Source organism: Gallinula chloropus (assembly GCF_964237585.1).
Source record: "Gallinula chloropus genome assembly, chromosome: 1".
Taxonomy (NCBI): domain Eukaryota; kingdom Metazoa; phylum Chordata; class Aves; order Gruiformes; family Rallidae; genus Gallinula; species Gallinula chloropus.
This window is the reverse complement of record NC_140085.1, coordinates 130513169-130801526: the sequence shown is the minus strand read 5'-3', so window position 1 is coordinate 130801526 and position 288358 is coordinate 130513169. Positions and strand designations below refer to the sequence as shown.

At 42.1% G+C, this 288358-nt stretch overlaps 5 protein-coding genes across 5 annotated transcripts; 2 read left to right on the top strand and 3 right to left on the bottom strand.

Annotated features, from left to right (window-relative positions):
* Positions 1 to 14361: 14361 nt before the first annotated feature.
* On the top strand, positions 14362 to 97576 carry CDKL5 (cyclin dependent kinase like 5; the record flags this gene model as incomplete). The annotated part of the gene is made up of 17 exons (XM_084275185.1): positions 14362 to 14425; positions 14942 to 14976; positions 45402 to 45447; positions 48053 to 48189; positions 51168 to 51288; positions 52463 to 52522; positions 56636 to 56726; positions 62235 to 62424; positions 67966 to 68046; positions 72444 to 72604; positions 74834 to 75860; positions 79174 to 79279; positions 81677 to 81800; positions 89900 to 90002; positions 94300 to 94422; positions 95568 to 95687; positions 97176 to 97576. 17 exons carry the CDS (start codon positions 14362 to 14364, stop codon positions 97560 to 97562), a joined length of 2976 nt encoding a protein of 991 aa, XP_084131311.1. The 3' UTR covers positions 97563 to 97576.
* An 11445-nt stretch (positions 97577 to 109021) lies between these two features.
* On the bottom strand, positions 109022 to 124236 carry RS1 (retinoschisin 1; the record flags this gene model as incomplete). Its single annotated transcript, XM_084267456.1, has 6 exons — positions 109022 to 109174; positions 110218 to 110413; positions 110557 to 110698; positions 114879 to 114984; positions 115262 to 115287; positions 124185 to 124236. The coding sequence occupies 6 exons, from the start codon at positions 124234 to 124236 to the stop codon at positions 109022 to 109024; spliced, it is 675 nt and encodes a 224-aa protein (XP_084123582.1).
* A 21053-nt stretch (positions 124237 to 145289) lies between these two features.
* Positions 145290 to 179525, top strand: PPEF1 (protein phosphatase with EF-hand domain 1; the record flags this gene model as incomplete). The annotated part of the gene is made up of 16 exons (XM_084270614.1): positions 145290 to 145353; positions 151850 to 151977; positions 152741 to 152792; positions 159802 to 159974; positions 161668 to 161782; positions 163854 to 163900; positions 168613 to 168779; positions 170284 to 170320; positions 170770 to 170919; positions 173403 to 173603; positions 175035 to 175220; positions 175864 to 176006; positions 176624 to 176730; positions 177688 to 177851; positions 178669 to 178753; positions 179186 to 179525. The coding sequence occupies 16 exons, from the start codon at positions 145290 to 145292 to the stop codon at positions 179380 to 179382; spliced, it is 2016 nt and encodes a 671-aa protein (XP_084126740.1). The 3' UTR covers positions 179383 to 179525.
* Positions 179526 to 184346: 4821 nt separating this feature from the next.
* On the bottom strand, positions 184347 to 227145 carry PHKA2 (phosphorylase kinase regulatory subunit alpha 2; the record flags this gene model as incomplete). The annotated part of the gene is made up of 32 exons (XM_084262624.1): positions 184347 to 185032; positions 185931 to 186147; positions 188330 to 188383; positions 189915 to 190082; positions 191699 to 191746; positions 193858 to 193976; positions 194971 to 195072; positions 196371 to 196500; positions 196615 to 196693; positions 196924 to 197003; positions 198436 to 198592; positions 200000 to 200133; positions 200948 to 201036; positions 202149 to 202322; positions 202912 to 203075; positions 204209 to 204287; positions 204775 to 204919; positions 207591 to 207700; positions 208905 to 209039; positions 210432 to 210510; positions 211248 to 211355; positions 212756 to 212851; positions 214807 to 214929; positions 215443 to 215496; positions 215728 to 215874; positions 216192 to 216290; positions 218400 to 218480; positions 219109 to 219191; positions 219997 to 220165; positions 220652 to 220699; positions 222061 to 222219; positions 227068 to 227145. 32 exons carry the CDS (start codon positions 227143 to 227145, stop codon positions 184878 to 184880), a joined length of 3663 nt encoding a protein of 1220 aa, XP_084118750.1. The 3' UTR covers positions 184347 to 184877.
* Positions 227146 to 232407: 5262 nt separating this feature from the next.
* Positions 232408 to 285777, bottom strand: ADGRG2 (adhesion G protein-coupled receptor G2; the record flags this gene model as incomplete). The annotated part of the gene is given in 29 exon segments (XM_084268408.1): positions 232408 to 232592; positions 238124 to 238276; positions 239010 to 239111; positions 241008 to 241282; positions 241588 to 241687; positions 242473 to 242741; positions 243560 to 243684; positions 244269 to 244372; positions 244473 to 244518; positions 245558 to 245680; positions 245914 to 246063; positions 248289 to 248445; positions 248760 to 248955; positions 249724 to 250460; positions 250939 to 250999; positions 251635 to 251717; positions 253346 to 253380; positions 253495 to 253534; positions 254547 to 254620; positions 256198 to 256265; positions 257524 to 257571; positions 259388 to 259429; positions 260332 to 260364; positions 260473 to 260517; positions 262004 to 262028; positions 263350 to 263405; positions 272138 to 272758; positions 274529 to 274647; positions 285644 to 285777. Coding segments are annotated over 28 exon segments (4071 nt in total). The 5' UTR covers position 274647; positions 285644 to 285777.
* Between the last annotated feature and the right edge of the window lie 2581 nt (positions 285778 to 288358).

Here is a 288358-nt window from a genome sequence, read left to right as displayed (position 1 = left end):
GGCAAGAGATGTTGCATTATAATTTTTCATGATGAAAGTCTTGAAAAAGGCAAAGCTGTTGAATACTCTGCCCAATGACAGCAGCATCAGCCTTCAAAAGTTAACCTATTAAAAAGTTGATAATTTTTAGTCCCTCTTTTTTTTCCTCCCTTGAATTTAGTATGTTGGACTGTTTTACCCTCCTCCTTGGGAATTTAACTTAGTTTTCTTCCAAGTGAAGTAATTTAAAGGTATTGTTGCAAATTCTTCTGCGAGCAGGGTAAAGAATAACAGCAGCACTAATCAGGTAACACTTGACTAAAGTTTTGAAACTTTACTGAATGTAAAAGCTGTTGTTACTCTTCATATGCTTTCTGCATACTGGCTTTCTAGGAAAAAAGTACATATCCATAAGCTGACAATAAAAAAAAATATGTCCATGTTGCATTGCAGGCAGCTAATTAGATTTATTCTTTTAAAACAATAAGAAAACAGGCAGGGAATATAACCTATTTTTTAGCATTATTCATTATTAACAATGGGGAAGAGAAGGTGGCTTCTAAAGTTGGGTACTTAATGCAAATTCATTCTCTTGCATAAGCTACAGAGCAATAGAACATAACACTGTCATTAAAACTGACTCATAGCATTCAACAGAAGGTGTGTTTCAAGCTTTAAAATTGCTGAGAGAATTACTGCAAGGTAGTAAATACCTTGCAGTGGGAAAAATACTTTAGTTGTGTTTTGTAAAAGGCTGTTGTGCAAATTGTCTTGAAAGCATTTTGCTTTTTTTAAAAAAATGAATGTGCGAGGAGAAAAATTGAGTTAATCTCAACTGCTGAGTGTTTTGATCAGATGAAAAATCAATGCAGTTAGGCTATGAAATGCATTTAACATCCATGTTTGAAATTCCAGCTCAGGATGGAGACTCTTACATTACTCAATTGTCTTTTAGTTCATCAGGGGTGTGAGGGATGGCTCCTGTACATTACAGAAATCTCTGTCTAGCAGTAGGTATTCAGCTCTGTAAATTGGTGGTTTGGTGGGTTGGGTTGTTTGGATTGGATTTGTTGCTCTGTTCTTTTAACTATGAGCAGATGGGAATAGGAAATGTGTATTTAGTACCACAAGAGGCATAAGTGTTAAGCATAGATTGAAGTGGGTTTAGTGTGCAGTCTCAGTAGCAAGGAAAGTGGTGTGATCCAAAGAAGATGACAAGAATTATTTCAGGCCTCTTGTCTGAGTAACCAGTGTATCCCCCGTTCTACCTGGGTTACACAGGAAAGTAGAGATTGCTCTTCCGATATCAGGAAGGCACAAAGAGAACATTAGTGGGAAGAAATAATATGGTGTGGTGAACCCTGTAATCTTACCTGCTGCTTCCCTCCGTGTCGGGCAGCGGCCGCTTTGGTTGCGCGTGCTGGGATGGGCACGGGGTCAGTGTGCTGCCGCTCTGGGATTGCTGCTTGGGCGGGATGTCTCCATACGCCCATTCGATTCTAGCTTTGTGATGACCCCTCATTAGATGTGTATGGCTTTCTTCAGCTTGCTTACTGCAAACAAGAGGCAGCTGTGTCATCTTTTTCATTTGAAGAGCCTTCCACCTTGGAAGGTGCCTAGCAGCCGCCTCCTGCTAGGTGTAGCTCAGTTTTGGAAAAGTCTTTTTAATCCTCTAAGACATGGAATGCACTAGATTCTGTTGCCAGCCCTTATTTTCTTAGGTATTTTACTTTCCTTTTACAGGAAATAAATAATAATGATTTCCTGGGAGTAGATAGTGTTCATATCTTCCAAATTACTTCTATTTCCCTTATGTTACAAGACTATCTGTACAAGAAGTAACTAGATATATTAGAAACAGGAAAGTCAATTATGCAAATATTGACTTTTGGGTGCTGCAAGTCTGTGGTTTGGGTTTTTTTGTAAACTAATACAAATCTCAAATCTCATTGCTCATGCCTGAAGCATTTTCTCCTTAGATTTTTGTTTCCCTCTTTTTCTTTCATTCCAGAACTTCCCCATATGCCAACCTTTCACTGTCTTCTTCCATGACTTCCTAGAGCAGCTTCCCTTCCCTTCCGCCCTCACCCACGCTTCTTGCCCTTTGCCAGGGGCATTACTTTCCCTCTTTTTTCCCCTTTCTTTTCCCCACCCTCCCCACTCTATAATTAAACTTTGAAGACTCAAAGGATAGTGAAATGCATGAAGCATGAAAATCAAGATTGAGGGCTTTTTATTACCTTTCCTTTGCTGGGCCTGCCAACATTGTTTACTGTTTAGATGCATCTCCCTTTTCTCAAGACCTGTTTTTCAGGTCCTCTTTTGGGTCAATTACATATCCAGACATGCTGATGCTGCCATGGGAATCTCTCATACGAGAAGCCATCAGCATACCAGAGAGAAGCTCTACTAGCACTTGTAAAGCAGTCTGTGTGGGAGAAAGGCCGTGCACCTGCCACTTCCTATTTACTTTCAAATAATTTTACATTGATATGTAAACTTTTAATCCAGATGATTCTTCACATTAGATTGTGGCTGTGGTGTTCTTTCACAGGGCTTTTAAATACTAAGCCATTTGACAAAAATGCTAGTTAAGCCTGGTTTGTTGGATATGTATGTTCTGCCAGTATATTGATGGTGATGGGTGAAATTATAGAAGAAGAATGGACAGCATTTGTGTGAAGAAATTTTTTCTGAACATTCGTACTTTTAATGAGGTTAGTTTTCATGTTATGTGAGATTTAAAGTGTCTTTTCTTCTTTTATGTATTAAATGGAAACCACTGGGCTGCAATAGCAAGAGAAGCTATTATTCGATTTTTACTTTTTAAAGTCTTCATGGAGGCTGGCATTGAAACAGCATTGTTTATTCTTTTAAAAAAATATAATCCTGTTTTCAGAGATTAATCAAATTCTCTCCTAATGTTTTTGATTTTTTTTTTCTTCCCTGAGTCATCTGGCAAGGCTTTCATTTACCTCAAGACTCCTATTTTACCATAGCAGTTTTGTCCATGGAAAGAACCAGTACCATAGCATGGTTTCAAACATTACATCTTTAACTTATTTTATGACACCCCCCAGAGGCCTTCAGTATAGCAAATAAGTGTCCTTATCAAAGAGCTTAACACCTAAAGACAAGACCCAAGAACACATCTTACAGTTTAAATGAACAGGAGAGGAAAAGTGAATATCATAAGCAATTAAAAGTCTTTCCTATTAGATTTCTGTGATGGGTTGACAGCTCTCCACCAACTTTTCCAATGTAAATTCTTCCCCTGGGCTGTAGTTCTTGACAAACTTCTCCAGCATTGATTCTCCCCGCAGTCTGCAGTCCTTCAGGACCAGACTGCTTCAGCCTTGGTCTCCCAGGTGGTCACAAACCCTGCCAGCAAACCCTGCTCTGGCACAGGCTCCTCTCTCTGTGGGCTGCAGGTCCTGCCAGGAGCTTGCTTCAGTGCAGGCTTCCCACCATGTCACATCCCCCTCAAACTCTGCATCCACCTGCTCCAGATATCCACCAGTCCTTCACTGGCTGCAGGTGGATATCTGTTTCCCCCATCAATCTCCTCTATGGGGTGCAGGGGGACAGCCTGCCTCACCATAGTCTTCTCTAGGGATTGCAGGGGGGAATCTTTGCTCTGGCACCTGGAGTGCCTCCTGGCCCTCCTTCTGCACTGACTTTGGTATCTGCAAAGTTGTTCCTCCCACATATTCTCACTTCTCTGTCTGGCTTCAATTGCTCCTGCTGACACACAGAGTTTTTTAACCCCTTCTTAACTATCCCAGAGGTGCTACCACCATCACTGATGGGCTTGGCCTTGGTCAGCAGTGTGTCCATCTTGGAGCCGGCTGGCGTTGGCTGTCATATACGGGGGAAGCGTCTGGCAGCTTCTTGCAGAAGCTACCCCTGTAGCTCCCCTGTTGCCAAAGTCCTCCCATGCAAACCCAGGACAGATTATTATTAGGAGTTTTGGAGCCCTTTAAATTTGAGAAATAAAATAATTGGAATCTCATCTGTTCTAATAAAGAATTAGAGATACCAGGTTTAGAAATGGCAAATAGTTTTCCCACTGTAGCTTGAACTCATAGTGTGAGGAGAAAGATATTCGGTGTTACATATTCTGTGAATTTCAGTAGTTTTCTGAAGCAGTTCTTTAAGAAAGTAAGCCTCTCTGGTGCCCCAAGCCTGGTTGCAGGTTTCCTGTTCTGCCTTACTGTGATCCACCTCAATCCTCAGATACAGGAGGGCAGATTGTCAGCTTCTATAATTACATTACTAGTTTCTCAGTTTCTTTTAATCTGAATTGAATGTAGTTCTACCATTTTCTTGTAGCAGAAATGCCCCCTGCATTGTAACATACTAATACAAGTACCTATCTTCCAACTGGGAGCTGACTTGCAATTTTGCAGCTTAAAACATAGTGACTCAGTTTCTTCTGTATAAATTAAAGAACTTTTGCTCTGTTTTAAATCCACAGCCACTAGATTTTAGCATTTTTAAACTGCCAAACTCCAAACTATCCTGATTGTAGTAATTCTTATGTGTTGTATGAGATGAAAATGGATCTCTTGATCATTGAAACAATTTTGTTAGTACAAATATACAAAAGTGGATGAAAATCACAAGAGCCTTTTTTCACCACCACCACCCAGATTCACTGTAATATCAATATAGCTTAAATTTTGTGTATAGGTAAAACAAACGGTACACAAGTGAATATGAGTAAGTGGTGCTCCTAGCATGTTTCTTCCTGTATACAAATGAATTCTTCATTAGTATCCATTCACTGGTGCAGTTAGTGGTGGAAATAAGCATGTGATCTTGTGCAAAAGATGATATTCTGGTCTTCATTGCATTTGCCTGACTCTGTTTTCATGCTGATTTTTGCTGCTTTTAGATGAGATCACTAAATTAAATTTGTGGGAGGGGTTTTGGTGTTTTTGTTGGGGTATCCCCCCCCTTCCTTCCCCATTGAAAAGCTGTTTACGCATTTTGTGACTTAGTCACCTTAGTAGAACTTCCAGTCTTTGCAGTAATTTGTGTCAAAGACCAAAGTTTCCCAACCCAAAGGTGTTCTAGATGGCTCAGCAGGAGGGCATCTGTTCTAACTTAAGCACAAGCTGATTGCGCTGTTGCTGTACATTCTCTGTAGTGAGTTTACAGTAGAGATAAAAGTTTACTTCAGGGTGTCCAAACTCCTGGGCAGAACCTGATACATTGCTGCTTCTGGTGTGTTGCACTGGAGAAAACTCAAAGCTTTCATCCTCTGTTTCAAGGAAGCTTATGTTGAGAGGAGTTGGGAATATTTTTTTTTCTTTTCTGAATGTGAATATTTTTTATTGAATTTTAGCTTATTATACTGATCGTAAGGTCTTAATACAGTCTGAGCCACATAGGACATGAGTTGTCTTGACTTGGGTTTCACTTAATGGATTTATTCACCAGTGTGCGTTTAAACAGGTGGTTTGGGGTTTTTTCAACTAGAAAGTGTGGCAGAATTCACCTTTTAATTAAACCTGCTTAGCATCCAGTTACTCTAATAAATGTTATAAAAATTTATATAAAGTACGCACATCAAAATATTTTCAGTCTTCATTATACTTGCTGTCATCTCTGAACTATGAAATTGGAGCAAATGTAATAGACTTTCACACATTGAAATCAGAGCAATATTTTCAAATTCAGATGAAAATTCCATACAGAGTTCATATTTCTGTAGGTTCCAGTTATGGGTTTTTGGAAGCAAGCTTTTTTGAGGTTGATGACCTTTTAATAATTAAAGAAGAAAAAGAAAAAAGCAAGCCTCAGTACTCCCCCAAAACCCCCACTGTACGCTATTTACTCACCGTGTGGTTTAATCACTTGTAATAACTTTTGGGAAAGAATAATGAAAAGCCGTTGAGTTGTTGCTTTCAATATATTTCCTGTACATATGCTTGCATACTCATGTGAATTTAGGCTTGAAATGACCTGTCTTTGGGTGTTAGCACAGTTAGGAATTGAGTGGCTGCTTTTTGGCCTTTGTTGAAAACTTTTGATGGCGTTCTTTGCAAGGCTAATCTTGTAAAGCAAGGATCTGTATTATTTAAATAACAGGCCTCTTGACTGTTTGCCCAGAAAATGAGTCAAGAAGAAATAATAAATAATTTTTATGGTGTAATTAGAATCTAATTCTGGTCATTTTCATTTATTGTATTTTAAATTTATTATTAAATTGGGGGATGGACGACTCCCACCTCATATTTTTGTGTTTATACCATATCTTTGGTGTGCCCTTTTAAAGGAAAAACTAATTTCTCGGGGTTTTTAATCTTTATTTCGGATAGTGAACTAGTAATCTGTATTTAATAATATGTTTGAACATTACAAGGAAGAGTAGTCACTGTGGTTAGAATGCTCACAGAATGTCGTTTCAGCATTCATTTGCTATTTATAAATACTTTGTATTCACCTTTACTTTTCTGTTCTCTTATGACAAAGCTCCATCCCAGCCAAAGCCAGTGCAGAGAGGAACATCTGACTTTTAGAATGTGAATGGGAGTTATTTTTAGAACAATGAAGACAAAACTGGGTTGGTAGGAGGGAGAAAGTTTGTCAGATTAAAAGAATTTCAGTCCCTTTTTTTGTTAGGAGATGGCCTTTAAAAATCCCCACTATGCTTTGTGTGTGCACATATGAAAGATCCAGTGGCTGATCCAGTTAGGAATGCATCAGAGGACTTTTTTTGTAAGTGCCCAGGTCTTCTGCATCTGTTGTTTTGTCTGCTGACAGCATGGTGGTATGGGATTGCTGGCGCAGAGGATGTGGCCACAGCCACTGCAGAGAGGAACCTAGCAGTGCGCTTTTGGACACTAGGCTGCCAGAGAATAGGGGGACCGGAGAGCCTGATGGAAGAACTCGAGAGGCCCTTTCTTTCCACAAATACCCTGCTGAGCTCAAACTTTAGAGCAGCCCTTCAATTGACTGACCGCTTAGTGCTTCTAACGTGTTCCCTTCAAGATAATATATTGTACTTTTCTTGGACAGGAACTCCCTTTGTCTGAATGTGCGGGGATTTTTGTAAAGGAAGAAGACTTTCATGCTCAACGGGCTTTTTTTGTTCCTTCTAAGGATTCATCTTCAAACACAAATGTGGCAATTGAGTCACAAAGCGAGTCCTAATGTGTAGCTCTGAATATAGTAGCTTTTTTGGTAATTATTAAAGATGGAAAAGCTATGTTTGTAATATTATTTTATAGCCTGGGGATTTAAAGTCTATGGCAGATTGTCAAAGATAATATAGGACTAAATAGTAATCTACATAAAAAATGAATATAGGATATTAGTGAAGACTGGGAAGAGAGAAGGAAAGATTAAAATGAAAGAGTCGACTTCCAAGGTGACCACTACAGATACTATGTCAGATGAAGAAATAATAGCTTCTTCCACTAGTAGATATTATATCATGAAATGAGACCTTCTTTTTACCCCCAAAAATAAAACCTAAAATTCCCTTGCCCTCCTTTGCCTTGTGAGTGCTATCCTCTGAACTCTGGATGTTTCTTCTTTAGAGCTGATACAGGTATGGCAAAGTCCACCCAGCATGCGTAAGGACCAGCATGAACTGCGTAAGAAGCTGTCACACCCACAGCAGACATACTTTTAAAAGTTCTTATCGTAAGGGAAGACTAAAATGGAAGCAAAATTGTCTTTCCTGTCCTTCTGTTATGACTCATGGAAGCTGCTTTTGTGCTCAGTGCTTTGATAATCAGTCTGCTTATTTGTCACTATGGTCTTAGAAGCATCCTGCTAAGCACCCACTCTTTTAAGTTGGCCACAGCTGTTAGAGAAGCTCATACACTCTGAGAAGTGAATTCAGTTCATATATCCAGGATGAGCTGAATTTACTTTTTGAGTCTGTACTTGCATACAAAAGAAAGAACACTCACAGAACAAGATAACCCAAATCGTTATTGGTGGCCTGGAGTTCAAGTTCAGTTTCCCTGTAGGGCTTGAACCAAACAGCCATCTTCAGTAGTTGGAAGCTGATTGAACCCTTACCCTAGTTGGGTGCTTACTGCAGGAAGGGGGCTTTGTTCAGGTTCCTGCCCCTCCGCACTCCCAGCCCTGCTGCCATGGACACATGCTGCCTTTTGGGCCAGTTATGTGACAATGACTTCTCTTGATGTGTAATTCATCTGGATGGGCTTGCAGTTTTCAACTATTAAAAAACAAGGACAATGAAGTGTAGGTTCCAATGATGATATTAGCAATGTCAATAAAGGCTTGCTGGAGCTGAATTTTAAACCTATGAGCTTGTGCAAGCAACCTTGGTGTTTTGCTTTTACATAACTTCAAGTTTGACAGTTTTCGAAATTTTGTATTTATTTTCACCAGCTGTTCTTTTCATTCCTAATTTTTTTTTTATGAGCAGAGGAGGATAGATTGAAGCTTAGAGTATGAAAAATGGTTTGCATAATTGCAAGTTCTTGTTGCTTTTTATCTCTTCAGCCTTTTCTTTTTTCAACTTCCACTTTGTGGGTTTCTTCATATTATGAAATCTTGATGACTCTTCCTCCAGAACCTTGTCCCATTAGAAGTTCTACTGTTCCTCCATTACATGGGAAAACAAGTTGTAATTTTTTTCAAGTCCAGGAGACTGGCAAAACTTCACTAGCAATATGATGATTTTTTCCTTTCCTTTCTTAAAGTCAGAATAATGATCCTGGTTTCTTTCTCCTAGCTGTTCGAACACTGAATTGGTTCTTCTAAACTGTAATTTCTCATAATATACATGGTATATACTTCTGGACCAATAAGTCCCTGCCCCCTCCCAAATTTCTCCAACTATTTTCTTAACCTTGTCACTTTTTTATTCTGGTATAACACTGAATCAGATGCTTGTAACTTTATTTAGGGTTTTCCTGGAAAACTTCATGAAATAGAACTGCACATATAAAGGGGAGGAGAAGGAAGAGGTGCTGTAGTAGTGGTACATGATGACTAATAGAGGTTAATGCTGCCTTTCTTGTGTGTATCTTGTACAACAGAGGATGTGCCAGGCTTTGAATTAATGCATAACCATCAAAGACAAATAATTTATATGGGATAAGTTCTTTACCTCTGTTTACTGACCTGCTGTTGTGTTAGTGAGCAGATGAAACTGTACCCAGCCACTAGAAACTCTTAGGTGTATCTTCTCAATGATTGCAAATACTAAATAAATAAAGATTATTTCCTGTTTTAGGAGAAGAAAAGGCCCGTATTACCTACTGGCAAGGAGCTTGTTTAACAGCTAAGAGATGACTTTGAAGCCAATTAGAAGTTTCTGACTTTAGCATGGTGCAAATTGTGGTCTTCCTTTCCTGATATACCAAATGAACTGTATACTTGATATGCAATATCAATATGAATCGATGTACTTCTTGAACAGAGTATTATTTCCTCGAATTGGAGAATTGGAATGTTGGATGATTTTGTGTGATGCTGTAGAATTCTTAATAGTCATGAAGGAAAAAAAAATTGGGGAAACACAAGGGTTTTTCTCTGGTGTTTTAATTTGAATGCAGACTATTGGGTACTGTGATGCTGTAGTAATCTGTATGCTCCTTCCCAGAATGGTTATACAGTGTTTTGGTTTTACATATAAGCCTTACATACTATTGCAAGACCACTACACTTGTATTAAAATCTTTGTGGTGTTTTGCCCACCAAAGCCACTCTGTCACTCCCCTTTTCAGCTGGACAGGGGAGAAATTATCTATTGAGAGGCTCAGGAGTCAAGATAAGGACAGGGAGACATCATTCCACAATCAGCATCACGGGCATAACAGACTCAGCACAGAATAAAGGAAAGAAACTCTCTAATTTATGACACTGCCCTGCACACCCAGTGACACCACTCAGGTGATGAGAAGTGTGGCCAGATCTTAAAGCACCACCCCCCACCCCTCCCTTCTTAAAAGACTTCATTCTAGTCATGATTTTGCTCCCTTCCTCTTCCCACCCCCCACCCCCTCCCCGCCCCATTGTGGCATGGGGAGGGGCGGGAAATGGGGGTTTTGGTCAGTTCCTCCCAAGTCGTCTGCCTTCTTGGCTGGGGTGGGGGGGGCAGTCCCTCATACCCTTCCCCTGCTGCAGCATAGGGTCCCACCCACGAACTTCTCCATGAGCCCTTTCCGTTGGGGCTTCGGCTTCTCCCCAAGTACCTCAGTGTGGCTCCTTTCCATGGGGTGCCAACCTTCAGGTCCAGACTGCTCCAGCCTGGTCCCCCACTGAGTCACAAGCTCCCCAGCAAACCTGCTCTGGGTCGGTCTCTCCATGGGCTCCAAGTTTCGATGCCAGGAGCAGCGAATGTGGGCTTCCCACAGGGTCACAGCATCCTTCATGTGTCTCCACCTACTCTGGCGTGGGGTCCTCCACGGGCTGTAGATGGAATCTCTGCTCCCTTTCATCATCCATAGCCTGCTGGGGAATCTGTCTCTCAGGCACCTGGGGTCCCTCCTTCCCTGACCTTGGTGCCTGCACAGTTTCATACATCTCACTCCCTTCTCTGGAGGCAAAAAGCAGCTGCTTGTGTTTTTTTTCTCCTGAAAGTGATTCCCAGAGGTGCTGTGTCTGTCGCTGATGGGCTCAGCCTTGGTCAGCAACGACTCTGGCCTTGAGCCGGCTGGTGTTTGCTCTGTGGGGCTTGCAGAGAGCTTCTGGCTGCTTCTTGCAGCAGCTGCCCCTGCAGCCCCCCTTCTCCACCAGAATCCAGCCACACAAAATTACAGCAATCTCACACTGTTATAGTTCTGGATTAAGTAAAATTAATTTGTTCTTGTTCATTTCATGGTATTTCACTTTGCTGCATTGGCTGTGTTTTGTAGAGCATCATGGTAACATTGAGACCCTCTCAGATATCTGTTGGTTTAATTCATATATTGGTCTCCTGTGAATCTGGCTGCCTCGGGAAGGGATGTTAGGAGAACGAGTGCTATTTCCCTACTGAGAAACTTTGAGAGGTAAAGAATGGCCTTATTTATTTCCCCTTCTGCAAGGGTTGTCATTCTAGCCAGCAGGCAACTTATTAAAACAGACCTACATGGAGCTCAGCGCAAAGAACAAAATTGTGGTGCTATTAATAAGGCTTTTCTTGCTATTTCCAGCGTTCAGCTTGAAAGAATCCAGCCTGTCTTCACTAAGTTGGAGAATAATGTAATTCTTGCTATGGACAACTTCCTTGAAATGACATATTTGGTTAAAACTCCTAGGCTTTATTTTTTCTTTATTGCTATAGTTGCTCACTCTGCCATTCACAAGGCTGTGTTCATAGAGTTTGAGTTCATGTTACCGGATTCCCTGGGAGAATCAGTGATTTTTTTAAAAACAGGCTTAACAAGGTCGGTGCCTTTTAAAAACCAGAAAAATCCCAGAAAGTTAAGTGGGTGCTGCCACTGAGCAAATATTTTTAGCAGTTTCCTTTCAATCATTCAGGAGCTTTTGAAAGCAAAGATCTAAACCAAGTATTTACATCTTGTCGAGGGATTAGATGGGTCTAGCTTGTCTGACTTCACCAATGTTGCAGGAGAAAACTGTTTTGAATTACTGCTCTGGAGGAGGAGATGGGGTAAAAAGACCTGGGGCAAAGTGGGTATGAATCCATACTACTGCTGCATGCCACTTCTCCTTTCTTTAGCTTTCATTTTCATTTCAGGATTAGTTTCTTTGGAACTGCTCTCAGTAGAGTTGTGCATGAAGATGAGACTAGAGCTAGTGCAGAAGAGATGGGTCACTTGAGTGCAATTTTTCTTTTGGGAATCCCTCTGTACATGCATCTTTTTTACCTTTGCTGTCAGTCCTGATGCACTTTGGGGAGAATTGGAGGAGCTGGTTTGTCTGTTTCTTTGGGCCAGTCGAAGTGCATCACTAATGGTGAAAGAACATCGATAAGTGAGTTGACAGGCTTTTATTTACCTTTAGGGAATTACATGCGAATGGTGCTCGAGGTGCCACGTGTCCAGGAGCAGCAGTGTAACAAGCAGATCAGCTTTCTGTGGCTCTTAATGAAGCACAAGGAGAAATTATGTGATCGGGTGGGGAGAGGAAGATGTGTCGAATTTAGAAAATGTAGATCTCCCCTTTATTTTCCAATGAAAAAAAATAGGATGTGGACTAAATGCATGTAGAAGTCTTAAAAATAGAGAAATAAAAACAGTGGACCACAAGCTGCCTACCTGTAGAGCTTGAAGTAGTTAATGAGAAATTTAGCAATTAGGAATGAGGGCAAGAAAAAGCTGTATCTAAATTTCTTGTGGATACATTATCTCATAAGCTTCTTAACTATTTTGTTATAGATCAAAAAAGTATTGTGTACATTGTAAGGCAGAAAGACAATGCACGGTAATAACATCTGCAGCTAAGTAATGAGTGTTATCACAGTCTAATTTCTAGAAAGACTTGTTAATGAATTATGTTGGGAAGTGAAGGAACAGATTTGGTGATGTCATCCAAAGGTGCTAATAGAAAACAGGGTATATGTTTTCTGACTGACTTTCTTTTCAGCAAGTATTTTTGCTGTTCTGAACATGGCTGACCTGTTTTCTTGTGTCCTGTTTGTTATGGCCTTAACTGTTCTTTCAAGGTCTCTGTGGCCATTTCTGTCACTTGGCTGCAGAGTGGGGACAGCTAGCTGGGCCTGGGGGCCTGGCAACAGCCTCTGTCAGTAGAAAGCCGAAGCAGCTCAGTGCGGGCTCAGTTCTCATGCTGATGGGCAACTGAGCAGATGCTCCTCCTTTGCCTGTTTTTGCCCATTTCTTTGTTCGTTGTTCTAACCTGAAATCTTGGACAAAGAGCACAGAGGCTTTTGTGAGCCAGAGGTTCCAAATGAGATAGGAAGGGAGTATATGAAAGGGAAATCAAGTAGTATTGTATATATTTCACAAGTTCTGACTAAAACAGTAAACTGAAATAATCCATTAAGGAGCAGGTAACTCTCTCTAAAACAAATCCAAGCCATCCCTTTAATTTGGAAGTCACTGCTTTATTTTCAGAGTTTATTTCCAAAATACTGTATTAGGTTAACTCTGAAACTGCTGCTAAAATAACAATGTCCTCCCTCTCCAGTTAGCTCCCTGAGGCTTGCAGAGACTTCTGTCACTGTGACTTCCCTCCAGCCTTGAATCATCTGTTCTGTTGTGTATGACTTAGTCAACACAGAGGTTTTTTTGGCCAGCACCCCTACCTTAGAGTGAAATAACACTGTGACTTATTGCTTGTATGAGCTGAACCCAGTATCATTAGGTCACACTCACACATTACACATACGTTAATTAAATTAATTCACTTCTATCTATCCAGCCATTTTGTTCCTTGTGAGTAGTTCTGTTCTTGGAGCACTGAACTGTGGAAATGATATGTTTCTAATTCATGGTGACACTATTTTACCTTTTCCCCCTTTTTGAATGCAGGATGTATGCCTTTAATGCTAGGGGAAAAATGTGGTCTGAATTAGCAAAACCAAACTTTGGTGTGTTTAGTTTATCAGATTTCTAAGATTGTAGCAAAGTGGTGAGCCTAAACCAGATAGACACAGAAAGCGTTATTCTTTACCCTGCGTATAGCTGCTTGATTTGAAAGATTACTTCAAAATGAGGAAACGTGGATAAAACCCTTTGAAAACTTTTATTTTTTTACATTTCCATGAAATAAACTGATAATGGAAATAATTTTGTAAATCTGATTGCTAGTCGGTTTAGTAAATAATTTCCTGTTTTGAAACAATCTCAGAAAATAGTAGCAGATTATGTTCTATTGCTTGGTGCTCTTTCTACTGCATTCTTTTTGTCATAACAGTGGACAAATAACAACCTGACTAAACACAATTTGCTTTTATACCTAGCTGTCAACAGATACCAAACTGAGAACATTAAGTAATTATAGGTGTATCTTGGCTCACTGAGGTAGTTCCTAGCATCGTTTTTGTCTGCTTCTGTCCTGTAGAAAATAACTATGTAAGTTAACTATTTTAATAGACATCCTCAGTGTGGGATTACAAGGCCAGCTGTTCTATCAGATCGGTGTTCTCAATACGTTCCATCCACTGTATGTGCTGCTAAGGTCTCTTGATCATAAAATGTAGAGGTAAATTAATGTCTACTACAATTGCCAGACAATATTTGGTGGGATGTCTACATATCACTGCACTCTCACTGAAATAAAACTAAGTCCTAATTACTTTATTTTCTTTTCTTTCCCCAGGAAGCTACAAACAGCCTAGAAATTAAGAAAAAGTGTAAGAAGTCTGATCAAAGTGGAATTCTTTTTCCAAGAGCCTTTTCTCAATTGCCTTCTGCAAAATCTTTGGACACCCCCTCATTGTGCCATGTTTTGTGGCTTTCACTGTAAGAGGAATTTGTCTTGATGAAGATTCCTAACATTGGTAATGTGATGAATAAATTTGAGATCCTTGGGGTTGTAGGTGAAGGTAAGTAGCATTTATTTTTAAATTAATTAGAATTTTATATAGATTTGTGTTAGTACTCTTGATGATATTAAGTTTTCATTTGCAAAATATTGCTTATATGTAAGTCTTAAGAAAGTTTATTCTCTACTGCTCCTTCTAGTTCCATTCTCAAGTGGAAGGGGAACTTTGGAAGATGAAAGAAAAGGAAGAGCAATGGGATGGGGTTGTGTTTTGGGGAGAGCATGTTTGGATTTTTTTTAAAGTGTATTATATTAATTTCTCTGTAGTGATAGTGGAGGGATGCAAGTTGCCAAACTTCTCTACAAGTTTATTTAAAATGATAATTTCAGCATTTTAAAAGCTATTTACTTTTGAGTAAATTTAGTAGAATGTTTTCAGTGCACAGAAATTTAGTACAGTACCTGTATGTGCGAGTTCTGGGTAGTACGAGGAATAGTATTATTTCTATAGCCAAGAGGTGACTACTGCTTTTTTTTTTCCTGCTTTGAGACAGTTTCTCTCTCTTCTTTGTTTCAGGAGCCTATGGTGTTGTACTTAAATGCAGGCACAAGGTGAGTAAATTGCTTTTAGTCAGAGATAACTGTTCCTATTGAGCAGAACAGTGACTTTGATGAAAACGGAGATGTTACTACGTACAAAATGTGGCAGCTGGGGTGGGCTTTTCCTTGCAGTCAGTCATTCAGTTTAATTGCAGCACTATCAGAGGAAATGGCTACATCTAGTACCAAGCCTCCATTTTTGGTGTTTAATATTCATAATATGTAAAGTATTTTGAATGTTTCGTTAAAAGAATAAGAAAGTTGTGGTGGGTTTTTTTGTTATGTTTTTAAAGAAAAAAGTTTGTTTGGAATGCTCAAGCAGTCTCAATGAGAATGTCTAATTAATTACCAAATAAGGCTATCTAAGAACTTACCTGGTTTGGGAGGGGAAGGGAGTGGGATCCATGTGGAATTTTTACAGCTGTTGGACAATCAAAATGCAGTAAGAAAGCACAGATTTCTGTGTTTGTTGATTTTAATTTGGAAAAGGAAGAAAGAAAATAGGAAAGAAAAAGCCCTGTTCCAGACAGAAATGAAGTCTGGCAAACTGTCTACGCTATTTTAGCTGCTCTGTAACTTGTATGTATCTGAACTTGCTGCTCATCAACAGGGATCTCTGACATGAACTACTTCGCTGCCTTTGGAGCTGCAGTGTCGTCATGGAACAAAAAAAACTTATACTTCTCTGAAGCAAAAAAAATTAGAATCATAGACTGATTCATTTGTAGTGATCCCAGAACATGTAAAAGTTTTTATATGTAGTTCATACCTTTTTTCTATAAAACGCTAACACTCTGCAGAGGGCCTGTGGTGGCTGCTAGCATGTACACAGGGGGACTTTTTAATGGGAAATATATTTGGAGTGGCTTACAGTATTAAACTGGCTTAAAGTTAAAAAAGGAAAAAATGAACTAGAATTTGTAAAGATCCAATCTCAAGCTGAGGCCTTGTCTGGTTTGGGCAAAAGTATATTCCTCAATAATGCTTTGGTAAATTGGATATTTTTAGAGTATTTACAGAATAATCATAGAATCATTAGGTTGGAAAAGACCTCCAGGATCATCTAGTCCAACTGTCCCCCTACCACCTATATTACTTAGTAAACCATGTCCCTAAGTACCTCATCCAACCTTTCCTTGAATACCCTGAGGGATGGTGACTCTACCATCTCCCTGGGCAACCCCTTCCAATGCCTGACCACTCTTTCTGAGAAGAAATTTCTCTGAATTTGTAACCTGAACCTCCCCTGGTGTAACTTGCAGCCATTCCCTCTTGTCCTATCACTACTTATCTGTGAGAAGAGGCTGACCCCCAGCTCACCACAACCTCCTTTCAGGTAGTTGCAGAGAGCAATAAGGTCTCACCTGAGCTGCTTCTTCTCCAGGCTAAACTGGACTAAACTTCCAGGGTGAATAGTTTGAGGGCTCCCATGTTGTGACAATGCCATTTATACCAAGCAACTCTTTTCTTTGTAGAAGGTAACCTCACTAAGACTCAATAGAATTCCCTGCATTGCTTAGTGAAATTGAAGCTTTGCGTGTCTTCAGTCATGCCCTCATCTGGAAGAGCTCAGTACTCCAAGAGTATCATATAATAGCAGGGTAATGTGTTGTCTGAGCTCCTGTAAGAGCACCTTGCAGTATACCAGATGAGTAGAAAGGAAAGGCCTTGCTTTAGCAGAGGTAAATGTTTCCTCCTACAGCCTGTGTAAGGACACTGAATCGCTTGTGAGGATCTACATTTTTTAGGTAGTTGCACTGTTGTGGGGTTGGGGGTTTTTTCTGCATCTTCAAGCTTAAACAAAGCAACGGTACTGAAGTTCTAAAAGTGGGGTTTATTAGAGCATCTGTAATTGGATTTGCTGAGACCTGGGATCTCCATTATTTGGAGATCTAAAAAAAAAATAGACAAGGTATGTTGCTACATTAAGTTTAGTGATTTATGATTCTCACTTAAAACCACCTGCACCCAATGTCAAAAAGCAGATGACTTAAGGCACTATCTGCTTTACTGCAAAGTTCAACTTTGACCTGCATTGTTTTTTCCCCATCTTTCCCCTAGCTGTTTGCTGCCATAAATTTTTCCTTTTACACCTTGGTAAAATATCTTGAGAGACCTATCCCAATTTTTTTTTGCAAGGTAACATAGATTTGGAGCAGACATATAGTGCTTGTCTGTTAAGAAAACATTTGCTAATTACCATGTGAACATTAGTTTCTGTTTCATTATAGGCATCATAATAAATAGAATTATTTACTAGTATCTATGTTTTTGATGGTTTCCATTATTTTTTACTTGCTTTGCTTTTAAATGTGGAGAAACAGTGGCTATAAAGGAAGGGAATTGGAGGAATAGTTTGAATTGGAGCTTGAAGTTGTGAGAAGATGCTGCCTGTTTGCTGTAGACAGAAAAGAAGCAAATTATAAATAGGAATATCAAGGCTCTGATATTGATCATGGACTAGAATGAAAGCGATAGAACTTAAGTTGTAGAGAAACATCCTTCTAGTGGAAAGGGAGGAAGAAAAGGGGAGAGGATTCTAATTCCTGTTACATCAAATATGTTATAAAATAAAGGTGTGGGTTTTGGGTGAAGCCTAAAACCGTTGCTAATTAACTCAAAATGGAAACTTCTACCAAACCATAACAAAGATTGAGCATTAAGAATAGTTCATTGTAAACAAAGGAAGAAGAAGAAAAAAAAAAGCTAAAAAGCAGGATGCTATATGTAGTTATTCTTGATCAGAAACTGTGTTTTATTCTAACTTTCCTAATTGTGTAGAAAAAAACCCCAAAGATTTAAATCACTTTTATGAAGTCTTAATGGAGTTCCCTGGAAATGCAAGGATATGTATTTTTTTTGCTGTTTGGCTGCTGGTATGGGCATGAGGTTATTTGTATGGATGAAGAAAGAAAGATTGCATAGAACTTCTATCTGCAAGTAGCACAGCTGAACATTGAGTACATTTCGTAAATCTATTCAGAACCATGTAGGAAGTCCAGAACCAGCATAAAAGCTGGAGAATGTTGCAATATTTTTATATATGTATGTTACCAGGCCATCCTTGTGCATGTTCCCTCAACATGTACTGGTTTTTGTGCAAAGATAACAATTATGTCTAAGAATTTCAATGTAGTAGTGTTTATTTTATCTTTATAAGTGGCAAGATGCCAGGATCAAATTGTCAGCTGTTTTAAGTGAATGTACTTCCATTGTATTGGTGAGAGAGCAAATTTTGTGTAAAATGAGGAGCTAGCCCTTAATTGCAACAATTTTCCAGCATATAATCCACTGGTGCTTCAATAAGTATGTAGGGTTTTGCCCAAGTGCATTTCACTGGTGTGTGTGTGTGTAGATTTAAATCAGAGAAAATGGCATAAGAAACAAAATATCTTGACCTTATTATATGCATTTTAGCTTTCCTGGTAATGTTCCCTTAGCAAAGAAAAAACAGCTCTTCTAGAACGACTGTGTTTATTATACAGCATGTTTTTGTCACAAGTCCCTTATTGCTAATTGTGGTGTTTATCTGTTGTGTTGGGTTTTTTCCCAATGTGAAGCTAATACAAATAATGTTGGGATAAAGCAGATCTGATGTCTGAAAAGCTTTTTCCTTTTTTTTTTTATTTTAATGAGAGGACTTTTCATAAAGAAATACACTGAAGTACATTGTGCTTGGAAACACTGGAAATATATTTAATTTTCACAAACTATTAAAACAGACTGTCCTGGCTTATTTACTGGATCTCAGCTATGTTTTTCTAAAAAGAAAAGCCACTTGGACAGGTCAGCAGTGTCAGAGATCGTGGCTGAGGAAAAGAATCTTTGCTTATGTTTAGGACTTGTCAAATACTCACCCTTTAAATAAAACCACTGTCCCTTTCACATTGCAATCTGGGCTTGCAGCTTCATGCAGAGTTATCCTTTGCTAATAGGGATTTAGGAACAAGTATTTAGAGGACTCTGATGTTAGATATAAAGCTAATAGGACAATACTGTGACTTAAAATAGGTAAAAGGATAGGAAGGTGCTCTGGGAAAGCCCTAGGTGTCCAATGCCAGGCACATGAAAGAAAGAAGCTTGGAGGAAAAAAATTAACTGAAAGCTAGTGTGAGAAGAGAATGTACTGATGTACTGTAAGATACTAAACTGTATGTATAGAAGCAAACCTTGAAAATTATAGCTGCGAGTAGGAGGAGTTTGTAGAAATGAGATGGATATATCCTTGGATGGCTGAGATAAGTGGAGACTGTGTCTAGGTAGAGGAGATGATGACACTGGAACAAGGGGTCATTCATTGGAATGAGGCAGAGCTCACCACAGGGCCGGGCTGATGAAGGGTTCCTACCAGGCAGCAGTCAGACCGCGGCTGTTCTGCTCATGCTGTGTGTCTAGTTCGGAAGCACTGATGCCAATTTCTGCTTTCGTTCCCATCCACAGAGCATGCATAGTGGTTTGCCTTGTCTAGCCAGGGTTTCTCAAAAATTGAATTGAACACGCATAAAAGACCCAGATGCAAGTCTGTAAAAAAATAAGGTCACTTTTTTCTTCAGAGCAGGATTTCATTATTATCCGGTAAATAAGGAATAGATTGCATCTTAAGAAATGAGACTGAAACACCTGGATGCCTAAAACTGATGGCTATATAAGTAACAAAGCGTGGCAGCTGATGGTTTTCCACTTTTTAAATCTGCTGTAGTGGGGAGCTGGCAGAAACTTGCAGGAAAAAGACCCTGAAAATATGCAAAAGGGAAGATGCCTGTATACATATATGTATGTATGGATTTATGTGTTTTCTTAGGTTAGCCAGGTGTGCAGAAAGGTGTGTGGTGATGCAAATTCTCTAAAAGCACAGAAGAAATGTATGAAATGTTCTAGACTTACCCTTTCTCTTGCTATGTGCCATGTCTTATCAGAGTCCTTGGAGCCTGAGGGGATGCAGTTTAATGATTTAGAAATGTAATACCACTTGTTCTTGTATGTACAAGATCTCCTGCCTAGTAAGATGTTTATACTGATTTTTTTTTTTTTTTTAGAACTGTGTCTCCTTTTGGTTGTTCTGTATTGTATGAGACATCTTTAGACCTTTTTCTTTAGGATAAACACCACTGAATTCCATCATTAAAAACAAACAAAAGTATTCAAACTCCTTCTGTGACAAGGTTAGCTGCTTGGCTGATGAGGGAAAGTCTGTGGATACTGTCTACCTGACTTTATTAAAGCCTTTCACACCATTTCTCACAGCATTCTCCTGGAGAAACTGGCTGTTCACAGCATGGACAGCCATACTCTCTGCTGGATAGAAACTGACTGGATTGCCAGGCCCAAAGAGTTGTGGTGAATGGAATTAATTCCAGTTGTCCAGTCACAAGTGGTGCTCCCCAGGGCTCAGTCCTGGGGCCAGGTCTCTTTAATACCTTAAACGGTGATCTGGACAAGGGGATCGAGCGCACCCTCAGTGAGTTTGCAGATGACACCAAGTTGGGTGAGAGTGTTGATCTGCTTGAGGGTAGAAAGGCTCTACAGAGGGGTTTGGACAGGCAGGACTGATGGGCCAAGGCCAGCTGCGTGAGGTTCAGCAAGGCCAAGTGCCGGGTCCTGGACTTGTCACAAGGACCCCATGCAGTGCTACAGGCTTGGAGCTGTGGCTGGAAAGCTGCCCAGTGGAAAAGGACCTGGGAGCTTTGGGTGACAGCTGGCTGTTCATGAGCCAGCAATGTGCCTGGGTGGCCAAGAAAGCCAACAGCATCCTGGCCTGCATCAGAAATAGGGTGGCCAGCAGGACTAGGGAAGTGATCGTTTCCCTCTACTCGGCACTGGTGAGGCTGCATCTCAAATATTGTGTTCAGTTTTGGGTCACTCACTTCAAGAAGGTCACGTAGGTGCTGGAGCGTGTCCAGAGAAGGGCAACAAAGCTGGTGAAGGGCTTCAAGCGCACAAGTCTTTTGAGGAGCAACTAAGGGAATTGGGGTTATTTAACCTGAAGTAAAGGAGGCTGAGAGGAGACCTTATCACTCTCTACAACTACCTGAAAAGAGCTTGTAGCCAGGTGTTGGGGGTTGGGTGTCTTTTCCCAGGTAACAAGCAATAGGATGAGAGGAAATGGTCTCAAGTTGTGTCAGGGAAGGCTTAGATTGGATATTAGGAAAAATTTCTTCTTCGAAAGGGAGTTGTTGGTCATTAGAAGAGGCTGACCAGGGAAGTGGTTGAGTTGCTACCCCTGACGGTGAGTAGCTGTGGTGCTTGAGGACATGGTAGGCTTGGCAATGCTAGGTTAATGGTTGGACATAATGATCTTAAAGGCCTTTTAAAACCTAAGCAAGCTTCTGATTCTGAACCTTAGTTTAGAGAATCGTTTGGCTACTTCAGTGCATTGAAGAATGACTATTTTAATAGGTTTAATACTTCCAGGCAATTTCCTCTTTAGATTAGCATTTAATTTTTGTCTTCTTTGAGCCTTCAGTAATACTCTTGCTGATAAATTTGTGCACATCAGAATATCTGAAGGAAATACTGATCTCTTAAAGGTACGGTTTATTCAGTAGAAAATGCAATGAAGCACATAGAATCACTAGGCTTCATTTTAGTATCTTGGCCTTTCCCATGTCTCTTATGACTGGAATTCCTACTGACCAGCAGTGTCACAGTTTCCTTAGTTTTCCATTTGAAATCAATGTTTTTCTGTTCCTCCACGTAGCTGCATGTAGCCCATCTCAAAATCTGCAGCCTTCACACTACTTGGTTGTCTTTGAGTTCAGTCAGGAGCTCCCCATTTACCAGTGCTGGCCAACCTGAGAAATTTTTCACAGCTTGCTTACTGCATGTTGGAGCGGGCCATTCCTGTGCTTTGAGAAAAGTCATCCTTGAAGAGCAAGCAGCACTCCCAGAGACCCACACCCTTTGGGGCTGGCTATATCTGTTCTTGTGAAGGTCCAGGGTTGCAACTACACTGTCCATCTTCCTTAGTTCTTTCAGGATCTACAGTTCCACTGTATCACGGTGCTCTGCATCAGGAGATGCTGTCTGTTGTAATTACAGTAAGAAAGGCACTCAGACTCTCTAAATTGTGATTTAAAGTGCTACTTCTTTATAGTCTTAAATTTAATAAAAATGGTCCAGGTAAGCTTACATCCTTTTAGATGCTGGGAACCCTGAGTTGTACAGCATCAAACGGTCCACTGTTCAGGGTGCAGAAAACTGTGCAGACTCTATAAGAAGAGCTTACCCTGTTTTTATTTAAGCTATCACAGCATTTTCTCAAATGAAAACTCTGTTAATCTCTCATACTGTCAAGCAGTGTGGCTGTGAGAGCTTCTTTCTGTGCATGCAGGTGCAGAGTGGGAGCAGCCTGCAGACTCCTCTGTTATGAGGGGCTGGTTGAGTTTGTCCTGTGGTGAAATGACTTCCTCAGGTGAACCCTCATGTGGAACACTAACTTCTTGCTTTACAGTGGTCTGATCAGGGTTAACTGCCTCTTAGGTTATCATCAACTCTCACAAGCCTGTTGCTTTATTAGTCAGTTGTGTAAAGAAATTTGCAGCATCTTCCGAAAATCTCTCAAAGTTCTCTGAGTCCTCAGTGATAACTGGGCTTTACTGTAAGGCTTCAGAAGGCTTTGTCTACTTCATTTTATTGATCAGGTGCTTTGAAGCAGATGTCCTCCCTAATGTCACTTCTAACACTCATGCAAAAACTTTTGGCTTGTTTCTTACCTGTTTCAAAGCCAGTGTCACTGTGTTCAAGCCACTGTTTCCTCTGCAAGAATCTCTTTGCCTTCTTAGCTCATCGTCCTCAAAATATCCCATGTCTGTAGCAGTGCTCTGGTCAAAACTAAAAGGTAAGGGTACTTGTTTGTAAAAGTTGCAGGTTTTTTCAGTGTGTTTGGTTTTCTGACATTCTCTAGATCTTTTTTTTGAGGTTCCTTATCTTTACAGCACATGTTTAGCCAAGTGCTTGAACTGAAAAATACAGCCTTTGTTGCTGTTTATCTTCAGTACTTTTTTTCTGGTATTATTGTCTGTACTGTTTTTTCTTTTACTTTGGATTTTACTGATTTGATAGTAGTTCCTGTTGGGATGACTGTGAAATGAAATGAGGAGATGAAAAATCTGAGTTCTCAAAATGACCATGGATTACTACCTGCAGGTTTTTTTCCCCTCAATGTTATAATGTTTCAAATAATGGAAGTCATATGACCTGATTTCAGATTTTGACAACTCATAAGAAACTAGCAGTGTCTCGCATTTGAACCTAGAATACAAGTTGTGGTGATTCACAGAATCACAGAATTCAGTAGTTTCTGGTTCTTGGTGTGTATATTTCACTACATTTTTTGTAATACTTTGATAATTCTAAAAGACTGTATCGATATTCAGGAAGATTATCTAGGCAGCAAAAGACATAGGCTTAGCAATGGAAAACTTCATAACTAGTCAAGAACAAAACAATAGATATTGGTTGGAAGTAGGTCTTGTCAGAGAGACCCTATTTCTTACTTTGAATCATGTGTCACTGATAAAGAAAACTACATATGTGGCAATCTGTGTATATGGCTGAGAGCTGCGGGAGATTCTAATCGGTGTTTCGGTATAATTTCTAAGAAGTGTGGATTTGAGAACTGGCAGATTAACAGACCTCAAAGCAACTGTGAGTAGGCAGTTAAGGAGCAGTTTTGGCAGAGCTAGATACTAGGTATAATATTGCCAGTCAACATTTTAATGACTGCTAGGAAGGTAAATATGAAGGTACTGCTCTTAAAAGTTACAGAAAACTGACTGCAGTGGTAAGCAATAGAAGTTGCTAATGCAGAGCATTTAACATTACATGGCAAGTGATTCAAATCAGGCAAAGGCTATTCTAAAAGTTTAATGTTTGTATTTCTTCATATATGGTTGACTTTTAAAATTTGAACCTTCCAGGAAAAATCTGAATTATTTTGGGAGCATTTTCAGCACTCAGTTTTATTATTTCAGCCTAAAGCTGAAGCTAAGCAACTCATAGATTTTTTTTTTTTTTTTCCAACCTACTACCCTGATGGACACAAGAATCAAGAGTCATTTTGAATCAAATAAATTCAGCTAGCTCAGTATCTTAAAAATTACTTTTAGAGGTAAACAAGGGATTAAGAACAAAGAAGGCATTTTGGGATACTCCCACATGGTATTCAGTCACTAACTGGTACAATGCTACTGGAAAGTCATTATCACCAGATTATTCTAGCACAGATTATGCCAGCAGTGTTTTTTTACTACCTTATCCTATGCCTAAATCCACTTGTATTTTGGCTTCTACTTGTCTGTGTATCCTGTTTCAAATATTAACAGACATTTCTTTATACTGTGTATTCTGTCCTTCAGTATTTTTTTTGTATGCTATCAATTTACATATAACTATCCTTTGCTTAAAATCATGTAAAAAGTACAGTGCCAAAACCTACAGATTAATGTCTAAAATGTCATTGTTCCTATTGTTATCTCATTGCTGCCTATGGTTACATCCTCAAATTTTTGTGCTGATCTTTTTTGTTGAGTCTTGTACATAATTAAAATCATGTGGTTTTGCTTTGTGGCAAGATGGTTCTAACCACAGCTGGGAGCAAATATCTGTGCAGCACACCATTGTTTTTCAGTAATGGCAGTTTACCAGTAGAGGATTATTGCACTTAATGCTGTTGCTCCTCAGGCTAAAGCACCAACTCACCAATGTGTCGTTGTGCCAGAATTTGTGTGAAATACATACAGCGAATGTGAGACCTGTATTTAGTGTGCCAGTAGTTAATGTTTGCAATAGTCATGAGTTGAGATCTGTCTTGAGTATTATGTGAGGAAAACAGCTATTGGGCAAACTTCTGGCTGAAAATTCTATTAACTCTTTAATAAACATTTGCTGCCATTTCACCATTAGGCAGCGAGTAACCTTTTAAATTCCTTGCAGAATTCTGGTTTGAAATGTCAGTTGTATAGTATTTCTTTCATGGGCTTCCATACTCTGCCTCCATGGCATTCCTTTGAGTGCAGTAGCAACAGATGAGCTTGGTTTGTGCTAATTCACTTCAGTTATCACTTTTCTATATGTGTACAGAAATCATGTACAGCCAGCATCTGTAGCTTCTTGCTATGCAAGGTAGATGCTGTAATGGAGTATTGAAAGCTTCAAAACTTTCATTTTTCACTGATGTGTTGTGGCATTTGTATATACCTGAGGCTCTTCCATAGTCCTCTCAGTTCCTGTGGCAGGGGAAAACAGATAATCAGATTAGCATATATTATATTTTAAATTTCATTGATAGCAGTGAAGTCCTGAATTATTTTAAACTAAGTGGAAGATTAATATTTGTGCTGTTACTGCTCCAGACATCAAATAGGTGTGCAGAGTGAAGGGTAGAAATGAAGTTGCTGAGATCTCAGTGACTGACAAGACAGCTGACTGGTCTCTCCTCCCCTCTCACCCCCAAGGTGGGCTATGCATCACAAGATTGCTGTCTTGTATTTCTTTTTCTTTAAGTTTTATTCCCAAGTATCATCTTTCAGCATTTTTGAAAAGAGTTGTTTCATAAGATATCTTACTAAGGCCTTAAAGCACTAATTTTGAGGAAGCTATCCAACTCTAAAATGACTTACCTTCTTCAGTGGGGAAAGTGAGATCTCTGGCGTTGTCTCAGTTTCTTATAAGTCTGAGTCCTGGAATTAACTGAAGTAAACATTTGGTTTTGACACTTTTAAGGCTATACAGGATGAGAGGATAAAATGAGGTAGTCCCATGTCTCCTTTTGATTGCTTTTGTTGTGTTTTCTGACTGTTGCTTGTGCTATAGATTGTTAGGGTATACTGTACTTCAAGGATTTCTTTCTTTTTTCTCTCTTTTTATATGAACTCCTGCTATCTTTTTCAGTCATGTGCGATGACATCTTTGAGAGAACCTGGCCAGATTGTACAAAGAAGGCATAAAAATAATGCATTAATTTTAGTGGTTTTCATTATTCACTTTGTCTGTAGCCATTATCAGTGAAACAGTGCTGCTCTGATGTCTGAGGTTGTGTTGTTTCCCCTCCAGTCCTTCCTGGCAATCAGACTGCTCTATGAAAGCCCCCCTGTAGGATACTCCTTTCCCCTACCACCTCCTTTGTACTTGCCATGCTATGAGCCCTGCTCAGCTGTGGGCGGTATTCCGTATTTAAAATTGGCATTCCCTCCCTGATTTCTTCCCAAAAGCTAATTTAGAAAATGAAGGTGCAGGGAGAAAATGAGAAAGAGCTTTCAGAGGGGAGAAAATAACTGGGTGTGCAAGGGGATGCTAAGATTCCTTTTTTTAGATATGTTGAATTTAAAGCAGTACGATATGAGGGTGTTACTTTCTGTGCCACACATTTGGATGGCTTGAGGTGGCTTGCCCATGGTGACATCGGGTGACGTTATTTCATGCAGCACAAGGCTGGGATGCAGAGAGACCTGATGGTGTAGCACATCTTCAAGGCAAGAGGGGAGAGGGAGAGATACAAGTGATCGCACTTACAGTCCAGTAATGTAGATAACTGAAGGAGGCATGGAAGCTCGAGTAAAGAATCACATCTTGCTTTGAAAAGGTTCAATGAAATCTATTATGGATGGTTTTCAATTTAAATTAAGTTAGAAATAAGTTATTTCTCTGTCACAGCATCTTAGTATTTCTTTTAGTCACGTAGCTTCTTCCAGTTTGTCACCCTAATGGCTCTAGACTAACCAGGCATCTGCTGCACTTCTTTTGTTTCATAAAGAACCTGCATGTCTTTCTCACAGTCTTTTACATAACTGGCTACATGAATTTGTGCCACGGGTACCGGTTTAGCTAATTGAAAGGTTACTGCTTATGCCAGAAATAACACTTTTCCTAGGAATATTGCCGATAAATAAACATGCTCCTTAGTAGTTGCTGCATTACTCCCACCTGCAAATGGATTATGTATTCTTACACTTGGATTAACACAGGAATCACATTCAGACCTGCAGCAGTGTGTTCTGTGGCTGCCCCTAATGGCTCTTAATTGCAAACAGCTTGTAGTGCGATACCTTGTTCTAATGCACTTGTAAGTGAAATCCTGTTTTCAAGTGTAGGTGTGACGAGCGCACAAAGCCAGACTATCCACACAAATTATTCTTCCTTGCAAAAAGTTGAAAATGTTCTGCTGAAAATTAAAGTTTAAGAAACCGAGTACAGTATTTTTCAGCAGCAGCAGAAGAAATTGAAATGAATGAGGATTTGAGGGGGTCTCGGATCATTAGGCGAGTAGTGATGCAGGCTAGGGAATTTATAGTTAATTGAAATTAATATATGGGAGAAGGAACAACATATGGCTAATTATAGGACATCTGTAGTAGCATGAACTTGCTTGAATATTGGCTTATGGTCTTGTCATCAAATTGCAACTTACCGTGTAGCATAATGGATGCAAAAAACCCTGTATTTCTAATTTCTGAGCTAATTGTTTTCATGAGGGGGAATTTTATAGACTACTTAAACTTTTGTAGGACATGTGAGCAGCTCTAGGAGCATGAGGTTAATCGCTGATCTCTGGACACTTTATGAATTTAAATAACAGTAAAATAGAGCAGTTCTTGAGAAGATCATTGATGTATGTTATTAAATGTACGATGGTAAAAATGGATCTGGATCATCTAGCTGGCTTTTGAAGTTATTTGTAGAAGCCAAGTTGATCTTACATGCTACTGCACTGAAGGGTCTTGAACATACTGATACATTAACTTATTTTCTTTATTTATTCTGTGATTGTGAAGTCTTTTTTTAAGCCATGAGTCTTGGAAAAGGAATGTTTGATAGTGTAGGTAAAACATTCACGATAACAATGAAAACATTCCCAGCATTTATTTCACTTTATCCAAAAACTGTAAGCTCTTCTCAAAATGCATGTTTTTTCATCAGGAAGGGCTATAGAGTATTTTTTAAATAGAAAATTGTCCTTCTGGATGTTAATCCTTCTGGTTAAAGGAATTTAATTTTCCATGATAACTTAGTTCTGTGTCACTCCTAATTGGTGGGATGACCTCCTAAAAATATAGAAGACTTTTTATTATTTTTGAATAAAAAATTATATGAATAAAAAATTATTTTATTATTTTTGAATAAAAATTCCTGGAATATGTAACTTCTTTTCAAGAAGTTTATTTCTCATACAAAGCCTTATTTCCCCAATAAATGCGGGGAAAAAGGAAAGTGGTTTCCATTTCTAGCATTACAGCTGTTTTAAATGTGTAAAATCTCATGTAAAGACGTTAATAACTGCACTTACTGTATGTTGGTGTGTGATCTCAGCTGCAAGCCCAACTGACTAGACAAGCCTGGTACCAGAGTATGGCAGTCACAAATTTTGGATACAGCGGGAGGCCAGACTGAGCTCTGGAACAGAGACTCTTCTGTTAAGGCTGCGTAGCGCTCAGCATTTCTTTAGCTGGCAGCAATTGTTACAGGTTTGCTCAGAACTGGGAGCATTCTTTGTTACGTACCCTTATAAATAGATTGCATATAGTTATAAAACCCTCATGAATATGTACTTCTGGTTTTGCTACGTTTAGCTACACCTGGACAGTAAAGCTCAGTGAATCTTTTACTTGCTTTTGATAAAGAACAGTCTAATGGCATGCTAGCTTCTCCTGTTCTAAAGGGTACCTATTTAAGCTGCTCCTAGTTTAAAAGGAAAACCAAAACAACCTCTGGATTTATAAAGCATTTCCCTTTTTACTGTGTTACCCTGGAATTACTTCGGCTGAGAATGCCAGATTAGACTGATCTTCATGCACATCCCTTTTACATCTTAGCACCCTACGACATAATGGCTTGACTTTACACGTTATGAAAAATCACCCACTTTATGGGATTCTTTTTCTACTTTTCTGTATGTGTAGCAAAGTGAGGATTTCTTTCTTGAACAGCACGAGTAACTTTGTTGGAAATGGATACCCACATTGGTCTCTGGTTTATAGTTGCTTGTGCCTTAAAAACTTTGATAAAGAATCTTCTGTTTCTTCCTCCATGTGAATACTGTGTTTCTGTAGTCTGCTGCAACATAGAAAGATTAATTTAACAAAATTCAGTGTAAATCTTATGGAAGGAGAAGGTGAATATTTGCAGGATCTTGAAATGGAATGATTGTGCCCACTGACACCCATTCTTCATGATTTCATTCACTTGTACCCTCATACTCACACTCTTAGAAGTGTAAAGGTGTGTGCATGCCTATGTGGGCGGTATCTGATTTGGGCAGTGTCTCCAATGAGCAGGATGGAAGACAAGGGTAGGTAACTGTCAAGTCCCTGCTTTGTGTCTGGAGTTCCTCTTGGCGGTGATGACAAATGAGTTCTAACACCTTTTGTGTGTAGTTTATGTTTAGAAGCTGCCCATTGTTATGGGAGGGTCCTTAGCCTCAGTCTTGTTCATTTCCACTTCCATGAGTCTATTATCTGTTTTTCCTTGTTTGGAATCTGTGTTTGAAATGTGTGTCTATGATCTGTTTCCCTGCTGCCATCCTCCTCCTTAGGATGCAGGGTCTGCTTGTGAGTCAGCTGTGCTGCAGCTTTCTGGGCTCAGTCGAATGTTTTCCTCAATTTTACTATTGGAGCACCATCCTGGGAACAGTCTTCTCTGTTACCAATAAAAATTATTCTTGGAGGCCTTGTTCAGGAGTTTCTTCTTAAGCTTATGCACACTTGTGTGCAGACTTCCTTAACGTTTCCCCCAACACTTCTGCAGCAGAAACAAGGTGCTCGAACACGTCTGTTCTCTGAGAAGCCGGTTGCGGTTGTGTGAGTTCTAGTATAGAGTTGTGCTGCCTTAGGCAATAACTAAGAAGCAGTTGGCCATAAAACACTCTAGAGATGGAAAGCTTAGTTTGTGTGCTGTTATATTCCCTAATTTTTCAGTCCACAAACATTCTCTATAATATCGAGAACTCTTCCAAATGCGTGTTATGAAGCCTATTTTTACACACAGTTCTAACAAGATAATCACAGATTCCAGTGTGCTGAAAACTAATTGCAAAGCAATTTTCTTAGATTTAACCTTGGCTGAACAAAGTTACTATCATTATCAACTTTCCTTTTGGCTGTAGAGAGCTTTTTTTTTTAATACTGTGAGGTTTCCAGGTATAGCAGAGGTAGGTGACATTTAGAAGTATAATTGTGCACCCAAGTGTGGAAAGATGAAATTCTGTAGGACCAAAAAACCCTATTTGGCTGGTTACACCTACCTCTTCTTTTGACAGTACACATCTTGACCAGGAGGCAAACTATCTTCTTGAAATCAATTAACATTTCCAACAGAGAAGGAGTAATGCCATGTTTATGCACAGAAATATGTTACAGGCACTGCCATCTGCAGAATAAAGCTGACTAGCTGCTGCTTCTACAGGATCAAATTTCCTATGATTGTTTGTGAAAAAAACTCATCCAAGTGGGGTGTACCTTTTTTCCTTTTCTTTTTTTAAATATTTTTTTTATTCCACTCAGAGCATCAACTAGTGAAGAATGGTGTTAAGAAATGTATACAAGATAGTATTTGGTGGAATTGCAGCCTGGATTCTGAATCTGCTATCATTTTCTAAGTCTCATGCCTTCACTGCTGTAAATGTTGCTGTAGTGCTAAGGAATTGAAACTATTTTGGGAGCGAAAGAGAATCAGTAGAAACTTCACTAGTGACCTTTAAGAAGGCTTAAGAGATGCCAAAGAACAAAAAAAAAAAAATGGGAGGGGGTGGCATTTCTGCTTAGAAATTCTGGAATGTCGTGCTATCTTCATCCAGGTTCCCCAGGTCACATAAAATTGAGACTTCAAACCAGATCTCTCAGTTAATGAAGACAGAAGCAGATTGAGGGAGATCATCCTGTCTGTAGTGAATAGAAAGTGAGAAATACTATGATTCTCAATGAACTTGATACGCTTTATTTTGTATTAAATGAAGATCGTCTTCTGTTGCTTGACCAACATCCTTTCAAATCCACGTACGTACGTGTGCAGAGCCGTGCGCTCAGCATTTGTTTAGTTAATGAGTTACAGCAAGTGGTCACTTCTGGTCAGTTTAGAAACTGATACTTGTCCATTCCTCCTATTACCACCTAACATTTTTATACATACTAGTTAGCACACTGCTGTGCTGGTCATTTTGTGGGGATTTTTTTAATGAATGTGAGGGGAATTGAACACTCGTGCCTCGACAGGAAATACGAGTGGTAGTGGTTCTGTTGTTTTATCTTAGTATTCAGCAGAAATGTGCAAGTCTTCAACTAAGATCTGAATTTAAAAAACCTTCACAACTGAAGTCTTGTGATTATATTTTCTCATCTTTCACTCATCTCTTCATCTGAAGTTCATGTTTCAGGAACTTTCTGAAAAATTACCCTTGTTGCTAAAGCATCTTGTGCTTTTTCCCTAAATATGTTTGTGTGAAGGAAGGCAATCTTTTACCACTTTGAGCTATTAAAAAAAAAAGTGAAAACGAAGAGTCTGTTTAACTTCAATAGTCCTATTTTGCAGTAAACAAGAAGTCTCAAAATTTTTCAATGGGAGAACATGCCTTTTCTGAAATTCTCTGGCTAGGAATCAAATTATGAGGGCCTGGCTTATTCTTGCAAATAAATCTGTGGAAAGACTAAAGGAATAATTAGGTCCAGGACACTCTTGTCCAGATTTGTTTGGGTTTTTTTCCTCTTGATTTTTAGGTTAGGGTAGGTTAACAATTAACATTCTGCAAGGCCACATTTTCTTTTTTGAAGAGGTGGCAACAGTTTGCTGTTCGCAGTGTGCTGAAGGAGACCTGGATATGGAGACTGATGTGGTTTTATTCAATGAGGATTTTAACTGGCTTTAGAGTAACTACCGATTCACTTGTTAACGTTCTTTTGCATTACTCATCATACCCAAACCTTTGGCTATGGAATCTTACTTTGTAATTTCATTTATTTAAAAAAAAAAAAAGAAATCACATTCAGAATCGTGTTATAATGAAACCAAGTCAGATTTAGTGCATTCTAATGCTAGTCAACAGACTGCTGTTAGAGCTATTGTTTACGCTCTGTGCCAGCAGAAGGCTTGCTACTATATCAGTTTTCAAAGGACAGAAGGCAGCTTTTCTCTGAAGAAGCTTTGTTTTTCATAGCTGCATCTAGTTTAGACCAAGTATGGCAACGTAGCTTACTTGTATGGGTTGAGCTTTTGGATTTTTGCAGTAACATCAAATGTCTTGTATCCCCCAATCAGATCTGAAGCAGCAGTACTGCTACTAAATATTAATGAGAACTTTTAATAAAGAAAGTGTTTGAAACCTTTACTACCCAAAGAATCCTAAAGCTTTTACAATTGTTACTCTTCCTTTCGCTTCCATTTAAATGAATCTTTATAATACATTGAAACTGAGAGAAATATTGTTCCAGGAGGTAGATATATAACATGCATTCTAGACCTGTATTTTTCTTATGACAAGCTCTCATGTAAATCTTTGTGCTCTTACTCAAGGATCTTACCTGAAACATTCTCCTGGAAACTTAACATAAAGAAAGGAGCTAATTCTAATGTGGCCACTTTTTGCAAGGTTGGTTTGGCTTTTGAAAGCTTTTGTGATCTCAGGTAGTACCTTGAATTATACCAGTAAAGGGAAATGAGAGATATTTATAGCTTCACTAATATACTCACCAGAGAACATGTACTTTATTCTCTAATATGCAGGTTAGAGGAGAAGGATGAGCCTCAGAAATTCTGGTCTTGCTGCTTGCTATGCCAGATTGCCTTGTGGGATGTGAGAATTGATGCTGCACAGTTACGTTGGCAATGAGATGCTCGTACTTCAGTAGCATATTTAGGAATACTTTGCATTTCATGTGTGTATTACAAACACAATCCAATTGACTATAGTGGTATTAATACACGAATGGAAATCAAAGAATACTGGTACAGAGAAGGTAATATATCTGACATTACTAGTGTTGATCACTGTCTCTGGTGTGGACCTTAAAAACATGCATGCACAAACTTATCTGCATGCATAAAAAAAAATACAGACAGCAGGGTTGCAAAGTAACTTGGGTGGAATTAATCTCACCCACTGTTTCAGTGCGTAGGTCTTACTTAACCAATCTCCCTCGTTTATAGAAATTGAGAGAGTCCAACATCCAAAAGGCAATTCATACCATCTGGAAATGGTTAAAATCACCTGTGGTTGTTTAAGGCCCACTTCAGGCCAAATCTTCTGTCCCTTCCCCTGCTTTCATTAGCTGTGCATGAGGAAAATCTTGACAACACATATTAGAATTATAACTCTTAGCTGGCTGAAGCTAAATGAGATGGACTCTACCCCAGGAAATACTTGAGGTTTTCTGTAGATTTCTTGAGTATTTTTAAACACAGAATACACTTGTTCTCAGTTAAATTTAGCTTTGGAGATTGCTGTTTCTATTTTAGACCTGGAGAAGGGCTTCGGTTTCTTTGCATACACCAGTTGTTCTAATAAAAGAATGCTACCTTTTCCCCTCAAATACTGCCTTGCTTATATACACTGTGATAAACTCACTGTTATGCACGTCATTTTCTAGACTTCTGAAATGCAAAATTCATCATGTAACACCATATGGATACCCACGCAGCTGTCAGATGCTAGTATTTGAGATGGTGTAGCTAGTAACCTGTTGCCTTCATCCCCCGTGCATACCAGAACGCTGTGGAATGAGACTCATCTGTGGTTTTAGTGGGTTTGCAGCTATTTCTGAATTCTCACCATTCCTCTACTTTTTGGTAAAATTGGATTCCGGGAAAATTTGAGATGCTCACAGATTCATCTGCTTGTTTGTCATGCTGGTTTTAATACTAAATTCTGAGTCTAGTGGCCTTGTCCCAGTTCTCTCTTCCAATCTATTTTCTGCCTGCATTTGTCTGCCGCCTTTTTCTAATATCTTTAGCCTGTGTATTCACTGGTCATCAGCTCTTTGTTCCACACCCTCTCCCCACATAGTGCCCCATGTTTGGGACAGACTTGGTGAGAACATGACATTGTTTTCTTTTCCCTTTTTCCAAGAGGTATTAATTTGCAAGTTTTGGAAAAATTTCAGTGAACCTAAAGTCTGTGTGGTATCCTTCCCCCTCTTCCCCTCAGAAGTGCATGTGCAAGATCTAAAAGTAGGGTGTGTTAGATGGTCTTATCTGTAGGGGTGATTTCTGTAGCTTTTTTTTAATATTCCTGGAACTTTAGTGATGCTTAAACTTTTTTCTCCTTTTTGAGATATAAGAGAAAATCTACTGATCTTTATATGGTGTCTTTAGATGCTCTAGAAACTGCCTGAATTAAGTCCACAAGCTCTCTTTCTCAATTTAGCTCCGAAACTGAAATTTCATTTGTAGAAATGCTATTTTTATGAAGACTTAGCTGCTGTTACTTCTTCATCTATTAATAGTAACAGAAGTCTTCCTTGGGTGCAGATTCCTTTATTACCTCACGTACATTCTGCTTCTTAAGGTAGCTAAATTGCCATGCAACTTGTGCAGAGGCACAGCCTTCCTGTTCCTCTGACCTCTGCAACAGTCATCAGTAAAACCCGTATGTGTTTGAGGTATGAATCTTGCCTGCTGTCGTCTTCTTAAGCAGTTTGGACTGAATTTTAATCCTTAACGCTATTCCATAAAGGGGAGAAAAATCTCTGAGGAATGCAGTTTTAAACACTTGGCAGAGCAAAATGGCACTTTTCTTAAGAGACAAGAATTGATCTTATTATCCAAAGAACGTGCTGTCAGTATAATCCTAGGAAAGAAAAGCCTTTCTTTCTCTGCAAATCTGAATGCAGAAGCTTTAAGAAGAAACGAAGATGCCCGCTGAAACTCATATCAATATCCAGACTTGAAAATGCTTTTCAAAAAATAGCTAAATTGAAAGGGAAGTAGGAAAGCGTGTTGGTTTAGGATTCCATCCATCAGGCTGGTAGGGGAAGAGTCAGAAGTGAGGAGAACTGATCAATAAAACGTCAGGAAAAATCACCCTGTTCTATCATAATACTGAAACAACTGAAAAATTAAGGACAATAAAATAGTAACAACTTGCCCATAATAGCACTTTCCCTGCTGTAAGTTTGCCCTAGAATTTTCCTTTGAAAAGAGCATAATGTCAGCAAAAATAACTCTTGATTGTGGGGGGGAAATATAGCAAAAAGATGTCTTTTTCTAAATACCACAAAACGCTTGGGAGGGGAAGGAGGAATATTTTATTTCCATAAAACTGTTTTCTAATAGAAGAAGTTGCCAAAGAACTGAGATTAGAAAATACAGATGGAATTTCTGTTCAAATTTATCATCCATTCCCTAGAGAAAACCACAAAGACATTATCATTAAAGATCTGAAGGAAGCGAAAGGGTTGTTACCTTAGTGCTACTTGAGGAGAAAGGAGGTACCATATGCCAGAGGACATGAAATGGTATATTCGTAGGGCTAATGTTAGAAACATTCCACAGCCAATCCTGTCAACAACCTAAAACCAGATTTCCAAAGCTGTTGGTTACATTCAGTAACTCGTTTTACCTACTAAACTGCATGGAAAAGACAGTGTTATATATTTTATGTGCCTAAAATGGGAAGAACACCAAACCACAAACCAGTTTTCAGTGTAAAACTTTTTTCAATTGCAAACACTATGCATAAAAATTCTCATCTTTGGGATTCTAGACAAGAACAGCATTGTAGCTCAGGCTTTTCTCCAGTTATCATTACTGACATAGTCTGTCTTTCAAATTAATGTATTAACCCACAAAATAAACTCAGCCATGGCTCTTGCTTCTGTTACAGAGCAGATCCGGCTCTGTGGTATCTGAACAGATGAATCCCACCTCTGGTGGTTTATGGCCTGCTCCAGAATATGGAGTTGTTGCTGCCATTTGCACATGAGAGGGAAGTGGAAGTTAGGATACACCTCGTGTAAGTCCACTGCATGGAAGCGACAGTAGCTGCTGCTCTTTTTTTCCTCTTACCTTTCCCCACCCCCAACCCAATCACCAAGATAGGCAATTTTTCTTTCAAAGATAATAGTAAACTGAGCAAATCAAGCTTGGGAAATCCTATTCTAGCTTGTGCTCTACACCAAAAATTTACATAATGTTTAAAAACTGTTAAAGTAGAATTAATACTGGAGCTTTTTGATGCATAAAAGCACTTCAAGAAAGATGGTCTCAAATGACATTTCAGTTTCTCTTTGTATGAAGAAGTGTCTCAGATACATAGGCAGTCTAGTGACAGCAGAGCCAGGCAAAGTCTGAGGTGCTCAGTGCCACCTTTGCCTTGGTCTTCACCAGCAGTCTTCCAGGTCTCTATGCTTGGGGAAGGGGATGAGGAATAAGATGAATTACCAGCAGCAAGGGAGAATTGAGTTTGGAATGACTCAAGAGAACTCAGTCTACACAGTTTGGTGGGACCAGTCAGTCAGCATCCAAAGGTACTGACTCCTTGCAGCAGTAGCTCTTGATTTTCTTTGAAAGGTTGTGGAGACTCTGGGAGGTATTTCATAAAAAGGGAAGGGACCTTCATTTTTTTTTAAAATGAAAAGAAACAGACATAGAAAGCATTCTAACTGATTTTACCCTGGATTGGAAGATACAGATATGATTTGCATTCATTTCCCATACATGCTTAAGCTGAATCTGTACTTTGATTTTATTTTCTTTCCATGTACTGGTAGACCTGGAAAGATGATGTAATTAACATACAAATTTGGTATGTATGTATGTATAGACCTGTGAAAGTGTCTCAACTCCTACTGTAGTCAGTGGAAATCTAGTCAAGGAGCAGAGGGGAGTTCTACTCATGCTTCTTGGGGATGAAATGTGTGCCTAAGCATAAGGTCCTTCAGCTGTTGGCAATATCTGTGATGCTATGCCTTACTTCTAGCTTCTCCTCTAGGAGAAAATCCTCTGCCATTTCTGCCAACACTATGTGATTAGTGTAGATACCTAGGGAATTTTAAATGCTTACTAGATGCCTGGGTTTAGGCTACCAAATCATGTCTTGAGCGGCTATTCAATTTAGAGCTCTCCAGCTCTGCTTGTTTTAGTAGGAGCTTGAACACACAACTTGCATGCAGGTATCTGAATTTAGATGTCTTAATCTAAAACTGAATTCCACCTGAAGAGTTTCAGCTTCGGGAACCTGCTTGACAAGTTTACCTTTGGTTCCTAGTAGGTTTTGTTTTACAGATTAAAGAGGATGCTTGTCAGGCTGTTAAGAAAAAAAATAAACACATAAGTGTAAAATCTGAAAGTATCAGAGAAAAATAAGTGGTATCCTTTGCAGAAGTAAAGATTTCAAAATTAATGCTTGAACTGGGATGAACTTCAGAAGTTCAGCTGATCACACTGAAACTGTTTGGTGCTCAATGCTGTAGTAACAACACTGAAGGCTTTGACACTGATACATGTTTAAAACAAACCAACCAAATATTTTCCCTTAAGTTTTACCTACTTTTGAGTTATAAGGTGCCCAAGGAAGGTGCTTTACATTAGGAGTAACACAGAATTAAGAAATAAAATGCTATTATAAACATGTTGCTGACCTCTACGTGTGTGGAGTCAGCAATATCTTAAAGGCAACCATAAAAGTAGTACAGGTTCTCTTCCTGCTTTTTCCAATTTACTATCACTTGTATTCCAAGTGTCAAGATCATGCTCTAAGAAGTAATCAAATATCTGCCCAATGCAGAATTATGCTATTTATAAATAGCTTAATTTTTATTCCCCGAATTTCCAGTGTTAACGAGCTAAAAAATATATCACATAGAACTGGAATAAGATTGAAGTCTGAAGCTGACATGACTGTTACTGACGTTTTGATATAAAAAAATATAGCCACTTACTGAATTTGGATTCTGTTTTACATCTAGGGTTGGGATTAAACAATACTGTCAAATTGTAAAATGACATAGATTAACACTACAATAGGATGTAATGAAGGCCAGATTATATTAAAAAACCTGGTACAGTAATACTGTTTTACCATGAAAAGCCAGAATAGCTGCATTTATAGTATTTAAAAGCTGCTTTTTGTTCAAGATCCTTTTCATTACACTATTGTGCAAATTCTTTAGGAATGCTTATTTACTTTCCTTCTTGGAGAAAATTGTGAACAAATATGAAAAACCCATTTGAAACAATGAAAATTTCAATGCTAACCACTATAATCAGCCTAGCAGTTAGTAGAAAATACTGAGTGGGTCCCCTTCCTACAAGAATTCTTTTCAGGGTAGTATTTTATGGTTGTAGGACTGTTTAAATGCTAATGTTGTAACCTTGGGTTAAAGAAACTGGTACTTGCCAATGTTTATGAAAAGCCAGCATTTGGCATCATATAAAAGAGGAGGCAGGGAGAACTTGCACAGAGCTAACCTCTCCCTAGAGAGATGAACCTCCCAAGGCTTTCTGCACAGTCTAGGGAAGTCGCTTCCTCCATTTATGAAGAGGTTACTGAGAGCACCTTAACTTTAGTCCTGCTCTGGATCACCCTGTGCACCTCTGCTCCTCTGCAGTGAAAGCAGGGTGGGGGCAGGACTAGCCTGCAAAGCAAAGATTCAGCTTTGTGATTTTTCTGGAAAGAAGAGGGGTGAAAAATGCCGTAAACTGGTAAATTAAAAATTTTTTAATAAAATTAAACAGAGACATTGTGATGTGCTCCTCTCATGATTCAGGTGTGCCTCCTAATAACTGCTCAAAGCAGAGTCAGCTACAGCAGGTTGCTCCAAGGGTTGTCCTTGTGGATTTTGAGTATCTCAGAGGCTATTCAGAGTATCTCCAGGGATAGGGACATTGCAGATTGGTTGAGAGGTGCCTTCCAGCCCCAGCAGTCCTTTGAGACTGTAACCTTACAGGTCTGGAGAGGAGACCCTTTGGGGTCTCTTTGTGCCTGCCACTGGGGGCTGGGGCAGTTCAAAGGGGGACCCCAGCCTGTGAGCCTGTGGATACACATGGACCACTCATTTGGCTTACAGATTGACCCAACAGTTGGCTGAGAAGTGCTGGCCTTAAATTTCATTTGATTTAAACAGGATGAGTAAAATTGGTAATGCAAGCATTTATTGTAACAGCTGAACAGACAACACAGGTGTTGCCAAGTGTTTATGAAAGACACAGATAAATTGGAGAAACTGTTTCAATCTCTTTGCATTAAAAGAAAGTCTTTCCATCATCACACAGGCTTTACTGATTGTGTCCTGACAAGCTTCCTGGTAGCTACAGGTTTCAGCCTTGTGCTTCTTCCCCCAGTGGAATAACTGAGCTTTTATAGTTGCTCCTCCTTGGAAAACTTGTAGTGGGTCCAGAGTGGTTTAAGCTTTCTCTAGTCTTCCTTTTGTTCTTCCTTAACTAGGAGACAGTGTGACCATCTTCTTAAAAATGGGCATGTGAAGTATATGTATCCCATTGTTCTGTTAAGAATCTTCTCCTGCATTTAGCTGGTTAGTAAATAACGTTCTGCTTTCAAAAGATATCAAAGAGATTTGTGGTGATTCATTCTAGATGCTGCTTCTTGAGTAAACAGAAATATGTAAGTGTTGGAAAAAATCTAATCGATTTTCCAGCAAATAAAGGTATTGTGACACTCAGACACACTGTTCTGTCATCATTTGCCACAGGCTCTTTTCCTAAAAGTAAAAAGGACTTTTGGACGAGGAAGTAATTTCCTGAAAGTTCTCCTATGCTGAGTGATATTTTATAGATAACCAAGTGTACTGTTGGTGGGGTGTTTTAACTGAAAAATAGAATTAGAATTTTCTCAGGGGAGAAACATCAGATTAAACCAGCAAAACACCTCTTGAGGAAAATTCCCCTAAGGATTTTAGGTGTACAAGACTACACAGTACTATGATTTATACTTGCCAGTATCAAACTGTTTGAAAAAAGAAATCAAATCTATTATCTTGTCCATCTCTGTAGCTTACAGAGAATAGTCTAAGATACTCCATGTGATTTTGAAAGTAATATTGCAAAAATTGTCAGCACCTAATATTAGAACCCTTGAAAAGATGGGAAGCTGTGTTCTGATCTGATAGTACTGCCCAAGCATAGCCATGCCTTAAGGCAGAACACGGGTGTAGTCAGGACAGTGTCTGGTTGATGTCTTAAGGACCAGATTTAAATGCAGGTAACGTGTCCTGTTACCTTGCAGAACTCCCATTGTGAGGCAGCTTGGCTGAAGCTTAAAGATTTTTGTAATCACCTATGACTATTAGACATTGATACTGGCTGAAATATTCTTGGTTTAAATAATAACTTTGAAAAATTAATTTGCTGTTTTTTTTAAAGTTTCATTTTCAGCGACTCACAAAAAAGAAATGTACTATCTTGTAGCAGTTTCATAGGCTTCTCTTGTCTCTCTGGTGATTGCTTATTAAGCAATCTGTGGGTCTTTGCTAGAATGAAGATTACTGAAAGATCTATTCTAAACAGATGTTGAAGAACATAGTAATGCTTATGCCAGTCAAAGTAAAACTGTACTACTTGGTTCAGAAAAGAATAAGCCACATTTGGCTGAATTTTGTTAGTTTTTACTGTGAGTCTTTCATGTGGCAAACAAAATTATGTGAATGTAATTATGGGTCCATGAGGATCAAATCAGTTTCTTCCTTCTAAGTTATTTTTATAAAATGTAAGTATTATCTAGTAGTAGAGAATGGGATTGATTTAACTTTTTCTAGCAGAACCTAAGTATGCATTTATCCTTGGGCTTTATAGCCCAAATTTTCTGAAGGACAGAATTTTAGCTATTTTTTAATATTCTTTTCATGTACCTATGCTTTGTGTCAAATTTTCCTTGATATACAAAAGAAAAGGGAAAAAACCCACTAACAAACCTTTGAAACGTAGTAGAGGTAAACATTTGAAGAATTTTTTTGGTCACGTGGTATTTTCAAGAGCAGCATATAATTTGGTAGGATATGTTTCACTTTCCAGAGAAGACAGGTTATAACTCTAAGATCTTGAGTTATGCTGAGGAGCACCTTTCTCTTTGAGTACCCTCATCATTAACATCAAGGATTTTGCTAGAAAACAGCAGCAATACATTCCTGCACTGTTTTGGAGAAACACCATCATGTTGTATATATATTATGCAGGGACAATGGAAATTACAGAGAACCTCTATCCTTCAAATGAAATTAAACACTTTTGAATCAGCAAGTTGTTCTAGTTTGATACTGATGACAGGAAACACCAGGTGGTAAAAGCTTGTGAGGAATCTGGGGAGAGAAGTCTCTGGTGGCTAGCAGGAGAGCTGTGAGTACTGCTCCCCTCCTATAAGCATACTCACGTCTCATCTCTGGCTAGGCGGACAGACAGTAAATCCCATATTTTCTGCAGAAGCAATTCTCATCCATATTTTGAGGTAAAGGAAAGGACTGAGCCCTAGCATGAAGTCTGGAGATTCCCTTTTTCTGTGAACATATGTCTCCTTCCTCCTCTATTTTAAAGTAAATGGAACAGACATGGATTAAGACATTTGACTTATTAAACAGTGGTAGCAGATTTCTACATGGAGAAGAGACATTTTTGCCCCATTTTGGACACATGCAACCATGAAGTCTGAGTAATCAGACTTTTATGTCCTTTTATATAGTGTTTTCAGTAACATTCATCTGTTGCGTACTTAACTGTAAAATTGTGCTTTTCCTATAGTTTTATGAGACAGAATGTTTATGATATATGTATTCAATAAGCAGAGGTAGTACCAATGCTAGGAGAGATTTGACACTGAATCAACTAGTAACAGTTTATCTACTCTGATGATACATTAATTGAATAGAAAAAATTTCCATGCTAGGAGTTGGATACTGAGCTATCGTCAGAGGAGGGTTTCTGCAATCAGACTAAACATTGTTTTCAGTACTATTCTGTTTCAAACTACAGTCTTGAAAAAAACACCTTTTGAAATGCAAAAAAAGATAATTTGGAGAATGACAGTTCTATTTTGGAGAATTGCAATTTGGCCTGTATTTGAGGAGCAGACAAACAGATCCGCAAAAAATCCCAGATCTCCAAAAGGACTTAAGTAAAGGGTTAAGTAACAAAGTCAAAATTTTATTTGTAAAAAATTTTTGAGATTCCCACGGGAATCTGAATTTTAACTGTTAGATTCCTTCATTGCTCAAAGCTCTTCTTTTCTTTGTAGAGGGGATTGTGTCCATGCTCTCAGGGCTTAATGATGTGGTGTCTGTTTGCTTTGCACCTCGTGCATGTCAGTCCTTGTTTGAAACTTCAGATCATCTGACATCTGCATTGTCTGACACCTCTAGTACCACTCCTACTATATGCCTGCTGAAGTGATCCACAGACCAAGTGTATTCTGTGTTTCCCACTTTTGGTCTGTATTAGCTTGCTTAAATGACAGTTACGGACAATGGTTGATCAAAAGTTATGCTTATGTGTGTTAGTTCATTGCACAGGCTACATACATAGGCTGCTTGTCTGCAACATCATACAATGTATAGGAGTCTCAGTTCTTACTGCTTTCTTCTCCCAAAGAAGAATATTCTATATATGACTGACAAATTTGTGATTTTTTTAAAAAATTTTCTTTTTAAAATTTGTGTTTCATTGTAAAATTTGGTTGAAACTAAATATCTAGGTCAAAATTAGTACAAAATTACATTTACATAGTAAATGGAGAGACAGACAAACAGGGCATGTGAGATTAATTCTTCCTTTTAAAACTAATTTAAAACTTGATTGATGAGGAGCTACTTTTTTTATCTCTCCTCATGTAAGCTATTTAGTTGGTTTAGAGCACTTGACCAAGAAATGGAAAAAATGCACTCAGCCTCAATTTTTTGTTCTGCCTGCTGGAGCACCTCCAAACTCTTCTGTTTTGTGGGTGTTTCACATCACAGGGAAGTTACAGCCTTTTTTGAGAAGCAGGTGCATTGTATTTAAAAATCTGTGCAAAATAATCTTCAGTGTCCTTGTATCCATTTTAGTTTTGGCTTGACTGCTTCACCAGTAGCTGATTCAAAGAGAATGCTTTTTGGATAGGATGAGGTCCTCCAAGAAACCTAGACAGGAATGTCCCTCACTAAGGAAGAATTAAATTTTCCTAGTGCAACTCCTCAAAGCACCTCTTGCTTAGTCTCATTTGGTGTTGTTTCACTTCAAGTTGTTTAAATGCATTGTTTGCTCTTTGGGTTTTTTTGAAGATAGGGAACATGTTCTGTGTTAACTCTTGATTGCTCAATTATGACAACATTAATTAGTTTAATGAAATAATACAAGTGATAAAGCTTTTCGAATAAAAATTTATATGCTCTATAGCATTTTGAACAGCTTGGATAACTTTGTTCCATGTGTGTTGCTAAATTCTTTATGTTCCTGTTCTTCATAGAACCACTCGTGCTTTAAATACTGTCAATAGTCAAAATCCTAGAGGATGTCTGGTAGCATACCTTCCATAGATCTGTTCAAGGCTATGACCCAGGAGCTTTTAAAACTTAATTTCCGAAATCACCACATTCACAGTATTCATCAGGGACAGCAGCATATGGCAGAGAAGCCACGTGGACTGGATTTCTTGAATGATGCAGAATTGCTGGCTATGTGAGGCAACAGGTTTTAACTCCTACATTTCTTTCAGCATACTTAATCATTACTTCAGGAATAAAAATACAGCCTTTTGATGCTTGCCAAAACATCTACCAATTTTTCTTTACCTTCATGTGACATCGGAATGTAACACTAATGGATAAATTTGGCTCATCCACAAAGTTGTGTGTACACATTGCCTGAACACAGGCAGGTTACAGTCAGTTGTATGCTTTTGAGGGCACTTACAGTGTTCCTCTTCTGACAAACCTTTCAGAGGCCTAATTAGCCAAAGAACCGAACAGTAGACACCAGACGTCAAGTAAGCTGAATGTACTCACCCTCTTAGCAGTGTCCCTTCATATTATTAGTATAGCTAGAGTGAATAAATATAACAATACTATAGCTTAGCAGTAACAATAGTCTGTTCAGTTTAGTTTAGGCCATTCAGTTTCCAAGCTTCCTGAAACAAAAATATTTAAGAACTGCATTTGATGTAAAACCTCTAGACAAGGTTTTCAGAATCACTCCAAACCTGAAATGCATATTATGGCCTCAGTTTTAACATCCTTTTCCTTGCTGTTCCATAAACTGTTTGAGCAAAGGGTAGTGTTTGGACTTTTGCAGTCTCTCAGCTGAATTTATGTAATATATCAGCCGTTAGACTAGAGCAGTGTATATGAAGGGCAGGTTTTAGTAGCAGGAAAGCAACGTAAGTCCTCTCTAAAAGCACCAGGTGCTTTTATTTTAAATGGGATCAGGTAGAAAATGGAGTAAATATTTGAGTTATTCAGTCCTTGGTTATACATATGTTTTCAGGTACAACACAAGGGCTTCACTTCTTTATTGCCATTGTCCAGTCCAGCCTTTGTACACTATTAATAGTGGCATGTTGGTTGGGTTTGGTTGGTTTTTTGGTGGATTTTTTTGGAGGTTGTTTGGGTTTTTTTGAAACTGTTGTTTGGCAAAGGTGTGTAAGCTGGATCTAGCTCTTCAAGTAACCTAGGTAGCCTACCGCCTGTCTGCTCACATGCCCTTACTGTGTGGCCTTAAGCCCCTCATGTTACTAACACTCAGGTGCTGCATCACTGTGTGAACAGACTGGCACTAGTCATGCCATGGCCATGCAGTAAGTGAATTCCTGTTTACCCAACAGGAGAAGTGCTTTCATTTAATAGAAAAATGTGACCTATGATGATCAGGTCTGGTGACAATAGAGGATGCTAGAGGAATGCAAAGGCAGGCAGACATCAAGAAGTTATCACCTGTGACCATATAGTAAGCACAGATTAACACTTTCAAATGCAATTAGTGGTTCTGGTTTTGGATAGGCTTTTCTTATGGCAACAAGTTTTTTTTTTAAAGGAGACATGAGAATTTACTTTACTAAAATCATCATCTTTGTGGATATTTGAACTTTGAAACCCAAACACTTCTGGCAAACAAAATTACAGGTCTCACTGTAAGCCTTAGCCATGTGCCAGTACAGTATTTTCCTTTCACCTCACAAAGATAAGCACCCATGCTCATACTTTGGTCAGATAAAAGGGTTGTTTGACTTTCAGAATACCAAAAATACTAGAGCCACAGGAACAGCTCTTCTGAAAATTTCTGGTACAAACTAGCTAAATATGAATTTTTGGCGTTTGTTTTTCTTCATACTGGGTTTCCTAATTGTGACATATCTGCTAGATGTGGTTTTGTATTGCATTTGACCTGATCACTGAGAGATTTACCAAATTAATTTTGGTTTGCATTGTGAAATTTCTCTGGATTTTTTGTTTTCCTTGTCTGATGCTCAGGGGAAAAATCCAAGGCAAAAAAATTACACAGCATATCTTACTCATTTTCTTTTCTTTGCTTTTATTTTACAGGAGACACATGAAATTGTGGCTATCAAGAAATTTAAAGACAGTGAAGGTAACCTCTTCTGCTGCATAATCTTTCATGTCAATAACTACATTGTAAATATCTCTCCAGTTAAAATAAGAAGTCTCATATATCAAGGCATAATTTCAAAATTATAATGATTTATTACCTCTGTGAATATTCAAGGTACTTCATCCTTCATACCTGCCTTAGAAGACTGCATTATACACCCCAGCTAGATAACGACCTTTCTTAGTGCATCAATCAATGCAGCTGAGATTGTGGTACTGTACATGGTAGTAAGATCTACACTCAGACTATGGATGTGATTGGAAAATGGCAAAAACTCCTCTTACTGGTGCTGGCAAAGTGGGTGGCAGAAGGCAGGACACACACGGAAAGTACTGCTGGTGCTGCACACACCTATTCATCACCTACCATTAACAGGCCCAAATATGTGTACAGGGCCAGACTGGTCCTCTGACCAGATCCTGCTGGGGGACAGTGAATCCAAGTATCCTGTCATAGGCAAAGCTGGAGGTCAGTTACGAGAGCAACTGTCTACGTTGTGTATACCAGAAGCTAGCCCTGTTCCCTCGTGGGCTAGCACAAACAGAAGGAGAAGCCAAGTATGAACTAATAAGACGAGTCATCCTAATCTGAGGAGATGCAGCCGTATACAAAGGCGTTAGCTGAAAGCTCACAATGTGGCTTAAAGAAACAGCAGACACTTTATTATAGCAAAACTTTCTTTATTGTTATTGTTCAGGATTGCTGGTGGCCATGGAGGTGTGATTGGTTACAAGAATTGTAATTTTCAGGGTCAGACACAGAAAAATCAGATTTATGTCTGTTGTTTTTTGCTTTGTAGCAGATTTTGCCAGACACTTTTAGCTTGCTATTCAGAAATTCATTTTAAATCCCTGTTAAAGAACATAGGAGGTAATTTCATTGTGGCGACCGTCTTGACCAGGTCATGAGAGTACTTTGCTATTGCTTTTTGGAACTCAGTATGGCTATTTAATATAGATCCCTAGCAGTGAATCTCAGTATTAAGCCCTAATCAGGATTATTATATTAGCCTGTCTACCATAAAAAATGAAAACAAAAAATGCAACACTGCCATTAGGTCTGGCTTTCCAAGAGTATTATGTAATATCAGTTTACGTGACTGATGACTGCTTTTCAGAGTTGTAGCTAGTTGTTTACAAGTTTCTGGAAATATGACAGAAATTCTTTTGATGGATTTGATTCAGCCCATTTCACATCTGTCTTGTTAATGTGGTAGTTCATTAGAAATCTGAATATACTCTAATTGTTTCTATTGCCATTTTTGTTTCACTGAATTTTTGCTGTTGTTTGACACACGCATGCTAAATGCACTGGAAAGGGAGCATCTAGTTATAGATGAAATTATGTAATCAGGCTGATGCAAGCCAACACTAAGCACTCAGTTTTAAAATGAAATGATTTAGATTGCTCTAAATTATATATTTTTTTAATCAAAACATTTGTGATGATAGTATTTTGTTTTTCTCTTCCCTCCTGCTACGCTTCAATTTTTTTTTCTTCCTTCTGATGATGATTATATGCATCTGTAGGACCTGTGTTATTCTCTCTCCCCTGAAAACCTGATTTTGCCTTTTGCTTGATTGAAAAACAATTTCTCTTCCTATTTTCTTCTTACTCTGTCTCTGTCTTTGTGGGACATGACCTGCAAATGCAATTTAACTTTGAATTTATTCAATCGTATCCCATTTAATATTACTCTTTTATGAACGACAGTTCTAAGAGATTAAGAACCCTGCTTCTACATATGCATGGGCAAATTTACTGAATTAACAGATTTCATTTTACTAAATTAAAAATAAAACCTAATATTGTTTGGTTTACGTGACATTCTGTTGGTAGTATCCTTTGGTATCCAGTCACTTTGAAGACCCTTGATCATAAGCAGCGCACAAAGCTTTACTAAAACACTTTTTTAGACAACTGAATTGTCAAAACAACAGCTAAATTTCTTGAGTCAAAATCAGGTTGAGGACTTTGTTGAATCAATACGTGCTCTACTGCCCTGTGACTGCTACACTGGTCTGCATTGCTGAATTTCTATTGAAAACCTTGTGGGGAGACTTGAGGGCTTACAGATCTGTGCTTCAGTCTTAAAATTTGTCATGGCTTTTAGAAAATGCAACTACTTTAGAATCAAATACATATTGTTCAAACATATGCTTTGCACTCCAGTGTTTCTGCTGAGGACATATTAACCTTGCCAGTGCTCAGTGTGTGATGTATTAGTGGGGTGGAGAATGTGTCTGCGCACATACATGCATAATTTTTAAAGCATGTTAGAGCTCTTCATGTTAAAAATGATAGAAATGAAAATGATTTGTTTCTTATGACTTTTTTGCCACTGAAACCTAGATGGGAGTGATGAGAATTCTGAGGGTTGTGTAATGATAGCAGTCACGAGTTACCTCTGTTCACGTGCCAAAGCATCCAGGCAGCAGGGTCCAACATTGGAAAATAAACCTTTTTCTCTGTGATATCTAGAGAGAGAGTTTATTCAGGGGTTCAAAATACATAACACTTGTTACTTGGAGGTTTTTCTTTTGCTTCTCAAGTTTTACTCTGTCACTTTTACTGTGCACTCTAGAAAATGAAGAAGTCAAAGAAACCACTTTACGAGAGCTTAAAATGCTTCGCACTTTGAAACAGGAGAACATAGTGGAGCTGAAGGAAGCCTTCAGAAGAAGAGGAAAATTATACTTAGTCTTTGAATATGTGGAAAAAGTGAGTTAAGTTTTGTGCTATTCCCACTAGAGTTATATCATTAGCTTACTGAAAGTGTCTTCCAAATTACTTTTTAAAATTAAATTATTCTCATCTGTAAAGAACAGCAGAAACTTTAGTACAATCTGAATTGTTGTAACTAGACATTTATTGTGAGAAAGCTACACTGATAACTTTACTATTGGTTTTTACTTCATGTATTAGTATATTTTTTAAAAATGTTCTTCCATATATGAATACAAATATGCTCAAATCTTGTAGACTGGAATACATATCATTTGAAGAAAAAATTCCACCCCAACTCTATAGCTCAGTTTAACTGTAAAGCTGATTAACTGTCCTGTGTTATGCTGTGTAATGAATCTTAACATAGTCTTTCACAACAGGATCATAACCTTTCGACCTTGGAATCTGTATCAACTTTCTCCATCCTTCTCTGTTAAAAATAGGATTTGTTTGTATGTTTCTGTAACAAGACCACTTTCAATAGTTGCTTAGAGGGATTTGGTAAAGATCACTGTCATTATCTAATCCTGACCTCATTTGAAACAATTCCAAAATTTTCTTAGATTGGCCTACTGCTGCCAAGCACCCCGGTCTGTTTCCAAGGGAAAACCAACCTAGAACAAATAGGTCTTTCATCATTTTTTGCAACCTACATGATGAAAGTAGACCTTTTCTCTGAATTCTTACCATTCAGCTTCATGGAAATAATTAGGTGGCATTCAGATACATACAGCAAAAATAAACACAAGCTCAAATCTATGTATCTACATAGATTTCATGAGACATTGTTCCCTTGATTGGAATTTTCATTTAATATACTGCCAGTGTCATGCAGCAGTCTAGCTAAGTGTGGGTCCTCTTCAGTCAGTTCTCTCATGTAAAGATTCCTTGCCTTGAATACTGTGTCTTCTTTACCTCAGTTTAAAATTTATTATGTCATATAGCTTTATTGCATAAGGTGAGGTGACCTACATTAGCCCACATTTTGGCACAAATCAGAAGATTAGCAGTTTCTAATGTGGTGGATCTTACTTAGATCTAAGAGCCAAAGCTTGACTTGTTCCACCCATGTTCCTTGTAATTCTTCCAGACACGTGGAATGTCTCTGATCACCCACCAACTTAGAACATACATTTAATTTTCTCTAATTGATTTGGCTAAGCTCTCCATAGCAGTTGTTGGAAATGCAGCATAAGTAAAAGACATTTAATTCTTCTGTTAAGGTGTTAATATTGGTAAAAATGCCAGGCTGCAATAGCTATCATGATTTGCATCAGAATAAAAGAATAAAATGATAAAGGCAGGCACCATGTGTAGTCTGTGCCTAATGTAATTTCTTTATTAATTCACCTTTGTTTTCAGTTAAACTTCACAGTTCCATGAACATTTCTCATTTTCAGATATGTCAAATGATTTCCACAGTAGTTTCTTTGAAGACCAGGATGATTTCTGTATCTTTGAGTTAGGAAGGGTAGAAGGAATTAAATAAGATGTGCTATTGTAGGCTAATTTTTGCTTTAACTGGTGATGAGCACCTTGTGTCCCTTAGGGATCTTAGCTCTGCAATACTCAAAGCCAGATTACTTAAATTCACATTTAGTGTAATCTTCTTTATTCATCATCCCCTCAGTTAATGTCTTCATATAGGATTAAGTCTTTCTCTCTGTTGATGCTACTATTCTTATTCGTATTTGTCACACTAACTTCTTGACTTACTTATCCAGATCTGCAGGCTTCTGTGTGGAAAGGGGTCTGACTAAAATCAGTGTGGTTCTTCAACAGAAAATTCCTTTCCTCAGATCTGAAGTGTGTTTCTAAGGAAACTTGTACTCGAGCACAGAAGTTTCCAGTATTTATTCACAGATTGCAAAACTTAGAAGTCTTTTAAAATATTATCAGTGTGCCCATTTTTTTTTGGTCTTATATTTGTGTTCATAAAAATATCTCACAGGAAAAATCTCAAAAATGTTGTTATCCAGCTAAAGCAAATGTTTGTCAAAGACAAAGTAAATATATTTTAAATGAAAATTCTGCAAGTGCTCAAATCTATAATTAAATGAGTTGTGTAAGGCAATATAGCCAAAATACTTATTTACTGAATACTGAAATAGAAATAAGAATTTTCTGTCTTCGAGTGGGCTGCTGCTGCCCATTATTCATTCAGGATTCAGAATACAAACTCCATTGTACTTCTAATTGTGCAAAATTGAAGACATTTGTGAACATAATGGGAATCCAAGTGTCCTTCTAGACAAGGAAATTTTCTAGTATAAACAGTCAGGGTGTTGTGTTTTCCCTTGGTATATCCATAAGACAGAGTTACTGTAGTGCAAATACGTCTAAGAGCCATGTAGCCGATATATAGCTACAGGATACTCCCTAGGTTACACTCTGCACCCCATGAGGCATTTTTACATCTGTTACTTTGTTGGCACTAACAGGCTTGTGTTGCTTTAACTAGACCCATTCACATGCAGACGTAGTTTGTGACTAATCCTGGCCTTGCTATGTCCAAGCAGTAGATCTGTCTTAATAAGGAAGAAGAAAATATGTTAAAACACAGTCAGGTATTTACAAAATGCTGTGCTCTACCAAACTTTTCTGATATCCACGCTGACCCGGTCTTCCTGTTTAATCGACTTTTTGTAACTTTTCAGAAGTTTTAGGCTAAGAGGTTTGATGGCAGTTTTTAAGGACTTGTGTATTTGTGGTTCACCCTTAAGGATTACCATCTTCACAAGGGCTTTCTCTAGAATGAGAACAGCTAGGAGTGTGCTTATGATTACAATACACTCCTTGAATGTTAAACTGCTGGTTTTGTGTAGCTGGGCTCTGTGGCCTAAGTATGTTGCTTCAGAATGCTGAAAGTGTATTGTCTTCCAGCAACTACAGCATAACTCTTCTAACGTGTCTTTATAACATTTACAACTATATAACATTTGTAAATATAATACATCTTTTAAACATTTTAGAATATGCTTGAATTGCTAGAAGAAATGCCCAATGGAGTTCCACCAGAAAAAGTGAAAAGCTATATCTACCAGCTAATTAAAGCAATTCATTGGTGCCATAAGAATGATATCGTTCATAGAGGTAAGTGTGTAGTTCTCCACGTGGAAATAAGCCTTGGGTAGGAATTTGCTTTCTAAATGGAAAGATGCTACAGCTTGAAGTAATTTGCATTTAACATAAATATAACCAATCACTTTATATAAACAGAAAATAAAAAATCTTTACATTTGGCTGAGTCTTACGTCTGCTGCGTGACTTCAGATAATTTTAAACCTAAATTAATCTGCGTATAAATCTTGCTGTTTGCTGTCTTTGAGGTATGACACAAAGATTGTATCATACGCACGGCAGTACAGACATTGCCAAAGGAAAAGTAATTTTTAAAAACATTTCATGGCACTCAGTCATTTTCACTCTTGAATCTGATACTAGATTATGAGGAGAAAGATAACCCAGAATGTAAAGCTTGGTCCCCCATGTTTTACTACTTAAGGCAGCTCCTTCCAGTTCCCATGAGTTCAGTTCTGTGTATTTATTTTCTCCCCTAAACTTCATAACTACATATCTTAATGTGTAACCTTATCTAGTTTTCTGTAGTTTATCTTGATTTAATATAATTGTACTTTGCTATGTGACTTTGCAAGAGTAACGTTAATTAGAAATGTTTCCAATAAATTAAAAGTCTTTTACAGTACGCTATTTATATTTGAGACTCATCAAACATAAGTAAGAGTCTGAAAATATTTTGTAAAATATATTTTAAAAACATACCATATATGGATAACATAACAGACATATAGGAATAAAAAAAAGCTTAGAACTAGACAACGCTTTTTTTCTGAAAAGAGACAAGTTGTGACCAAGATCATCAACAGAACTGAAAACGTCGAACACAATGTGCCTAACATTTTATTGTTTAACTGGGTAATAAAATGCCAGTTCTTTGTATTGTTTTGCAGTATGCAATTTTCTGCATATTGGTTTTCTGCCCATATATATCTGAAAGCACCTTTTATCTTCCCATATTTTGTTGGGAAACACTTTAAAAGACTTCAAAAGGCAGAAAATTAATTCTGCGTGTTCACAAACTGAATTGCTGGGAGCTGTTTCAGCAGTTGCTCTTGTAATGCTTCATTTATGATTGCATGAATATCTCTAAATGTGTTATAATGAAATAATATTTGTTGACAAAGTTCAAAATTAAAAAGAGAAGTTAACAGTGCTTTTTTTTCTCCCTCTCGCTTTGACACGCCAGATATCAAGCCAGAGAATCTCTTAATAAGCCACAATGATGTTCTGAAGCTGTGTGACTTCGGTAAGTTCAACAGATAGGAACCTGCTTGTTACCTTCTTGAAGAAAATCTCTTGTAGAGGAGTTTTGCCTTACTCTACAGGATGTGCTGTTTAAAACCCTTTTAGTGGTCAGAATTGATTACTTCCTCAGGTTTGTGGCCAGTACTTAATTTGAAAGATCTCTGGGTTTAATTTGCATACCCTGTGAAATACCTGTATTAGCATGTGGATAGAAACCCTATGTTTGACTCTTCCTATATTTGACAGGACTTTTACTAGCAGTGTTATCAGTACCTTGCTGAGAAAAGCTGGGAAGATAAAATGATGATTAAGAGGCTAGGGAAACTCTAGGCTTATCTGGGCTGTGTATTGAAAGAAGTGATTGTTCTTCCTTGTTTAGTAAAGACGCAATAAACATTTTCTTAATATATCTTTTGAGCCATTGTCTTTCCTGGACTGCTATGTATGTGGTTATAGATCAGCTTTTACTGTTATGCCAATCAAAGAATTGGGACTACAGATGATTAATGACTGAATGGCTGGAGGTTAGAGTCAGAGTTGTACAAGTAATGTTAACGCTGTTTCCTGACTTATCCATACCTGGTTAATGTCAGCTTTACAACTTTGAAGAATTGTTACTCAAGCAGAAGGCAAAATTTGCCCATGTGAGTAATCCCCAGAAGGCAACAGAGCAGAGTCTACACTGTTCCAGCAATCTGTATTTTTGTTCTAAATGCTACATAAGCAAAGAATAAAATATTGTTCCCTCTAAAAAGCTTACAGTTTGGCTTGGTAACTAAAAAACAACTCCATAGTGCTACCCGAGGGCACTTTTCAGTGAGAGTGGTTTGAAAGCTGTCATTTCAAACCTCTGCAATTTTGAATGAAAAGAAGAACTGCTAAAAAAATAGATTGAAATTATTTTTTTTTAGGAACACAAAAAAGGCATTTGTCATTTACAGTGCTGATTATTTCTTTTAATCCTGAAGGCATTTTTGCTTAGGCATTCAGAAACAATAACTGTTCTAGGAAAAGCCTTAGAAGATTTGGTCCATATGACTTCTTTGAATTGAGAGCAATTTATTCTGCAGTGCAAGGAACTGCACAGCACTGACAGAACACCAGGGTACTGTTATGTGGTGCCCTCCATGCCTTTGCTTTTTTAATATCCACAGGTCTCCTTTCTGCACTGCTGAGGTCACCTTCCCCTGGGAAGCTCTACACAGAGCTGATGGGGTACGATCATTTCCTTACCCCACACTTATTTTTATGGCCTCAGTCCTGCAAAGCAAATCCCACTGGGGTTGGCATGGCCAGGGTTATCCCGCAGCACTGAAGACTGGTGTAGCATACACCTTGCCCTTTCCTCCCCTTCACCTAAAGAGGGCCTACAGGAAAGCTGAAGAGGAACTCATTATCAGGGAGCATAGTGAGAGGACAAGGGAGAATGGCTTTAAGCTGAAAAAGGGTTTATTAGGTATCAGGAAGGCATTTTTCCCTGTGAGGGTGGTGGGGCCCTGGCACAGGCTGCCCAGAGAAGCTGTGGCTGCCCCCTCCTTGACAGTGTTCAAGGCCAGGCTGGATGGGGCTTTGGGCAACCTGGTCTGGTGGAGGGTGTTGGAACTAGATGGTCTTTGAGATCCCAACCCGAATCAGCCTAGGATTCACCCTAGAGTGGTTAGGGGACCCAATTGCTGCCTTGCGTGGAGCTTCATAGCCAGTCAGCAGGCAGTGGCTGCCCCTGAGCAATGTGCACTCCAATCAGGGCCAACAGCATCACAAGCCAGAAGAGCCAATGGAGGCATGTATTGGTCCTGATGGAAACTGTTTACCCCAACTCCGTCCCCATCCATGAGGAAGAGTCTTTCTTGGCCTTCGCACTCCTTCCCTCATATTATTTTGGGGGTGGGGGAGTGGGAATGTTCCCCCTGAAAGACAGATTCACTGTTAGAGCTGGCATATGCCTTCAGCTAACAAATGTTTGCGTGTGAACTCGTCAACATCCTCTGTGCAGCAGTATTACAGGAGAATAAAAGACCATACAAATGCTATGATCGCATTTTGGATGACAGTTTTCTCACTAGGTATAGAGGATGTGAATTCTGTCAGCAGTGATGTTCTGATCTGTTGGTTCTGATCTGTTGGCTTGCTCACACCCTTACTCTCCGGCCATGTTCTCGTTCTGCTGTTGGAAAGGGCCTGCAATCACAATGCACTCATGGTGCTTGGCACAATCTCAAGGAAGCCAAGCTAAATGATGGGAATTTCTGTTGTTCTTATTGTTCACGTGGATTAGTTTGGATCTTGATTAATGTTTCATATTTAGTTAAATTTAAAATTCCAAGCAATCCTTACAATATGGGATCAGTTTAAATTTTTTGGCCTTATTGTTAATCAACAATATTGCCAGAAGCTTTTGACCACAAGTATTTAGTGAACATTTGCAAGTTAGCATGTAAGAATTTGCCTTTCAACATGAAAAGGAGGTTGTAGTGAGGGGGATGTCAGTCTATTCTCCCAAGTAACGTGATCGAACAAGAGGAAATGGCCTTGAGTTCTACCAGGAGAGATTTAGACTGGATATTAGAAAAAAATTCTTTACCAAAAGGGGTTGTCAAGCATTGGACCAAGCTGCCCAGGGAACTGGTTGAGTCATCACCCCGAAAGTATTTGAAAGGCACATAGATATGGCGTTTAGGGACATGGTTTAGTGGTGGGCTTGGCTGTGCTAGATTAACGGCTAGACTTGATGATCTTAAAGGTCTTTTCCAACCTGAATAATTCTATGTTTTAACACACTGATTGTCTACCTAACTTAAGTCATATTTTGGAACATAGGTACTTGCCACATAGTGTCACATTCTTAATATGATAACAGCTGAAAAGGTCTGTGCTGATATTGAAGAAATTAAGTGTTTCTGAATAGTCCAGTGAACAAAACAGTTTGAATAGAAAAGTTCATAAATTTTTAATGAGATATTTCTTCATAATCGTTGTGCCATGTGTTCTGTACATATCGTGCTAGAAAAAATTAGATTGAATGTGGTACTTGCCTGGACACATGTTGTGTGGGTGTCATTTCTGCCAATAGAAGTGGAAAAGGAGAACAGTACAAAATGGCAATTACAGCAGATGCATCTGACTGTTGGAAATAGGCTTTCTGACAAGTGTGTTTGCTGTTTCAACACCAGGGCTTCAAAATTACTTGTTTTAGCAATCTCTTAATCTCCGTATGATGCATAAGCATAGAAATCGTGAAACACAGGACTGGAAAAGACCTCAAGAAATTCTCTAGTTCTTCCACCTACTCAAAGAAAGGATTAAGCATGTCTGTGTCATTTTTGACAGGTGTTTGCTTAGCTTATTCTTAAAATTCTCAGTAATGGAGGTTCCGTAGTGTTTCTAGACACCTATTTAAGTACTTCCAAATCATTAACATTAGAACGCTTTACTTTATCTCTAACTTAAATTTGCCTTATTTCTCTATAAGAAACTGACAATTTCCTCCATTTTTCCTTCACGCCTTCCTCCTTGATATCTCTCCTACCCTCTTCCTTGTTGTTTTGAAGTCCTTTAAGGAAATCTGTAATTTTGCTGCTTCTCTCTCCTTGCATCATGATGCGTTTGCAAACTCCGTTGCTTCCATAGCTACTAGTAGTCACCCAAATTGCCTTATCTCTTCATCTTCAGATCTATTCCTTCTCACTCTTTAGAGTTTAGTCTAATTTTCTCCCTAATTACTTTCTCATAGTTTTGTATCAAAAATCTTCTGCAGACAGCATCTCCTTCTCAGCAGTTTAGTGGCAGTAGTTCAGTAGCTTGCATGGCATGCTGAAAGGTAACATTTATCACTGTTTTGATTATGGTAAAGCACAAAAGTCATAGCAAAACCCCACAGACGTCTGAGGAGACTACAGTAGTAAAGCAGTCACTAAAGCAGACATGCTGACTTTCACTGTTATATCCGTAAAAGCTTGCATTCAGTAGACGATTGCTGGAGGCTTCATTCTGCACCAGCGGTCATAAACAATTTGCCCCCATTTAAACAGGCATGACCTTTTACTGCTAAAATCAGTGGTGATATGCATATTGTCTTTAAAATGGGAAATAATCTTTCACACTGTTTCTTTGACAGGCTTTGCTCGTAACCTCTCTGAAGGAAGCAATGCCAACTATACGGAGTATGTGGCTACCAGATGGTACCGCTCACCTGAACTCTTGCTTGGGTAAGTACAACTTCTAGTACTGCCATGATAGATACTGGCTGGTTCTTTACAGCTTTTCAAACACCTTTTGTAAGATTTGCCCATGGAGAGCTGTGGTTGATTTAAAGAGAGGATTTCAAGAGGCTTCCAAATTTTCATTAATTTTTGTTCATTTCCAGTAAATTGGTGTGCATCATTGACATGATGGTTTAATCCCAGCCAGCAGCTAAGCACCACACAACTGCTCACTCACTATTCACGTGTACACACACAGTAGGATGGGGAGAAGAATTAAAAAAAAAAAAAGAAAAGAATAGTAAAAAACATGGATTGAGAAAAAGACAGTTTAATAGGACAGCAAAGGAAGAGAATAATAATAATAATGATAAAAGAATATACCACACAAGTAGTGCGCAATGCAACTGCTTACCACCTGTTGACCAGTGCTCAGCCATCCCTGAGCAGTGATGAGACACCCCCCTGCCCCCTGAGTTTTCCCTGAGTTTACATACTGAGCATCACATCATGTGATATTCTCTCTCTTACGAGGAGACTCTGAGAGAGCTGGATCTGTTTAGCCTTAAGAAGGGGAAACTGAGTGGAGATCTTATCAATGCTTATAAATATCGAAAGAAAGAGTGTCAAGAGATTGTGGCCAGACTCTTTTCAGTGGTGCCCAGTGTCAGAACAGGGGGCAACAGGCACAAACTGGAACACAGGAACTTCCATCTCAATATGAGGAAAAGCTTCCTCACTTTGAAGGTGATGGAGCACCAGAAGAGGCTGCCCAGAGAGGTTGCGGAATCTTCTCTGGAGATATTCAAGACCACCTGGATGCTGATCACCACCTGCTCTACATGATCCTGCTTTAGCAGGAGGGTTGGACTAGATGGTCCCCCTAGAGGTCCCTTCCAACCCCTGCCAGTCTGTGATTCTGTGACTATCCCTCTGGTCAGTTGAGGTCAGCTATCCTGGCTGTGCCCCCTCCCAGCTTCTTGGGCACCCCCAGCCTTCTGCTGGGAGAGCAGTATGAGAAGCTGAAAACTCCTTGCCTTAGTGTCAATATTGCCTGGCAACAACCAAAACGTGACTGTGTTATCAAGACCATTCTCATCCTAAATTCAAAACACAGCACTATACCAGCTACTAGGAAGAAAATTAACTCTTATCCCAGCTAAAAACAGTACAGTTGAGCTGAGCTGTGTTCAACTGATTAAAATATGAAGCTGAATTACAGCACATGTATTTCAGATTCTTTCCTCTGTCCCCCCAGTCCTTCTCCCCCGCTTCCTTCAGAAGAGGCTTCCATGGTGGTCCTGTAGCTTGAAATGTTCCTTCAGCCTCTTGATCAACATCATGTAGCAACGGCAATGCAGCTTTCAACTAGGAGCTGCACCCCTAGTTCTCTTCATTCTTTGTGTCAAAAGTCTGATTTGCTTTTCATTCCTGCTACCCTTTACCTGCCTGCTGATCTGGCCCAGAAGGATGGTGCTAACTTTTTACTAGTAAGGAAGAATTTCTTGAAGGAGATTGTATCAATCTTTTAATAAAGCATGAGAAGTTAGTGTTGCACTGCCTGTGACAGCAGTAGTTACATGAGTAGCCTCAGCTGGACAATTGAGTTTACCCTTTTATTAATCTATAAAATGAGTGGTTTACTACCTCACAAGGTTAAACAGGTTCTCAAATACTATATGGACAAAGGCATAAAACCCAGAAGGGCAAAGGAAGGGACAAAAATAACTGGAGACCATCTATATGTGATCTGCCCATTGCTATCAAGTTTAACAGTGCGTTATTGTAAACTATGTGAATGCTGTTATAGAATACAATTTCTGTAGTATAGCATGTATATATTTATATACACTTATTCTGGAAATAAGGAATTGGTAGCCACAGACAAATCAAAAAAGCACTGGTCACTTCTAAGGTTCTTTAAGCAAAATGTTTCATGCTGCTGAGAAACAAGTCCTTGTTGAAAGCTTTTATTAACATTGAACTAGACATTTATTGAATAGGGAAAACATCAGGTTATAATTATTCTGTCAGTAAATCTATCCCAGTATTCACAGAGCTGTGCTAATCTTAATCAAATTGGTAGGCAGTTGTGTTATGTGCAGAATAGCATGTTAAAGTTGCCATTAAAAACCTCAAAGTTCAGGTTGTTGTATTTTGTTGAAAACAGATATTATTAAGCTTCCAGCAAAGTGCTTATGTGCGTGTGTGTATATACAGATGTAAAAAAAGACTTGGAAAGAAAGCCTCACTTGTGGCCTTTTTAGCTAGACAACGCTTTCTTCTTTGCCTATAGTAGTAAAGAGGATTTAAAAGGAAAGACTTGATAGACATAGTATTAATCTGACATGTGCTATTCAAAACAGTTTCATTACCGAAGGAAATTAAGCAGGAATCTTATCTGTTTGACTAAATTTGATTAGCTTGTAGAGAAAGGGAGGGAGTATGTGTGTTTAATGCCTATGACTTCAGGTTTATTGGTGATTAATGCCAAGTATTTCTGGCACAAAGTGATAATTTGTTTCTTGGCAATCCTGTTCTATTTCTTACACATTCCCCCTTCTCCTGAGCTTACCAAATCTTTATAAGCATCTAATATTCATAAGTCTTCCCAGGGTTATTAACTATATACATTTTAATAAACACAGTTTTACTTCCTCAATTTTTTAAATGTGTCCCAGAGTGGTTTTGTTTTGCAAGTTCAAGGCTTAAATTTCAGGAAAGGAAAGAATCTGCTGCCTAATTATTCATAGAACATCCAAAATCAACTCACTTTAGAGAGCCTCAGGTAACTGTTCGTGGAGTACTCCATACCCCTTGATAACAAAATATTGCTAAAAGCCAGGAGATTTTAAGGCATACCAAACTGCTAGATGAAAACATGTTTTGGAGAATGTAATTTGGGCAGGGATAGACTATAGTGCTTCTGATTTGTGATGTCTCTGTCCTATAGGAGTTATTTAATTTATTCAGCCACACTACTCTTGCATTGTTTGCCTTCTGTGATCTGACAACACTGATCCTGACAGTCTTGACAGTCAAGGCTCTTGAGCCCAAGTCTTGAGTGTGCCTTTGCAAGCAACAAAGTTTGGTTTACTCTGCCATTGCCTTAAGAAATGGGTATTTTCTGATTTGTTTGTTTGACTATGGAGTATGCAGTGGAAACTTCTAAGACTGTGATTCAGCTTCCTTTATTCTTGTGAGCAAGGAAAAGTAATGACCTTGCCTCAAAGGAGTTTTAGCCCCTTCCTCAGTTGTAACCCTCACTTGCTCTCCAGTGCCACAGCCTGCGGCAACCTTTTCCCCATTTCGCATCTCAGTGGAGAAACCTGCCTGTTTAAAGGGGTTGCAGATAAAGCTGTGTCTGGTTTTCTGTCATAATAAAAAGGTAGGGTTTTTTAGTTCCACTCTCCCAAACTGTTTTGCTTACAGAGGCTCAGTTTTCCAGTACTGGCAAAGAGTATCTTAAGAGCTGATCCTTGGCTTTGGAGTCTGTTCTCATCTGCTTTGCCTTTGCTGCGTAAAGAAAAACTAGTCCTTCCTTGGCACCCAGACCTGATCCAATGGGCAGCTTGGACCAGCAGCATCACAGAAAATACAAATCCACAAGTTGTCACTCCGTGAGATTAGTAAAGGAGTTACAAACCCACAGAGACACTGTAGTAGTAGTAGTAGCAGTACTTCAGGAGTTTTGGCATGCTCTGCTTTGCCACAGGTGGTTGCTTGTCAGCAGTCTATTCCAATGGGAAAAACTGATTTTGTGAAAGGACTACAGTGTCTTGTGGCAGATTCTGAAAGGCAAACAGCTCTTGAAATTTTGGTGTCATACTTCAGCTTTCCTAGCTAGTGTAGACTCGTGTACCAGGCATCTCCCTAGGCCTGTAGTTTCCCTCAGGCCATTTGTCCAGCTAGAAATGCTTGCTCACCTTTACATAACTAAATCACAACAAGGGTTACAGAGTCCTCTGGCCAAGTGTCCTCCTAACAACGTGAAGGAACTAATCATGAGTTTGGGGAAAATTCAGGTATTTGTTTTTCTTTAGTCTGAAGGTGTTCTCTCCCTAAACATCTTTAATCATCATCATAAGGAAGAAGCAAAGGGAACAGATTTAGGATAGGATTTATCACTTGCAACTCCTGAGGATGTCTTATTCCAGAAATAGGCAAGCCAACAGTAACTTACAGATATCTGGAAACAGAGGTTAAATTGTTGGATTATAAGATTCAAAGAGTCTTGGTGAAATACATTTTCAGTTCTATCTTTGTTACAGTCTTTAATCTTTTTATATGCTTTTTCTTTGACATGTGAAGAATTTGATGGTTGTTCCACTGAAAACTTAAAAATTCAGAAGAGATTCTTGGAATAAATTAGACATTTACAAAATTTTTTCCCAAATTCAATAAGCAAGGACTCGAGTGTACAGAAAAGGAGTGGCTTCAGTTTCTATTAGGAACAGCCAAAAGCCAAAGATATGTAATGTGTTAGTTGTTACACTGTTGAGTAGGCAGCTAAACAAGCTCAACAAGGAATGGAACCTTAGAGTGAAAATTGGAAATTGTCCAAAAGGGTTCTGTGTTTCTTCAGTGTTTGTGCCTTTAGATTGAATGTTGCAGTGGTCTACTGCTCTTTTCATATAAACATCCATTCTCTGCATTCCAATTTACAGTCCTACATGTCTTATAAACCATCGTAAAGCCCATAGCCTCCCCTGGCCAGCGTAGCCATATTCCCTCTTGTTCCATTAAATATCCTTGTATGTTGTCTCAAGAAGAGTGGGAAAAGCCCTTCTTGGTGTAACACTCCCACCATTTAGTTTCCTTTCTGATGAGTTCCCTACACATAGTCATTGCTGACTTAACTTATTTAGTCACTAGCAGTTTAAGATACAAGGGGACATACCCCCTGCACCCCCGAATGTTGCTTGCACACACAGAGACCACCTATCAGGATTTTTACCCACCTGTGCCTTTGTTCCAAACCAGGAATTCTTTTATGATGATTTGATTGCTTCCTTACCTGTGTTTTTTAAGGAATAATATTCAGGGGCATTCTGTTTTCTCTCTAATTAAAATTTCATGGTTTGAATTCTGAAATATAAATTCCTTATAATTTTCTTATCCCAGTGACCAGACCCAGTATGCCTATCCCCCTTACAAACAGAATGGAAAATGAAATGTAATGCAGAAATAGAGCAGTCGTTAACCACTGGAGAGAAGGGAAGTTAGCTACCTTTCCTGGTTAAACCAGCACTACTTCACAGTCAAAAAGATTATTCTTGTATGTGAGATTTTTCCAAAGGTGAACAACCAGGTCCCTGGGTGTTCTTGAGAATTACATCAGGCAATCCAGGGGAAAAATGCAGGGCTTGGTATTTGAGGTGGTTGCTTTAATATCAACATTTGTTTTTCTGTCTTTTAAAGAAGCAGGCCGCGGGAAATATGGCAAATAAATTGAAACAGCTCAGCAAGAAGACAGTGTCAGTGGGTGAAAAACCTTGTACGTTCACTTTACAGAGCCCCTTATGGGAAGGCTGTGGATATGTGGTCTGTAGGCTGTATCCTGGGAGAGCTGAGTGATGGGCAGCCCTTGTTTCCTGGCGAGAGTGAGATTGACCAACTCTTCACCATTCAGAAGGTGCTAGGCCCGCTGCCAGCCGAGCAGATGAAGCTCTTCTACAGCAACCCACGCTTCCACGGCTTGCGGGTAAGAGAAAGCTTTCTTCTTTTCCTTTTTTTTTGATCTTATTCACGCAGAATTTACTCTATTATCACTATTGCTGTGAAGATTCTCTTAATTCACACTGTGCATTACCTAGTGTGTGTGTTTCTGTGTACGTAGAAGACATTTAGATTGTAAGCATTCATAATTCAAAGTAAAGTTCTGTTTATTTCAGCCTGGAGAAGAGTAGGCTGGGGGATGGGGGGCGGTGGAGCTCATTGCAGTCTTCCAGTACTTGAAGTGAGCTTATAAACAGGAGGGTACCCTTTTTTAAAGGGTAGGCAATGGCAGGACAAGGGGAAATGGATTAAAGCTAAAGAAGGGAAGGTTTAGATTGGATATTAGGGGGAAGCTTTTTACAGAGAGAGTGGTGAGGTGTTGGAACAGGCTGCCCAGAGAGGTGGTGAATGCCCCATCCCTCAAGGTGTTCAAGGCCAGGTTGGATGGGGCCCTGGGCAACCTTGTGTAGATCCAGGCCTGGAGGTTGGTGGCCCTGCCTGTGGCATGGGGTTGGAACTCTATGATCCTTGGGGTCCCTTCCAACCCATGCCATTCTATGATTTTATGATTATACCAGTATTGAGCTTTATAAATAAAATTGGCTTAGTGTTAAAGGTTGATTAATGTTTTTTGTCGTTTCTTTGACTCTTTTGACATGCAAGTTAGTAATTATACCCAGCTCAGCACTGCCCTGCAAGGTTTGCACTGTGAAGTTTGGTGACGTAGCTCTGTCAGTTCAGGGTGTGGAAGATTCCTGCCTGCTAATTCAGGCTACTCTTAGAAAAGTCTGAGCCACAGACGCTGCTATCATGGCAGAGGAGCTTTTTGCCTTTATATGTATAAAGGCATATATATATATATATTCATTCCAAGGGAGTTGATGGAAGCTACGTAGAGAGTAGAAAGCTCTTCCTACTCACAGTATTGTTCCCCTTTCAAGGGTGTGCCAATACTATGTAATGGCAGAGACTCACTAGCATGGAGAAGCTGCTCAACTTGGGACATGCAATGTGGCAAAATCCCAGAAGCTGTATAGATGTAGTAGTTCTGTTATCTTTAACAGTACCTGGTCAGTGACTGTACTCATGTTTCCTTGTAATTCGTGTTCAGCTGTCACTTTGTATTAATGGATGCTCCTTAGAAAGTTGAATATATGATCTTGAATAAGTGGTCTGAAATCATTAGAGTTAAATCCTATAAAGACAAATACAGAAGTTTTGGGAGACCTGAAATGTGCTAAAGGCTTGAGATCTGAGTTTTACTCTGTAAAAGAGAAAACTTAGAGAATGAGAAAGGGAAGGAGGGGAGGGACCTAGTTATTTTAAAGCATATTACAAGTTGCCATAAATTTGGTTTAGCTAATGATAAGGAAAGAAATAGTTGACTTAAGGTGTTAGGATAATTATTTTAGCTGCAAAGATAGCTAATTCCTAAGAGTTTTTACTGAAGTTTATAGATTCTTCGTCAGTGGAGTATCATAAATAAATAATTAGACAAACATTTCTTGCAAGGTGCTATCTGCATTTGATTCTGTTTTCAACAGTGGGCTGGATGGGATTTTCTGTTTAAAAAATGTTATAACCCATTATCAGGAAGGCAATGCTTTACAAGTTGTAAGCAAAATAAATGACTGGTTCTTCAACATTATTTTACAGCAGTTCTAATTGTGTCATGTAATCTTATTTGGATAAATGTTCTGTAATGTCTTAGGATGAGAATGAAGTAGGTGTGGTTTGTAGCTTTAGAATTCATTAAGTCTGTTCTCATCCTGGGTTAATAGTTTTTTACTTGGCTACAGACATGTTGCTGCCTTCTTAGCCCCATCTGTAAAGTCAGGATACTACTGATGACGAGAGTGACGTACACCTTCTAATAGAGAGTAGTTTTGAATACTGAAGTAAAGTCTTCAAGTGGTCACAAGTGGTGTTCCCCAGGGGTTGGTACTGGAGCCCATCCTTTTTAATATCTTTACTGATGATTTGGATGAGGGAATTGAGTCACCCTCAGTAAGTTTGCAGATGACACCAAGCTGGGGGAAAGTATCAAAGGCCCTCCAGAGGGACCTGGACAGGTTGGATAGATGGGCAGAGGCCAGTGGGATGGAGCTCAACATGAAGTGTTGGGTCCTGCACTTTGGTTGTAACAACCCCAAGTAATGACTTGGGGAAGGGTGGCTGGACAGCTGTACAGAGGAAAAGGATCTGGAAGTATTGGATGACACTCACCTGAACATGAGCCAGCAGTGTGCCCAGGTGGCCAAAAAGGACAAGAGCATCCTGGCCTGCATCAGGAATAGTGTAGCCAGCAGGACCAGGGAGGTGATCATCCCCATGTGCTCAGCTCTGGTGAGTCCACACCTTGAGTACTGTGTTCAGTTTTGGGCCCCTCACTACAAGAAGGACATCGAAGTCCTGGAGTGTGTCCAGAGAGGGGCAACAAAGCTGGTGAAAAGTCAGGAGCACAAGTGTTATGAGGAGCGGCTGAGGGAACTGGGACTGTTTAGCCTGGAGGAGGCTCAGGGGAGACCTTATTGCTCTCTACAACTACCTGAAAGGAGGTTGTGGTGAGCTGGGGGTCAGCCTCTTCTCACAGATAAGTAGTGATAGGACAAGAGGGAATGGCTGCAAGTTGCGGCAGGGGAGGTTCAGGTTACAAATTCAGAGAAATTTCTTCTCAGAAAGAGTGGTCAGGCATTGGAAGGGGTTGCCCAGGAAGGTGGTGGAGTCGCCATCCTTCAGGGTGTTCAAGGAAAGGTTGGATGACGTGGTTTACTAAGTAATATAGGTGGTAGGGGAACGGTTGGACTAGATAATCCTGGAGGTCTTTTCCAATCTTAATGATTCCATGAGTCTGGGAATAATGGCTTAAACATGAAAATACTACCAAAAATTACTGATTCAGAAGCTGATGCTAAAAAGCTAATTAATGGGAAAAAATATTTATGCTATAAGACAACCTTCAAAAAACACTTTTCCGAATGTAGCAGAGTGCTTAATAGTGGAAGATTTTCTGTTGCATAGCAGAGAGAAGGTATGCTGTGATCATGCAAACTACTATTTACAAGCTGGATCTGGCACTGGGTGTTCACGAGATAGAAACTAGCCCATGATGTGGAATTGTTTATCCGTATGTTTAGGTTTTGTGAATGTCTACATTACGTAACTGTGAGTACTACCATATTGCAGCACAGGATGAAATAAAACTGTAGTACGAACCCTGCAGTACCACATGCACATGTATACAGATGCATGTGTGCAAACTTCCTGTCTTGCCTTCCTGCTCATTTCCTCCATGGATATACAGATACACACACAGAGGTTTTCCTGAATAATTCCAATGAATAGATTTTTTTTTTCTTTCTGCTTTTCATAGCTTTAGCACATTTTCATGTTTCCCTGACCATTCCAGATGTGAAACCTTCTCTGCAATGGTCATTCTACATGAAGACATGGAATATTTTGGGATTTGGTTCATGTAGAAAATGGAGGAAGCACGGAAGCCTTGATTTTCACATAAGTCACTCTCTAAAATCAACACAGCAGACTTGGTCTTAAAAAACTTCTCAGTCATTAGTAAACCACTTCAAAAGAAAGCAAAGTAAAAAGAAAACACAGGGACTGTTGGGAAACAAACACATGCAAATTAATGTTCTTTTCATTCCCCTTCAAAGCTCACATAATGTAATCTATGAAAAAGTAATGCCAGTGCAAGCAGTGGGCAGCAGTTCATAGCGGTCTAACACTTCTGCACATACAGTGCGCGCGTAGTACATCGTGTTTCCGAATAAGATATATTTTCAGAAATGGCTGTTTGTGCTGCATTGCTCTTCAAAACCTAGGTTGGAAGCTCGTATTTAATCTGAGGGAGGAAGGTGTAAATATATGCACCTGACTCTGGTAATCACTAGATAGAAGTGAGAGCTGGAAAACGCAAAAAATGAAAGTAAAGGACTTGAATTCTTTTAAGACTTCCTGATGAATGACATGTCAGACCACGCATGTAGTTCTCATGTAGCAAACTTCCACATGAAATGTTTATCTTCATGTTTTTCGATTTTTTTTGTTGTTGCTGCTATTTGTCTTAATCACTAACTTGAAATTTTTATGTTCTCTTGTATTTTTAGTGATTTCAAACTATAAGTCACTATTTTATGGGGGTATATTTTATGTATGATTTGAGCCCATTTTGGACATAGAGCCATGTCTTTTATGGACTGGGAGACAAGCACACTTCCTATTGTCCCGTATTCTTGCTTCAAAGTGTTATCTGAAGAGGGAGAGTTTTAGCAAATATGTAGGATGTGGGTGCAGGATGCAGCCAGGCTGCAACTGAAACGCTTGTGTAGTGGTAATCAAATTCCACAACTCCGGGAACTGCAAACAACGTGGCTGGATCTCTGTTGCATTGTCTCAGATAAACTGTGGTTAATGCCGACAGGCTGGTTGTTGGTTTGGTTTGGTTTCAGTTTTTTCCAGAGACTTCTCCAGCATTCAAATGTGTCCTGTTCTCTAAAATCAGCATAGGCTGGATCCATAAGGATTTTTATGCCTCTGCTCAAAATCCAGCCTTACTTTCTCTAATTCGGAAAACACTGACATGTGTGTTTAGCCATTAAATTTGGAGTTACCTCACTGCAATCAGTTTGCCTCTTTGTTTGCTGTCAGTTTGTGTGCCACAGTCTGGAAATAGATCTCTGTTGTCTGTTTCTTTTCAACTCCCTTGTACTTGACGTTACATTATAGCAATGAAATATTGAGGAAACGTTCTTTTATTTGATAAAAGAAGAGATTCAGTCTGCATTTTATTTGACCCTTGTCTTGTTCACAAAGCAAGCAAAAATACCCAATTCTCTATTTTTTTTTTCTTTCTTCAAATCCTCCCTGCCTGTCCTGTTCCTTCCAGGCAGGGTATTTTCAGATACCACCTTGATCGGGTTTTGTCCAGACTCTAGTTGACAAAAGATGCCCTCGGGCAGTGTGCACTGGTTCTCAGGGTGTTGCCAGTTCTTACTGCAGCATGACCACAGAAGTAATCCTGAACATTAAACCTTTGGGCTTTTCACCAAAAATATTTTGGAATCATCTGGTTTTGGTGGTTTTTTTGTTTTAATTAGGAGCGTACTTGCTCTCTCAAATTCTCTCAAAGCTATTTTAAACCCTTTTTAAAAAATATATATATCATACGTTATTTCTGAATCTATTTTAAACCTCCCACGTTTTGTCAGTCATAATGCCACTAACACATTTATAAATCTAAGTTGATTATTTCTCATTTGAGAGATGTTCCTTGACTGCCTGAGTGATCAAGAATACTTTCTTTGGTTGACTAGATTCGTATCCTACATCAAGAGTTATTTGTTTCATTATATGTTTCAGAATGTTTCATAAACCAGTAACTTTTTCAGTGCATACCATTCCCATTAATTACATGCCTTTATTCACTGTGTGGTTTCTATTTTTTGAAACACTGTATTCATGTATGTCTTGTTTACATTCTCAGTATATTTATGCTGTATTATTTTTACAGTTTCCAGCAGTCAATCATCCACAATCTTTAGAGAGAAGATACTTGGGAATTTTAAGTGGTGTATTACTTGATCTTATGAAGGTAGGAAAATCAATTTTATTCTATGCCTGTAATTTATACAAAAATATGTGAAGTGAGTTTTTATCTTTGTTTCCTAATATAATACATCTTAAAAGTACTTGTGAGCTTCCTTTTGAGATATTTTGATATCACCATTCTTTATAGCAAAGCTTGATATTTCCTAGGAAATCAGAAAAATATCCCTTGCAAATGCCTGGAGAGTCTGTTCAAATTTGACTGATTGATAATAATTTGATAATTGAAAAATTATTTGATTTAATAATAATTTGGTAAGCCACTCTTTATCAGGGAGTGTAGTGATAGGACAAGGGGTGATTGCTTTAAAATAAAAGAGGGCATATTTAGATTAGATATCAGGAAGAACCTTTTCCCTGTGAGGGTGGTGAGGCCCTGGCATAGGCTGCACAGAGAAGCGGTGGCTGCCCCCTCCCTGGCAGTGTCCAAGGCAGGGGGATTGGAACTAAATTGGTTTGAGCTCCCTTCCAACCCAAACCAGTCTGTGATAACTACATAGTCCAGACAAAAGAATCACCATCGTTTGTAGCAATATGGGTTCACAGGTTACCTTAATAATGCTGGGGCATGAGCTCTCAACCCATACTAAATTTAGATAGGTTAACCTGACGTTCTGTGGATTTGAGTTGTTTATTTGTTGTTGGATAAGCATGACAAAGTTGACACATGGTATTTTTTTCTCCCCTGAGCCCTTAATCTGCTTGCTATCCTTCAGCTCTACACAGCATATATGTTAACTTCCTCTTCAGCCCTGTTTTGGAATATGTCATCTAGTTACCTGTGGCCAAACTAGGATATGGTCCTGAAATAGTTTCTTACAGATCAGGAGAAGGTGGCTCCCCTCAAAACCACCAAACTGTAAAGTTTTGTGCTAGGCATTTGTGCCATATTCCTGGGTACATAACACCTTTGCATCCTTATTATAGTACTATAAAAACATCACTGTGGTAACCTTCACATTATTTCATCCACAGTTAGTGGGAAAAAAAAAAGTCATAGGGTCAAACCCCAGATTTAGAATTGTAGGGGTACCACCAAAGTATTAAACGCAATCTAGGACAAATATGAAGCTCTAAATGAAATCTGTGGTCCCAAGCCCATCTGTGCCAGTTGTTATAGAACCAGAGGTTGTCTGCTTTGGGGTATACCTGGGTGTTTACTGGCTTTTAGCAGTATTGATGTAGCCAGCAAAAATCCACCAAATTTGTTCAACTCTTTAACACAACCAGTTCAAATCTCTTTATCTCCCTGCCTTATGAAGAGACTCAGCATAGCTTTTATCATGGTTTCATGGAGTACACATGACCTTGGTGAATACCGTTGTTTGTTTTGGTACATTCTCCTCTATTTCCTAATTAACAGAAACTATTTTTTCTGGCATCATAGTTCAGTTGTAGCTCAACTTGTAATAGCATATACTGAAGAACAGCAATTTAAAGATAATTTTTCTGATTGTGGGGCAGGGTTTGTTTTAATTTTATCCTAATTTTTGTGTGATGTCTCAATGTCTTTTGGGTTCTTTTGGTGTGATTTAAAAGTTACAAATTTGTGAAATGAAGAATATGAATTATCAGGAATAATATGTCACCGAATAATTCCATTCCACTCTAAGTAGTTCATTTCAACATTTCTGTCTATATTTCTCCCTACAAGGTGAGAAAGGTCAGGAATTATGTAGAGTGGGTATATTGTTTGACCTACATTGCTTAATGTAGTCGGAATGTTGTTAAAGAATGAGCAGAAGACTACAAGAAGAGAACAGAAGAGACTTGTGGTTAAGTCACATGCTACAAATGCCACAAATATTTTGCTGTGTGCCTGTCTTTGCTCCAGACACTGGACAGTCTGGCACATACCCATACTTGGTGTGTTCCTCATTATCTGCATTCCCAGGGACCTCAGGTCTGATTACTAGATTACTGAATAACCCACCCTTCACATTCAACTTCTGCCAGCTGAAGTAGTGAGTTCTTGATTATCTCTATTTAAAGGGCATTTCTGGGCTAGATTAATGAAGAGGCATCTGTTTGACCCTATTGCTTTGTTGCTCTTCTCCTCCTGTCTCCTGGGAGCTGGTTTTGCATGTGACTTGGGCAAAAAAACAACATTGAGTATTTCAGTCTTTTTCATATCATCTGTCAGTCAGCTGTCTTCCCCATTCAGCAGCAGATGTGTTTTCTCTGAGCTTGTGTTTACAACTAGAACCTCCTCTTTTTATCCTTGATATCTTAGGTCCAACTGGACTCTGATCTTCCAAAGTGGAAGTGCTTCAGCAGCACATTTATAGTCTCCCTTTGTTTCCTTTTCTTGACTCTCCACCCACTTTTTCCATTTTCCTTAACAAAGAAACTCCTGGTTTAGCCGACCTGACCTTATGCAAAATTTTGTTGTCTTCTATAAAATGAAATGCTTTATTCCTGAACTCTCAAGAAATTTTATTTAAAAATCTACTGGGTCTCCTGGACCTTTCTTGCAAGTGGCAGTTTTCTGCCCTGTAATTCCCTATAAAGTCTGCTTTCCTGAAGTCCTAGGTCTTTGAATCGTAACTGTAATCAACCCATGGTCACTACAGCTCAGACTGTCTTCACTGATCAGATTTGTCCCTACTACTTAACTGTTGGTGAACAGCAGGTCAAGTAGAGTGAAGTCCTACTCTTGTCTGATTTGCCTCTCCAGCAGCTGCACTAGCAAATTGCCACCAATGTAGCCTAGAAGTCTCCTGGACCTTCCACACAGGGTGGATGTCCAAGTAGTTGAAGTCTGTCATGAGGATGAGGACCTGTGATCAGGAGACTTCTGCTTGTTGTTATAGACAGTCGTCCTCTTCATCTTGGTCATGCTCTTCAAAGTGTGGTTGGTAGGAAACCCTCATCATAACGTCACAAATGTTTCTTTGCCTTCTAATCCTGACCCAGAAACAACTGTCAATGAATGTAACTTCTGTTTCATGCTGGCAGTTGGTACCATCCAGGAACCAGTTTCTGTAGAGTGACACTCTTCTCTGTCCATCCCCCTTTCTTTCTGCAGCCAGCTGCACCCATCAGTGACCATCCTGTCACACTACTCTGTGATTCCAGCAGGTTTCCAGACTTATGAACTCTCAGTTCTTCGTGCTTGTAGCCCAGACTCTGCAAGTTAGCATACAGGCACATAAGGGAAGCCTCTGAACATCCTCTCCTCTGAGGAGGAATCACATGTGGCCTTCTCCTGTGTGTTTGGGACATTTGAGCCACTGTAGTGATGAGCACCAGAAAAAAGGGTTAATCATTGGGTATACAGTTTGTCACTAGAGAAATGACGAAATGCATGCCGTATGACCAAGTTACATCCGAATGTAGTTTGCCACGTGCTTTGATTCCTGACTGGTTTCCATTTTGAAGTGAAGGGGAAAACAGTTTGTGGTCAAGTGGTGGAACACCATGTTAATGTGTACACAGATATGCAATTTGTGTGTGTATAACCATGCTTATGTGCATATACACTCATAGAGTTGTTCTCTATTCAACCTATACAATCCTTAAATAGTGCTGGTTTTCTTATTTAATAGTTGTTCAAACTTCTGTCCTTGCTGACAGTTGTGCATGTTCAAATATTCCAAGATAAGTTTTGTATTGACCTGTTCCTGCAAGAAACCTTTCAGGCATATTGAAATACCCAGCCTAATGCTTTTTATTTTTGTAATTAAATATTTTCTACATGTCAGATAGGGGCTTTGTTCAGAATCACAGCAGAGCTAACAGAATTATAAGGCAAATGTTACTGTGAATACATTATAAATCGTTTAGAAAATTCTTTAAAAAATATGAGAAGACTTGAACCCTAGAACTCAAAAACTGAACTCTTACATTTCTGTATTTTAAAAAATACTAACTTTAAGAGACTATTTTTGTTTGTATGAGAAGGTTCCCATACCCTTGTTCTGTTTGTTTGTAAAACCTGTTTCCTTGTACCATTATATTACCAGTAAATTTATTATTTTTCATTCTAAACAATACTGTTGTGAGGTATATTCTGAAAAACATTTTTTAAGCACATGTATTTTAAGCACATATAGGTAGTTTTACACCTTCGGGTATTTTTGAATGTTGAACATATTTTAAGCATACATCTATAGCTATATATGTGTATATATATCCACTGTATATATATATATAGGTTTCCTAATAAGCAAGTTTAATGCCTTCCATATTTTAAGTAGAATATAGTATTTTGAAAGTGGTTATTTTTTGTCATATGTTGTTTAATGTACCATGAAATTATTCTGACACACCTAACCACAGAAACTCTGGAGATTAAAAATTATCCAAATAATGTTCTTTATTGTTACACTTCTTGCTGAATGCAGATACTAACATTTAATCTCTGGGATTTGTTTTCCAAAGAACTTACTGAAATTAGATCCAGCAGACAGATACTTGACAGAACAATGTTTGAACCATCCCTCGTTTCAAACCCAAAGGCTCTTGGATCGCTGTGGAAGCTCACCTTCACGGTCAGCTAAGAGGAAACCTTACCACGTAGACAGCAACACATTATCTAACAGGTAAAAGTAGCCATGTCCCCCAAAATTTGCTCTGCCAGTGGGTTGTTACCATGTGTATGTACAGCAGCATCTCCAAGAAGAGTAATCTTTTGAAAGTTTAGATGAGATGAGGCATATATCCCGATCCATGGCACCTATTCAAGCTGAAATTTTTGCTAACTTTCTGCATCAGGCTGATTGTGTATTGGGAAAAAAAAACCCCACAACACTCAAGACCTTTTCTCTTATGACAAAGGAAAAATAAGTTGGCTTTCCCATCTTAAAAAAAATTAGCCTTTTTGAACAACAGTAGGAATTTTGTGGCTTGGAGGTTCCAAAGGAATGCTCTTTTCTTTGGAATTATACCACTGCTTTACATGTGCAAATCTCTCTAAGGCTTTGACACTTGAAAGCTCAAAATTCACATAGATTTTTAGCAGTTAATTGTTCTGAAAATTGTGCACATTGATGATGCTTCAAATTGAGGATGAACAGAATTTTGACTGTAGTTGCAGTTGTGATTCAAGTCTAGTCTACTTGAACTTAAAGCAGGGTGTATTTGCTCAGTGACACCCTTGTAGGACCCACATACCTTGGGAGAAGCCACCTAATGCATCAGTGGTCCAGGGTTAACTGGTGGACAAACCAGTACAACAACTCAAGGTACGCCTCTGAGAAAAGCTTCCCTAAAGGTTGCCCTCTGAAATATGCAGAATGATAGTGGCATATTTCAGAGGCATGTTTTTCTTTAGCTCTTCCTGTGAGATTCAAAAAAGCATTCCTCATTTTAAGATTTGGGGTGAGGACATTTACAGTCTCTTCTTTTTAGACACCGAAAAGCTTTAGCTGCCCTTATAGGTATTTAGGATAGAAGTTTTACTGTTAGAGATGTGGTGCCAGAAAGGAAAGCTTAGACCCATGAGAAAGTCCTTACCTAATACAAAGGCTTGCCTAGCTGCTTGATTTAAAATTACTAGGTTGCTTATATCTCTTAAGTGTTTAAAAAATACGGTTCCTTTTAACCAAAAAAAAATTTTAAATTAAGTTTCAATTGCAATTGCTAGATTTTTAGAAACTGTAATAGAGTACATAATTAGATCATGAACATGGCTATTATAGAAATCTGCAGTACAAAAATGGCTAGCATTACCCAATTATAATTATCAACAAGGTCAACAAAGGTACAAACTCGTCTGTGCAGTCAGCTATCTCTTCTCTTTATTCCTCAGTAGTACATCTGAGTCACGTTATTATGGATTTGATACAGAAATAAGTGAACTCTGTTCATAGCCAGCCTAGGTCCCTCAAAGTCAACAAGTACAGTCACTGCACTGCTCAGTTATGGCTGGCTTGCAGTGCCAGGCTAGGTCCAGGGGCAGAACTGGGTTTTTGCCAGAAAACCTGCAATAATAAATCCTACTCAAATAAATTCAGGCTGAATGTTTGCAGAACCAGCTCATACCTCAGTTCCATAATCCCCAAACCAGAGGACCTGGAAAGTAGGGTAGAGGTTAAGGACATCACCAAGTAGCTCTGCAGGAAGTCATTCTGGTCTGCAGAGCATTTCAGGGACAGCTTTGGAGATGAGTTAATGCGCTAACTACTGGGATAGTGCCAAGTTCCATGAAAGTCAGGGTTCCTGTGGTAGACCTGGTTTGGGGTTTGGTGTTACAGGTCTTGGTAGGCTGTGCTGAGCTCAGGCTAACTGCATGTGTGTGTCTTTACCAGCACAATATCCTCTTTCCTGCCTCCCTCCCTCCCTTTGTCCCTCAAATCGGACATGCATTAGATGGCCTGAAGCATTGATTATATCGGGTTTTTTGACAGTGCTGACGTACTTGATTGTTCTACTTTCACTCTGATATGCCAGGTGTCTTCTCAGAATGTAGCGTTTGCATTAATGATGTACACATACAATACACAGACATGTGCGTAGATCTGTAAATATAGGCTGGATTTTCTATTATTGGATTTTATATCTTCATTCTTTTCATTATCAGAGTCCATTGAACAAAGCTGAGTTTGTCCATCAGGGTGTAACCAGAAAGAAACAGCAATGTACTAACGCTGGCAAATCTGTTATTGTAGTGGAACTTTTGATGCCTAGTTGGCAGTATTTGATCTTGCTGCAGCTAATTTTTTGGTTTTAAATGTCAGCTCCCTTCTGAAATGAGTGTGCTTTTGTTGAAGTTATTAATGCATGAATATGTAATATGGTATATTAATGCTTCTTTCTGCATTTTAATGTAGAAATCAAGCCAGCAAAAGTTCTGCTTTGCAGTCACACCACAGATCAAACAGCAAGGATATACAGACACTAGGGGTTGGCGGGCCGAGAGAAGAGGGTCTTCCAGCAAATGAAAGCTTTTTAAATGGAAACCTCCCTGGAGCTGCACATAGTCCGATGCACGCAAAAAAATCGAGCAACACCCCTGGATCTGGCAACAAGGATCTAACCAATAATAACATGCCACATCTTCTCAGCCCAAAGGATACAAAGGCAAAAACAGAATTTGATTTTAATGTGGACCCAAAAAGTTCTGACGGTCCGGGCACAAAGTACCTGAAGTCCAACACCAGGTCTCAGCAGAACCGGCACTCGTTTATGGAAACTTCTCAGAGCAAAACCGGGACGCTCCAACCCGGCGATAAGCACAGTCGCCACAGCTATATTGACACTATCCCACAGTCTTCTAAGAGTCCTTCGTATCGGACAAAGTCAAAGAGCCATGGGGTTCTGACAGACTCAAAATCCGTGGGCAACCTTTCTGAGGCCAGGGCCCAAGCTGCAGAACCAAACAGCAGCAGGTATTTTCCATCCAGCTGCATGGACTTGAACTCTCCTACCAGTCCAACTGCTCCGAGACACAGCGATAACAGAACTTTGCTCAGCCCGTCCGGGAGGAATAATCGCAGCGAGGGTACCCTGGACACCCGAAGATCATCAACAAGACACTCTAAAACAATGGAGGAGTTAAAACTGCCAGATCACATGGATGGAAGCCATTCCCACTCTCTCTCTGCTCCACATGAATCTTTTTCCTATGGTCTAGGTTATACCAGTCCTTTTTCTTCACAGCAGCGCCCTCATAGACACTCTATGTATGTGAGCCGGGACAGAGTCAGGTCAAAGGGCTCAGAGGGTGGCTTAAGCATAGGGCAAGGGATGGCAGCCAGAGCAAACAGCCTGCAACTGTTATCTCCACAGGTGCAGCACAAGTCACTCACAAGATCTGTTGGCTCGTCACGGGAAGACTGTACAGAAGATACTACTAGGGTTAGTTCAAACTATTGCTGTTACGGACGACTTACCTCCCTCTCTTTACCTCATGGGGGGACAGTGTTCTGCTCTCTCTCTCTCTCATGTGTGTGTGTGCACTTGTTTGCACTTATTTATCCATTTATTTGTCTTGTAAGGCAAGGGATCTTGGGTGTGTTTTCCAGAAGGGTTAAATGTTTCAAGCACAAAATCAGGGGCTATTTTTAAAAGTATTCTAAGAAACAAGCTATGAATTCCATTTTCTTGAAATACTGAAATGTGAGAACAGAAAAAATTGTCCCTGAAGTTAAAATTTCATTAGTAGTTCCTAGCCTTTGGTTACGTTGTCTGATGTAATTTTTCTCATATTGTTTTGCTTAATTAGCCTTCTCGTTTGTGTTTTTTATTTAGCTTTTCTTCTGTGTCTTTATGTTGTGAATGCCAATGTTAACTTTTGAAGTGAGCCTTTCACTTGCTTGTAGCAGGACGTTAACTGCTGAAATGCCGTGACCTGCTAGAGGAATATCAAAACCTGCAATATTTCTCTTGACTAGTGTGATAAATAACTGGGGTAGTCTAGAGACTTTTATGTTGGAGAGGCCACTGACTCCTTCAAGTAATTACTGGTTACCTTGTTGGATTTTACCGTAAGCGTTATTTAATGGGTAGAGGGAAGGGACAGTTCTGGTGTTGATTTACATTCCTTACACAACTCTTGAGTTATGGGATGTTTATACATCAGAATTGCAAGGATGACTGTATTTGTCCCCAGATCTTTACACAGCTATAACATTGGTCCAAATTGGAGCAGAATGGTGCAGAGAGAAGTACATAAGAGTTGAGTGTTTCTTTCTCGATACATAAATCTGTGATAAAGTGACTTTCAAGGAGAGAACATCTAGTTTGTTGACAAATGGAAGCAAGATGAAGAGCTGCAAACATCACTTAAAGTCTAAAATTTATGCTTTACTGTGACAGACTAAAAACAAACACCTCTGTGTACTTAGTTTATCGAAGAAATATGTGAGTTGACTTGATAGGGGTCTACAAGTCCCATAAAAAAGAATTTTCAGATAGTGGTTGCCTCTTCAGTCAGGAAAAGAAGTCATATTACAGTTTTTGTATTTACCATATCTCTTCCATTCAGGATTGTATGTATTCATACATGAGAGGAGGACTCATTGAAACAGGAGAAATACAATATAATGAAAAAAAAAACCCAAAAGCCTAAGAAAACACCAAGCTACTTAGAAAGGATTATGTGCAGCCCCATTTCAAAGCCAGGGTTTTTTTTTCACTTTGTCTATTTATTTTTTTCTTTCTCCCATTTCAATCAAGTTAAATGTTACTGTAGAAGGGCAATAACACCAACATTTGAGGTTTTGATAATAAAAGCTCATGTTATGTTGAATTCTTCAGAGCATTAGAATTGTTTTCTGCATTGTGTAGCAGACACTAATTTTAACAGTCATTTTAATTTCATGTATGTAAAGGCAGATTGGTTTTATCAGATCATTCTTAGTCTTTTGACAATTGGTTGACCGATTTTTATCTTAATTAGAAAAATTTATGTGTAGCTTAATGGTTATGTTTTGATTTTGGTTTGCTTTGGAATGCCTAATCATTTGTAAAGAACTTGCCTATATCTCTCATGGTCAGTGCTTTTGAACTTAAGCCTCCAATGAATCCTTTTAAATCTTCATTTAAACCATGGGAAGCCTGAAAGAAACATTACTCTTATGAAATGGATGGCAAGTCTGTAAATTCACATAGCTCTTTCTTTATTTATACTACTTTCAATAACAAATGAGAATTAAATTGTCAATCTTCTTATGCCTTGTAAAAGCATATTCACAGATTAATTCTTTGGCTCCTTCCTATCCGCCCTCCCCCCTTCCTTTTTATTTGTGAGTGTTTTTCTACATTTGGCATTAGAAATCAGAAAATTTAACTTCCCCCAGTATTACTGAACTAAAAAAAATCTGTAACAACATGAATATTCTTGAAGATTTTTTTAATTGTTTTCCTAATTTTTTTTGCCATTCAGTTCTCCTGGTTCTCACTTTCTGCTCATATTTTGTGAAGTTTCCTCACTTCATGTTGCTAGTGTCTCATTGATTTTCTCTTTAGTTCTACCCAGTCTTTTCAAAGAAAACCATTTGTTTGTTTGCCAGGCTATAATCTTATTTTAGAAAAAAAAGAAAATGAGGAAAAAAAACCCCTTGCATTCAGTGTTAGTTTGGGGGCTTTTCAAGTCTCAGTATGCCACTTTTTGTTTTAAGGGTTCTTTTTTTACTTTAAATTATACATACACAAAAGGGGGCAAGCAATAGAAAATCAAGTATAAGTTGCTATTACTGTCTCACATTTGTAGCTTAACTGCTGACAAAGAAGATGTGCCTTAAGCAAGTAGTAATTTAATCAAATCTTGTGAATTTTAGGAGAATCAACCCGTGGTTTAAAGCATTGGTTTAGGTGCATTTCTCATTCTGGTACAGTTCCAAAAGTTGTTTTACCTGTGACAGTGAGGCCAGATCTTCATTAGTAAAAGGCAAAATAGATTTTGCAAAATCACTCATAGAGTGAATTGAAATCCAAATTTTTAATTCAGGTGCAGGAAAAATTGCAGCACCTGGCTCATTTAAGAGTGGAGTTAAGTCATATTCAGTGTCAAATTACACACATATGTATGTTTCTAAGGCCATACTTAAGCTTTTGCTTACAGTGCCTTCCAAGAAGTACTGTATTTAGGACAATAGAGTAAATTAGAAGCAAAGATGATATTTTTTCCTCTCCAGTCTGAACTGTTTAGCTTATAGATTTCTTACTACCTCTTCTTTTGCATACAGTAGATTTTGTGAGTGTTGGCACCTCAATGTACTAATGTATAACATCTTAGATAGTGCTTTAGTGTTCTAATTTATCTCAAATTGCACACATTTCCTGTCTGCTTTTAAAAATTTGCCAGTAGAAGGGTGATTCTATCAGAAATTAAAATAACAAGGCCTCGGGAAAAAGATTCCTCCAGAGATATTACAACTGCATTTCATTCATAGCAAAATATGAGGGTCTGAATCACATTCATGTCTTTAAAATTACACCTAACAGGCAAAATTTTGTTAATGCAATTTTTGTCTTTTTGGAAAAAGCAAACAAGCTGCAAAACCAAATAATTCATTACGTGGCCTGCGATTTGATATCGGTAGTTATCAATAACATAAAAGGAAAAGGTCTGGTTAAGTTTCCAGTTTCTTCCTTATGTATGTTAGTTAAAAGCAGAATATCAGTTTATAGTCTTTAATTTTACATAGTTGATTGTTCTTTTGCTTAGGGTGGAGCATATCATGATCCACACACAGAAGATGGAGCATCTACTAAGGAAAATCGAATTCTGTATAATGACCCTGTTCCGAGAAGAGTTGGCAGCTTTTACAGAGGTAAATCTTTCAAAATTAAGCAAGAATTTTAACATGGAATATGAATTAAGTGGTAGAAATGGATGGAGAGAGCTATCACGAACAACTAAAAAATTGGATTGGAAAAAGAATTGTTACCCCACTTTCAGAGACTGGGTTGACCTGCCAGGTTGTATGTGGTAACTGTATTAGTATCTTGTTATCTGCTTGCAAATGGTAACTCGCATGGATTGAGAGGTATATCCAGCTCTTTGTAAGAGTAGAACAAAACAAATTAATATTACCAAAGTAAATGGTTCTGTAAGGCTTTCAATTCACATTTTAAATTCTTATTGACATTATATCAAACACCTTTGTACTTGAAACACACTGACATACTTAGTGATCTATTTCAGACACTGGTTCATGGAACCTCAATGCCAGTTTTCCATTGCTCAAATCCTATATGCTTTTTTTGTTTGGTTTTTCAGACTTCCTTAAGATCAGTGTTTCCTTCAAGCGAAAGAACACTTATGTTACCCCAGTTCAGAATAAATAACAGCACAGGACTGTGTATGTACATATGCACACACACATAAATAGATACTGTTCTATTACGGTGAATAGAAGATGGTGATTTCTGAGCAGCTGCCTGATGGCTAAACCTGGGTAATCCTTTCAAAAAAGACAAGGATGATAAGTAGCTAATCACTGTCCTGCAAGTGTTAGGAGGCTTGTGGGGCTACCCTGAACCTTAAGAAGTCCCAATCAGCTAAAATTCGATTATGAGTCACCTAATAACCTTAAGCAGAGTCACAAATCTCCCTCTGATCCTCCTCAGGTGGATCAGTTGGCTGATGACCTGATTTAGACATGTTAAAATCTGCCAGTCCTTGCAAATGTCCTCCAGTGTCCCAAGTCCTGCATCCAGTTCTGGGGACCCTAACTTAAGAGCATGGAGCTGTGGGGAGTGGTCCCTACAAGGGCATGCTGACAGAGTTGGGATTTACTCAGCCTGGAGAAGAGAAGGGTTTGGGGAAAACTTATAGCAGCCTGCTAGTACCCAAAGGGCCTGCAGGAAAGCTGAGGCATGTAGTGATAGGATGAGGGGTAATGGCTGTGAAATAGAAGAGGCTAGATTTAGACTACATGTAAGGAAGAACTTTTTGTCTGCGAGGGCGGTGAGGCCCTGGCACAGGCTGCCCAGAGAAGCTGTGGCTGCCCCCTCCCTGGCAGAGTCCAGGGCCAGATTAGATGGGGCTTTGGGCAACCTGGTCTAGTGGAAGGTGTCCCTGCCCATGGCAGGGGGATCGGAACTAGATGGGCTTTAAGATCCCTTCCAACCCAAACCAGTGTCTCAATATAAAAGACTCTAAGCAATATTAAAGCTTGTACTGTTTTTAGCAGTGCTTTTGAGCGTAAGGCTTTGTAGCATGTGCAACAGAGAATCCTGAATCCTCAATACTGAATTGCTTTTATTAATCTTTGAACCACGTGTAAAATTGGATGTTCCAAGGAGGAATAACTTTACATATGTCATGTGCTAAGGATAGGTCTGGGGTTGTGTTCAATTCCATATTATGAAGTAGAGGTTTCATCCTCTTTATCGGTGAAACAAATACATTTTAGTTCACACACTTAATTATTGCTTTGGGAAAACGATGCTGTGTTTAAATAAAGATACCATTGAATGCAAAAACTGTATGAAAAAATTAAATTAATATTTCTGCAGTTCTTAAGTAGCGATTTAATGCAAAGATGATTAACATATACTTTAGTACTATAGCTTGAACAAAAACTTACAGATTCAATTTTGATAAATAGTCTGGTGTGATACTGCGGTAGTGCTGCTATTAGTGTCAGCTCCATTTTTAATCCAGTGCAGGTATTTCTGGTGATATTCATATTTCTAATAAATGTATGTTCTAGGTATGTATGACTTATTTTCAAAACCGCAGTATGTATGTCTGAAAAATATGTAATACCTGATTTTGATCTTTTCATCTTCAGTGAATAATCTTTTACTCTTAGTCATATTAAAATCCAAAGCTATTTTTTTCAGGTTGGATACTATTTTTATTATTTTTTTCAAGGTCTAAGAGAAGACAAAGTGTAAACTAAAGTATTTTGTGTCTTTAATAACAGTATTCCAACCTTTTAATCTATTCCCTGTTTTTAAATATTGATCACATGTGTGGGTCCTTGCCCATAGAAATTTCTCAAATCTATTAACGACTCACCCAAGTTTTGATGATGGTCTCCTCTTACAACTCGTGTTACCTTGAACAGAACAGAGCATGCATTTTTTCAGCCATACATAAAGCACGACTGTATCTTCGCTGTCTTGTTTCTGTAAAAGAGGTGAAGTGGAAGGGGACAGCTGAAAGATGTGATTTTTGGCAGAGCTCAGTGTACATTCTTTGCTCTTTCTCTGTTCAGTTCCATCTCCACGCCCAGAGAGTACGTACATAGAAAACAATGTGTCAAACAGAGCCTCTGTGTTACCAGCAGACAGCAGCTCGGTGGCAAACCACTCAAAGAGACAAACCACCTTTGACACCTGGTGAGTTGCTATTTACACAGCTGTGTAGAGAATGGCAGGAAAAAAGAGGGATTTTTTTAGCGGGGCGGGGACACCAAACCACTTTTATTATTTCTTTCTTTTTCCAAACTTTGCAGTTGTCTACACATGCTTAGTTGCTTCCTCTGGCTATACTGACATAGCATTGCATGTTTACTGTCCCCTTTTGAGCAGCTAGGGACACTTCATTACACCATTACACCGAATGCATTAAAGATGACAGACTTTTGTTCAGTCTTTCCTGATGTGTTTTTTTTTTTCCCTGCTATGAATCTTTGGTTAAAGATAAAGTGCTTGTGTGCATATAGTATGGATAGCAAGGCTGTAGCTTCATCTGTGGATTCCAGAAGCATGAATTGTCAGGCAAATGGAAAAAAAATATCAAAATGCATGTTTCATATATAAAATAGGACTGTGTTCGTGAAGAATATAATACTCACCCTGCAATGGGGGCTGCTGCTCTTTTTGTTTACGTGCCACAGAAGGAAATGAGTACGTTCTATGGGAAAATGGACTAAGCAACATCTTAATGGTGTATATTGATTTGAAAAGATTAAAAGCATCAAATGGCTCCATTATATAACATAGAGCAATTAACTATAATTATGCTAATAGGATGACAGCATAGTTTTACAGGACTTAAAGGGTAATACTTTAATTTTGTTGCTCTGAGAGCTGTTCAGCTCTAAAACACATAAGAGTGTCTTCCACTTTATTTGATCACAATAAAGCACACTAATAAGCAAACGGAGCCTCTGAGGATTGGAGGGAGGAATGGACTGTATGCGTTCTCATGGTTTAACTAAGCTTTCCTACCACCCTCTGAAACACTGCTCTCTGAAGGCGCGGTAAAATCACACTATCTAAAGAACTCCTTCAGTGGTTTGTTGACTTCATGTCTTTCCTCACGAAAAACCTGTGAATTATCTGCTTAAAAAAGAAAGGGGGTGGAGGGGAGGAGGGAGGGAAACAACTGGTATTTCAGCTCATGTTCAGGTTATATACCCATGTCCGTGTGGGTAATAGAAGATGTTTGCTCCAGAACCCTTGCCACCTGCTCTGATTGACTAGAGTCTGCTTCCTGTCCTTCAGTAGCTCCACCTACAGCTGTTAAGCAGAAGTTAGCTGAGGAATCCAGTCCTTTATGTAAAAAGGTGGTACTTATGTTGTGACTTATGTGGCTAAAGAAGTTATTCATTCCTACTGTTGAACCCTTTTACGTATTTCAGTGTCCTTCATATCTGACTTTTTTGATCTTGCATAGAAGATAAGCCAAGTGGAACCTTGTTTTGCTTTATATATCATTCAGCAGTATATTACCTTTTACTGTGTGGTCACTGCAAAGAAACATGTAATGTTATTTTAACTCTGAACTGAAATAATACCGTATGTTATTAGAGCTGGTTGGGAATTTTTTGACTAAGTAATCTTTTGCTTACAATGCCAAAATATTGAAAGCAAAACTTTTCAAAGGAACAGACTGATATCCACTGACCTTTTATTGGGAAGATTCTTCAGCTCCAGGATGGGATTGCCAGTCAAAACCAGAGATACGTTCAAAATAATAAATATTCTGGGGTCAGCATTATTTATTGGAATGTGAGGGAACTCAAATGCAGGGCCTTTGTTCTTCCTTATTTAACCAGAGCCTTGAACTGAGATCTTAGATCTACCAAGCAAACGCCCTGAATCAGAAGTCAGAGGGTATTCTGGGGCACATTCTGTTTCCCTCAGCATATTCTCTTGAAGCTGTTAAATCTTGTTGGAACAGTGAAAGGCCCACAGAGATGCCGACTACGGCCTAGCGAGTAAAGGCCTTCGCTGTTAACTTTGAGAGAGTTAGATTTAAGTCCTTGCTCCAATTAACGTACTCAAATATTTTCACAAAGTGGAACAGCTCCTTTGAGAGAAGAACTCACAGAAGAATAAGCATTTCTTCTTGTGAAATGGGAGGAGTGGCAGTGCCTGCAACACCAAGTTACTGCTGTTTTGGCATGTGTTTCTCTTTCTCTTTGCTTTTCCTACTCCCTATTTTCCTGAAATGTTTCCTGCCCAGCTCTACATGTTAACTCTGTGCAAGTTGTCCTGGCAATGGTCTAATGTTGTTGCAAAATTGTTCTGTGCCATAAATGCAGCTTAATCAGATTCCTGAGTGATGTAGAGTCTATGTTCCTCTACCTAATTTCCTGTATAGAAGCTGTGTAAATGCTTATGAGAATGTTGAAAGCTCTAACGGAATGTGATTCTGCTTACATCAATTTTATGATGAAGTAAATATTTGATGTTTGACTGACATACGTAACTGGTACATGACAAGTCATCTTGAATTATGAGTGACATGTATTCCACCCGGACTTGCCACTACTGTACAATATTGCTTCTCTCATACTACTGCTCTGTGTTGCCTTTCTTCTGTCAAAAGAATTTGTGAATGTTTGCTAGACTGAATTGTCACAGATGTTCCCTTGTCTGTGTGTGCATTTCTTCACTCTGTCCCCACTGTCCTGCCTCTTTACAAATAAAGATGTTATAAACTCGACTTTTGTCATCAGGTTTTACTCTTAAATTACTAAATCATTTCTGAACTTCAGACAACTTGATTTGAAAAAAGGCACTTTTTCATCCTTCTAGAAAATCCTTTCTTTGCCAGAGTTTAGTTTCCTGACCTCAAACCTGTTCAATTTTCCCCTTTGACACAAGAGTAGATATTTTCTTCTCTTTTACTTGTACGAGCTTTGTTTTGAGCCAGACAAAATCAGTAGGTATAGGCAAAGACACTTAACCTCGCTCTTCCAGTGTGTCTAAATGTTGGCCTGAGTTACCCTTGCAGTTGTTACACTTCTAAATATCTCTCTGGAATAAACTCCAACGTGCAGTACTTTATCTCACATCGTATTGGAAGTGTTTGCATTGATTTGCTTACAGGGTATCAGGGGACTTCTGGAAAGCTTTGTTGTTTAGACCATTTTACATTCATTTAAATGTATTCATTCTATGACAAACAGCTTCTCTAGCGTGTGCCATACCTTCCTGCAAAAATAACAAAAAGGAGAATATATACTATTGCTTATTATTTTATTTGTATTTAATATTTATGAAAACACACGAACAGTCATCCAAGAAAAGAAAGAAATCCCACTCTTAGGAGTATCAAAGGCTTACAATTATCTACCAACCATTAATTTCCAAGGCTCAAAAATAATACAGTATTTTGTAAACATGACATGACTGGCTAGAATATTGCTGCATCAGTGTAACAACACGATCAGGCCTTACGTTCCTCAAACCAGAATGTTATCAATATGTGAGCAAGCTACTTTAAACCTTGTTCAGCTGTTGCTGCTGTTCAGCTGTTGCTGCATTGTAAATACTTCCTGGTTCATTTTCAGAATTACTGAAAGTGTAAAAAATATCAGGAAATTACAGATTTGTAATTCACAAGCTTAAAAATCACCTGTGTGTGTTACACTGGTTGAGGCTTTAGGAATCTGCTCTGCGTAGCTTGCAGATGTTCCCCTTGCTCATGGTATAGCTTCCCCCAACACTTCCTGCACGAGACTCCTGCATATGCATTGTTGTCCGATACATTTGCTTCATTTATCAGTTTGGCAACATCTGAGCCTCCCTGCCAGTCTCTTCTGGTAACCAGTGCCTCTTCCCTCACCCTTCTCCAGTCATTGGTGGTTTTGTTTTGTACTAAAAACCAGATGGTGCAGTGTAATGTTTTTTGCAAGGAAGCTTTCCAGAATTTGTAGTTGTTAATGTTCTGACCAAAAAAATACGTCTACTGAAGTATATGTTCTGTAAGTTGACAAAACAAACTACTTCCAAATTTTTATGGCTACCAGTGTCAAATGATAAAGGATGGGGGTGGTGAGGGGAAGAAGGAGGGGTGTGGTGTGTAAAACATATGCCTGCACACACAGATATACAAATACTTTTATAGTGATGACATAACTTGAGGTGATCTAGTGGCTTTAGTGGCTTCTGGGTGATGTTCTGTGTAGGAGATAGTAGATGTGGGGCTCATTCCAGTTAATAAATCCTCCTTTCCCACATGAAAAAAAAATTGGTTTTCAGCTCCAAGCAAAGTTCAGATTTCATGTCTGACTTTAAAAGCCTTGCACTTGAAAGCTTAAGACCAAAAAGTTTTACGGTGGGCTTCAGCTTGTGGGATTGAGATTCTTGCCTTCAGTAGACCATCCATTCGAGGTGCTTCCCTAGTTGCTGACATTTTCTTCTTTTCATTTATGGTAACTCTGTAACTGCCAAGGGTTTACTTTAAGCAAAACCAAAACACCAAATTAGAGTTTGTTCATTTATCTTTCAAAGAAAGCTTCAGATGTTTCATTAGCTCCTCCATTAGACCAAAAATCCTTACTCATGTCATTGTGAGAAGTTCAGAAAAGGGAGTAGCGTGCTGGCAGTTAAAGAGGATTCCAGAGCCAGGCTGCCAGCTGAAGAGTAACTGAAAGAAGCATGAGGAACTGCCTCCCTAAAAGAGCTGAATGCAGTACAAATCTCTATGGCAGCATGAATGCATCATGCTTCATAGCAGTTCTTTGCAGTTAATATTCAAGCACATCAGCTTGCTTGCCCCACGCATGTTTGCTGCTGCACCTCGTTGTACCTGCACGAAGTCAGATGCCTTTCCTGCCCGGGGGCAATAAATGCCAAGTGATAATCACAGAATTTCTGTTTACACCTCTCCCTTTCCCAAAATTCCCCGAGCAGAATAACCAATGCGATCTATGGTCTGTGTCCTAAGCATGGAAATGGCACATGAAGATAAAATAACAAAGAAAACAAAGAACACTGTGTTTTGCCTTCGGTATGGTGCTTGAGGGTGAGCTCTCTGAGCAGAGGCTCTTCTGTAGAGCTGGTCTTACTTGTTAGTACAAGAGACGCTGCGTAACAGATGCCGGTGTGACTGTTTGATTTCAAGAGCCAAAGCTTTATGCACAATGCCAAGATACTTGCAGTTCTATTGTTATGAGCTTAGTGTTGAGTGACTATACCGCACAGATTATGGTTTTTTTCCTCATCATCCTAATTTTTTCCTGTACTGTACATTGTCTGAAAATCATCTTTTGGGATGCCTAAAATATCCCAGTGTTTCATCGATCAAAATGTTCTGCTCTATTTTTACTCAGTACAAAATCCTGGTGTTGAAGCTTCCTGCTATAATGCTATATATGTTCACTCTCTTCACATAATGAGCATGTGTTTTGGAGCAGTTGCTTTTCAAGGTCAGTGCTTTTTCAGACGACTGTACCGCAATATGAGTCATAGGAGTTAATGACATAAACCACTCAGTGAAAGACCACTGGCTTTTGGGTAAGCAGCGATTGAAAACCAACAGGGTCCTCAGTCCCTTATTTTCCTCCTCTGCCTGGTCACTGTAGGCACAAAGGGAAAATGATGGTACAGAATCTCACTTTTCTGCTTATCTGCTTATTCTCGCCTGGGTTTACTGGACAAAGACAAGAACCACACTTGAGGGAATCTCTGTCTAATAATATGGCAAAAATTGTCACAAGCTTTATTCTGAAGATTAAATCCACCTCTAGAAATACAGCATCTCCATTTTGGAATAGACTTTGCAACACAAAAGCCATAGCCAGACATTGAAAAAATTTAAAGGACCATGTAGACTAAGCACATGGGGACTTCAGAATGATCTGACACTGGTTCCTAAGCAGACAACATAGTTCCTGGGTTGGGAATTTGTACTGGGGCTGTGGTTTGTGGTACGAGTGTAGACATGGATGCACAGCAGCTCCTTTGGAGAAAGGCTCTGAAGAATCTCAGCCCCGTTCGCCTGACTTTCAGAGTACAAGCAGGATACTTGGGGTGCATGCTTTCCTCCATTTTTTTCTAACAAATCAAGGAAAAATTATTTAGTAAATAATTCAGTAGTGGTTTTGTCTACGTTGAGGCAGTCTCATGAGTTCGTTGAACCCGTAAAGCTGTGAGTAGTCTTTACTCTTGGGCTTTCTCCTTGGTGTTTTAAGTGAATAGTACAAGACTGCCTTACTGCTATAATGCAGTGACACCAAATATAGGGATGTGACAGGAACAGGACCCTTAGCAATATGATATATTTAAACTATGTGTTATAAATCTAAAAATTTTATTAAACTAGAATTTCTTCCTGTAGCTTTGTAATTTTCATATTAAATCTATGTTGCTGTATACATGAGTATCTTTCCTGGGTCTTGATGTTACATTCCAAAAATCTCAATCATAAAGATTTCCACCATCCTCTTTGCCTGTAAAATATTTCTCTAAGCCCATTTTCTTACTCAACAATTATATTTCATTACAGCATTCAAACACAGCGTGCATTTCTATCCAAAGCCAGGTACCATTTTGAGCTTGAGATGGTTTTGTGAGGAAGTGGATGTAGGAATTGATGAAACCTCCTATCAGAGTGAAGATACACTTATCAATAAGGAGGATGATTCCAGTGATTCCTACCCCAATTATGTGTTTTGCATTTGGTTGGGAAAAAATGTCAGCTTGGCATGTAGTAGCAGCTGAATCACCAGCTGATAGCATAGCATTTAAAGCCAGAATTAGAAGCCAAAGATAACTATAGCAGACAGCTAAATGTTGCTACATTACAGTTACCCCAAGAAAAGCTGTTCCTGTTTGTCATCCAGAGCCCTTAGAACAGTGACTTTCCTTCAGGCTTTCTATCAAGACAATGGATTCATTTAATTTTTGGGAGAAAGGACTATTAAATCACCTAGTATGGTTTTCTGAATGTTAGTTGCCATTAAACATCACCTGTTCCCTGGGGTTCAGGCCCAGTAGCATACCTGACTAACGTTTCTCTCCCAGAAGAGCATGCAGTTGTCCCGATTTGAAATGTCAAAGATGGGAAATCCCTTTCTTTACTAAGGAGTTGGCACTTAATGGTTCTCATTTTTAAAATCAGTGCCCTATTTCTGATAGGACTTCTCTGGCTTCAGTGTCCACCTACTTGTTCTTGTTACGCCTTTGCCCTGTGCTTTAAAGACCCTTCTAGCAGCCTGTAATTTTTCCCCAGATAAGTACTTGCGTGCCACAATCAAGGACGCTAAATGTTGGGGCTGGTTTGGTCATGTTTTTTGAACATATTAAAGAGACTGAAATCTCTGACTCTTTCAACGTGTGCCATTTTTCCTAGCTCTGAAATAATTTCTGTGACACTTGCCTGCACCATTTCCAATTCTCAAAGTATTTCAAAGGGCTTTAGAACGGCATTCAGTTACGTCTCACCATGTCCTACCTAAACTCTCTTTTTACCCCACCAGTACTTTACATACCTAGTTTATCGTAATAGGTATGTAAAGTATACTAGGTAAGTATACTAGTACTTACTAAAGTAATGTGCTATTTACCAGCTGTAGTTAATTCAGCTGCATAGATGAGTTAAAAGTTGGAAATTTAAAAGATGGAAATTTAATTCAGGCCAGTCACTTGTTCCACTTTCGGGTCATCTTCTTTTGCCAGCACTGTCTCACCCATATATAACAAACTGACATTTTTAAGTTGAACTGGACAGCAGTAGATCCCCTGCTTCCCCGGTGATAAATTTGGAACCGTGTCAGCAAAGGTCAGGAAGTTCTTACCGAAATTGGTTCTCTCTGGTGAACTTTGCAACTCATGGCTCTCCAGCAAGCAATGGATAAACTGGACCTGTGCTTTTATACCTCAGCACCATTTGTATGTTCTCTCAGATACAATTTTCATTTTTCTAAAAAGACCTTGTGTATGATATTTTGGTTTGAATATTAAATTACAGCTTTAAAAAAAAAAAGAAGACATGCATGCGTTCCTTTTCCCTAAATAACTACTCACTGGTTTGAGCTAAGCGATTTACCCTAACACTCTGTTCCTCCTAACCCATTGATAAAAGGCTATTTATCTGGTATTTGTTATAGTATCCCTTGAACCAATGAATGCTAAAGCATTAAGTATCTTTTTGCTTCAATCAATAATTTGCATTCCTTGGCATAAGATTTCATCGTTACATGGAATTTACATAATATCAAAAATAAAATCTCTCTTACAATACCTTATTTCATGTTTAGGAAAAGTCCTGAAAACCTTAACAGTCATTCAGAACAGCTCAAGGAGAAAGAAAAGCAAGGTTTTTTCAGGGCAATAAAAAAGAAAAAGAAGAAATCTCAAACCGTAAGTAGACTGTATTTCTAAAAGAAAACATGTTTATCAGTTTTGAATTCTACCCTTTCAATACACTAGATTAGTACAATAGTTTTGTATTACTCATGATCATGTCCTCATGTAACTATTTGCTCTTTTATTTTCTCTCTTCCCTATATGAAAGTCAAATCCTTCCCCTGCTCAGGGTTTATTTATCTGCCTTTTCAAATATTTCTTCACCTACCAGTCCTGTGCATCTTTGCTTTCATTCAGACCCTCTGAGAGCCAGTTTTGATGCAAGTTCTGAGCTGATGTTGCAGCAAATTCTTTTGCAGGATATGGTGGTGCCATTCCATAAAAAGCAAACGGGTTATCATGAGTCCTCAGAGCGTGAATAATTGCAGACACCTGTTAGGAGGAGATCAAACTGTTATAAATGTCGATTATTTCCAGTCTTTTTCGTAGCGTTGTCTTAATAACACCTCTGTCTCCTTGCTGCACCCCATGGCTGGAATAAGGATGATATGTCTTAACACATTCTTAACACTTTGTTTTGTCGGGGAAGGGATTGTGGCTTTTGTTATTTGGTATAAGTATTTGGTGGCTTTTATATATTTTTACATTTTCATCTGTTTTGGAGGAGGGTGAAAGAACTGTATTTTATCAAAGACCCAGTGGTATATTAACAGTTCACAAAGCTCATCATGAAAGTCTCCCTAAGAACTGAAGTTACTTAAACATCATTTCATCACATTCTCAGATTGCAGATCTGGAAACAGTAAAATATTTAAAATTTCAGTTACATACAGTTTGTTTTACAAAATGTTAAAACTGCAGGTACTTTATACTCAATTCTAGCTAGTCCAAGTGTGGTTTTGCAGTTCTCAAACAGGCCACCAGAAGCAGAACTTCTGAATGTTTCAATAATTTTTTACTAAAATAGTGCTATGTTACTAAATCTTATGTGCAAAACAGTTTCATAAATAAATGCTTGTCCTTCTCCGTTACCTGTACTTTTCTCTGTGCTTCGTTCTGACATTTTGTTTTCCTGGGTGATAAGATCTTGGTAGCAAAATAAGAATTCTACCCAACATTATATTTTTTAAGGATGATCTTTTCACTAACGTGTGACTCCATTGCTAACCTGTTAGTAAGAGTAACTCCTTGATATTGTATTATGTCAGATGCAAACAACTTGCAAATAAGAGGATAAATTTCAGACTTGATCTGGAATCTGAAATTCAAACTGTGCCATATCAAACTGTGTTTTATCTAGCTGAGGGGTGGTCTCCAACAGCAATGTATGCCCTGCTTTTCAGAGGAGCTTACTTTAATTCCCCACATTGAGGGTTTGGTTTTGTTTCAAGAACTCGATGCCATTCACATACCGAGCTGCAACATTTCTTTAAGTGTAACTGCAGCAACAATTTTGAAGGTTCTCAGAGCAGAGTAAATCATACTCGCTCTTTACAGCTAAATCAGCTTCAGAAGAAGTTAATGGTACCACAGGGCAAAGGAGAGTAACTAAATCAAACTATCTACTGTTGTAGAGGGAAGTGATATAGCTCTGGGTGTTGGTGGAGAGCTGATCTTTGACAACTGGGTTAGACTGATTATCAGGCTTCTTTTGTTGCTGTTTTTTCTATTAATTGTAAGGAACACGTGAGCCTGTGTTAATCAGCACTCAGAAATGTGCCTTGCCTTAGTGCTGGGCAGGTTCTAGAGCAGTGGCACCTACCTCTCCTTCTGGACTTGTTCATCCTGATGATACCTGTACCCAGTGCAAATAGGATCATTTGCATTAACTGAACAAAATGTCTGGATTATAACTCTGGGACTATTTGATTTTAAAATGTCTGTGAAAGGATAGCACACCTAAGGCCATTAGTGTCCACAATGCATTTAAAAAGCAAATAAGGTGTTAAAATTGCACTGTTTGAGTGCACTCTGATTCCAGCTGTTCAGACGTGGTGGTGAGGGGAAAAAAGAGAAAAGCCCAGCTGCTCCATGGTGTATCAGCTACTTCCAGATTAACCTGTGGCAGGGAAGCACTGGCTGGTGTGTGCTGCACTGCAAAATCCAGCACTTCCCAAAACATCTGAATTGCAACCACCTCGATCTGTAGCTGCCAAAACCATCGCTTATTACAAGACAGGACAGAGTTATGTATAATCCTTGCTCCTGTATCTTCTCAGTCTTAAGTAGCGGGAGAGAGTGGGAGGGAGAGAGGTTTTGGATGAGGGAAAATTACATTGGCTAGTTAGAACTACTGTCCCACAAGAAGATGAATAAATCAGCTAGAAACTTGCTGGCATCAACTTGATTTTTGGCCCCAAACAGAGACTGAAAAACCTCTTCTCATTTCTGCTTAACAGGACAGCGTCTGGGGCCAGACTGTACCCACTGATGTGGGTACAAGTGTCTGGTTCAGACACCGTTCCTTGTTCTTCTCCCCCTGACTGCTGAGGACATCTGTCTTAACAAACACTGGGATGTCCATTAGGATCTTTGAGCTCAAACAAAATATGATTACCCTCAGTTCAACACCAAATTTGACGTCAGTAGTGAAAGCTGTAACAGCACTGGAATAGTAACTCTTCAAACTACATGAAGAATGTTTTCTATGAATTGATATTAAAAATCTAACATATAGCTTGTGACTACCCAAGGTTTTTTTTCTGAGGCCTAGAATTCCTATAGAGTCCTAAAAGTATGTAACTCCACTTGTTTATTCTGACACAGACTTTCTGCAGCAAATAACAAGCTAGACTGTAGAACTGTCACAATGCTGAGGAGCATGTCATAGAATTAGAATTCATTAAGAGGGTGATAATATCACATCTGCTAGCTACTATTTATTCCTGATATCCTTTGGCAAGTCTCATTATGACTCTGATTGTCATCAGAGTCATAAAATGTATCTAGCTGAAATTGGATTGGAGACATCTTCTCAATAATGTCTTTCTCAGAATCTCTGACAGCCCAGAACTGATCCCAGCTCCTGACGCTTCTTCCTGCAGAGTTGTTCCCATTGATCATTCTCCCTAAGGTTCTCCAGTGCCAGTTCCTCGTGGGATAATAATTGTTACTGCCTGCTACAGGAATTCTTTGCAATATTGGTTTTGCTTACCTGTTCTCCGTTTCATCTTGTTTGGAGTCTTTTAGTAAGGTAGCAAAATGTTTTGAGGGTCGCTAGAGTCACAGTTTTTTTCTGTCATCTGCCACCAAACAATTTGATATTTGTGAGGGTTGGGCACAGTGTCAATAGGCACTGTGCTGTCTTCAGAGGAGCCCAGGTTTTGCAGGTTTTGGCACATGTTGCAAGCTAAGGCCTGAAGAAATCATCTGCCTTGCAAAAAGACAGTCGCAGGTGAGCGTTCCTCCAAGTGATGCTTTGATTCCTTTTTGATTTACTGAACTTCAAACAGGAAATTCTTCTGCCCATGAAGTTCCTAAACAAGCTGTGCTAATTAGTGACTCTGTCTTTCATTACCTTGGGTGGTATTTAGAAGAGCTGCGAAAGCTGCCCTCGCTTGAGGTAGTGCACTCACTTTATTTCTTTTTGGTTTAAGTTTTCTTTCAGATGGCAAAATGATGCTAGGCAAAGGGTGTGGCCCCTGTGCCACTTTTACCCAAGCAGGGGAGAAACAGCCCCGTTCACGATTTTAATACTTGCCAGTTCTGTCTGTTGTCTGTGCGTCCGTCAGTCGCACCACCAAGTTAAAACACAACAGCCGGTGGCCTTGTGGTCACACGTGAAGGTGTTTAAGGCACATTTGTGTCAGAACTGAAATAATTCATCTTGGAGCCTGAGCCCTTTTTGCAAGTTAAAAATAGAATACTGTTATTTCTCTTCGTGGTAGCTATCAACTGCTCGCTCTGAAACCAACTCCTGTTACTGTTAGTGTATCTTTGATAGTTTATTTATTTAAAAATAAGAAAAGTCGTACTGCTTTAGATCATTATCATAAGTAACAAATGATTGCCAGAATTACAGGATTTGATTCAAAGCTTGGGAAAACCAACCAGACTTATCAGTTGTTTCCAAGAGGCTTTGAAAGGCATTCTGCATTCTGATGACTCGGGATGTAAGAATAGGTGTACTCAACTCTTTTTACACTCTTTATATGCATTGAGTTTCTTGAATTTGTTCTGTATGCTTTTTTTTGTTGTTGTTCAATCACTATTGTATTTTCCCAAAGCAAATTATAGGATTAATGCCATAGATTGTCAGAATTTAAAGAAAAAAAGGGAAAAATTATTATAGTAAGGACAGATCTCTCAAACTGAAATACTATGCATTTAGATTTTGTATCTTATATTGCAGACAGACTCAAGCAACGGGGAGAATCCAAGCATCAAGAAATCCCTCTTTCCTCTTTTTAATTCAAAGAATAATTTAAAGCATAGTTCTTCTTTGAAAAAGCTTCCTGTAGTCACTCTACCCATGGTATTAATTTTTAAGTATAGTAGCACCATAAAATGCTCCAGTAAACTTGTTTTACTGACTACGGCAGCATGTGTTTTATTTTCATGGGATCACTTTCTCTTCATGCCAGTTAAGTATCTTGGGCCAGTTCAATAAATTTCAGTAAAATTGGAAGTCCTGTTGAAATAGATTGTTCCTAAATTATTTATATATATATATATTTGATATACTGAAAATATAACTCACACAGTTCTAGAGAGAATAAGCCCTGGGACTAAGACTAAAGGGGGAAAATAATTGTGAAATCACATATGCTTAAAATTTAACTGTCTTGTTCTGTTTCATCAGGAAAAAAAATAACCTGATTTGGTTCATAACTATATTGGAAATACATTTTTTTAATGCAAACTGCTCCTTTATATATGAATTTAACCAAACATTAACAAAATTAACCAAATATTAACAATATATTATCTTCAAACTAAATTTCAGCTCGTGCCTCTGATGTATTTTTGTTTGTCCTGATTGTTCATGATAAAAGACAGGTTGCATTAAAAATAGCTTCAAATTTAAATGTCCTTTTTTTTGCTTAGAATTCCTGAAAAGAGATAAAACCCAGCATATGAGTTTTAAATTATCCTTCTGCCATAAACTTTGTTGCACTTTCAGCTTGTTTTGGAGGAGGAAGGTTGGGGATTTTTCTGCTTTACTTCGGGATATTTGTGGAGGAAAGGAGGAGCTCTTAGTTTTGTGATGGCAATATCAGCCAGACATCAGTTCAGAGAGATTTTGGGCTGCTTCTCACAGGAATGAATTTATAGAACTGATCCATGGTCTTAACTGCAGTATGGAATGCTTTCGAAATGAAGATGAGGCTCAAAGATTATTTTTCTTTTTCTCTTTTTTTATTTGTGAAGCCTTGTTTAACTGCTCTCTCTTACAGCAAATAAGACTAACAGCATGCAAATGCTTTAAGGGCTAAGGGTACAGCAAATCTGCATGATATCCACAGCCCCTTGCTCTGACTGTGGGGAGAAATATTGAAAGGTCATTGCAATTCTGCTGCGGTAATGGGCTTCACTTGCCTTCTGTAATTAACTGGGGAAATGATTTACAGCTGTTCTTCAGAATGTATTAGGAAGCCAGTGTTGAATATTTTGTTGCAGATGCCTAGCAGTGATGGTCAGGATCTCCTGGCATTACAGAAAGCCATTCATTCTTCTAATCACCAGAGCAGCAGGCAGAAGGATTGGCATCCTGAGAAGATGACAGAAATCCAGCCTCATGTAAGTGGCGTTATCAATTCCCTGTATTTTAACATCTCTGAGGTATCTTGTCAGCTTTTTCTTCTTTTTTTTTGGGGGGGGGGGAGAGGATTATTTCCCAACTTCCCCATTTGCTGCTCATTGTAGAAAATCACGTGCTTTCAGTCCTGCAGAATTCATTGAAAACCTAGACCTGAATGACAAGGAAGAGAGACTAAATGTCCCTGTGTCTATCTCTGAGCCCGACAGAACACTGGTTGTGTTTCTGTATGAGAGGCAAGCAGCATTTCAGTGCGTGTCTGTGGCAGCTGTGCAGCACTGTAGCCCTCCAGGCAGCTCTGCAAGGAATGGTGCATCCCAAGGGCACACTGCTACTTGACGCAGTCGGATACTTGATGGGGTCACCAGAGCATCATGTTAGGCTGGGGACTGTGCCTCACCTGGCACAGACTGCGGATTAAGCACGCTACATTACTGGAGCGTAGCACTGCGCTAAGGCAACTTTCCAGAACCAGTTCTAAAACCAGCTTGGAGAGCAGGGTTTGGGAAGGATCTCCAGTGCTGTGCTCTATCAATGTTATAGCATTGAAAACTGAAGCGTGTTCACAGCAGCTGCAGTGCTTGGAGAAGCAAGTTGCTCTGTGAGCTGTGGAATATAATATTGGAGTCTGTTTTCATACCACTTTGTGTACTCAGGCTTCCCCAGGCTCTTCCTACCCATTTCAATAACCCTGTGGTTCCATTTCCCTCCAACCTGCTCACCAGGTAAAGAACGTGTGAGGCACTAGAGCAGGTTAGCACCCAGCTGCCAGCAAGCACGGGGTGTGCTGCTGCCAGGCCTTACTTCAGTGCAGGGGATTACTCAAGTCTCCCTCCAACCCCTAAGTGACATTCACAATCATTTTAGGAACTTTGTATTTCTGATACTTGTGCCTCATAAAATGTGGCTGAGGTTCTAAAGTCAGTAGCAGGAGTCATGACAGATGGGCAGCTAATGCAATTGTCTCTGCCTCTGTTTTCACAGGAAACAAGGTTAAAACAATTGACAGGTACGGTGGTTTTTTTCTGATGTAGGAAAGGTGCCATCTTTTCAGGCAGCTAATAGATTGAATCATAATGAGAAAGCATTTTCTCTGGTGTGTAGCCATAAAAGAATTTATTTACTGAAAGGGTTGTGAGGCATTGGAACAGGCTGCTCAGGGAGGTGGTGGAGTCACCATCCCTGGAGGTATTTAAAAGGCATGTAGATGAAGTCATTAAGGACATGATCTAGAGGTGGACTAGTCAGGGTTAGGCTGCAGTTGGACTCGATGATCTAAAGGGTCTCTTCCAACCCAGGTGATTCTATGATTTTACAGCTGGGAATGAAATATTCCAAGTGGGCAGATATTAGAAGTGAAGAAGTCCTGTGAAGGTCAAGGTGTTCAGTTGAGGACATGACGGTTTTGTTACGGGAAGTCTGACATGCTGGAGAGCAGAAGGTCAAGTGCTTTTCTGCGTGTCTTTCAGAGCCAGCCTTTAAAATCTCTTCGAAAGCTCTTGCACCTCTCCTCTTCAAACCACCCCGTCCCTGCTGAGCCTCGCTTTCAGCCCTTACCGAGTCAGCCGGCCAAAGCATCTTTCTCTGAAGTGCGAATTCACCCCATGAGCCAAAGCTCCGGCAGCGGCGGTGGCAACGTGCGGCAAGAGCCTCAGCCAAAAAGCAGGCCGACGCTGCAGATACCGAGCCAGCTAGAGCCTTCCTGGCACGTCTCCCCGGTGAACAGGAGCACGGGTGAGGGGCCTCCCTACTCCGACCAGCTGCCTTCCAAGAGCGGACAGAACGGGCACACGTACAACCGAACAAACCGATCGCGAATGCCAAACCTGAACGATTTGAAAGAGACAGCCTTGTAATTGCACCCCAGAAATTAGGCCGGTTCGGGTAGAGATCAGCGTAGGGGAGCGGTGGTGGTTCTGGTGATGGTAAGACTGCATTTTCAGCTCTGTAAAGGTGTGCAATATGTACGTGTGGAGCTATGCTCTTCGGCGCCACAGTGAGAGTCAGGGATTATACAGTAAACCAAGCTGGAATCTGAATTACCAGTCATCGGGAATGTCGCTGGATGCCAGGCAGAGTGTGCCGGTCGGGGGAGAAATCCGCCTTGCTGTTTTCTCTCCTTTACATTCCAGCTTAGTGCACATCTCTGTCTGAAAGCTGGGAGACTTCTGGTACGTACTGGCACTTGGAAGGGTGAAACCATTCATGTCTAGACCTGTGCCCTTACTGCATTTTTTGCTGCCTAGTTTAAACAGTGGGGTTTATGTGATAAAAGTGTATCCCTGTTAAGGGTTTAAAGTTAAATTGTACGTCTTAAATTTGTTTTTTAAACTTCCATATTTGATAGGATTTGTAATATTTATTTATGATGACCTAATATCGTACTGTTACAATCATATCTTTTCTGTTCTTATGTAAAGTTATTTTGAGCTGTTTGAAACATTGTGAAGCAGTGCAACAGCTACAGTAGTTTCTATAAAAAACTAACAGTAACATTTATATATTGCATCAGGAGTATTTTATTCTATATATAAATATATATATAAATGGAAAATAACTGTCTGTTTTTTAAATATACTCATTTAAAAGAAAAGTATTGTTATGACACTATCTGCCATATTTTTATACATTTGTGATATAAAGTGCAGTACTATACTTCTAATAAAAGGAAGTTGAATGTGGGTATAAACGTGACTGCAACAGTATGAATCTTGCTCGGCCATGAGAGCCTGGTATCGGAGGCAGTATTGGTAACGAACAAAAGGCAACAGCCAGTTCCAAGCTTTATTCTGGGCTATTCTGTTGGAAGTATTGGCTAAGTGTAAGAGACTGCCGAACTGTACAGTAATCTAAATGTGGTACGTTCTCCCCTGTGTCCTCGGCTTTCCTAGTAATATCGATGGGATTTCTGCATCTGCATCAAGAGCACAGCGCCCCGGTACCAAATTTTCTGTTTCCTCTAAAGAGATAAAGTGCCCCGTGACTACAAGCTAAAGCAGGTGCTTTCCCACGTAATAACAGGGGTGAAAACCAAAGAAACATAGCATGAATTGCAAGTGAAATGCCAAACTTTTGACACTTAACGCATAGCATGGCGCTGCAGATCATGGTATAAGCTTCTACGCATACGTGTGTTTTACATCTTGTTTAGCAATCTATTAACGAATAAGATAAACACTGTATTTAAATTTAAACTACTCTTGCACTTTTTATTCTATTTCAGGATGTATTTAAAGCTACAGATCTGATAGTTGGATATTGAGGGAGAAGGTTGCCGTGCAGCTTTGTTTCTCCTTAGGTCTTACTATCTGAGTATTCCCCTACACAGTTCAGTTACCAGTCTCGACAAAATACTAGATCTTGGGTTCCGATCTCCTGTACAACAACACTAAAACTGCCTTTATGTTGGTGAATGTCAAGTGTAGCAAATACACAACCCGATTCCTCTGTTGCTACCGGTAAACTAACTCAACGGTGAGCCGGGAGGAGTCAAAAATGTTACGCCAGTCTAAACTTTGTGCAATAAGAGGAGAGTCAGGCCTGTAGTGTCAGAACAATACAATCTTTCCTTCCTAAACACGCTAGTTCAGCAACCTCATTACTCCGCGGCATAGCTTGTTTTCTGGATGCTGTCCCCAGGAGACACTTGTACTTGCAAATCCGTTGTCTTTTCCAGAAAGAGATTAACCTGAATGTAAATCGGATGATTTAGCCATAGATGTAGTTAACAGAAGCAGCCAGGCAGTAAGAGCTGAACCTCCTTCTTGGATAACAATGCAAACTGGACGTGCTGTTCGGTACCTCTCGAGTCATACCAAAGGTCTAACCGCAACAAAATTGGCGCCACTGCTCATAGGGTGTTTGTCTGAAAGTACAATGTGGAAGGATGTTGCATCAGGTTTGTCCAGGGCAAAAGGGTCGGTCTCGTAAATTCAAAAAATTACAAAATAGGAATTCTTTCTTTGTCAACTGCCTGCCAGAAATGTCCATGTGATTTTCTACAGATATAGCTGATATGTGCTGTCGAGATATATATGATATATACTGTCTTAATATATCATATATATAAATACAGTAGCCATGAAAGGGTATTGAGTTTCAGATGAGTTCAGTGGGCATCCGGGAAAGGCGCTGTGGTGTTTACCTGTCCCTGCCAGCAGAGTTTAGCAGCACAGTTTAGCATCTCTTTTGGATTCGCCGGTCGGTCCCAACAAGGTTGGTTAGTCCCGTTCTCTGCTTTGAGGTGGGCTGATGGCACCCCCAAAGCAGTGTTGGAAAGTGGGGCTCCAAGCAGTACGATCTGAATTGCCCCCAAGGAAGCGTTCAGATTAGTCTCTCCTCCACTTTGCGGATACATCGTGCGAGACTTTCAGCTCGGTGGGAAGAGCTTCGTGCTGGGGGTGGCGATACTGGGCTGTGTGTGGCTGTTCTGATTTCTAGCAAGAGAAAGTGTTTCCAAAGGTGGCTGTTTCTGTGGTTTGGGTTGTTTGTTTTTTTTCTCTCAGTACCCATTAAGTTAAATCAGAGTAACCTCTGACTGTACATAGAGCTGTTTAAAGTAGTTAGCGAAGCTTCAAGGGTGACCCAGGGAATGTGCAAGTATTTGGTGGCCCATATTTACAGAAAGTTGTTTCTACTTCATGCTGCATTTTCTTCTCGCATTCAACAAATGGTAGTAGATTTCAGTTGGATACTAAATTGTGTTGGACGTTAAGTAGTATTTTCTTCCTTCTGTTGGAAAGGACTTCCAGCAGCTCAGCCAGCTGGTGCTGGAATAAATTGTGTATTTTTAACCTGGTCTAACTTCCCAGTATTTAAAATATTGCTAATGCAGTTTTGCCAAGGCTTCCGAAGGAGTCTTCTGGTGACTGAGATTTGCTGGCTCAATAAAGGAGAAGAGAATTACAGAGCAAACGACTTTCTAAGTGTGAGCTTTCCTCTTCACTGGTCTGTGAGTCTTGTGCTACATGTTCTATAGATTTACTAAGTATAAAGTATCTTAGTTAAACAGCATTTTATTCTTTGGCAATCTCTTTTGCCTTATGGCATCATTAATGATGTGAATAGAAAAGAAACTAAGTTTCAGAAATGAATTGTAGTCGTTTTGCAGAAGTCAAGCTGCCTAAACTTGTCTGTATGTTTTTATTATAACTCTTAAGCTCTTTTTAACTGAAAAAGAAGCACCTTAAGATCATCTTACCTGAGATTGTATATATGTTTAAGCTGTCCTTATAAACTGCCATGTAAATGTATTAACCTGGAATAACGTACTTTTTTCAACAGACCTGACCACAGAGAAGTCCCGTAGAGCTCCTTAATGCTTTTTGCTCCGTTTATCGCAGTCCAAGATCCATTGCTCCTCTGAGACATCACCAGCACGGAGCACTGGGCAGAGTTCTTGGCAGGAAGTCAGCAATCCCAGACTCGGTCCCTTCTCCCGAAAACATTCCCCATCCCACAGGGTTTGGGAGTGACCCCAAGCTTTGATTTCTGATGCCAAGTCAGACCCACCTAAACGTGTGGGTCTGGATAATTACACATTCTCACTCTTTTAGATCAATACTAAAGCAGACTTCCAAATTCCAAACTCACGAGATGCCCTTGGGTCGTCCTTAGGCTTCTTGCCTTTCTCTCTGTTTGACCAACTTATTTCTGGGAGCAAAACTGGAGGGATTCTTCAAGAAGCAGTGTCCTGTGATAGGCTTTTGGCTGTTCCTTGTCATTGCAGTTGGGTCTCTTAATAGTTGAATCTTAACTAGTGTCAAAAGCTACACCCCAGCCATTTCTTTGTTTCTTCAGAAGCTGCCGTCACTGTCAGCTGAGGAGGCTCCTGGGTTCACCCGGACAACAGTTCGATGCAGCAGACAGACCTCCCTTATGAGGGGAAGGACACAAATTATACAGCTCTGAAAGCACTGTTGTCATCTATGTAGCTAGGGCAAAGCCCGTCCGCTTTTGAGGGGAGCCACGGAAGTGTTTGGGGCTTTTCTTGTCTTGCCATGACCTGGGCGTCATCTGTGGATGTGGAACGCTGCCAAGGTGGAGCTGGACAATATCTGAATCCCAGTGACACAGTGTGAAAAGCATAGCCATATATAATACACTGCAAATTGTGGGGTGGCAATGAATGTTCATTTTTCCCATTCCAGCTAGCATGCATAATACATCTATTAATGGGGTTATAGCATAAACCGCACACCGGGGCTGGTGTTCCCGTAAGCAGGCCCACCATTTGAAATCAGATCAGAGTGTCACAGAAGTTGATTGGAAAGGTGATGTGCCCTGTTCAACCACTTTTAAATGACCTTCAGATCAGGACATTGTTTAAGAACAGGTGCCTTGCCCTACACAGCTCTCTCTAATGGTGTCATGATGTTATTAACCATTCATGAAGTGGGTTTGTAATGAATGAGGAGAAAAGCCATTTAACTTCTGGCCTTTGTTAAAAAGGGAGTGATTTGAGTGCCCCCTTTTAATATAACGCAGCTCAGAAGTCCTAGATGTTGGCTCATTTATCAAAGGGTCAGACAGCAGCAGTGCATCGATGCTCAGGCTCGTCAGGCAAGCGAAGGCTTGCACACATCTCTTGGTTCCAGTGCGGTACCGAAACAAAAGAGTTCTCATTTTGCAATCATGAAGCAAAATTCATGAAAATTATTATAGGAGATCTTTGAATTGGAAGAGAAAAGCTGTGGTAGGTCATCTGTTCTCCAGTGGACTGTCTTAACAGCTACTGCATGAGACAGCATAGGTAAATCTGATGGGTTAGGGCTGAATTTTACTTCCTTCAAGTTCTGCTTGGACGCTTATTTTGTTACCTTGTGTAAAGCTGGTTGCTCGGTGCAAATCTTGGCCTTTTTTGGCAAACCAAGTGGAGGAAGCATGAGAAGTGTAAGAGGACAAGCCCTGCTCTGTTTGGATGGTTTCATTCCCCTGAATCAGATTGCTCCTCGGGCTCTTTTAGAATGTAACCCAAAACATGCAGCTGGGGAAAAGCAACTCTTAAGACACGGCCCAAGGGTCTGAATGTGAAATTCTCTGACTTAGGCTGAGAGGGACTCTACACATCTCTTGTCTTCTCTGTGAGTCAATCTACCTCCTCTCTCTTGCAGATCGTGATCAAGTGTTGGTTTGGTTGTTCCGAGCTTATTATTGACTCCAAATTTTGAAGAGACACATAAAAAGATTCTTCCTCCAGGTACTGTCAGCAACCAAGTAATAAAATCTTGATGGGCCTTCATCTGATATACTTCTGAAACCTCCAAGCCATCTGAGCTCTCCCTCTAGAATCCCAACGCTATCCTTTGCACTGCTTTGCAGTCTTCCCCTTGTGGTTCTCAAATATTGCAGTTGCCTTGTTCTTTGTTCTAGTGCAGATTATCAGGGAGTTAGAGGCCTTATCTACTACTCCACCCTGTTTGCTGTTTTATTCAAACAGCTATCCTTAGACTTGCTCAGGATTTTCTTCACTTTAATTTTCCATTTCATCTGGGTGAGATACCTTACCTCATTGCGCCCCCACCAAAACACGCTGCCTACCAGGCACCTTTCTTCCACCAGGTCTCTGTTTTCACAGGGCGTTGTTTCTCTGGATCCGTTCTGAGAAATGCGAGGTGGCATCTCCATTGTACAGGCGTAGAGACGTGTTGTGAAGTAGCTGCTTTCGTAGAGCTTTCCCTTAGCAACATCAGAGCATGTTCATAGCACAAGATGGAAGCCACTATTCAAGTTTCCTATAGGATATCGACCTCTCGGTGTAAACTCTTGATACATAAATCCAATGGCAGAGCTTTTAACTGTTTAGTAACAAGGCAAAACTTTAAGTGTAGGTAACTGTCTCCACTTTACTTCTTACTTTTTTTTTTTTTTGCTAGTGCACATCTTAGACTCGTACTACTGAAGGATCTGTCTAATCGAAAGGTGTAACATTTCTCTCTATATTTGGTTTATAAGCTAAAATCTTCCATGAAACCGTAAATTTTTTTTTTTGGAAATTCTATGCAGGCATTTTAAAATCTGGTCAATCTGCTAAGGACTTCCAGGACTGCTTAGATCTCCACTGTGAAATGCTGAATTCTGAATTTGTGTCATTTGGGAGAAGGAAGGAAGAACGGGGTTTAGAAAAATGTGATCTTTTTTCACAACCTGCCAGCACGGGCTATTCCAAAAATAACAGGCTGGGGAGGTAGCTTTCCAAACTTCTAAATTTATGGATAAGACTCCACGATGTTTTTTAACAGCTACTAGAAATCTTAAAGCGCACAAACTTTTAAATCTACCATGCTTTCTGTTGTGGAAGGGATGTGATGTGGTGTTCACCTTTTTAATCCTGGAATACACAAAATTGATTTTAAAAACGTGTTGAATATTTAAGGATGACTTCATGCAAGTTAACAAACCATTTGTAAAGTGTTTGTATACAACCCTTTGTATCATGTTGTTGGTACACCTTACCAAATTTTTTTTGGGCATGTATTCCATTCTTAACTTATGTACAATTTCTATCGTTGCTGTAAATATTCTAAAAGAGGAAAAAAAAATAATCCTGTGGTAACCTTAATTATCAGCATGGAAATGGTTAATTTTTACTGAGCACAATGTATTTTTGAATGGGCCTTCCAAAATATGTCTTTAATAAAAATGCAGATTTTGCACTAGAACGCTGGCATTGCTCAACGGCTGATCTTATTCCTCGCGCATCTCCTCCCGCGCCTCCCCAGACGTCAGCGTGGCTCAGAGAGGAGCAGGATGGGCCAGAAGAGCACCAGGACTCCTCTGCCCGACAGGTCGCTGCCAGGTCCCTGCTAACCCACCGTTCCGGGAAGCCGGAACCCCATGTTTCCCAGGAGCAGAGCCAAAACAGCCCTGAAGCACTTCATTGCCCACCATTCTCGCAGTCTCTCACTGCAGACATCTTGGGTCTGGGGGGGGAGGGTGTCTTCCTTTCAGGGCAAGAATTTCTGCTCTTGTCTCTCTGGAACAACAGGAACCCACCAGTTCCCTCAGCAGGCACCACCCAGGAATGAAAGGCCCTGAAATAAGTTTCCAGCCCTTAAATTGTCTTTGCTGCAGAAGGGGATCCTCCAGTGAGGTAGCATGTTGGCATTGCCACATGTAAGCTGAGCCAAACATTTGCTAAGCAAACATTTCGGTGTCAGTGATACATTTTTTGATGGGTTCCTCTTTTAATGTGTGCTGGCCATGACTTCTTTTGTTATTGTGCAGCTCTAAAAAAAACTTTAAATATTTCTCTGCTGGACCCTCATTCTTCAGGGTAATTGGAAACAAAATGAGGAGCAGGGACCACTTCTCCTTAGCGACCTTTCTCTCCCTTCCAGCCACAGACTTGCTGCAAGCCAGGCCTCGCAGTCTGTTCAGATCCTTCCAGAACAACTGTCACCTCTGAAACGGGGCAACTGATGGCCTGAACTACTGGCTTCAGCTTCCACTAGGACAACCAGCTTGACGTTTCACCAGTCCCATCCAGAAAAGCATTTTAAATGCCTGTTCCCTTGAGGCACCTCACTCTCTGGGGACTTGGCCGTACTTTTTGCTCTTACTCTTTCCATGATCTCAGCATAGTGATGCCAGGCCCTTGATGGCCATTTCTGCACTCCCTGCAAGGCTCCAGGAAACAGGAGTGGCTGCCTCCCTGAAGAGACTGAGCACCTCGCTGTGGTAGCCCTTGTGTGGTCAGCATTGGTCCCCCATGGGACAGAGAACAGTAGAAGTAGGACAGTGAAGGGATAATCCCTGCATGTACCTGTTAAGAGCAAGGGGCTGCTGACTCACAAACGGCCTGCAGCAGTCTCTTATCATGTACTTTAGATTGGGCAACTTCAGCTCCTCAGCAGAGTCCCCTCACTTCTCTCTACAAGCACCCCAGGCTAAAAATTCATGTTGTGAAGCTGAAGGCAGCTCTTCCTCCCGCTGCTTGTTGCAAACCTGTCACACTTTACATGGTTGTGCAGCCATGCCGTGGTCTCCCCACTGCTGCAGGTAAAGGCCTGTAGGATTTTCACCCCTGGAAGATCAATGTGTTTCCAGCACTGCTTTGCACCACCTCCTGCAGCCTTGGTTGCTGGCTCTGTTTGGGTTAATTGCGATCAGAGGCATCTGTGCCAGAAAATTCAAATAACAATGATATGCTAGGAAAAGCTAAACTTTATGAGGAAAAAGCTTTGTATTTCTGTAATTTGGCTGGTTCTATCCCACTTCTGTAACACCCTCAGTCACACTGTTACTCCAACAGTCCACATTTATGCAGAGGCAAAAGTCAAGTGCAATTCTAAAAGCGTTTTAGCACCCCTTAATTAAGCCTCTCAGCACCCTTCTTTTTAGATAAGAGGTAGAGGTTAAGTGAATTCCAAAGGTCAATTAACTGCCTTGCTAGAGTCAGCATAAAGCCTCCCTCTTTGGCAGGATTCATTTCTGTCAATGTAGATCAAAGCCAGAAGTGGGTCCCTTCCCCACGGCAGCTGGAGAAGTGAACTGGAGGCAAAGGATGGGGCCAGGCAAGAAGCAAACAAACTGTGAAATGCAGCATGTGCCAGTTAGTTCCACCTTATGTATCACTGTACATTTCAGTCTTAAAAAAGGTCCTAGTAACTTCTTTGAAGCTGGGAGGCCCAAAGAGTGGTATCACGGGTTCCTTCTACCAGGACAGTCTTTCCTCCCTCCAGGGTTTTATTGTATCCTGTATATAGGCTCAGTCATGCGAAGATACATAACTTAGCGTGGCGCCTGGGTGTAGGATGGTGCGTGGTCCATCCATTCAGGCTGTGGACTAAGTTTGTGAGCTTTATCCAGATTACACAGGAACTCTTGGCCCTTGCCATGGGGTGCATTTCCAAAACCAGGCAACTTGCAAAACCGTGAACTGTGTGTGGGAGCCCTTCATAGGCCAGTCAAGGCTTTGGGTGGTCACTGTCACACTTGACTACTTCAAGATACTACAGATACTCACCAGTTGGTGCCTAGTCCATCCTTTCACACAGACCCCCTACCCCAGCTCACCACTCCTCAGTCATGCAACAAAACAACAGCAGAAAGCCACCCTCTCTGCCAGTCACCACCCACCAGGTCAGGGAGCAGAGCTGTCTGGGCTGTCCTTAGGGAAGGGAGAGCTGAGTGTGTGAGCAGCTGTGTCCAGGCCTGGAAACCCTTCAGCTTTCAGTCTCAATCTTACTAAGACAGGAGCGGTGGCAGCTGGTGGAGAGTCCTTGTCTCCCCATTGTATTCACAGTGCCTCGGGGGAAGAGGGGGGGGAAGCTGTTACGCCATGATGCGTGGAGAGCCTGTGTCAGGCTCAGTGGACCTTCTCAGTAGAACTTGCCTGGGCTGTTATCATTAGAGAATCCTGTGGATTCACTACTTTCTTATCAAGAAAATGTGTTCCCAGACCCATTTGGAGGTAGGCAAAACTCATTTTGGCTATGGAAGCCAGGGAGTGATGGCAACATAATAACAGTCAGCAGGTGGGGCCTGGTCTTTTCTACATCTCTGTAGATTTCATATTGCTCATATTGTGGAGCAGAAGCTTTCAGACTTGCCAGAACAGCATATTTGCCTGACAGTTATTGTTTGTCTCTACATACAGGAATTAAACAAGGCAGAAACATCTGCCCTCACAGATTAATAAAATGTGATGAACTGCACAGGCATCCAAAGGCTTTTCTCATATTTTTGGTCACATCTCATTTGGTTTTAGCCACATCTCATCTCCTGCACACCGAGTGTTCATCTCTCTCCTTGCAAGAGCAAGAAGAGGACACGAGAGGCAGCTGGCCCACCTTGGTGCCATTCTCTTAACATGTGATCGTACACTGGGGCCAGCAAAAAGGCATGCCACCACAGCCTGATGCTAGCAAAGGATTATTTATACCCCTAAGACCTAATGAGATACAAGCCTTACTGAAAGCCTCGTCCAAAAGACAGCGGAGTCTCCATTCATATACATTAACAGCAAAGGTGATGGAGCATCATTACGAACCACACACTATCTTCTTATTCTCAGACTGGATGAATTGAAGAATAGTGAGAATGAAGAACAAGGTGGGGGGAGTTGGGAACCCTAAAGCATCAATCTGATGAAACTAGGCAGTGGTTTCAGTACAACAGATCCAAGTCTTCATGCTCCCCCTCCTCTCTCTGCTGAGACAGTTCACGTACCAATGCCACGACTCTTTGGGGTAAACACACAATTGTTAAAAAGTAGGAAAACTGTCTCCAGTGCTTGCCAGGTTTCTGCTGCAGGTGTGTGGGAAACCAAACAGTGGCTGCTATTCCAGATCCCCTCATGACCCTCCAACGTGGGAGCCATAGTTCCCACCTGGGGAGTGCTGGGCACCAGCTTCCAGGCAGGGACATGAGATGTAGCACCTGGGCAGTCGCCCCAACGAGATGGGTGCACCATCAGAGCCTCCATACACCACAAAATTCTCAGGTGCTCAGCACCCACTGGGGATGAGCCCATGGAGATCAAAGGAGGTAATCGGAGTGAGTCCTTGTTCCTGTGCCCAAACACTCATGGGAGCTGTTGCAGTTTTTGCATGACTGGACTCTGTTGGGGAGGGGGCTGTGCACTGGGCTCCCCAGGATGTGTCAGAGCCAAACTACGGAGGACATGGAGGTGATCTGGCCACCTGGCACACAAGGCACCAATGCTTGTCCCACAAACAGCCACAGCAGTTCAGGCCAGAGAGGGCCTGTGACATGAGGTGACTTGAGAGTGTGAGATACAGGTGGGGCCCCTCATACAGGGGACCAGACAGATCTGGCCCCCACCTTGTCTCAGGGATGGCAGAGTATAGCAATAGCAACATGAGGAAAAGCAGGGTGTGGCATCTGCCCAGGCACAGGGCCCTGCCACATGGTCTCAGTGGGGTGATGGGGTCTGCCTGGGTTTGAGGCCAAAGAGTTGAGCACAGACCCACCCTCCCCAGCAGAGTCCAGGCCCTGCCTTTGGACTCCACCTGCGTTGACTCTGCCCTCCACAGTGCACCATGACAACAGTTTCCCCAGTCTAACACGCAGGGAGGAGCAGAAGCACCACATCTGATGTGATCAAAGACGCGGCCACGAACCCTCCCGCCTTCCCCACGTGTGCCCCGGAAACACCCGTCAGCTTTGCATTACAGTGGGATTTAGCTTTGTCACCAGGCATGGTGTGACGCATCGTTTTATTCAAGACAGCCCTTCCCTTGGCAGCCTGGGCCTTCACAGGGCCGCAGCAGCGTTGGTGGCGAAGCGGGGTGGCTGCACAGGCGGACACCGACACACCCGCCCCAGGAGACAGCGCGGGGCGGGCGGGTGCTCAGCCACACTTGCCCAGGCACTCGAGGAGCTCCATGCGGATGGCGATGCGCACGTGCCAGCCCAGCGGGATGAGGCGGATGTAGCGGGCCACGATGGGAGGCCGCAGCAGGTTCTGCACCGAGGACGAGCGGTCCGAGTTGCCATAGAAAACCTGGGGAGACAGGTGTGGGTGGGTGGTTAGTGGGGGCTGGAAATCCTGCCCCGTGAATTTGGGGCACCAGTGCAGAGGAGGAGGAGGGTCCCTCTCTCCTACACTCAAAACAGAAAGGCTTGAAAAGTATCAGGATATAGGAAATGTGTGTCACTGCAGGTTGTATGAGTAGGTCACTTTGCCATTGTCCCTTCACTTCCTGTGGTCAGGCCAGACTTAACCTTGTCCTGTTCTAGCTTGTTCACCTTCCTGCAGCAAGGTACTAAATGATGGGAGTCTGGGTGGCTGATCTCAGCTGTTTGCAGTTCCCAAGCCAAACCCCCAGACACACCCAGGGAGACAAAAGACATATTTGAAGGCCCTTCCCCACGGGTTGGCCACACCACCACATCTGCTGCTGCCACAACCTGTTTTTAGGGGAAACCTCAGCATCCCCCCAGGGCTGCAGGAGCCAGTGCTTCAGCAAAGCCACCAGAGCCTTTCCTGCTGGGGTGGGACCTTCTGTGCAGATGTGGATGCTGGGAGGCAGCAGCTACAGGATCCCCCAGCTGTATTGGGACCACAGACACTACTGTAGGGTCCCCCCAAGTGCAATTTGTATGTGCAGATGGTTCAGTGTGACTTAGCTAAGTTGCAGATTTTTGTCTCAGGGTTTTTTCTGCATCATCATCATCATGCACCAGCCCTGGACTTGGGGCAAAAGAGGTTTTTTTGTTGTGGAGGTGCCATTTCCCCTGTGATGGCAGCTAATGTCTCCATCCCAACCAGCTCAATCTGGACTCCACTACTGCCATCAGAAAACAGAAAAAATGAATGTCATCCTTCTGCGGCTGGTCAGCGTGGCACTTGCTCTCACCATGCAGAGGGACCACCCCCCTGCAGCGCTGCCCCTGGATGTGGGGTGAACACCAGCCCCCATCCACTCTGCTGCTCCCGCAGGACAACCCTCTAGGGGCACCTCCCCACCAAGACCTGACACCTTCATGTCACCAAACGTGCCCTCCCCCCCGGGCCCCATCCCCAGGTGTGCAGAGTCCACTGACCCGGTTGTTTCCAGTCTGGTCCTTGTAGTAAACCCAGTTGAGGTTTTCGTCGGTGCGGTACTGCACGCTGTACTTGGTCATCCACTCGTCAGCGTCGCAGCGCCCTTGCGTGAGGATCCCTGAAATCACCTTCACTTCCTTCAGGTCGATCTGCAGCCACTGCCCGTTGTCCTGGTACTTGGAGAGCCACGCGCACCTGGGGGGACAGCGCCGGCCCAGCTACATCCCCCACTGCCGCCCTCCTGGGGGCCTCTCCTGCCCCCACGCTGCCTGGGGAGCCCCGACCCCCCTACATCTGCCCACCCATGGCACCCCTTGGGGAGGCATGTTTGGACTCACCCGAAGCCTTGGCCGTTGAGGCGGGCCTTGTTGGCTGTCCAGGAGGAGTACCAGCCCGTGTACTGGTCAGGGTTGGAACAGCTTATCTGGTCAGGGGTGACAGCACCGGACTCGAAGCCCAAGGGCTGGTGGTAGGGGCACTCTGCAGAACGAGGGGAGAACAGTGCTGCCTTCAGTAGCTTCCTTTTTCTGGCTGGATTTAGCACTTCTTGTGACACACCCTGTGGCTTCCCTGCCCCCTGTACACCCTGGCCAGGAAGCTGGAGATACTCTTGAAGCCTGGACCACAACCCCTGCAGTATTCGCTGCCCAGGGGCCATGGGGTCTCCATTTCTAACTCTTCTCATGTACGAATTTCTGACTCCTCTTCCTCTCTCAAGCTTCCTACGCCTGTGCTGCCTGCAGCATTTTGGAGGGAAAGTTTTATTCAGATGTTGCAGGCTGCATCTCCTCCTTGCAAGCACATGCAAGCAGATCCAGGCTGGATCCATCAACCAGGATCCAGCCTCCAGGCTGTCAGCCTCCACTTGGTCCTTCGGAAATGTCTGACATGATTTTTCTTGCTGGGTCTTATCTCCTTGTGGTCCTCCATTCTCTGTCTTGATTTATGGCTGTGCCTGCACAGCAGAATTGCTGAGCCTGCTCTGATCATCCCTCCACAAAGCAATCTCTGTTGTCCTGCATTTTCTGCTGGGAGGATTAGCTTTGTATCTGGAGATGATCGTGTGGAAAACCTGTGGGTACTCTGGTGCCAGCAAGGTGTGATGCCTGGCCCTGCCAAAGGCTCAGTTACTTCCCTGTGAGATTTTGCCTTCACATCCTTAGGCTACCAAACCTGACCCCACAGCTGTCTCCTGCAATAATGAGAGGTTCAGCAAGACTACTGCCAGCTGCCAAAACTGCCAAGGGCAGGACTACTCATTCATCATTAAACCTTCCATGGTAGGAGGCCACGCAGTGTGCTGGAAGGCAAGCCTTTGCTGACACCTTCACCAAGCAGAGTGCCTCTGTGCTCCTTGGACCTAGCTGGGTCTTTTTTTTTATATGCTCTTTTTTATGTGATAGATCACTGTATATCTAGGCACATCTAAAGAAGGTACGACAAGCGTCACAAGGGAACCGCCTGGGCAAACCTCTCTATCATGGGCAGCATTTTCTAATTTTGCAGCCTGTGGAGCAGGTGTGGTGCCCCCACGGGTAAGTCTCTCACGCTTTCCAGTTTGGTGAGTTTGTTTCCTGGGTTTCAGCAATAAAGGAGCAAATGAAGCTCTGCACAGCTTCACCTGTGGGTAGGACGTTTGCCCACCTTAGCCATGCCTGACCAACCACCTCACATTAAAAATGATTGACACATGGGAAGCATCAGCAGCCACCCTGGGCCCAGCATGACCATCACCTCACTGGTACAACACCCCAGCACTGTGGCAGTGTGGTCAATGTCTCATTAGCAAGTTCCACTAGGTCAATACTGTACACATCAATATCTCATTAACATATCTTGCTTGGTTGGTACCTCATTAACATGTTTTTCCCCTTGAAAAAATATAACCACCATCCTGCCTTCCTCCAGGCACGGAAACATCACGTTTTTCCACTGCCTTAAAATGCTCGTGCCCCTCATACAAGAGGGCAGCCAGGCCGGGATGGCACGGTGTGTTTACTACTTGGAAGGCTTATCCTGAACACCCCGTAACTTTACTTTTAGCAACACTAATCCACAGACCACACAACCATAATGCAATTATCAGGTCACCTTCTGGTGCAGCCGGCTGCGCCATGCGCGGGGACCCGCGAAACAGATGCCTGGTCCCTGCCCGGGCAAACCGGTTAAGCCATTTAACGCCATTACAGCAGACCTGGAGAAAACCCATGTGGAAGTCGCCAGCAATGCTAAGGACAGATCTGCAACACCTCAGCATGGCTGCTCTACAAGCTGTCTCCAGGCAGTGGGAACGCTGGGCCACACCACCATGGCTGGGCTGGGTGAGAAGGCTGTGAAGTCCCCCTGCCTGGGGAGAGAGACAGTTTGATACAGTGACAACATCCGTGTTGTCACTATCATACAACATCCATGTTGTAGGCTGTGAGAGGTGGGGTTATCCAGCCTGGGGAAGAGAAGGCTCCAGGGGGTCTTATAGCGGCCTGCCAGCACCTGAAAGGTGCCTGTAAGAAAGCTGGGGAAGAACTGCTCACAAGGTCATGTAGCAATAGGACAAGGGGTCATGGTTTTAAACTCGAAAAGGGGAGATTTAGGTTGGATATTAGGAAAAATTCTTCACTGTGAGGGTGGTAAATCACTGGAACAGGCTGCCCAGAGAGGTAGTGGAGAGCCCATCCCTGGAGACATTCACGGTCAGGCTTGGTGGGGCTCTGAGTGAACTGATCTAGTGAGGATGTCCCTGCTTACTGCAAAGGAGTTGGACTAGGTGACCTTTAAAGGTCCCTTCCAACCTAATGCATTCTGTGATTCTATGTCCCTCAGCTGTACATGGATCAACCAAACCTGCTGTGTCTCCTTCCCTTCCCTTTCAAGGGGCAACGGTTTTAAACTGAAAGAAGGTGGGTTTAGACTGGACATATGGAAGAAACCTTTTACAGTGAGGATGGTGTAGGACTTGGACAAGGATGCAAGGACTGCAGGGATCTGCCCATCAAAGGTAGACTTTGTGATAATGCTGAGACAAAAAAGAGTTGTGGTGGCCAGCCCTTGGAAAGGGAGTGGTGAGCTCAGGCAGGGCCGGGTCAGCTCAGTCTCATGTTTGGGGTAGTCCATATGGGTTTGTTTTGTGAGAAGCTGGAGGAAACCCTCACAACAAGAGATATAAAGCGTTATTTCCAGGGCTCCTATTAATGATTCTTCTGTATCACAGGGGGTTGTCTTCAGAAAATACCTTCTTCCTCACCTGCTGAGACGGGCAGCCCTGTGGAGATACCAGCTGCAGAAACTGGAAAGGCAAAGCCTGAGAAGCCATGACCTTTTACTGGGGATGGCTGGGGCTGCTCTGCCCTGGGGCTGAGACACCACCCATGCACGGCATATGAATCTTCTCCTTGTAATTTCTCCAGACAGGGAAGAAGCCTGTGGGCAATGCCCAAGCTGGGCAAGCCCCAGGTGAGCATGGCCTCCACAGGAGCAGGGTGCCTGGAAGGAAAGCTTGGGAGAAGCAGGTGGCCTGGTGAGGATGACTGGAAAGCCTCTGTGCTTATCAGCTGCCTCATGCTGTGGGAAGGAAACCTCCAGATCCAACACAAACATGGGATACAAATGCCTGGAGTTGTTCCCCTCTCATTTCTGTTTGCTGATGCCTGCAAGCTTTGCCAGAGGCATCATATCTTCTTGTCAATACACATTTTTATTTGCTTTCTAGCCTGTCCAGGATTCCACTCAGATCTCTTCCTCAGTAACTCATTTAACCTCCTCCTTTGTGGCAGCCATAACAAACACTGAGTACTGGGGTGACCGTTTTCCCCATGTATCTCCTGCTGGGAAACCCAGGGGCAGCAGAACACACCTCAGGTTGTTGCACAGCCTCTTGCAAGACCTGGGAAGAGGTGGTTACTAGTGGGCATGAGGCAGGTTCCACTTTTGGCACCCAGAGAGGGTGAACACCTCTGAACATCTATGTGATAGAGGCTTGAACAAGAGTGCAGCTTCTGTGGGAGATGGATGTTAAACCTGGGGATCAGCTGGGCACCAATAAAGCCTTGCTGCAGTGGTATGTCAGGGAAACGTGGCAGTTGCAGAGAATAACAAGGCAAGATCTTGATCAGAAACCTGTAAAACATTATCCATGGGGAATAGCTGAAGGAGCTGGGCAGGGGCAGCCCAGAGACGACTTAAAGGAAACACGATTATGGTCTTCTGCTGTTTAAAAATGCATTGCAGAGAAAGATTAAGCTGTTTTTCTTGGTCCCTGGAAGAGGAGATGACACGGGCTCGACTGCAGCAACAGAGAATCAGCCTCTGTGGAACAAAAGGTTTCTTACAGCAAACACTGCACAGCAACGGCTGCCCCAGGCAGTTACTGGGAGCACCAGTGCTGGGGGCTGTGGGGACAGGGCAGGCAAGTGCCCACTGACACCAGCCAGCCTGAGCCACCCTGGGTGACCTGCCAAGGCCCAGGCACCACCCCTGCTGCTGCTTCCCCTCTGCCCCTCTGCACAGGGTCACCCTGCGCCTCTCACTGGTGCAGCTCTGCCTGCCCCACCAGGCCCTGGGTTTGGAAGAACCACCCATGTTAGATGCCACCTCTGCAATGCAGGGTGCAACGGGGTGGTGCTGAAGATCAGCAGACACAGCTGAAAGCAGGCTGGCCCGTTACCTGGCATGCACTCCAAGGTGTTAGTCCCGCTGGACCACACCGAGTTAGGACCTCCTTGACAGTCGCATTTGCAAGCCTTGCTGTGCCACAGCTCCAGTCTCTCATCCTAAAGGGAAGGTAAAAACCCAATAATAAATCAACACAGTCATCAGCAGTAGTGACATGAGGCTAAATGTGAGTCCCAAGCTGCTGTGCTTTCTCTGAGCCACTTCCTTTGGGCCAGCCCAGCATGAAATGTGGGATTATTACCCCTTGGATTTCAGAGCACATGCCTGGGCTTGGAGGCCCAGGTGCTACTCATCCTTCTGACTGAAGGCACCACAACGGGGCAGTGCCAGGACACTGGCATCTACCTGTCAGCCACATGAATTGGAGACACTTACCTCTCCTGTAGAGAGGGTCAGCACAGCTGGAGCAGCGGGCATGGAGGGAAGAAGAGAGAGAGATTAGAAACAAAGATGCTACAAGCAGACATCAGGAAATGCAATGAACATTTAATTATGAGCTGGGAACAAATAAATTGAGAAAGGACAGATGAATCTACAGTGCTTCCTCAAGCTGATTGCCAGGGCAAAGCAACAGGGCATTGCCTGTGCCCGTATTGGTGTTACTTCCTTGCTGCATTTTCATTTCCATGCCTTTGGCATCTCCTCTTTCTGATCAGATACATCTGAAATCCTGAGGAGAAACCCATGCCGCCCCCCCTGGCCTCTGCTTTACAGCTCATCTCCCCCCTATCCCTTTTTGCCATCTTCCTGCCTCACAGTTTCCCTTTTCCATTTTGCCCTTAAAACGTGTGAGCTAATGAGGAGATGGGACATCCTGCAAGGTGCCTGGCCTGAGATCACTCTGGATGAGATGGAGGAAAAAAATGTAAATAGGTCTCCCCAGTCCATCTTACCTATGAGATTTCCCCCCCCCCCCCCCCTTTTTTTTTTGTTCTTAGAGAAAAGTTGTTGTGGCTGTAGAGGAAGAGCCACTATTTTTGTAACATCTGACCTGGTTTATCTCCTGCCTGTCACTGAGCAACAGCTTTTTTATGAGCCCTTTTGGGAAGGAAAGGGATCTCCTGCTTCCCAGTGAAGTCCAAAGCAGACTATGCTAACAGCATACTGGACTGACAAAATAATGCTCAGACAACTATGAAAATAAAATATTTTTTTTTTAAATTAGAAACCTGTGACTGCTGATAACTCATCAGCACAGACCAAACATCAAACACCGTGTTTCCAGTGCTGATAGGGAGACTGCAAGCCACTGCAGTCCAAGCTATTGAGCAGGTGAAAGCTTGTGTACAGGAGGCATGAGGAGCCTGCCATCACCAAACAGAGGTTTTTGTGGACGGGAAAAGAGGATCTTTTCACCAAATGAATTAGACTCTGAATTATTCACTGAAATCTAGCTATGATTTATTCATTCACACACTGTCACTCTGCTGGCAAGTGCAGGCTGAGGGCCATGTGCACCACCACGCTTCACCTTTCCCAGCGCAGGTGTTACCCAGCCAAGCCCTGTGACTCCATTGTGCAACAAGAAACCAAGGCAGAGGTGCAAGCCCAAGGCCATGTGATGCATTGCTACTGCTGTCCTGTGCCACGGGGCAAAGCAGGGTGGTTTAAACCAGCACGAGGGTGGTTTAAGTTAACACTGCCTGTTCTCTCATCAATACGATACAAACCAGGACTTTATCACCTATCAAAACTGTACTGTCTTTGCCAATAAAAGCAATGCAGTGCAACTCCTGCCCACATGATGCTCTGATTGATGCTGATGCTGGGGTGGCCTTTCCCAGCAGGATGGGTGCCCTCAGGAGCACCAGCTCACAGACTTGGAGAGACAAGGAATTAGGCATAATTTTTATAAAAATATTTTAAAAATCAAAGTTACTTGATTTCTCTCTCTCTCAGTTCTCCAGACCATCCAATAGCAAAATTTTGGGGAGAGACTGAAAACATCCACCTCCAGGCAGCTGGAGAGAGCTTCCCCCTTGAGGAAAGATCTTTGCTATGTAAATCAATTCTTCCAACTGAAGGGAAAGATGTGTTAACACTCTCAGATTTGGGAGCCTTCCTCCCCAGACAGCGCAGCCCACCATGCATCCCTGCCGCCCAGGTCTGAGCTCATGGGGCTGCAGCCTCGGCTCCTCCAATCTGCAGCCATTCAGGTTTCATTTAGACATGTGTGCTTACTATGTGCTTCTTCATCTCCTTGTTGTTGCCTTAAGAAGACTGGTTTTCATGGAGAACCTGGGATGTTTCATGTTTTCCTCCTGGTGATTAAATGCACTTTTGCCTGGCAGTGACCTGATGAGTAAATGGAGCCACATAGAAGTGAAAGCAAATGTGCCCACACCTCTCTGCATACAGACTTGCCTTGGCCTCCCTGGGACTTCAGGTGCCATAAAGAAAACCTGATAAAGAAACTAGCAACTGAATATCCTTTATACAGGAATATATATATATACACATACATACATATATATGTGTTTATACACAGGTATCTGAAGGGGCCTACAAGAAAGCTGGGGAGGGAGTTTTTAGAAAAGCCTGTAGTGATAGGATTAGGGAGGAATGTTTTTTAAATTGGAAGGGGGTAGATTTAGATTGGAAATTAGTAAGAAATTCTTCACAATGAGGGTGATGAGGCCCTGGCACAGGCTGCCCAGGGAAGTGGTGAATGCCCCCTCCCTGGCAGTGCACAAGGCCAGGTTGGATGGTGCCTTGAGCAGCCTGGTCTAGTGAGAGGTGTCTCTGCTCGTGGCAAGGTGTTGGAACTTGATGGTCTTTAAGGTCCCTTCTAGCCCAAACCAGTCCATGATTCTATAAAGTATTTCTCTTTTCCAGTGCACACCAGCAGCCCACTTACATGTGTGTCAGGAAAATTGCCCAGCATTAGGAAGACTAAGAGGAGGTGAAGCCTCCTCTTGTGCACCATGTGCCTGCAGTAGGGAAAGGGGATGTGAAATCTCAAGCTGAGGTAGGAGTATTGCTTTTGAATCCATCTTGAACCCTTCAGCAGGTCTCCTGAGTCCCTGCCTGGGTAAGAACAAAATCTGGCACCTTGCTGCCAGACACAGCTAGAAGCCCAATGGTCATGAGTGAAACAGCAAGAAAAAGGAATAGCTTTCAGACAGATGAGTGAATGGCAGCAACCACCAGGAATAAACCCTCCTACGCTGGCTACCCCAGCCTTGCTTAGGTGGCTGCACTGGGCCACTGATGCCTTCTCCTGAGCTCTAAGAGTGGCTTTTAGACTTCGCAGCCAGGGGATATTACTGCAAATCAAGCAAGGGTGTGAATTGCAAGCAGAAGAGTCCTTTTTTTTTCAATGCAATGTGTTATTAGGTCACCCCTGCAACACATAGCAGTGCAAAGACAGTGCCAAGGCATGGGCGCTGACGTATGTCATCTGTCTGTCCCCTGTCAGGCTGTCCCTGGTGAGCTGAGGGTTTCCACCCCTCGCTGCCTTAAACATCTCAACTAGGAGGTCAACTTTGCCTTTTTGAACTAAAAGAGGTTAACTGCAAAGGGCTGTCTCCTGCGAGCAGCTTGGCCATCCCACCACCAGCAGCTGCTGCCTGCGGCACAGGGGAGGTTTGGCTTGGGGTAAGCACAGCAGCAGATGGGCCAAATGTCTCACCCAGGCAGAGTGGCCTGATAACCCCTGGCTTTGGGAGAGGAAAGGAGAGGAAAAGATGCCCTTGCCTGCAGTTGGCCGGAAAAAGAAGTAATTGATATATTGGTGTGTTTACAGCTGTGACGGGCCCCTGTCCTACAAAGGAAATGAAGAGGAAAGCTAGCTGCCAATAGTCTAAAAATGTGATGGCCAGCCAGCATGCTTTTACAGCGAGCGTGTTTGCCTTCAAGGAAGGTTACAAAGATAATTGGTAATTGTAGGTCAGACAGAACGAATTGCTGCAATTCATGGGAGAGTCATAAGTCCTGCACGGCTGCCGGGGGCTGTTGTGTTAAAAGTACAGGACTGAAAAAACACTCAAAACATTAAAAAGGAAAGAGCCCTATTTTCAGCCCCCACAGTGCCGCAGGGCATTCAACAAACTGTCAGCTCAGTGAGAGGCAGGGAGATATGGCACGCACCTTTCCTGTCCCTCCATCCCACCTCGCAGTGTGGCACATCCAACTGCTGTGCACTAATGCCACCCCTCAGCACGGGGTTTGGAGACCGGTGCTTGGGCAAGCGGCAGGGGATGATTTTGTGCCAGAGCACCCATGCTGGTGGGGCTGGGCTGACGCACAGCCCTGTTTGGCACCCACTGCTGAGCAGAATGGAGGGGACAGAAACCCCAGGGACTGTCCAAAGTTTAGGAGACAAGGAAAAGAGCTGGCAGTGGGAATCGTGGGATTCCGGGATGGAGAGGGCATGGGTTTCCCAAGGTGGAGGTGGGATAAAGCAGCAACTTAGGCTACCTGGGGAAAGGAAGGGGCAAGAAGTAGCAAGGAGGCTCAGCTGCTGGCATTTTAGTAACAGCAAAAGGTAACCGTGTGACTCAGAAAATTTGGAGTTATTAAGAACGTGGTTAAGCAAGAGAAAGAAAGGGGGAAGGTAAGTGTGGGCAGAAGTGACACCACCAAAAGCTGGGCATGTTTCGATATGGCTGACTGAAAAATCATATTGAATATCCTGACTGCAGAGCCACAGCAGCAAGCCATCTTTTTTTTAATGTGGCTAGAATTAATGGCAGAGGTACAAGCATGCAAAAGCACATTATAAAACAGAGAACTGAAATACAACACAGAATAAATGTCAGTCACTCAGTTTACCAGAGTAAGTCCACATAAACCTGATCATTGCAGGGAAAGTATGTGGAAAATGTGAATAGCTTTGTGTATTTCTTGACTTAATTATTTAGATGGCCTAAAAGCTTCAGCTGGAAAATAGTTAATTTTGCCTCTCAGTTTAATGTAGCTCAGAGACATGAGTGAAAATACTTCTCTATGCTTCTCCCATCAGAGCTCTCTCTATGTGTCACAGTGCTTTCCTGGCGTGGTGGGTCCTGGTGCATAGCTAGTCACCTGCTTCCCTTCTCACGTGTGGGCCATGGGCTGGGGGGATAGGACAACAACTTAAAAAACAGAATAATCTGACTGGAGCTGCAGAAAAGCTTTCAAAGAAGTGAAAGAGGTGACTGGAATGAATGGCACTGGTTTTATCATGTTTTCTGAAAGGCACCATTGCAGGTAATCTTTGTCCTTAAGCACCACATTCGAGAACGTCAGGTAGCATGGTTAGGTAGGGCGGTCTGTAAGCAACACAGGTGGTCCAGGCATATATATCCAAGACATAGATACAGACTGGGAGAAGAGCTCTGTGAGAGTAGCCCTGCTGAGAAGGACCTGGGGGTTCTGATGGACGAGAAACAACATGAGCCAGCAGTGTGTTCTCGCAGCTTGGAAGGCCAATGGTATCCTGGGCTCCATCAGGAGAGGGGGGCAGGCAGGGACAGGGAGGTGATTGTCCCTCTTTACTCTGCCCTCGTGAGGCCCCATCTGGAGTACTACGTCCAGATCTGGGGCCCCCAATACAAGAAAGATGTGGAACTGTTGGAGAGGGTTCAGAGGAGCCACAAAAATGATTAGAGGGCTGGAGCACCTCCCTTACAAAGAGAGGCTGAGGAGCTGGGCTTGTTCAGCCTGGAGAAGAGAAGGCTGCGGGAGGACCTCATCGCAGCCTTCCAGTGCCTGAAGGGAGCATACAAACAGCAGGGGAAGCAGCTTTTTAAAAGGGTAGATAATGGCAGGAAAAGGGGGAGTGGATTAAAGCTAAAGGAGGGAAGGTTTAGATTAGATGTTAGGGCGAAGTTCTTTACAGAGAGAGTGGTGAGATGCTGGAACAGGCTGCCCAGAGAGATGGTGGATGCCCCATCCCTGGAGGTGTTCAAGGCCAGGTTGGATGCGGCCCTGGGAAACCTTGTGTAGATCCAGGCCTGAGGTTGGTGGCCCTGCCTGTGGCAAGGGCTTGGAACTCTATGATCCTTGGGGTCCCTTCCAACCCAGACCATTCTATGAGACACTGAAAAAAACATTGCAGTACCTCTGTGCCCATCGGGTGCTAATTTGTGGGTTGCTATATTATTAATTTAGACTATTTTTACATCCCAGCCTGGGAAATCGTGCCAGGCGAGCGAAGTGACTCACATCAGGCTGCACCAGCCTCGGGAGCAAGGTGCTTTTGGGGAAGCTGTCACATCCCCAGCCACCATTACACATGGTGTCTTTCCCATCTCCCTGTCCCCTGTGCCAGTGGTGATGGCCCCGGGGGCCCCTGCGGCAGCCGTGACCCGGCCCCAGGTCCTCTCAGCAGACGCAGGCCCCTCACCCAGTGGTTTCATGGTTGGTTTTGCTGTTTTTTCCCCTAGGGCTTTTTCCATGACTGTGCTAATCAGGCTCCACAGGCCCTGTTGTGCAAAGGGTATCTTTATTTCTGAAGAGTACAGGCTTAAACTGGTCCTTTGGAGCTATGCTGACAGGCAGAGACCCCCAGGGCACATGCAGATGGGTGTCCACTGGCAGACTTTGGGAACCAGGCTGGCCTGATGAAAGTGGAGTGTTCATCCAGGGGCTCTCACCACCTAAAGGCCTAATTGTTCAGCCTGTTTTACCTGTAGTGATATTCTGTCCCGGGCACCCCTACCCGGGAGGGCATCACCACCCCAGCACACATTAGCCTGCAAGGACTCATCTCTGGTGATTGCTAACAGGCACTGACAGGTCAGAGGCAGAGACTGAACGCACCAGCACCAGCCTGCAGAGGGGAGAAGGGCCCCTACTTCATGTCAGACTATTCTCTCAGGCTTGAGCATGGCTACTGGTTTTCTTGTTCCTTTAGTGGGCACTTTTCATGGGGTTTATTATTATTATTTCCATTTAATTTTATGCAAATGGTTCTTATTTGGTCTCTGCTTTCATTCATTTGTATTGTGTCTCATTTAATATTTACTGTTATTTATTTGAAAGTGATAAAAAAGATATTTAAGTAATGGCAATTATACCTATTTAATTCATATTCATTTCCCTTTTACGCCTGCTGTCTCTTTAATGTTTATGCAGAATTTGGTTTGTTGTGAAAATATTTGAAAAAATGTAAATAATTATTAAAAAAAATCAACCTGTCCTCCTTTTCTTCTTAAAAGATGCATAATTATCTTTTTTTCCAAAAGTGTTCCTTTGAAAATTTTTGGCAATACCTGATCTTATTCACATGTTTGTTCCCTCCTGCCTGGAGCTGTGCAGAGCGTTGCCCGCATAGTAATTTCATTAGACCTATTGATTATGCCAAAGGGCGGCACTAAAGATGTTATTTACTGTGATCCAAAGGCAGGTTGGGGACTTTGATTTTGGGTATGGTTTTTGCTTTCCTTTTTAAATCGAAGCTGCAAAAAAAAAAGGGGGGTGGGGGTGGAGGGGGGAATGAAATCCTCTCTTTTAAACTGCTGAGATGTGCTTACTCCCCGACGTGTAGTGAGCACGGATGGAGTAATGCGACGCATTCATGTCAGGTTCAATGTGCTCAAAGCATATTCATGTCAATCCAGGGCTCGGGGTGCTTCCCCTCACCATATGGAGGGGTCCTGGCAGCTGCAGCGGCTCTCATTGCAGGAGCCCGCCTGCTGCACCATATGCTGCTGCCGCCGTGGTGTCCCCGGCAAACACGAGCCCAGGAAAGGCGCAGGTGCTGGGGGTGCTCCTCTAAGCCACTTGCTTTGCGGGAGAAAATAAGCTAAGGAGCTTATTATGGCATCAGAGCACATGGCTCGGAGGACCTGACCTAGAGGCACCTTCTTGGTGGTGGGAGAGGCGGGAGTGTGAAGGTGACGTGGGCAAAGGGTTGCTGCTCACTCTTTATCCAGAAGAGGACATTTGGACCATGAAACAGAGAAAAACAGTAAATTAACAAAACCAGTAAATTAAGAAAATAAATTAAATACCGAAGGAATGATGCCTGGAAAGTGATCCTGCAAGTAATTTTTCACTGCAGGCTCTCCAAAAATATCCTGATGTGTGGGTGTCTATTAAAAGCAAGCTGTGTCTGGGATTCGGAGCAAGGTATGAACTCATTCCAAGGACTAATTGCAGTTATGCCACCCATTGGGAAAAAAAAAAAAAAAGCTGGAGTCTGAGTAAAAACAGCCTTCCAAGAAGCTGAGGCTTCTTAGTAACCTTCCCATGTGAAACAAAGGAGGGCGAAGAGGTGCGGTATGAGGAGAACGCACAAATATTTGCTCAAAGATTAAAAGGAAGACCTGTGAATTAGAGCAGGGTCCTGCCAAGTGTAACAGGATGAAATGAAGGCATATGGCTAGTTGAGGTACACTCTCCTATCCATGTAATTTAGTAGACCAAAATATTCAATGGAAACAGGGAAGGATAGCAAAAACTACACAAAAACAAACACTGAGAATTCAACATCCATGGCAGGGGGAGCTGGACTGTCTGATAAAGCTGACAAACCATACTCCATTCACAGGTTACTACTGGTAGATACTGCCCAACACTGAACAAGAGCAACCTCAGCCTTGTTTAAGATAGCAGCAGCTTTGCCATTGGGTTCTACGGAGCCAGAAGTTCAAACACAACCTAGAAAATTATCTCCTCGTTCCACAGTGAGGTTAATTAAAATGGCAGCAGACTGTGACCCCAAATTTTCTGTCTGCTTCTAGCTCCTGCTTACCTTGATCATCGCTACTTTTCTGAAAAGTAAATTTGTAAAAGCTTCAAAATGGATAAGTACTTCTCCCATTTTCTTGACTTATGATTGCTTTTTGTTCTTAAAGTGCCTATTTGAAGTCTTTTCTGGGCCAAAATAACTGAAAGAGTGTTTTAAAAGAGGCAGATCTCCACCATCAATGTCTTGCTGCTAGAGAAAATGATCAGTTTTTGATTAATCAAGAGTTTTGATTAATGAAGGACCAGTCTTTCATATTATACTGTACCTCATTTTTCAAATCAGCATTATTATTTACTCACTGGCTCAGCTGCACTACAATTTTCCTTGCAAATTCATATTTTGACAAATTATATGGCAATTTTTTTACACTGCAATTATTTTGTGAAACAGAGTTTTACTACTGAATATTCATAGAGCTGTAAGAACGCTGCTCCCTCATGTACATAAATTACACATCTCCTCCACAATTTTGCCTTTCCCTGAATTACTGTGCTTCCATGAGAACGTGGAGAAGAGCTTGCTCTGTACTCCACAGCCCCTGGCAGAATAAAGAATCATCGATGAAACAAGAAATACAAAGAGGGACATCTGAAAGTGCCTCTCAGGAGGCAAAGTGCGTACCTTTGTACCAGAAAAGAAGAGTCAGCAGGACGCTCCCCATCTCGAACCGCATCTTTTCCTTCCTCTTTTGGGAATAGCTCCTTAGCACGCTGCTTGGCTTGCTGGGAAAGCATGAGATTAACTTAAGCATTGCCTAAGCACCTTACGCTCCTCCATTCTCATGATTTTATCAAGCACCATCAAGCCAACCACACAATTACTACTGTCAAGCTCCATCCTAGAGGATGTGTCATGTGTAACAGGTTTTAAAAGGTAAAAAGTACTGAGGTACTGACACACTGAGTGTGAAATCTGATTGTGTGTGCAGACATACGTCCAAATAAACAAGGATATACTTACCCAGAAACCACATATATATATATATATATATACCCTCCTTAGAAATGCAGATGTCTAATGCTTATATAATATATCTAGTATGTAGCATATATTGCGTGTACTATGTATTCGTTACCTTCCACCCCAGTTATTTACCTCTACACTATCAGTGCCTTCCCTAATAATAGCTGCATTTAAAAATCTGCCCTGGCCTTCCTGCTTTTTCAGTCACCTAATTGCAAGGGGCTGAAAGCTGCAATTAGTAGGTCAAACAGAAATAGCACATTTCTGTTGTTTACTTGCCGAGCTGTAAAAATCTAAAACAAAAAGTGTCGGCCTCCCTTTGCTAACAGTTCTACCTATAGGATCCTCTCATCTACTTTACATCAAAGAGAGCAATACATTTCATTTTAAAATGACTGAGAGTCAAGACAAAAACAGAGAGCTAGTGCTGCCAGTGGATCTTGCACCCGTTCCTCCAGCCTCTGTTAATTATGTCAATTAGCAGTGAATTTTTAATGGAGGTTTTTGAAAGCACTCACTTCAGAAGCAGCTTGCTTTGTTTCAGAACATCTTGGATTCTATGCACAGGGAATAGATTAAAGCACCACACAGATCATGTGGGCTGCTGTTGAATTAAGCTAGACCCATCCCTAGTCTTCTGCTCCACATCCATTCAAAAAGTGCTGCACAAACGAGGATGCTGACTTTTAGGAAACAGTCCCCTGGGCAGGATTTGTCACACCTGCCTTTGGATACCCACGAATCTGGAAATGGGATGTCAGGTACAGTATCCCTCTGCAGTCGCACCTCCAGAGCCAGTGCATCCCGCCCTCACCAGGGTGGTGCAACACAGATGTGAGGAGTCTCCTGCCAAGGGGCCTGCTGCTTTGCTCAGCCCCAACCAGTTTAACCTCTTCAACCCAACATTTTTTCCACTCTAATCTACGCTCAGGGAAAAGATGGGTTATCCTGTGTCACGGACCTGGGCCAGCTCACCCCAAACACTGGGGAGCATCAGTGCATGGCAAGGTGAGTGAGCAGGGTGGCTCATCCCAGGCACCAGGGAGGGGGTCATTTTCCTAAGGGCAGAGGGCTGCCCCTGATTTTTTTCTCAGAGGCCTCACGCTTCTATGCAGCAACCCTCTTGAGGCAGCAAGACCCACCAGAAGGTCCAGCCAGGGAGTGACCAAATGTACCAATTTGAGGTACTAACTGGGAGGACCCGGGCAACCTCTGGGCATTTGCCATGGTGTAGCATCTCACCCTACACAGTATCCGGGCAAAGCTTGCTCTCTCCCTTTCTTTGCTGTCTGGTCTAAAATGCGCTGTCGCTGGGACAGAGGTTTCCAGAGATGCTGAAGACATTTGGATATCTATTCCCTCTCTACACTGATGAGCAGTTGCTATCTAAATCCCATGGGCTTGAAGATCCTAGTTGAAAAAGTCCCTAAATACCTTCATCCATCTATCTCTTGGAAAACCAGACCAGGGCTTCAGCCTCTTACCTTATGGTCTCATAAGCACAGCTGCCCACCCAGAGACAAACCACCTGTCTTATTTCAAAACATCAAAACCAGGTTTTCCCTCTTCAATCCCAAGAAAGTTAAAGTCAGCTTGTTTTATGGTCAACTCAACCCTTCAAATAGGTCTTGATTTGGTGTAAGAAATGCAATAGCTCAGGGATCACGTCCAGAGATAGAACAACTATTATCAAAGAATACTTAATCCAAAGGGACACCCTCAAGTCTGGTGGCTCCCCAGTTATGAAACTCCCTCCCCATAGGAAAGTGGGCAGCCTTTGCTTAAAAATGTGTCTGCAGCATTCAAGAAATAAAATTGGTTCACAGGAAGAGTAGAAGAGCCTTAAAATTAAAGTGTCTGTATAAATGCTTTGCAGTTGAGATTCTCTGTCTAATGGTGTTGATGGTCCTTCATTTTAATAACTGTGAACAGCAAAACAGTGCTGCCACTGCAAACAACTCTGTTAAAGGCATCATGAAATTAATTCCTAGCAGGCAAAGAGATACTTCCAAGTACAGAAGACAGAAAACACTTTAAAGCCAGTACACAATACAGCATCAGAAATGACTACATTTGCCTTCCATAAAAATTCACAGTAAGATTTAAAAAATTATAAAAATTAGCCTGGCATTGATTATGGAACAAAACTGTGGCTGTTACAAATGGCCCAAAGCGGCACAGTTTGGTGACATCCACGCCGCCACATAAAACAGGGGCAGGAACCATTGGGCAGGTTCACTCTTTTGGCCACACATTTTCTCCAAGTCTGGCTTGTGTCCCATTGGCCTTAAGACATTTTGATATATTTTAGAATCCCTCAGGTATCTCGATGTGTTTTCTTCTCCCAGATTGTGAGGAGTAACACAAAGACCACCCTGCACCACTGGGATGCTTTTAGTCCGTGAAGTTGAGAGTACAGCTTGTGTTTCCAGGGGCATGAAAACACAGGGCCACATAAAGGTGCAAAGCTCGTGGGATGGCAGCAGGAGGGAAAATAATGAGTGGAGGCTGTTTGACACCCTGCCAGGGGATGTTCCTTGGCATGGCATGTGTCCTTCCCCAGCTAGGTTAGCTGGCCTGACCCACAATTTTACCAGAAGCTGGCTAAAAATTAAACAGCATGGATTACCCAAGGCCAGTGCTCCAGTCCATACCTTGGCCTTGCTTTGCTAACAGATACAGACATAGCTCAGCACCATTTGAGGAGCCCCATGCCAGCATCTTATGCAGACTTAATGCTTTCTGCCCACAGCTTTCTCCTTAGGAGAACTGAATTTTCTTCTGAGCACGGCAGAGCTGTGCCTCCACAAGCTCTCAAAGCACCCACACGGGCACGGAGCCCTCCCTGGCGCCTGGCTGACCAGCAGCACACACGTGTGCACTGAGAGAAGGAGCAGGAGGCAAAAGCACTCAGGTGTGAGAGGGGCAACTCCACGTAGCAATTTCATGTTTCTCCCAAAGCCAGAGTGCCAGACAGCTAAATCAGGGCGGCGCACGTGGATTCGTGCTCCTGGGAGCTGCACGCACACGACGCGCCATGTCTGAACGCAAACGTGTGGCTGGCGCGCTTCGGTTTTAGCACAGCTTGGGAATGTACACATTTATACATGTACGTGTCAACGACAGGCAGCGCTCAGAAGCAGGATACTGACGTGCAGAGAGCCAGACTGCCAACGCTTTCAGAGCTTGAGTGAAACCATCGGGTTCCGGATCCCCGTGGAAAGGAAGGAGCTACGATGGTCTACACAGGCTGAAGATCTGGCTCTTGAAATAAAATATTCTTTCCACAAGTCTGAAGTGTGAGCCCAGGTCCTCTTCTGAGAAGGAGCTTTTTTTACTAAATGTAAGAAAACACAGTGCAGATAGTTAGTTACCTGGAGCTGACCATCAGGAACAGGCAAACTCCCTCTAACACATGCACCTGGGTGAGCTGTGGCTGTCATTGACAGGGTAGGCACTGTGCGATCACCATCCCCATTAGATGGGAAGTGCCTACAGTGGAGGCTCACATGTACTACGTTAGGAGAAGCCTGGCTATAACAGATTCAGTTTTGAGACTATTTCTTTGAAGGAACCCGGCTGCGGAAGGCAGCTTACCTGAGAAGTGAGGTGCATCGCTTTGGCTTCACCTTCCTTGAGCTGCACATACACTGCTAACCAAGCTAAGCAGAGGAAAGCCAGAACTGTGTACATCTGTACTTTTTAGGCTGCAGGACACATAGACCCTTAGTGTCATTGCAGAGCTTAATGCTATGACCTTACCCTGCTAGGTCTCACTCTGACAGGACAAGAGGGAAAGGGTTCAAGTTGCACCAGGGGAGGTTCAGATCGGATATTAGGAAAAATTTCTTCACTGAAAGCACTGGAACAGGATGCCCAAAAGAGGTGGTGGAATCGCTGTCTCTGGAGCTGTTCAAAAAACAGGTAAATGTGGCACTTCAGGAGATGGTTTAGAGGTTGTGGTGGTGTAGGGCTGATTGTCGGACTTGATGATCTTGAAGGTCTTTTCCAACCTTGATGATTCCAAGATTCTATAGATTCTTATGTGATATATGAGTGCTTTCTACCCAAAAGAGCTTTTACAACCTAGCCCAGGTATCCCTGCCTTGCACTGCAATCGCTAACTGCATCTTGCCTGTACCCCAGAATGTTTCTTTAGTAAGAGCAAGAACTGACAAAGGTTAATAGTTTTCTTAAGATGATGATGATTAAAGTAAGCTTTTTAATAAGATCCTGATTAAAGTTAAGCAAATTTTTCTCTTTCATCTTTAAGATAGGAAAATCATACCCGCCTGCTCTGATCCTGCAAAGAGATTCAAGAGAAAACTCCAGCTCAGAATAGCTAAGGGACCTTCCTCCTCCTCCTGTAGGAGGAGTGCTTGGCCTCAGCACTCATTAGGGCTCCCACGCACAGACAGATGCTGTGGCAACATCCATGCCCCGAGGTTACCCTTTTCTAAAGGTGTGCACGTGCAAAATGAGACAACATGTTATAATTCAAAAGTCAAGCTGCTCCAAGGCATGCTGACATGGCTCTTTTTCCCAATTAGTAAAAGTGATGATACTGTACAGCAGAAAACAACAATGCAGCTAAGCGTGCTTGCTGGCTGTGTGCTGTGGAAAGCCCTGGATTTTCCCCAGTGCTCGAACACTTCTCCAAACAGAGGTGTGAAAGGAAGAGTGCTCTAGTCTGCCCCGGTGAGATATCTCCTTCAGGGACAGCAGCCTTTCCCACCACTTTGTGGATGCTCGTATGCCTTTGCCTCCCCTGCCCAGGAGGAGGCACAGGCCACTGCTGCCATGGCCACATCTGGTCTCTACTGCATCCTTGGTTACCCAGCTGCAGGACCACAGTAAAGTGGAGATCCCTTGCCCACGCTGGCGGGTGGAGGGGGGGGGGGGGGAGGGGGAAAGCTCTGCTTGCAGGTGGACGTTCAGCCCCACTGAGGACGAAGCCTCTGACCTATGGAAGGGAGAGGCCCCTGTATGCACCTTTCCAGAGCAGCCAGCTGTGGGTCTATCCTGGGTACCCAGCAGCTCAGCAAGGCCTCAACACAGAGCCCCACAGCCCCTGCACCACCCTGGCCCTTTGCACCAGAGGCATGGGGCCTGTTGGCCACCACAGAATGGCACCCAAGGAGTACATTACTCGGCAGAGCCATGGCAGGCAGAGGGTTGGAGAGAGAACCTGCTGCTTCAGTACCTCAGGGTGTTGGGTCTCTCTACATTTTGGTTGATGTTGTGGAAGGAAATGAGTATTTTTAAAGGAAAAAGGCAAGCGCTGCAGCAGCATTATCTAAGTTACATTCATACTCTAAGAAAAATGCATCTGCAGTACAGCCCAGAAGGCCAACTGCATCCTGGGCCACATCAAAAGCAGTGTGGCCAGCAGATCGAGAGAGGTGATTCTGCCCCTCTACTTTGCTCTAGTGAGACCTCACCTGGAATATTGTGTCCAGCTTTGGAGCCCTCAACAGAGGAGGGACACAAAAGTGATCAAAGGGCTGGAGCAACTCTCCTGTGAAGACAGGCTGAGAGAGTTGGGCTTGTTCTGCTTGGAGAAGGCTCTGGGGGGACCTTATAGCAGCCTTCCAATACCTGAAAGGTATCTATAAGAAAGCTGGGGAAGAACTGTTCACAAGGGCATGTAGCAATAAGACAAGGGGTGCCAGTTTTAAGCACAAAAAGGGGAGATTTAGGTTGGATATTAAGAAAAAATTCTTCACTATGAGGGTGGTAAATCACTGGAACAGGTTGCCCAGAGAGGTAGTGGAGGCTCCATTCCTGGAGACATTCAGGGTCAGGCTGGATGGGGCTCTGAGCAACCTGATCTAGTGAAGATGTCCCTGCTTAATGCAAGTGGGGTGGACTAGGTGACCTTTAAAGGTCCCTTCCAACCTAATACATTCTGTGATTTGATTCTATGGGGTAGGGGCTGAGGAAAGGATTCAGCCGGGCTGGGGTTTCCTGTTCACCTCACCACACCCCACTTCTCCTCTGTCGTGCACGTCATCCCCATTTTCTTTACGTTCATATGAGCCTGGCCATGTCAGGGGTGGAGGGTGGGGGACACAAAAAAAAAAAAAAAAAAAAAAAAAAAAAAAAAAAAAAGTCAAATTGACCCTCGTTGCTTTAGAGGAACGGAAGAAAAACTTGACGACGAACCCAAAAGCGCAACGCGCCGGGCGCTGGTTCCACTGGGGCTCGAACCCAGGACCTTCTGCGTGTAAAGCAGACGTGATAACCACTACACTATGGAACCGCCACGTATGCTCACCGCTGCGGAGCTCCTCCTATGGACAACAGGCAGGCGCTCCCCCTCCCGCCCTGCCCACGCGGGTGCGGCGCGCGGTGGAGGAGGGATCCACGCACGCCGCCCCCTCTCCCTCCTCCTCCGCGCGCCGCACCCGCGTGGGCGGGCAGCCGTTGGGCCTCTGAGGCAGGCAGCTTCTGAGGGAAAGGCGGGATCACTCCCTGCAGCTGCAGCCCTGGGGTGCTTTCTTTTCTTTCTTTTTTTTTTTAATTTTAATTTTTAAAAATATTTAAATTACCCGTTAATTGAAAGCGTAGTGATTAAAAATTATCTGAAAGCGCTTTCTGCCCCTCAGCTAGCTACAGAGGCGCAGTGGAAGGGGGTGTGAGCGCGTGTAAATGACTGTAACAGCTGCCGTGCTATGCGAAAGCACAGGTAAGGCTTTGTTATGCGGCTACTGCAGGCGTTCCTCTGGGCGCTCTAGAGCTGGCGGCCTCGGCCCAGAGAAGCAGGTTAATAAGCCTGCAGGTTACGGGCCCCGTTACGGCCTTAAAACGCCTGGCGTGGTGAGGTAGGGTGAGCGGCCCCTTCCCGTACATGTATTGGGTTGTATCTTTGCTTTCAGCCTGCGGGCTCTTCACGCCTCTATCCCTCCTTCGGAAATGGCTGGCCAGCCTTCCCGCACGTCCTGCCGCTCCTTTGATTTGCTCGGCTGCTCTCCGTTCCTCGGATGAGTAGAGAGCGGAGACCCTTGGGCCGGTGCGTTACATTCCGGTACCCTGGAGACTGACCGTGCCTTGGGGAGATAGGCGGGCTGAGCTCGGTGAGAGGTGCAGCAACACCCCCGCGGCTTCGGGGGAAACCTGGCTGCCTGGATTTCCTGTGAGACCGGTCACGGCAAAGGCGCTCCACCGCTTACTGTGGGCTGCTCGGCTCTCTTTTCAGCGGCGGGGGAAGGCGCAGACGATGATTTCCTCTTTACAGGAGACGGTGTTGAAAATAGCGAGCGGAGGGAGAAGGCAGAGCCTTAAGTTTGTCGCTGTCAGTGATGCTTTGAGGAAGCTGTGGCGTGGTGCCCAATGGGTCCGTGAAAGTTAACGGTTTATCCCCGCAGACACCGCGTGGGTCACAGTAACGAGTGGGGTTTTAAAACGGGGTGTGAAAGCGAGACCATTTGCTTTCCAAAACCTACCCTGACACCACCGAGCAGACCTCTTATCCCCAACCCCGCTGCACCTCGTGTAGGAGGTAAAACCCGTAAACTCCCGCAGGACGGAACGGTGGCGGGGGGGGCGGGTGGTTGGTTTGGCCGGGGTGCTCGGAGCGGCGCAGCGGGCGGGAAGGGCGGGGCTGGGCCCGACTCCCTGTGCGGGGCTGCGCCGCCAGCAGGGGGCTCCCTGCGCCCGCGCTCACCGACTCTTCCCCCCCCTCCCCGCCCCGTGCCCCAGGCCGCGGCGTTGCGTTCCGCGCAGTTGGGTCGGGTGCGGCTGCCGGTGATACCCGTTGGTAACGGGGGCTCCGTGCAAAAATAAAAACCCCGAGACCCCCAAACGTCTGCCGCGCGTGGGTGCGGCACGAGAAGGCCGAAGTGTTCGTAGGTGTGCCTTTGCTGCAGGGAAGCTGGTTGATCTGCTGGTGCTGTCTGCTCACCCCTTAACTCCTGCGCAGCAATATCCAGGATTGTGTAGGTTATGGATGCGTGATGTGTCTGCAGCAGATGTCTCTTTGTGAGGGCACAGTGCAGCATAGCTGTTTCTGTACAGTTCTGTGCCCATCTGCATCAGGCTTTTTCATTCAGGGACTTTCTTGTCATCTGTTACACCACACAACAATTGCCTCGTTTTGTTCTATTATACTTTTACCTGGGGTTTTGTGCTATTTGCATTACTTCTGTCCTCACCATACTAAATCCTCAAATCCTAAAGGGAGTGGCTTATTAAGTATGAAATAAGGCATTTGTACAGTGCTTACAAGACTGGGGTTAAAAGTTACAAACAGGAGCCTTTGTAATATAAAATATAAGTTGGTTAATTTCCAAAAGCATGCAATGCCTGTAAGCAAAACAGTGTGTTGTTTGTTGCCGAATATCATAGATGACTCTTAAAATTAATAGAAGATGAATTATTATTACAAGGTAGAAAATCTTGTCCTTTTGTCATTAGAAGCAACTTCATAAGAATAAGATGAAAATAGAGGTGAAGATATTTTTTCCACAGGCTTTGCTGGCTACCTACCATGTAGATGATGGCTGCATGTAGCAGTTGATAAAGTCTTTCAAAAAAAAAGAAAAAAATTTAAAAATCCTTTTACGATATTGATCATTAGTGTGCATGTGAAATCGGTGTACCCTTCTGACCCAGAGAGCCTGATTTAACCTTGAGGCACCTTGGGGAAGAGACAGTCTGGTTGGCTTGAGGCTTCAGGATGTAGGTTTTATGTTCTTTGCAAAACTTATGGTTCATCAGACCAGCAAAATGTTGTCGTTTAGTAATTCTTTTACCCACTTATTTTTTCTCATATTGCCTTACTAAGACTTAGCAAAAACAGAGTGCTGTAGATAGCTGTCATCTCTACAGACTCTCCAAGCTGAAGCTAACTTGTGAGGAAGGTAGAGTTGTGCAAATTAGGTCATTAGTCATTGCTTCCCAGAATAATATGCATTCATCTGATAATTTGGGATTTTTTCTTTTTTAAAAAAGATTGTTCTCAATTTTACAGGAGATATCCTGATGTTTTCATAGTGTTCTGATCTAGTTTCTTGGCCTTCAGGAGTTTGGACTACTAAAGTTTGGCAGACATTACAGCTGCCTTTCTTTTCCAGTTCTTTTGTGTTCTTTTTGCCAAGGATGCTAGTTTTGATGTCTCTTATTCGTGATCTCACCCAGAATTGCTGGGGTGGGAGGGGGGAGGGATTTTCTGTTCATGCAAATTAACCTACTCCTTATGGTTTTTGAGTACAGAGATCTGTCATCTCACTGACTGCGACAGAGTTTAAAATTGTTATGGACCTTTATTTCTCTCTTCATTTCTTCTATTATTTTTATTCTTTCTGTTTGTGGCAGGATGTCCAGGTGTCTCAAGCAGGAACTTGTTCCCTGGCTAGACCTTCAGAATAGTATGTTGGGTCACATAAAAATACTGCTTTGAGCTTCGTAGGATAAGAGGGGGGGAACCATGGTCAGAGCTCAGAAGGCACACATTTGCTTTGACTATGATTATCTTCAGTCTTTGAAAAATACCGGTTACATCACTTTGTAGTGGGTGCTTCTGAGAAATAGGCCTGAAGCAGAGTTTGAATTATGTATGTGGAATGCCTGTATGGAGGCTTGCTCCGGAGGTTAATGTTTCCAAAGTATCTGGGAAACAGACTATGTGCTATTACATCAAGATGGGATGCTTGTAAAGGGATGTCCCGATTTCTGCACTAGCGACTTAACTGGGTTTTTTCTTGTCACGCTAGACTGCTCAACAACACATTGTCAGATTGCCTACTTGCTGTTGCAGTTGTTGGTGCTAAAACCCTTTCCAGCATCTTAAGTGTGCATGTGATACATGACTGCTGAACAAAAACAGTGGTAGCGTGTGACCTTGTTGGTGGGACTGGTATCTTCTTTTTGTCCTTTGTAGAAAGGAGTAGAAATGGTCTTTAGTGTGATGTATGTCCTTGGACTTGAACAGGGAAGGCTAATTTGGAAAGCTCATTTGTATTTCCTCAAGTTGCATGTTATTGTGATCCCTGTAAGTAACTGGAGAGGTGGCTTAGTCTAGCAAGACTGACTATTTATCAGGTTGCTTGATCACCTAAGATGGCTAAGACAGAGGACAAGCAACCTCCATGAATAAGAAAAAAAAACATGCAGTGGAGACTATGTCGTACAGAACCTAACAGCTAAGGGTTTGATCCCACTCCCATTGATCTCGGATGAAATATTTCTGATGGATTTCTTGGTTGTTGGACCAAACCTAATAGCCTTTCATTATGCAGTGGTCTTGGTAAATGCCAATATACATGAATTTATCAGGTACAGTACATGTTTTCTAAATAATGTGCATCCCCAGAGTGCAGTGGAAAGAGGTTATGATGTATTTTTGCTTGCATGCTTTTTGGCAGAACAGCGTGATCATACATAAATGATGAAGTACTGTAACTCTGATCAGGGAAAGTGCATCCTGACAGAAAAACAAACATCAGAACTCTTCTGGGTCATGCAGAATTCTCGCGCCTGGTATGTACTCCATTTATTGTCTTGTCTCACAGGAGACTAGCAACTTTGAAGGTGGAAGCTCGTGTCTGGGACTCCAGAACCTGAAAGAATAGCTCAGTCAATCAAAGCAGTGCATTCACACAGTGCCTTCCGCTTTGCTGGTTTGGCACTTACATATCTTTTGCAAATTAATAGATGTATCTGTTCTGCCACAGTAAGGGCAGTTGTCTCTCTGTCCCAAAAGATGATTTGATCACTCCATCTTTCACAGTGGTGGTTAATCCCTTTAGAACCGTCACCAGACTGATCGAAAACATTTCCTGGAAATACCATTAGACCTTTAAGGCAGGGGCAGGAGGATGAAGATCTATCTTTGTTGTTTTCTGTTCTCAAGAGTCGTCTTTTCTCCCTATCCAGTCCTGGTGGGACTCTGTTACATAGAGAGGCTGCAGAGCAAGGGGCATGGTGATCCCCATCTTGTGCCCATCCAGGTGGAGCCTTCTCCCACCACAGCATGCTTTATAACCTGTGGTCCTCTTTGGACCCACAGGCTCTTGTGTGTACCACACAGCAGCAAGCAGTCCCCTCCCAGCTTTCGGAGAGGGGTGGAAGGACAGGCTGGCATGGTGAGGATGAGTGATGCCAAGGACCAGGACCAAGACTCTATTTGTGATACTACAATACCGTACTTCTACTGATGCCATATATTTTTGAGTGGTTTGGTGCTGTGTGTGTTCAAAATCTCAGTACCCCCATGCTATCGACACCCTTCCAGGAGCAGCAGATAACTCACTGCTGTGCTAGCAGTGGGCAGTAACAAATTGCCTTGGGTGTGATGGCTCTGCTGTGTTCTGGGCAGCTGAGCAGTGACTGAGAGTCTGTGGTAAGCAATGGCAAAGAGCTAGGTCAGAGGTGCAGGCCCTGCTGCCAGGGGTCAGGGTTTGATTTCAAAGCATGCAGCGCCGCGGCTTCCTGACCACACAGGGGAGCAACGCTGCAGTGTTCTCAGCTTGTTGGATCCCAATAGTGACACCAGAAGCAGACAAGTTGAAATGTGAACCGAGTCCACTGAATTCCAGTCGTACATTTATGGAGAGACATGTACATGCACATGAAGAAATAAAGTGTACAGGCATTGGTGTAGTGCTTCTGAGCACAAGAATTGTGTGCTTCATACTTGTCCCGTTGTCTAGGTATGACTGTTTTGGAGAACACCTATATAACTAACATGCAGATACAATGCCTTGTGAGAAATTCAGTATTTCATTCCTTAAGGGCTTTCGTAACCATGCCAATTACATCAGATAAACAAATACCTGGACAGCCCTTACGTTTTTTTCCAGTGTGCTAGATCTGCTAAAATGCAAATCATTGCCTCAACACAGCAGAAAGGCTGTTCCTCTTGAAAGAGATCATGTGACTTCAGATGCAAAGCAGATAACTTCAGCCCATCCCTTTCCCTGCCCAAGATTCAGGAGGCATGGTGACAAAACAGCTTCTGCAATAGCGTGTGTATGGTGCAGCTGGAAGGCTGCAGCCATGAGCTTTCGTATCAGGCTGGATGATGAAAATGACGTTTTCCCCTGACTCTCTGAAGAGCAGTGCTCAAGAAATTTCCTCTCAGGAAGCTGTATAAATAGGTGGAGAGGAAGTGCATTTCAGCTCCTGAGCTCCAGAACTCCAGAGAAAATTGGAGCACCTGTCAGGGCTGCACACTTCATGCAGGTCTGCTTTCAAGAAGGGGCTGCTTTCTCTTAAAAAGAGAATCTTCTAAGGGTATTCTAGTGGAGAAAGTCTTTGTATTGCTGGAGCAGAAAGAAAAAACACAGGTAATATGTTTTTGGGATGTGTGTGTGTGTACATATATTTAGATCACTTTTAAAAAGCAAATTTTTTTAATCTGAAGTCTGCGTAGGGAATGATGGATGTATGTGTGATTATTTGTGATTTTTACCCTGAGTAAAAATCAGTGTGCTTCAAACTATAAAGTTTGACCTGGACTGGATCAGTTATCCAGAACTTCTGAGTACATAGGAGATCAAAAAGCTTTGAGACTACCGTAATTCATGTACTTTTTGTTTTAGGAAAAAGTGTTTCAATTATGACAAGTTTTAACCTTCTTCTGATGCTTAAGTTTAACTTTACTAAAACCAATAGGAATTTCAGCTGAAGCATGAATTTCATTTGTAAACTGTCTCAGAACACATATTTACTTTATTCTGGAGCTTTTCTTTTTCACCCCTTTCCTCCTGCAAGTAAGGAGAATTAAATAGGGTGTCATTAAGACCCTGCTCCTTAACTGTAGGACAGTGCATGATTCAGATTTTGCTTATAATGGTGGTTAACTTTTTACGCTCCGGTTGGGTCCAGTTTACTAGAACTAACTTTGATCTGGGATTTTTTTAAAGTTTTCTCCTTGCTTCTTAAATGAATCTCCCCCTAGAGACATCTAATATTTCTGAGACACGATATGGTGGTTTTGCTTGTACTTCAGGGTGGTGGTCTGCACCCCATTTGCGCACTTCTATTTGCTACTCCCCCTCTTTTGTAAAAACATTCTCCCCAGAGACTTGTTGTGGAAAAAGAATGAGGTTGCTTTCTTTGGTTGTTTATTTCTGCACATAAAAGTGCAAATGTTTTGTGTAAATGTATCCTTTATTGATTGTAAATAACATGAACTAGAATTCTCCCATCATTTTTCTACAGATCCTCTTTGGATTTACATGCAGTTCCTGAACTCAACAATTACATGAACAACCTCTGCATGTTCACACCTTTGCAGCTCTCTCTTTCATTTAATTTTGCAGTGCGTTTTTGGGCTCAGATATATAAGTCCACCTTAATGAGCTGGTCTGTCTTTAGCCTATTTTCTTTTGGGCCTTGCTGGCTTTCTGGTATCTTACAACATCCATTCCCTATTGATTCCTGGCCAAAACACTGTGATCTATCAGCATGGCCACTGCTAGAAGTTATTCCATCAGTTCGATATTGAGCTTAGCTTCGCTTCTGGCTTTCGGAGTTTATATAAATTATCTGTGAGCAAAAAGCTTTCTCATTTCTTTTGTTCACATATACAATAACTGAAAGTCACTTAATAGAAATGTCAGTTTGTACCATGGATGTAAAATAACAGAGACCCAAACATATACTGCTTTCTCTATGTTTGATCTTCTCATATCAGACATTTGGCAGACCAAATTCAGCATTGGTGTCAAAACTACAGCTCTCGTGTGCCACAGCCAGGTTCTCTTTCACTCTGTTAGTTGACTATGGCTGCTTCATCCTGCTTTCTGCAGGGTGGGTCTTTTAGCTAATGAAATCTTTAACTCATCTCTAGATTCCCTTCCTTGACAATCCCAGCTCTGTCACCAAGAGAGTTTTGAAGAATTGTCCCTCCTCAGGTACTAACCTGGGTGTTGTGGTTTAATGTCTGGATTCTCTAGGGTATTTTGCTCTTTCCCACTTAATTCCCTCAGCAGTGCACAGAAGCAAATCCATCATAACCCCATGTTATAGCATCTGCTTCTCAGTTTTCTACAGTCCTCATTTCCAAAGGAAAACAACTCTAAAGAAATTCTGTGAGTCAGAAAATTAAAAAGTTGATATCAGGAAAACATCAAAGGAAAGCCTCTGTCATTGGAAATATCCACCCATCCATCCAACTAAGCTTTTTATAGAAAACTGTCCCTATCTCATCAACTCTACAGCCTTTAAGATGTACTATGGAAGGAGATCTTAGCTACCTATTCAAAATACAGTTGAGCAAAGGGCAAGCAGAGAAAGGAGGCACCTTGCTGGAGATAGTGGTTGAAACAAGCTTGTACGGGAAGGAGCATAATTGTGGAAATTCCAATCCCAATAGAAATAAATGGAGGAACCTTTCATTTTCTGATTATCAAAGGTAAGAGGCAAATTGAATGAAGTAAGAATAAGAAGTTAAAGAGTAGTGCCTTTTTTTCATATGGCTTCCATATCTTCAGGCTTGACCTAGCTTACACTTGTCTGCCAGTAGCACAGCTCATCTAATTTTAAAAGATAAGGTATGCTTGAAAGGATGGCTCTCTGCCCAAAGGACCTACAGCCTGATTTTATTAAAAGTCAGCTATAAATCTTTACATGGTTTCCATTATTTTTGAGGCAGCCTGCTCTTTACGTGACTGTTGAACTGAAGGCATGATTGATTTTGGGCAGCACCTATTAGATCCGGATCAAATGGAGCGGATTCATTATCTCTGTAAATCAGGCTCTCAACAGCTCGGGTTCTGAACCCAAACTTTCTGAGCACTTGCTGCAGTGTAACCTTCAGCGACTCCTACCCAGAGAAAGAGCAGTGTGTGCCACTCCAGCTTAGCTTGGTGCATGTTGACTGACATGGCTGTAATGACATTTTATTTTGCTTTAGTAGATGAGCTGTGTATGCAGTGGCTTTCCATCACAAAATTGCTTTTTTGCTAAACTGAGATGTAGCAAGTTCTTGCAGTTCTATCTAAAAATGGGACAGATCACTGGCTTGTAGAAATTGAATTACTGCCTGCTCTTTAGTGAACATGACAGATTCTCTTTTAAGGGTAAACCAGTGGAATAGTACCCAGAACGCTAACACAGCATTATGTCTAAATTCTTTCCAGCTACCTTGTATCCCTGAAGCCTTTTTCAGTACCTTGGTAAAAGCCCAGTTTTGCATTTCAGCAGCCAGAGCTTGGGGGAATTTCATAATGGCTAATGATTCTCCACCAGACATTGCTGCACTATGTAGGGAATAGCTTACATAAATTAATGTTTTAAATGCTTGTTTTTCAACCTTCTGTGCCATGGAAGGCATTCATGGCCTTTGCCTGGTCTTCTATGCCTTTGCATAGAAAGGCAGGATTTGGCATGAAGGGGAGTTGGCTTTAACCAACATACCTGGAGAGTGGGAGGGCAATTTCTTCCTTTGGAGTAGCTCAGTTAGGAGCAATGAAGAGTCTGGCACAGAGGCGGCACTAGCTCTTTTCACAGTGGCTTCTTGCCTTTGTTCTTGATTCTTTAGTTTGACCAGGCAGGCAGAAAGTGAATTTGCTGGGCCTGGGTGGAGGCCATGCTTGCATCTGGATGTGCAGATTGGTCACCAGGGTAAAGAATCTGAGAAGTCATCAGGAAACAGGGTAGTAGTTTGAGCGTTCACTGCGCCACCTTAGGACGCAGACATTTGGGACTGAAGGGAATAATTGTTCTCAACTAGTTCTCTGACGGCCAGATTTGGCCTTTTTAAGGAGTTTGATGAGAGGATATATTTGTGCAAGTTTTCCTCTGAGCTCTGAGTGTATGTTTCAGGCTTTCTTTACTGCTATCACCATTAAGTTTCTGTCTCTATGTCTCTATCTTTTTTATTTCTGTGCTCAAGGAAGTGCTAAAAGTCCATTAATTTATGGGTAGGTGGAAGAAAGAGTGGGGATGACTGGGAAAAAAACTTAAATTATTGAAGTTGGGTGAAATAATTATTCAGATCCCCATTTCTTAGGTCAGCCCATTGTTTGCTATGGATGGTGTCTTGAGAGTCATGAGGGTTCTGTTTGGGATTTCTGTTGCCCAGTTGCTAGCCACATGCTGACCTGCCCTTTAATGAAGATAGTCGCACTGCAGTAGGACTTAGATTGTAAGTTCTGTTTTGTTCTTGGGCCCAGTCTTCGGATCACAATTCAAGTCATGCCTTATTGGTTTGAGGTGGACCGACAAAGACTTGATCCAGGAAGATCTTCAGGAAAAGAAAGAAAAATAGGAGCTTTGGAAGAAGGGGCAGGTGTCTTGGGACGACTATAGGAATTTAGTGAGATCGTATAGGGAGAAAGTCAGAAGGGCTAAAGCTGAACTGGAACTCAGGCTGGCCTGTTCTGTAGAAGATAATAAAAAGTCAATGGGGCCAGATGGGATCCACCCGAGGGTGCTAGAGAACTGACAGATGTGCTTGCCAAACCCCTTTCCATCATCTGTCAGCAATCCTGGCAGACTGGGGAAGCTCCACTCGACTGGAGGCTGGCAGATGTGACACCCATATATAAGAATGGCCGGAAGGAGGATCCAGGGAACTACAGACCTGTCAGTCTGACCTCAGTCCCTGGGAAGATCATGGAGAGGGTCATCTTGGGAGCTATCATGCAGCACATGCGTGATGGCCAGGGGATCAGGCCTAGTCAACATGGGTTTACAAAAGGTAGATCCTGTCAAACTAACCTGATCACCTTCTATGACAAGGTGACCCGCTTAATGGACAAGGGGAAGGCTGTGGATGTGTCTACCTGGACTTCAGGAAAGCCTTTGACACGGTTTCTCACAGCATTCTGACTGAGAAACTGGCTGCCACTGGTCTGGACAGGTGGACCCTCAGCTGGGTTAGAAACTGGCTGGATGGACGGGCCCAAAGGGTGGTGGTGAATGGAAAAAAATCCAGCTGGAGGCCGGTCATGAGTGGCGTCCCCCAGGGCTCAGTCCTGGGTCCAGTCTTGTTTACATCTTTATCAATGACCTCGATGAAGGGATTGAATGCTCCCTCAGTAAGTTTGCAGATGACACTAAACTAGGAGGAAGTGTTGATCTGCCTGAGGGTAGGGAGGCTCTTCAGAGGGATCTGAACAGACTGGACCGATGGGCTGAGACCAACAGGATGAAGTTTAACATGGCCAAGTGTAGAGTGCTGCATGTGGGACATAACAACCCCATGCAGTGCTACAGGCTTGGGGGAGACTGTCTGGAGAGCTGTCAGGAAGAGAAGGACCTGGGGGTGTTGGTTGACTGCAGGCTGAATATAAGCCAGTAGTGTGCCCAGGCAGCCAAGAAGGCCAATGGCATCCTGGCTTGTATCAAAAACAGTGTGGCCAGTAGGTCTAGGGAGGTAATTGTGCCCCTGTACTCGGCATTAGTGAGGCCACACCTCGAGTACTGTGTCCAGTTCTGGGCTCCCCACCTTGAGAAGGACATTGAGGTCTTTGAGTGAGTGCAGAGAAGGGCAACCAGACTGGTGAAGGGACTGGAGGGCAAATTACATGAGGAACGGCTGAGGGAGCTGGGGATGTTTAGCTTGGAGAAGAGGAGGCTGAGGGGAGACCTTATCACCACCTACAACTACCTGAAGGGAGGTTGTAGAGAGGTGGGCAATGGTCTCTTCAGCCAGGTGACAGGAGCTAGAACAAGGGGAAATGGCACAAAGCTGTGCCAGGGTAGGGTCAGATTGGATATTAGAAAAAAAATTTTTACAGAAAGAGTTGTCAGGGCCTGGAACAGGCTGCCCAGGGAGCTGGTTGAGTCACCTTCCCTGGATGTGTTCAAAAAAAGGGTAGATGAGGTACTTAGGGATATGGTTTAGCTTAGGATGGGAATGGTTGGACTTGATTATCTTCAAAGGTCTTTTCCAACCTTGTTATTCTGTGATTCTGTGACTTGGGACTCTAAGAGGGCAAGTGAGGAGATAGTATTCAGGAGAACATCAGTTGTTTGGAGAGAAGACAAATTTGAGCTCTTGGCAATATCAGTACTGTATTTGATGCTGTCAAAGCCCTTGATTGGCTCAAAATTAATATAACAGCACTTCTTAGGTTTTCATGATAGTTTCTTCAGAGGGAAGAAAACCAGTCCATTGGGGTGGGGGCAGGGGACCCAAACTAAAATCCTTTCCTGAAAAAATACTGACTCAGAAGGTGGCAGACCAAGCTCAAGTGTAGGAGACTATTGTGTTGTGGGACTCTGAAAATAGTCACACAACTATGCAGTTGTGTGATATTGATATAATATAAATAATAACTAAATAGTCACACAACAATAAATGTATTGTAACTATTGAAAGTGAAAATATGCTAGTTATGGGTTTGTGTTTTCCTTTTTCACACCTTCCTGTTATTTTTACTTCTGCTAGTAAAGCCAGAGGGAAAGAATAGCAGTTAAATACATTATGCTGATGAATTTCTTCTTTGTTTTAAAATGCAAGTTAAAAGAAAATTAATAGCAATGAAACAAAAAATTAAATGCAATAATTTAGACGTCAGACATGCTAGAGTGAAACATTTATCTCTGGAGCCAAGGGGAGAGAAGGGTCAGTGTGATCATACAAGAAATCTTTAGCTAAACCAAAGTTCAGTCTCTCTAAGAGCATCAGTGACTTTCTTGTCTTTTGTATCTCAGGGGACTTGTATTCATTTGATTATGTTGATTAGGAAGTGTATTGCATTAGTGAATGATACCAGTTACTTAAGAGATGCCAGGAAAAAAAATCCAGAAGGCCACACTGTAAAAGTCACTTTGTTCATTTATTTAATCATAGAATGATAGAATCACAGAATCTCCTGAGTTGGAAGGGACCCATAAGGATCATCAAGTCCAACTCCTGGCCTCACACAGAGCCAGAGATTCAGAGCGTGGGGCTGAGCGCATCATCCAGATGCTTCTTGACTCAGACAAGCTCAGTGCTGTGACCACTTCCCTGGGGAGCCTCTTCCAGTTCCCAACCACCCTCTCAGTAAAGAACCTCTTCCTGATATCCAGCCTAAACCTCCCCTGTCACAGCTTCATACTGTTCACTTGGGTTCTATTGCTGGTCACCAAAGAGAGGGAATCAGCACCTGCCCCTTTGCTCTCCCTCCTCAGGAAGCCATAGACTATGATGAGGTCTCCCCTCAGCCTCCTCTTCTCCAGGCTCAACAAACCAAGGGACTTCAGCCTCTCCCTGTAAGATTTCCCCTCCAGACCTTTCACCATCCTCCTTGCCCTTCTCTGGATGCTCTCCAATATTTCTGTGTCCCTCTTGTACTGTGGCACCCAAAGCTGCACCCAGTACTCAAGGTGAGGCTGCACCAGCACAGTGTAGAGCAGGACAATCCCCTCCCTGGACCGCCTGGCAGTGCCATGCTTGGGGCACCCCAGGATACAGTTGGCCCTCCTGGCTGCCTGGGCACACTGCTGGCTCGTGTTTAACTTGCTGTTGGCCAAGACCCCCAAATCCCTCTCAGCATGGCTGGCCTCCAGCGTCTGACGCCCATGTCTGGATGCGCAGCCAGGGCTGCCCCTTCCCAGGTGCTGTATCTGGCACTTGCCCTTGTTAAACTTCATGCTGTTGGTGATTGCCCAGCTCTCTGAGCTGTCCAGGTGTCTCTGTAAGTCTTCTCCACCCTCAGTGGAGTCAACAGCTCCTCCCAATTTGGTGCCATCTGCAAATTTACTTAAGATACCCTCTAGTCAAGTTGTCTGGGTCGTTTATGAAAACGTTAAAAAGAACTGGCCCTAAAGTGGAGCCCTGGGAAACCCCACTAGTGACTGGCTGCCAGCCAGATGTAAGCCCATTTACTATCACCTTCTGGGCCTGACCCTTCAGCCAACTGCCCACTCAATGTGTTATGGCTTTGTCTAGTTGCATGCTGGACATTTTGTCCAGTGAGATACTCTGAGATGCAGTATCGAAGGCCTTACTGAAATGAAAAAAGTAAATAACATCAACTACTTTCCCTTGGTCAGCCAGCTGAGTGACCTTGTTGTAAAAGGAAATCAGGTTAGATAGAGAGTACCTTCCTCTTCTGAAAACGTGTTGGCTGTGACCAATGACTGCATTGTCCTTTAGGTGTTTTTCAATAACTTCCAGTATGGTTCAGTAGAAATGCAAGATATTTTTAAATTTAAATGCATATTTTATTTAAATGAAGTCTTATAATGAAGAAATCTACTATGGCGCTTTCTCTTGTAAATTTGGTGGTGATGATAGGGTTGAAGTGGTAAATGTGGTAGGACACCATTTGAAATCAATAGTGTTAGGGTGGCTGAGGGTTGGGGGGTGGTTAGTACTAGTATCAGATGTAATTTAAAGCCCTTAAAGTTCTGCAGTTTCCAATTTTCAAATCACAAGAACCAAGAGTAAGATACCATTGTAGTCCCTTGTCCTTAGTAGTAAGGTATTAAGCAGGTATGTTTCAGATTACGAAATCACTAGTGCTCATTAACTTTCAGCTAAGATGTAAGTAAACTATATTGATTACTGAGTTTATCTGTCCTGAATGCAAGCTGAAAGTGATCAGACATGGAAAAGAAATCTAGCATGGTTCATCAGGTCCAGTTTGTGTAGGATGTGCTGTACAGTAATTTTTTAATGCACTGTAGGTACTTTAGATTTTGTGTTGTCAAAAACCTTGTATTTTTCCTCTCTCTCACAATCCCCTCCATTAGGAGCTCTGGGAAGAGCGCAGGACCCCAGAGAGGTACAATCCACATTGCTGAAGGAACAGCACAGGAAATGTGTCTAATGCTAACAACTGAGAGGAACCTACTTTGTATCAGCAGCAATTAAAACTGATGGGCAGCATCATTGGAACCATGGGGTGCAGCAGTTCTGTAACTGACAGGAGGTCAGAGAAAGGTGAGTACTGCCTTTGTCTTCAGGGTCAGTGTTGTTCTCTTTGTAACACCAGAAGATGATTGCAATGTAACCTTTTCCCCAGGCCTGTTGTGAAAATACTTCATCAGAGAATTTTCTCATCTTCTTTTTAAAAGAGTGCACAGCTTTTAGATGTTGGCTGAGGTGTAGACCACCTCTGTCATCTACAGATTTGGTTGGAAAAGATTCTGGGACAGAAACTGAATTTCAGATATGTATGTGCTGTTTGCATCCCTGGCAAAGTGTATGGGGTAAGGTGTTGAGGAGGATCTTTTACGATCTTTCACAATACAAGATTCCTGGGCAAATTGCCCCAGTTTCCCTGCTGCTGAGTGACCCTGATTATAAAAGAGGTGTAATTAAGCAGAGCTATTACAATGACTCTCAGAATCAATTTTCTACCATACCAAGTGCCTGCTGTCCTGAAATTCTCCCTGACAGTCACTGAGGCTGTCAGTTGAAAGTCTCTACAGTACCTGGTTAAATGTTGAATTAAAAAAAATAATGCTAAACTAAAACTAAAACCAAATAATACCTTTGCTTTTAAACATGCCACACTCTGGTATGAATACACCAGACTTTGCACAGACAGGTAGATTTCAGGGTTTTGTCATCAATTTTGTTATTTCTTACTCAGATCCTTTGTGGTCTTTTTCAGGGTTTGCCATTAAAGCACAATTTACAGGTCTGCCAGGAGCGATGTTATGTGTCCCTGTACATGTCTTAGGAGATGAATATGCTGAACAGCCATGTGTCATATCCTACCAGGCAGGCAAAAAGAGAGATTCAGACCTGTCTGTCCCATCCCAGCAGATGGGTATGCATAGAGTTAACCTTTTCTACCTGTCCCAGGTGCCAGGTTAACCCTCTCATAGCTAACCTCTTTTAACAACCACACTGGCGACATTAGCTTCTATAATCCTCTGCATGGTACTCAGGAGCAACAACAATTATCCAGGAGCTCCAAACAAAGCACAACTTTACTCACATACTCACAACTCAGAAGTGAGTATGATTATAAAGCTTGCAAACAAAACCACACCACAGTGTATGTTCAGAGCAAGGCATTACAATTAGTAGAACTTGGCAAACCTGGAAACGCTGTTACTATTATGTGCTGAGAATAAGGTTAGAAGTTGAGACAGGGAGAGAGATTGAGAGAGAAAGAGAAAAAATAAGAAGATACCACCACCCAGGGATCCAGTGTAGATCATCATAAAGCTGTAGTCTTTGGATGGCAGGTGCACACTGGATGTCCTGAATCTGCATCTTTTATGCTCCCTGGCCCCACCCTTCTGAGGGATCCAGTGTTGATCATCATAAAGCTGTAGTCTTTGGATGGCAGGTGCACACTGGATGTCCTGAATCTGCATCTTTTATGCTCCCTGGCCCCACCCTTCTGAGGAGGCCAAGCATATCTTGTGCGACGAGTTGAAGAGTGTTCTGGAAATGAGTCATTGGGAAATGGGCCCTATTGGTCATCTAACCCCACCCAACTGGGCTGATGGAGCAATGAGCCCATCAGTGGCCTTGCACAGGATTTTAGCAAGAAGGTGCTCTGCCTCCACAGGGCCCCACTTGCCTGTTATGTTCCTTATAAGGTAAGGACAGTATCCTGTTTATCAGAGTGGCTACTGAATGAGGGGCTGCCCTTGCAGGGACAGTGTCCAGATGGTTTATCGAATGAGGACCCCACCTAAGTGTAATGTCCAGTTTGTCAGAGCGGCTGCTTTGAGATCAAGACTCTACATACAGGCCCTTCCCACCTTTGGAGGATGTAGGACCTAGTCCAAACACCCCACAGATGCTTGCAGGATCAAGCCCCTTGTATAGGCGAGAGCCAGGCCACAAAACATGACCCTGCCTCTGCAGGTTCTGTTATCTTGGAAAACAGATTGTGCAAGACAAACCACTTATTCCAGTTGCTACGAAATAGTATTTGGAGCAATACATCATTTTTGGAAAGGAAGGGTCTCTTTGGCTACTAGGCCAGGAGACAAATCAGAGGCAACTGGTGACTAAGGAGCAGGAGCACTTAGTCACAGCTACAGGGATCCAAGCTGGCTGGTCTAAGGATAGTCCTTAGCTTTGTGTACATGACTTGGCATTCACAGCAGCATTAGTGCTGTATCACAGCAGTGGAAGTAGAATGAAAATATCTGGAGTCCCAGACCTACCTGTAACTTGGAAGCGGACCTTCCTCTTTGGATTTGCTTGCTATGTGTATATCTGCCTTGCAAAACCTTGCAGGTGAGTTACTTTGGAATATTTCTGAAGGTGCAAAAGCTTGGGGTGGGCATGAGGAGCTGTACTCTTTCTCGATCTACAGCCATCACTTCACTTTGGTGTGGAGCCAGGTTTGCTAACACAGAGCTGGCTTAGGATTTTGTGTGCTTGTCTGACAATGTTTTGTCCTCTTCAGTTTCTGGGTGGTTGTCTTTCCGCACTTCAAATGATGCTGAACCATCATTCCATCTGCAGCCTGAGGCTGTACATCCCTCTAATGCATTAATAACACGATTTTAACAGGTACTTGCTGGTGTAGAGACTTTATGCAACTGATAGCAATTTCTTTTACAGATGCAGCTTAGCCTAGTGTGAAAATCATGTTCCGATTCAGTCCTGAGAATAACAGCACTGTAATAAGTACAATTAAAAAAAAAAAAGACAGGAAATATTCTGTTAGATCTGCAACATTAACCATAGCAGTGTGATACATATCTGCATTATGTGATACCAGTGGAACTGTGCCGTGTTAAGTGCTCAGGACCATTAAGCAGCCCAGGGGGCTTTAATGGGAAGTTTAATGGTTCTGATGCTGGAAAACACTTTCTGTGCTGGTGGCTGTACTTTGCCTCTTAGGTACACTTCTAAACAGAAGAGTTGATGACAGCCTTGCCATCATGTGTCAGACTTTCAGGTCTGTGGTCGTGGGGAATTCTAGAAAAGACAGAAAATAAGCAAGGTCTCAGAGTTGATTAAGGTACAAAGGATGCTCTTAGTCATATAAGGATTACATTTCCTTCAGGCAGAAGGATTTTTGTAGGATAGATGCTGTACCTGTAGGATGGGGGCCCTCACTGATTTTTGGCCTTGTTTGGGTTAGAAAAATTTACCACTTTAACTATACTGTGTATTTATTACTAATAAAATAAGCAACCAACCTGCTATCATGGCACCTGTAGGTATTTTTATAAAACAGTTTCCATAATGTTATGCATTTATTAGTAGACTCACTTTTCCACAGATGTTTTTCTTTACCTACGTAAATGTCAGTTTAAGAAAAAAGTCATTGTCACAGGGGATGCTGCTCATTCAAGTCTCAAAATCCCTGGTATTTGTGATCAGCTAAAATAATTGACTAGTATAAAGTGTTGTCCCTCTAGTACAGAGCTTTTCTTTCCTGTTTTGAAAAACAAAAAAAAAAAAGGCAGGAAAAAAGCAACATTAGTATGGATTGTTGGTTGTTATTTCTTGTTTTATTTTTATTATCAGTTGCTTATTTGGTAACTAATAAAATATGAGCATATTTGTATTAAGGCTTTAGTGTTGCGTTTACTTTCCTATTTTGTTTTTCTTTCCTCCCCCGCCCGCCCCCCGCAATCACTTTGCAGTGCTGCACAGTGGTGATTGTGCCAAACTCTGGAATTCTGGAGAATGTCTCAGTTTTGTTTCTGTACTGATCAACAGTTCATCTGCTCAGAAAAGAGCTCTTGGGAGCATCGGGAAATAAGATTAGTATATTCCTTTGGTCCTTGCACCTTCGATAGGCTTGCCCTGCAGCTGCTTTGACATGGTTCTCCCAAGATCAGAAGCATAAAGATGTTGTATTCTGTGTCCTATGCTGGGCTATTCAGGGTTGAGTTCCTTAGGAAACTCCTTGAAATGAGGTGTTAGCTGCAGCGCTGGAGGCAAAGGCTTGATGTTTCTGGCCCTGTCTACTTATTTTCTGGTATCCTGAGAGCACTGGAAAAAAGAGGTAGGGAAAAACTGCTAAGGAACCATTCAAGAAAGAATTATGTTCAATTTTATGTGAGTAAATGTGACATTTCTTGAGAGTAGTCATCTATCTTACTATATTATTTGTTGCCAGGCAAGAATATGGTGGTGCTGGTCTGGCTGTATTGGGACAGGTGCAGGACCAATACAGAAAAAAAGTCACAGAAATCGCAGAATCACAAGGTTAGAAAAGACCTTTAAGATCACCAAGTCAAACCATTCCTGTCCCGTGCTAAACCATATCCCTAAGTATCTGATCTACCTTTTTTTTAAAACACATCCAGGGAAGGTGACTTAATCTCCTCCCTGGGCAGCCTGTTCCAGGCCCTGGCAACTCTCAGTAAAAATTTTTTTCCTAACACCTAATCTGAACCTGCCCTGGCACAGCTTTGTGCCATTTCCCCTTGTCCTATCTCCTGTCACCTGGCTGAAGAGACCAGAGTCCATCTCTGTTCAACCTCCTTTCAGGTAGTTTTAGTCAGTCATAAGGTACCCCTGTCGTCTTCTTGCACACTACACAGTGATGCACATAATGCCTCTTGACTGCACCTGTTAGTGCTCTGTAGGACTAAGCATGTTAATACAGAGTCCCCTCCTGACCATAATTCCAGCAAATGACTGGATTTGGATTTGCCATTATTTCAGCTGCTAGATCTTCAAGGGAGTAGCTGCGTTTTATCCTGAGTTTTTAGAGTAAACTGTATTCACCTTTGGATGACAAATCTATACTTAACATATCCCCCAAGTATATGAAACGTATTTATTCCTCTCTAGCTGATCTTAAAAAAAACAGCTAACAAATGATGGAGGAATGTTTTTCTCAAAGTTAGCTGATTTTCCTGGGCAAGCATGCTTAAAGCACTAGGGAGTCACAGCTCTGTGAAACAGCAGAAGTTACAGTTGAGCTTAGCTGTTCCTCCTCTCCCAAACTCCTGGTTATTTCAGGCTAAACACAGCCCTTCTGGCCTCCTGCTTTCAGTCCTCCCTCCAGGTGTATCAGAGCTCCAGTGATCACTTGATGGCACACCTGCTCGTGTTCCTCCAGTCTTCCTGCTGGTAGTGTTCCTGCCACTCATGTTCCATGCCCAGGCTCCTGAGAGCTGTTGCCCTTTAGGCATTGGGAGTAGCAGGAGTGATTGGCAGCATGGTGAGGAGGGATCAAGTAGGCATCAATTCATGGACATAGGTTTGAGGAGCTTTCCCCACAGAGCAGCTCCCACCCCAGGACCTCTTTGCGCCACCAGGTGTTGTTCTGCTTCATAAGCTTTTTTCTGAGCAGCTAAAATAATGTAATCTGATTGTGGCGTGACTGGGGCCTGTACACAGCAGGCCCTTCATCCCAGGCTGAAATCTTGGCAACTGTCCTTCAGTGAAGTTTCCAGTAGTTTTCCAGACTGGGACAATAGTGGACACAACTTCTTAAAGTGCTGAGTGGGTTGTGTATTCTGCACAATGTCCAAAAAAGTCTTCTGACATGTTGCATTGAATTCTTGAACAATGCCATTGTTGACCAGTCCAGCCAAAGATGTAGCTGTGTGGATTTGGCATGTCTTTTTAAGCAACTGTTTAAATGTTTATTCTGCCCTTCAGTACTATTTGTTAACATTTTATCTGGTTTGAATTTGGCTGGTTTGCTGATACAGCTGTGCAGGCAAAAACTTGCTGTTAAAAGAGGCTGTTACAAACTCTTGTCATTATATGATGTTCGTGTTACAGCTTTCAGTCTGAAGCTTTTCATTGCAGGTTGATAAAGAAATGCCTTTTGTTGTGGGCCAAACTGCTCTTCTTCCTTTCCTTACTTTCCCAAAATCTATATACTGCCCATCAGCTGAACAGGGCTGACTTCTTTCATGGGCAATATCTTCAGGACAATGAATCACAGAATCACAAGGTTGGAAAAGACCTTTAAGATAATCAAGTCCAAATGTTCCTGTCCTATGCTAAACACTATCCCTTTTTTTGAACACATCCAGGGATGGTGACTCAACCACCTCCCTCGGCAGCCTGTTCCAGGCCCTGACAGCTCTTTCAGTGAAAAGCTTTTTCCTAACAACTAATCTGACCCTGCCTTGGCACAGCTTTGTGCCATTTCCCCTTGTCCTATCTCCTGTCACCTGGCTGAAGAGACCATCGCCCACCTCTCTACAACCTCCCTTCAGGTAGTTGTAGGCGGTGATATGGTCTCCCCTCAGCCTCCTCTTCTCAAGGCTAAGGGAAATAGAGAAGATTTCTAATAACACAGGCCTGAACAAGCCAGCTAGTTTGGGATCTGTCCCCAAAGACAGAAACAGTAAATGCATCATGTATTCATTAACAGAAAAGACTTTTTAAGTCTCAGTTTCACAGAGCTTCATCTTAATGTCAACTGTCCACAATAGGCTGAATTTATCCTCTGCAGAGTTCTGCAATGGTAGCATGTGTGTTTTTATTGCACATCTTACTGCAGCCACGTGTGCTCCATCGCTTTCTGTTTTGACAGTCATTAGAGCTGCCGTCCTCATACAGAATTGGTACCGCTTTACAATGGCCCGGCTAGAGATGAGACGCCGCTATTCCCTGAATATTTTTCAGTCAATTGAATATGCTGATGAACAAGATCAACTACAGGTTTGTAATCTTCAGTTCTTCTTGTACAAACAGTTATGTTATCCCCAGAGGACTAAAGCTGCACAAACAAAAATGGGCATGAGGTTATTTCTACCTACAAAGCTGTGTACTGTATAATAAAACCACTTCCCAGCCTTATACATGAATTAATGAAGTTGTGTATATCTATGTGTGTGTATGTATAACTATATAATCAGCAGGACACTCTTTTGCCTGTATAACCATATCCAGGTTGTACAACAGCTTTGTTAGCCAGGGATTGCAGGTCATCCCACTGTGGATGATTTTAACCATGTCTGTGAGGTAACCTATGTGCAACAGAGCTATCAATGTCTGACTCTGCATGTCAGCCCAGGCTTTCTTCAGAGTCAGTACAGGGTATTAAGAACTTCTAGGGCTTTTTTTCATCCTAGCTTCAGCGTCTAAAGTCAGTTCAGTGCATCATAGCAGTTTCTTTCTATGGACTACTGAGGCACTCCAGGCAAGTAGCCTGGATGATGGGCAAGATTAATTACACCCCAGAAATGTCAGTAGCATTGATACAGCCCTGGAACTTAAAAAAGAAAAGGGAAAAGAATTAAGCCATTCCTGTAACTTGACACAACATGTGTCATTACTGCAGGCTGATGTTTTGGGAGCATGTAGAAGTGCCTCAGATCCTCCAGAATGTGAAATTGATAGTAATTGAGTAAGGAAAGAAAATAGTAATGCTTGTTGGATACCCTTAACTGATCAGTGTGTGTTTCTTCTTTTCTTTACTCAGCTATCCAACTTTTTTACATTCATGTTGGATCACTGCACTCATCCTGATACAGGTAAGGACACAAATCAAAGTAATATGGAGATTATGTTTGAAAAACCTGATGTGAGAAAAGGTAATATTCAGTGTGATGTTTATAGTTTAAGGCATATGCTAGGAAGTTTGATTTACCCAAATATTTTAATAAAAATTTGATCCTGTAAGTATTGACTCTGCTCAATATATACTCAAGTGAGTCAAGATGCAAGACAGGACAGATAACCTGTTATCCTTATGAGAATGCTCAGAGATACTCAGAGTACTTTCTTGCATGTTAACTGCCGCTAAACTGTTCTCATCATAGTCTTACTGACTCAATTTTTACAGATTTCTATGCATGTTCTCCTAAACTATGAGATGTGACTATCCAGAAAGAATGTGTGTAGTTCATTTAGGGAAGATCTAATCAACGAAGTTTGCCTTCAAAGAAGTTACTTTTCTTCTTTTTCTTTTTTCCCTGAAGTGGTTCTGGACCACTTTTAAATTTTTTTTCTAAATTTCAGTACAAAACATGTATCAGTATACGAATAATTGAATATTAAATACTTTTAAACTGCTGGAGAGAAATCTTTAGAAGCCATCTCAATTAAAGCTCAGTTATTCGAAGAATAACCTTTAGTTTTAGAAGTACTTTGGGATCCTTGAACAAAACTTATTTTTGAGGTCGTGCTCAACAGAAGGACAGACTGAAAGTAACTTCTTAAGTCCATAAAACAAACATGTCTTCCCTGAACAAATTGAGAATAGATCTAATCCTAGTGGAGTTAAAGAGGAGGCTGTCCAGGCTGTCCTCTTCTTACTGAATTACAAGAGAACGTCCTTTCTCTTTAATCTGGTCCAGCCAGAGGTTATTCCAATTAAAATCTGCACAAGACACTTTGATAGCAGGATAAAACCACCATCAAAAATGTAAGTGGTTCAGTGTTCTAATAACAGCCATTAGAAATGGCAATTTTTCTGTCTCAGATACTTTAGAGTGTCTGATGCTCTCTGCGCTCTGCGGAAAAAAAGAAATTATATTTGAGCCTTGCCCCAAAGCCAAGGCCGATGTCACAATAGTCCTTCTCTGATTTTTTTTTTTTCCATGACTACTGTATTCTGAAAAAAAAAAAAATCTGCTCTGGTAATTTAACTTCCTGGGACTGAATTAGCAAACTTGAAGAAAATCATCACTTCATCTATTTTGTCTGCATGCTGATAGCACACCTCAGTTCATCTTCTCCACCTGAGTGGGAAGGAAAATGGTAGTGCTGGATCTGAGATTTGGAAAAAAAATAGTGTTTGCCTCTATTTTCATTATACTATTAAAAGGGAATTTTACAGCTGCTCATTGTAGATAAGATTCATCAATGTTTATTAACTGTGTCTGCTAACAGAAGGAACAAAGGAAGGTGCCTTAGGTGACTTGCAAGGGCTTGGGACATGGTTGGTACCGAGCACACTGCTACATGCATAGGCTGTTTGTAGGCTGGTGGAGATACAGGCCTGACCTGTGCACAGAGAGTGATAGAGAGTACTGTGGGCTGTCCATGGGTGTCCTGTTCCTTGGTCTTGCCCATACTGGGAGTTGTGGATGTGGTTAAGGCTGAAACACATGTATGGTTTATGGTAAAGCTCCCCTTCGTCTTGCTTGCTTAGCATTTGCATGGTTATTTCCCCCTTTCTAACGCCCCATGTTATGGTTACCAGAACCCAAAATGAAACAAGAAGATTTCCATAAGGTACATGTCTAATATAGAGGTGACCAAGACAACCTATGCAGAGGAACTGACTTAGGATCTTTTTGAGAAATTGCATATCAAATTTGTGTTCTGTGGTTTGTGGTGATGTTTGCCCAGCTCCTGGCTGTGCATTCTTTACTTCAACCTCTTGATTTCTTGCCCCTCCAAGTGCCCTTTGCAGCAGCTGTGTTAGCCCCACTGATGTAACCAAAATCAGTGCTGCATAAAGTGATTCTTAATGAACTGCTTCCAATTCTGCTGAATCATGGTCTTAAGATGTGAGCTACAGTGAGTGTAAACATAACAAGCAGAGGCTTCAAATTTGGCTTGCTATTCCCAAACATTTTCTAAACCCCACAATTCTGTGGCATTTTTCATCAGTGTGTGCTCACTGAAATTACATTGATAGGCTATGGTTCAAAAGCCCTCTGCAGTAAGGAAGTATATAATAGTCTTATCAGAGAATAGGTTGCCTGTTCTCAGCATGTGATAAGAAAGCTACCTGAAGATTTTGTGATCCTTGTCTCTCCTTACATTATACACCACTCAGTCTCCACTATTTATCTTGTCACTCTTATCTTTTTAATCTGCTTTCTCAGAATATATTTTTCAAAGAAAGAAAGCAGCCACCATCTCGTTGACACAGTAGTGCTTTTGATGTGATTGTTTATCTGTTGTACCCTGAAGCTTTTTTCATCCTCTCATCCAGCTTAAGATGTCAGTGAAGCTTAAATCATGATTGGGATATTATATAGCTGTGTGTCTTGTTCTTCTTCTGATTAAAATTTATTTTCCAAGGGTTTGTGGCAAATAAGAATTAAAACATTTCCAACTTATACTTTCCTCTCTCTTATCATAAAAACTGCATACCTACTCAGCCCTTCAGTGGAAAGATCTCTGGTCAGAGGAAGCTGGAAACTGCTTTTTTAGCAAAACGTGACCCATTTACACACTCTTTTGTGGACACATTGATGGTGAGAAGGCTGAGAACATGTCCTGGGCAAAGTGGTGGGACTGGGAGTCCAAGGCACTCCTGACTGTGCCTCTCAAGGTCACCAGGGCAGGAGCCACACCTTCTGGAGCCATCCTTCAAAAGGGAACAAACAAGTGCTTTTTTCTGCAGTTTTACTCCCCATGATGTCTCCCTTACAGCAGTAACACCCTTCTAAGGCATTCTAGAATCGTGGAAGCATAGAGTCATAGAATGGTTAGGGTTGGAAGCGACCTTAAAGATAAAGCTCCAACCCCCCTGCCATGGGCAGGGACACCTCTCACTAGACCAGGCTGCTCAAGGTACCATCCAACCTGATCTTGAACACCTCCAGGGAGGGAGCATCCATCACTTCCCTGAGGAACCTGTTCCAGGGCCTCACCACCCTCAAAGTGAAGAATTTTTTCCTAATATCCAAACTAAATCTATCCCCTTCCAATTTAAAACCATTCCCTCTCATTCTATCACTACATGCCCTTCTAAAAAGTCCCTCCCCAGCTTTCCTGTAGGCCCCTTCTGATACTGGAAGGCTGCTGTAAGGTCCTCCTGGAGGCTTCTCTTCTCAAGGCTGAACAACCCCACTTCTCTCAGCCTGTCTTTTTGCATAGAGTGATTCTTGCAGTGGGGAGGAAGTCACAGCAGCTTACAGTGCCAGGAATGGAGTGAAAAAATATTTGAAGTGTTATAGAAATCTTTATCCTTTTAGTGGGCTCAAGGGCCACCTGACTGATCTAATGGCTGGGGATCAGTATCTGGCTGATGTAAGAGCCAGAGGTTTCCTCAGGTATGCCAATGGTTAGTTGGAAGGCACACGATTGTGGCAGAGCAGAGAGCTTAATTCAGAGGTGCAGAGGTAGCTGATTCCCCATTACCCTAATAGTGGGTACATCCTTGGCAGTGGTGTCTTTGACTTCCCTCGATCAGCTCCCATGGAGAGGTGTCAGTTTGGGCTGTGGCCAAACTGATTCCACAAAGTTCTGGGCTTTTGTGTTTAACACAGAATATGACTGTTGTTCAGTAGGATATTTGTATGTGTCTGCTAATAGTGAAGGCTCAAATCACTGAGTTTGGGGTAGACCCCTGGTGTCACAGTACAAAGCAGGTCATTCCCCGTGCTCTCTGTAGTTGGTGGAGAGATGCAGATGCTGGCAATGGGTATGTCATTCTGGCCTGGGCACATTGGGGTTTTCATACCTGTCTTTCTGTACAGATTGAAAGAGCCTTGACAGCTTCAACTGGAAGATAAAGCTAATGAAGGGTCTAGAGCACAAGTCTTATGAGGAGTGGCTGAGGAAACTGGGGTTGTTTAGCCTGGAGAAAAGGAGGCTGAGGGAAGATCCTACCACTCTCCCAGGGGAGGTCTAGAAAGGTTGTTAGGAAAAAATAGGAAAAAAAAAGTTCCCTTGTTAGGAAGGGGTTGTCAGTCATTAGAAGAGGGTGCCCAGGGAAATGGTTGAGTCACCACCCCTGGAGGTATTTAAAAGATGGTGGGTAGATGTGGTGCTTAGGGACATGGTTCAGTGGTAGACTTTGCAGTACTAGGTTAACGGTTGGTCTTAATGATCACAAGGTCTTTTACAACTTCAATGATTCTATGATTCTGTGACTAAAATAAGAGGGGTGGAATCCTTCAGAATTAGTCCTGTCTGGGACTTGTGGTGTATTGGGGTATTTGCTGGTCAGTGCATTAATCCCCAGGCTGCATTAGGGCATCCATTACTCACTGCTCTGAGATGAGACAGTTGTCCTGTGCAGAAAGTAGCCTTAAAATCCATCTGAAAGACTGCCTGAGGAAACATAAGCACACTCGAAGGCTAATGACCATGACTGGCTTTTGACAGCTCATCCAGAAGTAGAAAATGGGGTGTACTTGGCAGAGATACGCCCCACAGGGAAGGAGATTGGATTTCCCGTCCTGGGTGTATGCCAAAAAGGAAGTGAGGCTGCTAGGAAGGCAGGTTCATGTTCAGAGGGAAATAGGTAAGTAGCCTGCTGCGTGCAAGAGGGGAGGGCCAGAGTAGGAGCAGGCATGGGCAGGTGTCTGCCTGGCTTGAAATGCTGAGAAGGCCACTGACTCTGAGAGTCATGTCAGATTAGCAGAGCCTCTGGCCAGAACAAGTCAGCAATGAGGAATTTGGGTGCTGAGAAGAACCCACTTTCTGAGAGGTAGGGCACAGAAGGAGATGCTGTCCAGAGACTTGCTGCTAGAACTGGGATGAGCTGCATGCGGATGTGCTTGGTTAATCAGTATGTAGGAACCAGTAGTTTCAGTCCATGGGTGTCCTTCTGGCAACCAGCCAGACGAACCTATAACTGTGGTGCATGACTGCAAATCAGACTCTACTTGGTGGAAACAGTGAATCCTGAGCACCTTCCTGTTAATTGATGCCTTAATCCATTTACACGGCTGTACACTCAATGTGCTAATCAGCTCACAGCAGAGGAGATAATAAAAACCCACTTGTTTCTTTTTTAATCCAAAGATGAGAAAAGGTGTATTTTTATCTATTTATTTCATTAATATAGATTTTATCCAGTTACAAGACAACTTGTCCTTTATGAATCACATATTTTTTAAGGATGGGGCAGCCCTGCCTGCACATCCAGACTTGGGCATCAGATGCTGGAGGCCAGCCATGCTGAAAGAGATTTGGGGCTCTTGGTCAACAGCAAGTTAACCATGAGCCAGCAGTGTGCCCAGGCAGCCAGGAGGGCCAACTGTATCCTGGGGTGCACCAAGCATGGCATTGACAGGCAGTCCAGGGAGGGGATTGTCCTGCTCTACACTGCGCTGGTGCAGCCTCACCTCAAGTGCTGGGTGCAGTTTTGGGTGCCACAGTACAAGAGGGTCACAAAAATATTGGAGAGCATCCAGAGAAGGGCAAAGAGGATGGTGAAAAGTCTGGAGGGGAAGTGTTATGAGGAGAGGCTGAAGTCCCTTGGTTTGTTCAGCCTGGAGGAGGCTGAGGGGAGACCTCATCGCAGTCTGTGGTTTCCTGAGGAGGGAGAACAAAGGGGCAGTTGCTGATCTCCTCTCTTTGGTGACCAGTGAGACAACCTGAGGGAACAGTATGAAGCTACAACAGGGGAAGTTTAGGCTGGGTATCAGGAAGAGGTTCTTTACTGAGAGGGTCATCAGGCACTGGAAGAGGCTCCCCAGGGAAGTGGCCACAGCACTGACCTTGACTGAGTTTGAGGCATGTGGACCATGCACTCAGTCCCATGCTCTTACTTCTCTGGCCCTGTGTGGAGCGAGGAGTTGGACTCAATGATCCTTATGGGCCACTTCCAACTCAGGAGATTCCATGGTTTTGGCTGGTATGAGTTTTGAGTCACAGTCACAGGTATTCCTCTGGCAATAAATAATACATTTTAATTTCCAGTTGGATCTAATCAGGGTTACAGAAAAGTTACCTGTAGCCCAGCAAAAAGTGTTTACAACAGTCCTCTCAGAAGAGCAACTCTGCAACAGTAGCTGCCAAAACACTGTCCTCTAGGGTCTGGTTCTGTCTTTTAGAATAATGTATGCTAAGGCATAAGAAGAAAATACTGAAATCTGCAGTTACATTTCAAGAGGATGTCAATAAAACAGTAGATTGAAGCAATTAGCAATGTTCCTGCTTTCTCCTCATTCCAGGAAAATTAGAAGCTATGCTCTACTTTCACCACTGTGTTTTTGTTTATTTCATCCAGTGTTTTTATGGCAGCCAACCAAAAGCTGATGTTGCCTCCTGGTTGTATCAGAAAGAAGTGCTTTGCAGTCCGCTGTGAATAAATTGGATTTGGTTGATGTCTTTTTAAAATAATCACTAACCTGATGATATTTAATGTAAATTTTTAATGTAGCAAATATAAGCAGTACAAGGTAATCTTTAAAACCTGTATGAAAAGTGTAATACTGAACATTAAATCATGGTCATTGAATAACCAGCCATGATTTTTGAATCTCCTTGCTTTGTGGAGGAAGGAGAAGAAAGTCTGTAACAGTTTTTTTCTCACTACCTAAGAGAGGAAATTGCTCCACAACTTCAGTGCAAAATATTTTGCATCCTGACCACAGCATGTAGCTATTGGGACTGAGGTTTGTTTGGTTTTTTTCATTTGTTTGTTTTTTGCTTGCTTTTTGGGTTGGTTTGTTTCAGTTTCTTGGGGAGACCTGCAGCTTTTTCACTATACAAGGGAAGAATTAGCTACTGTGATACTGCAGCAAGTAAAGCATTGGTTACATTCAGACGATTCTGGTCATGCTGTTGTGACCCTATGGGGTTCTGGTGGAGTTTCTACACTGTTGTTTTTCTTCCCTCTTGTTCCAGTGTCTCACATTTTCACCAGCCCTAGTCTTTCTGAAGTGGTGGATGAAGGGTTATATTTAACAGAATTTGAAAAGAAGATTGATGTTCCAGATTCCTACTATGGACCACGACTCTCATTTCCCCTTACTGTTGAAGATGCCAATGCTCTTCTTGATGCTTTCAGGAATGAACAGGTAAGTTGCAATTGGCTTGATTTTATTTTACTTATTTTACATCTTTCTCAAGTTGTAGCTCCACAGTTGAATCCAATGTTAGGCTAAATTAGTGCACAAGGAGATACTGCTCCCTTCCTTTCCCTCCCATTACGCTTTCATGCAAGCTCCCTGTGGTCATACGGGTACATGATGAGCTGTTTTAGGAAACTAAAACTTTTTGGGTTGGACTCAATGATCTCTCGAGGCTCCTTCCAACCCCTACGATTCTATGATTCTATGAAACTGATCTGGATGGAAGCTAACACAACAAAATCAAAAGCCATCAATTCTCAGCCAGACCAGCTCCCAGTTTTGATTCACAACTTGGCTGCTTGACCATCAGAGCCAGCACTCCAGAGGGGACTAGTAAGGACCTCCTTTTCTAGCACTGAGATTGCAGTGATCATGAAATGGGAGCCCTTAGCAGCTGTAAGGTAGGGTTTATCAGTGAGGGTGCAGGACTGGGGGAGGTGTCCTAAGCTAACGTAGAAACTAGTTATCATCTTTTTCTAGGTTAAAAGTGCTTTTTTCATCCCCCAACCCATTCTTTCTAGAGGAATTGAGGTGTAAGGATTAATGGCCTCATTCCAGAGAGCAAAACTCCACCATAATGTAAGAGTGAATAAAAAGCATCGTTAATGTAGCAAAACAGGGTGACTTGCTGTCTGTGACTCCCAAGGCACTGAGAAGGCTGTTGCTGCTTCTCTATGTTCCTGAGCAAGCCCCTTTTCTGCCCTTCTACGAGGTGAGGGTGGGACAGGGAGGCATGACATGGCACAGCTTTATTTGAACTTGGTCATTTGTGCTTAATTGTTTATAAAGGATAGGGGTCTATCTTGCTTTTTAATTTCCTGAGAATGGCAAGGGTTTATCCTGTAATTTTCTGTGGAAGCTGATCTTAAAAGTAACAAAATATAAAGTGCATGATAAATGAGCTCACCCAGACTTCACCTTACTGTCAGCTCTGTTCTCTTACTATGGTTGGCATTTTATTAAGGAAAGGATTACATGTAATTGGCCTTTCTTGTGTGCTTTAAAAACATGAATCTTGAAAAGGCAGTCTGTAGATCCTCTATCTCCTCTACCAAACTTCCTTAGAGTTATATTTGAATTAAAAGACTTCAAAATCACCGACTGACAAAGTTTACATAAAAAGCATTAGCAAAGAAGACCAGAAGCTTCAGTGTTGCATTGTCATAACATCTTCACAGTGAACAAGGCGATCCTTGCTGGAGTTTCCCTCTCATGGTTTTTGCAATTTGCTGAAATACCATTTATGGCCTTTTTTTTTTTTAAATCACAGCTAGAACTACATCCTTTTTTTCCCCCAGTTACATTGAACAGATGACCTTAAGCATTGATTCCAAGTGCTGTATAACTCAGTCTATTATCCTTTCTGTAGATGGGAAGAGTAGACAGAGTACTCTAGAAATAAGATGGGAATATAAGTAAAGCAACTTCATTAAGGGCTCTATATCTATTCACCGTGGAGCATGTGCAAAGCTACAAAGACTCCTAATTCTCAGCACTAAACCATACAGCCTGTAATCATATCTGGAAGCCTGTTGGTATAAATAAACTTGTCATTATGTGAACGATATTAATAAAGCAGACAGACATATTACTACTTCTAATAAGTCTTCCTTTTTCCCCCTGCATTTTCTTCTCACAGCTGCTTCATGCTCGCTATGTACTACAGCTACTAAGTGAAACTAGGAAACTTCTTAAAGAGATGCCAAATATCACCCATCTTTCAACTTCCTACTCCAAGGAGATAACTGTCTGTGGTAAGGTGCCAGAGAAGATAACCACTTTGGGCTACGGGGTGAGATTCTAAGTGGTTAGAGAATGATACATACATTTCCAAATTTTGCCACAATAAGAAAGTTCTTGATGCTCTTCCTTTTTTTCTTTCTTTTTTTTTTTTTTTGTTTGTTTGTTTGTTTTTACAAATGCATACATTGGAACAAACAAAAAAATAAGGTTCCTGAGCCACACTAAGTATATTTTAGTCTTTCACCTCCTCTTTTCTTTTCTCATTAAACAGATCTGAATGAGTCAGTATTAATTCAGCTAACACTGCAGTGGAGCTTAAATATTCCTGCACTTTTATCTCTAAAATGCCACCAAGAATTTTGATCACTGGCTGCAAGTCTCACTGCTTTCTCCCCTTACTGGAAAAAGACTTTACTGCCATAATGATTACTCAGTAATGATTTTAATGAGAGCTTAATAGACGTGGCAAACAAGACGTTCATTGACAGCATGGCTATCTAGAATAAATTGAAATTATAATAAACCTTCATTTCTAAAGGGACCCAAGAGGATGTATCAGTCTTTACACAACCAACAAATTAGTCTTGCAGAATGATGTGATGTGTCACAAGGCAAAGAACTGAGAGCTCATTGCCTGTCTATTTTGTTACGCTTTTTGTAAATTATGGATAAAGGGATGCAGTGTCCGGACTCACCACAGAACGCAGTAGCTGCCAAACACAACAGTTATGGTGACATTAACTCTTGACAGCTAGGAGTGTGTGCTGTTTGTAATAATTAAGTGATATAAAGAGGAGTACTATGACACATGCAAAACAAATTATGTTTTTTAAGATGTGGTTTTGTACCTACTTTGATTGCCAGGAAAGGGTTTGTTTAAATGAGGTTTTGCATAAAACCATTTGTTAACCAAACCAACAAAACCGCTCTCCAAACCAAGGAAACATAGACTCATACTTGTTCTCTATACATCATGTTCTTACTAAGCAAAACGTACCTCCTTGTGTTTGCATGGCATTTGTACTAAGTAAGCAGCACTTAAAAGGTACCCTTTCCTGCCATTGAAACTAATAGCTTTTGTAACCAGAAGGTTCCTCTGCAGAACATGGAAGTCTAATTTTAGACATAATAGGCCCAAAATGTTGTTTTCCTTAAAATAAGGTATCTTTCTCCCTATTTTCTTTTAATTTCAAATTAATAATGCAGATTAAATATGCATCTACATACATGATGAAAATCTATCATAGCTTGAAGGACTCCTTAGAATGACTTTAGTAGGCTCATAATTAATAAAAAGTTGCACATGAAATGTGCAGATAGGGTAGTAATGTTGCTTCTCTCTTCCTGCTCTTTGGTGGTGAAAGCCTACTATCACATAGGGATTGAAACCATTCTGTGGCTTTGTGGTGGTGAGTCACAGACATGAGAAGGTTAGTTCTGTGAGCATGAAACTCAGTCATGTGCTGAGGGAGCTATTTTGCAGTGATCCTGTGTTTCCCTTCTGCCTGGTCCAAATCAAACCTCTTGGAAAGGGACAGATCTGTCATTCCTGTGGCCTTAGCACTGAAGCATGCAAGCATGGGCAGTTCTTGACATTGTCCATCAAAGCCTGCTTGTAGTAATCAAAACCGGCCCTGAATCTGACAGATGTTCAGTTATGCTGTATATAGTGAGTGGGCCACTTAGTAAATTTAAACTTATGTGTAGAAGTCTATCATACTTCTGAATGTATTTTACTTATATTTTCTAGTTTTCAGGTTCATAATACGTTTGTTCATCTTACTCCTGTTTCCCTGACTGAATCTTTGGCCATGTGACTGGTCTGATCCTCAGATCCAGCTGGAAAGACAAAAACATTATGCAAGACAATTATACATTAAGTATCCAATTGCCATATTTTACAAGCAGCTTCAGCATGTATCTTAAAATTAGCTAGTCCTAATACCAGGGAAATTACTAAGGAAAACACAGGGAAAACTAGTTAGGACTAACCAGTTCCAGTTTTATAGTAATGGTTTTTTTTCCTCCTCTATGATAAAATAAGTTTTAAAAAAGAGAAAATCTTGGTTTTGTTTCTTGCAGGAGACTTGCATGGAAACCTGGATGATCTTTTGCTGATATTCTATAAGGTAAGTAGGTAGTCGGTGATGTAGCACTTTCACTTCATAACTTCTTGATAAGAACACATATTTATGTCCAGTAGATGTATCATACAGAGAGTGCTTGTACCACACACACAAATCCTGGAACAATTTGAATGGTGTCTTTGTCATAGCTTTTCCTTCTCCATATCCTCCTGCTCACTGTGAAGGAGGAGATCCAGGAGATCTTTCTCTTCCTAAATGTTGAACTGGAGTGTGAACCAAAACTTAGGGGGGTTCCTTGCAATGTCTCTGAGTCCTGCCACTGTTTTATATTCCATATTGACTAAAGTCTTCTAAAATCAGGAGCTAACTTAGTTCCTGATGTAACGCTACACCATAGATAATTTTGGCCCTCCAGAAAAATTGCAGAAGCTTACATTTAGGCATTCCATTGATACCTGCAAAGTGGGGTTTATTATTATTTGTTTACGGGAAACAAAAAAAGAGTGCTATCTGGTTAAAAGCTTTTTAAGTCTTGGAAACAATTATGTAGTCTGCACAAAATGGAATTACCTTGGGTACCCTTTCCATATCAGCTGATCACTTTATAATGTTAAAAAAGCATGGCTCTGCTTTACTGATGTGAAAACAATTAAGCTCCAGGCTCTTTTCCACAATTGTACATTTAACTGAAGATGCAGGAAACTGCCTATATTTAGTTTCACATTTATCTTTAGCATGAATCACCAACTTACTTTAAGCAGATGGTGTCTTTTGATTTGAGTTTTCTGAGGGGAAGGGGAAAGGGTTTATGTCTGGTCCTTATACTTTCTTCTGCACTGAATGGAGACTGAAGCGAGCTAAACCAGGTGTTTAAATGATGTAATTCCTTCCTTTCTCCCACCCCTCACCCAATTCAATTACACTTTATCTGACACTGGTTGAATGGAAACTTGATTGTTTTTTTCCCCAAGTGCATATCTGAAGCCTACTGAAGTACAATCAAGACCTTTTTACAGAGTTCTGCTTTTCTTACGGATCAATCAGATTAATAGGAAAAGCTAAGGCCAGTTTAGCTGGCCCTTGGTTTGCAGTCTTTTAGCTGTTATTCCGATTAGACAATCTTCCTTCTTTTAGCTGGAATAAGAATGTGATGCAAATTGGTATTACATGCAGAACCTGGAATGGGGAAAAGAAATGTTTTTAATGTAAATGCTCTGAAATTGGTATATATAAAACTGCAATCAGCCTGAATTTTACTCTTTTGGAATAAACAGAAGATGATTCTTTTTCATGAGATGTTACAAAGAGGAAAAAACCCCTAAGCAAAATCCTGTAAGCAAGGACTACATTCAGAGCCAAAACTCCCACTGACTACAGGGACTAGAATTTACCCCCAGTCCTTCCCTGTCAAGCTTCATGGGGAGTCCTTCCACCAAACAAAACGCAACTGATAAATCTTCTGTCATTTCAAAGTGGTTGAGAAAATAAGAGAGCACACCATAGAGCTGCTTTGTTATTTATTAGGAAATTAAATGGCAGGTTTTTTTCTGTCCCCTCTGAGCAGTTTACTCAGCTGAGCAGTGAACCCAGTCAGCCTCTGGGATCCATTATTTTCTGCTTTCCTAACTCTGCTTCAGTTGGAAGGGATTTCTTCCTCCAAGTTAGTATGAACCACCCGTAACCTTACACAAGAGGGTACAATCCTTAACAGTGCCACAAAAGAGTGTAGTGATCTCAGAGCTGTGCAGAGCTGGAATGGCAGCTGAAGCTTTTTGGAGGCCTGCATGCAGACCTGGTGCCTCGAGCATCAGGCTCTGTACAGGGAACTTTTATCTCAGCACTTTCACAAACTGCCAACAGCAAGCACACAGAAACTAGCAATCTATGGCTTATCAATACAATGCTGTAACAGTGTGTATAAATCTTAAACCTGGTCTGAGCAAGCCTAAGTTAATTACTTTCTTCTCAATAGCCAGTTTGTAAGGTTCATTCAGTCGGTGCATTAATCTTCATTAAATCACAGCATTTCCTGAAATTCCTTGAAACCCCTGAATTTTAAATTATGTATTGCTAAGTTAGATTGTTAAATGGATGCTGTGAATAGAAGTAGCCTGAAGCACTAGAAAAAGCAAATGACAAACGGAAGTTAATTAATCACTATCCCAGCAGATATAATAACAGTGCCCAGCAGCAAGCTGCTAATCATTAGAGGACCTTGTTTGACTCTTTGACATGTCAGAGGCTGCAAAAGCCTTTAATTTAGTTTTGTTCTTATTGTTGGTTGAAACCACAGAAAAGGAAATAAAAGCTTTGCATGAGTGTGAACCAAAACTAAAATGTCACATTGAAGTTGGAAGTCCAAAAGAAACTCTCATTTAAAACTAAGAGTTGTGGGTAAGCTTTTTCAAAAGGATGAGTCTGGACAGCACTTCAGTAGATCTCTCTTCTCATGATGACTGCAGTTACAGAGTGGCTGTGTGTATACTGACAGTCCACTGGTGATTCACATGCCTGATGATTTTAAGGCAAAGCTTTTATTAATTCATCTTTCTAGGAGCTGCCACTGAGTCTCTCCTGTCTCTTCCAGTCCCAAAATGCATCCTTTGTTTTTTTAAAACCACTACAACCCACTGCATTAGCAGAGTCTCATAAATTGCCACTCTCATGAGCACAGAGTAACAACATGCCTCTTCTAAGTTAACTTGGAGAGAGCTGGGGAGGCGTTATGGGAAGGCCCAAGCAAGCCATGTTTACAGCAGTCAGGATTGTGCCACTGTGGGGATCAGGAGACCAGGATCCACTACTGCATCCCAACATAACAGTGCAGGATTGGTACAAAAAAGATGTGGATTCACATTAAATGCTTAATTGAGTCTCTGACCAAATCACGTATCCTGCAATAAACCTGCTAAGGCAATACACCAGGGAATGCCATAGGAACATAGGAAGTGCTGGACATTGATGCAGTAGATACATTCAGGAGGTGGGATTTCTTGCAATGTTGACAAACGCATTAAGAGTGGCTTCCACAGTTGTAATGAGTCTTTGTATATGTCCCATTTATGACTCATGTGCATGCCAATTGTGAAAACAAAGGTCTCCTTTTTTCTGGCAAGTTAAAATTGAAATAGAATTTCTGATACTCGTGACTGAAAATGATGAATCTACACATAATTGCTGCTGTATTTTGTGTAAGCTGACGGCACTCGTTGACATGTTGATAGCCAATCTAATGAAACACACCATCAATTCACAATACCAGCTTTTAATAAGTCACCGTTCATAATAAAGCATTACTCTATCTTATTTTTTCTGAAGATACGGTCATAGAATCATAGGGGCTGGAAGGGACCTCAGGAGATCATTGGGTCCAACCCCCCTGCCAAAGCAGCTCCCTAGCTCATATTGCACAGATAGGTGTCCAGACAGGTCTTGAATATCTCCAGAGAAGGAGACTCCACCACCCCCCTGGGCAGCCTGTGCCAGGGCTCTGTCACCCTCACTGTGAAAAAGTTCTTCTGCAAATAAGAAACACCTGTATGTACAGCCCCTCAGGTGTGTGAGCATTTAAGTATATCTTTGCCCTGAGGGGAGGGAGAAGTACAATGTGAGTAAAAGACCAGTAGTGCCTTCAGGATTAAAGCAACTACTATCAAGTTCTTTAGGGTTCTGTATTAAGATTTTATGTCCTCTGGACTGTAGTGTTTCTCATCAGTTTTGGAAGCATATACTGCAAACAATGTAAATATATGAAATCCATTTTCTCACTGTGTAAGGAAATGTAAGGCACTTCAGACTTGTGTCAGAAGATAATTTTTCACAGATTACTTGTTTTCCACTCAAAATTAAGGACTCCCTTCTATTTGCAAGTGCCTATCTTCCTGGCAGCAGTTGTATTAACAGAAAAGTAGATTTTATTACAAGAATAATGTTCCTATTGGTCCCTTTCAGATGAATAGGTAGAGGAAAGGATTAGAGACAGCATTGTAAGAACAGTTAGCAGGGTGTTGTGGTTTAAACTGGCAGGCAGCTAACACAACCACACAGCTGTTTGCTCACTCCCCCCCCGCCCTCTCCACATAGTGGGAGAGGGAGAGGACTGAAAAGAGAAAGGTTAAAGTAACGAATAATAATAGTAATGAAAAATTAATAATAATAATAAGATAAGAATATACTAAACAAGTGATGCATGGCACAGTTGCTCACCACCCAGAGCTGATACTCAGCTAGTGCCTGAGCCATGCCACCTCACAGCCAAGTCCCCCAGTTATATACTGAACACGATGTCATATGGTATGGAATATCCTTTTGTCCAGTTTAGGTCAGCTGTCCTGGCTGTGTACCTGCCCAGCTTCTTGGGCAACCCCATGCTTTCTTGTGAGCAGGCCAGTGTGAGAAGCCAAAAAGTCTTTTTTTGACTGCTTGGCAATGACCAAAACAGCGTGTTATCAACGTTAATCTCATCCTAAATCCAAAACACAGCACTACACCAGCTGCCAGTAAGGAAATTAACTCCATTCTAGCTGAAACCAGGACAAGACGTCATCTCTTCTCTGATGGCTCATACAGGTTGCCTGATATGGAGGGTTTTGTTCTAAGCAGTGGAAATAAAGAAATGCTGTATTTTACATCTCTGTATTATGCAAGGATCTTTTTTCAGATTTTCAAATAGCGTGATGTCATTTAAAATGCTGTTTTCTTTATTGCAGTAGCACAGCAGAGTCTCTAAATACTGTTTTTGTCTCCTTCTGCAGAATGGTTTGCCTTCAGAACAAAACCGTTACATCTTCAATGGTGATTTTGTTGACAGAGGGAAAAATTCCATGGAAATACTTATAATTCTGTTTGCATTTCTTCTTCTCTATCCCAATGACTTACACTTGAATAGGGGAAACCATGAAGACTACATCATGAACCTGAGGTAAATTTTAAGGGGTGCTGGGGGAGGGTGTATCTGGCCTTTCACTAGCAGTGTTGGAGCTTTTGAACGCTACTTTAGCCACTGTGAGACTCTGAAACAGAAATAACGTTTCATTAGGTATTCAGGTATAGCCCTGAATCTTCAAGATGTGTGAGGGGGACAGAGAACATCCTCAGGGCACAGACACTTGAACAGGGGTCATGTCTTGTGTCTGCCCTAATCACAATCCATTGAAGTCAATCGGCTTAGTGCAGTTTCCAGAGTACCAAATCTGGGGAAAGGGGATAGGTGGAAGGGTGATGTTTTAGTTAAAGCATTGGTTTTTTCCACAGGATGGCAAAAGACATAATATAATGGAACCAGTAAACAAGGAGCTGATATTTCACTTAACTTTAGACTATGATGTCACTTCCCAAACACTAGGGGTTTGTAAATAGCCTAGCTTCTACACAGTGGAGGTCTGTTAGTTGGGAGGTGGCAGTCTGCCCCAATGTGGGAACAGCCAGGACACTGCTTTCTAATACAGACATTTGTACTCAGCTGTACGACACTGCCAAGGGAGTGAGCACAGACAGTGTCTAGTTGCAGTGAAAATGTGACTTGTAGACAAAGTCACCTCACAGACAAGAGAAAAACTCCTCAATCATGGTCTCTACAGTTCTAAGCTGCCCTAGTAAGTCTTGGTGTGACTGGCTGGTGGGTAACCTGTTGTATCCCATCTATTATTGATGCATACAGAGTATATTGCTGTTTTAACAAGGGCATAAACCTAGGTTAGAGGCCCATGTTCAAATCCCGTTAATCATCCACATAGGAGAATCAGTTTCACATGATATTTCCTTTTCCAGCAAATAATTTAATAAAACAAACATAAACCTAGATCAGTTACTTTATCTGCAAGGGGGGGAAATTCCCACCCAAAGCGGTGTGAAACATTAACTAAGTCTGTGGTGCTTTGGAATGCACAGCTGTATTCCTGTGTGTGGCTCTTTGCTGGGCATGTTGATTAGCAGTGCTGCACATCAATAAATTTGAAAGCTTAGAGGTAGGGTGTTGTGAAAATGCCCCTTGCACCAAGGATACCTTGCTGCTAAAAGAACGAGGTATCCAAATCCTTGTACCTTGTAGGGAAAAGACATAGTAGATGACATTGTCTAATAAAGTTGAATGATTTTTGTGGGAATTTTTGTCCATCATCAGTTAGGTTTCTTTGAAACAGATCTCTGGTATCTGAAAGGTAAAACTGCTAGGCTATTTTGCTTAGATGGGAAAAAGGCCACTAAATAATTATTGGTCTGGATTCTGTTCCTGATCTTTTATATGTACAATAAATCAGTTTAATTTACTTCTGGAGACAGAGCAGAAGAAAGCACATTTTAACTGGGGTGAGGCAGAATGGCAAGAGAAAAAGGGGAATAGAGAACTCCTGGCAAACACTGTAGTGTAGAAAATCATGCAGAAGGGGCGTACTGAAAACCAGCTCATGATGCTGTCCTATTTTCAGATACGGCTTCACAAAAGAAGTTTCCAAGAAGTACAAGGTAAGGTTCCTCTTCCTTCCCCTATACCTTTTCCTTGTAGTCTTGCACATGTAAAATGAAACCTGTGTAAACAAGGAAACTTCCGACTGTTTGTTTAGATGTCGTACAGAATGGCTTAAGTAATGTAGTTGGATCTATTTTGGATTGTAGGGAGAATGACTGACAAAACAATTTTAAGTGTTAGGTTTTTATGCTCTGAGATCTATGGGATGAAATAAATAACATCCATAAGTTGACTCAAGAACACAAAAAGAGGTGAGCATGAAAAACCCCAACATTAACGCTGTAGGGACAATCAACTCAACCTAAACCAGAACATGTTTGTGTTGCAGTTCAGGGTGTCAGACAGAACTGTTCATACAGACTGTGGCAGACACTCCAGCAATATCTTGAACTTAAAAGCAACAGAATCTGCCAGAAATGGGATCTATTATGAGTGTGTTTTACAGGACCATGGGAAAGAGATTTTGTGTCTTCTGCAAGACGTCTTTAGCTGGCTTCCTCTCGCCACTATAATTGATAGTAAAGTTCTTATTCTACACGGAGGGATTTCAGACACCACGGATTTGGATTTCCTGAATGCACTTGAGAGAAGTAAGGTAAGAGATCATATGCATGAGAGGGAAATTTTGTTTTCTTAAAAAAATTTAGAGTACAAATGCTTAGATCAATTTGTTGGCATTAGGAAAGACAATGGCTGCTGTATAAGGCGCATAAGGAAGAAAAGAATCTTGTTTTTCTTTGGAATAACTGGTTAGAAAGGAAGGTTTCAGTAGGTGTTGGGAGCCAATTGTTTGGCTGCTGTAAAATAATATGGGTATTTTGCCTTTAAAATAGCTAAAAATACTTTAGGTAACTCCTTCCTGCAGTGATGACGAATTAGCCAGAAGGTGTGAAAAGTCCTTAATTCTCAGGCATTTCTAAACACTTTCAAAACCAATCTAGCCACATCTTTCTAGCATTGCCTTTTGTTCTGGGGTTGTACATCTGCCATCTCTTGTGTGGGTGGAAGTTCTCTACCTGGAAGGCTTTCCTTTGGCAGCAGATGAGCTTTGCACATGTGGGAGGGCCTTTCCAGTGGGATCAAAGTTCACAACCTGGCCTTAAGAACTACTGCTTTTCAAGGATTTGGAAGAAACAAACACCCATTTTTTTTCCTTGAAATGATGAGTAAAACCAGCTCTTTCAAATCAGTGGGAGATGGTGTGGGATTTGGCTTCAATTTAGACCAACCAAATCTAGATGTCCGCTTTTGAGGGGGGATGCTTAGGTTTCTTACAATTAGTGGAGATCCGGGAGACCTCGTAGGGATCTAGATCTTACAAGTTCTCAGACACAGGTTTCCAGTCCTATTCATGGAAGCACCCCACAGCCTAGGGATGTCCCCTCTGGCCCCTGCCTGCCTCTAGAGAAAGTCTTCTTTGCAGGTCTCCGCCACCAACCTTTAGTCCTGGTTCATATCTGTCCACCTCATGCTAGTTCACAGACATGGTAGAGCATCCCACATCGCACAAGTTAGGTCTCTTTAAACGACTTTGTGTAGTGTCTGTGGAATCTAGAGCTATTTCACTCATCCTCATGCTTTCTAATACAGAAATACATGATTTACAGCACAGTCTGGTGTATCACTGTTTCCTAAAGAGGTGAAAAAGGACTGGGTACTTCTGGTCATCAGAGTCTAGGCTCAGTTGGCTAGATGACTCTATAACAAAATTGGTTGCTTAACTACAGATGTTGATGTCTTAACTCTGAGCTGAACTGTGCCCACGCTTTCACCGAGGCTGGGCTCAGTGTGTTACAGAGGTGGTACCTGTGAAACGCAGAAGTAGCAGGTCAAAGTTGCTGCCACAGGAGATCGCTGCTAATGAGACACGTGTGGTTCACAACTCAGGGCGGTATCACTCACGGCCGACTGATGTATTTTAATTGGTACAGGTGGCAACTGTCAGGTCTCAAATACTGGTCAGTGCACTGGGGATTAACCTAGTGGTTTGCATTTTGTTTTGCATCAGTCCTTTTCTTTGTTAAAGTGTAGAATTTGGGAAATATGTGTGCAGGTGTTTTGTTGTTGGGTTGGTTTGTTTGGGGTTTCTTTGTTTTGTTTTGCAAATGAACCAAATAGGAGAAAATCCAAAATGAGAAGCTACTCCCTGGAGAATGGGCATTCATGGAGCCATACCACATAGCTCCAAGAAAGCAAATGCCCATACATTTTGGAGAAATTGATTTAACAGTAAAGGGGCCTGATTTAATACTTCATCAGTTTCACTGTTATCTTCATGATATTCCACTTATTTTAGCCATATTAACCTAGAGCATATGACTGTATCAGAACAGGGACACCCTCCACCAGACCAGGTTGCCCAAAGCCCCATCTAACCTGGTCTTGAACACTGCCAGGGAGGGGACAGCAACAGCTTCTCTGGGCAGCCTGTGCCAGGGCCTCACCACCCTCACAGGGAAAAATTTCTTCCTGATACCTAATCGAAATCAGCCCTCTTTTAGTTTTAATCCATCCCCCCCTTGTTCTGTCACTCCATGTCCTTGTAACCAGTCCCTCTCCGGCTTTCCCATAGGCACCTTCAGGTACTGGCAGGCTGCTATAAAGTTTCCTCAGAGCCTTCTTTTCTCCAGGCTGAACAAGCCCAGCTCTCTCATCCTGTCTTCAAAGGAGAGGTGATCCGGCTCTCTGGTCATCTTTGTGCCCTCTAGACTCACTCCAACAGCTCTGTGTCCTGTATCCATGTGTATTTTCAGTTTTCAGTGAAGCTGGGCATTTAAGTGTCATCCCTGAGCCCAGACTCTACTTGCTGTGTAGTGAGACCTTACATCTGACTGCAGCTTGGAATGAGCCAGTGTGTCTTTATAAGAATATGAGAGCAGGTCCAAAGAGACAGGTTGCTGATAAATATAAAGCAGTATTTCTGCAAGTGCCAAACATTTGCAGCTTCCACCTAAGGTGTGAGTTTGAGACATGAGAGTTCAATGTTGAGCACAGGAAATGGGAACTGATGTGCCTTTCAGCTGAAAACTGTATCACCTTTATCTTCTGGTAACTCTTTCAATTTATTTTGTTTTAAAGTTGAAATCTTTGATGCGACCACCAAAGTCCATGAGAGTCAGACAGGATCCAGTGAAGGAGAGCATTCCCACAACCAGACCCAGTAAATACATTGACAACCACAGCATTGCAGGGAAAACACAACACATCTCTTCATCGGGTTCCCCTGAGCCTCCCGGCTCAAACATGGCTCCAGACCTTGCCCTGAAGGAATGGAAACAAGTAGGTGAAACCAAAGACTGAATACCAAACCCCCTTCCTGCACTAATGTGGCAGGTGCTCTATTGAGGCAGTGTGTTTGAGTCCGAGGTGACTGTGTCTTGGTAAGAAACCCATCGTTCCTGGGAGTTTACCAGCTAGCTATTAGCTATTTAGATGCTATTTGTAGACCTGGCAATAAAGGCTTGTGGTTTTTTTTTACTTCACAAGTACGATATACCCAGTGTTTTCTTTTCTTGAACATTAGGAGGAAACTGCTTAGTATGAGATGTGTTTGCATGCCCTCGTGTGGTTGGATCTGTTGGCACATACGCGGTTGTCAGTGTAACTAGGTCAGACTTTGCAATTGTTGGTTAGTGATTACCTTTTTTGGCTGTGGTTTTAGTACCTGAATGTCCAAAAAAACCCCAACTCCTGAGACCTACAGGCTGATTACTCAAGAGTGGGAAGGTTTTGTGCCCTGGCTGTTCATGTCCTCTTAAATATAGAGGCAATACAGAGCTCTTTTCATACTGTAATTTAATAAATTGTGACAGTTAGAAAATCTTTATATGAATAGCAATTTAGAAGCTCAAAAAGGGTTTTATATAGATATATTTTTCTGTGTTTCTCTTCAGACAGCTCCTTTAAGGGTCAGAGAGTTTTGTTCTTTGAGAAGGAAACCCACCTTTGAAAATGTGATTTCCCAAGATACACATCTGACCTGCAAACTAACAAAATGGGCACAAGCAACCCCCCCCCCCCAAATCTGACACTCCCCCAGCCATCCAAGCATCCACTGAGTCATGCTCACAGATGTGAAGGAGAATGTGTTAATGTAAACCTTTTCTGGTGAGGTTTACACTAACACAGTTTGCCTCATATTTGCTACTGCCCAGAATTAACTAGGCTAGGTGGCTTTAAATCGTGGTAAGTCATCCTCATGTCTGAAGCTGGCTACAATGATAATAGTCAAACCTTGGTTTGATCCATGAGCTAACCAAAGACAATAAAGCCAAAAGCAACTATTATCATGTTCAGAGCAGGCACTTCTGAGCTTGGTGTAGGTAAAACCACCCACCCGTGTGATTAGCAGGTCTGTGCCAGGCAACAGAAAATTCCTCTCACACCTACGTGTGAAGGCAGCAGCTCTTGCTGTCCTTGAAATAGCCCAGGTACCATTCCTGATGTGCCCACCCGAGCCTGAAAATCTCAGCTGTAAAAGGAGGTTCATTTCTGAAGTGGTATTTCATTTGAAGAAAGTTCATCCAAAGTCTCAGCCCCAAAGAATGCCCTGCTGAGACCGAGGAAGAAAACACAAGACCTGCTTCTTAGCTCAGGTGTATTTTCTCCCTGTACTGTGGGGCTTTTGCCACAGGCAGTACTTTAGACAGCCATATCCTGTCAATCCTCACCTACTAACCATCCTCACTTCCTTGAATTTGCTATTTATAGATCCTTGATATTCTCTGGAGTGACCCAAGAAGCCAAAATGGCTGTACACCAAACAAGTGTCGAGGAGGAGGTTGTTACTTTGGTCCTGATGTCACTGCCAAGTTGTTTGAAAGGTATAATCTGAAAATGCTCATCAGGTCTCATGAATTCAAACCAGAAGGTTATGAGATCAGTCATGATGGGAAGGTAAGATGCTGCCATGTAAACTAGAATTCTCCTGTGAATATCACAGGTGCATCCACAGTAGATTTGTCTGCAAAGTTAATTAACAAAAATAAAAAAAGCAACTCCTTTAAAATGGGGTTGGAGGAATTACATGCTAGACAGATGTTGGAACAAATTATGGAGTTCTGACAAAATTCTTTACAGCTTCGGGAGGTGGGGACTGGCTTATTATTGGTGTGAAAACAAATGAACATCAACAAAATCCCTGAGGAGAGTTATGTGTAAATATAGTGCAAGAGATGCTCTAGGGCTCTAGAAGACTTTTAATGTAATAATTTCTCTTTTGGCCCTGCTTTCTGATACGCTGCATCAGGAGGCCAACAAGAATCCTGAAAACCAGATCTCTGTTAGAAAAGTTTCTGTTAAACAATGTGTTACATCACGCTGCCCTCTGAGCTGAGGTCTCCCTATGACAGGCCAAAAACACAGGCTTGGAACTCTGGCTCAGCATGTGCAAGCAATTTGGTGAACAACACAGTTGTTGATCTCTGGGTTTATATGGAGATGATTTTGTAACCCAGACGTTTTTCTAAGCTCAGTTTCAGAAATCAGCCTCAAGAAGGGTTGTTCTATCCAGCCCAATTTCTTTGTTTCCTGTGACCAGGTTATCACTATATTTTCTGCCTCTAACTATTACGAAGAGGGGAGCAACCGGGGAGCGTACATCAAACTGAATCCTGAACTGGTTCCACGGTTTGTGCAGTACCGAGTCAGCAAGCACACACGCAGGCAGAATCTTCGGGAGAGGTAAAGCGCTCTGTCCTATGCAGTGGGCTGGGCTACCTTAGCATGTGAGTACCTGCCAGGGATCTCTAGCTGGACTCAGTAATTGAATAGCCATCTATTTTCCTTGGTTTGCCTTGGTTTTCTATTTTACAATTTAGAAATTGATACAGCAGACAAAACATGTTCGAAGTGCTCTAATGTGGTTTCCTGAGAAACTCCCAAAGGTAATTAGATGCAGTAAGCAGTAAGACAGACAATTGCCAGGGACTTGTAACCGGCCTGTGCCTGCCTGTCAGGTCAGCTTTAAGGCTGCAGCATTAATCTGGACAAATCCTGTTATGAATTGAGTCCAAAAAGTTTATCATGACAGCTTTGCCATGCCTGGCACCGTGGTCAGATTTACTAAAGCAAAGCAGCTTAGAATTACCTGCATAAACTCGATTACCTCGGAATTCAGCTTATTCTTATGGGGCTTTGTTTGGTTTGGGTTCCCCTCCCCCAGTGTTGTCATGTAGGATGACCCTAAAGATACTAAATGTTAAAGGATATAAGAATGTGATAATGAACGTTGAGAAGCATAAAATGCTAGAGGATTTAAAGCCCTTAATGAGCTGCTCTGCACTTGTTGTTCCTCCTAGGGTGGGTACAATTGAATCATCTGCCTTAAAGTCCTTGCGAGAGAAGATTTATGCTCACAGGCCTGAACTCACCAGTGCTTTTGCACAGTATGACCCCAGGGGCACAGGTAACACCACCTCTCCGTCCAGTTGCCAGCATGGGGAAAACAGCTTCCCTGGGTGGGGGGGGGGGGGGGGGGGAGACAGAGAGGACAAGCCCCATGAAGAGGGGTCTTGCCTGCAGTGTAAGGCTGGAGGCAGCAGAGGCTGGTTGATCTTATATCCTTCCTCTCCGCAGGGGAGGATAGAAAACAATTTGAGAGGGAGGGAAGCTTTAAGTAGGAAGTAGTCAACAACTGAAACACACTGGCAAGTAAGGAAGCAGTGTTTGTTGTTGGGCAGAGTGTGGAGGCACACAAATACAACTCCAGAAGCTCAGAGGTCACCACCTTCACTTACGAGTGTTTTCAGAAGATGCCAGACAGGGAACAGGTCTTGGGTGAGGGGGAACTGTTCATCTTCTGAGCCTGGGAGATACCTGAGTAAGGCTGACTGGCCATGCCACTAGCAGGCACAGACACACCCATCAGCTCAAGAAAAGGCAGCAGTACGTTGATACATGAACTTTTTACATTGGAGCATGGAGTTGGTGACTCCTAACAGAAATACAGATATTCCTCATGATGGCATCTAATGTGACTGGGTTGTCATCTGTGCCCCTGAAAGGGCAGTTGTGATGCTACCGGTTTTCTGGCCACGGAACAACTGCTGCCTTGTTGGGCTTTCAGACACATGTGTCTGTCTAGTTGCAGCACAGCTCAAATCTGAAGTACTGGTTTTCTTAAAAGGTACTGAAACATGCTGAACACTGTAGTACAATCACAAGGTTGTCAAGGCTGGAAGGGCCCTATGGAAATGCCTGATCCCACCCTGCTGCTCACTGTTGTGTGGGTTTTTATCCCAGGGTCGGGAGGGAAGTGTGTGTTTTGCAACTGTTCTTAAAAACAGCAGAAGGCACGCTGCTGGTGACCGGTTTGTGCTGTGTCGCGTACCACTTGTAACCATGATGTGACCCTTCCTGGCAGGCAAGATTTCTGTCAATGACTGGGCTGCGGCCATGGAGTCTGTCCTACAGCTGGAACTGCCCTGGAGGATGCTGCTGCCTCAGCTGGCACAGACGAACCCAGATGGAGAAGTTGACTTCATGTCATGTTTTTATGATTTGAAAATAGGTCAACCTATAAAAGAGGTAAGGAGGGAAAACGCCTCCTTGCAGATTTTGGAGGAACAGCTTTTGGTGTGACTTGAGGCGTATGACAGGGGTTTGGCCAATCAGGTAGCCATCTACAGCTGAACTAGTTGCTGGGCTTCCTTTTATAGTCACTGGAGGGAAATGAGTGCTGCTAGGGTACACATCGTCAGTCCCTGCTAAGGTAGGTGCTTAAAATAGGTTGGATGAATCACATGCCAGAACTGCCTCTTACTTTCTCTTGACTCTCAAGGGCGTTTAGACAACGCAGCTGAGAAGATGCGACAAAACCTACCCAGAGCGCTCAACCCCCACACCCTGAGCTGAGCTTTTCAAAGTGCTCCGGAGCCACTTCAGGCACCTGGGGGAGGGAGCTGCACTTGCAGATGGATGTGTAGATGTTTAATGGTAGCCAAGGTCTCTTCTGGAGCCTGCTTACCCCATGGCGGCATGGTACTGGGCTGTCCGCACCGCTCCTGTAAAGGGATGCACAGCGCAAGCTCTGTCTGGGTGTGCGGGATACATCACCTCCCCAAGATTATCCCTCCTTCCACAAATAATGACGGAAGGTAGGAGGTGTGAAGGGCGCCTTCCCTCCCTGCCCCACCATCTGACAGTGACAGGTTTTTTGCTGATAATTGCTTAGGGCAAAACACAAAGTATCATTCCAGGGAACTCAAGGTTCTGGGGTGTTTGGTTTGGGGCTTTTTTTAACATTGGAGAAGTGGAAACATGGATGTGGGTAGTACATGCTCTGTGGGTTCGAACAGCTCCAACCCTGGTCTGAACGGCTTCCTGTATGGGATTTCAAACCCAGGTGCAGCCAGCTTTGACGGAAACGCTGTGCAGATACAGAAAGGATCTGGAAATCATCTTCAACATCATAGACAAAGATCACTCAGGTAAGTCTAGGTAGCTTAGGCTAGTCATCTTTCCCCACTGTGTTTCCTCCTTGAGGTTTCTATATAGAGAGAACCCAGAGGTGATGTCATTTTCCCAGTTTCGTCAGGACTAATTTAAGCAGCCAGGCTGTAACCATATAAGGGCCAGAGCACAGAACCCAACTCGAGAAGCGATTCTCACATCTCCCAGCTCCAGCACTGGCTTCACGCTGTCAGGGACTTTTCTCCCTTCCGCTCTGTCAGCTGCTTTCTCAGTTCCACTGCTGAAAGCATTAGGCCATTACCTGAAGTACTTTGGTCATGAAATCACACCCCAGACTCACGCCTCAGTAGGCAGGTAGCTTCCTTGCAGCAAAGGAGTATGCATGCATGTGCGTCTGTAGGAAGGGAAGCCAGCACGGGGAAAAGCAAGGTGCTGTCTGTCTCCTTCAGGTCTGATTTCTCTGGAGGAGTTTGGCCAGACTTGGAAGCTCTTCACTTCTCACCTGGGCATCGATGACATGTATGATGAATCCCTTGACAAGTTAGTCCTCAGCATAGACTACAACAAAGATGGCTATATTGACTTCAGTGAATTTTTAGAGGCCTTTCACGTGGTCCATAGACTAGAGAAAAAGGCAAACTCATGAAAAAGCAGAAGCTCCTGGCATGGAAGCTCACCTTCCCCTCATTAGTCATAAGCTGTCTGGGAACCCAGCTTCCAGATGAATAATAAACTGGCTGCTCTATACAGCAAGCACTGCAGTCACTGTGTAAGCCTTTCTTTAGCTCCTCTGGATGATACATACCTGCCAGTAACGAGGCAGGAGAGATGCAAACCTGCTACCTGTAGTATGACCGTATCACTGTTGCATCAGTACCTTCCAGTGCCTCACCTTTGTGGCGTCTCCCCATCTACTCTCTCAGCACCTGCAGCCTCGCAGGAAGAGAAACTTTGGCGTGTTTCTTTCAGCAGCCCTTAGCAACAGCTGCAAGTGAGCAGTGATAGCAGCAGGGAATGTGTCCCACTCTCCTGGGGACACAGCACCATGACAGAGGCCTGCTGTGGTCTGTCCAGCCCAGGAGAGGGAAACGGGGAGGAACTGCCGTCTAGTTCAGAGGGGTAGGTCTGCATTTCATCTTGCCCTTTGCATGGCACAGTGACATTAAACCAGCGCAGGCTCCTGACTGTCGTCCTTCAGGTTTACAGACACAGCCGAAAGGCTCACAGCTGGGGAGGCTTTACACTTGCACAAGACTCCCTCTTGCCCCTGGCTGCTTCTCCCTGTGTTTGCTGGGGCTGAAGCAGATACACAGCCATAACCCATCACCTGAACGCTAACGCCACAGCATCTCATGTAACGTACAACACGTCCAAAATAAAGCTTCAGCTCTCAGAGTCACCTGTAAAGCATTGTGTCTTTTGGTCCCCATTGGGGTATCCCACACCTACCTGAGTGCAACACGCATTTCCTGAAGGGCTACCCTGGCTGCTTCAGAACAGAGACACGGGTGAGACCACAGGGGTTACAGAGTATCTGACACCAGCCAACCTGACTATTCTTGCCTACAATTCTAGCTTCAAGTCTTTGCCTGTTTGGAACAGGGCAAGATGGAAGAGTCCAGTGTCCCTGGCTTCCCCCCAGACTGGAAACCTGTATTCCCAGTCCTGCAAGTACTACCCCAACCATGTCCATGGGGGAGACCTGGGGGATGTGGACCCAGTTCTCTTAGTTATATTACACTCAGAAAGCAACATGCTGACCTGACATGCAGCCAGCTCAGGAGCTTTTTGAAATCAGCATTACCTTCATGAACACGCGTGCCAGGTGCTCTTTGGGCGGGGGAAGGTTCCAGCCTAGCCTGGCTTTAAATTGTAACAATGTAAAACAGGCGAAGTGAAATAGCTGGGGTTTATTTAGTAACGGTGTTGGAAGTACAAAAACCAAACCACAACACCCTTCCAGTTCATCACAGCATGCAGCAGCAGCCCAAGCTTCAGGTCTTCCCTAGGCCTTATTTGCTGCAATTAAACACAAAATGCTTTACATGAAGTATTTCATAACTTGAGGGATGGATGGATGAATAAACGTGCACACACTTCCAGTGTGTCCCCAGAGGGGACAAGAAAAATAGCAGTGCAAACAACACTTGCAGTGAAATTGTAACAGCATGGGTCACAGTGAATGTCTGATGTTAGCATCTGTTCTGATCTGTGGACTCTGAGGACCAGTCCCACCTTATTCCGGCAGTGACAAAAGGCTCCAGCTAAGGTGGACAAAGACCACGGTGTGTGGTCGGATTTCCCACCAGTTCCCTGGCTGTGGGCACAAAGTGATAAGTTGGCATGGGATGGAGCAGCTCTGGAGTCCTCCTTCACTGCCCCCCAGGGCCTGGGAGAGGGGACAAAGCCGGGGTGTGCAATGAGACGTGGGAGTGCAGAACCACAGCCCACCACCTCCAGCCTCCCTCTGACCACAAGCTGCTGAAGCGTGGAGCTGAAGGATGCTCACCCTGCAGGATGGCTGCCAGAGGGGAGGTGTAAAGGAAAGGTCTCAAGGCAGCACTCCTCAGCCAGCAGCGGGAGCCTTGCAGGGACGCAGCATGCAGGTGTGAGAGAAGCAGAGTCACAGAGCCAAAAAGCAGCTAGCTCCTGCCAGCTGCTAGGGGCACGCAGGAGCCCCCTACCCCTAAAAGAAGAAGGGGGGTGGCAAGGAGAGTACCCACAAAACATCTAACTCCAGGAATAAAAGCCATGCCAGCCTCAGACTGGGAGCGGGGAAGAGCCCTGCTACTTGTACTCACATCCAAACCGTGTGTGCTGCAGCTCTCCTTCCATAACCCCTGTCCCCTTGGTCCTACAACTGCAGGCAGTGAGCTGTGTGTGAGCAGGGACTGATTCAGCCCACAGTGGAGCGCCCAAGCTCTTGCCCTACATGTATCACTGTCACCACTGATGGCATCTCTCTCACCCACTTCCTGGACAACTCTACTTCTGCCCCCAGACCACCCCAGAAGGGCCCAGTGTTGGACCTGGACTGGCCCAGGCTCCTGCTTTGCTCAGGCCCCTGGTTGCTGCCAGAGGGGTGACAGTCCTGCAGTGCCCCATGCCCACAGGGGTGCAGCCTGGGTTGTCAGAGAGCGACTGCCCCTTTTGGGGGCTGCTAGGGCCTGCACAGCTCACCTTTGCCTCCCAGGAGCAGGCAGGGCTCCTTCCTGGAGACCACAATTAGCAGGACAGAGGCCAGACAAATTTTGGACCCCAACCATAAAGTTTTCACATCTACCCGTAGGCACAGCAGCTGAGGAGGATTAACGCCACTTTTGATCCATCTAGTCCGACAAACTCCTGTCCTTTGCATGGCAGCAGGGAGAAGGCAACAGCCGTGAGGCAGGGAGCAGGGCGCGTGCTGGCCTGGGGGAGCGGGACTGCGGCCAATGTGCAGTAAGGGCACAGCTCACTATTTTGGCCAGTGCCCCCAGCAGCCCCATTTCTGCCTGCAGGCACTCCTGCCTGCCCCTCCCAAGCTGCACCGTGCTTCTGTCCCCACAGCCACACACCGCCTGTGCCAGCTGTGCCCCTCAGACTGGAAAGCACAGCTCTGGGGCGGGCCTGTTGTAACTCCCTCATGCCCTGAGAGACACAGGGTGTACCTGTTTGCCTGTGCCACCTTTCCATGGGGGAGCTTCCAGGGGCTTCAAGTTGGCCAAGTCACCCGCTGCCGGCTCCCCTGGGAAGCCTGAGGGCCACGTCGAGCCTCTGCCATTAGCTCAGCCCCACACAAACTGCAAAGTCGTCACGTGTTTTAACTGGGAGCACCGCCAGCGCCAGCTCCGCGCTGTGGCAGCTTCACACACACACACACAGGTTGGGCCTCAGCACAGCAGGGGGTCTGTATAAAGCCTTAATTGCCTAATTAGGTTTGCACTAAAATGCAACTCCAATTGGAAGGTTCTTTGGGCTAAGTGACATAGCAGCGCCTGACCCAGGGGTAACACAAGTTTCCCTTCCATTGGTGCCGCATTTCGGGATCCCAGCCTTCACCACCAGCTACCTCAACTCTTCAAATTACCCCGTGAATGCTTTCCAAGTGCCCGCAGTCCCCACGACAGCTGTACAGGATGATCACAAAGCCTGGGCATACTATCAACTGCAAATACAAGACCCCAACAATACTCGCAGTTAGAGTCAAGGGGTGTGCAGGTTGTGCTCTGCTGTAGGCTCCATTGTTCCAAGCTAAAACCATGCTCATCACGCTCCCTGTTTCTGGAAACAAGATCACACCGTGTGTAAGTTTGAAAGACCCAAACCAACCAGAGTCTGAGGGAAAACCCTCTTGTATTTCTCACAGCCTAGGGTTCAGCAAGAAAAGCAAACGTAACTGCTACTACAGCCTTGTTGTATGATACCGGATAGAACAGGAAACCATCACACAGGCTCCTGCGTGCTCACACCCAGTGCTGTCACTTCTGTCTGCTCAGAATAGACCAAAGATTTTACTTTCATTTGCTGGCAAACAAGCAAAGCCATCTCTCAGAGTGCACGGGAAAAGGAGAAAGCAAACAAGCATCCTGAAGGCAAAACCCTACAAAAGAGGCACTGTGCCAGTAAAATGACCTCCACAACTGTACCTGAACCACAGCTCCCTACTGGCCCCTCAGCAGGCTGCAGTCTGCATGGGGGTTGACACAGCAAGTGCCCCTCCAAGCAACCTGTGAGAAGCTCCTGGGTCCTGAAGTGCCTAACTCGCCTTGTCTCTGCAAAGACATCACAACATCACCTCCTGGGGCCTCCTGCAGCTTCGCTCTCTTGAGCCAGACATCATTAAGGCAGCAGCAGCATCTCCACAGAGGGACAGCCAGTGGGGTGGCACGGCTGGCGGGTGCTTACCCTCCCCAAAGAGTTCAGGTGCCAGAGACTGGCAAGTGAGACAGGGGTTTATTTCCCTCCCTTCAGCAAGGTGTTCTGCGTGCCTGTATAAAACAGGAACCAGGGAGCTCGTTCTCAACAGCGACCCAGTTCTGTTGTTACAGTACAGGGGGTTTCGAATCCTGCAGAAACGGCACAGCTCTGCGGCCGCCGAAATTGGTTCCCAGGGGACAGATTCAAGGCGCAGGCACTAACCTGGGAGCCAGCTGAAGGGAGAATGCTAGGCAGCCCCTCCCTAAGTACATGCAACAAGCCTGACTTCAGATTAAAAAAACAAAAAAGGAAGGAAAGAAAAAAGAAAAAGGGAAAAGGAGAAAAAAACATAAAAGAGAAAAGACAAACAAAGCGCTGTGCTGAAGGGCGTAAATTATGCCATTCTGAGGCTATCTGCAGGGGAAGGGCTCAGGAGACTTGGAAAGGTGCTTGAGTGGAAGAGGTTTATCTTGCTCCTTTCAGAGGAGGGGATTACAGGCATGAAACTGTCTGTCACCTCGGAGATGCTGAAGTCTGGAGATTGTGCCTCTGAAGCCTTGGGGATGCAGGGAAGGAAGCCATTTGGTTCAGATTAGAGAGAGACACACAGCTTCCCAAGTGAGGCTGGTCCCCTCAAATTAGTCGCCATCGTTCGACATTTGTCTCTGCTGGCCTTAGCCCTGTGCTGACTGGATACAAACGAGACGAGGCTCGGGATAAACATGTATTAGAAATATCACCTGGTTATTATTCCGAGCTACTCCTGCTCCTCTGATTTGCATTTCCCTGGGTGTTCCTCTCCGTGCATTAGCGACTCAGACCGCTGTGCATTTACATGCAGCAGGAGGAGAATTCATGAATTCCACCACTTCCCTTGCTGGGAGAGTTTCTGCCTGAGAAGCAGCTCCCCCCATTTATTATGCCTTTTGATCTCCATGGAGTCATCTGTTCTCCCCTTGGCAGAGCCCTGTCATTCTTGCTAATCTAACAGGAGTTACATTTAAGCACTTGGGGCGGAGTAACCCCGGGTATTTGGTGTTTCTCACACGCTCCCATCACACCAGGCCAAATCCCACCTACCTGCCCCCCCCCCGCAGGTAGGCGTGCACGTAGCACGACGGCCAGCGCAAGACGCTGAGGTAGCGCACGGCGCACGTACACACAGCAGCTAAACAAGAGGTTCATGAAAGGGGCCACGGGGAGAAAGGGCTGCTGAGCCTTCCCTCCGGCGCGAGGCACCCCTTACTGCACGGCGCAGCCCGTGCTAGGCAGGAAATCGTGCAAATAAATAATGATGGCCTTCGTCAGGTACGTCATGGTGCCATAGGCCCCGCTCGGAGCGCTGTCGTAAAAGAAGTGGCAAATCCCTGTGGCCACGTCCTTCTCCAGGATGCTGCCTGTAGCGCCGAACGCCTTCTGCAGAGAGACAAGCAGAGAAGTAGGGGGAGTCAGGCCTGCGCGCTCGCTTGCTGGAGAAACACAGCGACGTGACAATCTGGCCTCTGCGCTGCATTCCGAAAGCGCTTCTCCCTTCCCTCGTGAAAGCCTTGACTGGCATTACTACAGCACCCACACAACTCGGTTGGGCCAGCTGAAGTGAGGAACCATAGAATCATAGAATGGCATGGGTTGGAAGGGACCCCAAGGATCACAGAGTTCCAACCCCCCTTCCACAGGCAGGGACACCAACCTCCAGGCCTGGATCTACACAAGGTTGCCCAGGGCCCCATCCAACCCAGCCTTGAACACCTCCAGGGATGGGGAATCCACTACCTCTCTGGGCAGCCTGTTCCAGCACCTCACCACTCTCTCTGTAAAGAGCTTCCCCCTAACATCTCATCTAAACCTTCCCTCTTTTAGCTTCAATCCATTCCCCCTTTTCTTGCCATTATCTACCCTTTTAAAAAGTAGATTCCCCTCCTGTTTGTATGCTCCCTTCAGATACTGGAAGGCTGCAATGAGGTCCCCCAGCAGCCTTCTGACTTCACACACCTTGTCTGTTGGGGTGAGGGCAGGTGGGAACACTCAAATATTGGTAATTCCTGACGCTCTGGTAAAGCACAACTTCTCTTTAATCTACCCACTTCAGAGCTTGTTAGCCACCGTAAGTTTATTCCCTTTAAATCTCACACAGTTCTTCTGTCAGCTTTCCAAATGATGCTTAAGTGATGTGGTCTGTCACTGTGGGGTAAAGCATGGTGGGGTGTGTGTGTGTGTGTGGATGGGATAGAAACTGAGCCCACCACCACCACATGTATTAAGAAAAAGGAGCAGGAGACAGTGTTCAAACTCCACTGCCCTCTGAACTCACCAGTTCCTGCAGAAACAGGTCATTGGCCATGTGCACGATGCGATCCACGTGGATGATGCCACCGATGCTGTTCACCTCGATGTCCGAGAGGAACGTGAGAACCAGAATGGCTTCCACCAAGAGCTGCCGGTACTCGGGCTGGGGCACGTGGTTCAGCACCGACTCCACGTGCACGGCAAACTTGATTTCACAGGGGGTCATCTGCCAAGTTCAGGGGGAAACAGAAGGAAAAAACTGACTAACCCAGAAGCCTCGTTCGCCACATCCTGCAAGCACTGGAACACGCGCTGCTCTCTGCGCCCAGGGGCGGTCTGACCGGAGCGGACAGCAGCTTGTGCTGCTTCAGCACCTACAGACCCTCCTGTGCCGCTAGGCCCCGATCCTGCCAACAGCCACGCAGCTTCCAGAAGGCTGCCTCGGCCCCGCAGCCCGTCACACGCGTGTTTTACTCACACACACAGGACTGCTGATGCTTAGCTGGCAAAGTAACTCTCTGCTCCTCGCGCTGCTCTGCCTTGTAAGTATCTTTCTGGCCTCGCAGGTTGGTTGCACAGCCAAAACCACCGCTGAGTTTTAAGAACAGCCACCTGCTCAACAGCGACGGCTTCTGCACGCAGAGAGAGGGCTATGCGGCTCGCAGCGCGGCCTCCCCGGTGCTGGCGGTGCTGCGGGGAGGCTGTGTGAAAGGCTGCTGCTGCCTTAGGAGGTCTGGGCTCATTTCTTTTCACTCCTTTAAACAGCAAAATTAGGCACTGCCTAGGTCTGACGGGCTAAAAACATAAGCCTGTTTATCTCCACAACGGGGATAAGTGAAGCTTTCCATTCGGGGATGGGAGGGAAGGTTTAAATGTGCCAGAAAATTCCAGCTCCTCTCTTCAGCTGTTACCACTGTCCCTCAGAGGAGAAGGAAGCCAGGGGCAGATCTGAGGGAATCAGGCGGTAAACAGCGTCAGGCACAGCAGCACCTCTCTGGGGCTGAGGGACTGCTGTTCGCAGGGGTTTCTTTTATAGGTGTGAATTCCCAACTGAAACTAGAGAGCCTGAAGACAGAGGGGCAGCCCAACTGAGGGGAAAATACACAGAAAGGTTATGGAGTCAAAGTGTTGGTTAGAAACAATCATCCTTAATAGGTATTTACTACTGAGACTGTGACGCCAAAATACACCAGCTCCCATAGCAGCAAGCAGCTGCTTTATTCCAACGAGGCTGTGCTTCCCCCTCCCCCTGCCCAAAGCGGTGCCACCCCTCACCCTCTTTCCAGCACTGACAACAGGGCCAGTGAAGGTGTGCAGGGGGCAGGTGGGGTAGAGGGGGGAACCTGCCAGCACCTGACTCACAGGCCTGCCTGACAGGAGTTCATCCACACAGCCCTGGGGAAGCCCCAGCAGAAGCTCTGGAGGGAACGTCCAGATCTGCCATCCAGAGGGATCTTGACAGGCTGGAAAGATGGGCCCGGGTGAACCTAATGAGGTTCAACACTGCCAAGTGTCAGGTCTTGCACTTGGGCTGGAAGAATCCCAGACATAGATACAGACTGGGAGAAGAGCTCCTTGAGAGTAACCCTGCTGAGAAGGACCTGGGTGTCATGGTGGATGAGAAACTTAACATGAGCCAGCAGTGTGCTCTTGCAGCTCACAAGGCCAATGGTATCCTGGGCTCCATCAGAAGAGGGGTGGCCAGCAGGGACAGGGAGGTGATTGTCCCTCTCTACTCTGCCCTCGTGAGGCCCCACCTGGAGTTCTGTGTCCAGGTCTGGGGGCCCCAATACAAGAAAGATGTGGAACTGTTGGAGAGGGCTCAGAGGAGGGACACAAAAATGATTAGAGGGCTGGAGCACCTCCTCTATGAAGAGAGGCTGAGGGGGCTGGGCTTGTTTAGCCTGGAGAAGACAAGGCTGCAGTGGGACCTCATTGCAGCCTTCCAGTACCTGAAGGGAACATACAAACAGGAGGGGAATCAACTTTTTAAAAAAGGGTAGATAATGGCAGGACAAGGGGGAATGGGTTAAAGCTAAAGGAGAGAAGGTTTAGATGAGATGTTAGGGGGAAGTTCTTTACAGAGAGAGTAGTGAGGTGCTGGAACAGGCTGCCCAGAGAGGTGGTGGATGCCCCATCCCTGGAGGTGTTCAAGGCCAGGTTGGATGGGGCCCTGGGCAACCTTGTGTAGATCCAGGCCTGGAGGTTGGTGGCCCTGCCTGTGGCAAGGGGTTGAAACTCTGTGATTCCTGGGGTCCCTTCCAACCCAGACCATTTTATGACTCTATGATCTTGCAACCTCCTTCAAACCAAGGGTCTGCCACAGCAGCTGCCCCCCAACACATCTTATGCTGTCAAACCGAACATTCAGTCACAGGGCTTGAAAAGACACTGGTGTTTTACTGTACCTCTCTGGTGGTTGAGGAAGGGAGGACGTACCCATCAATGGACAGACCGTGGCACTGAAACGACAACATTTTGGCAGTGAACAGAAACTACAGTTCTTGCAAGTAAGGCTTCAGCTAAAAAAACCCACAAACATCCACAAAACACCCAAGCAACAACAACAAGACCTGCTAAAAATACTATTTCACCTCTGCTGAAGAAGTCATTGTGTAACCTGGCAAACATCAGAAATTGCCTGATGCAGCAGGCAGAGAACACACTGTGCTCCAGTCCAGCTGCTGAAGGGGAGGAAAGTACTTCAAGAGCCACTACAGCAAGAGGCAACACCAAGGGGGGAAACAAATCAATGAGAACCTTCTGCGGAAGCGGATGCAGAAGTGAAAGATACTGCAAAGCGCGGCAACAAACCACTCCAGTGGGAGACTCGATCGTTCATGTTTGCTAAAACAACACTTAGCTAAGTGTTTTGGGCCCAGGGCACCACAGCTCAGGGCTGTCAACACTCTGGTGGTGCTTGGAGACGGGCCACCAGCACGAGGGAGGGGTGGTGGCAGAATTACCAAGCGCTATCCCAGAGAAGAGCGGCAAAACCTCAGTGGTCAGGCGGCCGCCTGAGGAGCGACCCGGCTGGGTACCTGAGGTACAAAAGCCCACCACAAAGAAGAGAGAGCTTTTATGAACACTCCAAAGAGAGCTGGAGAATGAAATACTGAAGAACAACTTAAATAAGCACAATTGATTTTATCAGCCAGAAACCCATTCCAGTACTCCAGCTATTACGGGAGGGCAGGACAGAAGTGATGCTCATCTACTGACAGACCCCATTAGCAAATAGCCACAAGGTGGTAGATGACTCCTGTCTGACATCAATGCCAACAGCTTCAGCATGAGGGGTTTCAGGACAACTAAAACCAACCACAGCTGGTGATGGGTGTTTTTCCCAACTGGGAAAAATGACCAGCTGGGTACTGCAAGATGCCCAATCCTGTTTTTTGTCAGCAAAGAAGAGGAACAGGTACACCATCACTTTGAAATGAGTAAAAGCTCATGATTCCCCTTTCCTCCTTCCTTGAGAGCTTCTTCAACACGTTTCCACAGCCCTGATCTCTAAGGTGCTGGCAAGGACTCACTTTTCACTTAGAAAAACACAAACCCAAATATACGTTAAGAATGCCACACAGCTCAGAGGAGCCAGCAAGACATCTCAAGACTTTTTTGGAAGAGACAGTGCAGCTTCCTACTTCATTCCTTGCAGCCTTTCAGCACAGGAGCCCAGGAACTGCACAGCACCACAGTGTCCCTCAGCAGCACTGGCCACAGGGGATGCAGAACAGGCAGCAGTGGAACAGAACCCTTCAGCTGCAGTTCGGTGCCAGCGGTTTCAGAGGAAAATGCCCTTTCAAACACAGCGTGGGCTTGTGTTAGCAGAGCCCAACGATGTTCAAGAGACACAGTCCTGCTGGTGACTCTGGTTTCCACTGGTCTTCCAGCTGAAGAGCAACTCCTGACAAGACACCACCTCTGGCCACCACCTCCCAAGTTACCCCACAGCTGGCTTGCCTCCCACCCTCCCCAGCTGCCACTTACCTTCTGAAGGATTTTCCAGACTTTCTCATAGAAGCCGACAGGAACTCTGTTAATAGCCCCATCAAGCCTCCTTCTGCGCAGCCACTGCCCTTTTCGGTCACCCCAGCTCGTGTCTCCACTGGAGCCAGTAGGAGAAGTGCTAGTGGGGGATGAGGGAGTACTGCCCTTCTGTAAGAAACATTGAAGCCTTGGTTAATTGCATCCTACTGCCCCAAGAGCTACTCCTGGTGACTGCATCATTCAGATCCAGGGGAAAAAAAAGTTCAGACCAGGATGTCATACAAGATGAGGGAGCAGGACTGACCCCTTCCTCTCCCCTTCACAACAGCTTCACTTCTCCAGTACTTCCTCATTTCCCAGCACAGCTGACAGGCAGTTCTACAAGGCCTAACCCAGCAAACTTCACTGCTTGGTTCAGGACAAGCCACGACTATTTCAACAAGCACTGAGTTGGCTGCTAGGGTACTGCCACTGGTGCACAAGACAGTGAGATCTGCAGGTGGGTCTGGCTCAGACTTCAGGCTAAGTGTCACAAAAGAACCAAAGGGTCCATGAATCTAGCAAGAGAGGTCCTCCATGTAAAAAGCTACATTAAAGCCAGAGACTAAGAACAACCTTCATGTAGTCATCGTACCTGCCTCTCAAGTATTGGTCATTTCCTTTATTGCCACAATTTAAGCAGCAAGTCATCTTTGTGGCACCACCACCAAATTCTTGTTCCCACTTCCACACACGCAGTCAGCCTACTCTTTGCAGTCCCATGCTGCCCCACTCCCTTGGGCATGCCTAACACCTTCAGCCCAGAAAGGGCTTCACTGACAGCCCCATCTCAAATCCCATCGGCTCAGAGTAAGCAGCTGTCAGGGTGGGGAAATAAGAATGAAAACTCAAATGTTTGCAAAGGAGAGGCTCACTGACTCTCTGCAGCCAAGCTCTCCAAAAAGACCAGCAAATGCAAGCCAAGCCCATGTTCACTCCTGTGGGCGTGAGCGAGGCACAGGTCGCAGTCCCTCGATGGCTTGATGCATGTGCTATTCCTTTCCACTGCACACAGAGACAGACAGAACTCCCTCCCCCCTGCTGAGCAGCACTAGGCAATGAGGGAGGTCAGCAGGAGGGTGGGGGCCAAAGCAGAGAAATCCACTTGCACACAGCAATTAGCCTGGCTACACAGGTAGTTCAGGGGAGCAAAGATCTCACTGAACAACTCCCCGTGCTATTGCCTCCAGCTTCTCACACAGCACTGCAGAAGGCCAGGCCCAGGAGCTGTGAGGCCTGGCCACAGGGCCAGCAGTGCTCTGTGGTTGTGTATTTAGGACCCTTGGGAGGTTGTGCTGTCAACAGCAAGTCCACAGACAGAGGGAACCGCGAATCACAACCACCAGGGTCAAACCTGAATATCTTCAGCAAACCTGAAGATATTCTGGGTTCTTTACTGTCCAGAGACTGCCTGCATTTATCAACACTACATTACTTTTAAATCCTGATGACACCTGAAACATAATCCACACCAAGCAGCTAAATCTGCTGTAGTGCTTTATCTGCTACAACTGCTTAAGCTTCAGAAGAACTAAGTGGATCTAAATGCGAAACTCAACTTCTATTAAAAGATTACTAATGAACATTGGCTCCCAATGAAGATGAATGAGACAAGACAAAGAGGGAGGGTTTGCAGACAAGTGTTTCCCCAGGAGAAGCCCCAAGAGGTGTCCAGAGCAAGGACCTTTACACATACACACACACACAGAGCGGGAGCAGGCACAGAGCTGCAGACAGTGTTTTACCGTGGAAGCGAACATGCTGCTGGACATGGAGTGGCCCTCATGAAAGAACTACAAAACAAAAACAGACACCAACACATCAGACAGACAGCCATGACAGAACAGGACACAAACAAGGTTAAGTAACCCATCCATGCAAAGACAAGAAACAGGTACTTGGGGAAAAGTGTGACAGCCGCCGGCCTCTGGCAGTGCTGACTTCGGTTCCCAGGGTGACCAGGAGGGACACCCCCCATGCCTCATCTGGCTGTGGCACAGCCACACAACCCATGCCATCCCCTCCAGCTCCACCATGGCCAGCACAAACCCCCACAGTTTAACACAAGCAAAAGCTTCCCTGTGTCTCAGGGCTGGGATAAGCCCCCACCCAAGCCCCCCACTGCCATTCCCCATTCCTTGCAGCATCAGCGGCTTCTCTTTGCATGAGAAGCTCATCAGGAAGCCTGTGGGCTGCCAGCTGGGCGAGCAGTGCTCAACAAAGGGCTGTAAGGCAAAATTTTTGCTGCAATTTGGATGCAGCACCTGCAGGCTTGCAGCACTTTTCTGGAGGTGCCCGCTCCAAGCCATGCCCCCTCACTAAGCGTTCACAGCTCAGACCCAGCAAAGGTTTGGAGTTCAGACTCAGGAAGCACCAGCAGCAAACAGGAGAGCTGCAGGCTCTCAGCCCCTGAGGCCTGGTACACAGAGATGTTAGTACAAGTCCCACCCCCCCCCCCCACCTCCAAAACCACGTTAAATTAGTATCTAGTGAATTATTCCGAGAATGCAGGGAGACACAGCAGGGAGCAGACAGAGTGCAAGGGTGGGAGGCACAGAAATAAAACCAGCCAACTCCTCCTCTGTGCCAAATGCCAGGTTTCCATCTAACGCAAAAGCAACGCAGGAAACATCTTTCCAACCTCAACAAACCCGGGAGTGTTTCAGCTCAGGCCAAAGCTCTGTATTTATAACAAAATACTGCTGCCACCTAGCGCCTCATCCCCTCCGCCATCCTGGAAGGGCCCTGACGTCAGGCAGCCGCCCTCCGACTGCGAGCCCAGCTCGGGCCGAACCCCCAGAGTCACATCAGGGCCGGTGGAAAGCTGCCAGCAGCACCTCCTGGGGCGGCCGTGGCCGCGAAGCCTTGGCCACGACCGCATTCTGCCAGTGCCGCGGCTCAAACATGGCGACCGGGTCCCGTGAGGCAGACGCCGCACATCTCACAGGCGCCTTCTGCTTCCCTGCCTCAGCATGTCCCGTGAAGGGTCTGTAACGGATCTTTATGTCACCATCAAACACTCCACCACGCTCATCATAAAAAAATGCAATCTTTACGCCCAATCCAAACCCACCCTCTTTCACCTTAAATCCATGACACGCTCCGTGTCCCGTTACAGCAGGCCTTGGCAAAAAGTCTCTCCCCACCTTTTGGGTAAGCCCCCTTTGTATGCTGAAAGTCCACAAGAAAGTCTCCCTGGAGACTTCTCTCCGCCAGGCTGACCAAGAAGCAGCTGTACTTTCTTATAAATGCATTCTATGTGATCGCTATCTGCCTATTCACCAGGAGCAGAAGAGAATTACTGACAGCAATATTAAAAAAAAAAAAAAAGAGAGAAATAAAAACACTCATAGCAAAACCAGTCACATTAGTTCAGAATATTTTGGAGGTATTTTCTATGCCATGTATCAACATACTCAGTCACTATATACTTTAAAGTACTGAACTTCTATATATTTATCTGTTCCTTAGCAGTAATCATCCTCCACTCTGAAGAAACAAACCAGGAAGAAAACAAGCCAAGATTTCTCTTCCAAGTTCACCTATTCCAAAAGGCACGTGGACCACGTTAGCAGCTTGTGCAGTGTATAAAAATGAACAGTCTGTGTGGAAGCTTCACTTCGTACATCTGAGCTTTCCTTGATAATTACAGAACTGCTTTATAAAGTTGATTCCATGAACACATTAGAGTTTGTTCAAGTTCTTCTATGCTCAGCATGTGAAATAAGAACACAAAAGGAACAACATTTTTAGAGGAAACATCCTCTCTCTGCCTCCTATTTAGCGATCAGCTTTAAACCAAACGATCTCTGGAAACTTCTGTCATTTACCAAGAACAAAACCTGGCACAGCACAGTTCCAGAACAGCTGCATTTTCTGATGAACACTGACAGAAACCCCTCACCTGTTTCATCTCACTCTTCAATTTAGTAATACCACTTCTTTCTGTTTTGGTTGCTCCAGAGTGCCCCATTTCATGAATAGAAATCGCAGGGCTAGATGAAGAGGAATCTACAGGTCGCACTGAAAGAAGCAAACGGACATTTTTCAAATCCCAGGGGTAGAAAACCAGATGAAATCTTACCTAGAAGTTAACATACACATCCTTTCAGAAGCATATTGTGCTTCTTTCAAATCATCCTTTCAAATCATGTCAATAGCTCAAACCCAATTGCATCAAGTCAGGGCCTACACCCCCATACTTGGGTATTGGGGCCTGATTTTCCAAGACACCGAGAGCACTAACGGCTTCCAAAGACGCCAGATTTGCAATGAGCCTGTGAGGCCCTAAGAACGAACCCAAGAGACAGATGACATGCTAGCTGGCAATATCTGGGCATCACAGACACGCTCCTTGAAGGCAGGTTAGATATGAACATTTTATCTTGGTTTTCATTCTGGGCATATAAAGTTTCTTCATTCTTGTGGTGGTTCAGCCCCAAGCAGTGGCTGAGCACCACACACTGTTCACTCAGCCCCAGAGGAGAACAGACAGAGCCCCCGTGGGCTGGGGTAAGGACAGTTACTGACAAGCATGGCAAGAACACCAACTGAGACAAAGTGCACACACTCGGTGATAACACAGAGTACTGCACAAAGCGAGGACCAACTTGACTTGATGCCCCCAGCCACGCTCAGACTGCCATAGAGGCACACAGGAGCACTCCTCCCCAACCAGCCCCTTTTACGGGGAGTGATTTCAGTTGGTGTGGGAACAGGCCAGGCTAACTGGGCTGGCTGCTTGGGGAGGTTCACTCTACCCCAGCCAGAACCAGGGCAATTTTAAAGGTCTGCCTTCCTATCACCAAAAACCTGATACAATCTTATTTCAGTGCAGGACAGTTTCCATTGTATTTGTCCTGTTAATTCCACAGCAGACATACACGAGTACTGTCCTCCCATGGTTAATACATTACCTATACCTCTATTTTACATGCCAAGAGAGTACATCCCGACAGTACATACATGACAATCTAACTTTATATTTGTAGTGCAAGCATCCAAGTGGACAACTTACAGCTTCTTTCCACTCCAAACTCTTTTCCACTGAGAATATGGTGTAGGAGATTTTTCATATCAAAGGGGCTTAGATTCATCAAACTCTCTGAAGCTTCTTCGCCTGGTTTAAAAGAAAACAAACAGACAAAAAGACAAACCTCGCTAGAAGTGGCTTTATAGCCTGTTTTCCTAACTAAACCACTGATTAAATGAGGTTTGGTCACATTTACCTTTACATACTTAGTTTTTTTTTAAAGGAAGCATTAGGTGCAGAGTCACATTTCAAAGAAAAGGCACCTCAGGACTAAACAACACACACAGTGTGGAGATGGCTCTATGTGAGGTAGTGAGTGCTGCGCGGAATCTCTCTGAAGCGGATGATGGGAAAGCAGCAGCTCCTTTGCAGAGCACGATCACTTGGAAAGGCTTTACAGCTGTCTCCCAACAGCAGACATACAGATCTACATTAGAGCCAGAATTACTCCCCAGAGAAATGCACAGGTGTGGAAGGCTTATGCTTTACTTTATTAAAGGGTTGTGCCCCTGAGAGAAAGAAAAAGGCCAATATACACACCAGCTCACGCGTGTGCACTGACCAGGCGCCCACAGGGGAACATGGGAAAGGCAGCACTGAGAGCTGAGGGCAGTGTACAAAGCAGCTGGCATCTAAGGGTACAGGGTAACAGAAGGAACCCCAGGAAAGAGAAGCTCTGCGCTTTGAACAAAGCAGCTTCTGCTATTTAGCTACAGGTTTGGGGAAAGCAGGGCTTTCTGGACACTCTTCACACAGAAACAGAATTACCCCAGAAAATTGCCTGGCTCTTTTTTGTCAGCTTCTCCTAAGTGGGAAACTTGCTACTTCCCAGCAGCAGCCACTCCAGTCATAGAGCAGCAGCACCTCAAGTGGGCTCTTTCTAACCTGCTACCAGGGGCCCCCACTCCTCTGCACATAGAAGAAAATGAGGGAGATGAGAAATATGCCTTCACAAAGTTATGTCCCTTTAGTGTGTGTGTTAGAAAGGGTAACGAGAGCTGAACCACAAAAATACATCCCAGATCATGCTCCTGAGTGTCAGCATTCATCTACAGATGTCAGTTAACTTAATGACTTTACATGACTGCTCCTTGTTAGACTTCTGACCCCTTTCAATGGGTAATTCTTCAGTGATTTTTCAGATGTCTCCTCAGTCATCATTTCTCTCTCTTTTCACTCTTCCAAAATGAGTTCAAAAACATTTTTGCCTTGCACCACTTGTTTGTGACAATTCTCAGGGCTTTGTACGACATAGGCAACACCTTGGGGGCCTGGGCACATGGCGAATGAAGAAGAAAGAATTTAACAGGCATAAGTGAAAAACTGACCACTGATGAGAAGGACAAACAAAGCCACAGGCACCCTTAGGATAAACTTGCCCTTACCTGAGCATTTCAGACTCCGAGCCAGCTCCGTGGCCATCACCTGAATGATCAGACCAATGCGGAGCCGGAGCATCTCCACAAAGAGAGACGGCTGCGACCGGACGTACATTGCCAAGTACATGATGATTTCCTGCAAGGACAGATCCATAAGGGCACCCATTCAGAGGCGGTCACCTTGGCTCCCCCAGTCACAGAGCCAAGGCTGGGCGCAGCTGGAAGCCCCCTTCTGGCACAGGCTGCGTACCTGTGTCAGGACTGCGATGCTGATGTCTTGGCCGCTGGCTTCGTAAATGAGATCCGTGAGCTCCTCGGGTGGCAGTGGGCTGCAAGGAGGCAAACCACAGTGACTCAGACACCTGCTTGTGACCCCCTGAACCAAGTCACCCAGAAACCTCTTTGCAACCACAAAGGTGCCTACGGTTCTGCCTGGGTGGCTGCAGTTCCTTCTGAAGGTGAGGAGCGAGTTTTAAAAGAAGGAGACAGCAGCAGGACGGTACTGTCAGGAAGCTCGAGGACAGGCTCCTGCTGGAACTGAGGCAGAGCTCACACTTACGTGGTGATGATTCTCTCACGGGGTTCTGGTGGCAGGCCCACTGTCAGCTGCTTGTGGTGCGACAGGAGGTCCGTGCACGCCTATCGTAACGTAACAGAAAGCAAGAGACCCTCCTCTGAATCACGTGGAAGTCACAGTGCTTTTAATTCCCGAAAATGAAGCATTTCTTTAGCAATTTTTAAGTGCATTTCTATTAATCACCAGATGTGGATTCAGCAGAATGCTGTTAGCTTGGTGCCAGAGATCCCCTGAGGTCAACCAGGCAATGAGCCTGTCCAGGCCTCCCCACTCTGTGAAACCAGCAGCATAATGCTGAGGGACTCCAAAGGGGCCGAGAGATCAATGAAGGACTTTATCCTGTATTGTAAGATAAACATTTGCTCTTTAAGACAAAAACCACATTTTGAATCAAAGAAAAACTTGGTATGCTAATTAATATGTTTCTTAAAAATATCTTGAAGAGATGTATCTCAAAAAACCCAAACCCCAAACACAGAACACATTACATCACATTCCTGAATGCATCAGCCACCCTGATACACTCTGAAAACAGTTCTTTCTCCAGTGCTTTACTCTTTTGCATTGACCTCCTTCAAAAGTGGCAGGTCAGTATCCTGAATCAAAGACCTCACAGACCAACGTCCCTCTGGTTTTTAAGAGTGTATTTTCCCTGCCTTCATGTGGAACAAACCAGATGATCTCTAATCTCTTCCTTCCCAATTCTTTGCCATCATCTTTGCGATTTAACACATTCAGCTTCCTGTGAGAATGTCCAGCAGACTGCTTGTCCATCACATCTTAAGGATGGAAAAGGCTGGGCTCAAAGAAGTACCACACAGGGCAATTAACACAATCGCTCCCAGCAGATACGACTGTCACTAAAATAGGGCATCCTTGGTGTGACAGGGAAAGCTTTGAAAATGGCCAGGAGTTAGAGAAAGAGCTCTACAGAAATATGAAGGTGTAAGTAGGAAATTAAACAAATACTTCAGAGTATTTGAGAGGAAACATTTTGTAGTGCTCAAAATCAAATCTGCACCTTTCCAGCAGATCTTTCTTGTTACCATTAAACAGTCATAGATATTGTGATACCTCTGCACACCCACATACACCCACGGAGCTGCCTGTCTGCCCAATGGGACCGGTATCATCAGGTCATGTTTCAGCATCATCTCTAGCACCGTGACATACTGGTGCTCCAAAAGCTGGCATGCTATCACAGCTGGCAACAACAGCCACAGCTTTGAAAGAACATAATGAAGCTTCTCTGATTAACAGAGATGAAATGAAGCCTTCATAATCATTTACAGGGTGACATTCTCATTCCATGCCAGCATTAGCACAGTTCACAGCACAGATGAACAGCAGTAAGATTTCAGATGGGAAAAGTAACCAATGTTTACATGTGAATTAGGTCTAGGAGGCAGCAAGCACAAGCCCCGCTGCCAAACCTGTAGCTTCACCTCTTGTTTCCAGGCATGAAACTGAGCGAGCATTGCTTGCATCCCATACCTCAGCCAGGACTTCCACTCTCTTTTTGAGTATACCAGAGATGTAACGGATCAGGCCCCACTCCTGATTGAGACCCGCCTTTCTGTAGAGCTCGTTGAGCAGGCAGTGAACGGTGACGCCGTACTGCCCATCCAGCTCTGTGTCCCAGTCAGCACCTCTGCCAGAGAGAGAGGGAAGGTGATTTTCACCAGATAAAACACTACGCTGCTCCACCTTATCACACATCATGCAGCTTGATTTGCATCAACCTCCTTAGTTTGGTGACAGACTTAAGTACAGAGGATGTGTAGACCTTCACCAGAGATCCATTATATGTAGACAAAACCTCGATAGCAGGAACTTTCACCTTAACTTGAGCATGTAGCCATGAGCCTGTGATTCAGGGGATTTCCCACCAGGCTTTAAATCGAGTGTGTTTGCTGGAGAAACACTCCACATGGAGCTTCTTCAGAGCAGAATTCCACAATGCCTTCAGCACTGCTGAGCTCTGCACCCATTTTCCACATGCCTCAGGGAGGGAACTCTGGAAGTTTATGCCCTGCCTCTTTCTTGGCTACTGAGCTTCTACACTCCCTATTCCATTACTGAACAAGCATGGGAGATTCTCATTCCTCTCCTGGTTCTGAAACAAAACTGCATTGTGGCTTCTTTTCCTACAGGAAAGGGGGAGAGGAACTGTTCACCAGGGAGTGTAGCAATAGGACAAGGGACAGTGTTTTCAAGCTGAAAGAGGGCAGGTTTAGGTTAGATGCAAAGAAGAAATTCTTTACTATGAGGGCAGTGAGGTCCTGGCACAGGTTGCCCAGAGAGGTTGTGGAAGCCCCATCCCTGGAAGGCCAGGTTACACTGAGCTTTGGGCAACCTGGTCTATTGAGGGTGTCCCTGTCCATGGCAGGGGGGTTGGGACTAGATGATCTCTGAGGTCCTTTCCAACCCAAACCATTCTGTGATTCTATGATTCTTGTCAATAGTGTTCAGAAGCATCACAGAATGACCTTTCAATGCCTGTTTGTGAGACAGAGCCCACCAGAAGTCCACCTGCATGTCCAACAGATTCCCACAGTAAAACATGCCCAGAAGAAGAAATTACATGTAGCTGATAAGAGAGTATCTTTTCAGGAGCACTGAGTTTTAGCCAGAGGTGCACTTAAGCATGCAGAGGGCTGACAGGAAAACAACAGTGACTACTCATTAAAACTGCGTTTTGCTTTTAGTTAGAACGTGACAAGGCAAAGTTTCCCTCAGCTTCTCTTCTCCTGTATAAAGATCACACCGAATCTTTGTGAACTTAACAGTGTCACAAATACAGCAAGGTGTGTTGTCAGTCAAGAAAGGATTTGTGCATTTCACTTGTGAGCCTGGATGCACTCACAATCACTGTGAGCCAATCAACTGTGAATTTCGCATATTTTATGTTCAAATTACTTATTAAATCAGGCAACCTGAAAATATCCCCCCATTGAAGCACAGACTATTTTAACTGCTCAACCCTGAACAGTGGAAATCTTTTGCACCAGAATCATCAGACAGTTGTGATCAACTACGAACACGCTGAATAACTCACTTCAGTATATGCAAAATATATAAGATATCTGCTTGATCATGGAGCGTTGGACATTCCTTTAGCTGCTCAACAAGCCTCCTACAATCCAAATCACCTTCAGCATCTTTAGGCAAGTGCAAAGCATTTTCAGAGTCCTGCTAACAGACAGATGTAAAAAAAAAATCAAAGAAATGGTCTTGAAAAAAGTAGCAGATCAAGCTCGAACTGTTAACTCCCCATTAAAAAATAGAATAGCTGAGCAACAAAACTCTTCACTTGACATACACACATCACATAATTCTTGCCAGACTTCTGCAGACACAAAAGGGAGACCAGCCCCAGGATATACAGCACCCAGAGTGGAACCCTGTCTGAGGTGTGGGTTCAATCAACAAAGGATTTATTTTTTTTTTTTAAACAAAACAAAAGCTATTTTATTAAAGGACAAAACCTGTCATATGCTGCTACTTGCAAAGAGTAATTCATAAGCCTTTTTCAGGTGCCCAGCACAACCCCTCCTTCCTACCTTGCTGTGGTATCTGGCTGGTGCCTTACAGACATCTGTCCTTTCAAACACTCCCCTCCTGCTCAGACATTACTGTAAGTAGCGTTTCCTGGGGAACATCTCTAAAGGTCATGAACACGCCTTCCCTCCCTTTGTGTGTTCACCTGGGACTAAAGGTGATGACTTAACCTTTGGCTTTTAAAATAACCACCTATTATTTTCTCTTCTGCAGGAACAATTAAAAATTTTCTATTTATTAACGACTGTTTAACCAAAAAAAACCCTCACACAGACAAAAAATAAAGTGGCTACAAACCAAGGGAGTAGCTGTTTGGGGCTTCGGCCAGAATGCCTCATCCCTGAAGGAAAATGAGAACTAGCACAGGGTTTGACTGGGAAGCACTGGAAAGGCTGCAGTATCAGGTCCTAGCAATCCAAGCAGCACAGCAATGCCCAGAGCTTACCTTTGCCTCAAAGAGATGGGGATTGTCAACGAGGTTCAGAGACTTGCGGTGCGTGTTCAGAGCTTTAGTGGGAAGAGTCATGGACACAGCTGGAACACAGAGCCACCAGGAAGAAAAAAAGAAGTCCACTTCAGTAACATGCCAATCAAACACGCCTATATGAAGCAACTACGCTACCTAAAACCAACAGAAATACCTCTAAGAGTCCAAACACAGATGCAGTGCTGCTGAGATGCTGTGCCTGGAGCTCAGAGACAAGCTCAGGTTCCGACCCATCTCTCCCTGCAGCCTTGCTCCCAGAGTCAGTGTGTCAAAGGCTCAGGCACTACAAGCCCAGCTGGTACCTCTTCTGACAGCCCGTGCCTCAGAATCCCTAAAGCCCAGTGACCTGACCCTGCAAAGTGCTTTAAACATTTTAACAAGTATGTGGAGAAAATGGTCTAACTGGCAAGATACGATAATTATTAAAGTAATAATGGTAAATGCAGGCTAATGCTCTGTTATCTTCATATATTGAATTTATTAGAGGATCAGGTGATGTGGCTTATGAAAGACAGGAGAAAAGACTAACAAAAAAAACTGGGAGTTATTAATGTACACAGAAGTTGAAGGAAGCCTTTCTTTAACCAGACTACTACACACCTGCATATAAACCGCTGCATATGTGGGCATCTGTTCACAAATTCAGTCAGAGCATTATTGTGGAGTAAACCTTCCAGTCAGTCTATTAGAAATACAGGTTAATTAGGAACACTGTCCTCCCTCTCTGCTCCATTTGTTCTTGTGAATTCAGAAAGCATATGTGCACACTTCTGTTTTTCTGGCATTGAAACTGTTAGTTTCACCACGACTTCATCAAAACACTAAAGTAAATTTTGTCTGCCTTTGGTTATACAAAGGAAATTATTTCACTCACTAAAGGTTATAAAATTCTGTCCAACTGAGAAGCCACACCAGTTCCGTAACATTAACTCTGGTTAAACGTTACATGTCATAGCAGGTTATTTACGTGACACCAAGACATGGGATACTGGGGGAACACCACAGTAATAACATCAGATTACCTCCTGGTAACTACAAACATACTTGTGTCACTAGTTCTTCCTAAATCACAGAGTTTTGGAAGACTCAAACTTACTCCTTTTCACACCCAAACCAGCTTTTCTATTACTACGACTAAACAAACAGTAGGGAGGAATACCTGGAACCTCCAAGCCCTTTGTCTTGGCCATTATCGACAGGATCTCTTTGGTGGAATGGTTTGCACTGAACACGGGAGGCTGACTCGCCGTCTTCGAGGTTGGAGGCAGGTAGGACTTCAGTGCTGTGCTCTGCAGGACTTCATTTATATACTGATCCAGTTCGTCCTGGCTCTCTAGTGTAATGTACATAACAGAAAAGGTTTATTAAAGACACAAGCTATCGGTGCTTTCTCTTTTAAGTACGTACACCACTCTATTCTCATGTTTATTTTGCACATAAAAACGCAAGAACATCCTAAGCAAGAGATCTTTAAGCTGAAGAAACTGTGAAGAATTTTTTAAAAATTCGTTTTTGACACTTAGAAAATAGCTACAGTTAGAAGTAATTATTTTTCTCTTTGAAAGGAAGCAGAATGGCTTTTATCTTGGCAGTAGTCCAACAATCAGCTCTTCCACACTTAACCTGTGTCTATGACTCCTGGTTTCTTCTGCTGTCCAGCCTCTTCGACACTCCCCCACTACCTGCTGACTCTTCAGACTGAGCTTTACTGCAGCAGATACTGGTCAGCACCATACCACGGATGTGGGAAGAGTGTGCCCAAACTCCTCCAAATTAAGTCATGCACTTACTGTCTCAAGACTGATGCATGAGAAGCCTGAACGACTATCAACTGTGCATACAATAGATTCCACATCATAGGTAAACCCGGGGTCTGCTAATAGAGCTTCAAGGAGAAGACAACTGCAGGGAAAAATCACTACCTTTTTCACAGAAATCTGCTGGGTAGCCTCCATATTCACTGTCAGGACTATTCCGGCCTTCACTGGGGTCATCAAACAGTTTGACATCGCAGTCTGGATCCAGGAAGCTCAGGTACGTATGAGAAGAGGTGGTGAGAAATTCGGACAGCTTGCCTATCTTCACCCTGCAAACAGGAAGACAGGATGGAGAGCGTTAACAGACATTACTGCAATAATGGTTAACACTCACTGAGCCTTCCACAACTCCTCCAAAAATCTATGGGGTGTGCTATCAAATCCACCTTTGGCAAATAGGAAGGGGAGGGTAACTGACTGTGAGAAGAACAAATGCAAAGCAGCCGCTGCAGGGCCAGCTGGTACCTGCTGCTCCGGCCACTGACCGAACGCAAGGGCGCGGTGGCAGCACCCCCAGGCCTAACCTGCAGCCTGATTACACAGGGTGCTGAACGCTTCTGTGAAGAGAGACCCTGAACAAAGGCCTGAACTCCAAGGCCAACGTGTGACAAGCCGGGGCTGAGAAGTTGCCACGAACAGCAGAACCTGTTCACAGAACTGCAGTGCTGCTAAAAAGCAGAAAGCAGGCCTGACTGCCAGGAGCTGGCACGGGCCGAGGGACGGGGAGCAGGGAGAGAACAGGGAGACACTGTGGCATTGCTCGGAGATCCAGGTGAATGGAACACATAAGCTTACAAGTACTACTTGTAACTGATGTTTGAAGCCTGTCCAGTAAGCGTGAAATATGATTACTTTTACAACAAAAGCTCACTCAAATCAAGTCTTTTTACTTCCAGGGGCCTGACGTTTGTTCTTCCTTAGCCACTAATCACAGTCAGAGATGGCACACCTCTTTGGAGACAGACCCTTCCCACTGCACCTGAAGTCCAGCTACCATCTGATGGTCACATAATAATTAAAGCTGAAACTTCTCTCTGCAGAGTTCCAGCACAAAGCCTATGCACTATCCTAAGTTCAAATCCAAGTCTTGTATAGTGACAGCACAAGAGGGAACAGGGTCAGGTTGCACCAGGGGAGGTTCAGATTAGATACTGGGAAAGATTTCTTCACTGAAAGGGTGGTGAAGCATTGGAACAGGCTGCCCAGGGAGGTGGTGGAATCGCTGTCCCTGGAGCTGTTCAAAAAATGAGTAAATGTGGCACTCTGGGAGATGGTTTAGAGGTTACAGTGGTGTAGGGCTGACAGTTGGACTTGATGATCTTGAAGGTCTTTTCCAGCCATGATGATTCTATGATTTAATTGAAAAATGACAGAGAGACTCATTTGAGGGTCCAGACATTACCTTGCACCTCCAAAATAACCATCCTCTAATTTTCTTATGGTGGCAAGAACTGCTGGGTGAATGTCAGTACCATCATCAACTGAAAAACAATAATGGAAGAGTCTGAAGCTCACCAACACATCAAGTGGATTATTGGGTGTTCCCTATAAAGTACATCAGACAAATTTAAAACAGTACCCACGTTGCCATCAACACCAGCTTATTCAAAAAAACCCCTCAAACAAGCAGGCAAACAAAAACCCAACTCTAAGACAAGTTCCAAAGGGATTTCTCAAGGTGAGAACCCACCCACTGAGGCAAGTTCCAAAGGGCTATCTATAAATTTTTTTTTTTGGACAGAAATAGCAGAGAGAGGATGGGGAGATGCAAGAATATAGAGAAGCTGTAACCCCAAAATGAAATATTACCATGTCAAACAAATTCAGCATATCCTTCAGAAAGTTAAACTCTACTTTTGTAAACTCAGATGTTGAAACAGTCATGCCACCTGTCTCCTTTCAAACCAAATCCCATCTTACTTCCCTGCACTGATCTACTCTGCTTGAAGCACAGAAAATGAAGTTTACCTAGCATTGTGTGGGTGATGGGAAACATCAGGGTTGGTCTCCCTGTCATCCTCCAACAAGAAGTGAGGTAAGCCAGCTCTGTCTTGAGCATCTCCACAATCATCTGATTGTCTAGAGCCAGATAGAAGTGATGCTGGTCAGTAAACTAGAGAACAGAGAAATATGGCATATGAGTATTGTCAATGATTTTATTATTTAAGGGAGAAAATGAGAAAAAAATATCACAAAAGCCTTATGAACTATTGTTGTAGTTTAACACCAGTTGGTAACTAAGCACCAAGCAGCCACTTGCTCACCTCTCCCCCTCAGTGGGATGGTGAGGAAAATGGGAAAAAAAAATTACATGGGTTGAAAAAAAGGCAGTTTAATAGGATAACAGTAGAAAAGGATGATGGTCATTTTTCTATCTAAAAAAAAAAAAAAAAGTGATGCACAAATCCAACTGCTTACCACCTGCAGGAAAAAAAACCCAACAATAAAACAAGCCCAATGCCCAGTTTGTTTCTGAGCAGAAATCCCACCTCCCCACTAGCTTCCCCTGTTATATGCTCAGCATGGTATCATTATGCTATGGAATCTCTGTTTGATGTCCCCTCCCAGCTCCTTGTGCACCCCCAGCCTCCTCGATGGTGGGGTGGGGTGAGAAGCAGCAAAGGCCTTGGCTCTATGTGAGCACTGCTCAGCAGTGTTGAAAACACCCCTGTGTCAGCAATGCTGTTTTCAGCCCAAGTCCAAACCAGAACCCCATACCAGTCACTGTGAGGAAAATTAACTCTGTCCCAGTCAGAACCAGCACAACTACTCTTGACCCCAACACAGACCGAATGAATTACAGTAGCTACAAGGCCTGTGACTGTACAAATGAAGCCCAGTGCCTGTGCAGGGCCCATGAGTTAACTCTTGTAGGCTGACTGTAAGCACGTAAGTCTTGGGGAAGGGTGGAAAAAGGAAGCTGGGATGTAAAATAAACATCAATTAGTAAGATGCATAATGCCCAAGGAGAAAACAACCTGTAAATGCATCAGAAGTATTAGGAAAACACATAAACTGTCCTTTAAGAAAGAAAGAAGGAGGTAGGAAGATAGAATACAGACAACCTGAAGCCTTTGATATTGGTTTTACCAACAAAGGAGAAGTAGTGAATGATGACCTGTAATACTACTTTTAATGAGGTGACAGGATCCCAGCCTGAGTACAGGAAGAAAAGGTTAAAGAGCAGGTCAATTCAAGCTGGCAAAGTCCAGAGAAATTACTTCAAGAGAACTTAAGGAACTATCTAAAACAATCTCTGAGCCACTTGCATGGTAATTCAGGAAGATGTCCCAGAAATCCAGACAGAGGCAAACATGCTGCCCATCCTTAATAAGGAGGACCCATGGTAAGATAGACCAGTCAAGTTCAGTGCCTGAAAGCACAGGGAAAGAAAGCCAATTTGAGAACACCAAGATAAGTACAAAATGGTAAAAACAAGGTGGCTAAACTGTCATATCAAACCCCAATCTCAGCCAAGCAAATTTCCCTCTTTGGGAGCATCTGGATTGTAGGTACAAGGAAGTGGCTGATATTTCTCAACTTTTGAAAATTTCCTGCTAGTGAACTGAAAAAAAAAACTGAGAAGGCAGAACTGCTTGAAAAATTGTTCTCAAAAGGTAGTTAATATCCTCTCATCCTGAAAAAGAAAGGTTATCCAAATGGGTCAGCCTTTGCCCCACACCTAATCGATGTTTTCATTATAGAACAGGATGAAATACAAACTAGAAATCAACAAAATTTGCAGACATCACTCAGGGTCAACACTGATGAGTTCACTGCTGACCTTAGGAAGGGGAAATTAAACATTAACTCCAGTAGAAAAAAAAAAAGGGGGGGGGGAGAATGTCTGGCTATGAAGTAGCTGAAATACTGGGTCCTACTTGCATAGGACAATGTGGACAAAAAGGTACTTTGAAAAAAATCATGACTCTAAGGAATTTGTCCCTAAAAATGAAAAAAAGGACAACAAATAATCTGTTAACAAAGCTGCTTGTGATCAATTGAGACACGAAAGAATGGGAAGGGAGGTGCACCACTTGCAGAAAATCTAAGGATTGGACATTGTGAAGCTCTGCAGAAGCCATCTACAGAGTCCACTGATTAAAGACTACATTAATCAAACATCTATTTAAAAGGGTGTGAGCATTCTCCTCCAGCTGCATGTTTTTGGAGTAGGTGTTCTCCTGGCCTTCTAGCTCATAAGAATAAGCTTACAGGAGCATATGATATTTCATTAAATGTATAGGTAAGATCCATTAATTCTGGGAGAACCAAACCTCCAGCTAAATTGCAAAAGATGCTAAACAGAACACAAAGACAGAACAAGCCTTCCTCAGCACTACTGACCCTTCCAACAATACAATGAAGGATTACAAGTCAGTCTTTTGGGGGTTACAGTATTTGGCATGTTGATGTGAAACAAAGCCTCTTGATTGCCCTGGTGGAAAGAAGACATCTTAAGTGACCTATTTCTGGAGAAAGTACTTCATTAGCTAGAATGTTGGTTTGGGCAGAGATCAGTAACAACTTTGTGCATTCGATCTGTTGTGTTTGCCTAAGCCAGAAGCCAAAGAAGCCAGACTCTGTATGACAGAAGAGAGACGTACAGGCAGTCCTACTATGCTGATCATCCAAGGCTCTTGAAAACCCTGAAAAGCAAAGCCCACCTGCTTTATCAGCCCTGCTCTACCCAAAGCAGAGTGACAGCAGTAAAAAACAAAGTGCTTTGCTAATGATTAGCCATTAAGCAAGCAGTGATTTCCCTGCCAACTTTACACACTCACCTGAGGGGTAAAAGCAAATATTTGGTTTCTTATCACGTAGAGCTTGGAGGTGCCCAGGACCCCAATGTGTCGGTGTGGCCGTCCACTTAATTTCATGTTCTTGTTCCGGCCTGTACAGAAAAGAGAAGGAAACAAAGACTCACCTAACATTCCCTCTGTGTGGTTTTACACAACAGCTGTTTTAGACAAGGAGATCTAATTTCATACGTATCAGTAAGACAGAAAGCAGAGGGAGGTGCCACAGACTGGTCTATTTTGTAGCAACCAGCAAAGCAACAGCTGAAGTTCTTCAAAGGCCAAACAAATTTTGGCTTCACTGACCACGGGATTGGGTCTTTTAATTATAGTCATTCCTCAGCACTCAAACCTTCCCTACCAGGGGGACAGGAGGTGTGACCTTTCAGGAACAAGGCCATCAACATACAGCAGAATTTGCAGTGCTTCCACTATAGATACTTAAAAATTCTTGCTCACATAGGGTTAAATCCAAATATAAAGTAACATCCAAATACAAATATATATTTTTGTTCTTTTCATCAGAGTAATAAGCTCCACTTTTCCCAGTAGAGCTTATTAGCAAATGATCCACCATGCTCCCTTCGCTCCTACGAGCTGACTTCAATCTGTCTGACAAGCAACAGAGCCTGAAAAAACAGCCCTGTGAACATTCCCACAGAAGTCACTGTTAAAAACAATGCACCCATGTGTCACATCATCCCACTCACCTGCACTTGGAAAAAAAGCTATTATGAATTACTATGAAATAAACATAAGTTTCAAAGACCTGCAAATCTCTCACTTGTCAAAAGATCTTTGGAATAAAAAGACAAATTCTTTCCCAAAAGCAACAAATGCAATTTCATTTTTCCATGTGAAGTGGACACTTTCTAGGACTTACTTGAAGACCCTGCTACTTCAGATGCTTCCAAAAAACTTCCTGCAATAACAAAACCAAACCCACCCACACAAGACCCACCACCAAAACAAAAGCAGCACCTTTACTACAGCCAGTTTCTTTATGGAAGTAGTTCCTGCAGGACAAAGAGTCAGTTCTTGCCTAGCTCCAAAGATACAAGAAAACTTGTATTTTGGTCACCTTTTCTAATGAGGCTTTTTTATCCCCCTTGTTGGAGTTCCTTATTTAAGGCTGAAGCTGTAACTCCATTAGGCATCTTCACACAAAAGCTTTTTTTTTTCCCCTTTAAATTGAAGAAATTGAGACAGTATGAAGCAAGAAAAGCAAACCCCACACCACCACCTTTAAAAGTCTCCTTGAACAGCAGCAGAGAGGGGCGGCCATGTTCAAAGACCTACCCAGCATGGTGTAGAGGTTACTGAGGATGCGAGCTGGCTGCACTCTGAGCGGATGAATATCAGCAATGCTCTCAACATTGATTCCATGGTCTTGCAAGAGAGTCTTAATCTGATTAGATTCTGCCAAAACAGTTACTGTGTAACAGAAAAACAAGAACACAAGTAAGACCCAAAGTTCTCTTTATAACTGACTGTCTCTACTGTCACCTCTCCAGTACTGTGTGCACAGTTGATCAAAAAAATGCACAGAGGCCTCACTTCTTTCTTAATTTAGGAACCTGCGAGATGAAAAGGGATTGTAAGAGGGTGTTGGGCAGCTTCTGGCTCTCTGCTTTTCAACATGCCTTGCCATTCTTGTCAACTCTGGATCACGGGGCAACCCATGAGTCCTCCCTCATGAGGTCTCTACTCTAACCTCCTGCTCAGCATAGGTCAGCTCCAAGGTCAGACCAGGTTCTCTGAGGCTTTATCAGTTTCTTCTGATTTCTTTCAGTAGCAGTACTTTGGATCATGTGGTCTCTTTCAGCACATGGTGGTTTTTTCCTCATAAAACAAGGAGAAACCCAACTTGAAAGTTTTCATTGTTTTAACAGCGTACTGTGTCAACACAGCCGGGTCAGTGGGGAACAGATGCTCGTTTGTATAGTAATAAATGCTACAGCGGCCATAAAACAGCAGAGGTAGGGAAAAAAAGGGTCCCAAAAATCAGAGGAATTCACAATCCAGGCCTTGATCCAACTTCTTGTCCTGTCTGAGGTTTTACCCATTAGCTGGATTATTGGTTTGGGACTAATAATTCAGTGTAATTCTTCACACTATATATACTTGTCAAAGAATGCTAAAAATAAACAAGTATTTATATTTCTGCCAAAAATTAAATGCTTCAGAATAGTAAAAGGCCACCCCCATGAGACACCAACAGGGGGTAAAGAAGCACCTGCCCATGTCACAGTATCACTGACTAAGGCTGCTCCCGATAAACGAGCTGGTTGCTTTCCCGGAGCGGAAGCCTTTCAGTCCTGACCAGCCAGCATTTGCCCTTTGCTTAATTTTCTGGTTTTGGCTGTTCCTGCATTGACAGAAGAAGCCACTCCCCTGCAGCAGCCAAAAGACAGCTGTAAGTCTGGCTGCCTCACCTCTGTATACGGAGATCCTCCCCTCTCTCTGGTACCTTGGAAAAGGAGCTGCACAGAAGCTGAGCTAAACTGACCAGTCTCCTGCCCTTTCTTGCTAGAATCCACCAGGATTTTCCTTTTCACTACAAGATTAAGTTTGCCATGCTCCAGTCCCTGACCAGTCTTAACATTTTATCAAATATTTTGTCAAAGTTTGTTAAACCTGATGTTCCCTCTGGGAAAATGGCAGCTAGGGAAAGAACCCCTTTCTCCCTCCTTCTCACTCTAACACCAAAGCACCTACGTCCCATACGAAAATCCACGTTGTTTTTAAACATGACTTCTTTCCTGTAGATGGAGACTTTGCCATCACTAATCCAATTCTACCACAATGTTCAAAAAGCTCCCTCACCTTGTACCACAACATCACGTTTAAGTCCAGTAGAAAATCTCCTGTTTAAGGGATCGATTTCACCCGCAGCAAGAAACCCCTAGAACAAATGCAAATGAAAGAAAGAAGACAGGAAACAAGCAACAGTCAAGTAAAAGGCTTCTGATAACAGCTAGAAGAAATCCAAATGAATTTCTATATTTTACCAGGTCAGCAGGACTAAAAGCCTAGTTTCCTTACCCTATCCAGTAAATAGTACATTGAGTAAAAACAACGGCTGTGATGTTTTTCAGAATGACCAGGAAACTGTTATGACTGACACAGTCTGCATGTGCGTACTTCCTATTTTAGAGCTGCAGCAACTGACATAATTTCACCAGGCAAGTGATTATTTTTTCTGTAGCTCCACAGAGATGTCCAGTGGTTCCTTTACCACGTCCACGGCTAATGCCGGACCACTGCGCAGGCATCACATGCCACAGAGCCAGGGCTCAGCCTTGTGGAGCTGAAGCAGTGCAAAAACCTAGCTCTGGGACAGCCAGATCAGCCTGGGCATACTCCTCTAGCCTAATCATAGTTATTACATATGCTGGAGGCATATTCCTCTTAGCCTAACTGTATGTTCAGTCCATCTGACAACTTATCCAGCTTGATTTATATACATAACCAAAAAGAGAAAGCTCCTGAAAGGGCAGAGTCACCCCTCCAAGGTTCATGTACACGTTTCCATTGGAAACACACACTGTCCCCGATCCATCATCCAAACTGTACTTAAAGGCCAAGCCACCTCAAACCAAAAGGAAAGACAAGCTCACAGACTACACAAGAAACAATTACCTCTGCTAACAGGCAGCTAAGGATATACAACGACTGGCCCCAGAGATGAGGCAGCTTTCCCACTGGGACACGATCCACTGAGTGAGGATTTTCATACTCCTCATCCACCTGAAAACAAATGCACAAGCAAGAAAAAATTATCCTAAAAGTTGTGAAGAACAATCAACAACATGGAAGTACTTGGAAAAAAAAACCATAGTCTGCCACCCACCCTTTCTAACCTGCCGTTAACACTGGCATCGCCATACCCCAGTTTTACTTCTAAGGCTGCATGTTTTCTGGGACAGGAAACATGCAGCCTTTTGTACACCACCCCACCCTTCAAAGCTGGAGGTTGAGCGGGGACTCTGCAGGCAATTAGAGCTCTCATGCCAGCACTTCCCCTTTCTTCTCACCAAGCCTTTGCTGCCTTCCCTCTGGGCAGCTTACAGGTAATTCTGCTGCTGCTTGCCAAACCCTTGCAAGATGACACCTGAACTTCACTGAAGTTTACCTAGTTTCCTGAAGTAAAGGTGCTTTCCAAAAAAATGAAGGTTATTCCACCTTTCCTGCAGTAGTCAGAATGGTCAATGGAAAAATTACAAGTATACTCTTGTTAAATTAGAAAAACCTCCTTGGTTTTACAGTATATGGATCTATTGAGGACAGAACCCTCTCCCCCCCCAGACAACATCTTTACCACAGCCAATTTAAAATTCCTAAACGATAGGAAAAGTCTACCCTGTTTATTTGGCACGTTCATCAGATCATTAAAATTCACAAGGCAGCTCTGAACTCTTATACGCTCGTTCCCACTACGAAGGCGATTTGGAGCTTCCACCCGAGATCTGCAAGCAAGACATCAGTGATGGACACTCCCTGCCCAACCTCACACCAACACAGGAGGCTCCACACACTTTGTGGGTGAGGGCTGACAAGTTTGGAAAGGGAGAAGAAGCTGGAGGGAAGGGATACAAGGGAAATAGCACGGAAGATCACAAAAGCTTATTTGAATTTCTGCCACAACGGGAGAATCACATAAACAGTGTCAGCAAAAAGGGGGGGGGGAAGGGAAAAAAAAAAAACAAAAAAAACCCCAAACCATCAAACAAAAAACCTAGCCCAAACCCTAATCCATCTGAAACCAGTTTCTCTCTCGCATACAAGCTCCAGAAAAGAAAGCACAATCCACAGGCAGGTTAGTCTATCTCTTCTTTGAGCTTCAGTTCCTAAGTTCACATAAGCACTTCTTAAACACACGACTTTCTATGAGGATTTAAAACTTCAGACCTGCTCTAATATTTCTGTTGGCACCCAGATTCCCAAATCAAGAATGTGACCATCTGGAAGCTTAAAGTTTACCATTTCTAAGAAGGAGCTGTGAGAAGTCTCTTAGCTGTTAAATAAAGTGCAGTAGTCATCTTTAATTGCTGGTTTACATTTATGAGCTACAGGAAAACAATAAACCCACAGTTTGTCTTGCTGTCTGTACTCTGCAAACTGAAGTGGATGTTGCATTTTCACAATACCTTTTCTGGAGGGACGGCGTACAGCTCAGGCATCAGCACTATTCCGTTCTTGTCTCTAATGAGTATTCCTTCCAGAGCCTCTCTGTACTCTTGAACCTGGAAATATTTTTAAAAGAGAGTGAGAATTCACACTGCAGTCAACAAAATCAAAACAGTGAAGTCTTAGTACTTTCCAAAAGTGCTTTTCTGGTGAAAGTTTGTTTAAAAAAAGGGGGTGGGGGGCAGGGGGCAGGGAGAATCACAACTTGCTGTTGGAATATCAGGGTTCAAATTCTGAGCATCTTAATATTACCAGCCTTGCAGAAATGTGAACAAACACACCCCCCTTTGCCCTGTTAACACACCACTGCAGCACAAAGCTTCTAATATATTCTCTCAAGAAGTCACCGGAACGAATCCTATGTGAAATTTTCAATGGATGGCGACGCAGTGAACAGATGGCAGGACTGCCAGTATCCCCAAGTGTGTAAGGTGCATACACTGTTAGCTTTCTACCATGTATATCTGTCTGTGATTTTCTGAATTCTGCTATGCAGGAGTGGGAAATCAGTTTCTCTTAACTGATTTGCTTAAAAATTTACCCCGTGAAAAACTTTAATAAACTATTTAAAGTATCGAAGTTAACTGAACAGGAAATCCTCTTGTTCTTGCTTTGTTAGATGACATACTCTGAACAGGAATACCAGACTGATACAAATTAAAGAATATTTAATGTTATTTTTACCAGATGCCTTATTTTGTTCCATTTCTTAGCTACCCCATTCCGAGTTTTTCCTTAAAGGGAAGCTGTTTTCAAGGACTACCAGCACCTGCCTCTGAAATCCTATTTCCACGTGCAGTGGAAGGTGCAAGGTGAGATGTGTATCATGGTATGCTGCCCTTCCCCACACCGAGTCCTCAAGGGCCTTATTTTTCTAACAACTACCATTTGTACTGGTAGTGAGGGCAGACCAGACACCCACCTCAGTGCTCCAGCCATTCAGCTGTGTTTAAACAGTGGGAACCTGGAGCAGTGGCCAGTCTGACCATGCCCTGGCACAGCCCACCTGCACACCACAAAAGCAACCAGGTACACACACTCCCAGACAACCCAACCAAGTTCTAGAGACTGCCTCGTGAAGTAATTTCTTCTTTCCTTACCTGAATTTTACTGACATGACCAAAATTTCACTAAACTTTCTGATTTTCTCTTCATGAAATAACACCACTTCTCCCCCCAGCAGACTATTTTTACCTCATTCAAGAAAGCAATTTACATTCCTACTGCATGTCACTGAACTTACAAAGATCTGGCACAGAAAGCAGACTTTTTGGTCTGAAACTGTCTGCTTTGTTTCTGGTGCCACTTTTATTTTTTAAGGGGTTATGTTTAATAATCTCCTGTCCCTCTGCATCCCAGGTAATTTTAAATCATGTTTTGTTCTGGTTTTTCTTTTTAACTTCCTTCAAGGCTCCAATCTAGAGCACCCTTGGTATGAATACATGACTACTTGCTGCTCTTTCAGTCACCAATACTCTCTAGGTGCCACTATAACCTTTGGAGGGCTACGGTCAGTTTCGCTCCCCTGCCCACTGGATGCCTGACACAGTAAAGACATGAAGTAACTAAGGGAATTAATGAAATGTCTCATCATGATCCACCCACAAATCTCCTGAAACGTACAACAGGACTGAAAACTCTATGAACCTTGTTATCAATGGCCACACCTCAGAGCTCAGGGGAAAAGATGCTGGTCTCATCCTTAAATAGTTATGAAAGAGGCATCAAGGTTGGTGATAAGACAAAACCAGGCAAAACCTAACCCTGTCCAGCAGTGTTGGACCACTCAACCTGGTAGAAAGGGGGCAATGAGGTCTGAGTGTGTGCAACACCACAGCCTCTCCCATGTGACAAACTCCCCAGGAAGAAGAGACTGGCTGAAGACAACTCCCATCTGGCTGATGGGGTAACCAGCTGATACCCAAAACAAGTACAGAGCAAAGCTGTGACACACTGTCAGTAAATTCAATGGCTTTGAATTTCCCCTGACAGCATTTTCTTCTTTCCTCACCTGAATTTTGTCCTCGTTAAATACTCCATCGATCAGGAAGTACGTCCAGAATACAGGCCACTCACATTCAATATTCTCAAAGAGCTTGAGCTCAGCAGGATCATAGTGCAGCCTGCTCGGATCCTAGAAATTCAATCGTGTTTGTTTAGTCGCAGTGCTAAATTAGTCATTTATATTCCAATCATAACAGAAGCCCATTTTATACCAGCAATTCAACACAGAAAGCCAATAAAAACCACTGGTTATTGTTTCCATGCAGCCTTTTGACTTCTTTTTCACACATTCAGTCTCACGCTCACTTGACTGTTCCCCTGACAAATCAACCCTTCCCAGTCTCAGAATCTAGGTGCCACCCCAATACAGAGACACCCCTCAGGCACCAAAAGCATTTCTAAGGGTTCATTCCCTAAAAGAGTATGAATTACGTTCTGTCCTTAGCAATTGCTTTTCGAACCCTGAGTCTCATTCAGATGTGTGTCATTTCTAGGGTGGATACCTGGATAACCTCCACATTCACCAAAATGTCTTAACAGCCATACAGAACCACCCCTTCATGCAAATGAGACAAAAAAAAGGGTCTATAAATAAGAGATAAAATTCTTCTTCATGTCTACTGAAAACATCCATGGGAAGTACCTCTCTGGGTGTCTTGTAACCATCTCGGAGAAAGCGACAGCAGCCGTAGCGGCCCTGTAAAGAGCCAGACAAAATCACAGAGAACGTCACACACTGTTCTTCCTCCCAGAATAACATCAGCACAAAAATATGTGCTGAGTTTTAAACACCCCTCAGAGATTTTCCTCCCTCTTTCCTAGGCAGAGATGCGCCAAGTCTGGCAACCCTTGTTTAATTATGAGTTTTGGTGAAGAAAGCGATGTTCTGCTTCTCTTTCCCTCTGGAAATAAAAAAGGAAATCCTTACCTGCAATTTGGATATGATTTCACTCTTTGTCACATTAACAAGGTTTAGATCCTCCACTGCAAAAGCTGGGTAAGAAATAATAGAGAGAAGGCCAGCATCTATCTCCTTGGACGTGGATGCCCTTGGCAACATGGAGTACAGAATAGACTGAGGAAAACAGGAACAGAAAAGAGGTATGTAAACAAATTATCTACTTCAAAAACTACATAAAATACAATTGGAATAGACTATACTATTTGCAAACTGATGAAGAACTCACTGCGTAGTTCTACCTGAATCACAATGAGAATGCTTCCCACCACTGAGTTTCACATGATCAGCTAGAAACAGGGTGAACAGCATAGGCTGATGCCATCCTTACTACAGTAAGTTCTTGGTTCAGTTAATCAATACTTAGTTTAAAAACAAGAGGGAGAGGGTGTTGGGTTTTCCCCTAGCAAAGGAAACAGAAGACTAAACTTTACCTGACAATGTTCTACTTCATCGGGAAGAACATGAATCACTGATTTGTGTCCTCCATGAGCTCCAAAAAGATCTAGTTCATCAATTGCTTCTAGAGCAGCCTTAAAAAAAGAACAAACCACCAAACAACAACCCAACACCATTAAAAACCTCTTAAGCCAAGTATAAAACTAAAGTGCACCTGTGGTTACACTCTGAAGGAAATTACCTAAGACAGAAGTTTACTTCAGAGACATTTTTTATCTTTAAAGGACAACTTTGCAATATTTTAGAACAGGTATACAGTATTTCTGTATTTCCACTAGTAGGATACAGGACTGATGTGCTGGTGACCCTTCTTGCAATTCAAAGGCAATGCAAAGCAATCAGGAGTGGGGCTTCCACTGAGATACTATCTAAAGTACTATCAGTACTCCTGTCATATTCCAAAACAGCCCTCACATTCAGTGGTCTTTCACTCCTTCTGCCTGCAGGACATATTCAAAGAGGAAGTGCTCCTTCAGGATGTCTCAGAATCAGCAGAGGCCAGAGCCCAGAGGAGAGAGCATCACCATCTCTCCAATACCATCGCTTCCCAAGGGAAGGGGAAATGAGATGCCTGCTCTCTGCACAGCCATCCAAGGCACAGCATGCATCGTGTCAACTGGTGGATCACCACAGCTCACAACTCTTGGCTGTTGTGTGTTTGACTCACAAAGACAGTAGCAGCCCAACCACTGGCTCTATTTGGACGCCCCTACTTTAAACTAGTAGGCTACAAAACCTGGCATTGCAGAAGCAGGGTGTGCAGTGCCATGCAGGGAATGTGGCATGAAGAGAGCAAGGACCAGATGGCCAGAGCCAGGCTAGCAGAGCTTTCCTCTGAAATGCTATTCACAGGGTTGTGGGAGCTTTTGGTATAGCTCTGTGCCCATTTTTTGTCCTGCAGGTTCATGGTAACGTCAATGATGGCAAAGGAAGGATCACACAGTGCAGCTTGCCTTAGTTGCTCTGCAAAGGGGCAAGGGTATTTTCCTGCTTCCAACACAAACACAGGTTTGCTGGCTCTGCAGAGCCACTCTCTCTAGCCAAGCACTACTGCAGCAGACGTTCCTGACAGCAGCAGAAAGCCCCACTGAGGAACTGACTGTCAGGACCATGGGCAGTCTTAATGGTCAACAAAAGCCACCAAGACCAATTCAGAGGCATACTCTCTGTGCTATCCTGCTGCCACAGGCAGCCACACAAAGCAGACAGGGGAGAGAAGCATTAAGAGGGAGAATTCCTGAGGCAGATTCTTTAAAAATAGCATCTACCTCACCCTCTGCAGCTGGGCCTTCAACTTGCCTCCTGGTCCCCACCCCAAACAGCACCGTTACTGAACTCAGAGCCACAGAGAAGAGAGGCTGTGCAGCAAGTCCCTCAGATCATCCTGACATCAATGCACCCAGGAGTAGTGCAGAGGCCACTGAGCATCAGGCTGGTTCAGTGCAAATAAAGTGTGTACTGGACAACAAAGGAATAACCTCCTCCCATGGACACTGCCCCATCCCTGTCTGACCCATGACCGGCAGGTTCTCCCTCTTGCAGCCCCACAAGATCTTGGTAACTAATAAATCCTGCCAAAACACAACTACACCTTTGACCTTAACAATATTTGGCTTCTGTCAGTCTGCCAAACACCACGTAAAAAGGTAGTTGTCAGTCACACATTTACATTTATGGCCACCTGGGCTTCACTTACTATCTGTGTTACCTCCTGCTGTGAGGGAACCAGAAACAGCCGCCTTCTTTTGGCATCTCTTTATTCATTTTTATCTCCATTTCTTAGACTGACTTTCTGCTGTTTTCCAGAATTTACATCAAAATTAATGTCACCGTGAAAGCATCCCATATAACACAGGGGCTGGGTAATTTAAAAAGAGGGACAGAAAATCAGAAGCCACTTTATGAGACTGTACCTCACTGAATCTGTCAGACTCGTGCCTCAATGCACCTGGTACCCAATGGGGAATCCCCAGAACATCTGTGCTGAGGCCATACAATGAGACCCATTATCATGAGGATTTTACACTGAAAAGTTCTCACTCATTGCCAAGCAAAAATTCTTATACAATGTTAACTATTTCAGGAGCCAAGAAGACTGTGCAAAGGAAGCCATGAAGTTTGTCAGAACCATTCAGTATGAAAGAACACCCACGAAGGAGGTGGTGCCAGGAAGACATTCTCACCTTGGCCATCCCTACGGAGCTCGCATTCAGTTCAGGGATGCCCTGGTTTGTCTTATCACCACGTTCCCAAATTCCATAATCCTGTAACAACACCATCGAGAAGAAATTGTCACGATTATATAGAAAAACAGCGTTTCCCCCCTTGCCCCACAACAAAACCAGACCCCTGACTGAAATTAGCTTATTTGCCTGAATGACAACAACAACACTCCCCCCCCAAAATGTCCAACAAAACAAAATGAAGAGGGAAAAAAAGGCTCCAAGTCCCAGAGAGCCTCCAATCATGTTCAAATAGCAGCATATAAAAACAGACTCCAGCAGGCATAAATCACTGTCTTCACAGAACACACGAAGTCCCCTGGGCATGCCTCTTCCTGCACCCCTTCAACTCGCTGCTTTCCAAAGACTTTGTTAACACTTTGCTCTTTTCAGAAAGGCCCCTGAGATTTTAATAAGGCATCAGAAAATATTACTATCAGTGAAGGAAAACTGTTATTATGATGGAATGAGTATAGCTCACCCAGGCAGCAGTAAATCCTCCACAGCCCTCCCACCACCTCCAAAGATGCTGCTCACAATGTGAAGTGCTGACAGGTTCTGTTGTCTTCTCAGAGAAAATGAAGTCCATATTTTTATTCTCCACCAACAAATGATTTTCCAACCCCCTCTGATCAGTGTCTGGATGATTTACATATAAATAACTACTTACAGCAACTTTGTAGGCAGCTTCTATGTAAAAAACAAGATTCTGAATAAAGGCAACTTCATCAAGGGTGAAGATAATACGTAATCCTGATTAAAAGAAGGGAAGAGAGTGATTACACTGTATCAGAACTGAAACATTTACTTTTCAGTGAGTGCTTTTGCTTATTTTCTGCAAAATACTGCCCACTGAAACCAAAGCAGAGACTCATCTTGATTGCAAAAGCTCAGGCAGCAAGCCTCAATACCTGCTACTAATAAAACACTTCAAATGTTTCTGATATAAACTGTCTAAAAGGCCAACCAAAAACCACCCCTGGGAGGGTGGCATTCAGACATGTTGGGTACAAAGCAGAGACGTCTGAGCCAGCTCTGGCTCTCAAGAGCAGTGCATCCCAATTCCTGCAGCTCCCCATGCCTCCACCCGCTTAGTGCTCTACTGAGGGACCACCAGGCTCTGAGGATACACAAGGAAACAAGTCCTCCTCCTCGCAGGAGGAGCACAGTTGAGAAGAGCACAAGATGTAAGACCACCAGGAAGAAGAGGAACACACATGGGATGAGTGGCACCTGACTCGATGCTGACACTCTCTGAAGAAATCTGGTTGTTCATTAGGATGCCCTACATAGTATTCACACATCAAACTCTTCTCTGGCATGACTCTCATGTATTTGTACACCAACAAACATTAAAGGAATGCGCACTGCTGGGGCAGCTACTACAAACATGAAACCCTAACTAAGCCACATCTCTTTTCCAGATAAATACTACATTCTTCTGCGTAATAACTACGTAAAGATTCTTGAAGTTAATTACAACCTGTATTTTTCCTTCTTAAATAAAAAACAGAAAGAGGCTGCACCAACAGTCAAGGCTGAAGTATCATCTGCTTACCTGACGCAGTCATCTGTGCCAAGAAGAGCAGGTACAGGGAAGTTGCATCCACTTGTAAATGGCCCCACTGGTCGTCCCCAACCACCGTGGCACAAGTTGCAGAGTTGTACTTGGCATGCAGGCAGTCTTTGGTACTCTGTGTGCACTTGAACTTCTCTACCTTATCTACCTAAAAAAAACACCACAAACCTCGAATCTGAAACACTGTGGAAGAAATTATCTAAACTCTTTCAAAATGAACAACTTTTCTTAGGTGAGGAGAAACTTGAGGCCCAAACTCCTGTTACCTCACTTCAGTGTGTTCTGATTGATCAGAGTGCTTAAAGAACAACACTAGCTTTAGGCTCCAGCTAAATCCATAACTCTTCAGGAAAGAATATGATGACATTACCTTGTTGAGTTCAGATCTTGGTTACAGGTGTCCATCCTGGTGAAAAATCAGTTTGCAAAGGCAAAACTGTGATTTGCTACAAGGACAACCTCAAAAGGGGGCAAGCGAGACTGGAGTTTGCTCAGGAGTTTTAAAAAGGCTCCCCACACCCCCACCTACACACAAGAAACCCACTCTACAGGAAAGACACAAGAAATACAGGCTTTGAAGGAAATGCTCTGTAAATACACCACATACTAATTCAACTTGTAACTGTGACGTTACCTGTCTCATCATGCACTGTAGGAGTCCCCGCATCAGCTTCACAACGTTCTGCAGGAACAAAACAGACCAGTGACACCCTCTCCTCTCATGGCCAGCCCAGTCAGCTGTCACAGAAAACATTCAAAAGTGACCAAGTACATCCCCCTCTACTAACATTCTGCCAAAGGTAACAAAAATGCACATTTGCCTGAAATTAAATGCCTTGGGGTGGTTTTTTTTTACATATACTGGTTAATTTTTGTTCCCACATTCCTATCTGGGAGAAGAAATCTTTTCCCAAAAGCGCTCTCTAAAAACAGTGGAGCAACTCTCTGTGGTCCTTCTATCCTAGAATTTTATGTCTCATATGAATAGTGATGATGTTGATGATTTCTAGGCAACAAATCCAGGGAGCACTGGTAGGTGACTGCAGGATGTTGACATGATTGGAAAACCTGTGGAGCTTCTTCCACTCTTTATAGAGTTTGACAGAAAGCAAGTGACTAACATAAAGAAAGGGCCTTTACTGCATACAAGAAGCACAAGATTTTGACTTAAATGAAGAAATCAACCCCGTTTTTTTACCCTCAATTATAGACTCAAAATATGATCATGCAAATTGAGTCAAGGTTACTCTGTCAGCACAGACCTCCTGGTTTGAGCAGTACATGCCAGAATAAAGTTTACCCAGTGCCTTCAAAACAACAGTGGGACAGACAAAAACATTAGCACGTGTCCCATTTAACCCACTTCTACACTCCCACTTCCGATACACAGTTATCTGCTGCTGGGGCAGTGGTTGAGTTAACTCCCCTTCAGGTTCTCCAGCACCCTAGTCTGACCAGTTTGGAGATCTCGGCCTTGTCTGGTTTGATCAAGCACATCTACACCCTGTGTACAACCTCTGTGAGGTGTCACCTGAGCGAGCATGGCAGAGACTGCTGCTTTAAACTGCAGGCTTCTCCTTATGGGGAAGGATGGACCAGCACATAAACTCCTACCCCAAGGCACAAGTGACCTAGGCTTGATTTTCTGCTCCACTGTAGGCCACGTGAGGGACCACAAGATTTAATCAGAGGCTCACAAATCTGGACAGAAAACCCCTCAGAAGCCAGATTTGCAACCATCAGGCAACCAATGGAACTTTGACTCATGTACCTTTTTGTTTGTTTACATTTTAATTCAGACCTTAGGCTCTCTGTCACTTAGTTCTCCAAATCCTGCTTTCCAGGAAGGCTGCCAGGAACACCGCACACCACGCAGGGCACAGCTGCTGCTGTCACAGGAACAAGATACTTACCCCAAGCTGGGAAAACCCTGACAGATCCTAAGGGCAGCAGCAGTGCGAATACACCATTCCAAACCACTACCATATGGAAACAAACAAACAAACAGCCAGCCTAACTGGTTTATGCCAAACTTTCACATACCTGCTCAAGCTCGTAGGCTTTGGCCTTATCCTCGTCCCGGTCCGCATTCTTCCGGTAAGCCATCCCCAGCCCCCACACCGCCAGGATGCTGTAGATGTTGTCCCGTACCCAAGCATCCTTATGGTCCTTTCCAGCTGAAAGCAGTCCTGTAACTGGATTCTAGCCACAGCAGAAGGAATAAAGAACAAACATTACTAACCTGAAATCCCACCCGCTAAGAAGCACCAGTTCTCCCCATGTCAAGGATAACAAAAGGAGAGAGAGCGGGAGCCAAAGATGATTCCACACTGATTGCATGCTGCAGCTACTCGCTGTTTCACAACAGAAGTGAGGTCACATCTTTCACTCCCAAACCCACCCAGGTGAAATGGGAAATTCATCTGAACACTTGGAGATGCAAAGCTTATTACAGCGTCCCGCTGGGCATATGATCATTAGGTCAGTCACAAATTGAAACCTGACATACGCTGAGGAAATAGGAACTTGAATTTCACATGTTTGTAAGGAAAAGAGGGCACAGAATTAACATTACAAACTGAGTCTGGGATCTATTCCTCTCTGTGATACTGGTCTGTGGTGTAATCTTGAGAAAGTAAAAAAACACTACTTCCCTTCTCTGAAATTAAACAAGTATTCTTATTTACCTGCTTGGTCGGTAACAGCTGAAGCACAAACGCACGCAGCCTCCTTTGGGAAACGCACAGAAAGACAGACTCTGAGGTCGCTGAAAAGCAGCACTGTCTGAAAACCAGCAGAGAGGATTCTCCTGCTTCCCAAACATGGCATTACTTTTTTCACTGTGTCATCAATTCCCCTCACTTCATTACCACTAAGACCATCTTTCTCAGCTTTGTGTTCATTGCTAACAAAAAAATGAGGTAGAAAGGGACAAAGTCCATAGAGCTTTCAGTCAAATCAAGCCTTTACAGAAAATTCCAGTGAATTTCATCCCTGACCAGTTGCCAGGGCCGGTGTGAGAAGGGGTAAAGCTTACTCTAATAGGGAACAATAAGTAAAATTAAAAAGAACACATACACCGATTTTTCACGTCTGCCACACCTCATTTCACTCAACTTCTTCCACAGTTATTTTTAAGAAAGAAGTTTTGAGGGGGAGAAGCTTCAACTCCAATTTCCTGGGCTTCACATGTGACAGCGGAAGGTGACAGGGGTGACAGCCCGACACACGTGACTGGGCACAGTCGGGGCTATTGTTACGGGTTAAATACAGCAACATCCAGTGGTGCTGGCAGTAGAAACGTGTAGTTCTGCTGAAACAAGTCCCTCAGCACGGTTTTCACAAAGCAAACAACAACTGAAGGACCAGCTACTCATCCATTTGATGAGGAAAGTCAACAGGAGTTTGGAAAACTTCCTTCTGAAGTTGAAAAGCCAAAGCAAGGAGCAACAGAAGAACAAGTGAACAAGCAAAGAAAGGAGACCTCCACTCCTGGCTCAGCACTGCGCCTGCGTGACAAAGCACAAGATCCCAAAAGGCAGACCACACGTTCCCAGTATTTTTAGAGGGCATTTTGTTTCCCTCCTTTCCATGCAGGACAACAAATGCCTATGTACTGGCAGCCCTGGATCGACAGGGATTGACCTGCTGTCTGAGAAATGATAGTTTTGGTTTATTTTCCCCCACTCTCCACGCTGGGCTGGCTGACAGCTGCAAAATAAAAATGCCTCCAGGTACCAAGAAGGAAATCCTGGAAAAATGGTCCATGCAATGCTTTAAAAGACCATTCAGTCCCCAGGGAGGAGCCTGCCTGCCTTCAACAGGCTGCACTAAACACATCCAAGGGCAACTATCACCAATCTCAGCACCTCCGGCTGCTCTACAAGAAGGTCCTGCTCTCCTGGGGTACGCTGGGTCTGGCTCTCACAGGCTGATAACTTACTAATCGCTGATTTGACTGGCAGGTCTTACTCTGCAAACTGTACTGGACATACAGAATTTCACCAGCACCCATGGGTTCTGTGAGCCAAGAGCACCTCAACGGAAAGCTGATTGCTGGGCTAAGACTTCAAACTGTTGCATCGTGCCCAATCCTATTCCTAAATCTACCTGTTAGTCTGGAGACACATAACACAACACAACACACACCACACAACATAAATTGAAAACACACCACCAGTTCCTGTAAGGGACCAGATGCCTGAAGAACTTCAGCAATACAGGCCCAAAAATAGCAGGGTTCTAACCAGAGCAGCGATACAAGCAAGCTGACATTTAGCATCTTGCTGAAAATCGATTTAATTTGCATGTCTCATTGATCCATCAGATGAAAACCGATACAAGCTCTAGCAAAGTCTGCGGATAGGTCGCTTGCTTGAAACCAGACATAACACCATTGGGGCTACCCAGAAATGTTTGCCAGACGTGCTTTCCTTATTAGCTCCACATGCTCTTCTCTCCCAGTACCCTAGCAATACTTTAAATGTATACAGGCATTAAGTTTTGCTATTTTATGAATGTACCTTAAGATACACACATCTTTTTCTTATCACATTCAAATCAGTAAGTGTAACAGCAGCTGAGATCAGCCTCCTGGTGATGCTGATCAGTGCTTACTCAGCTACACTATGAAGCATCCCTCTGGCCCCTGTCCCCAGGGACATGTGCAATAGCTACCAGACCCCACCCCACAGCCAACCAGTGTAACTGATGCAAGGGCATGAGACAGGAGGCAGTAGTTTGGTCCTACCCTTCTTGTACAACCTTTACCCTACCACCATGCGTGCTGCAGAGACTGATCAGCAGAACGCAACACCTGCAAAACAGGAAGAGAAGTTTGCTGCAGATCCAATCCTGCAAGGTGCCACACAGGGAAAACCATGAGCCCTGGTGAGGGCTCCAGACCTGTGCTTTAAACACATGCCTACACTTAGATCCTGAAGTAAAACTTGCCTCTGAAGTGACGTTGATTTAGAGCGATCAGAATGAATGCAAGATCAATTGCTGCTACTGAGAAACCTGACTCCTGGTGTACTAAACATCTCACCAAAGCAAGAAGTTCCCGAGCACACCAGCTCTTCTTCTTGCTGCATCCTTATGAGACCAGGCTTGCTACTGCTCCCCATCAGATCACACCAGCTGCTGTGCCAGTTACAAAGTCACAGTCACGTATCACCCTGCTGCTGAGCAGCGGCACCTCAGAAGCACTTAAACGCCTCTGGGCTCTTCTGCCAGGCTGCTCCTGGGGAAACTGATGGCTTAAATTCCCATCCCTGGCTCTGTCCTAAAAGGCACCAGGAAGGCACTAGCGGGGTGAAGCAGCATCCCAGCCCATCCTGCCACAGGCTATTCTGCTCCCACGCACGACATGTAAGCACTGCATCTCTTCACCCAGCTGAGCAGGATGTTTTCAACCTACTGCAGTAGAGAGCCATAAAGAGTATAGATACAGAAAACAAATCTAGAAACCCACCTTGCAGCATCTCTCTGGTCCCTCTTGTGGTAGCACTGTCCCTCAGCCTCACTACCAGACTGCGACTTGCCTTCCATACACAGAAAAAGACTTTGTTATCTCCTTCCCTCGCCTCTGAACTCTCCCCAGCATGGAGCACTTAGCAGAAAAGGCAGCACTGAGTCACAAACAGGCATCCGAGCATTGCAAATAGCAATAACAAAATTCCAGGTCACCGGTATAAACTCCCATAGTACCATTAAGTTACCCTTTTTGTTACTGTTAACTATTAATATTGCTAAGGCACAGCTTTCAGAGGGCATGTTTGACCTCTGGATCTCAGAGGCTCCGTCTCTCCTCTAACGAAGGCAGTTATCAGCATCCTCATCCTACAAACATGGAAATCAAGGCAAGCAGTGGAAGCCAAAGTAACTTGTCCAAGGTCATCCTGCAGACAAGAAGCCAGGACAGGAGGACAACTCAAAGTGTCTCCTGCACCCCGGCACAGCAAGACAGTATCACCTCACACCCGTTATACCAGCTTCTTCCATTTGCTTCTAGTGAGTTTGTAACACCTGCTGCACAAACACTAATTCACAGGTGCCTGGTTCCTGCGCTCACAACACTCAGTGACAAAAATCTTCCCGACCTAAGCGGTTTCGGGTCCTGGCCTCTTCCTTCACTGCTTTCTAGTTTCGTGCCACTCTCAGGGACTAAGGACACGAGGGAACAGACCTGTGTGAAAGGCCCTGCTGCTTTCATCTTCAGGTACCGGGCGGCTGGAACTGACGCCTGACACTGCAGACTGCTGCCAGTCCTCAGAGCCTGCCCGGGCGCTCCAAGCACAGAACACCAGGCTACACACTTGTCCATACGCGCTGGCCAGAACCAGCAGAGCTGCTAAGGGGGTTCCTACGCGCCCTGACACCGTCCTTCTCTCGCAGCCCAGAGAGGCGGCCAGCCCTGCCCGACGCGCCTCACGCCGAGCAGCGCTGAGGCCGGGTCAGGCGCCTCTACTAAAGCCAACGCTGGGCAAGCGGCACCAGCAGCGGCCCGGAGCTTCTCCCTCGGACGTGCAGCGCCGCACACACGCCCCCCACCAAGCTCGCACGTCGGCCACCGCGCCGCCCTGGATTCGCGCCGAGCTGATGCCCACAGACATAGCCCGGGGGCCCTGCTAGGGAGCTCCGTGTTGCTGGAGCGCTACTGTGTTACGGGCACCCATAAACACTGCGCTGCGGCGGGGGTGTGCAGCGCACGGTGCTGGTGTCTGCGAGCTCCGACTCGCTGTGTTTTCTCACGCACCTTCTTCCACCGTGCGCTTACAGAGGCGGCCGGGGAGCACCCCCCGAGGACCCGCACCGCCTCAGCTCTCCCCGCGCCTCTCCTCGGTGCGGAGAGGAGGCCGTGCGCTGGGGAGCGGAGGTATTTGCCTTCCACCGGCCCTGTCGCGCCCCTTGTGCAACCAAGGCTGCGGTCACCGGCCCCCGGCAGCTCCAGCCGCTCCACCGGAGGCCTTCCCCCCGCCCCGCCGGCCCCGCCGCACCGGGCGCCCCCAGTCCCGGACGGGCGTCCACAGAGGCGGCGGCTGCCCTCACCTGGTGACAGAGGATGGTCCGCTGGACCAGGCGGGCGTAGCCGTCCAGACGCACCCCCGAGTTGCTGCGGCTCCTCATCGCCCCGCGGCCGGCTGGCCGGCCCGCCCGCCCACCGCCTCACGCCTCTACCGGCCCGGCTGCCAGGCTCGCCCCCTTCCCAGCGATCGCGATCAGCGCCGCAACAGCACCGGGAGATGGCGGCGTCCTCCTCCCGCTTTCCCTGCCCGCCGCCCGGCGTGCCGAGCGACGCACCAGCCCGCCCTCCCGCCAGCGAGGCGGGGCGGGGCAGGACAGGACGCTACGAGCGGCCTCCTCCTTTGGGCCGGGCGGGTGAAGGCGGGATGTCTTGGCAGTGGGAGCCCGGTAGCCGGGCTGCGTGGGTGCGGGTGGCTGCTCGGAGCCCCAAGTTCAGCTTTTCTGAAGAACCAGCCGCTTCCCGAGCCGCAGCACGCCGCCCTGGGAAGCAGCGGGGGAAGGCCGAGCGTGAGGGGCGGCAGCCCCGCAGCCCGCGGGGGGACCGAGGGGTGCCAGCGCCCCTAGCAGCAAAGGCCACGCCGAAAGGCCGGGCTACGCTGCCAAAAATAAAGGCGGGTTTATACGTCCTCTTTGCGAGCTCGTAAGAAAAGGTAGGGACGTTTGGGAGGGTTGGACCGGTGTGAGATCTGACCGAGTGGAAGGCAAAGGAAAGATGTCTATCGGGTATTTTCAGACCCCAGCCTTGGCTTTCCAGTTTAATAACGGAACAAGATTAGAGATTTCTGGTCATAACTGAACCTGCTGTTCCCTGGGCACTCACTAGGGGCATTACACAATGTGCACTTCTGACCCCGATGTGCATGACGTGCTTTGTTGTTCCCTAACCTGGGTGGGACAGGAGTGAGCGGAACGGGAAGCCCGGCCAAGAGATCCGACACTTAGAAACTCGACAAAGACTTAAAAAAGCAAACAAACAAAAACCGGGGTGTTACATACAGCTGCAGAAATCTCCAGGGAGTTGCCTCCGCACTCCTGGCAACAGGAAAAGCCCAATGGTATGTGTGGATGGGTGCTGAAGCACCTGCGGAAGGGATGCTGCTGAGTAGCTGAAGATGTGGGATTCACTCAGGACTTAGGATTTTTTTCTTCTGTTGTCTGGGTTTGTGTGTGTGTGTGTGTGAAATTACAGCATTATCAGAGTTTTAATTTTGTAACTTTCATTTGCTGTGCTCACTTAGTTGACTGTGTAACTGCCAACTGTGAGAACACATAGGTCTGCAAAGGAGACCTACCTGTTCAGCGGTGGCGGCCAGGCAGCAGTTCTGTAGGAAGGGGACAGGCACTCCAGCTCCACGAGCCAGAGCCCTGCCACTGCAGTTCAACAAAGGCTGAGCAGCCTGAGAACAGTTGGCTCTTCCCTAAAACCTGCATGAGCTTCCTGCTTCAGGGCACTACTTCTTACAGTGAAGGCTCCATACCCACGGGGAACAGGTTTGCTGAGCAAGGTGATGCTGGCTGTACACAGCATGCTGCTGTTCATCGATGACCAAGCTTACAACCTCCCTACAGAGGTCCCTGAGTTAGCTTGGCAGCCACGCAGCTGATACACAGAACTTTACTTTGCGCTCTGGGAAGCGGTTGCAGCTGTCACTGAGCTGTGGGCTGCCATGACTGAACTGCTCACAGTGCCCACGAGACCAAGTATCAAAAGGTACTATGTCACCCAACGTGCAAACACTTTTGCAGCTGGTGTAACGATGGTAAGTATTCCTACAGCTAAGATAGTGCCTTGCTGTGGGTGCAGCACTGTACAATATGTGTGTGGTGTTTAAGTAGCAAAGTCAGAAAAGACTCCCCACCCCCAGGAGTGAATAAAGTAAAAATGATTAAAAGAATGCTAATATATGTTAGTGTGCAAAAATACAAGCAAAGGAAGACTCCATGGTCAGTGACTGTGGAACATTCTTTTTCATAGGTAATTTAATTACTGAAGCCAAACTCGGCTACATCTTTTGCTCACAGCACTCTTGTGGAAGAGCTTCAGCAGACCCAAGGCAGCCTTACACCAGGGTTTTCTCTGCTAAAAACCAGACCTAGTAGAACAGTTGTAGTTTTGTGTGGCTGGGTTCTGGTTAAGAAGGGGGGCTGCAGGGGTGGCTTCTGCACGAAGCAGCCAGAAGCTCTCTGCAGGCCCCACAGAGCAAACACCAGCCAGCTCAAGGCCGGAGTTGTTGCTGACCAAGGCCGAGCCCATCAGTGATGGTCACAGCGCCTCTGGGAATCACATTTAGGAGGAAAAAAACTGCCAGCAGCTGCTTTTTGCCCCCAGAGAAGGGAGTGAGAAGATGTAAGGAACTGTGCAGGCACCAAGGTCAGGGGAGGGGGGGAGGAGGTGCCCCAGGTGCTGGAGAGAAAGATGCCCCTGCAGCCCGTGGAGAAACCCATGGTGGAGTGGGTGTCCCCCGCAGCCCATGGAAAAGGCCGAGACCCCACCTGTGGCCCATGATGGAGTAGGTGGACACACAGAGAAGATGTTGTGACCAGCATTGGAGCAAGCCTCTGCCAGCACTTGCAGCCCGTGGAGAGAGACAGAGATGCAAAGAGCGTGAGAGAGAGAGAGATCTGTGCTGGAATAGGTTTGCTGCAGGGGAGGGCAGGGAGACTTGTGACCCTGTGGAGACCAGGCTGGAGCAGTCTGGATTTGAGATACTGTGAGCCGTGTGATGTGTGGCTGCCTGCCATATCAGTGACCCACGCTGGGGCAGCTGGTAAAGAGATGAAGCCCTGTGGGAAAGGACTCACGTTGGAGAAGTTGGTGGAGGACTGTCTCCCTTGGGTGTGACCCCACGGTGCAGCAGGGGAAGGGTGTATGGAATTCCCCCTCCCTGGCTAAGAACAAAAACAGCTGGTGAGGAACTGACTGAAACCCCCATTCCCTGCCCTTCCCTGTGCCCTAAGTGGGTGGGGGGCAGTGGGGGACAAGAAGAAGGGAGCAAAATCATGACTAAGTGAATTCTGCTAAGAAGGGAGGGGTGGGGGGTGGTGCTTTAAGATCTGGCCACACTTCTCATCACCTGAGTGGTGTCACTGGGTGTGCAGGGCAGTGTCATAAATTAGAGAGTTTCTTTCCTTTATTCTGTGTTGAGTCTGTTGTGCCCGTGACACTGATTGTGGAATGATCTCTCCCTGTCTTTATCTCGACTCCTGAGCCTCTCAATAGATAATTTCTCCCCCGTCCAGCTGAAAAGGGGAGTGATAGAGTGGCTTGGGTGGGCATCTGCCCTCCAGCCAGGGCTAAACCACCATAACCATGAAAGGTAGAATGTGTGGGAGACAATAAATAAAAGGGCTAGGTGAAAATTTTCTCCCAAGAGGTTACATACTGTAGGTCATGTAATTTTGAAGAATTGTAACACAGCCCACTACAACGACACAGATATCAAAAGCCAATGTTTATATATTTTATGTGTTTTACTTACTGTAAATTTATTACTTTTTTACAGTTGAAAATATAAATACAAGAACATTAAATAAATTTACAAGACACAGTGCAAAGGCAATTGCCAAACAGTTAAAGCATTCACAGAAATGCATTTCAGCTACTAGCATTCCAGTATGGTCTTTTATTAACATGCAGTTTAAACCCTGTGGATAAACACAACAAATCCTTTAGATTCTCACTGTAAAAGCATATTCAGAGTAGTCTTGGACACAGGTGACCAAATGAACCCATGCATTCCACACAGAACCACAAGAGCGTCCAAGTACTGAAACGGTTTGATTGCTGAACTGCAACAAAGCCCCAGATAGGAGGCACTTCACTGATGCTCTTTGTTGAGGTGAGTGTTCCCAGGGCTCCCTAGTGAGTTCTCTGGGAAAGCAATGGCCTTGCTCCCTTCCAGCATCCTTCTCCCTCAAAAAAAAAACCCCTCTACAGGGCCTGACATGCTGCAGTATGGCACTACTTTGTTCTAGCTCTTGCTCCAGGAACATCTGAGGTTTATCCAAGAACAATACGTAAAAAACAATGGCCACAGCTGCACACTCATGTGAGGAAGAAGAGGCACAACCAAGGCTCAGGGTAATTTCTGTTCAAGAAGAATCTTCACAATGTTATATGGGCTCTATTTTCTTTCAGCTGTTGTGCATCTGGACCCAAAATCCAGCTTTTCCAGACAAATAGCACAAAGGGAACGAAATTTTGCTTAGGAATTACTGAGCCAGGCCCTCAGGATTTGGCTTGCCAACCAAGGGCCGAAGTACAAGCAGAAATACTCATTAGATAATAGCTCAAGAGCTGCCCCTTAAAAAGCAGCCACACAATGAAACAAGCAATTTCTCAGCTATTAAATACAGCACCTACCATGTCTCTGTTGTTTTCTTCAAAGAATAACACTTCCCTACTTTTCTTTATCATTGCAAATGGGAAATGGCAGTGTGTTGAATCTCTGCAACCACCACTCAAGATAAAATACTGACCCTGCTGAAATCAATGACAGAAGCTCCCTTTGACTTACTCAAGCACTAACATAACTTAGTTGTATTTAATAACCTACCGACTATTTGTCACTTCCTCATTCATGAAACTCTACTTTGATGATACCCAGTTTCTATCCCTCTGCGGTGTATGTACCAAGAGGCCGTTAAAGATTCAAGACCGGTCATGTTTGGATTTCCAGTTCTTTATCTACTGACTATATTTAAACCACTTAACTGAAAAAATTAACTTCTCTATCAGTCTATGTTAAAGCCAATTATTTCAATTAAAGACAAATGCACTTTTTTAATAAAAGTTAAAACAAAATACCAATTATTTTGCTATACATAGGAATACTTAAATTTATATTACAAGAAATAAATACAAAAGTATTAAGACACTTAAGGGCTACTATTTTTCAGCTTATGTACATCACGATAAAGTTTGCTGCTACAACATACAAAACATTGAAGACAGTGTAGCTAATAGTTTTAAAAGTAACATTGCTTCTATGCACAAGTCGTAACCTCCTGGATTTATACAATACTATTATGCACTATCTCCAGATAAACTTAGTTGTAATGAAAAAAAGACTAAAAAACCCTTTCCTTTAAATGTAAAAAAAACTCCCCAAAAAAACTCTTAACGAAGAATCAAAATGGCAACATGCCAGCTGTAATCTGACATCCAATATACCTTCTCAAAATAGTTGCTTCCTTTTTTCTTTTAAATAATTGTCCTTGTCAATCTGTTGCATGGCTGCCTTGAAGTTCCAGTACCGTATATTAAATAAAATCAGTTCTTTGTCTGCTCACATTATGAAAAACTGCTAAAAGTAAATGATCTACTACTTCACACTGTAAAACAGCGTATTGTTTAAAAGGAAATCACATTTGCTCAATAAAAGTTAGACTTCCCCTCTTTGAAGTCCTTCTGAGTGAGATACGGCTTTTCTGGCTGCCTGTATCATCCTTTTGTTGAAATACAAGTTGTTTGCCTGGAATGTCATGGAGACACACATCGCCGTTCTGTACGCTGAAAGAAACCCCGTTCTTCTCGCTGGAAAGATGGCCTGTTGAAATGAACACAAAACACATCCCCTATCAGAAGGGTTCAGAATCAAACCTCTCATGCTTTTTCAGTCACTGTAGGGAGTTCACGCACTGAACTCATTTTATCCCTGCAGCAATTTCAAACTGTGGATTTTTCTGTACATACTCTGTATATATTTATTGTCCTTTGTGAAATCAGTAAGAGATTTGAGACACGTTAATATATGTACACATAATAGGATTCCATAGTGTAAGCCGTTGCGGTCACAAATCTCAGAATGTAGAATTTGACTTGTTTGACTTGGAATAAATATCACGAGGTAAAATGAAAATACTTCTCATTCTAGTTTTGCTTTAGCAAGTTAAAAAGGTTTTTCAGGTTTTCCATGCAACTGAAACAAAGTGAGAAAACAAGGATCTGGGTTTTTTTTCCTTCCTTTGAAAGGCACTTGAGTTGCAGCATTTATTTCTGGAGGACAGTCAGAATATGGCCTCGGTCCAGTCACGGGTCTAAGCCATATTTAGACTGAGACTCTGACACATGAGGTGAATCCACAATGAACATGTGTAATGCCACCGCAGCCTAATAATTAAATGCTCCTCAAATGCTCAATTCACTGGATAAAATCTGTTACCTTTAGGCATTTACATTCTAGATAGTTTAGTTGAGAATTAGGAGTTTTTCAAGTATTTGTGCAGATGCTTCTAGTCAGATTTTTTTTTACTACAAAGCAGTCAAGTTTAAAAGATCTGCCAGAATCCTGATAGAGAATCATAGAACAAGTCTAGGATTTATAGCAGAAACAGAATTAATAACTTAAAACATCCAAGTTTGCTACTTGTGTTAATATTCACAACGCTTCATATACAAACACCATCATGATTCAAGATATCAGGTAGAAACTGCTGTGGTTTATGCTTTTATAAGGAGAGAAAACATTGGTGAGAAACCTCTAGGCAGTGAAAGATGACACCGTTGCTGGGATCAAAACGTGATCCTCTCTAGTGTCCTGGATTCAGTCCATCAAATGCATCAAATACCTTGGAGCAGAATTCTGCTTTGGGTCTGTCCTCCTCTGTCCCTGTCCCACTACCTCATGCTTCTGAACCTTTCCAGAAGGGGCAGGGCTACATTACAGGGTGCTCTTCAAGTCTTTCTGGTTGGGCTCACCAGAGGGAGAAATGATGTCCCTTCCCTGCACTTAATCCTGCAGAAAAGATCCTGCTGCTTGAGTGACTGGGCCAGACTGCTCTTCTCTGTTCTGCTTGGGCCAGGGCCCCCAGGCACACAAGTTTAGAATCCGTCTTCCCAGACACTTCCTCTAGACCCTAGTCCTTCAGTTAGGCAGACTGCACACCTTCCAGCAGTTTCAGTGATTCAAGCAGACATCAGTATGTCAGTTGCATCAAGATCTCATTGGCAAACTTGTCTTTGAAATGAGAGGTGGCATTTTTAAAATAAGATGTGAACACGTATTGCTAGCCGATGAAGCTTACTACCAGTCTGCAAATGTATTGCATACAGCCATTTAGAGGTCTCAGGATGGGAGCTTAAGGGGGTGGGTTTACGGGGATGGCTGTCAAACAAAGGTCAACGATTCCACGCCAAACTACTGAGCTGCCAGCTGGATTCACAGAACAGAATGCGTGGCCCAAAAGATTATGCAGAATCTCTTAAATATAATGTAAAAGGCCATGTAATCAGGGTAAAAGGTGCAGAAGAGCTTTGTTCATCAATTAAAATCAGATGGAGTGAAATGACAGAAAATAACCTTACTTGCTGACACTGTAACTGTGCATTTATAGTGCATATATATTTTAACCCTCTCCTGACTACAACTGTTTTATTTTACAAGCAATGTTTGAAGTAGTTGTGCCCTATGTTAGGGCAAAATTTGAGAAGAAAATAAGGCTATCCTATGAACAAATTCAGCAATGGGGTTTCTGTTCCTCAGTAAGGAACTCTGCTGGGTCAGCTTTGTGATACCTATTGGTAGTTTTCCAAACATGCAAACGTGCAAGAGAAAAACTGAAAAAAAGGGACATTATTATGTCATGAAAAGATGAAGTTACACAGCCCAGTAGGCAAACAAAGCCACAGGCTGTATCCACACCCTAAACTTACCATGGTAAGTCATTCAGTCCTGCATCTGGAGTAACATTTCAGTGGAAGTAGCAAGGCTAAAACCATTAAGTGTTTATCTATGTACTGCATATATTTATATATGTTCCATCCACACTGAGTGGGAGTGTTAATGTGCTTGAGAGTAGAAAGTCTCTACAGAGGGGCCTGGACAGACTGGATGGATGGGCTGAGGCCAACTGTGTGAGGCTCAATAAGGTCAAGTGCTGGGTCTCACACTTGGGCCACAGCAACCTCAGAGCTACAGGCTTCGGGGAGAGAGCCAGATAGCTGCCCAGTGGGAAAGGACCTGGGAGTGTTGGTTGACAGATGGCTGAATACAAGCTGGCAGCATGCCCAGGTGGCCAAGAAAGCCAAGAGCATCCTGGCCTGTATCAGGAATAGCATAGGCAGCAGGACTAGGGAAGTGATTGTCCCTCTGTACTCAGCTCCGGTGAGGCTGCACCTCGAGTGCTGTTTTCAGTTTTGGGCCCCTCACTACAAGAAAGACATCGAGGCGCTGGAGCATGTCCAGAGAAGGGCAACCAGGCTGGCGAAGGGCCTGGAACACAAGTGTTGAGGAGCAGCTGAGGCACCTGGGGTTGTTTAGCCTGGAGAAAAGGAGGCTGAGGGGAGACCTTACTGCTCTGTATACCTGAAAGGGGCTTATAGCCAAGTGGGGTTGGGTCTCCCAAGTAACAAGTGATAGAAGGAGAGGAAATGGCCTCAAGCTGTGCCAGGGGAGGTTTAGATTGGCTATTAGGAAAAATTTCTTCACTGAAAAGGTTGTCAATCATTGGAAGAGGGTGTTCAGGGAAGAGGTTGAATGGTTTAAATACCCACGGAGGTATTTAAAAGATGTGTAAATGTGCTGCTTAGGGACATGGTTTAGTGGTGGACTTGAGAGTGCTAGGTTAATGGCTGGACTTGATCTTAAGGGCCTTTTCCAACCTAAACAATTCTACGACTGTATGACAAAGGTCTTAATGTCTACAGTGTTTTCTTTTTGGAGCTCACTTTTTAAAATGAAATATTGCAATGTTATGTTAAGTTTTAACTGTGAAAGCAGGGAAAACAGGTACAGCAAATTAGAAGGTTAGATAGGTGGTTCCTATCTAACACCAGTCAAGTGGTGTAGGCAGTACGATTTGGAGGCATTTGCTCAGCTCTTCTGAGATACAAGTGCCCCAAGTTTGGAAGACTAAGTGTAAGGAATTGCCTTTGAGAGGACCAGCTCTATCCAAGGATACGTTTAGCCTCTTCTTGTGGAAGTCCTAAGGACCCAAAAGAATTATTTAGTCAAATTAACTATTCATACAACCCTTTTGCTATGAATTGAGGATGTGGTACAGGGTTCACAGCACTCAAAACATACAATAAAATACAAGAGGCAGAATGGCTGAGACATCTGTGATCATGACTGTATAGGAATGAAGTTCTATCAGTGTTCCTTCAGGTGCTTTTTCTGAGCAGCTGTTGGCACAGGCTGTACAGACTCTAACACTTGAAAGATCTAATTATGTGAATAAACCAGGACAGAACTGGAGCTTAGCACAAAGAATTGGCATTGCTCTAGATCAGGACAGAACTGGGGCATGTCACACAGAATTGGCATCGCTTAATGGTTTTAATTCTGCACCTCATTCTAAAACACTATCCAAATCAACAAAAAAGCTTGTTTGGCAAAGCCATGACAGGGTCACTCAGTTGCAAAAACAAACAAGTTCCATAAAACATTTCTGTGATCTTTCTGTTAAGAAAAATACCCAAAATGCTTTTGTAGTTGTGTATAAGCATGTCAGATGTTCCAGGAAGAGGTGGCATCTTCCATCAGAGCTAGAAAAAACCTTACAAAACATGCAGGCTTTTGTGCCTGAAAATTTCTCTTACTTGAAAGGTATTACTTCTACCTAAAAATACTGCCTTGCTTTATATCTGATGACGGTGAGAGTTACAGGATTCTGGTTCTCAACAGACCTGTTGGATACAAACTCTGTTAATTACTGCATTGTGTGGGATCTAGAGAGGTTTTATAAAGGAATGACCCCCCAAAAAATGAAAAAAACATCTAATTTTACAGGTTCAGTTTGGAAATCTGTTCAGGGCACTTCCAAATGCTATTTCTTCACAATATACAGCTGGTACCTTCAAATGGACAGTAACCTATTAAGGGGGCAGCACATTCCATAGCTTTTACTCTGCATCTTAGCAATTGTCTGCAGACAATTGTTGATTATCTGCTGTCCTCTGACAGCATATTCCAGGAGATGAGCACAACGCAGCCTCTGTGCACGTGTTCTACAACTTCAGACTAAACAATCCAGCTGATGTTATGAGTTCTTAGCTTCAACTCTTGATCAGCTGGGAAAAACGACTGAGGCACACAGGAGTAGTGCCCTGGCCATGTAAGTCTTGCTCAACATTACAGATTTCAAAGTTATTTTTATCTTTGAAAAACTGATTGTCTTTACTGAGAGTTAAAATCAGCAGCATGATGTATGTGCAGCAACTGTGTGAAAAACTAAATCATGTGCACTGCAAAAAGATAATTTTTGATAAGTACATTCAGTGGAGACTCCTACCTAGTTTTCTCAATAGACAAAAAATCCCCCAATCCTATCCCAATTTGCAAGTGAAACTGCAGTGCTACATACACCTGCATTTCAACTTCTTAGGAACAGGGAAGAGGTTAACAGTTCAAGGGACAGTACAGAGTTAGAACAAAAAGGACAGAGAATTCTTCTGAAGAGTTGCTTCCTACAACAAAGGTATTTTTCTGTTAGGCAAAAATATAGTAGAGGGGAAATAAAGATCTATAGAGGAATTCAGTTTCAGCACTTTCTCTGTAGCCAACAGTGAGGTAGCCCTCTTGGCAATGCTCTCTTCACTGAGGGTATTTGATAAGTTAAAGCCTCCATTTTCTCTTACTTTTCTTCTTATAAGCAGCTTCCATGCGAACATCTCTTTAATGTTGTTCTTTATATTGCCTCCTACATTTCTTTCACGCTTCCAAGCTGTATAATTATCCTATATTTCTTTCTGCTTCAGTCAATTTTTTTAATAAGGTTTAAAATATGAACTCTTTTAAAAATACTTCAAGTTTATTGTTGCATGTTCACGTGACAAGAAGAGTGTTAACAGCAGCTTCTGGTAAGTAATTGCTCTAATAATGAATATTGCCAACTATTTGATACATAAATCAGGAGTTCCCACTGAGCAGCAGAAATTGATATTTTAAAACTCTGTCTATAGTCCCTAAACCAGATGTGTGGTATTATTTGTGAGGACATCCCAAAATACTCTAACCCTGTACTTAGGAATAATATTTTGTCAGCACTTCACTTTCTATTAGCATGAAAGAGCATAGCACTTCTGTTTTAAGAGAAGAATAAAAATAGCTGGAGAAATACTCCTTTGCATTATACATACCATTTCCATTCGCATGCACTGAATAATCGTTATTCATTAGCAGTGTTGTAGAGTTAGTGGAGTTACTGTTTGATTGTAAGGAATTGGAAGAACTGGATACTCCTTGATTTACAGTCTGCTTCTTTAAACCATTAGTAGCAGTTCTACTCCAGTCTACGACAGATACATGTTACAGAAAATAGCACAACTCATACAAGCAAAATAGTAAAATCTAGTTAATAATGCAACTGAGTTAAAGTAAAAACAAGGCTTTACCCACTGTCCCCGCTGTATTCTAGACAAAATGATAGTCTCCTAAAAATGATTCTTGATTATTTCAGTCTAGTTCCTTTTTTTCTCTTGTCTCTTTTTTAATACAAACAGCCAACTCTCAGTTTTACAACAGCAAACTAGGTCAGAAAAATAACTAAAGTACAGTTGACCCTCTAAGTTAAAGTGTAAAAAAAGTATGTACTTTTATGAGAAGGCAATTGCTGAATAATTAATGAACATAAAATAATTTATAGGGTTTTTTTTAATTTAAACTATGCTTCACCTTGTTTTTGTGGAAGTCACTGGTAGAACTACAGTTGACTCAGAAGCTGGAACAAATCTTACAGTTCTTATCTATGCTCAAGTCTTCTGCAAGACCTGTCTTTATACTTCAGGGAAGAGATCAACTGCAGTTATAGCTTAATGCAACAGCATTTAAGCATCTGAGAACTGCATAAACTATTACCTTAAAGAGTGTAATTTTATAGGTTTATTATACCCTGGATAATAAATTAGACCTGCAACCACAGCATCATGATTTACTGACATTTTTTAAAGAAGTATTACAAAATACTATGAGCTTAACACTGAGTATAAGTATTCAGAAATAAAAAAAAAATAAATTCATATTTACCAGAATTTTCAGCCAGCCTTAATTTCCCACAACAGAGGTATCTCCTCCACTGTTTACGGACATTCTCCTTTGTTACACAATAGAAGATAAAAATGAAGAACCCTGCAAAACAGTAACATTAGAAAATGTTTCAGAATTTACTTTTGCTACTTCTTAAAGAACAGCTTTTCCTTTTCTTTTAAATTTTTAGTCAAATGTAATGACATCTTTCTTGGGTGAAAAAGTGTACACCTCCAAACACTGAAGAGCACTTTTGCCTTACGCAGATGAGAGAAATCATGCACACAAATGCAAGAAAAACAAATGCAATCAAATCAACAAAGGGCATGAAGTTTCAAGGGAAACATTCTGTGGAGTCTGAAATTTCTCTAATGTTTTCAGAAAAGAATTCAAAGCAATGTCAAACAGAGGGTAGGGTATGATGCTGGCAGGTTATGCAGCTGTTAGCACATGGTGTGTCCGGTCCCATCTTTTCTGAGTAGCACCAACTGTAACAGAACCAGTAACACTGCAAAATTTTGAGCATTCACACAAAGAAAATAATGCATATCTAAAATAATAACGAATGGTACACCCTTTACCACAAAGTTGAAAGCCGTGTATTTTCTAGAAGAGATGGGGCTCATCCTTCTCTCTTGCCAGTGCCACATTACAAACTCATTACCTGCTTCTCATTCACTTCTAACTGACATAGTGTGGGACCTAACTTTCGCTGCCTAAAAGGCTATCATCACCATCCTCCTTTAAGGAAGAGTGGTACTCAGTCTTCACACAATTTTCCAGCTGCCATGTGTTCCTGAGGACAGATGTTAGGTTTACAACAAATAGAAAATATCAAGAAGGAAAAATAAATGATCAGACTGGCGCAGATGCACATATATGTTATGACTACACTTCTTTTATGGCCAGTTAAGCATGTAAAATACCACAAGCAGAGATTACTCATGCATTCCTTTGCTGAAATATCTTTCTTAACTTTGGCTTTTAGGAGAAATTTTTGAATGTAACTAAGTGCTGCTCTATACAGATGGTTCTACACCATTTTCAAATACAGCTTGAAACATTGGCATAAGCTTAATTAAAGTCAATACAATTTATGCAGCTTTATTACTTCTAATAACAAAATGCCCAACACTTAAAACTGTGTAAAAGGGGAACTTGGTTTCACATAACAAATTATTCTAATGACACAGAATCTAGTTCTGTGTTAGTTCAACACAATCCCATGGAAGACCTGGGAAGATGTGGGTTCAACCCCTCAAGTTACCAAAGAGTAAGGTACTTAAAAATCAACATAGCAAATAAGGGAGGACACTAGACACTAGGCTGAAATTTTCATTGCTTTAGTACCTCTGGGAAATCATTCAGAATCATCTGGGAACCACCTAAAGTGCCATTTAATCAGTAGGGCAATTCAGGCATACTTAGACAACCGTAAGCACCTATGGTACCTCATGTTTATATGAAATCTTTTGCAGCCTCTGAAACTCTGCTTTTGGACGTGTCCGGCAGCATCCTGGCCTTTGCAAAGCTTCATGCCTTCCTATCTGCTTCCTCTATGTTCTCAAGCACTAAAAGCCATGCTTAAGAGCCAGACCACTAACTTTTAGATGTTGCAGCCCTTCCTGCCTCAGTGGTGGCAAATGGAGAAATTAAAGAGTGAAAACTACATTAATTGCACACTTACAGTAACAGAGTATTTACAATTCATCAGTTGATCAGTTGGCTAGAGAAAAAGTCACTTCCAGTATTTTAAAAATGCTAGTAATTGTAGATATAAGTATACTGTACACAGAAATAGCAGTTAGCTTTCCTGTAACTTGCTGTAACATAATTGTAATTTAAGATTACAGTGAAGCATTATCATCTGTAATTTCATCAATACATTAAAGCACATATCAAAATTACATCTTTATTGCTGAACCAACAGATGCCATTTCCAAATGCTTTGTTCATTATAATCTACACAATGGGCTGTCACATGAAAGATAAACTTACCTTGCAAAGTGTTGAAAATGGTAAAGAGGTAAGTAAATACATCATTCACTGTGAAGAAAGCAAATCCCCAAGTAATTCCCAGCAAGAATGTGAGGCCAGCAACACTCCTAAGGTCTTGAATACTGGTTTTTCTTTGAGCACCAAGTTGTTTTTTCTTTTTGATACGACAGAGCTGGATCAGCACAACAATGAACATGCTGATGTTGATCAGAAATATCACGCAAAAGTATCCCACAGCAGTAATATAGAAGACAATTCTATTTTTAATCCAGCAGCTGGAACACAAGAACAATCTGTCAACCATTATCAGAAACAGAGATTAAGTAAAATAAACATGAGGTAAAGGTGTCATTTGATGAACATGCAAACTTTTTTTGCCTCATTAGTAGTAAGTATTTTTTGGCCAAAAGGTAAGAGCTTTCATATAGGCATTAACCACAAAACCCAAGACAAAGTGTAAAGTTACACCATTTCAAAGTTTTCCCATTGCTTCCTTCCCTTCCCCACCTTCACAAAACAAATTTCATAGGGCTGACCTCCCTCTCAGCCCCCCCATAAAAAGTATCTCCCTTTAACTCACAATTCATCAGGTCTGTTTACTGAAACCTTTCCAGTGGTTATAAGCCCGTAATTATCTGGTGATACTGCCAACACGATGGACACAACTAATGCTGGTAACCCTAGAAGATTATGAGTAAGCACATAAATGAAAATCATTACAAAGTCAGTATTATTATGAAGTTATTACATTTTTCTGTGAAATCTACAGCCTTTTCTGAAATACGTCTGTTGAACTCTGATGACTACTAGCTGTCTGAAAAAGTCTAAAAACTGCAGCATTCAAACTGCTCAGGAGTGTAACTTGCAAAGAAACAAGAATTCTCCACAGCTAGCTCCAAACTTTTCTGAATAAAGCAACAAATACCATCACTCATCAAACTGATTTAAAATATCAGATATACGATAGCAGATTTTCTTTCTTACACCTGTTTGAAGAAAAACAATTCTATTGATTTCAGTGGCTTCACTCATTTTTACTCAAGTGGCCAGAGAGGATTATCAGATCCAGAATCTCTTCATCCTTTAACCAAAAATGTAATATAATGTAATAAATGTAATATAATCTTTTTTGCATTTATTTTGCAAACAGAACCAACACCGTTGATCTGGTAAATGGAAATGGAAGTATGCACATTCCAAATTGGTTCTATTGTACTTGCACAAGGAAAATTCATTATCAGTTTGCATTGCAGCAGCCTCAGTTCTGCAATTAGCAGGGAGTTCCCTATGTCAGAAAGGTGGAACATATAGGTTTGGGTTGGAATATATAGGTTGGTCACTGCATGGTTATAACATTTAATGTCCATTTCACTTTCATTTCTGAACTGTGTCACATTCACTGATAAGAGAATGTATCTCTTTAGCATCCAAAAGAAAAACAAACCAAACCAAAGAAAATACATACCCCAACCAACAAGGCAAAATTTCAGAATGTATTTCCGTACGTAGGTGTTAAAGACTTTCACAAGGGCCAGATACATGTGGAAAGCTTCTAGGCCCATCCAGGTGAAGGAAACCAAGAGGAAATAGTGAAGGAATACTGCAACTGCAATGCATAGACCTCGTGTATCATACAGTGCGATCCATGAGTCAAGGAGGAAAACTAAGTTGAGTAGAAGTAATGCAGCACACAGCTGAATAAGGATTTTGGAGGGGTAGTCTCTCCTGATTTTCCTAAAAAGAAAGCAAATTAGTAAAATGACATCAGTTATTCACAGATCCCTGTCTCACTTCCTCTCTTGTAGTCCTTAATGCATAAATGCCGAGGGAAAAAATACATTTTCATTCATATATAATGCTTTGTATATTGCATTTATACATGGGGAGAGTAATTTACAAAAGACTTAAAGTCTGTTATAATAAGGTTACATAAATGCAAATAGTTTTGATTCTTAGGAGTTTAGTATCATGATTTTTTTTTCATTGTATGTTGGACTTCTTGTGACAGTACTTCCAAAAGCTAAAATGTGACTGCTCTTTATTGCTAAATTAGATTAGGCTTTTGACTGGACTTCTAAAACTTTGATAAAGACAAGTCCTTGATGAGGGGATAATGAGAGAATAAATGCATTCCAAATAAATAACTTCAAGGAAGATTTCCAAAACATAGCATGGAGGATTTAATATTAAAGGCTTAAATGTAAGAAAATGTTCAGACAAACAACAAAGCATATAAATTCATTTCAAAATGCCATCTTTCTGCACTGCTTTATGTATGTTGCATTTGAAACACATTCCTTCATTCTTCTGTTATGATAATCTAATATACTTGGGTGCGACTGCTTTACTTACTGCATAGAGTGTCATGATCAATTCACTTGTCTGCAAGATTAATGTTCCTAAGACTGAACCAACACCTTCCTGGTAAACTGAACAAATTTGTGCACTACTAACAGACACAGAATCTGTAACTATTGGAAAAGACTTGGCAATGAAATGTACAAGCAATCATAACTGAAGAATGACAGGAGCTTAGCTGAACAGGTACTTACTCAAAGGCTATGTAGGTCACAAGCGTAATAGACAGAAAAATTGCAGAGAGGCCACAGCCTATATAGGATATAAATGTCAGTACTAATTCTTGTGTGGGATTCAAGGGAGTATTTCCATACACGTTCTAAAATGGAAACAGAAGTGAATTTCAGAGAATGAAATGGAGTAAGATTAAAAAACAAAAGCACCCTAAATGCACCTTTCCCACTGCAGTTAAAAAAGCAACATTTTTTTTTTTCATCATGAATTTTATAAAAGGTTATATGAACAACAGAAAAACCAATCCAGTCCTGCAAAGAGCAAGAAGAGAGACCCAATGATCCTTACGGGTGCCTTCCAACTTGAAATATTCTGCAATTCCATGATTCTAATTCTGAAATTCCATTTGATTAAAAAAATGTTTTACATTTGATTTACCTTAATTTTTATTTCCTACCATATAAACAACTACCTAAATGTAAAAGCTGCAGTTTAATCAGCACTTATAGAATTTTTTACTTCAATGGAACTCATAGGTCCCCAGCTCAACAAGCAGGTTAAACACGTGACTAATTTTATGGCTATATGTACTGACACTGAAGTGAACAGAACCTGAGTAGTATTTCATCGGTGGGACGTGCTTACTGAATCCTCACTTGCTTAAGATAATAAACATTTTAAGTGTTGCCTTGAATTAGGGTCAGATTGCATATTTTTAGAAGTAATTACCATCAAAACAGCAAAGCTTGTGAGATGGTTGCATGAACAAACTGTTTCATTTACTCTACTTTCTTTAACTACGCAACCTTCATATGACCAGCCTCCATGTCCACCTGTTAAAGAGAAAAGCTTTGTTATTCATAAAAGCCTTTATTTATATTAACATAACATATCTAAACTAGCATGATATCTTGTGTTAAAACAAGTACTTACTGTTTTTATTAAAGTCCCAAAAAACACATCTAACTGTTGAATTATCCTGTTTGGGAGGTACAAAAACAAACAAAAAAGATGTTTTACTAAACTATGAGTGTATGACCAAGTAATTTAGGAATTTTCTACAAAAGGCAGGCAGGAATAAATAATCTATACAGCAAATAGACATTTTCATGAACACAAATTTAATTTAAGTACATAGAATGGATTAATATTGTCATATGCGCATGAAAATATGCTGAACAAATTTGAAGTTACCATACAGGAATTAGTTTTCATGCTCATGCTAAGATTCTGTTCCTGGTAGAACATTACGAATGCTGTGTCATTGTCCTCCCACACCACAGAAATTCTTGGGATTTTTATTCCTTCCTAATTTTGTAATTATCAAGGAAATAACCACATTGAAAAGAAAAATCCTAAAAATAATAGCAGCAGCACCCTATACTGCTGTGAATACTAATACTTTTACAGTTCCATTTCAAAACTCACTATTGTATCAACACAGCTAAAGACTACATTAAGCCAGCTCTCGAAGAAAGCTGGAATCCCTACATTTTTCAGTCTATAATATTTTAGTATTTAAAACTCTTTTAAGATATGGGATACAAGATTTTAACCCTTGATGTTCATTTAGGAAAGAAATATTGTATATGAGCCCTAAGACTTCCAGACAACACAATCCCATGTTCCAGTTTAAGGAACAACATTCTCCCAAGGGTAAAAGACTTATATTGCTTTCTGGCCATACAGCACCTAGAAATATGAGTGCTGCCTGTCTGTAGCAACCCCTGCTGTCAGGCTGTCATCTAAATATTTTTATTCTTTGAAGAGGTGGGTAGGAAAGGGAAGAACTGAATGGCTAAATGACAGAGCAAAATTACCCAATGCCATGTGAGAACAAATCTTTATACCAATGATAAATAAGCATAAATGAGTGTTTTTTAAAATCCAGATGGAGATGAAATGTCCACATTAGTAAAGCAGAACCAACCAATCTGTATTCTTAGTACAGTTGCTTCTACAACTCCAATGGAGACAACAAAATTGTACTTTTAAGTGTGCCAAAATATAAATCATACCTGATTAGGTTTGATATTCTGTAAAGTGACAGTAACATTTGCCTTTAAGTTGCTAACTGTGAGGTTAGCAACACTTGATGATATAACATTGCTGATTAAAGATGCATTCTTCAAGGACACATCCTGGAATGACAACAAATAATCAGATTTTTAAATCTGAAAGAAAAAAACAGTATAGTACAGTACACACAAGGTTAGTTGTTCTGTGGAGTGAGTACTGAACAAAACCCACTACTTTTTAAATCAGGACGTTTTGAAATAGGAAAAAAGTTTTGTGGGGAAAAAAGTCCATTCATACTGTACTTTGCTCTAGGCTTCAGTTTAAAACCCTTATGAACAGAGGATCAAAAAGATACCTGGAACACAGTGGTCTTTTTAAAGAAGTTGAATATAATTCTGGAAGCCAAGTCCAACTCTTCAGGGGGTAAATCTGTCAGTATTGAGGAAGGAAGTGTAATTGATCCCAGATTATTTAAATCGCGAATTGCATTAACACCTAGAGATATCTGAAAAATAAATGCAAAGATTATGCTTCATTTCATTCACTAAAGAAAAAACAAATTATAACGTATTTTCAGTTTAGAATTTCAAAACACACATATGTAATCACAGTCAGGAATTCACTGCTGGTCTCTCAATCTTCTCCTGCTCCAATGATGAAATAGCAGGTCTGAAAAGGATGCAACTCATTTCAGCTTTGCCTACCACTGAAAATACTCTGGCTTTACCCATTTGCCTACAGGGACAAAACACATCAGTGTGGTAGATAATATTGATTTGAAAAAGGTGGAGGGCAACAACCTGGGCAGGTCTATGTAACTGTGTAGGGAGAGAAGCCTGCAAAGACTACAAATTTCTAAGCCCTGTATGAAGTATTTCAGAATTCAAAAAAACCTGTAAATAGCCATTATTTGTCAACAGGTTTTTAAGTACACTAGGTTAAGCAGAACCTAAGAACATAACCCCTAACTTTATGATAATCTAGGGGGAAGTTCTTTACAGAGAGAATGGTGAGGCGCTGGAACGGGCTGCCCAGAGAGGTGGTAGATGCCCCATCCCTGGAACCAGGTTGGATGGGGTCCTGGGCAGCCTTGTGTAGATCCAGGCCTGGAGGTTGGTGGCCCTGCCTGTGGTAGGGGGGTTGGAACTCTATGATCTTTGGGGTCCCTTCCAACCCATGCCATTCTATGATTCTATGATCTAGAAAAAATTACAAAAATTAAACTGAATAAGCTACAATTCAGATAGCTCAAGAGGTTAGTAATCTAACATTATAAAAAAGATCTGAATTTTTACCCAGTTTTCTGTGCTGTACTTAGACAGCTTTGTTTAGTACAAAATATCTAATATTTTCCTGTCTAACATTAATCACTTTACATACAAATACCATCTTAGAGTTCCTGAGAGATGTGAAACCAACAGAACCAAAGAAAGAGATTATCTGTGTATTTAAAAATGGTTGCAATAGGAATAACAGTGTGGGCTCTCCAGAATACCCTTACAATATGGTTTAACTATTCTGTTTAGATCAGTGGTTTCCTAACTCCCTAAAAATGTTTGGAGCATGCACCCCAAAATATATCTAGAAGTTACATGCATGTATTGCTGTACTAGTATATTATGCAGGTTATAAACCATACACAAAACCTGACATGTTAGATAAAGATTAAATTTTTTTAATGCATTTTTTATTAATAATATAAAAATATTTTCTTCCTGCACCTCAATGGACTGTCACGTGCACACCCTGGGGTACTCTGGAGATCACTGGTTTAGACAAGCACCAAAAAAATCCCAAATCAATTCCACAAAAGCATTCTTGTTGCACTGATTTCAACTAGATGTTAGTTGTTGAAAGTTCATTGTATTTCATTGCCAGTGCCACGAAATTTGTAGAAAATCATTATTTAGCAAGTATCTGTTTTTCAGCTCTATGAACTCCTTGTCCCTCACCCTAATGCACCACATATTGCTAAGAAAATAGAAAAGAAATCACATGTTAACATTCCACATAATTCTCAGTATCACAGAACAGTTCTGGCACTACTTATGGTTCATGCGAGATTAAGCTATTTATTTCTCTGAGAGGACAGAATGTTCCAAAGTTTGTCCAGAACTTTGCATCTCTCCTTGCTTAAGGTTAAGACTAGTATTGTCCAGAGCAGGACAATACTAGTCTTAGTCTTACGCAAGGGAGACAAAATGGATCCAAACTTTCTAAGCACTTCTTTCCTGGTGAGACCAACTAGCCATGAGTGACAAATGCATGAATGTCATTATCCAAGCAGCATAATAGCTCCTTCCTGGAATCCCCTGCAATTAATACCCTCCTAACAGATGAAGCCATATGGCAACACTCCTTTATACATGCCAGCATTGTCAGGGTGGGTGATTAAGTGACTCACAATTCAGGGTTTTTGAGGCAAAGTCATTCTGCCAAGCACTCTGTCCATTATGGTGTTCTGGCTGTACCCACTCTAACAGCTTATCAGACGAATTCCAGTTTCTGCAAAAGTCTGTGTTTATTTACACCATAATAGAAAATTAAAGGAAAAACTATGTAGGGCTTCAAAAACTAAGTAATTTTTCTCTGAAACTAATATGAACAAAAGATCCTGAAACTCTGACAGAAAGACAGCAAAAGCTCATATTACATATAAATATGTAAACATAAGTACTTAAAAGTAAATGTTTGAGAATGTTCAAGAATGTGAAATTATTAGTATTTAACCTGGAGATCAGCCGAGTCCTGGACAGCAAAAGACATTTCGTTGGAGCGGAAGCCATTGGTTTTAAGAACTGCCAGAGCCAAGGAAGGGGAGGTAAAATCAGCAGACATTGTTGAAAAGTTCAGTTTTAAGCCAATATAATCCACCAGTTTTATAATTCTGTTAAGAAAAAGAGGTATTTAGTATTACCAAGCACATACACCCAAGGCAGGTTGTGATTATGGAGCAGCAATCCAAACACAGCATAAAATACAGATGACACTACTTATTGTGGTGCCAACACAAAAAAATACACTGTTTTCCGTGACATTATATTATAGTAGAGCTAGTAACAGGAGAACCATACTCCTTCCCTTTTGTATGAGTACATTAAGGAACAAGAAATATTCTTTTGGCTTATGAAAAAGTGAAACTTGCTGAAGCCAATTTATCAGAAAGTCAATACACCTTTAACCTATTGCAGAATGACCTACCTGTTAGAAATTCGGGACGGTAATGGTTGAGAAGCAGTCAGGATTTTGCTAACCTCACTAATCATCCTTTCTACATCTTTTGGCTCTACTTTTCCAGCTGCTAAGTCATTTTCTATTTTGGACACGATTTGCTCAGCTGTGGTATTAGTGGTGGTATATACAGAAGTTGTGTGCGTTGTAGCTGATAGTGTCTTTCCTGTGACAAAAGAAAAGTTGTGCATTTATTTAAATGTTTTATTCAACAAATGATGTAACCTTTGAGAAGTTGAAAAAATAAATGGTTCTCCTGACCACAAACCTTACACAACTTGCAAGGTCTCTCAACAAGCTATGTGAGGCAGAATCTCTTTTTCTGCCAATCAGCTACTTTGCAGATAGCAATATTTTAAATCTTATGAAAACATAAAGCAAAGTTTCAAATGGTCAGTGTTAATTCCACTTTTTATTGATTACAAAGTTCCTCATATCAGCCCATTAGTGATATTAATTAATATATTATTTTGGCTTTTTAGCCACTGGAGGCCTCTGAGTAGAATAAAATCAAGATAACATCAGTAATTTGAAAAGATGCTTATGAAGATGCGTACAACCAGGAGAACAAAATAACAGTATTTTAAGAAACAACACTGATTTGCAGTATTTTAAAGACTAGCTTAGTAAACAACATTAGCTATCCGGGTCTCTGACTGATTCTTTTCTGCCAAAGGTACCTGTTGTGAACTTCACACAGTACCTATCTATCACAGTTACTAACCAATTTGTAGGGTCAGGTATCACCCACGATGACCAAGGCATCAGAATGTACTTTAAAAAAACATACACCTTGTGAGAGTTTTCTTAGGCTTTTCACAGAATTTGAAAGTCACAGCTCGGTCATATAATCTTGTTTAATAAAGTTTAAAAGCAAACCCAGTATATGTAATTCAAATAATAATAAAAGAATAATTTTATTTGTCATATTTACCTGTGCTCCCATTAGGCAGGCTACCATGGCCATCAGCGGTAGAATGAGGATGAGAAGCTGAGACAGAATGGTTGACAGGACTAACAGTAGGGGTCAAAGTTATTGTGAGAGGAGTAAGGGGAAGAACAGGTGTTGTAGTGACATTTTTGTTACCAGTAGGAGGTTGGGTCAAATCTGTAGTGTGATGAATTTGTGCAGCAGATTTGGTGGTAGTCTCAAAGGGGGGAATTGCTATTGGATGTTTGGGGCGAAGCTCAGAAGGGGAAACTGCAGAAAGTTTAGTGAAACCTACAGAAGGAGAAATTATTGTAATAGGCTTGCTAACATATGCAGCATCAGATTTGATAGAGAAAGCAGCATTAGTGACAGATTTTACTGCAGGTGTAGAAGTAGTGACAGATTTATTAGAAGCTATGGAAGGAAAAGCTGGCATGACATGTTGAGCAAGAGACTCAGAAGAGGAAAGTGTAGTGATAACACTGGTGGAAGACACAGAAGTTTCAGTAGATGATGTCATGGTAGTTTCAGAGAGAGGATTTGTAGTTGGAGATGTGGAGGAAGTTCCAGGAATATGAGTTTCTGTGAATGGTGGGATCAGTGGTCTAACTGTGGGACTTTGTTTGGTGGAAAACGTGGAGGGGGGAATAAAAGTATTAGATTTGGGGGAATTCCCTTTAGGGATAGACAGAGAATGAGAGAAAGGAACCCAAATGGAATGAGGTGGCACTTGTATAATACTGAAAAAAAAAAGCACAAAAATCCATGTTAAATTTAACATTATTTCTATTTTCAAGAAAACAAGTTATAATTGACGAATTTATATGAATGATATGGACATACTACAAACAACGAATACTTTTAATTCAATCAGATTGGATCTTTCGTTGTCTAGTAATGAATATGAATTTCTCATGAATTCTATTTTGCTATCGCTGTTAACTAGCCAGTCCATAAATACTACTACAGCTTTTGTTGTGTATTCTAGAGGTGACCTGATGCTAAATACAAAAGCTATCTGCATTGAGGAGAAAATAATGGGGTAGGGGAGTGGGGAACAGAAGGGAAGGAAAGGGGGAGGAATAAGGAGGGAGCTGTATAGGAAAATGCCTGTCAGGTTCTTCTTCCTAGCTATTAAAATGCAACATGGAAGTTGACTCTACTAATGCATTAGGAAATTTAGGAAATAAGCAAGTTAAACTTTGTATTTATACTTACTACATCTGTAGTTCTTCAGCAGTCAAGGAACAATACTTAAGTGATGAACAGCAGCACCGCTCTGAGATGACAAAGAAGCATTAATCTAGTTTATCCTGAAGGATAAAAATTGCTAATACTGTGAAGTAGGATATTTAAATTAAGTGTGTGTGTAATTTTTTTTAATAGTGCATATACTGTAAGTGATTTTGAGTTTTTTTCTGAAATGCAATTTGTACAACAGATCTTGACCAGTGAGAATACTGCAATATCCCTGGATTTTTGCTCAATGCTGGACAAGTACAGGCTTTTTACTACTGCAAACAAACCAAAATGTAGAACTACATCTTTTGAAAAAAAGGGACAAATGGTATGAGTCACCGCCCCTTATTAGCATACCACTAAGAAAGCTTGGCTGCTTTGAAAGTCAGATTGCTATTTCAGTAACACATTTATGTTCCCAAGTACTTTTAGACCTGATCTTTTCAAAGTCAGCTTTATTTATACCAGAGGTTTTAATCATCTTTCTGTCTTCCCCATCCCCACCCAAAAATCAGAAGGCTGCATTTTTTTATGTATTTGTATGCTACGACAACAAAAAATTATCTTAAAGTAAGTAACAATCTTTTCTTTTAGCTCCCTAGAAGTCACCTGTAAAGATAGAAATTTAATCTGAAAGGGGAACTGTGATGAGGCTGTGTTTAAAGCACAACTTACCAACTTGGCTTGTTTCAGCTTTGTCTGTTAAGGTGCTTATATTCTCTCTCTCAGCCAGCTTCATTAAGAAATTGCAGTGTATACTACAATGAGAAGAAAAAGCTTTAGACTCAAGAAACAGACCTGCCTCATGCTTACAATGCATGAACCTATTGTCAAATGCTAATTGAAAGCACATTAGCACAAATGCTAAGTGTGAAAGCAGATCTTTCCTAGGCCTTTTCAGGTTTGGAGATATTTTTTATGTACATTAAACTCTATGCCAGGCTAAAAAGAACCGTAGTACATCTGTTGAAGACAGCTTATTGTCTCTTTTCTCTACGGACACTATTGATTTTTAAATGGGGTCTGCCCTAACTGATGTTAGACATTAAAGAGTTGGTACTTTTGTGAAGATAATAACATAATCACTACTGTTACTGTAAAGAAACTCCACAGAGAAACTAGCATGTGTCCTAGGAAGCTATGTCAGTGTCTATGAAATCTCCATTACCTGGAGAAAGCTGGTATTCTTTCTCTTGACTTTAAAGAGAACTTAAAGGACCCACCTAAGCACGTAACTACATTCTCACAACCATGGTTCAATGATGTGAAACCCTACCTAAGCTAGCCAACCTACAGTAAGAATTCTTCATGTTCAAGAAACTCCTGTGTGGAGTCAGGAGTTGGACTTGATGATCCTAATGGGTACCTTCCAACTCAGGATATTCTATGATTCTATCATTCTATGAATGAAAAGGCAACACATAAAAATCGAAGCTACTTTCCACCTAACAATAATTAACAAAGCACATTAACTACTGCCAGTATATGACTCAAAGCTGTGATCTGACTTTCTGTCTATTACTATTTGAGTGGTTTGGATTTTCTTTCATCCGAACCCAGGAAGATAAACCCCAAATTCAGGTACTTGCGGGGATGGAGATCTAGATTTTGTTTTATAAGTGTTTCCAAAGGGATCAGTTTAAGGGATCTGCAATTTAGTGTATCAATGAGATTGAAGACATTATCTACACTTCAGGGTTTCCAGGTTCAGCCTTACGAAACAGCCTTGCCATTGTGATACCTCATGGCTTCCAAACTCTCAACTGGTGACCTTTTCAGGCTTCCCCTACACTGATGGCTGGTTTCCCAAGCTGAATAATAGTAACTTGGGATGTCTGAAGCAATTCCCTCATAAACATTGCATTGTATTCACAATGACTGCCCAGGGGGGGTTGTGGAGTCTCCATCTCTGGAAATATTCAAGACCCATCTGGATGCCTATCTGTGTGATCTGTCCTAGGGAATCTGCTCTGGCAGGGGGGTTGGACTCGATTATCTCTGGAGGTCCCTTCCAACTCCTACCATTCTGTGATTCTGTGAAGTTTCATGGTCCCAAACCCATAGCCTTAGTGGTTATGTTGGTAAGTGACTCAGCTAATTCAAAGATGCATAAGAAATATGGCAGGCAAGCCTTCGTTTAACTAAAAGATTAATGTAAAGCAATATAGTTTGGTTCAAAAAAATAATCTGAAAATATCATTCATGCAAAGAGAATAATAGAATCAGAATTTGTCAGTCCCCATATATTTCTCCAGCCTAGTTTCTCAAACTTAACTTCTTAAAAAGTTTGCTTTTTCTTCTCATACATAGCCATTCATACTTGATATATTCACACGAGAATATCTGAGCATTTAAATAGGCATTAAAAAAACCCAAACCAACACACCTCTGGTTTTCTGTACTGCACTCCATTACAGAAGACTGTAATGACAAGGGAAAATAGATAAAAAATTATTTTTTCAGAAGAAAACAGGACTGATACTTAAACAATTTCATTATCAGAAATAAGTTGAAAAAAAGCTTTCCAAACCTTACCTCACTTATTGCTTGCAAGGTTTTGTTGAACTCTGAAATTCTTAAAAATAAAAAGTTACCATTATGGAGGATTTTTACTTACGCTTCTAAAGAAAATTACAACATAATGAAAAGAACAAGAAATTACTGCCGAAAAAAAGTCTGGTTGATTGGTGATTTTTTTAAAAAATCATGCCAGCTCTAATATTGTAAAAACACTTTTCAAAGGATTCAACATTTTAGAAGTTGCCTTTTATTTGTCGCTTCACCAACTGTTTAAACCTCTGTCATCAGATATTTTAACATCTTTTTCATTACTTCTTTAAAAGCAATTTATAAGTGCTAAAGATAAATATTAATGTTGCCTTTTGGCAAGCAATAATTTGCACAGTGTTCTATTTATAACCAGAGCTACAGAAATAGAATGAGTAAGAAATATGTATTTCTTCTACAAACAAGACCTGTCAGCCAATTACATCTTTTCTATTTTTAGGGTAAGTTTGGGAAATAACAGTAAATATTCTTTCATTCAAACCTCTCTAAGCTTATAAAGACTGAAAAAATAAGCTACACCAAAATAAAAACATAGATACGACACCAATAATGCCTATTAAAAAAACATGCAGCTATGAAAGTTCTCTTAATAATTTCCTAAGAGACAAAAGAAATCCCTGAAATTTAAAAAAAACATTTATTCCTGAAAAGCGGCAGTCAGACTGGCATTCTCAACAGCCCACAGCTGATGTCCTGAGTTGCTGTAGTTGTTGCTACTGCTACTACTATTAACATCAGCAGCATATAGACAAGACCTTTGGACCTTGCTGAGCCCCAAGAAAACCTAAGGGCCTAAAGAGAAATCTGCAAGTGTGCCCTTTCTTAAAACAAACTCCAGTGGTACATAAACTAAAACTAAGACTATTCTAACCACTATGTGCTTTACGTTAAAGAACAATAACTTACACTTCCTGAAATTTTTAATTTATAAAGTGCAGGTATAATGAACCGCATGGAAGGTCCAACTTTGTCTTTTTCAAATATAAAATCTATTTCAATCCTTATTCAAAATTACTTACCTCAATTCTTGTAGGGTAGGTGCTGGAATTGCAATTAATTTTGTAACTTGTTTGTTGATGGTTATGTTATTAATCTGTTAGAAACAAAGATTCCATGACTAAGTAAACCCAGTTATTTTTATCCTTAAAAGAAACATGTTCATCTCATGCATTGTAACAGTCTGAAATTCAAAAGATAAGCTCCACAATTTCTCACAAATACATTTCAACAAATACTTCCCATGACTGTTGGCACAACTTATGGAACGAATTGGCTCACTGAATTACAGGATCTGATTTGTGAAAGATAGGGACAAGAGAATAGAGACCTCACCATATCTCATGTTATAAGAAGAGGAATTTGGATTTGATTGCAAGAAAGACTGCTTAGACCAGACACTGAATAATTTTTCTAACTGGAAGTGCAGCAGTGGGACAACGTCCATAATAGATGTAAGTAACAGACAACATAGAATCCTGGGAATATAAGTGAAGAACTGGGGTGAAAGACATGGTAGGAATGATCTAAATATATATAATCTAGCCTTAGGGCCAGGGGATACACTAACGTTTATCTAAAGGCCTTTTATAGATCTGCATTCTTACATTCTTGTGGTTGCTAACATTACTGGTTATTTTTACAATTCATTCAAGCAGTGAGCAACATGATGAAAATATCCAACTTCTACGGTATTGATATTACTTAAGAAATATTCTGCTAAAAGGTGAAGGAGTTCCAAGAGACAAGAAATCTGTTTTTCTAATAGCTGTAGGCATAATGTTAATACACTAGGAAGATTTCTGTAGGTACTATCACCATTGCAACATAACACAATGGAGAATTGGCTTTTGCCAGGGGGCCTCATGCCAAAACTCAGTGCTCCATGTGCATCTGTGCAGTAGCTCTCTGCAGTGATTCTGCTGGCAGAGACTGGCATGTTATATCCCAGTCTGAGTATACAGGGATGTGTAGGAGAAATGGACAAGGTCCTTTACAAGCTAAAGTCCTTTTTTTCTTCTCCCTTCAGTTTTCCATCTATCAGGATGAAAGATTCTCACTGTCATAGTATTATCTCAATACTGATAATCTGTATGGTCCTTGCATTGCATGATATTGTTCTTACACCTCTATTGTGGTGTATAAGTGGACACTTTCATGCCACATGGGCCTACTGCAAAATTAATAGGAGCTTAAACACGTGCCAAAAGGCATACAATGATAACCTATTTATGAGAGTCTCAACATTAATTATTCCCAGGACCCGATCCAATTTAATTTATGCCCACACTGTTGCCGTTAATGATGCTTGCCTTATTAACTAAAGGGCCTAGATTAATCTCCAAAGAAGATCCTGTATGCTTAAACGTAGATTCCTAATTAGGCAGTTCCTCTCTCCAGACTTCCTAGGGCTTTCCCCTCCTTTCAGTGGTTGTATAGGAAATACCAGCCCCTACTGTAGGAAGTTTGCTTAGTCTGAATTCTAGAATTTAGCTGCAAAGTAGCAGTTTAAGAGTAGAACTATCTACTGCAAATATTAACTTGCAATGCAAACTATATTTGAAATAAAATAAAACTATAAAAAACCATAGTAAGAATCATGTTAGGATATCAGTATTTGAAATGTACTCAAATAAACTCATTCCAACAAGTTTTCAAAGAGAGAATACTTACTATTTCTACATTTAGTGACGTGTTACTTTCTTCTCTTGAGTGAAGTTTTACCTTGCCCACATAGAACACTAAAACCAAAAGCCAAAAAAAGTTAAGAAAATGAACACTAAACCACATTATATAAAATTATTCGAGAATTTAAAAATTCACCTTCTTGTGTTACAATAGAAGGGAAATAAGAACACTTAAACTAGCATTTCTAATTGTCCACCATTTTTGCAAATGCTCTTTCATATCTTCATTTACTATTTCCACAAATAAACTCGTCCAGTAGCTTTGTTATTTAGTCCAATAGCTCTGTACTTATATCCATTCTGTACATTTATTTTTGCTGGTTGCCTCAAAATTCCTTCTAAGCTCTTTTGTTTTTTCTTCCTAACCAGTAATGTGCAGGGGAGATTTTCTATTAGTACAACTACAACTTCCGCAATGAGAATGAAACTGGGTAAAGGCAACGTGATACTCTGAAAATTATTCCCTTGGGGATTAAAGAACTTTCAAGATGCCTGCATTTCAGATAATTCAGAGCATCATTCAACAGTCCTTGAGAGCTGGTAGGCCCATTTTGGAGACAAAAAGGAACTTCCATGACATTTCTCTTCCTGAAGCCACACATTTAGTGCAGGCCTTGTACAGGAGGAATGCATGCATGCATGAAATCACCCAAATCATCCAGAAGTTTACTGTATCTACCAGTAGGGAAACTTCTGGGGAGAGGGAGTGTAAGTTATTATTCTGCCTCTTTCTAATCTATAAAGTACTCAGAATATGGCTACTTGGCAGAAATGTCTTCATTTTAAGCATTTCTCACAGAAGCCATTTATCAAAGTGCTTTGGAAGGCAACATGTATCAAAAAATATTTTACTGTGTTTTTTTTCAACACATATAAAGGAAACATCACTGCTCTTTCCATTTCCCTTTGTCTGTTCTTTCACATTACGCTCTTAAAATAAATGCAGACTTTTATAATAATTCTCCTAAACATTATTTCAACTTCCACTCCTGATGTAGAGTTAGGCTACACTGTGGCAGCCATTAGGACCTAACACAGCATACTAGTTTCTTGTTTTTTCAGGTATGTAATTCCTACCTGCAACTGTGTATCTTTTGATAAGAAATGAAAGATCAAAAATACAATCGACTAAACACTACTTTTAAATACCTCCCCCCATTTTAAATTAATTTTTAAGTAGTTATACAAAATTTAATTTTACAAGAACTTAGTATAGAGCAGGTTTTCACATAGCAACTAAAAGCCATCATATTAATCAGAATAGAAAATAGTTAGGTATATTTTTTATAAGAAAAAAAAGAAAACCACTAACCTGAATAATTACAGACAGGTGTTATGTTGCACAAAATAGTTTCTCCTGCTAGAGGTTTTTTTGTGGGGAAAAAAAAATCTAGTGAGTAAAAAAGTTTGAACTTTTTGAACCCAGTACTGACAAACGTACATATTTACAAGCATTTAAAAGTTTTAAATTTAAAAGTTTTTACCTTTTAGAAATATTTCACATGTCTAGACTTCACTTCTCTAGGGCACTTACCATGACATTTTCCAAGAAATTCAGAGTGAAACAGGCTGATTTAGATTAATTTTTAGTAACTTTCTGTACCAGTTTCCAGAAAAGACCTACAGGCAAGCAATCTTTTTTCCTTTAATCCAAATAACCAGAAATCAGCATATCATAAAAAAAGCTCATCAAATATCACAGTATTCAATCACTAGGCAGCAGATTATCTGCTTCTGAGGAACTTACACAGCAACTTATGACAGCATGAAGCTAAAACTGTTCTACCTGATAAAATTCAAATTATGACAACAGCAGACATGTATGTTCTCATCTAGTAGAACATCTCTTTAATTACTTTCAGCAAGCTTTTGGCTGCTCCCGTATTTTAAATGCTACCTACCCTGAAAAGAAATAACATTGGTCTCAAATTAAAGGTACTGTAAACAAATGGCTCCATTGTATAAAAATCAAATGAAGGACAGGAAAGGTATTTGCACCCAAGAGAAAATTCCTACACTTGTCATGAAAACAAGGCAGCATAACTTTCCTTCCTTAAGCAGACAGAGTACGTTCCATTTAATGGAAAGACAAGTGCTATTTTCTCTCCTGCTATCATTAGCTAGTACCAAATGAGAAGGGGGGGGTTAGTTTTATTTTTTTCTTTTGCTGTGGTACAAAAATTTGCTTGTTACACCTTGTTGCTTCACCAATTTTATCACCATCAAGAAACAGCCATCAGAGGGTATGGACTGTGAGCTGGTGGCAATGTTCAAATTATTAAAAAAAAAATTCATACAGAAATTTAGATTCAAATAAATTTGTCTTCCCTTTTGTGCTGGCAGTTTTCAGTTAAATAGTTATGAAAATGGTAGCAGCAAATTTAAAAAAAACCCTAAAAAAATATAATGTTCACAAAGAACTGAATTTGTCAAAATTGCTAAGTAAAGAACAACATTTAATAGAACATGTAACACAAAATCTAGGAGTGACACAAAAGTAAAGATATACATCAGGCTCTTCTTTTTTTACAGAATACTTATTAGAGTTCAACTTGGTCTTGCTTAGGATCTCTGCATGCCACCAAAATGCACAAAACAGATAAGCAGTGTGCAGGGTAAGACTTCTCAGAAATCACTAGTGCTTCCAGTCCCCGAAGCTCATCGATAACATAGCTGCAAACTTCCTGCAGGCCACATTCACACAGCCACATTGTACCAGCCAGTAGGACTCCAACCCTGTTCATCTACCACTTACACTAATTCAGTGCAATACATTTTAATGGGTCTACTAAGCTCCAAATGGACAATAAAATAATTACATTCAGCCTACTCCTATAGACTGCATGTGCCCTGAGAATATGATGCCTGGATTATTTATTGTTTTTTAGTAAACATGGTCCCTGAGATTGTTTTTCTTACATCTTTGTGGTAACCTGCTACTGTGACTTACAAAGTAACCAAACTCTTCGATATGCAGCCATCTAGGTAAGTGTTACAGAATTAGACCTACAAGGAGGGACATCAATGCAAAGTAAAACTGACTGCTAATATGAGAAACTGCAATACCAAGGAAAAAAGATCCTATTAAAAATATTTGTGAGCAGACTTCCTGAACTCACATGCACTTAAGTTTTGAGGAACATGAAAACAGATCAGTTGTGATATATGAATCCTACCTGGTGTAAAGGTGGAGTAATAATCAGTGACGCTAAGATCTTCTGTTTAAAAAAAAGAAAAAAAAAATTCACATTTTAACTTCAAAAGCCTATGTCACAAAAATAACTTTTCTAATTTCTACTGTAGACTCTGTCTTCCCAGAAGACACCTGACAATTTATAAGGGAATTAGGTTACTTCCAAGCAGAGGAAATGAAAAAGCAGTATTTGGAGTGAGATCCATTAAATCAAATGTTTATGTCCCCATGTGAGCCCAGTTACTCTAAGGCTCCCTATTATTCAGAGGAGAAAGTGGGGCTTTTAAGAGGTGTGGTTCACCATTTAACCTACTCTCCATTCAGCATTACATGAATCATGCTCTAAAAATTATCTTCCTTTCCACCAGCTGTGAGTAACAGCAGGACATGGAGCATGTACAGACATGCGGGAATCTGTACTGATATGAGATGAACCTATTCCTTGTTTTCAAATGCAAATACCAACTAAAAAGGGGGTAGCAAGTTCTGATTGAGTCTTTACTGATCCTATTTGGCAACTTATTGCAAGAACATCTATTGTTTAAGTGTCTTTAAGGAATGGTTTGTACATTTTAGTTCTTTTGAATACTTTAAATAGTATCAGAAAGTATAGAAAACATTCTATCTGTAGATACGACAACCCCCTCCCTCCCCCCATACCTGCTGAACACAGCTAGGGCCAATTTGGGCTTTGGTAAGCAATGTAATATTTTGAATAAAAAAAGTTAACAGCCCAGTGTCAGTTTAATATGCCTCAAGATCCAACCCATACAGACTTAAAACACAGATTGGAGATAAATGCAACCTTTAAGATCATGTAAGAAAAGAATTTGCTCTAAATGAATCCCAGCTATATATATAAAAAAACCCAAAGAAACCCAAACGTTCATGAATGCAGCAAAGATCTCCCTTCATGCTAACTCTTACCTGGAGTATGTGTGGTCTCCTCTGAAGTCATATCTGAAGAAGAAAAATAAATAACAGTAAAAAACATAAAAATAAAAAAAAATCTAAAAAAAATCTAAATCTAACTAAATCTAAATAAGAGAATCATTAATAATATCTTGCCTGAAGTATTAATAGGATAGGTGATAAAAGTAACAATAGAGGATTCTGGGAGAAAAAAAAAAGAGAAAATGAGTAGACCTGTATCAATATAAAATTTTATTTCTATGAAATATTGAGAAAAAAATATCAGGCATGCAAAACTGTGAAAAACAATTGCATTTTTCTTATCCAAGTTCCATTTTGAGAACAAATGTAGTGCTTGTTAGGAATGATCACATCATTTCAATATAAATATTTGAAATAAGGTTCACAATACCCAGGAGCAGAGATAACACACTGGCTTCAGCACACTGTCTCTCCAAAAAGCTATTTTTGCCAGTAACCATACACAAAAAGGAGAATGTAAGATTTTTTTTTTCCAGTTACATCAAAAGAAAGAAAAAAAAATACATTAAGACAAGAGAAGAAAATTTAAAGATTGCTTGGGGCAAATGTGCTTAGTAAGCATATTTTAGGTATCAGCACAGGTATACAAAGAGGTTAGAGGACCACCTCATATCATTCCAACATGACAATTTAGTGCCTTTTAAAAAATGGGTCAATGCAATTTCATAGCAGAACATTATGCTTTCCAAACTTCTTTACTAAAAACATCACTGTTATTAGCAGAAGCAATAACTTAAGTATAAGGAAAAGTTGGTGGCTCTGCATAAGGATAGTTCCATATCAAGAAAAGAAAAAACTAATTAATTACATGGAAAGGGGAGTTTTTATTTCTAATGTATTTATTTCAATTAGCCTAGCCATTTTGAGTCTTTTCAGAAGTGCCTTCTTAATTCTATACTCAGTGCAAAGACTAAGCATATTTGGTTCTTATGTAACAAACCTGAAAATTACTGATTCTCTAAGGCAACTAACAAGCAGTCAAAATATGAGGAATCAGAGTGAAAACTAAGTGCTGGCTTCATCTGTATTACTTGGCTTGATATAAACTACAACAAATATTGCACTGGCTGTAGCTGTTAAAGATGAACCGTCCCCAGAGTGAAACTGTATCTGTAAAAAAACAAAATCATGTGTGCTTGTATCTGTATTATTTCTTTTCTCCAGATCACAGTATGTCAGTATACATTAAGAAATAAAACAGCTGGCTTCCACTCAGTTATTTCGGTGTGTCTACATTCTTCATTTCTTAAAAATGCTTTTAGGGGTATGTGTGGGGTGTGTTTGTGTCTCTGTGTGTGATTTATCATATTGCTCTACCTCAAATGATATGCCCATCTGCTACAGTGGGAGGAGATATAAGGGAGCTCCTCTGCCATCTCTGCAAACCATACAGGTTACTGGACAAAAGGGTCCTGATGAAGCAACTTGCACCTACTTCACCCCCAAGAATCATTGCCACAAACCATGAGTGATCCTAAAAGGTAAGCTTTTTCTTTTTATAGTAGCATGAGTAAATTCATTTTCTCTTCAAAATAAACAATGAAAACATTAACTGTTGACAGTCATTTACAACTCTTCTGCATTACCTTACACAAAAGCAAATAAAGAAATAACAAACTTTGCAGTAAAATCCTGATTTTCTTACCAGAAATGGTCGTTGCAGATGATTCTCCTGAATTTGCAGTTTTTCAGACAGAAAAAATAAAAGGAGTGAAAAAAGAACCATAATGAATTTTCAGACACATACATAATCAATTTGAGCAGATTTTGCTTATTATTATCAAAAGTTTACTGCATTCACCACAAGAGGGCAACACTTGCTTATCACAACACTTCCAGGTTGTCAAAAAAGGCAGATGTAACAATCTCTGATAAAAAAAAATACAATTTTAATGAATTGCAATAGAATTTGACTGAAGGTTATTTCTTTTAAATAAATACCGGGCAGTTTGCCTTGTAAAATGTTAGGAAAACAAAAATCATTGGCCCGGGGTATCTCCCATGCTAGCTTGAAAGCCTACCCTGAGCGTCTTGCTAACCCTGGGAATGGGAATGAAGTGTATGTAACAAGATGTCTGCAGTTGGGTATGAATAATTCTTCTCAAGCTTTGTAGAATTGCCTGAGACTTGCCATTTAAAACCTCTCCCATACATATCTGTTTTCTTTTCTATCCTGCAAAAAAGCAGCACTACAAAAAGCTAATAAAGCTAATTCATTTCAAGTTTGAACCTCTGATCTTGATAGGAGCCAGCCAACTATTTATATAGCAAACACTAGCTACTGAATCTTTCATGTTGTTACACTCAGTATTTTGATCAAACAGAAATTATGAAATTTGATATCTGGGTCACACAGCAACTACAGAGTTAGCCCTTTCATTTCCTGAGTGACTTTTGACAGTGTCACAGACAAGTTAAGTCACAGGTACCACAGAAATATAATCTGAAGAAAAGCTGGCTGCAGATATGAAATACTAATTAATAAAATATACTTAAGGCATTTCAATGTTTCTCTCAAAACTCATCTTAGAACAATTACTTACAATACATTAATTATACTGTAAACCCTCTCCCACTGTTGTACAAGGTAGAAACTAAACGTATCTGCAGAAAATCAGGGGGTTTTTTGTTAAATATTGTAAAAAAGGAGTTTCTGAAAGGCTAATCCCTCACAGGATTCTTTGCTCAGACTATTTTACTTGCCTTACTGATAACTAGCAATAGCTTCTTCCCAAAGGATAAATTTAAATATAATTTCTGCAATGAAAGGAGAATTGAAGTAATCTCAGTGCCCTATTTGAATCTTCTCTGCAAAGTTACTGATGCTATTTGTACAATGAAATGTGCACAATGAAAAAGGCACAAGCATGATATGGATAGTTAATTTGCAAATAGTTGCATATTCTTAAGTATCTCCACACATTAAAAAGTAACAACAGAGCAAGTCTTCCTACACGCTCTGTCAAAGAACAATGGGTTAAAAATTGCACAGAATCCCCACATACCTGTTATCTGTTTTCTTCCAGGCAACGTAGCAGTAGTTTCAACTACAAAGGAAGAAGATATGTAAAAAATTCTGATCCTAAAATATGTTTGTGTACACATATATACACACACACTTTTTAAAACACAACCATTTCAGATGTGCTACTCAATTCAACCTGGTTCACAAAACTACTTTGCAACTATTGAGAAATGTGACAAGTATTTTTGAAAGCTGGAAGTTGAACTCTTTTGAGTTCAGTTTTTTATTCAATTTATCAGTTTTACACTTCTGGAAGTCACAGGTTAGGCTGTGAGTTTCCCACTGCCCTTCCAATGCTAATGTATTCAGAAACCCTTTCAGCACATTTACTTTAGTAAGCAGATCAAATAGCAGCAATCCAAAATGTAACAGGTACACACAACTGTGTTTTCACACAACTGTTTTTGACAAAATGTGGAAAAGAAATGGTGATGAATGATTCAAGAAGTGAAATTTTATTTATAAAAAGAGAAACAGAGAAATTAAGCAAAAAAGAAGCAGGGACCAAGAGAGTTGAGTAAGTCAGGGATGCTTTATTCTGCACAAATTTTCAAATCACAAGATATACTTTGAGAGTACATCTACATCATGATGCTCACACACATCATGTGGACAATCAGATGCCTAAGAGCTGCACCACCGAAGAACATCTAAATAATGAGGAAATGGATCAGGCTGCCAGAAATATCAGAGTGTAGTGACAGGGTAATGGATTTAAACTAAAAGAAGGTGGATTTAGGGTAGACATTAGGAAGAAATTCCTCACTCTGACAGTGGAAAGGCACTGAACAGGTTACTCAGAGATGTGGGCTCCCTGGAACAGAACAAGGCCAGGTTGGATGGGACTTGAGACAACCTGGTCTAGGGAAGGATTGGAACTAGATGTGCTTTAAGGTCTGTTCCAAACCAAACCATTCTACAATTCTATAATGCTATGAAATGAAATGACTCAGGTGGACCTGGACTGGGAATGATAAGGTGAGCTATTTCTCAGCGAGCCTATGAAACATATCCCTAGGCACGAGATGCAACAACAGGTGGGCTCTTGATCAAGGTGCACATCTGACAATTGAAACTACTGCACAGGCTACCAATGACTCTGAAATATGCATCATAATCAAGTGAACCAAGTGAATCAAGTCTCTCTGGAATAGAAAGATGGCTGCTAGGCTATCAATATGAGGAGGCCTAGCAAGTTGATTACATCAGACCACTGTTGCAAGCCTGTCACCAAGGCAAGTCCTATGTGCTTCCTGTGGTGAAGGCAACTAGAAGGTGGCTAGAAATGTACCCTACAGCCTACGCCACCACTCAAAATACAATCCTGTCCGTGAGAAACAAGTGGCAACACAGCATGACATACAGCTAAGGCACTGTCACCTACTTCAGCACCTTGATAGATGAGACCCTGGCTGTTGGGGAAGGAAGATATATTCTTTTCATGTCCCTGAACCTGAAGGGACAGTCTAGCCACAGCCAAGATGCAGGCCCACAGTGCTGTGAAGGAAAAGAAATTCTCTTTGAATTGCCAGAGTTGGTGGGACAGTTTCTCCAGAGTCAGTGCCTTGATATTAAACCAATCCCTCATCACCAAGGTGTTGCCATATTACACTGCCACGTATTTACAGACAAAGAGGATCTGGGGGTGTTGGTTGACACTCACCTGAACATGAGCCAGCAGTATGCCCAGGTGGCCAAGGCCAATGGCATCCCGGCCTGCATCATGTAGCCAACAGGCCCAAGGAGGTGATCATCCCCCTGTGCTCAGCTCTGGTGAGGCTGCACTTTGAATACTGTGTTCAGTTTTGGGCCCCTCAGTACAGAAAGGACATCGAGGCCAAAGAAATAAAATTGGTCTTTTTAACATCCAGAACTGTAGGAACTCCACAGATCATGAAAATTTGGCTATAACCTTAGTTTTTACAGCTAATTTCCAGGAAAATTAAGGAATTATTATTATATGGTAAGTCCAGTTAAAATGCATGATCCCCTAAGCTATGTGTTCTAGAGGTCTTAGGTAGAAGTCTTGTTACTTTAACTTTGTATAGTGATTAAGTATTATGGCATCTATAAAAGGATTTTCTTCATACCTAAGACCTTAAGGTCTTTCTCACATACTCTTGAGGGAGAAGTCAATGTAGACGTGCTCACTGTGGACAAACTGCATTTCCCATCCTCCGTATCTTCAACCCGCTTTGTGAATTTTTGAGAATATAATTAGCATCCTGAGGTAGGTAAGAAAATTTTCCACTAACATGTTTAGTACTGTACATTTGTAAGAAGATAGTGAACTCTAAAAATGCCAAATGCTTTTAGTAACAAATCCAGCAGTACAGGGAGCAAAATAAGCTAAACACAAGCCATGAATAAAGAGGTGGCAAATGCAGCAAGTGATGATGGCATGCATGACTTCAGGGGTATCTTTTTTTCTGGACAAAAATCTAACCATGGTTTATCTTACAGCACCATATTCACATGCCTACAGTTGCTACAAATTGCTAGTGAGAAAGAGACTTGTAACTAATCAAGGTGCAGCATTAAGCTCACAAACCAAGTCTTTGACCCAAATCTCCTTGCAAAGGGAAGGAGAAGCTGTTGTACTTTATTTGATTTCACTTACATTGTCAACCCTTGCCCTTTATTGTGTTTAAGAATTAGAGAAGAAAGTGAATAGGGTTTATTTGAAGAAAGATCAAAGTTCAATCTAAAATATCCATAAAGTTGATGTGTAAACAGGAAAGTAAAATACCTCAAGATGTGCTAGTGACAAGCTAACAGCAAATTTATTTCCCTTACATTGTTTACTATCGATAAGAGCAAGAAAATCCTTACATATATGAAACCTCATTTTATTTGCTCCATGCAATTTTCTTTGCAACACACTTTTATCTTAGGATCATCACAGCAACATACCTAATACCCTATTCCAAACCAAAATATTATATATTGAAGTAATGCTTTCTTACATTTTGCCTAATAGAGAACGTTTTGGAGGGTCCAAACAGCAAATGAATAGGCAAATAACATTATTCAGTATTATTCTCTGGTTTTGCTGCTAGTGAGACAGAATAGATCCCCACAGAAGTTTTGGGGTTTTTTTCTTTCTGAAGGGAAAGGAAGCCCCATTAAATGAGATAAGTACCAGCTTCTGTTCCTAATATGCATCATTAGAAACAAAAGCAGCAAGCCCCTTACTGTCTTCGGATCACTTTGTACTGTTCCAATACGAAGAGCTAGCTAGGCCAAGGCTTGAGAATCCGCATCTGTGCAGGGAGAGGGACAGTTCTATTGGTATGAAACCTGTTCATCAACTCTTGCCGTGATTCCATACCACAGCTGCAACAAGCTTATCTGGGACACAGTATTTACACCGGCACAACCTTCATTTCTCATATGTCAATGGGAACCAGAGTAACTTTAGCAGCTCCAGTCTGGTAGGCGACTAAATATAACAGTACTTAAGGCTAGGTCAGCAGACTGATGTGGCTCTGAGAAAGACCACTGCCCGGCCCTGTTCTACAGAATAGCCTTGTGTTTACAACATTCCTTAGCATGACAGATCTTAACTGGCTCTTTGAAGGTGGGACGGTCTCCACTTGTCCTGCTGAAGCTGTTCCACAAAGCAAAGCGAAATTCAAAAATCAATTCAGCCAAAGGAAAAGAAATGGAGAAGGGAGCCTTTGTAACACAGTGGCCAAGATGCAATGGATGGGTCTAGTCCCTACAGGCATTGCCAATCATAGCATACCTTTCATTCACTTAGACACAGGATACAGAAAAAGCCCTTAAGGCATGAACAGTGTACCGTGTTCTACCGCAGACTAGAAGAATGAAAAATATCCTTTTCTTCTCCCTACCTCCAATAAAACTTATGATCAGTACACCCTTTCTTGAAGTTTTTGGAAAGGAAACACCCTTTCTGATTTACCTGTCTTCAAGCAACCCACTCTGCCAGCAGCAGTTCAGCTTTTCCAGGGCGGAGGACAGAGAAGCAGCTAGAACCTGGCTGCAGATAGCAACATTGTGTAAATTAACAGGTTAAAACTAAGCTCAACCTTAATTTTATGTTTTGGTGACCCTCAGGGCACCTCATGCCTGCTCTGGCTCTTAGTGGTGGCATCATGGAAGAAAAGATAAATTATCAACTGGCTATTGGACAAAAGTAAATGTAAGAAAACTATGAAAGTGTTTGTTCTTACCAGGCTCTTCCACTTTGGCCAGTTTATTTTAGCGTCCTTAACAGAAAATTCAGGTGCAATATTTTTAACTCAACTTTGATCTTACATAGGGTTTTAGGAAATTAGGTTATACAGTTTTTTTATCTGTTTCTGTAAAGTTGTTTGCATAAATCTGTACATTAGTTACTGAGGGGAATGAAGTCCCATTTTCACTGGCAGGCTGATTTCCAAAAAGCGACTTCCTTTGATATCACAGAAGAGGGAGGCAACGAGAGCAAAGCAAGGGAAGGTCAAACATGCCTTCTGTTAATAGGTACAAAGTAGAGTGGTGCATGATTCATCAATTAGGCACTCCAGTATTAGGAACTTTTTTCCCTGTCATATTTACTTCCTTTAAGAACTCCAACAAGTTTCTGTAGTATTCTCTCCTTACAGTTTTAGAAACAAAATGGTATTGGAGCAAATAATTTTGTCAGCTTTCCTGATCTACTCAGTAAGCATAACAATATGGCCCAAAGTTATGTACCCATCAGTCTGGGATGCAGACTAGATGAGTGGAGGAGTGGCAGCGACATACCCACATTCTGTCTGAGGAGGTAAAGCCTTGGGACTCCACCCTCCCTTCAAGGAAAGCTGATCCTGTCATCAGAAGTGCACACAGCTCAGGAAATCTTTGAAAGGGATTACAGGAACATAAATCATAGCTCTTATCGCCCACACCTGCAGACTAGAACAACAGCTCAAACTGAAGTTTTCCTCTTCCTTGAACATGCAAAGGCAAATGAGCCACACAGGGCACTGGGTCAGTTCCCATTCTTCTCCCATCAGCACTAAACTGCTTTGTTCTCATGAGCCTGGAAACCTCTTCCAGCAATACCACTAGCAGACTCAACAATATTGGGAGTGAAAAAGATACATGGAAAAAAGGAGGCAACACCTTAATTTTGAAGGTTGGACAGGAGAGTTTACAAAAATCTAAAATGCCACCAGATAAACACTGAATTGTATGTATGCAAAAAAAAAAAAAAAATGCAACCAAAAGCAACAGGCACTGGATTCCTGCTAAAAGTTAGGGCACTGGTAACACAAATGACAGCGTTTTACTACCAGTGACATTATTAACAGTAATGACAGAAATAATCTTATTTAGTCACTGAAATTTGTAAAAGATATCCCATCATCTCTGTGCTCCTTAAATAAATACACAGTGTAACAGTTTGGACGTTTATATTTAGATTAAGAATGTTACTGTTTAATGTGTAACCAATATGATTAATGTTTAAACAGTTCATTTCTTCCATTGTCAAGTTATTATTAGAGGCAACTTGTAAATATCCCAAGTAAAAATGACAACTGATAAACTGGTGCTCATAAGTGACTAAAGTTTCAAGTATTTAGCATTTTAAACTCACCTATTTTCTTGTGGTTTTGTATTCTCTTAAATCACTTATAAGTCTGTATTATTTAGTGCCCTTTTTTCTTGGATTATGCAGAGACAATAGTGATATTATCCATATTGTCCACATTAAAGTATGTAGCTAAATAGGAATCATTCATCAAGTAACAAGATAAAGAAACTTTACAAAGCTGGCATTTGGAACAGTGAGCACATCTTTCTTCACTTACATATTTTTAAATACCAGGAGATGATCTTTAAAGTGAGATACATGCAATCTGAGACACTCTTTCTCCAAATCACAGCTGTTATGCTACTTATTCTCAGCAAAAGGGGAATTACCAAAGTAACATGAGGAATGTAAGTGGAGGGTTAGTGACGCACGACACGTGGGTCCTCCTGCCCCTTTTGGCCCTACCCACAGTATTTACACCTGCTCAGATGCAATGGCTACGCCAAGCAGAGGACAAACAGAAGACTATGACTGGAAGAAGCCAGAGTTGCATCTAACTCAGATCTAAAATTTTGCTAATCTAAGAAATATGATCAGCCCTCATCACAAACTGCAACGCAGTCAGATATGTCCTTTCTTGCAAATCTTCAGGTGCGTAAGGTATGTAGCTACTGCAAAGGTAAACCCATCCACTTCTAGGGGGCGAACTACTTCGTTAAAGTTCAGCATGCCTCTAAGTGCTACACAGGTGTGGAAATCTTACCAGAATCAGGTTTCTGGTCCTTATTGGACCTCACATCATTAAGAAAAAATTAAATACTTTTTGTCTTGGGTTTATCATTTATTTTAATAATATTTTTTCAGATTATGAAAAACGTATCTGAAGAGTCAACAAAAAAGGTGGTGAGGAAAGGAGGCAAGGAAACATAAGCTAATAATGTGACATTAAGGAAATCTGGACTTAGTGCATCACTGCCTAAGAGACACCAATTAGATAAAGGCTTACACTGCATAGAGATTTTGAGTGCTTAAACAAAGGATAAATCACAGAAGTCATGGTAACCTTTCACTGAACAATTCAGGAACTGTTATTTTATGCAGGCACAAAATAACGACCTGGTCATAAAAAGAATTCTGAAACTTGTCCTCTGTCGCAGTGATGACTGTAATGAACCACTTTTCACTTTTTGTGTCTACACAGGAAACACAGCCCTTTCCCAAGCTTTAGCCCTTTGCAGATTGTGCTCTTTGTAGATGTAAAATCAGAACTTACTGAAAACTTACTACTCAAAGTCCTTTTTTCTAAAAAAAAAAAAAAAAAAAGAGAAGCCCCCAAAATCAGATAATTTTTACACAGGTGTACAAAGAAACCAGATTGTAAGACTAGTAGCACCAACAATTAAAATTGCCTGACGCTGACTATTACACGCTCCTGCTGTCAATGTTTTGGTTCTGTTTATTTGCTGGACTGGTATTTGCTAAATATACACCTTTTACTGGCAGACTTGGATGGGAAGGACAACCAGCCAAAACTCATCTATTTCTGTAAACAGGCAAATAAAACAGGCAAATAGCCTGTTAAAAATCTCAGTGAACCATTTTTCGAGAAGGTCTTATTCTTCCATATAGGTTATCTAGAGGTAATAACTTTAAACAAGCAGTAGAGATGACCTCTGTACTGAAGCAAATGTTGTTGGCACAATTAACGTCCAATTTGGTGAAGTAACAGAGCTTTGGGAACCATGCAGCTTACACACTCACTAGAGAGCTCTTGCAGATAGACAAAGGATTCCAGAAGCTCCTACAACACTAATTCTAAAATCATTAATCAGCTGGGGCTGGAGTCAGGCATCGCCTAACAAGATGCCCTGTGATGTTCAAGGATGCTCTATATTCAGGACAGAAAGTGCTGGAACTGAAAACAAGGTTATCCTTTCTATGCTTCAGTGAAAGGTAATGCTCCACTCTGACCACGATTTATCTCACTATCCAGACGGATCTCTTTCAGACTTCCTTTGTACCAAAGTTCTGTCTGACAGCCAGAGTATTCCCCCTTTCTACCCTAGGACTCTTTTCTTTCAAAAGCTGCCACACACAGGCAAAAGACAGACATCCTTTCTTAGCTCCTCTCCCAAATCACACAACCCACTGGAGATGTGCTCCCAACTACAGCATCAGAACAGCAGTAGCATTTCATTTATCATAACTCAGTGTCAGAGGCATACTCTGTGAGTTATAGAGTACTGGTTTGACACATTTCTTCCTCTCCCAGAAAAAGAAATCCAGTCACCTTATTTTAATGTCCTCACTAAGACACTTTTAATCTACCTAGCTGGGAAGTGACTGTAACATTGCATAGATTTTATTTTTTCATCTGCACAAAACAGGTGCAGTTTTTAAGTGTAGAGGCAATGAAGACTAAGATTGATGCCATGGTTTAACTGAAGCACCTATGCTCGGTAAGAATTTTAGGAACCAATTGACCTAGTCACCATAGAATCTCTTCAGGCCTTAATGGGTAATATTATTCAATATCGTTGATAAATTGCATTCCCACCCAAGCCTGATCCAAGTTTGCCTTTCTTGTCAACAAATACAGTAGCAGAAGCTAGAAAGATTATTCTCTTGCTTTAGCTCAACTTCCCTAAAAAAGAAAATCTGGTTCTTTTTCAGGGTAGAGAGGAATTTTGAGAAATGTATGAGAAACCATTTAGCCATTTTAATATAGGAAAACACTACTGATGCAGAAACAACAAAAATGAGCCTCCAGTGGTCTTTACAGATGTAGATCATACCAGCTAAAGCTGGTGGAATGTGCCAGTGAAGCAGTGAAAAGCTGCAATTGTTGAAGGTCTGGCCTAGCAAATGTGCTGAAGAGGACCAGCAACACCTTCCTCTATTCCCTGAACAGAAGGTATGTAAATTAATTCTTTTAAGATTGTATCGATATAAAGCCCTAATACGCCGAGGAGTTTTAGTTGGATGCATCTTGTTTGCATTAGTATTACATGGACAGCGGACAGACACAAAAGTTGAAGTAAGCTGAAAGTTTTTAAAGGATTGAGGCTGTACTTTTTGCATTTGTATAAAAGCTGGTAAATTACGTATTTAGCCAGAAATTACTAATAGACAAAACCATTATGAAATTTGGGAGAGAATGTTAGACATGTTCAGATCAACTTTTAACAAAAACACTATTTTAAAAACAGGAATGTAATGGTACTTACCGCATGCCAAAGAGTTATCCTCTTCTACTGTCTTGTTATAGACCCAGTCCTCCTTTCTCCAGCGTATAACACCACTATCTTCACAGTCCAAAGACTGCTTTATATTTGCTTTATCCCACATTCTGAACATGTATAGCTCCCCAGTCAGACCCCGGTTAGGTGACATAGCTGTTGTACCTGGCAGCTTTGAACAGCCAAGTAAGAACTGCCCTTTTCCAGGCAAATTAACTTTCCCAGTTAGTTTTCTGCTTGCTTTTTTTGTTCCATTTATGAATAGCTTCATCTCCTTATCGTCACTTTTCCACTGGATACATATATTGTTCCAAACATTTTCATGAAGTCTTGCTGTTATATCTATTTGATTTCCAAACAACCATATTGTCAGTTTACCATGATCTCCTGTAAGGCCAAGATCAAACTTACTGGCAGAGGGATTGGTGTGAGGTGTTTCTTGGTTGTATACATATGCTGTCCAGGGACTATTTGAGGAGTATAGCTTGAGGTGCACACAGACAATGAATTCTTTCAAGGGACGCAGAGAAATTCTTGGTGACATAATCCAAGGATCTTCGCATGCAGTCTTAAAGACGGCTTTATACTGTCCTAGGAAATCCTCCTGATCTAAATAAAGAAATGGTGTTTTGTAAAATTATTTTGTTTATAGAAGGATCTTCTATATGAATGTTATTCTTCCATATAGTACTGTTCCTAAGTATTTGCCTAAGATTTTTCAAAACAACACATTAAGAATCCTTTGCTTTTTTTGTGGTATGGAAGCTAATTTGGAGGCAGTCAATAAATCCTATCTGCTCATGAAAGCTTTGAAGTAGAGCTCATGCACAAGATGAAGGATGACCATCTAGATCTCTAAGGCAGTCTTAATGAACAGTAAGTGGGAGGCATAAAGAGAATCACAGATCCTGGTTCCTATTCCCAGGACAGCACAGGTATTTTGCCTTTAATAGATAGGGGAAAAAATTATAACCCTTACTGCATTCTCATGTCCCAAACTTGCTTCCTCCTTCTCTAACAAGATCATGTTTCCCCATGCCACGTTTTTCCAACCCTGAGATTTTTGAATCCTCTGCTCTATACTGGCAGAGTTTCAGCAGGAAAGGTGGAAAATAGCCACAATCTGGCTTTTAACCAGTAACAACAATAATTAATTTCTCTGCAAGTGTTTGCCACCTGTAACACATCTGGCTCGCTACAGTGCATTAAAATGACATCATAAGAGTCTTGTATCTTAATGTATTCTGCCTACAGCTCATAACTGTTTTTTTATAAAAGTTTAAAAACTTAGACTTTCTCCACGGGTTCACTTGATTCTGCCGAGAATTTTTAAAATGTGAAGCAAAGAACCTCACCGTTTAGTACGAGTTTTATCGCTTGAATCTCAAATTCTGTCTCAATAAAAACTTGATTTTATGAAAATTACTACATTTGGAAAATTAGAATTGGAATTAGTCTCGTCTGTAAACCTATGAAGTTTCATTGCCAGTACAATGTCATTAAGCAGGCATACTTACTAGGTACAATTTAACTGCAAGAAATGACAACCTTCTAGAGAAAAATAAGATGCACAACACAGGAGGCATTTTCTAAACCTAGCCATTAAGTACATGGTAATAAAAAATTCTAACTTTTTAACATTCCATGCACATTACCATCATGATAAATGTATCCAAAGAAGTTTTACAAATGACAGCCACTGTTATCTGTACCAGTTGAGGTCCAGCGTAGTGGTAGACTTGTAGCTGCCAGCTTACAGAATAGCCATGAATAAAACACAAACTGCTCATTCTAAAGTACTGCATACAAAAGCATCACCATGTCAGTTAGTCTATACAAGAATCTTATGAATTTATTTTTCATTCATATAAAGAGCATAGACTGTCAAGTTCAAATACCTCACTCCTAGTACACATTTTGAACCTTACTACCTTTTCCCTAGCCATATTTGTACCTACAGCTAGGGGCAACGCAGACGTCCTATGCTCATATATGAACTGAGTGAAGCTCAAAGGACCTCGTGGTCTTTGTGTAAGAACAGTATAAAAAATTTAACAACACATTCTGAAAACTAACACTTCCAGTTAAAAAAACCAGCAAAATAGTCATTTGTCTTGTTATTCATGTTGTGTTTATGCTATGTTCATCCACAGCTGAAAAGAAGTTACTAATGAAAACAAACACTGTGAACACAGGATTTGTATATTCAAAGTGCTAAGCACCAACTGTTTCATTTCTTGTTAATGGCAGTTTTTCCTCTTGATTTCCACAGGGTGGAAACCTGCCTATTTTGAACATATTCAGAAGTCCTATTCATCAAGACTAATGCTATTTATTTAGAATACCAACACTAGATAAATCAGGAAAAAATTGTCTTACCTTTAGCTGCTGTTGCCAGGAACAAATGAAGTAGAAGGACTGCTAGAACAATCCTGAATCTCAAGAAAATATCCTCTATTCTGCCAACACAGCAGTGCTGTTTTCCCCAGGCAACCATTCTAGAAGAAAAAAAAAACAAAACCAAACAATAAACCACAGTGATCAGAAAACATGCAGGTGTGTAGATATTGTGACAAATTATGTTTCCAACCCAAGGGTGTAAAACTTTTCAACCCTGTTGTACTACTGGGTATATATAGTACAGAAATGCACAAACACTGTAGAGTATTGCCAAATGACAGTTTGCCAAAGTCACCAAGAAAGAAAGTGCTGTTTGCTGAAATGAAAAGAAAAAACAAACCAAAAAACTTTCACTCAAGCTCTAACTCTCCAAAGACTCACAAATACATCAGAGCATGGCCATGAGTCCTTGCACAAATAAGGCTTTCAATGTTTGAAAAACAAATACACAACTAACAGCAACAACAAAACCCCAACCAAAACCAGCCAGAGAGCAAACCTGGAGAGCTTATCCAAATGCTTTGTTAATCTCCGTAGGTATAAAGCAAGCATCTCTTCAGTCCCTACCTCTAGCTTTATGTATTGTTTATCTTTAATGTATTGGCTTTAAGGTAGACCAGAGTATTCGGCATGACATCAGAAGACCACCTTTACCATCCTAAGTTTGGTACATGTGTGCATATAGTGCGTAGCCCTCACACTGCTTGCAAACTTCATTCTCTTACAGACTGTCAGATTGCAGTAAATTCCCTTCTTTTCAGGAAATGTAAATTGTGATCTCTTTCAGGAGTTGTAAATTCATGTTAAGGTTAGGACTAAAATATATTTTTGCAAGCATTTACATTATTTTGAATATTAATTAGCATATAATGGCTACTATAGGCTGAACTCTCCAAGAGAAATGCTGGAATAATAAACTGAGAAACAGTGAAGTTGCTAGGTAATTCACATTTTGGAAACTGATTAAAAGTAGATGCAAATAAATTAAACCCATGTAAGGTAGAAAGCACAGAGCAAAGGCTTTTTTAAAAATTAGAGCACTGCAACACTGTTGCCAGCCAGCATTTTCAATAATTGTACAGGATGTGACACTTTTGAGTGCAAAAGTAAGGTCCTACTGATTGCACCGAAGCAGACCTGTCTGGATGACGGCACGTTCCACTTCCTTTGGCAAATTCTGGATTCTACACTTAGAATCGAAATACACTGAGGAAGTAACAGTCACATCGGGGCAACATCATGAACAGCATCTGCCTATACAGGTGCTGCAGGAGGAAAGTATTTAATAAAATGAATGCAAAAATGAAACATGCTAAAGCTGAGAGAAAATAAATGGTATGCTAAAGCAATGGACATAGGTAACACAATCTCCTATACAGGACCTGATCAAATTCAAACAAAACCAAGTTAAAAACCCAAGAAAGGTCAAAGGTGGGATAGCTTTCTAAAGATTCACAGGAAACATGTCCAAACCTGCTTCACCTTGCTTCTCCTGAATGCCTAAAAATCATGTATTAATGAAGTTGTTCAGTCAGCAAACTAAGTACCAGAATTACATTAATAATCCTAAGGACCTGACAATGAAAAATGCCATGCTTAAATATACTTGGAACTTCAACAATAAAAATTACTAGGGTTAAAAGAGATGCCCATCCAAAAGCCGTGTTTCCTTTCTTTACTTACTCATGTTTCCCATTCTAGTCTCAAATTAGGTCAATTCCAAGCAAAGCCAAGCTGCACATCTATTCTTCATTTTTATGGGGAAATTTCTTCTTTTGTACAGTAAACCATCTATCCATAGTGATATATTCAGACAACAAACCAGAGGTTCTATCTCCCTTGCCTTTACTACCTAAATACCAAGAGTTGAAAAGTAAATGGGATGGAGCCCAAAAATACTCAGTGGCACCCACACGTTCAGCCATCAATGCTAATAAACAAGTACTGAAGCAAACTGCTCACTTTGTGTCCCATAATACTGATTCAGAATGCTTCTACAGTCCTTGCATTTCTTTTCCTCCTCAATTCTACACCTCAGCTGACAATCACGTCAGTGCCCCCATTCACCAGAAATAACACCTGCATTCGAAGACAGAAGCCAAGAAATTCCCAGTTTTGCCTGCAGCTCTGCCCAAGTCCTATGTAGCCCCGAGGAGTCTGAATAGACCTTTAACTCAGGTCTTCCAGAGTGAGGTTTGCTAGTATTTGCCTAGTGTTTAAATGAAAGTATGTAACAAATACTTTCAGCACATTTAGGGTTTTATCCTCTTCTTGAGATGCGCCAGGTAAAGATAAATGGAGATGGACAACACTTGCTGTTGACAGAATACAGTCACATCAAGAACTCTGAAGCTATTCAAAGCTATGAATGCAGATTAATGGTCCCAGGGACACAAATAAAACCCAAATAGCATAAAGTCCTTAAATGTATAAAGTGAAATGGCAACCGTTCAATTCACTTTTTGCAAGACTTTGGACATTTATGCTAGCTCAAGATTTGTTCATATATGTCCATATAAAAAATACAATTTAAAGAGTTAGGAAAATAACATTAGTGATTCTTTTTGCAACAATGCTGTTTAAGCACTAACAAAGAAAAATATGCTGCTAGCTTTGTTAGATTTTTAAATGAAAAAGCAAGATGTAAAATATGACTTCACCATATCTATTGAAATAAAGATTGTAAGATACATTCCAAAACATTTGGACATTATGCTTCTCAAGTGCATCTAAACCCTTATTTCTATTGAAATTCTAAAGCTCTTCTCTTAATAATGATCCTGAAAAGTAATTTAATTGTAAATATATAGATGCAGACATTATAGAATTAGATATAAGTGATTTTTTTTCATGTGTAATTAGTTTTGTTCATTTGTTCAAACGAACATTTTGGTTGTTCCTTATAATAGATGAATACAGCATGACTCAGAGAGCCCAGCATGAATCTGCATAGTTTTTGCAGTAGGATGAAAAAATTTCACTTGTAAATCAAGCAGAGCTAATAAAGTACAAGAGCTACTGGACAGAACTAGCGAGCCACCCAAGTGTGGGACATGATTCTATGCACAAACTACAGGAAAAGATACTGCTGTCTGTCTTTACTTTCTTGCCTACTATTGTCAAATAACAATTAAGTCACTTTTATTTACAAAAAACTAACTGCCTGGAGTAGAAAATTATACTGTCAATTAATTTTCCCTTATAAAATGGAAACTCAGAAAGCAGAAAGTACAGGCTCAGGCATAGATCTGGTCCCACTTGTTTGGTCTCCATGAAGACTGGTCTGTTTTGACCAGTGACAATCTTGCAGCATTGGTACCCAGGTTCCACAACCAATCATATACTATGTCATTAATTTGAAAGTGAAACTAGAATTGATACAACTTTTTCTTAAATTAACAAACATACTTTGAAAAATTAGATGTTTGTTTTGTCTGTTGTGTCACATATGTTGCAGTGCTGCATTAATATCACACTGTCTGGAAATTAAGGAGGTTACTGGAAAATAAGACAGGAAGATGGTATAAAAAGAGCCTGTATTCTTATTAATTACCCTATGTCATGCTATTTTACTTTTTTTTTTTAATGACATTGTCCTTTATACAACAGGAGTTGACCTGCATAGAGTATAGCTTCTGCAGGAGAAGTTACTGAAATCTAACAGGTAGTCAAGATAAACACTGAACAAGGGAGTCTGCTGCAGACGTACAGTCAGAATAGAGGGATGAAGGTCAGTAAGCTGACTGCAACTTAGAAGAAGAGACTTTTACTGTGGATACTCTGCTAAATCCAGCTTTATATCTCTGAAAGATGAGTAACATCATTTGAAGTTGATGTTTTTAAAGCCCTTCAGGCAGCAAGTCAGTCGCCAGCATTCACAGTGAAAAGAATTTGAAGTGTCACAGAAAACCGGGCTTCTGTTACCTTCACAACTGCAAGGCAGAGGAGATGGAGTCCATGCGTCTGCCATCAGCCTGGAGGCCGACTGCACAGTGCAGCTCCACTCAAAGTGCAGTGTGAAAAATGTGGACTGCTTTCCAAGTGTGCACCCATGGGTGACATATCAAAGAGATACAGGCCTTACCTTAAGCCACCCATTGCCTTGTATTATAGCAGATGCATTTTCAATAGGCTTAAAGCCAAAGAAAAGTCCAAAATGTAAATACAGCGCTGTTTAGTGCTGTACTGTATTTTGTTACATCATATTTTGAATATTATAATTAAATTTTACAGTTCCTGATTAAAACACTTACTAACTGTCAGTCTTTAAAATTCCATAAACTATTAGTTCTTTTATGCCAAGTTTCAGCCAGAGCAGGTTCTTACTGTCAATGCATAACTGGTTGGTAATAGAAACTCACCTTGGAAACTGTGACCCAAAGTAATTTGGTCATTTGCTTCTAATCATGCTGTCTACTGCTGCACTTCAAGCTGTTTTTTTCAAGTCACATTTATTTCATTTATACCCTTTGAAGACCATTCTGTCTACTTTTGTGGATATCCCCTATTAAAATCTTGGATTTTAATAAAAATATTTCCCAAATTTATAGAATTTACTGTGGAGGAAGATGGCAATAATGAATGGTAAGCTTCTGGCTCTTGTTTTGTGACAGCCTGCGTTACTCAAATTTATACCAGCTGATAAAAAGCACAAGAGCGTAAAAGAAACATCGTGCTGTCCAGGTACGTGAACTTCTTGATGCCTCCTAACTACTTCCAGAAATGTAAGACTCAAGACTTCTTCCATCAACCCTTTTTATTTTCCAGACTGGAACCAAAACGTAGTAATGTTTCAATGTTATTTTTAAATTTTGGCTGGAGCAAGTTAGATGTAATAGGGAGGACGCTTATGTTGGAAAGTCTTAGCTCACTGTGAATTTTGGCACCTACAGTACCCACTGACTTAACAGCAGAAGTAGCACCATTGATTTATAAATGTTGTTCCATGGGACTTTTTAAACACGTTTTTCCAGAAGACAGTAATAGGATTACTACTATCTGATAACAGCTTGGGTTGTATTAATTATCTCCAGTGTTTATCAAAGGCTGTAAAAACAGGCATACTGTGTTCTACACATAGTCACTTTATGTAGAATGCCAGCTTTGTATGAGACTGCAATGGTAATGTGTGGAGGCAGTTGAAGGACCTTCCAAACATCTCCTGACATAGATCATTACTGTTTTCAAATATATTAAATACTTAACTTTTTAATAAGTTGGCTTACAGACAGCAACAAGCCACAGTTACAGACACCACTCTTGCACAAAACTCATATATAGCTCATTGGTTCAGTTCTTAACAGAAATAAACAGGAGGGAAAACTCTCCAAGAAATCCATTCTTTTGTTTAGCCTTTCAACTCCTGCAGGATACAGGTATTAGAATTTTTAAATTTTTTTTACAAATACCAAGCTGTGTAAGCCAAGGTCTGCCATAGATCTCTCACTAGATCCATGTAAAAGTGTAAGCTTAATCATTAAGGGGTTTATAACCAGATTCATGTGTGTAATATCCTATTGGATAGTTCTCCATTAGAGACACCAGTTGCAAAAAGCACTTTTGATGCTTCCTTTTATCTTACAGTAACTCGTATCATATACAGTACCAAGCTGGAACAGGGGACAATTCAAGCAAGTTTGTGCTCCCTCTTATCCAGTTTGGATATGTTTCACCTCTTCAGATCCAGTAGTCACCTGACAGATGAGCAAGAGGCGTCTTTCTAGCTCTCATAAAAGTTGTACACTATTCAGGAAATCCTCTTCCATGTTGTCCATTCCCTTGAGAGAACAGTATTATCCATGCCCTCTATTAAATCTTCTAGAGCAAACTAAAAAGCCCTTCAGCGACAATACCTGAGCAGGTTTCCACTTCAAGGAGTTACAAAGTACTGGTGAAAGAGAGATGTAGTAAATAGTTATTTCTCACAAGTTTGGTGACCTTAACTATAGGCAGGTTGTTTACATTTTCATTATCAATACTTTGTGGCATGGAGGTATATAGATTTCATGGGAGGCTGAAATAACAAAAGAAGCATTCTGCAGAAAAGACTGAAAGTACAACAAACAGACTACATTTAAGCTGGCACACAGAAAAAAAGATTAAAGGAATGCTAGACATGCACCTTGAGCTATGTGAAGAGGGTGAGAAAGGGTACACAAAGATATAAGCATAGAAAAGGAGACAAATACAAAGTTTTGCAAAACCTTTATATAATCAGTAAAAGGACTTGAATTTGATGTAGAGAAAAAGAGGAAAAGGCAAAGGCTTTCTGAAGCTGGAATACTTAAACCAGTGAACAATGTAAGGAATCAACTGAGGGCTAGGCATACCAGAAAGAAAACTGTTCAGCTCATGATTTCAAATCTCCTACTTTTAAAAAATGATACCTGAAAGTTTTTTGCATCTTACTGTAAGTGTGGTGGGAAAGGAAGAAGAAAAAAAAAAAAGAACAAGCAGTTGTTTCCACTCATACACTTTCCCACTCTCCTCTCCATGCTCACTTGGCTTGAACAGGAGCATTTCCTACCTCCTCCCCTTCAGTCTTAAATAGAAATTATATTGTGATTTCACCATAAGCTTCACTTTATGGACTTAACAGGTCTCTTGGATCTTGCACTTGGAGCTGTTAAAAATTTCTTTAGAAGCTAAGAACCAGAAAACTTGGAGATCTTGTTGGGTTGGGGTTCGTTTGTTGGTTGTTTTTTTTAGTCTCTCAGACTGTTTTAATCAACAGTCTTCTGATAAGAATTAATAAATTGTACCAAAGAAAGCAAGCTCATCAGTTTTGACTGAAGCAAGCATCTTCTAGAGCCCAGCTACATCTCTGATTAGGAATATGGCATCACTACTCTATACAAGTCTAAGGAAATACAGTCACTGTGGCTCCTCAGTCTTCCCATGGGGGTCCTCTAATAAGGCATTCTAGGAAATAGAGTCATGTCAGAGCAGCGTTCTGGGCCTTTCAACACTGTTCCTCCTTAGGGTAGAATTTGAGTCTACAGAGCATGGGGAAAAAGAGAGGGCACCATTGCCAGGACAAGCCCCTTAATCAGTTGTTAAGGAAAGAGGGGGAGTCAAAGTTCCATGTGGGTAAGACTAATACAACTGAGACAAGCTGGTCAACAGCAGTCTTTCTTAAATACTTGAAAGTGGTCACACAAGAGAGCATATTACTTCAAAGCAACTTCACAATAATTTATTTAAACCAACACCACTTCTGTGCACAGCCCCCACAAGCATACCAGCTCAGAAAACTTACTTTGTGCAACTACTCCACATGGCTTCTTTCACCATCACCAGATCTATAAAAAAGTGATTAGCCTTCTTACAAATAAACCACTCTAACCACAATGGTCACTTGCTGAAACACAGATAAGGGGGGGCTGGTAAACAAAGCATTCTTTAATTCAAGTTAAATGAATACTTGGACTATGGCTATCAATAAGGAATAATAGAACAAAACTCCCCAGGCTTCAACACATTAAGTGACAAGCATTATCAGAAACCCAGATGTCTAATCCAGGCAGCCAGCCACAGTAATCTTCTCTAAAGAATATAAAGGGGATTTTTAAGAGAATAATTAAAAGTATAAAAAAACCCATCAGTAAAAAGATGTTGAGTTTTGTTACATGTGCACAATAACATTTTCATAATCAGCATATGCACATCACTGATTTTCTTGCTAGTTCTACCATTTCTAAACGTGTCACATCTTGTCAAACTTGACGGGTTTTTGGCAAACCTACTCATGAATCTCTTAACTTTTCAGTGATTCCTTTCAGGAACACCAGAAATGAGAACATACTCAATGCTTAATTTGTGAGTGGTTGGGGGTTTTTCGTAACTAAGGCATCACCTGAGGTACTCATCTCATGTAAATTTCAAATAAACAGAAATAATGTGATAAATTCTAGTAATTTTACATTGAATTCTAAGAAGTGAAAAAATAGTTTAAGCAGGTCAATGAACTTTATAAACTATTTCTTTCCCATACACTGTCTCATCTAGTATAACTGACATTCTACAGTTTTCTCTAAAGCAAACAAAAATAACTGAGTCATGTTACAAATGACAGTTTTCTCTGAGTGCACTTCAGTAGCCAGCAAAAGAGGACATAGGATGGAAGAACAAAGTCACTGTATTAATAAGGCACTAGCTGAAAAGCAGCTGTTGTGTAAAACAGTAATTAGATTTCTGGGCTACAGTGCTTTAATGACAGAAGAAAAACACAAAATGCTGAGGCTGGGAGTTTAGCTGCCAAACACACTTCTAAAATGTTCTATTTGGTTCCTCTACATATTACCTGCAATAAAACTGTCCTTAAGCTGATGTAAGTAACACTCACAGGTTGAGCACCTGTGGTATACAGCTGGAGACAAATCCATGGGATTCATGCCAGGAGGAGACTGACATCCATTTTTTGGTCTTTGAATGAATGCCAACTAAAAAGGATCCTTTGTCCACCCTGAACAGGGGTGGTATTTTGGCACAAAAGGATGCAAGACTACCAAAACTGAGTCCTATTAATTACTGTACTGTTACACAAACCTATCTTTTCATAGAGCAAGCACAGATCCTTTCCAAATTGCAATACCATGTGGAATTTATGACTGGAAAGAGTAAGACCCTCATAATCACAAGCACCTATCTAATAAACATTATTCACTCTGTTCCCTTCTTGTTCACAAGCCGAGTAGCAACTGCCTGTGCCTGTTGCCTGCAACAAAATAATATTGTCTAAATCCATGCATCAGAGAAAAGAGAAAATCTTTTAAATGAACCTACATGCAGTAGTACTATTAAACTTACCATTTATCAGAAAGCTAACATTTCAGGCCAAATAGCAGACCTTATTCATGCCAATTCTGTTGAAGTCAACCGGATTATTGTTTGCACTACCCTGATTTTGGCCTTCAAATTATTTGATCTACTATACCACTCAAAATGTAAAATTCCACACTCAGGTGTAGCTAACAGCTCTAAAGCTGTAGTGTGTTTGCCAAGGCCACCGGTCATGTTACATATTAAGAACTAAAAACTGTCCAAATTTAACAACAGTTATTCTCTCTCGAAATCCAAAACTCTCTACCAGCCAATCCTAGTTACTAGTGGAAGACCTGACTAAAAGCATTCACAGCCAAAAATGTATAAATTGAGCAATTAACTTGAGAATGGGAATTTAGACATTACATCTCTCCAGATGGCTCTAATTTGAGCCAATTTCTGTTGATGTATTAGAAGTTTAACATTAAATTTGAAAGGCACTGAAGAGAATAAAATGTGCTCACAAACTCCATCTGATGTATAGAATTACCTTAAGACACTGAAGTAATACTAATAAAGATACTAATAATATTAGTTCACTTGGTGTCTGACTGCCACAGCAGAAATTAAATAACACTAGCTTGCAGTGTAAGTAGAAGTTTTTGTGGTCCTGGTCCACATCTGAACAAACGCGGTCTACACAGTTTCTCTCCTGCATCTTCTTTCAAGGCATTTCACAGATTTTCTTTATTCCTAAGCTATAAAGTGTGCTTCCTCGGTAAAGACAAACACTTTGAGATTCTCCCAAGCAAAGACATGTTTTCTGTTCTTCAGTTTAATTCAACAAACACATTTCACGTCCCAAAGGACCAAATCCTGCTTGTTTCCCCCATGCAAACAGCTACAGAAGTATACTTTCCATCTTAGGAAGGAATGGCTAAAGCCATAAGCTTAAAGCTTAAGAAGAGGAATATCAACTTGCACAGCTTTCTTCTGATGATGATATACACTGTTAGCCTATGCAAGCAAAAGGAAGAAACCTACTTTGAGCAGAGAGATGTAATGCCAGTTATGACTTTTCACAAATGACAGAGCTTAAATACCCAAATAACTCGCTTTGGAAAGAAGTAACGCTTCGATCTGCATGCCTGAGGTTGTAAACTCTATTTTGTCTCACATTGACGCTTATTCTACCCCAGTTTCAGCATTACTATAACTGACTTCATGTAAGTCAGAACCAGCCCAGGCTTGTCACACATTTAACTTGCTGGGTAGGCATGCCTTTAGAAGGCTAGTGAATTAGCTCACAACCATTTCTTCAATGTTTCCACATAAACTAATGCAAGACAATACCACAGTAAAAGCAACACAGTTCAGTACTGTTACAAAATGAGAAAACCTACGTATTTGCAAAGCAAAACAAAACCCAAATGCAGATAGGAAAGGATGCTTCCTATACAGTGATCTTTCCCCACTTGGCCAGTGTAAAGAGACAAGTCAAAAAACCCTCAAAATTATTGTGCACAACAGAAGACTCCGAAGGTATTTTATTTGCAGTGACACAAGTTACTTTGTATGAGACACAAGCAGCTAAAAAGCCTTTGAGCTGAATACATTCTCAGCACCCATTCCCATGTAAAACGTGTGAGGGCAAAACCTGACCCCGCCTTAAAAATACAGCCCCAACGGGACGCTGCCCAAGCCCTTTATCGGAAACCGCACTCAAACTCTACCCATGCCTCCCTCAAAATCGTTCCCGTTTAAACCGATTTAAATGCATTCCTGATTTTCTTTATCACCGCAAATTAAGTGCCTAGAATAAGGCTGGAAACCAGAAGGAAACCGTTCCAGTTGCACCGCCGAGAAATGTACCTGGTACGAAGCGCAGTCCCGCTCCAGAGGAACTCAGGAAGGCGTCCCCCGCAGCCCCTTTCCGCCGCCTCACACACTGCACCGGCCCGGCCGCCAGTACCAACGGCCGCCAGTACTAACGGCCGCCAACGGCTCCGTCAGCGCACGACGCCCGCCCCGGTCCCGCAGCCGGGATCCCCGCTCAGCACCTCCGCACTCTCTTTCCCTCGCCCAGGCGAAACCTACAAGTGCCATTCAAGGGGCGGGATCCTGAGGGGGCCGTGACTAAGCTGGTCCTGCGGGGCTCGGCTGCGGAGAACGAAGCTCCTTGACCTGCCCTCCTCCGCCGGCCTCGCAGCCAGCTTCCCGCTGGACCTTTCTTGCTTGCAACTCCGGTCGACTCTCCGGCGAGGGTGGCGGGGAAAGCCCGTCCCCACAGAGGCGCGCACCTCTGCCGCCCGGCCCTGGGGAGTCGCTCACCTCAGCCCAGCAGTTCAGGGAGATTCCGACCTTCGCAGCCCGCCGCGTTGCCGGTCCTTCCTGGCCCTGGAGAGCTCACCGCCTCCGGTCGCTTCTGCCGCCGCGAGCCCAGCAGCCGCGCACCTGGCCCCAGGGACCGCCCGTCCCGTCCCGCACCGCCCGCCTCAGGCTTCTGCCCCGCCGCCCTGCCCGCTCGTCACTGGGCGCCAAGACACCCGGCGGCCGGCCCCAGCAGCTGGGACAGCCGCTGGACGCGGCCGGGGGGGCGGAGGCAAGCGAGGGAGGTGCAGCGAGAAACCGAGAGAGAATCCGGCCCGGCGGCCGCCGGCGGGGCCGCCGGGGAGTGGCCCCCGCGCCCCCTCAACAAGGCGCGCCCGGCGGCGGCAGCGGCTGAGGGCGCCTCCCCGTCCGGCGGCCCCGCGGGTGCGGGCGTCGACCCGGACCGCTGTGAGGAGCGTGGGGCCTGGCGGGACGGGTGCTGAGGCGTGCGGCGGGCCCGGGGCAGGTTGAAGGCAGCGGACGGTACCGGCTAGCTTGGGAGAAAACGCGGAGATTCTTTGCAGTGGAGGGTGGGGAAGGGAGGGGGGGGGGGGGGGGGGGGTAGGAATTGCCGCACTGATGAAACTGTGCTAAATTGGTTGGTGGACTACGTGGTCAGTGTTTAAAACGGCCTTTAAACCAGATTTAATCTCATTAAAACTTAATGTACACGCAGTTTCTCAGAATTAGCAGCCTTTATCCAATTCCATTTAAGATTCATACCTTCAGTGAGTTGGGATTATTGAAGGTGTAAGTGAACGCTTGGCCATCAGAAGGACGGCAGTAAACTGCTGCCACGGCCCTTATCTTTCCTTGTAATTCTGAAAATACATTTTCAATTATTATTTTCTTTTAATTGCTTAACAGACTATAATCACAGAGTCACAAGGTTGGAAAAGACCTTTAAGATCATCAAGTCGAACTGTTCCCGTCCTATGCTAAACCATATCCCTAATTACCTGATCTACCCTTGTTTTTAAACACATCCAGGGACGGTGACTCAACCACCTCCCTGGGCAGCCTGTTCCAGGCCCTGACAACTCTCAGTGAAAAATTTCTTCCTAACACCTGATCTGACCCTGCCCTGGCGCAGCTTTGTGCCATCTCCCCTTGTCTTATCTCCTCTCACCTGGCTGAAGAAACCATCGCCCACCTCTCTACACCCTCCCTTCAGGTAGCTGTAATGTTTAGGAACTGCTCTGTATGTGTGTGTTGGTCACTAGGCACTGCTGAGATGAGCCTTGCTCAAGGGCACATCTGGGGAAAGCAGTTCACACTGCACAACCTGAGGGAAAGGCTTGGAGCTTCAGGCAACATCTCAGTGTCCCCAAGAATAAGACAGGGCCAATTCTACAAAGTCCACAAACAGCAGGTCTTCCTGAGGATACAGGGTGTGATGAGTCCATGTGATGATCAGTATTTCACAGAAAATACTGGGGTTAGATGAAGAGGCTTGTTTAATTTTGCTTGGATCGATGGTGTCTCTGGATGCTTTGGAGCCGGCATGTAGTGGAACACAAGGTCAATGCTTTTGCAGTTCCTAACACAGGAAAAAATAGGAGGGATTTTTCTTTCTCTGCCTTGGTTAGTAGGATATCATTAACTTCCTCAAATATTCATGTTCCACAAATTATGTTCTCCTTTCCCTAGCCTACACAGCCTGTGAGAATTATGTCTTCTTCACTTCTGATGTGGATGTTTGAGGTTATGAGGAAGAAGAGAAAAATTGTCCGTGAAGTTCATGCTAGGTGTGTGATATATGAGAATATTGTTTGTCTATGAAAAGACTTGCCAAGTGGTTCTACCTCAGTGCTCCTTTGACACGTCCACAAACAGCGTGCTTTACCAATGTGGCTTAGCAATGTCTCAAGAGAAAGGCTAAAAGGTTGAACGAGGCTGGAAACTGATGCCCAGCTTACCCTGGGCAGGTTACACATTGGCAGTGCAGGGTTAGTAAGTTTGCTGTGTTGCTTGTGCGAATAGAGATAGATGGAAGTCTGTCACTGCCCACCCAATACCTCCGACAAATGACGTGTTCTGGAGAAAAATCAACCAGTTGCTGAATTTTCAAGCACTGAAATGTAAGTTCAGGCAGGGGAATTGCCTCTAAATCCCTATTCTCTTTCCACTGAGTAAGGAGAAAATACCATGTAACTTAGAAAAGGAAAACAATTTATATCGCTAACTCTTTATTTTAAAAGTGTGTGTTACATAAAATGGGATAGTGTCCAGTAACATATGCAGAAACTAAACAGAATTCATTGGTAATGCCCTGAAAACTGGGACAAAGGAAAGAATATAATTTCCAAAGTGTATTTTTATAGCTGTGCTTAGCTGGAAGAGTCCCTGGGCTGAAGTCTGTGCATGTTCACTCAGATACTAGTACACCAGCTGCACAGTTCTCAGACCACACTGGATCAGGCCAGTCTCATCTGCAAGCCAAAAGCAAACTCCTATACACTTACCAAGAAAACCATAGCAGGTCTGATGAACAAGCGTGGGCAATAAAGAACTTTTTAGTCCCATTAAAAGAAAAAGAAAAAAGGTTATCAATTCAGATTGCTCAATGCCTCCTTTATTCTATGCTTGTGCAATGCTTAGTAGGAATGGCAGGTACAGGTTTAAGAGAATGATACTCCCTTGGAGAGAAGGGAGCAAATCTTCACTACCCAGGAA